The sequence below is a fragment of the Camelus bactrianus genome, chromosome 18 (assembly GCF_048773025.1).
Source record: "Camelus bactrianus isolate YW-2024 breed Bactrian camel chromosome 18, ASM4877302v1, whole genome shotgun sequence".
Lineage (NCBI taxonomy): Eukaryota > Metazoa > Chordata > Mammalia > Artiodactyla > Camelidae > Camelus > Camelus bactrianus.
Window position 1 is genome coordinate 27962253 of NC_133556.1, and position 273851 is coordinate 28236103.

The following is a 273851-nucleotide window of genomic DNA, read 5'->3' on the forward strand; positions in this document are numbered from 1 at the left end:
TGAATCTAGTGTTTACAGAGTGAATAAAGATAAGACTGATCCGTGTTTAAGGGCACACACGTATAAGAAATAGTATCTAATACACAGTACAACGGATACACACAATAATATTGCACTATAACTATGTAATATGATAAATATCGCTACTTCCTGATTATAATATATACATGTATCAAAGTAACACTCTACACCTTAAATTTACACAATGTTACATGTCAAATTTGTTCAACAAAATTCTAGTGTTTATGAAAATTGGGCTTTTAAAAATAGACTCTATGTGTGTGATCCTACGCCTAGCCCCTCTGATTAGGTAGTACCTACACATTCCTCTTATTTTTTCTCTTTGTTTAACAATGTGGGCCTTTTTGCTGTAGTAACTTTTTTTTTTAATGAATGACATTGCTTTGCTTTTCAAAATTAGTTTAACCCGCAGACCGTTAGGCCAGGGCGGCACGTTGGTGATGCCTTTAGGGAATGCAGTCTGCCGGCAGGATTAGAAACCAGGTTGGTTTTTAACCGGATGAACCTGTATCGTTGACTACTATTTTCTCGCCAAAGGCGTCCGTAAAAACCGCCAAACACTGAACGCATGTCATAAGTTAGCAACTTCACTGGATTTTCTCAGGAATACTCTTGAACGACACCCTCCACGAGACTAGACAAAGCAGAACCTAGCAAACCGTCTGGGGTCGAGAAGACCAGCAATATGATTAACCAGAGAGGAGAGAATCTTAAAAAAAAAAAAAAAAAAAAAAAAAAGATGGCATTCCGTTTCTTTCTCACAGTCTCTCTGCTGCCTTCCTCCTGAATTGACCTAGGGGTTTGGAAAAATGTAACCATAGAAGCGGTCCCCAAGGGGCCGTTTATCCCCATCACACCTAGAGGAATTCACCAGCTTCCCTCCTCTGCGCAGCTTCCCTCCTCATGGCCCCTCCCTTCAAGCTAGCGTTGTTGTCTCTAGACCGTGACTGCGAAGAAGAAAAACTGCCCCACAACACCGCGGAGCTAGCCAACCGCGGGAGGGATCCTGCCCTCGCGCCGCACGAACATCCCCGATCATTTTCGGCTCTTTCCGGCCTCTCTGGGCGCTTCGGGCGGCGTCGGCATCTGCTCGCTTAGCTTCGGCTGTATCCGAGTTCGGCTCGCAGCCGTTGAACCGGCAACGCGCGGCGGCGCTGCGGCCCAGTAAAGGTGGGTGCGGGCCCCGGGTCCGGGCCAGAGAGTAGGGGGTCGGGAGTCCGGGAGCCAGGGAGGAGGGAAACGAAGAGGCGAGGCCAGGGAGGGGCTTGGGAGGCCTGGGGCCTGGGCACCTCGGGGGATCGGCGGCTCCTGGGGGGTCCCGGAGCTTGGGGCCGGGAGGAGGGCGACGAGGCGGGCCGACCCCCTTCCCTCGCCCTCCTAGGTTACTTTCGTCTCGAAGTCCGGCCTCGGCGGATCGCCTGACTGCATCGCGGGTCAGGCCAAGGCGAGGGGGTGCGGGGTGCGGCCTCCGAGCGGTCAGAGCGAGCTGAGGGCCACCTCCAGTGCAGACAGGTCCGACTGAGGGCCGCTTAGCCGCGCGAGTCTCGAGGCAGTGGACCCGGAGGGGAGGTGGCGGCGCCAGCAGCGCTCGCGGTAACACCCGGATAGGAAGGGAATAAGAAAACCACTTTTCGGCGCAGTCAGTCCTGCAGCCCGAGGGACCGCACCGTCCAAATCAGCGATGGCCATGGGACGCATTTCTGACCCTGCACTGCCCGAAGCCCAGGGGCGGTTGTCCAGAGGGTGAGGCTTTTCGGGGTGGCCCCTAGCGCCTGTCCTCATGCCCCTCCACTCAACCCCCATTGCCTCTGAGTCCTTCCGGTTCCCTCCCACAGCATCTCCAAGCAGTAATGCAACTTAAGTTATCCTTATTTTCACGAACTGCTCAGTTGAGAGACCTTAACAGGTTCTTTCCCAAAAGCGGAGGCGTAAAGACGTGTTGGACAGCTGGGAGTGAGAGGAGCAAATCGGTGGGAACAAATGGAAATTTTTTCTCTTTTCCTCAAAGTTTATTTATTTGCCAAATCGTTGTGTGTTTTAGAGACCCCGAGTTTGTTTTAAGGAAAGAAAATAGACTTGTTTCTGAACTGATGTAATTAATAGATGCCATGAGCTCACGATTTTATTGTTAGTCATCGCTCCTCCTTGTGTTTACTTTGGTAACTTTTCTTTTGTAATTATGCAGATAATACTTATCCATGGTAGAAAAATGTTAAAACACAAGTGAAAAGAATGATGAAGTCATACATTGTATAAAAATGGACTCATTTGCCCTGGCTTTAACCCACTTTTTACAACTAACAAAACATCAAAAACATCGTTCCTTGCTAATAAGTATCTTCATCAGGAATTCTCATATCCTGACCTATTCTGTGGAAGGCACTGTTCTAAGAGCTGGAAATGTTCTGGTGGTCCCTTACCCTATGGGGCGGATAGTCTGGTAGGGAGTAGAGAATGGTCAGTCAAACACACATTTGCAATAAAGTCTAAACGCAGCAATAGAGAAATACGGGGTTCTATGGGGACACTGGGCAGAAGCACTGAACAACCAAAAAATCAAGTCTGAGAGCTCCCTGGAGGAAAGGAGGCTTCCTGATTTCCCAGAGCAGGGGTGTAGGGAAGAGAGCCTTCCTCCAAGCAAGAAGAAAGTAATTTAAAGATCTTTTAGCACACTTGCTTATTACAAAGTGATGTTTGAAATCAAAGATAGAGGAAATCTGGTTTAACTCTGTCAAATGCTATTCTAACTCTTCATCCATCATTTCAATAAAATTAACATGTTATTCATTTTTCCAAGGCATATTTACACAAAGTAAACTTGTTAAATATGAATAAGAATTTCCAATAGCCCAGAATGGAGACTCTGGGTTGGCTGCAATACATTAAAACCGACTTTCAAAGGTTTCCTTGCTGCATTAAACTGCCCAGTTTTTAACCTGATGTGTCTCATTGTCATTGGCTTTCTGTGAATGTTTGCATGAAGACTCTAATCAAGGAAGCCAGAGCCCTGACCAGTGTAGATGCCCCCTAAGTGCTGTGTGTGCAGGAGGCCTCCAGATCCTGCCTTCTCCCCTGATCCCAGGCCCCCACCCACCCTGCTCCTCCTGCCGGTGCCCAGGTGCTCTACCATGAGCCCTGAAGAGGCTCTTCAGTTTGTGGTAGTGAGTTTAGTATTCAGGGTCTATGTTCATAAGAAAAAGATAAACATTTGAAATGTGACTGTACCCACGTGCCTTCTAGCTTCTTGAAGAACCGGTTTCTGTCTCTAGACCCAACCTGGCTTCCTCTGATACAACTATTGTTAAAAGCAAATGGCATAGTCCATTCCCTACTCTAGTGATAGAATTTTGCAGGTGCTGGATAGTTTTTTTTCCAAAATTTGTTGTGGTTAAATGTAGATAATATACAATTTACTATTTTAGCCGTTCCTAAGTATATACAGTTCAGCAGTGGCATTAAGTACATTCATGTTATTATGCAGCTGTCACCACCATCCATCTCCAGAATTTTTTTCATTTTCACACACTGAAACCCTGTATACATTAAATTCTAATTTCCCAGCCCCGCCTCCAGCAGGCTGTGACAACCACCAGTCTACTTTCTGTCTCTCTGTGACTGACGATTCTAGGTACCTTGTGCAAGTGGAGTCATACAATATTTGTTCTTTTGTGTCTGGCTTATGTCACTTAGCATAATGTCTTCTAGGTTCACCCATGTTGTAATGTGTCAGAATTTCTTTCCTTTTTAAGGCTGGATAATATTCCATTGTATGAATATACCACATTTTGTTTATTCATTCATCTGTCGATAGACATTTGGGTTGTTTCCACCTTTTTGTTCTGAAGGATGCTGCTATGAATATTGTGTTCAAATAGCTGTTTAAGTCCTTGCTTTCAATTCTTTGGGGTATATATCCAGAACTGGAATTATTGAATTATGTGGCAATTCAATGTGTAATATTTAGGGAACTGCCAAATTGTTTTCCGCAGCATCTGCACCATTTATACTCCCACCAGCAATGCACAAGGGTTCCAATTTTTCCACATCCTCACCAACACTTTTTACTTTCTATTTTTCTGATAATACCCATTTGATATTACCCATTTGAAGTTGAACAGTTTTAAAGATAGCAAACTAACTCACATATCATCTCTTCCCTGCTAAGTGGCCTCCCCAGACTGACTCCAGGATTTGAAAAAGTGGGCAGTCATCAGACTGTCATTCCATTCTCCTTCCCGCCCCTCCCACAAAGGGACAGTGTGCACATCTTTTCCAGGAGAGAAAGAAAGATTTTAAGTTCATGTAACTAATGAAGTTCTATTTCTACTCAGTTGCTATAGTTTTGCTTTCTTGACTCTCTGACAAATGAGTCCTTTTGCTGCTGCCACCTAAGTGGAAGGGAGAGGCAGCCTGAGTTTTCATGCTCTCTCAGAAATTGAAAAAAAAAAAAAAATGAAGGAAAAAAAAAAGAAATTGAGCACTAGGTTTTCCCATACATTTCTCTTTCATGAAGCAGTTTTCTTTCTTTTTGTTTGAAAATTTTGCTGAAAGAGGAGCTAGAGAAATATAAATTGTCCTTATTATGATTGGAATAAAAATGATCAAGGAGGGTGGGCATAACTCAGTGGTGGAGCATGTGCTCAGCATGCACAAGGTCCTGGGTTCAATCCCCAGTACCTCCATTAAAAAATAATAATTAAAAATAAGTAAATAAATAAACCTAATTACCTCCCTCCCCACCAAAAAAATTATCAAGGATTACACATACAGCCTAGGCCTCAGGGTTTTCTTTATTGTCTTGACGGCAGTATGTGTTACTGTTTTCCATCATGCCAGATATAATCCCTTGCTTCTAATCACATATTTTTTTTTTCCCAGTGAAGATCTCTTCCACCTAAAATTGCCTGCATCGGTCTGAAGGGGCATTTATAAGTTGTTGAGTGTCTTATGCTTGTAGGTTTGTGATGATTCTGTTTCCTAATTCTCTGTCTAGTTGTTTTGTTTGTCTTGTTGAAAACCAACAGGACTTGGTTGTTTTTCCCCTGCAGATTTCAGCCCTGACCAGGTCTGAGTTTCATCATGGCCCTCTATTTTGACCACCACATAGATGCCCCAGACTCAGTTGGATCTCCCTCTCACATCACTTGGCACCCTGTTCACCCATTCCTGGCAGTCGCTTCTGTCAGCATGACCTCGGGTGGCAGTGTGGATATATACCTGGAGCAGGTGAGTAGGAAAGAAACAATTCTGACTTCAGTGGCCTCTGGCTCTTGTCTCTCTTTTGTTCTCGTGTGTGTGTGTGTGTGTGTGTGTGTGTGTGTGTGTGTGTGTGTGTTCTCACTGAGGCCAAATTCTCAATATTGTAAAAGCCCTATTGTGTGAATAATTATTTTACCCCTGCTATTTAGTCTGGGAGATATATTTAGGAATGCTTAAGACAGATTCCACAATCAATTCCCAGTCCCCAACCAGAAATGGCCCCTCAGTGTCATCTGTCCATCCTGATCCAGCCTCCTGTCAGCTCACATTGGCTATTTGACACTACTCGTTTCCAGTAGCTGCCGTAACAAAAGACCACATATTGGGTGGCTTAAAACAACCAAAATGTATTTTCGCGTGGTTCCAGAGGCCAGAAGTCTCGCACAAGGGGCGAGCAGGGCCTTGCCCTCTCTAAAGGCTCTAGTGGAGGATCTGTTCTGTGCTCTGTATTCACTTCTGGTGACTGCCAGCCATCCCCAGTGTTCCTCAGCTTGTACCTGTATCACTCCTGTCTCTCCCTCCATCATCACACAGCCATCTCCTTTGTGTGTCCATGTCTCTTTCCTCTTCTTATAAGGACACCAGTCATGCTGGATTAGGACCCACCCTCGTGACCTCATCTTAACTTGATCATCTGCAAAGACCCTATTTTTAAATAAGGTCATATCACAAGTACCAAGGGCTAGGACTTCAACATATTTTTGGGGGTGCACAATTCAACCCATAACAGAAACTTTCTAGAAGCTCCTGAAACCTCTAGCACTACCCTCCCAAATTTTTGTGTACCTCCTGCTTCACCAAGAAAAACAGATTTCCTTCCCTACTCACCCCTCCACCCTCTGCAGTCTCGCTGTCACCCCGGTAACTTCAACCAAGCTAGAACTCATCAGCAACATCTGCATAACACACCCCATGGGTCCTTATCCACCCGCCATCCCCTCTCTGCACGGTTCACACTCTTGTGAGGTCCTCCAGAGAGCACACCTGGAACTCCAGGGGGCTGCCCTCCCCCCTGCCTCCTCCAGGCCTCCCAGCCATCCTCTTCCAAACCTGACTGCCGTCAGCTCATCTCAGAGCCTGTCCAAGCCCTTTCTCCCTCTGTCTCCTCCTCCTCCTGAGACTGGTTACTGTATCAGCAGATGACTTACTGGCCTATGGCTCTGGCCCGTAAGTACCCCTCTGAGCTGCAGGTGTAGGAATCCAGCTGTCCATGGGCTGTCTCCTGGGTGTTTTAAACAGACCCCATTGTCTACGTGACCAAAAAGAGACTGAACTTTGCCCTGCTCATGCCCTGCCCCACATTTCCCTGCAAAGGCTTAGTGTTGGGACCTCCTGTCTCAGTGAAAGTCATCACCCTTAGTCCAGGTGCCTAGAGCGGGGCCTGGGAATGACAGTGACTCCCCTCCCCTGCCTTGAACCCACCACCAGATTTTTTTAGTTTACCCCTTTTCCTCTGGCAAACCAGCACAGCGTCCTCCCTGCAGCATCCCACAACCCCCACCCAGCAGCAGAGGCATCTTTTGGAATCAGAGATGGAATTGCTCCCTACTGCCGCATTGCTCTTTCGGTGAGGACAGAAATCCCAGACGGGGCCCCAGTGTCTGCCTCACGTGTGGTCTCCTCCATGCTGCAGACACATGGGCCTCCCCCCTCACCCCTCCCACTGTGCCCTCCACCTGGGACACTCTTTCTTGACCTTTTTGCCTAATTAGTACCTTAATCCTCGAGTTGAAAGAGGCTCAGTGGGCACTTCCTGAGGAAGCTCTTCCCTCATCACCACGTGCACGAGGGCAAACCCTCCTGATGTGCTCACTGTGGTCTCCTCTGGGACACAGGCCAGTCTTTGGCCCCAGTGCCACTCACAGTGTCACCCAGCTGTTTTGGTGTATAGTCCTCCCTTTTGGGAGTCACAGAAATCTCCAATATGTATTAAAAATTGCTCTTTAAGATAAATATTATTAAATTCCAAAATAATAGCATTTTTAGATACAATTTTAACATTTAGAAAACTTAAAATAGGCCATGACTGTCACTATGGCTTCCTGTGTTTCTAATTGGCACAAAGAAAGCTTTGAGATTTTGAAATAATGATTTATTGGATGATAATGAGGTCACAGAAATAGCAGATATAACTGGAGATTGCTAGAAAGAGCTCAGTAGAAGTGCTGAGAACAAACTGAATTAATCTCTGAAAACACACAATTTATACCATAAAACTACTGCCTTAGAAAATTCTAGAAAACACAAGACTATATAAGCACTTATTCCATTAGCCGTCAGAGCAGTGACATCATCACACATCATAGAGCTTCTGGAAAACTCCACCAAATACTCCTGAGAGAATGAGAGTTAATAAGACAAAGCACATCTTTGAATCATTCTGAAAATGACCTTGGCCCTGCAGACCCCAAAAAGGTCCTCAGGGTTGCCTAACCGCACTTCGAGAATCTTGGGTTGACCCACTTCACGTGCTGGCCCACCACTTGTTTTTGTAAGTAAAGTTTTATTGACAAGCTGATCAGTGTGGTCAGATGAATGTTTACCTTATGCTTTCATAGCTCACCCAGGCAAGATTGATGTTTCTATGAAAATTAAGTAGACTATTTCCTTAATAAACAGCTCTTTATATTTTGTAGCCAGTGTCATTCCACTGACTGGGTTCTTAGAGTATCTGCCACTCCCTGTAACCAGGGCCTTACCTCATCTGTCGCAGGGTGATCATGTGCCAGAGACACATATGGAGAGGGCGTTCCGGGTTACCTCCCTGTGCTGGCACCAAACGCGGCTGATTCTGGCTGTGGGCTGGGAGACAGGAGAAGTGGTCGTGTTTAATAAGCAGGACAAGGAGCAGCACGTGGTCCCCCCAACGCACACTGCCGACATCACCATCCTCAGCTGGAGCCCCAACGGGAACTGCCTGGTGTCGGGGGACAGGGTGAGCAAACACGCCGCGATGCCAGTTTCACACCTCTGCACTGCCCTGTCCATGCTCTCAGGGACCCAGAAGGCCATAAAAGACCCAATTATTAGAAATGTGTGGTTGCCAAATTCAGCTGATATTTTACTTTATTTATTTATGGAGGTACTGGGGATTGAACCCAGGACTGGGAGCATGCTAAGTATGGGCCCTACCGTTGAGATATACCCAACCCCCAATCTGTAATTTTTACAACGAATGTTTCCAGGTAACTGCATTCATAAAGATGGGTTGGTGCCTCAGGTATTGCCGCCTTAATGGTGCCCCCGAACCCTCACTTCCCTGAGTGCTGCATCATTGCCCGGGAGTCCCTGGTCCTGTTCGTCTGGCCTGGGGCTTCCTAAACAGTTTGTCCCCATGGGACACTTAGTGGTGTCCAGAGATATTTTTTGTTGTCACGGTGGTGGGGTGGGGGCTTCTACTGGCATCTAGTAGGTGGAAGCCAGACACAGTTCTACAATGCATAGGAGCAGACCCCACAGCAGAGAATTATCCAGCCCAACCTGTCGAGAGTGCCCAGGTTGAGGAACCTGGTCTAGACCTAATTTGACTCACAAATGATAGCAGAAATTTTACCATGTGTTTATTTTGCATGTGTAAGATAACACGTTTACATTTTCAAAGTTCAAAAAGTATGAAGAGGTGTATATACTGTGAAAAGACACCCCCCCCAGCCCGGCACCCACAGCTCCCTCAAGTCCCTCCTGAGTTTCTTCAGGTACGCACAGGAACGCACAAATGTATTCTTTCCCCAGCTTCCAATTTTGAAACATTTCAAACCTTTAGAGGAGTTGAAAGACTCGTGTGAGGAACACCTACGTTTGCTGCACGTGGAGGCTGTGGTTGTTAACGTTCTGACTCATCTGCTCTCTATATATCCCTGTATTGTTGCCCTGGATATTTGAGAGTTTGTCGCAGACGTCAGACTGCACCCATAAATGCTTTGGCATCAACCCCCTAAGAGCATCAGCACGTGTGGCTGTCACACTCAGGAGGGGTTAGTGTGCAGCGGTATCCGCTGTGCAGTCTGTTCCCACTTCTCCCACTGCCCCCATGACATCTAAGCAGATCTGGCCCTAATCCAGAGTCCAGTCAAGGACCTCACATTGTGTTTGGCTGTCACTTCTTTAGTTTCCTTTAATCAAGAACTGCTCCCTGGGGGGAAGGTATAGCTCAAGTGGTAGAGTGCATGCTTAGCAGGCATGAGGTCCTGGGTTCAACCCCCAGTACCTCCATAAAGAAAGAGAGAAATAAGAAAACCTAACTACCTCCCCTCAAAACAAATAAAGTGCAAAAAAACAACTACACTTCAACTTTTTTTAATTAAAAAAAAAATTCCTGAGGAGTCCAGACTAGTTATTTTGTAGACTGTCCCTCGGTTTAGGTTTGATTGTCTCCTCATGACTGCCTTTCAGTTCAGCATTTTTGGCTGCAAGTTGCACACAGAGGCTGTTGACTGCTTCCTGCTCTCCTCTCCATGCAAGCAGTGCCATGCCCTGCACACGGCTCTGTTCCGGCTCTCACTTTCTGTGGTATCTGCAGACCTTCCCGCCATAAACACAGAACCTCCTGGTTCTCTTCCAGCCTGTTCTTTGTCGTATGAATGTGCCGTCGGTGACCTCCCCAGCCCCAGTCAATAAATGGTTTCCCATCTTTCACTGAACAGTGACCCAGCAGCTAACCTCACGCTTCTGTCGTTCTGCTCGTGTGAAAGTTTAGAGAAATCCCTGGAGGTGGGAGACCGGGTCCAGGGTGTTTGGCAAGTGTTCCCGAATGTCCACAGATCCACTAGCTCAACCAACCCATGAGCACATTTCCCCACAGAGTGTTGTATACAGATTCAGAATTTTGCCTAGAAAAGTGATGTCTCAGTCGTGTTCTAGTTTGCATTTCTCTTGCTGTTGAGGTTGAATATTACTTAGAAGAGCTTTTTATCCTTCCTTTCTGTTCATATCACTTGTCCTCTATTCTATCTGTTTTTGTTCCTTTTTGGTGGATTTTTCTTCAATTTTTCTGTTCAGTTCCCACCCAGTGGCATTGCCCTGCCCCCAGGGTCTTACTTCCTCTGCCCTCTGTCCCACCTCCCTGATGTGGAATGCTCTGAAAATCCCCTACAGGAATAAAAGAATTCAAGATCCTTGAATTTCAGTATTCTCATCTTGACTGTATTAAGAAACAACCAACAAAGTAGATGACTGTGGCATGAAGTGAAGCCCAGGTGTTTGCTGACCAAGTCTTGGAGTCAGAACATTTATGAACAGAAATACCTAGTCCTTCTCTAAGAAGATCTCAGATCATGCTGGTCCTAATTTAATACTGGACTCAGGCAGGAAGAGAAATAATAACCAATGAACAAACACTCTCAGGGCACCAACCTCTGAGATGCCTTCTCCGCAGGCTTGGCTGAGGGTCTTCTCCACTCTTCCACCAGAGACCCTGCTTTGCTTAGAGTGCGTTTGGTTACAGGTAAAACCAAGCAGACGAGCTGAGGTGGGAAGACACATAGTTTGAGGCAATTGGACTATCCCCTGGACTCTAGGGACAGGAGCACAAGCTGGCTTCTGGAACGTCTGGAGCCATGAGTGAGGTGTCTGCTGCCAGCTTCAGCCTCTCGGTACTACTACCTGCACAGCTATCTCTTCCTGGTGCCATTCCAGCATGAGGCCGAACCCCTAGCTGCCAGAAACAAAGGAGTCCATCAGTTTCACCCCTAAAGATGCCCCGTCCTTCCTTCTCTGTCTCAAGTCCAGCTCAGGCCACATCCCCACATGTGCAACCACCCTCAGGAAAGGGAGGAGGGGCAATCCCTAGAAATGGACACCAGGTAAACACTAGGTCAGTGGAGGAGAGGGGAGGGTGTTAACATGGACCAGTTCTCATTTCCCTGGTGTCTACCCACTGGGCACAAGCCAAGGGTGAGAAGCAGATGCACCTGCACATTAGAGCATGTCGGTTCCTAATTTCTGAGATAAACTATCGAGGAGCCAGTCCTGTGCAGTGACTGTGCATCCCGATAGTCATATCTGCAACCTGCCTTCACACCAGTACGTTTCACTCCTGCTCCGCACGGGGGCTGGTTTTCCACCTGAGGGTGAGATGCTCTCACTTTTCCTTAGAGTCCCACTGTATAAGGTTCTGCTGAATGAAGTAACATGGAAGGAATGGCAGATGGCAAAAAGACAGCTCTGACCACAAAGGATTGCCCCACAGGAGTAGTAAGATATGCAAAAACTACTGAGAATTTAGAGGGCGGCGAGCAGGAAGCTCTGCGCAGACAACGCTCAACTGTTTGTCTGCTCTGCTTGGCAGTTATATGTCTACCTGGTTAACTAGAGACCTAAGGTAGCCTCCTGCAACTTCCCCTCCTCGTGTGTCTGTCCTTGTGTCAGAACAGGGGTCTGCAGTCATCTGACTGAGCAAAAATCACTGCTCCAGGGGCCCAGGGGCTCTGAACACTTGCATCCTTGATGTCTTCCCCAGAGCAACAGCCTAGGAATCTGGGCGTGCTAAGTGTGTATGGTTCTGTTCAGGAACCTGAAAGGTTGTCAGTTAGAAGCTTGTACATGCTTATAAAATATAGAACCAGTTTTTGTGTTAAAGAAATTAAGTGCTGTATGATTGCATTTGATGGGCAGAGAAGAGGACCATCCCCACAGGTGCTGTGTGCACTAAAACAGATGGGGCCCTGCTGCAAGGTCCTCTCAGGAGGAGGCTGAGCAGCGGTGGAAGGAAACCTCACTTATGTCCTTGTGTGTGTGGAGCTCATTGTGCAAGCAGTATTTTTTAATGTTCTTTTAAAAATAACTTCTAAACACAAAGAAACCAGTAATGTTTTTATTCTTGTCTTTATCAAGCTGGCAAAGTCAAGAAAAATCTGTTTAATAATATACCGTTCAAATTCTATGTGTACTTGTGTTCCATACTATTTCTGATCATACTTTTCATAGAGGTTCACTGTACAATTTGCTTTTTAAGGCTGACATTATTTGAAAATCATATTTTTACATACAATAAAGTGATGTTACCCAGCATGTGAGGATACTGGAATGAAAGCTGCTTGAAAGAAGGATGGGCAGATGACTTCACTGTCTATTAAAATGCCCACTGATGCCCTGAGCAGGAAAGATGCCTTGAGGAACACTGTGGCATCAAAGCAAAAGAGCCGCAGGTTTTAATGGAAACAGTGCCATTTGGCAACTTCGCTCCTGTCCCCCTCAGAAACCCTCCTGGACCAACTCTAGGGGCATAATCTCCTTGACTTGAGCTTTCCCAGCACTTGTCTGTGCCGTTGCCTTGAGATTTTGAGGACTTCAAAAGTGAATATACAGTACACATGGCTTTCAGATCTTGGCTTCTATTGGTTTCCTCCAATAAAAGGAACCAGGGCTCCCTGGAGAAATGGCTGATTCTAGGACGGGGGCAGGACCATGCTCCCAGAGAATCTGGTGGTGCCAGGAGGAAAGGAGTTGCTCACAGAACCCACAACACCTGGTGCATCACAAGGATGCAGGAGCAGCCGAGAGAGCTCCTGGTGGCCAAAGCTGGACCATTTGTGCATCAAAACAAATACAGTGATATCGGGTTATAACCCAAAGCAGAACATAAATATCCATGAGTCCATATTGATACAGATCTGTGATTTAATAAATCAGAAAGTGGTGGAGAAGAGACAGATCTCGACAAATGATCTATGGAGACACTGCGTCCTCAAGGAAGTGAGCCATGACTCCCCTCTCCTGCATGTGGGCTGTGCAGTGACTTCCTTCCAAACAGGACAGGCTGGAAGGGGGAAAAGAGGACAGTGAAGAAGTTCGCAGACATAATCTTAGCCGGGAGATCAGAGTCACTATCAGCAGAGCAGTCCCCTGATAGATGTGTGTACAACAGCACTTCACCTCTAGTTTTCCTCCCAAACCATGCCGTCAACAATGAGGAAAACCTCAGACAAATCCTGCGGGAGGGACGTTCTACAGAATCCCTGCCCAGTCCTCCTCAGCACCGTCAAGACAAAACCAGGAAAGTCTGAGACACTGTCCCAGCCCAGGGCAGCCCAGGGAGGCGTGATGCCCAGATGTCTGTGGGGCCTGGATGGGGTCCCGGGTCAGGAAGAAGCAGGGAGATGTGAAGAAGATACCAACTTTAGTTAGTACAGCGCACCAGTTGGCTCACTAATTTGGAGAAATGTAGCATAGTGACATTAGATCAATAATCGGAGAAGCTAGGTGTTGGGTATAGGACTTCTCTGAACTGTCTTTGCAACTTTTCCTTAAATCTGAATCTATTCCAAAATTAAAGGTTTGTTTAAAAAACTGAACGTGTGACACTGGTTTATCTTCAGGGAGTAAAGTTGAGGGGGGGCACATAGGAAAGTTTCTGGTTCCTTCGTTGAACACTTTTGAATTGTTTGACTTTTTCATGGCACACGTGTAGGAGCTTTGTAATTTAAAAGTTAAAAAAGGAGTAAGCACACGTGTTGCACAGTGTAACCCTGCCTTCCACCAGTCACCCCATAAGAACGTGCTTCCTCCCTATGTGGTGTTGGGTCTTCCAGCTTGGTGTCCTGTTTTCATGGAGGTTGGACCAAAGGGGTCGCGTCCAGGGGGCACCCCTGCTGAAACACGAATACGGGAAACACCTGACTCACTGCATCTTCCGGCTCCCCCCTCCCGGCCAGTAAGTAGCGCTCATGTGGCGGCTGGTGTCTGCATCCTCGGAGGGGCTGGCGGGGCGGTGTCGTGGCTCCTGACGCTGGGGGAGGGGGTCACTTTGGTAGTTACACCACCTTCACGCAGGGAGCAGGAAGGAAGCCTGACTTCACTGTCCCACTTGCTTCCAGGGACCTTGTTCAGTTGGCGAAGGCGGCTGTGAGTGGTGACGAGAAGGCCCTGGACATGTTTAACTGGAGGAAAAGTGGCTTTGGAAGTTTCCTGAAAATGAGATCTCAGGACGGCCTCTCATTCTTTGTCAGCCTGACGGACGGTGAGACTCGGGGTGGGATTCTGGGACACTGGGATTTCAGGGTAGCTGAGAGAGATTAAAAACAAATGGATGGTGTTTCTGCATAAAATCACAGGCTGGCACTCCCAGAGGGACATGTAAGCCAGCTTCTTGTAGTTTTTTTCCCTGATATCCAAAGAATGGCTTCACTTTGACCCGACTGAGACAAATGGAACTTTATTGGCGTTTGAAGGTTTTTCATGATAAGGTGGTCAGTGTGCAGCACCAGACGGGACAGACCCCTGGTTGCGTCCTGTTGTCGAGCCTGTGTCGTCGTGGGGCACCGCCTCATGCTGGGTGCTCGGCTCTGCTCTGGGATGGGATGGGAGCAGGACATGCTGGCTGGGTTTGCTTCCAGCCTGCAGATGTCAGTGCCGTCTGTCCTGATTTTGACACAACTTGTCCTTAGCGTGTGTAGTGAGGCAGGCGGCCCCACAGCAGCTGATAAACACAACATGAAGTTCAGGGAAATAGTCTTTCACATTCACAAGAGATGTGCTCAAGTGCGTGTCCACTGCGGGAAAGAGGCTGAAGAAGGGCGGCTGCACAGAGGTGATGAGGTTCGAGGACGTTGTCACCATGTAGCTTAACCGTGACAAGTGACAACTGGGAGTGGCTGGGGGGCTTTTGTCTATTTAAAAATAAAGAAACCTTGCGTCTCTGGAGGTAAGGAGATGCAGCTGCAGGAGGAGACTTGGATGTGGCCCCAGGAGGAACATGGAGCGGGCCCAGCGCTGTTGGGGTGACTGGGAGGGGAGACCAAGGGCCAGGTGCCCTCAGGAAGGAGAATCGAGGAGATGGGGTGGGAAAGACACGCAGGAGATGCTGAGTGCACAAAGGTGTGTCCACCCACCCCAGGGGAGGGGTGGGGCACTGATGAGCCCGGCTCCGTAGTAGGTGTCAGAGCGTCCCCTCAGTCAGGAGCAGTGCATCTCAGTGGCTAATTAACCCTCGTCTTTAATGCATAAAATGGGCCAAATTACAATACCTGCCTCAAGAGCGCACTGGAAATGATAGCAGACTCAAGCCTGTCACAAACATGTGCTGAGTAAATACCATGTATTGTTATGGTTCACTTCTAGATGACCTGGACTTTCTCAGCTATCCATTGGGACTGAGGTGGGAGGGGTCCAGAGGGTGAGGAAGCTCCTGAGGGCAGCGGAGATGAATCACATCTGAGACCTCCCGGAGGTCCCACCCTCTGTGCTCAGAAGCCTGAAGAGGACCCGGGAGGTACACGAGGGGCAGGCAGGCTCAGTCAGGGTCCAGAAGTAGAGGTCCAGCCCAAGAGATGCCCTGAGGCTTAGATGAGGGCCTGTGGAGGTAGGCAGAGTGTAGACAAGATGTTGACCAATGCAACGTGGGACAGAGGGCACAGGGTGGCTGCAGGAGGGGTCACAGTTGAGGGCCTCAGCATACAGCTGATAAATGTGCACTTCGTGTTTGAGGACCAGGACAAACGGTGTGGAGGAGGCGAGCCAGGAGGATCGGAGCCCTCTGAAGTGGTGGGGGGAGGACTGGCAGGGGTGCTGGGGTCAAGGTCAAGGCTGAACTGACCAATGAGACAGCTCATTTCAGAGGTGGCTGCCTGTGAGGTCACGTGCCATGTTGTTAAAACGTTGCATTTGTAAATGGTTATAATGAAGGTGTTTTATTTGAAAATGTCCCTAAGTGGACAGAAAGGACTGACCCCTTTCCCCCAGGGACTGTGCATTACGTGGACGAGAAAGGCAAGACGGCCCAGGTGGCATCGACCGACAGCTCCGTCCAGATGCTGTTCTACATGGAGAAGGGAGAGGCACTGGCGGCAGTCACAGAGAGCCTGCTGCTGTGCCTGTACATGGTGACACCCGACGGCAAGGCTGAGGAGATGATGAAGGTGCGTGGGGCCGGGGCCGGGGTCGGGGTCATCAGCTCCTCTTGCCAGCCTCACCCACCCCTTGGCTGAGTTAAGGAATCCGTATTTCAGGGCTGCTGACAGAGCTTTAGTACCTCATTTATCATTCACAGTAGGGGAGCCGCCGAAGGAAGAAGCCTTCCTAGAGCAGCGGGAGGAGGGGTGTGGGGGGCCCTGGGTTCCCCATGCGGTGGGGACACAAGGGCAGGGAAATCCAGCCACGTGCAGACTGCATTCGAGGGCCTGGGGGGTTGTCATCAGTGTCTCTTCCATGACACAGCCGCTGGCCCACATGTGCGCGTTGCTTTACCCAAGACGTGGGTGACAGTCACAACTGAGGATGCCCTGCTGTCCCCGAGGGAGCCTCTTGCTCACTCACGGGAGGATGCCCGGAAGTGCCAGGGTGTTGGGTCCTGGTCTCACAGTGCCTGCAGCTCCCTGAGGACTGCTCTCGCCACCCTCCTGCTTATTTCTTGGTATATACCGGAAGATTCCATGATTATCAGAGGACTGTGAACCTTCTCTAAGATGCTCCTGTAGATCGCGGGGGGTCAGTGTTTGTGGGGTCATTTGTGCACCTCTGTCTACACAGGGGTTGAAATGTGGTCACTGAGTCCCGTGGACCTAGGTTCAAATCCCTTCTCAGCCCCTTGCTGGCTGGTGAGCCCTGGGAGGTTTGCTGTGCACATGGGGTGTGACGACTGCCTCGCCACGCGCTGGGTACCCGCTGTCATCAACCATTTAACATGCAAATCGTCGTTGCTTTGGCCTCAAAAGCTGGGGCTGCCTTTCCAGGTGTCCACCTCTACCCTCCGTCCCTCTACTTGGTGAGTCTCCACGAGATCACTACAGATCAGAGTCCTGTACAGGAACACGGTCTCAACAAGAGTGACATGCTCTGTCTGGGTTGTTTTTGCCGTGCAGGTGAAGTTGAGTGGGAAGACTGGTCGCTGGGTAGACATCGCTTTGATCGAAGGCAGCCTTCTCGTGACCGCTGTAGGGGAGGCGGTCCTCAGGTGAGAGCCTGTGATTTAAGATTCTGCCCAGAACAGTCTCTTGAGTAAACTTTTTATTGGAGTGTAACATACATTTATAAAACCACACAAATTATGGTGCCCTGTTACCAACCACACACATCCACATGGCCTGGTATAGATGGAATCTATACTAATGTGCTCTCGTGTCCACATGCTGTTCAGAGGTTCTCCTGTGTTATTGGGGGTGGTTGGAGTCCTTTGTTCTCATTGTGACCTGGTGTCACACAGGAACCCTCTGTTATTAACAGCTGCTCCCTTTGACTGTGAACAGGACATAAATGGGGTAACGCCAGGCTTTTCTCACCAGAGTTCCTGATTTTTAAAATTTGCTCTGCAGGTTGAAGAAGACTCTCGTTGCTGAGGGAGACACACTAACACAGGCCCCTTGGGGGGCTTTCTTCCTTGTGTTGTAGGTTCTGGGATTTAGAAAGAGGAGAGAATTACATACTGAGTCCAGAGGAGAAGTTTGGTTTTGAAAAAGGAGAGAATATAAACTGTGTTTCTTACTGTAAAGTCAAAGGTGAGACTTCCTGGCATGAGAGAGAGAAAGAGCCCACCTCAGGCTCTGCTCTGGGCTGCATGATGATGACATGGAACTAGGGGCTATTCAGGAGAACGGAACCTCGATTACAGCTACGACGGCCGCTTGGATGTAGGAAATACACATATACGTGCACACGTACACACGTGCGCACACACAGGACAGAAAGACTAGGAGACTCATAAGAGAAGCACTGATTTTCTGCCCGTGTTCTCCGTGCTGCCTGGCGTTGGAGAAGCAGCACTGGGTGGGCAGTCAGGCTTCTCTCTCATGGAAGCCAGAAACCAGACGGCAGACAGCACCACCACCCCATCTGCGTGTGTGTACGCGTGCGCACCTGTGCGTGCGCACACACACACACACACATATATTACCAGCAGTGGTGAAGCCAGGTCAGAGGCTGGAGAGTTACTGGATAGAGGCGCCAACGGCTGGTGTTTCAGAGAAGGGAGCTTACTACTGTTTTCATCCCTTTTTAGTTCAAGTAACGTAAACTTTGTCTTTACCTGTAGGTCTTCTGGCAGCAGGTACTGATAAAGGACGAGTGGCCATGTGGAGAAAAGTGCCTGGTGCCCAGAGCGGTGGAGGGGTGGAGGGCAAGGACAGGTGGACCCTTCAGACCCCCACGGAGCTTGAAGGAAACATCACACAGATAAAGGTACACTGGACGGGGTGTTGGATGCACAAAAGTAGGAGCAGTTGTGGGCTTTGAACCTGGTTGTGTCAGCTATTCAACTTAGGACAAAAAAAGACAATAAAATATTTTTAAAGGCCTTTTGGATTTCAGAGCTGCAAATAAGGAATTGGGGATCTGTAGTGATCTGTGTTTATCTATTTCATCTATCTACCCATCCTTATATCTCCATCATCTCTTTATCTTAAAAACAGCTTTATTGAGATATATGACATAACATGGGTTTTAGTCTACTCAGAGTTTTGCCCAACCCTCACAAGACTAGAAAATTTTCATCACCCCAGAAAGAAATCTATCCCCATTGGCAGTCACTCCCCATCCCCCCAATCCCAGCCCTATGCAGCCATGAATCTACTTTCTGTCTCTGTGGACTTGCCTGTTCTGGACACTTCATATAAGTGAAATCATACAATATGTGGCCCTGTATGAGTGGCTTCCTTCATTTGGCATAATGTTTTTAAGGTTCATCCACGTTGCAGTACGTAGCAGTGCTTTCGTCCCTTTTGATGGCTGAATAATATTCCAGTACGGGATTTTTTTTTTTTTTTTTTTTTTTTTTTTCTCCCTTTCCTCCGTTGATGGGCATTTCAGTTGCTTCCACTTTTGGACTTTTATGAATAATGCTGCCTTGAACAGTTGTGTACAAGCTTTTGTGTGAATGCGTGTTTTCATTTCTCTTGGGTGTTTTGTTCTTCTTTTATGATTTCTGTCTCCTTATTGAAAGTCGGTGTTTGGTGCATCATACCTTCCTTCATGTCTTTGTAGGTGGTTTCCTTTAGTTCTTTAAATGTGTTTATGGTGGCTACTTGGAAGTTTTCATCTGTTAAGTCTGACATCTGGGCCCCCAGGGCAGTTTCAGTTGTTTTCTTGCATGTGGGTCATATTCTGTTTTGCATGGCTCTTAACTTTTTGTTGAAACCTAGTCATTTCAGTTAAATACTGTATCAGCTCTGGGTCACTGACCTTCCTGCCCTGCCACCACCTGCAGGACGCATTAGCTTGTTTACTCGTCTGGTGCCCAGCCGGACCATTGTTGTGCCCCTCTTTCCCCTGCAGTGGGAAGCCTCTGCCATTGTCTTCCGAGGGCCCAGCTAGCCAAGTGCACAGTCACCCAGGGATGCCGGTAGTTCACGGTCCCTTCCCTGATCTCTCTGTTCAGCTTTCTGCTTCGGTTGGTATCGCAGTGTCAGGCTCCCCTGATTGCTGGCTGGTTGCTCTCTTGTTTTGAACAATACCTTGGGGCATTGATGGCTCCACATGCTGGTCCAGGTCCATTTGGACGAGGTGGTTTCTGATCCCAGGGTGGCTCCTCCTCAGTATCCCTTTCCCCAGTTCCCTCTGCTGAGCTGTCGCCGGCGCCCAGCTTGTTGCTCTTGTGAAGTTTCCACCCTCCTCTTAATGCTCAGCCCCTAATCCCCACTGTTCCCAGGCACATCCTGAGGCTGGGAGTTGCCCACATTGGTTTCAAATAAAGTCATTTCTGTTGAGGTACAGCCTGTTCTTATGGACTGCCTTCCCCCTCGGAAAGAAATCTCTGGGTCACTGCTCCAGAGCTTGGGAGTGAGGTGAGTGGCTGGCTTTTTGAGAGGACACCCTGCTCAGTGAGCTAGGGGCTGGGCACAGAAGCCTCTGGCCTGGGAGGGCCCCTCCCAGCCTGGAGCCTCTGCACTGAGAGCAAGATGGGGCAAGGGCTGGGGCCCCGCATGGTCCAGTGCCAGCCTCTGTGTCTGGAAGGAGGGAGCCCTCACCTCTCTCACCCCCACCTGGAGCCGGAGTGAGAAGTGGCGCAGGAGAGGGGGCCGGTCTGCTGGGCAGGAGGTGGGGTGTCCCGGCTTGGGTGCGGCAGACTCTGCTCTTCTTAGCAGGTTTAGTAGACTTTCTGCAGTGAGTCTTTCTTTGCTGACTTTGTCCCCAGTTCCCAGAGAAACAAATGTTGTGTTTCCCTGCTTTTCACCGGGGTTGCCTATTATATCCTCGGAATTCCTCATCTGCCATCTGGAAGTGGTCTCTCAGATCTACTCCAGGCGAATTTTTAAAGATAAAACGTTCTTCACCTATACCAATCAGGAAGCGAAAACTTGCATAGTAAATAGTTTAGGGAAACCTTAGAGCAATTTTGGGAATGACTTTTAGATCCTCAGCTCAGGTCGTACATCATTTCTAGATGAATTAAGATAAATATCTTAAAAATTAGGTCAGAATAACTGGCTAAAAAACACAGAATAGAATCAGATCTGTAGAGAAAGTGAAACTTTCTTAGATTTGAAGTAATAAAAGCAGTTGCAGAAGCAGAGGGGAAAATCTGAGTCCATGAAAACACCTCACAGCGGGTGGTGGTGAGCAGGGAGGCTGGAGTTACAGGAAAACTGGGTCAGCCTTCACTGTCAAGGGCTAATCTCTAAAACACCATATTTTCCTGATTTTCAGTGTGTAATTTTTTCCCTCGTTTTAATACTGAAGTTGTATTCAGCTCCTCTGGTTGATGTGTATGTTTAAAGTGTTATTTGGGGTTTTTTTTGTAAGAGACAGAGTCTTTGCACAGAATGCTGTGAGTTTAAACTAATGGCTCATCGTACCTTTAGTGATAGCTTAGAATAAAGAACATGAAGAAAATTCACATTTATAAGAAAAATATTAAGAATGCCAATGGATAAAGTGATGAAGGAGAATGCAGATAATTTACCTAATAGTAGTTAGTAAGTAAAATACATGGAAAACACGTAACCTCACTGGTAGTGACAGGGGTGCCATTTTAAATAATAGTAAGAGCCACACTAGCCTTCCTAAAGGACATTAAAAAAAACTGAGTCAATGGTGAGATGTACCACAAACCTCAAAGAGAAGCCTCCACCTTATGAAAGTGTTATTTCTTTCCAAATAAATATACTACAAATTACATGTATAGCCAGTAAAAATAATGATTTCCCCTCCTAGGGGAATTCAATGCAGTAATTCTAAACTTCTCTGGGAGAGCAAATGGCCAAGAAAGAATTTTTAAAAGAAATGGAACATTCAAAACAAAACAAAAAAAGAAATGGAACATTTCTGTATCTTACACCAGAATGTACCTCAAAGCTGCAGCCGTTAACAGTGTATGCTTACTCAGGAGTGGATAAACTTATCGGTGGAATAAATCAGAAAATCCAGAAACGGATTTGTATAGATTTGGAAGTTTACTATGAAGTTGTGAAACTGACATTTGACATTACCAGAGGGAAGCTGGGGAGTTTAATACAGTGTGTAAGTTTGCTTTCCATTTATAAAAAATAAACACTCCTATGTAAACATCAGAAAACTAAACTCTAAGATGTGCTCAACCAGTCAGAACAGCCACGAGCTAGAATAACCGTACAGGTAGAATCTTAACTCTGGGTGTTGGCATTTTAAAGCTTTTCTACAAGTTACACATTTTACATTTATAAAAATTTTAAGTCATTTTTAAACAAGAAGAAATAGTGCTTGGTAGATGGTTTATGATCCTTGTATTGATAATGTCGCCCTAACGACACCCTCTTCCTGTCTGTTCACACTGTGGCTTCTGCCTCTCCAACATGGTATGCAGTGGGGCTCCAGGAAGAACCTTCTAGCAGTGAAAAGCGTCAGCTCCGTGGTGATCCTCAGTGAGCAGGCCATGTGCTCGCACTTCCACCAGCAGGTGGCCGTGGTGCAGGTTTCCCCGAGCTTACTCAGCGTGTCCTTTCTGTCCACGGGGGCGGTGCACAGCCTGCGCACAGACATGCACATCAGCGGAGTATTCACCACCAAGGCAAGTGCAGGCTGACCTGTGGGCTTGGCCGGGGGTCTTTGATGCAGACAGAAGACCTGGCCAGTTGTTAGGGTCATTCGGGACGGTCAGGCCCAAATGGCAGGCTGCATTTTAATTTCCATGGTTCTTTTTAGGATGCAGTTGCCGTCTGGAATGGAAAACAAGTGATGATCTTTGAGCCTTCCGGAGCCACGTTACGAAGTGCAGGTGCAAATCCTGTCACCCCCACAGAAGGGACTCATAGCACCTGCTTTATTTTCTCACCATCTAATTTGGGGGGAGGTGCTGGTGCCTGTGGGGTGGGCTGGCACAGGGCCATAGGGAGACCCCCATCTCAGTTCTTGTGCCTGGTGTCCGGGTCTCGTGGCCTGCGTGTCCAGAGCCAGTGCTGCTGCTCTGGCTTGGTGCCTCTGGGGCCTCCCAGGCCTCCCGACAGAAGCCAGTCAAGGGGGCTGAGAAATGCAACCCAACCTGGGGCCAGCAGCCCTCCTAGGCTCTAGGGCCATCACACAGCTCAGAAGTAAGGCGGCATGGGTGTGAACAACACAGTGCTTTCCAGGTATGGGGTGCCTCACGCCTGACATCTGAACTTCCCAGAGCATGCTCAGCCACCAGGCCTGTGGTGTCTCCAACCAGGCCAGCCTCTGTCTGCAAATTTCAGGGTAGATCTTCAGGGATGCTCACCCGTACCATCCATCTCTCCAACTCTCTGATTCACTGAGCTGCCTTTATCTTCTGCTCTTTAGCACAAGCCTGGATGAGTTACGGGGCTGCTGTAACAATGACCACAAATGGGTGGCCATTTAGGAAAGCTATTCTCTCACTGTTCTCGAAGCCAGATGTCCAGAATCCATTTCACTGGCCAAAACTGAGGTGTTGGCAGGGCTTCGGAGGCTCCAGGGAAGACTCTGCTCCTTGCTTATTACAGCTTTTGGTGGCTGCCAGCAATCCTTGGCTTAGGGTCACATCCCGCCAGTCTCTGCCTTCAACTATCACATTATCCCTGTCTAACAATCTACCTCCCTCTTACAGAGACCCTTGTGATTTCATTTAGGGCCCACCTGCATAAGCCAAGATAATCTCACCATCTCAAGACCTTAACATCTTTGTCCACTTATCAACTAGTATTCATAGGTTTCTAGGATTAGGACCTGATCTCTTTGGGGAACGTCCTCCAGCCCATCAAAGTGACCGTCAGGATGTGCTCCTCAGCTAGCTCTCCTTCCGCATAATTCTTACCTTCACCCATCCTGCCCTCAGCCCTCTCACCTCACGGGGGGACTTGTCACTGCACTGTCCCAAGGGCGATCACCCCGCGTGTTTGGACACCTCACACCTCCCTGGGGGTGTTTTTTCAATGGTCATTACCTCTCTCCCTTATATTATTCCCTCACTTATTTCCCCCTCTAACATTTCGTTGCCTAAAGTTCTCTTGTAACACCTTTCCCACCCTACCCTGTGTTGTGCTGATAATTCACACCTCCACCTCTCTTCTACTATAGACCTCTGAGGGGCAAGGATGAACTTACCCTCCCGAGAGGATAGCACAGCAGGTGCTTAGATATTTTCTGTTTTGTCTGTGTCATCATCTTCCTAACTAGATGAGAGCTTGTCTAGAACCAGAGACTAGAGCGTGTGGCCTCCAGAGTTCCACAGATGATAAGCAGATGCTTAAGCACCTATGCTATCACAGATGCTGTGCTATTGGAAACACCAGCTGCTTGATGGGAGAGAAGAAGAGACACCAGGACTGAGTGGGGCCGGGCAGGGAGCCCAGCACTGAGTGTCCACACCAGGGAGCCCCTGCCAGCCATGGCCCTGGGCAGTTCACTGCATCTCACTTTCCTCATATGCTAGCTGAAGCAAACACATCTCTCACAAAGCGATCACGGGGGCCAAGGAAAATTAGGGAACACATGGGAGAACACTTCTTGATTAAACCACAGTTCTGCCCCTTTTCTCCGTCTCACTGTATCCTTCGTTGTGGATCTTTTCTTCTAGACTCCAGTCTCTCTCATCAATAGTTCTCTCTAAATAGTGCTAATTTTAGTGTGAGAATGTTTCTTAAACTCTGAGGAACTAAGGCAAGACTAGCTGCTGCTGTCATGAGTGTTATCTTTTGTTTTAGGTACCTTCCTGTGTGAGTCACCCGTGTTAGCCATGCACAAAGAGAGCATTTATACAGTGGAGCCAAACCGAGTTCAAGTTCGAACCTGGCAGGTAAATTTCCTCCTCTAGAGTGTGTGGCATGTGACACTAAAGACAATTAGAGTGGAGTTTAAAATGCCATCTCTAAATCAAGCCAGAGCCTGCTTAATGACTTCACCCAGCCAGATCAGATTCTCCCCACTGGGTAGTTGGTGGTAAAGATGGATTCTCAGATAGCTGCTCCACCTACAACTATCATGACCAGAAATTGGGAAGTGAGCCAATTACCTTTTGCAGTGAAAAGGCCTACATTGCTGGACCTTGAGTACATGGGGTTGTGATGTGGGAGGAAATATTTGCTGTGCTTAATGTGCATCTTCAGAGCTGAGGGGCCATCAGTTCAGGACATAATGTCTTTGGACAGGCCCCTCCCTGCTCGTGCCTGGGGTTGAGGCCAGGCTGGGAGCAGTGCATGCCTCCAAGATGACAGGACTCTAACACACCATTCTGTTCCCTTCTGGTGGTATGGAGACCCCAGGGCTGACATGGTGTCTTAGTTTCCTAGCCTGCCATAACAAATGACCACAAACTGAGTGGCTTAAAATAATAGAAATTTATTTTCCTTATAGTCCAGGAGACCAGAAGTCCAAAAGCTAGGTGTGGGAGGGTTGGCTCCTTCTGAGGCTGAGGGAGAATTCGTCCTGTGTCTCTTCCAGCTTCTGGCATTGCTGGCAATCCTTGGCATTCCTTAGCCTGTAGACATATCACTCCAGTCTCTTCCTCCATCTTTACATGGCCTTCTCCTGTGTCTATGTCTTCTGTGTCTTATAAGGCATTTGTCCTTGAATTTAGGGTCCACACTGATCTAGAATTGTTTCCTTTTGAGATCCTTAACTTAATTACATCTGCAAAGACCCTTTTTCCAAATAAGGTGACATTCATATCCAGGTGTACGTATCTTTCAGGGGCTACCATTCAACCCAGTACATGCAACAGTGTTCTGTGTCAAAGTCGAGAACACCTGTCATGGCACTGGGTTTGGCTCTCAGCGTGACTGCTTTGTCCAGCTGAGTTCTTTCCTAGGATCCAGTGTTTGATTTCCCAGGGCTGCCACATCCATGTCCTTGTGCCTCACATGCTGCTCCTCCACTCCTCCACTCAGCAATTTTTGAAGGAACTTCTAGTAAAGGAGCACACTAAAGTGGGAGGGGGATGGGAAGTTTCACAGGGGTAGGCACTGGACTAGAGACTGGACCATGCATGGGAAACAACCTGTAGCCCCATGCACCTCCTAGGGGAAAGTGCAGGCGGAGAGAGCTGGGGCCTCGTGAGATTCCCTGGCCTGTTCAAGGTCAGAGGGGAAGGGGAGAGGCTGGAGGAAAGGAGGGATGGCTCTGGCAGGACATCAGCCAAAAAAAGATTCCCTTGCATGCTGCTGATAGTTGAGTAGGGGCATCAGCTGTGGACACAAAGCCAAGGTGGGGAGAGGCCCTCTTTATGACAGATGAAGGAAGCAGCTGAGTTATCAGAATGACTTGAGAGCTGGAGGGTGGAAGGCATGCAGGGAGGGGAAACAGCCTGCTGGGAAGGGGTGAAAGGCATGCTGGGATTGAATGAAAGGCCTGCTGGGAAAGGGTGAAAGGCATACTGGGAAAGAAGGGCCTGAGAGGAAGTGAAAGGCATGTTGGGGAGGGGTGAACGGCTTGCTGGGAAGGTGCAAAAGGACATTGTGGGAAAGAATGAAAGGCCTGCTGGGAACGGTCACACAGGCATAGTGGGAAAGAATGAAGATCATGCTGGGAGGGAGTGAAAGTTCTGCTGGAAAGGAGGGAAAGGCATAGTGGGAAAGAAAGAATGGACCTTTGGGAGGGGGTGGACAGGATACTGGGAAGGAATGAAAGGCCTGCTGGGAAGGAGCAAAAGGCATTCTGGGAAAGTGGAAATCCTGCTGGGAAGGGGCAAAAGGCATAGTAGGAAAGGACGAAAGGCACGTTGGGAAGGAGGGAAAGGAATACTGGGAAAGAGCCAAAGGCCTGCTGGGAGGAAGTGAAAGGCATAGTGGGACGGAGTGAACAGCATGCTGGGAAGGGGCAAGGAGCCTGCTGGAAAGGAGTGAAAGGCTACTGGAAAAGTAAAAAGCCTGCTGGGAAGGGTCAACAGCTTTCTGGGAAGGGGCAAAAGGCATACTAGGAAAGAATAAGAAGCCTGCTGGGAAGGAGCAAGAGGCCTGATAGGAACCACGGAGGGGAATGAGGAGCATCTGACTGCAGATGACCTGAAGTTGAATCTTTTTTGTTAATTTTTAACTAAAGGAATATGTGTCCATTGTAACTAGTGAAAAAAGGCAGCCTGTGTAAGGAATCAGTTAGCAACGCTCCTTCGATTGGAAAGCTGGAGTGTGTCTCCAGACCTTTCTCCCTGCTCATGCGGCCGGGACAAGCAAACTGCAGTTGTTGCTGGTGTGTGTGGCAGTGAGACAGCCGTCGTGCACTTTGAAGTTCTCTTCAGGCTGCCTTCCAGGGGGAGCGCAGAGCTCCGCTCTTTCCCGTGCTTCCTGCTGTCTAACACAGTGACCCACAGAGACGTGGGAGCTGAGGTGGGGGCGACACTTTGAAACATAAATGATTTGAAATCACTTGTGGCTCAAAACCCTCCAGTCGTCCAGCTTCACGTAGAACAAAATCTGACCCTTTACCTGGCCTGCACTGACGCCTGACGTGGCCTCTGCTTACTGCCCACCTCAGTGCACACCCCTCGGCCCCCATGCGTTCCTTCCTGCAATGCCAGGCTCGGCTCTCCAGATCACTGTTTCCTTCTCCCCAGTCTCAGTTTGTGTATTGCACCCTAGACAAGACCCATTTCTCAAGCATTTATTGAAGCATGATGTACACACAGGAAAGCGGGCATGTCATGCATACAACTCAGTGAGTTTTCACAGGTGGAACGTACCTGTAATGTGATCACCATCCCTTCCACTCATGGCCTCCCCGAAAGGTGACCACTTAGACACGCAAGCAGCAAAGTCCGTTTTATCAGGGAAGTTAATATAAGACCTCTCAGGCAGCCCTTTGGAACCAACACAAGTGGATGGAATTCCCCATCTCACTGCCCTTGGTAGTTTTTGTTTTAGCATCCTGTCCATCACTTGTCTACACTTGCTCAGGTGGAGTCATGTGGGTACCTGCTTATTCACCTGCCTGCTGTCTCTCTGTCTGACTGTCAGAACCAGGGATCCTCCAAGGGCAGGGCCCTGTCTTCCCCGTGTGGTGTGGGAATCTAGCAGAGTGCAGGGTCCTCTAAATAATGCTCCCCTGAATTCCCTGCTTCTTCTGTTTCCTCAGGGGACTGTGAAACAACTCCTGCTGTTCTCCAAGATGGAGGGAAACCCATGCTTCTTTGACATCTGTGGAAATTTCCTGGTTGTAGGGACAGACTTGGCTCACTTTAAAAGCTTTGATCTTTCCCGAAGGTACAGTCTTTGTCCAAATAAAAGTATTACATTTTTTAAACTAGTCAGACCATGTGGTGGGTAGAAAATGGAGAGGAGGCAGCAAACTGTTTATGTGCTCATTTCAACATTAATGTGCCACTTACTTTTTTGAAATACCTCAAGTCTTGGTTTAGATTCTTAATCTTTGTGTGGTGGGGAAGGGAGCGGCATCACTGTGTGATGGACACATGACACAGAGCATCTGTCACAACCTGTAGAGCTTTACAGCACAAAGTGAGCCTTAGTGTCTGCAAGTTTAAAAAATCTATTAGGTTAGGGGATCTCAGGTTGGAGTGCAGATGGTGACACGACAACCCACGAAGTCACAAACTTGTGACACTGCCTCCCTGGGGACCCAGTGCTGCCTGGGTCACTGCTCTTGGCACACGCTCTGTTGATGAAGTCAGTCCCCACAGGGCTCAGGGAGTGGTTCCCACATTGCCGTCCAGTGACTGCCGTGGGAGCGGGGCTTCTCACTGTTGGGCGAGAGGTTCCAGGTCAGCAGGGGCGGAGCCTGGAGGGACCCCTGTTCTAATGGTGGAGACTGGAGTCTGAGGCCGTGTTTAGCCACATGTAGATGCAGATGGATGCACATAAAGATATCATGGATATGTGTATACACACCAGTTAGTACACAAAACACATCCTCGCTGTATCAGCTGAGGGTGTCTGGGGGCGATGACACCCCAAGAGCAGCAAGCACTCCCCGTGCCTAGATTGGGGTCTCTAAGTCCTCCAGTAAAAGGACCCAGTCTCTTTTGAGAAATGATTCTGGGACTGATAGTGGGACTGAGGCAGGAAACACACAAGATGAGCCTGGAGTCCAAGAATCAGTCCCCCAGCCCAGAGGAGCCCAGGGAGACAAGACAGTTAAATGTCACGAGGGGCCTGGACAGAGGCTTGAGACAGAAAGAGGACACTAGGGGAAAAGTAAGGAAATGTGAATAAAGTTAAAAAAAAAAAGAAAAGAAAAAAACCGCACAATGAGCTACCACTACATACCAGTGTTGTTTATAACGGCAACAAACTAGAAACTATTAAACAGAGGACTAGTTAAATAAATGTTAGTTTATGCACACAGTGGAAGAGTGCACAGCTCTAACGAAGTGTGGGGAGCAGAATCCCCTGCCCTGGCCCGATCGTGCTGTCGGGAGGACGCAGCTCTTAAATAAACTACTCCTGTGTGAGGCCAGAATACATATTCATGCTTATTCATTAAAACAGAACTTTAAAACTCACCCACTCAAACGTCAGACTGTTAAGTTGTACACCTGAAACTAACATAACGTATGTGTCAATTGAACCTCGACAAAAAAAATTTTTAAATAAAAAACCCACGCTGGGTCGTGAGCTCGGCTCGTTTCCCGGGTCTCCTGTATGCGAGGTGAGAGCAGCCGGACCCCAAGTGGAGCTGTCCGGTTGGCGCAGGTTCCAGGTGGAGAAGGGCCCTGCCACCTGCCACCCGCTGAGGCCGCATCCCTCCCCCCAGAGAGGCGAAGGCGCACTGCAGCTGCAAGAGCCTGGCCGAGCTGGTCCCAGGCACGGGCGGCATGACGTCGCTCAGGGGCAACGCCAGCGGCAGCAAGATCAGCATCCTCCTCAGCAAGGTGGGTCCCTCCCCTCAGGGCCTCTACCCCAGCCTCCCCTCTCACCTGGGTCTCCTCTGCCTCCCCACCTTCCTTCACTTCCTGTTTCATCAGAAGCAGTGGTTTCTGCTCTGCCGAGCCCCTCACCTCTTCTCTTTTCTGCCTCTTTCCGTCGCCCAACTTAATTCTCTGGGCACGAGGGGTGACAGGACCGTGGAAAGGACCTTCAAGCCTCTTGCTTAGAGAGACTTGAGTCTTAGGAGGTCATGGGTATGAAGGAGGCCGGTGGCCAGGTGGCCGGGTGGGAGGAGCTGGTGCCTTCCCACCCAGCAATCTGTTCCCGCTCCCACCCACCCACTCGCTCAGCATTCAAGAGGGTCGCCCTCCGTGTACCAGACACTTTGCTGGCACTGTAGACACAAACTGGTGGGTTAAATGGGGCTTGGCTCCTCCCCTGGGGATGAGCAGACTTGGTCCTAGTGAACTTTCACACCCCTGGTGAGAGCCAGGAGAACAAGTGTGCAGGGGTGGAAGGCAGCAGCAGGTGGAGTCTCTATCAGGCCGTTCTGGAGGCTTCCAGGGAAGGCGGAGGTGGAGCCAAGCTCTGGACTTGCCAGGTGGGTGAGGGGTGGGGGCACAGCCCTGTTGAGGCACCAGAGAGTAAGCCCGTGGCAGAAGCATGGCCTCACTCAGGTCAGCAGTCCCTCACAGGGGGCGAGGAGCAGGCCATGTGGTCAGTGGGCCATCACACAGCAGAAGCACCATTTGGGACCCCTTGCAGCCATACTGGCGAGGGGCTGGACTGGGGGAGGCAGGAAGGGAACTGGATGAGGAGCCTTTTGGGGATGAAAGTTCAGTTGTTGGGTTTAAGGCGTTGAAGGGGTGGCCAGTGGGTATTTAGACACGAGTCCAATTCTCAGCAGGGAGGTCTGGCTGGAGGTGAGGGTCCTCCAGCCCAAGGAGCAGGGTGGACCTGGGGAGGCCGAGGGGGTTGGGGTAGCCGGGTTGATGGTGAGGGGACAGGCAGACACTGTATACCGGGCAGTCCTGGCTACTCATCACTTCAGTGGCTGGGACAGTGCCCAGATATACGTGCACAGGCCGGGACCTGGGGCTCACTGGCAGTGGGGAGGGCATCCAGGATGTGGCACAGGAGGTCCTGGGCGGTCCTTTGAAGGGCCTTTTCCACCATGCTGGGTGTGGACGCAGCTGAGAATCAGGAACTGTGCCCAGCGACCACTGTCTCCAGAGGCCTGAGTCTCAAGAGCAGAGCCAGTTTGGGGGAACCCAACTTTTAGAGCACGGTCAGGAAGTGCTCGCCCTAGTAAAAGAAAAAATCAAAGAGGAAGTTCAGCAAGCATAAGGGGTCTCACAGTGAAAAATAGCTCCCCGGCCTCACTGGCACTCCCCAGGGGAGTGGGCTTTGGGGAGGAGAGACCGTGTCTAGCCACAGTGCTTAAAGGAACAGGAGGAGGAGGACAGTTGGAGCCCCTATTCTTGCAGCTGGGGGTAGGGGTCTGCGGTGGACACTGAGTCTCTGCCAGTTTTTCGTGTCCCAGATGCTTCTTTGTTTGTCATTTTGCTTGTGGAACTGTGATGACTAGAAGCTCGCTTTTTTGTTATATTTGACCTGTTGATAGTTTTAGTTTGTGGTTTCTTCCACTGCTCTTAAGCTTGCAGTATCTTCTTTTGTCTAAGGTATTAGCAACTTTTATTTTCTTTCCTTTGTTTTCTTAAGCAAGCACATCCCTTTAGCATCCACGATCTGTGGGAGTAAAGCTTTAACAGCCTACCTGAGTTCTTGGCACTTTGCCCCAACAACCAAATTGGTTCCCTTTTCTCAGCTTTTCTGAAGCTTCCCTATGGCGTTGACTTTACTTTTATTCACCCCTGAGAGACTTGGTTTGGCAGAACCCCAGTCCCCCCACCCCGTTCCCAGGGTTCACCCACCCCAGGTAGGAGGGCATCACACTCAGGTCCACCCTGAGAACAGCTGTCTAAGTCCTGGTCTACCTCCACAATCTGAGAACTTGTCCTCGGTTTTCTGAACCTATAAAGTAGTATTCGCACAACCGTTTCAGTGGGATGAAGGTAAGCTGATGGTTGAATTACGACTGGGGGGAGGCGCAGGAGTGGCCAGGGGCAGGATGCCGGTGTCTCTCCCAGGCAGCGGTGTGTCCGCGGGCCGGTCCCCGAGCTCCAGCTCTCTCCTCCCCAGGCTGACAACAGCCCCGATTCCAGAATCTGCTTCTACGATGTGGAAATGGACACGGTGACCATCCTTGACTTCAAGACGGGACAGATTGATCAGAGAGAGATGTTGCCCTTTAATGGGCAGGAGACTAAGAAGTAAGATGGTGGTTTGGGAGGATTTTGTTGAGAAAAACATTGAGACTGACACTCAGTAACTTGTTGGCTTCGAGGCAGTTTGTCCCTAAGTTTTCTTCACACTCGGGAGAGCGCAGGGATTACTAGTGGTGGAAACCAGAGGTTAAACCAGCCAACTCCCTGGGCAGTCGGGGTGGAGTTGAGTCTCTAGTCTCTGTTTTCCAGGCTCTGAGATTCTGGAGTCATCAGTTGGGAACTTGAACTTCTGAAGGGTGTGACCCAGGTGTCCTCAAGGGCAGCCCCACATCATGGGCAGAGAGCCGGAGGGAGGGCATCTGTCTGGGTGGAGAGACTCTTTCTGAAAACACAGGGATCCTTCTTTAGGGAGTTGAGCTACTACGTGTGCACCAAGGAGACGTAGCGTTTAAGTGCTCAGACTGCCCAACTGATGGAGTGCAGAGAAGCCCTGGGGCCGCCCGGGTGGGGCGGGGTGGGGCGGGGCAGGGCCTGCCTTTGATGTCCTGCCCCCTTTGCTCCTTTTGCAGCCCCCTTCCCATCCAGCCTTGCCCACAGGATCTCCCCCTCCTAGAATCTTCTCTAGAACCTTCTTTCTCCTGGTGGCTTAAAAGCACACCTGCTGGTGGCCCCACCGGAAAACAGCTGTCTCCCCTTCTCACAAGTTCAGCCCCACTTCTCTGTCTTCAGACATCCCCTTGAGTTTCTTGCTGTTATCTTGAAATCGACCCTAACTTGGCCTCAATCCTCAGAGCCCTGTCCTTGTCACCTGGTCCAAAACCTCGAACTGACCATTCCTTTAACTCTCACCACCTGTGACTCTCATCCCCAGTTATTCTCATTTTGAAAATGTCTCCTAGACTCATGCTCGCCCCGTGACTCTCTGTCAAGGTCACAACCTTGTATCTACCTACACCTTTGGCCAGGCCAGTGAGGGAGACCAGGGAACACCTATCTACCTGCCGTCTTCCTGTTGGTCCAGGTGCAGGACATGTAGGACTTGGTGACACCTGTGAGGGCTACTGGTATCCTGGGGGTCAGGTCCAGGGCTCCTGCCCAGCCACCCCCACACATGGAGCTCATCTGGGCTTGTCACACTTCTCCGGGTGGCGGTCAGAGGAGGCGCACAGTATTCCGTCAGGCACCTGCCCTCTTTTGAGACCTGATCCTTCTGTGCTGCCCGACCCCTTTGTCTCCCTGTGGTACCACATCTAGTTCTGGGCCATGAAACGTGGAGTTTTAGAGGTGGGAGGGAACTGGCCAGACTGCTGGGCACCCTGGCCCCATGAGATCCGCCTGCTGGGCCTGGGAAGGGCCACTGCTGGGCATCAGGACCCCCACGGAGCCTCAGGGCTACAGCATCAAGCCTGCTCTCTCCAGCCAAACTGTTCGGCAGTCATGTCTAGTCTGAGAGAACCAGGGCAGACAGCTGCCTCACAGACTCTGCCTGTAGACCCACCTGCCAGTCATGAAGGCTGAGTTCACAGCCCTTCCAGGCACAGGGACTTGTGTTTCTCTTGCAGGAGCCAGGCCCTCGCAGACGAGAGGCTGACAGATCTGGTTCCCATGAGCCACTTCTGGGACCAGAGCGAGCCCACGCTGTTCGTGTGCGAAGCCATGTGGGAGGTGCCAGGCTCCCCACCACAACCCGCAGACAGGAAGTCCGCGGCCCAGGACGGCGCAGGCCCCACGGTATCAGCACTGTCGCGATCATGCTTAGATGCAGTGTCACAGCAGCACCCCATCTTCCCAGTGGGGTTCATGGGGGAGCTGCAGGGAATAGGGTCCAGGGAAGTGAGTGCCCACCCCTGGGTGCCTGGGGATGTCTCCCTGCTGGGCTCACGTGCCATTTTCTCTCTTGGGGAGAGCTGTTGATCGAAACAGGTAACCTGAACTCACCCCTCAAAGTCAGCATGTCCTATGGGGGCCAACTCCACATTTGTTCCCTGAAACAATCAGCCTCCTTGCCTTGGTCCCTGCCCTCCGCCCTCACCGTCCCCCTTCCTGGCCCTGGGGGCCTCTCTCCCCAACTGATGCCCCATCTCCCCTCATAGGGCCAAGAGTCCGATTCTTTCAAGTCTCAAGTCTTGTGGGACTTCCAGAGATCCCTGGGAAAGCCCGGAGGCTGCATGTGTCTCTCTGAACCCACTTCTTTCTGAGAGGGATTATATGTAGGTCCTCAGTCAGTCAGCCAAGCCCCGCCACTCCTAAAGCTTGACTTGTCTCCCTGCCAAAGGAATTTCCCTCTAGGACGTAAGAGTCTGGAGCCCCTGAGGTTACTAGCAGTTGGCTTCCACACCCTGAGGTTCTCAGAAGCAAATCCAGGCTTGGTTCTGAAACACTGAGGGGTGAGAGATATCCAGGGGTCTGGGGACCCATGAGTGGATGGTGAGGGCATGTCCTTCCCCTGGTCTTTTGTAAAGAGGGTGAGACCCTGTTGGAACTCACGCAGCAGGGACAGGCTCCACGCCCCTCAGCCTCTGCTGCATTTCCTGGGCAGAGGGGCTGCAGCCTCTCCGTTGCACCCTCCCCAGGCCCCAACAACAGACAGAATCTCCATGTCAGAGGAGAGCAGCTGAAGGCGTAACTCTTGAAACGTGGGAGTGCTTGAGTTTCATTCACCAGCCCGGGTCTCCACCACAAGATCAGTGAGATGGGTCTGGCTGTTCTCAGGCTGAACGAGGCGCATCCTCCAGGAGGGCATCAGACCCCAGCCGGGCCTGATGTGGCCACCGTGCGCCCTAAGGAGGAAGCAGGCTATCTGTGGACAAGTGGTTCACTCCTGCTTTCTCAGCAACTTTCATCAATGTCCCGGCAATGAAAACGGGCTTGGATACAGAACAGGACAGTTACTGCCCAGCTCAGATGGCACGTCTCCCTCTGCAGGCAGACGTGTTGGTCTTATCCTTCTTCATCTCTGAGGAGCACGGCTTCCTGTTGCAAGACAGCTTCCCCCGGCCTCCTGCCTTCCAGACACTCCTGGGACTCCAAGTGCCCCACTATTACTTCACAAGAAAGGTGGGAGCCCTCAGCATGTGCGTGTAGCTGTGTTCTCGGGTGCCCTGCCCCCCTCACTGGGGGCTCTCATTAAACAAGGCAAACCGCCTGCCCTAATTTGTCCCCTGAGATCCCAGCAGATCCGATGTCTCCTGTGGGGATGTCGCAGGCAGGCTTTGCTCTCCGGATGACGGGTAGCAGTGCTGGTGAGGGGCTCCCTGCAAGCATCCCCCCAAAGTGCCTTGCCCTCACCTTTCCTGTCTTTTTTTGTTATTCTAGCTGCTTTTTAAAAATTACATATTCTTACTCACTGTAGGAAGTTTAGAAACTGCAAATAAAGACCAAAGATGATGTAAATCTCTGTGGTTCCAGCCCTCAGAGGTGGTCACTGGGAAAGGCTGGCGGGCAATCTTTCAGGAGGTTTCTGTCCTTAACCTACATATTTGCATGTTACGTACACAGGTGTGGTCTTTAACTTTTGATTGAATGGGGTCATTTTCAGCACATAGGACCCCAACAAGGTTATTTTGGAGAGTTCTTTGCCTCCCTGGGACTTGGTCTCCATGTCTCCATGGTCCCTTCTAGATCTGAAATCAGCCACCCTCTGGCGCTGAAATGCTCTGCTGATCGGTGTGGTCGTGTGTCTGTGGAGGGGTGGCAAGCGCGGTGCAGACCAGCTGAAACCCTGGCTAAGTGACCTGTTCTCAGCTGGGCACCCACACCACCTGTGGATTCACAGGTGCACAGAGGAGCCTGTCGTTCACACCTTCCATCCTGCGGGATCGGGGACACACCAGCTGATGCTGCTTTTATTCTCAGAAAATCTGCGGACACCTCCCCTCCATCAGCTCTGTGATCTTCGCTCCCATTTCTATTTCTACTGTCATGTCAGAGGGAAGGATTGAACTGTGTAGATTTTCACTTGAATTTTTTTGCCTTTTATCATAAGGTGACTTAAAAATCAACCCTATATGGGAACTTTGTATTTTCTGCAATTAGCCAGTGTTACTTTTGTAGCCAAAGGTGGGGGGGTGGACCCCAGAGGACCCCCAGAGATGGCAGATGTGTGTCTGAGCTTGGCCGTCTCTGCCAGCCCAGGAGCGGAGGCCTCCTGCCTGTGTGATCAGCTGTCTGGTGAGAACCCAAAACACAGGTCTCTTGGCTCCCAGGGTTGTCACCCACTGACAAGGTTGGCGCGAAGGCCCAGGGTAGGTTGTCTACTCTTTGCTCTGTGACCGTCCTGGGGCAAGCTGCATGGGTCTATGTGTCTCTGGCTGGTTTGGGGCCCTCGTGCTGTGTGCCCACCCCGAGACCACGAGTCGGACCACCACGTGACAGCATCACCAGCCTTCAGGTCAGAAAACAGCAAAGTTTTCTGAATCCCCTCCTCTAAATAGATTAGTGCCACCAGGCCAGCATTTTTCTGAATTTCAGTCATATTTAGTACTTTTTTGCGTTTTCATTCCTCTTTGATTTGACACTTGAAACATAGTGGAAGTGTTCAAGTTCCTTCTCATGGGCTTGTTTCCCACCGTCTGTGCCTCGTCCTCCCCTCGGCTCTCAGAGCTGTTGTCCCAGAAGGGGCATGTGTGCTGCTCCTCAGCTGCCTGTTACCTGAGCTTTGCCATTTTCCCAAGATGTGTTTTTCTTTACTTTAAGCACCAGTTGTCTGTGCGCTGATGGCTCTCGCCTTGCTCGCCCCCTTGGCTGAGGTTTGTCGGGGGCCTGGCATGGGGTCAGCTCCTTGCTAGGGCGACACGAATGGTCTGTCACCTGACACTTGAAGAACAAGAGGAAGTTCACTTACCTGTGTTTGCAACAGAGGGAGCCTTATTTATTTGACATCTAAGTATGTGAGAGGAGTGGCCACACAGTGTGTGTTTCTCTGAAGCGTCCACGCCCCTCGGCCCGGCATCCTGAGGTTCCCGTCTGCACGCGTGCGGGTGTGGTGTTGTTGCTCCCTCAAGAGCTGGGCAGGCGGTGTGGTGAGCTATGACCACAGGTGCTCTCATTTCTGCGACAGTTCCTGTATGTGCCACAGCGAGAAGGACTCCAGTTAGAACCAGACACCAGAGCCACAGCAAGGTTGACAGAGGTCAGGATGCTGCCTCGTAGTTTTGTGTGTCCATGTTCTGGGAAGGTTTCCCACTTGGTGCCAAAGCAGTCCAAACTTGAGCACTCAGTTTCCTACTTTGTGTGACCCAGCCACATTCAGCCCCAAACACTGAGTTTAAGCTGCCCTGGACCAGACTGCATCCTGGCCCTGCTTGCGCTCTGCTTTATGCCCTGAGGGGTCTCACCATCCACACCTGGGCCGGACAGATCCTACAGGGTTTCAAGGCACAGGCCCAAAGTTGAACTTCAGAAAGATCAGTGACACAGAGGGGCTGCTGGAGACTGAGCCAGAGGAAAGGTGAAGGAGTCAAAGTCCCAGCAGATACGCAACAGATGGGCGGGGGTGGGGGGAGCTGGGATGGAGGAGGGTGGGTCATGACTCCTCTCTACACAGAGGGGCGTGTGTACCTCAGATAGATGGACCCCTGCAGAGAGAGCTGGCAATGTGGGAAGAGAGGGTGGTGTGTGCGGGCCTAGCCCAGAAGTGGGTGGTGGGTGTGGAGCTGCATCCAGCTGGGAGGAGGGAAGCTGAATTGAGGATGCTTAGCGGCCGTGGCTGGTACAGAAGGCGTGGCCCAGACAGCGTGCTCTAAATCTGTGCTCATGTGGGATGGTAGTCACCCTTCCTCCACCCAGGGTGTTGGGGGAGCACTGCACTAAGTGACGATTCTTCTGAGAAACACCAGGGGAGGGCACATGCCTAGTCCAGCTTACATTTTTGAAAATTCTAAAATGACACTGGCATTAATTTTAACACCCTACACACATGTACACAAGTCTGACTTGATAGTAAAAGCTCTTCCTAGGAAGTTTATAGGCAAGCTGGGAGGCGGGGATTTTCATTGTTTGAGAGGTTGATGTCAGCGGGTTAGAGGCTGAGAGGCCCTGCACACAGACGGCCTTTGCTCACCGCTGTTGGAAACCAGGTCCCGGAGCTCTGATACCTCGAGTGGCCTACAGGCTTATGTTGCATTTGCCGAGAGTATTGCTAAACGTGGGGTCTGTGTGCAGGGGGAGCTGCCCACTGCTGTCATGTCTCCCCAGGCCCAGGGCAGGCTCTGGGTCACAGGATCTTAAATAAACGGTGCCCTTTGTTGTTCAGCCTGGAGAAGTGGATGGAGAGGATCAGGCGGATCCTGGGTCCCACCGCATCCCCCAGACGGTGGGCAAGAGGCCCCTGCGGTACTTTGTGGGGCTAGAGGACTGTGACAAGCCCACGCGAGACGCCATGCTCCACTTCAGCTTCTTCCTCGCCGTCGGGGACACGGACGAAGCCTTCAGGTCCATCAGGCTCATCAAAAGGTGAGGGTTCCGTCCGCTGAGGTGTGAGACACCCGCAGAGCCCTTCCTGCCCTGCAAGTCACCCCATCCCTGACTCTTTTGGCTATCGTGTGTGTTTCATAAGTTTTCACTCAAGGAAAGGCCAGTGCTGGTGGAAGCCCAGGCGCGTCTGGGCGCCCGCTTGCTTTGCTCGAGCCTCGCGGACTGTATTCTAGTTGTTTGGATTTGTTTTAGAGTGTCTGGACACTTGTTAGTTGAAAGTTCTGTAGTCACTAAATATTTACAATACCTGAATTTCTGGGAATAATTGTACTAAACAGAAAAGATTTTGATAGTAAACACTCAAAACGGCAGGCAAAAATGCAATGAAAATTGCTCTAAGAAAAGTTTTCAGTCACGGGCTGTCTACAAGCAGCTTCCTCTCTGCTTCTGGGAGAATTGAGAACTTTTCAAGAGCATTCAATAGATTTTAATTGCCAAAGGGTAGAAAAACTATTAAAGAATGAAACTAAAGTGGGAGGAGGAAGGTGGGAAGTGAAGTTGCCCTGAGCTGGCCCCTCGACTGCAGTGACGGTTTCAGAAGAGCATGTGCTCCTGGTCTTGTGTCTAAAGCAGAGGGCCTTTCCCCACGGGCCAGTGGACAAGAGGCTCTTAATTGGGGAAGTGAAGCGTGGCTGGTGGCTCTTTCTATTTAATAGAAGCACGATCACAGATGGTAAGTGAGCACACGGCCAAGCTTAAAACGTCAGCGTATGTCTGTGTAGTCGTATACATAATATTACTTAGGCTGCCAGCCCTGCGCGCCCCGCCCCCTCAGTGTGCCGGCTGTACTGTCTGTGCTGTGCTGTGTTTATCGTCCTGGTCAGGCTGGCTATGCTTGTGAGTCGTCCTCAGTTACTTTATGTTTTTTTAAAGCACCAACTCGATCCATCATTTGCTCTGACTGAAGACAAATTCCTGGGGCAGCATGGGCTCCAGATTCCAGATTGGTCACCGCACATTGTCTGGAAGGTTGAAAACAGCAAAGCTATATGTTTCTCAGAGGGTCGGCCTGGTATGGGGGGGGGCAGCTGGGCCCTCCCCACCTCCACCGGCCTTACACGGTGCCCCCCACCACCACGGTTTCCTGGGCTGGAAAAAGGTGGCAGTGATTCCCACTGCCAGGTGGCATGGGGTCCCCCAGGCTGGCGCTGTTGGAGGACTGTCCTCACAGGTGTGTCCTGGCAGCCCCGACCTTGTCTTGGGCCCTGAGATGCAGCTCTTTGGTGCTTCTGTTCATTTGGGGGTCACAGCTGAGCCTGCTCCTACAGAGTTAGGCCCAGGGTGGTGTGAGCCAGGCTGGTATTGTAAAGGCGTTCTGTAGCCCACCAAGCACTTGGCCGGTAGGTTGAAGACTTTTCTACAGGAAAAAAGTAAGCCAGTCTGAGTTTTTTTTAAGCCAGTGAACTTTTCGCCCTCTTACTTTGCCAATCGTCGGCCTGCCCTTGTGTGGCCACAGTGTTCAGGGTCTGTGGGAGTGTGGATTTCTGAACAGAAACACGGTGAGGGCACAAGGGACCCACAGCTGCGCCCCCACCGACCTCTGCAGTGCATCAGCCCTTCCCTTATTGCCAGCCCACAGAAACTGTGAGAGAACAGGCCAGATTCCTTCTACTGCGTGGCAGTGTTACGGATAAAACAAGTCTTAAACTGTGGTGAGAGGTTTGCATTTTATTTTAACTTAGGAAAATAATCAGGAGTAAAATGGACATTACTAACACAATCCTGTCATAAAGCCGTAACCATCTGACTATAAATTCTGAGTCACTGGAGGAAGATCACTGACAGTTCAAGAAAATCTTCCCCGAGTTCTGCTTTACCAAAGTAAATATGACTGTGGCTGCCCCTCCTGGCAGGTGCAGGATAAATTACTCTCAGACCCAGGCGGAGTGCCAGGTGCATGTGCTTCTCAGGTGCAGGGCTCCCAGGGCCGAGCGCTGGCAGGAAGCGGGCGTGAGTGTGGGAGGGGGCGGGTGGCGTGGGCGATATAAGATCCCCACCGGGTTGGTGTGTAACGTAGTGAACATATGTTTATAAGGAAACCACGTAAGTCGCAGCTCCTCACAGGCAGCACCCCACTTCCTCCACTGTCCCCAAGGTGGGGGAAGTCCCAAGCAGCCTCCCAGTGACCCTCAGCATGGCGACTCCACATAGTCATTGTCAAGCCCACGGCGAAACCGTGCGGTCAGGGAGCGGCTGATGACAATCACCCGGGGAGCCATGCAGTCCTCTCTCCTGTGAAGAATGTTCCAGATGAGCATGGCCGCAGCCAGGGTGGCCAGCAGGCAGGCGCCAATGTTCAGATAGCACGACCAGGACAGGTTGGTATACGGGCCGATTCTGTAGAATGTCACCAGCCCGATGACCAGGACAAAACCTGCAGAAGAAGGAGAAGGTTGAAGAGGCCACTGTGGGGCCGGTGTCCGCGTCTCCTCCCGCCCACCCTCTGTCTTCCCCGTGGGCGGCGACCCCAACTGGACTCACGGTGCCGGTGCCTCAGGGCTAAGCTGCCTTTTGTGGGACCTCTGGGTCTGGTGGCTGTTAGGGGCTTGGATTGCATCCGCATAATCTTGGCCCTGGATAATTTCTAGGGGGCTCACGTGCCCTTCCTGTGACCTGCTGCCCTCCCCATGAAGTGACACTGACACCAGCTTCCCTCACCCAACAGTCCAGTACTGACTGTGTAAGGTTCTCTCCGACTTGCAGATGCTTAATTTATTCAAAGTGAAAGCGAGCGCAGAAGTTTTCAAAGTCTTATCTAGAAACAACTCAGATTGGTATTTAACTTAGTTTGAATTCCTGTTTCTAAAAGTTTTTTTATCCTTAGTATTTGCTTCCAGAGGAGATAGAGATTTTCTTTCAAAACTTGAGCCAGCCTAGGGTCTTGCCCACTCAGGGAGGATGGGTTTCTCCTCTCCCTTCTCAATAGATGCAGATGGTTCTAGAATGTCCCCCTCTCCCTACACCGGTCCCCTGTGTATTTCCCTCCGTACCCCTTTCTCTCCGAAGTGACACCAGGGTGGGCAGGGGCCGTCCAGGACTGTGGACAGCGTCCTGCTGAGGCCCTGTTAACACTAGCCTGTTCCCACGAGGTCAGCTGTGGATGCCATAACATTGTCGCTTTCAAAGTTTCATCTTTTAGGAGCTCCAAAGACTTGATTGTATTAGTTCTTAAAATAGGAAAAGCAGGATTTCACGCCCTGGATCTGTTGGCGGATGATGTTTGAGAGAGTTTAGGCCTGAATGTGGGCTGGACACCTTGATGGCTTGGTCAGAGGAGAAGCTGCCCAGGAAGCTGGTCCGAGTGGCCGCCTCTCCTCGTGCCCCAAGATCATCAACTTGCTGGGGGGCCCAGGGTTCCCTGGCTGCTCCGCCAGCACCCCGCCCTCTGTGGTGGTGACCTGGCTGAGCCTGAGCCTTGAAACCCAAAGTGGCTGACAAGGACACAGGTTCTTGGGACATGTAATAGCCCAGAGGGAGCTCTCCAGTCCCTCCCAGAGTCATCCACAACCCTTGCCCTGGGCTCTGGCCAGGCCGAGCTGCCCACTGCCATCCGTCTACCTGCCCTGCCCTGTGACATCCGCACGTCTGTTCATGCTGGTCCCCCCACCCCCATGGCCTCCCCTGCTTTCCTCAGGAAACCAGGTCCTGTGCAGCCCAGCACAGTCCAAGCAGAGGGCAGCAGTGACGCCAGCTGACAGCTCTGATGGCCGTGTCATAGGTTAGCTGGAGTTTTCTCAAAACACAAGCATTACAGTCTCACCATCTTTGTGCCTTCCAGAAAGTGTGACTTAAACGTTTATCTGCCTCGGTCACATCCTAAACAATGGTGACAGTGACTAATCCCTGTGCTAATTCTCCATGGTACTTTGTGGGGCTTTTAATATACGGAAAGCTTTTGGATACTTCCTTTCTGTTAAAAATAATTGTTTGTCATGCACACTGACAAGAAGAAACTTCTAGCATTCTGCTCTCCCAGAGAGGACTACGTCCTCTGCCCATGATTTTGTGTCACCAAGTTTTGCGTTAGTGAGGAGAGGAATTAGGGCCTGTGTTTTGTGTAATGAAAATGAAAGTGCTTTATGTTTCCCCTCATTTTTACTGTGTATTTGGACATTTTTTGCCAGTCAGGGAGCTTGTTATGCCTTCTTTCAATAGGACTTGTAAGGATGGGGGTGGGATGGGACAGGGGAGAGTGAGGTAGGAGGCCAGCCTGTGTCTGAGGGGAGAGGGTCAGAGCACTGGCTGACGGGTGCCCAGCAAGGCTAGGTGGAGCCTCTGGGCAAGTGAGAAAGGCCAGCAGATGGGCGGTGTCAGGGACCAACGCAGCTGCAAGGAATTGACCCAAACTGCTTTTCATCAGACGCCAGCCCCCTGTGCTCCCTTCTACTAAAGCCTTCTTTCGGGTTGTACGCGTTATAGGAACCGTTTAGAAATCTGTTACATGGCCTCAGCTCAGTTCTGCAACATCGTTCATCAGAAGGGAACCAGAGGGAGGAACCGGGCTTCCCGTGGCCTCCAGGGCCACTCCGCTGTCAGACTTGGGGTTGGTTCCCGTCACTGGTAGACAGACAGAACCTTGAATTTCACGCCTTTGATTGCATTCATTACATTTCAGCAGAGACTTGTGGACTGTAGGATCTGGTTGAAGGAGCTGGCCCAGGACTGGAAGGGTTAGGATTCGGGTCAGACCTTGACCAGTTGGACCTGGCCTGAGGCAGAGCACAGCTGGGACACGCTGTGTGGCCCTGGGACCCACAACCCACTCCCAGGACTGCGCCCGAGTGAGATCCCTGCACGTCACAGGAAACACGACTGTGACCCACATCAGCAACGTCTGAAACTCACGTCTGTGGGAGACGAGGTGCTGGGATGCCAGCCATGGGAGGAGAGGGGCTCCCCTGTGCAGCTCAGACAAGCTTGGCCAGTGGGCAGCGATCGCCGGGGATGGGAGCAGGGCGCACGGGCTTCTCAGAGTCCCCTCATGTGTCTTCAGCAGTTCTCACATATCTCCTGAGTCCTTTGCACACAAGGTGCACAATAAAGCATTTAGAGTATTCCAGAAGTACAACTCATTTTAGATTCTTCCATTAACAAGCACTTCCTGAAACTCGTCAAGACGCTGGCAGTGTGCCTCTGGTTTCCACGTTTCCACGGCTGCGCCTGTCACCTTCTAGAGGTGCTTCCTCCTACCGGTCACATCATGTCTACGGCGTGTCTCCCTGACTGGACCACCCGTCTGGCCTCGCTTCTCCATCACACTGCGTGCTGGTGCCTTGCTCCTTGGGCGTATGTTCCTCCCTCTCTAGACCTTTCCTGGTGCCACTGTCCCCGTGCTCCGTCATGGGGAGGGGGGCAGCCTCCTGTCCTCCTGCCCCAGACCTGTCAGCACTCAGCTGGGCGGTCATGGCATGTGTCTGTGGGCCCACCCATTGACCTCGGCCTCCCCAAGGCTGCCCCCTAAGGACTGCAGAGGGAACTGAGACAAATCCAAGTACACTCTGTAATGCAGAATAGAATGAACGCATTGAGGACCCTGGGAAAGAAGGTGTGAACACTTCCACAACCAAGTCCCCTAAGCTTTCTAGTGACCAAAAGGCATCGGAGGGACGGGACACTGTGAGCAAGGATCGCTTAGATGTCACTCAGCACAGTGCAGGTGCTGCGGTGCTGGCACCTTACAAAGCAGGAGGAGGACCGTTGTTTCCCAAAGTGCCCACTTGCACTGGTTAACAGTGCCTGTGTCAGAGGGCCTGTTCACACCCCTCGCCGGTGCTGGGGCAGCACGCTCCAGGCGAGGCACGGCGACTGTCTTCAGGGGACTGGCGTTCCTCTTTGGGCATGAGGATGAAATAATCACTGTGACGTGGTACCCACCACGGTTGGAGGCATTTAGGACCAGTGGTATGGGAGTAGGGAAGGCATGTGCTGGTGTGGGGACAGGCTGGGGGAACCCTCTGGAGGGTGATGCTGGGCTGCCCTGGCCTTTGACACCAGGAGACCGCAGCGCAGAGAGGCCGCTGGGCCCTCCAGGCGGGGAACCTCCACAGGGTGTGTGTGGGAGAGCGGCCCCGCCGTCCGCCCTGAGTCCTGCATCCGCCAGCGTCTCAGGGTTACTTCACTGCATTGTTACTTGTTTTCTTAAGATCATATCGCAGGTTTTTTGGAAATAGGGCAGGCTGTTCTCTTGTTGCCCTTTTACTCTTGTTTATTACTTCCTCCATATGTTCAGCTGTATCACCTACAATGGAGAGGACTGTTTCTCATGTTACAAGATGAAAGAAGTGAGAATTCACGTGCACAAAGGCAGCACAGCCACGTTCTGGAAATGCAGTGGGAAAAGTGATGGAGATGATGGGCCAGCATGAATACGGAGCCTCATGGAGTGACTTTGACAAAGTGAAATGAACAAGCTGAGTCCCAGCTCTTTCGTCCTTTGTCCTGAAAACAGTTTTTCAAGGGTTCAGCAGTGAGTGGCATGGACTAGTTTCAAGCCGTTTGGGTGTTCATTCTCTAGCCGGCGTCACTCAGAGGCTGCACCTTCTTGCTGGCCTTTCTTTTTTTTTCTCTCCAGGAGAAGTAGGAAGGAAAAGTCTAGTTCTGTACCCCAGTGTGAAGAAAGGTCACCCAAATTTACATCTGCGTGACTTTATTCTGTATAAAGACCAGTGTTGGTTTTAGCTTTATTTTAGTTCAACTTGGAACACAAACAGTCAGAGAAGGGGTTTGTTTCCCTAACATTAAAAATATACATTTATTCCTGCAGCAGGAAAATACAAAGAACCAACTGGAACAGTGGGCCCAGGTGTTGGGCCAAGGGTGGATGTCACGGCAGGGCTGGCGCAGGGAAACGCGGGCTCTGCCCTGGGCCAGCGGGGGCAGCCTGGACTGAGCAGGCACGTGGGATGTGGGACTGTGCGTGTATCCTGTGTCAGCAGTGGAAAGCCACAGATGGAGAGGCAGGGGCTGCCTATATTCGCCAAGTGTGCACATCCTTCTGAAATCAAACCAGCCTTTTACTCTGATATGCTTTCCTGAAACCTTGGGTTCTCCATCTCTGTCACATCCTGACATTAAGATCCCCTTTCTCCTCAGAGTTGTCCCCAAAGAGTTTTCTCCCCAGACCTCTCAGTGCCGTCAACGTTTGTACAGAAACAAATCTAAGCGGAGAGTTTCAGCAAACACACTGACTCCTGCACGTGGAGTCGATTCCATCCTCATGAACTTATGTTTCCAAAGCAAACAGCCCCTTCCTGTGAGCCGGCCGCTGTGGGCCGTGTGGTTCCCAGCGCTCTCTCTCTCTTCCTTCCTGCCTGCTTCCTAGGGCCTCACCGGCTGTCACAGGCCCTTCCTCTTGAGTCCAGCACATGGAGGGCATGGGTGGGAGACTGTGGGGCTGAGCACTGAGCTCTTCATGCAGCGCACCCACCTCGGCGTCCATGGCTCGTACTGGCCACAGCTTCCAGGTAGATGTGTCTGGAGTGCCCGAGGCTTGACCGCGGTTAGGGTTTCCAACATCTGTGAGCCTCTCCCTAAGGGAGAAGGTCTGGGAGGGAGAAGCTGACATGCTCACTGGCTTGGCGGGAGCTGAAGCTCTGAAGTGGTGCCTGAGCAGAGAGTGGGAGAGAAGAAGCCACGGGAGTGTGGTGGGCAGGGGCCCAAAGGACAGGAAAGCGAGTCACCCAAGGCCAAGTGAAGTACTGCTTTACTATAAAAACACAAAGTTGTGTATTCCTACAAGAAGGTCTAAGAAAATAGCAGAATCCCCAGCAGCTCACAAGAGGCCAAGACAGCCACCTTTTATCCCCCTAATTGATCTTTGAGGATAATAAAGTCAGCGTCCTCAGGGGCATGGAGTAAGGGGCCCTGAGTGTGTCTGTAAGTTCTCCATCATAAGAAAAATATCATAGGATTTCCAGAGTGGAGAGAGGAAGCCAGCAGACATGACATCCCACAAGGTCCAGGTAAACTCCGCCCTTGAAGTCATCCTTCACAGCTGGACCTGAGGAGCTCCTGCCTGGAGGAGGGGCTGGCTGGGCCAGGAGGCAGCGGATGGCTGCTCTGTGGTGTCTGTGCTGTCTCCTGGGCACATGCAGTGAGGCCTGCTTGGCGCTCAGCAGGGCTTAGCCTCAGGCCCAGGCTGTGTCCGAGTGTGCGTGGTCCTTTCAAAGGGTATCCAGCTCGTGCTGGGGGTGAAGTAAGGGACTGAAAGGAATTTTTGCAACTTGAAGGTAAATTTAAATTACACTTGGTAAACTCCACAAAGAATTAGTGTGTGGTGGCCTGAGCTCAGTAGAGCAAACCAGAGAAACGGCTGATGGCCACGTTGTCAACCTGCGAGAACAGTGTTTCCCGGGGTCCTCCCTGGCGTCTGGGGTGGGATCCTTTGGAGCTGCAGCTTTGAGCAACAGGGGACCAAGTTTTCACAGACCCGGGCCAGGCATTATGCGAGTGTGGACCCGCACCCAGACTGGCCATGGGATGAATGAGCGAGCAGCCGGCCTCAAGTCCCCACCCGCCTTGAGTCCCCACCCGCTGGGGTATTGCTGTCTCCGGCTGGTCCTAGCCTTCCCGGCCTCCTGGGGAACCCGCGTGCTTCCCCCTTTTATGAGCACCTCTCCGGCCTGCCCACTCTCTGGCCGCAGCACTGGGGACTCAAGGTTCTCTTGCATAACAGGTACTAGCAGGCATTTCCCCTCCTGGGACAGGATATCCTGGCGCCCTCCAGTCTCTCCCTGACTGTTTAAAACAGACCGGAGCACAGGAAAAAACCTAACTCTAAAATTAGCAGTGTGATAGAAGGAAGGCGCAGGGCTGCGTTCTGTTCTGTTTGTCAATGAAATGAGTCTAAACAGGCCAAGTGCGTTTCCTCTTCAGGCACAGCAGACCCGCTGGGGGTGGCGGTCGGACACCCGGGGGAGAGGGGCCTGTGGAGGCAGAGGGACGTCCGAAATGCCACAGGTGTCGCTCAGGGCTTCTGGTTTTTTCCGTTGGCTTCTGCCTGCCTGACAGTTTTTACAAAGCCTGGTCCAGCCTTTCCAGAGGCTGTGCTGGTCTGGAAATACTCAGGAGGGGAGCACAGGCCCCCAGCCCGACCTGGCCAGGACAGCTGCCCAGCCGCCACCCAACTGCCGCCCCGCGCTGTGAGCCCTTGGGCAGCGCCCCTCTCCCAGCCACTGCAAAACAGTTTGATTTTAGTTAATAGGGGTGCCCCTGTTTCAACTTTTTAAAAATTGTTGTTTGAAAGCAACACTATTTTGCTCTGAAACAAGAGTTTGCAAGAAGTAAAATGTCAGTTTTGACATTAAACTACGTTTCTTCTAATAATTCTAAATAAGTGGCTCAAATTTCTTAAGAAAGATCTGATCATCTTGTCCTAGATAGGGTTGTTTTCAGAATCAGAAACTGTTACTTTCATTTCTTTAGTGCCGCTAAAATATCTGTTTTTAATCCAGCATTTCCAATCACATTTTCAAAATCTTCCACTTCCTTCTTGAAGGGACGGAATTTCAGATAATCCCACGTGAGACAGACGGGTAGTTTCAGTGAGGCCAAGGAAACCGTTTCTGTTTATAGTTCTGAGGTCGAGGGCCGTGGGTGGCTTTCCCACTGTGGAATGTCTGCGTATCTCCCTGCAGCCCTGGAGGAAGGAGGAGGCAGGGGCCGAGATCCCGTATCACGTGTCTCGTTAACTCTCACAATCAACCCCGTTTTCCAGCTGAGTGAGCTGAGGTGTGGCTTTGCCCCATCCGCGGGGACAGTGGGTGCTGGAGCTGGGATGCGGCTCCAGTTTTTTGACATCAAAGCCTGTGCTCTCTCCTGGGCCTCGGCCAGGTGGGCTTTTGCGACCCAGTCCGACCAGTCTCGGGGAAGTGACTGGCCCAGGATCACACCGCCTTCTATTAATAGGGCCCATTTCCGATTCCCACCTGAGCACTTTCCAGCACAGGAGTACCTGCCAGCCTGTCAGCCGCATTCTGGAAATCGCTTTCCTCCAGAAAGATAAGGGCTGGGATCCATTATTCCCCGAGTGAGTCACTCAGACTTCCTGCCGTTCTCCCACCGCGTGCGTGCTGGACTTGCACCTTCACAGTTGGGATGGGCAACCTTCACCATGGGAATGGCCGGCAGTCGGCTGCTGATGCCCCAGGCTTCCTCTGCCCCACGGTCCACCCATCTGACTGTCCCCCGTAGGCAGCAGAGAACCTGAGCTCCCAGGTTCCCATGATCCTTAAACCTGGGCCAGTGAGACAGGGCAGTGGTGGAGGAGAACAAGCAGGGTGCCCCTCTACTCCCTGGGGTCCGGGGTGGGCGGCCTCTGTGGCTCCCGTGACCACTGTGCAGAGACTCTGGGAACAGTTCCATTCATGGTTCATGACGATGCCACTCTTGCCTTCTGAAGCTGGCAGCGCTCCCAGGCCCAGACCGTTTCACCCTGCTGTCGACCCCAGAGGCCGAGGGGGCTTCCTGCTTGTTCCTAAGGGGCCGTTCACTGATGGTCCAAGGCGTCGCTGGTCTTGGCCTGCGCCGCCACAAACTTGCTCGTGTGACAATGCAAGAGGTTGGGTGTCTCGTCGTGGTGCTGCCTGTGCATCCCTGTGTGCTGGGGAGTTGGGGGGGGTCCTAAGCCAGCGGATTCTCCAAGCTTTGTCTGTGCTGCTCACCAGGGAGGGCCTTGCTGACCCCATCCGGGCCCCAGGCAGCTGCCTTTATAACCGAGCATGCAGACGGCCAGCTGGGAACCACATGTGTGCCCTGGACTCCCCATCCACTGTTAGCCAGGATGGCAGTGGAAGCCGGGGCTAAGATGGGCGCTCCCCTTTGGCCCATGTGCCTCTGTGCTGACGGCAGGCTGCTGCAGCCTCACGGGAGCAACATGAACCCAGGACGCCTGCCACACGGGCTGAAGAGCAGCAAAGGACACACCAGATGCTGAGACTTTGGAAAGCAAAGCACGTCACCCCAAGTGCTGGCACCCTGTCTTAGACGGGAAGGGCCGGGGGCCTCGTGGAAACAGACACAAACTTACCTGGTTCCCCTCAGTGCTCTGCCCCAGTGTGTTTCTGTTTTGCTTCTGCCCACAGCGGCAGGTGGGGTGGGAGGTGACCCAGGGGGGTCGCCATGACTTTAGAAGCCACAGCTTGCCTACCCAGGGCCCAGGCGGGGGTACTTACTCGCTAGCTGAAACGCAGCGGCCATGACCTCCTCCCAGCACTGGGAATCAGGTGACATCAGAGGCAGGCCTGTCAGCCCCAGCACGTAGGTGAGCTGGCCCGCGGCGAGCGCCGCTGTGGCGACCAGGTTGCAGGCTCGCATCATGTCGAACTGCACTACAGGGGCCGGAGGGAGAGAAGCAGGCGGTCAGCACTGAGGGGGCTGCTCCAGGAGGGGCTCCCTGCCCCTCCTGGGACTCCTCCCTCGTCTCATCGAGCCTCCCAGCCCCCTTCCCGACCCCCACCTGCACCCCATCCCAGAGCAAGGCGTTCACGTACACAGGGCAGAGGGCAGACGGGCAGCCCCAAGGACCAACTGCAAAGGTGGTGGCGGTGGGGTGTCACCGAGAGGTCCCTCAGGGAAAACGGTTTCCCTATATGCTGGGTGGCAGAGCTGTCTGGCGTGAAGTCAGGCCCCTTCCCCATGGTCCTTCCAGACTGTAAAAGTAGCCCCCACCCAACCCAGGTTTCAGGGGTGATGGTATCTGATTCATGCTCTGCGGTGGGCAGGCAGCATTCACATTTAGTGCTTGCGGAGTCCAGCGGAGGCGCTGTGCCACTTCCCCAGAGAGGGTCAGCTGGGCCTTTCCTCGATCCCAGGCCTCAGTTGACTTGGCTGCTCAGGCCTGGGGGCGGCACCACCAGCTCGGAGGCTGGTGTAGACACGGGCAGAACTGTAGGGCAGACGCCCTGGGCTGCTGCGAGGTCAGAGTAGCCTGAATCCGGCACCAAGGGCCCAAGGAGCATTCACAGAAAGACAGACAGACAGATAGACAGAGATGGCGCCTCTGCCTGGGCGTGATGCTGCCTGTGATGCTCAGGCACTGCACATGCCCCATGGGCTTCAGAGATGAGGGCTGTTAAAGCACGAAGGATGTCCACAGCACAGAGAGCGGAGTGCTGGGATTCATGGCCAGGCCCAGAAAAGTCCTTCCGGTTTTCGAGGCTCAGCCTCGCAGGCCAGGAAAGACGTGCGAGAATGGACTGGCTGTGCCAGGAGTGTCTGCGGTGCAGGGTATGGGTGGTGGCGCCCTGAGGCCATACAGCTGAGACTCCCACGTGGGGTCCACCGCCCTGCCCTCCCAGTGGCCCTGGCGGCTCTGAGTGCACAACCCTGTGCCACATACCAGATCAGTGCTCTGTGTGGCAACCCCACCCTCCGAGCCACTGTGCAGGGGCCTCTGACAGGCCACCAGGTGTCCAAGGCTCTATGGTGCCCGAGATCTCAGAGGATGTAAAGCATGAGGCAGAAGACTCTCTCATCTGGACCACCCAGAGGGGCCTTGTCCTTGCTAGTGCCCACCAAGTCCGGGCATTTGACGGCTTCTCACACTTCCTGTGTGCATAGCCTAGGCTGCAGCGCTGGATTTTAAAGAGCCCCGTGAGAATGTGGCTCTAGTGTCTCCTGGCCAGGCTGTCCATGGTGCACACAGTCCTGTCCCCACCCAGCGCCATGTGGGCCTGCCTTCTCAGGAGACAGAGAGCAGTGATCACCTTGCGGCAGGGAGGAGTCTCAAGGAGATTTAATTATGTATTTATTCGTGTCCCGCCTCACTTTGGGGAAAGGACTTGGGTGCTGACAGAATTCAGGAAACATGGAGAGATGAAAAGTGGCAGAGAGAATCAGGACTAGAAAGCAAGACTGAACCCCAACCTGGGCTATGAGTTTCCTGGACTTCCAACCTGGTCAGTAACAAAGTCACTGCCGCCACACATGCCCAGGGACCCAGTGTGTGGGAAGGGCCCTGTCCTCCAGGACTGGACCAGGCATGACCTGGGGGCAGCTGGGAGACCTGGACCAGGCCTTGTCCCCTGACGCATCATGCTCGGGACGCCCTGACCAGAGCTCATGACGTGATGAGGTGTTTGCCCAATGGTGCCAGGTGGGTCTGGCTCAGTTCCGCAGGCGTTGCCAGGACTTGGGCACAGAGCCAGCAGGATCATGTCATCATCCCCCCAAGGGATGCCCTGGCCACCCATGTGATGTTTGCAATCTCTATGATGACCTGGCTCTCCGGGGATGCAGCACAAGTCGCGTCCCCTTGGTGCCCCCAGATGGGGCTCGGGATGGATGGAACAGGGGTGATTTCAGGGACAAGGTCGCCTTCTCCTCCTCCCCATCTCTAGCCCGGCTGGAGGCTGGACCATGGTGGGCAAAGCCTGGGCTGAGGTTTTTTGTAAAAGTTAACAAGGCGGTAGGTCCAGAAACAAGGCCACAAGCCCCCAGCTCAGGACCTGCAGGGGCAGCAGTGCACAGTCCCAGGGAACTGGTGAGAAGGTTGTCAGCACTAGGGTCATCATTCGCTCCTTTCCCTGACCTCAGCTCAACTCACAAGAAGCTCTGTAGACGTTTTCCCTTGTTTTGGAAAAGCATCTGATGATGCTCAGGGCATCGTTAAGGGTCAGCTGCCACAAATGCCACGTTAACGACAGGAGGCTGTTTTAAAGGCAGTTCAAGAGGCATATCAGATGGTCGAGGAGGGACAGCAAATGAGGGCAGGCCAGCGGGGTACTCAGGACACCTGGCAGGGTGGATCTGGGGGGCTGGAGGCAAAGCACGTCCCAGCCCATGTCTTCCTGGCCTGATGTGACCCGGCTTAGCTAGAGGATGGAGGGGAGGGACACCCGGAGTGGGCATCTGCATGGCACTGGGGGTCATGGCAGGAGGCCTTGGGCTCAGGGGAGGGGCTGGGCCCACATGGGACACTGCGCACACAGGAGGTTGGGAGAGGCGAGGGTCACGCGGAGCCACACGGTCGCTGGCTTTCACTGGTCCTAAGAATAGTCTCAGGGCCCAGAGGGACCACTCTGACCAGCAGGTCACAGAGACCCAAGTTCAGCTGATTTACCCAGCTTCCCACAGGCCCCTGGTTCTGAGAGCTCACTGAAAAGGTTGAAGTCATTTGGGTTCTTTGACTGTTTTAAGAGAGATTGTGGCTCTCTGCTTGCAAACGAGGTGGGGGTTCAGGGGAACGGTAAGGGGCTAGCATACTAGCCACTCCTGACAGAAGACCCCTTGTTGTGCAGCGTGGGGTTCTGTGTGCAAAGGGACCTCAGATGAGCCACATGCCTCCTTTCCCTGTGAAGTAGAGAGAGAGTCCCCCACCCGGTTCCCTCGCGGGTCAGGGTTCCGAGCGCACAGCAGGTTGGGGACATTCACACCAGGCACGTCACACCTGTGTTGGGTGAGGTGCGCCCTCTGAAAGCAGCCTGCAGAGGCCCATCCAGAGCCCACATTTTTGTGAACACGTGTTGTCTTCAGCATGGGTGACACGGCCTGTCAGTTACACCTTCATAGCAGTTTTAAAGGGTCATCTCGGGGGAGACCTTTGCCCATCGGCCGCTGTGACTGTGTAGATGACATGTCAGGTGGCCAGCGTCTTTATATTTGCGAACCTTCCCTCCCATACACTCAAACCTGACCCCGCGTTCAAAGTCAAGTTCCCATCTTCCAGAGCCATACACAGACCCGGTGCTGGACGTGACGAAGCAGGGTCCAGAAAAGACTGCTGGGTGGAGGGAGCCAGGGCTCTGCTTGCCTGAGCTGGCTCTTCGCCCTCTGAAGGGGCCGGTCCCCCAGTCTCCTCTGGATGTCCCACCTACAGCGAGTCCCCAGAAGGTCTCCCTCTGCACTGCCCACAGCCTTGTGACCCTGACGACTACGGGATAAAGTCGGAACCCAGCCACATGTTTTTAAACTTCTTGTTTATTTTACTTGTTAACAATCTTTATTTTCCACCAGGAAAAAGTGTATTTTCCTTGGTTTGGTTAACGTATCCTTCCTTTAGCTCTGCATAATGGCAGAGAAAAAAGCCCCACTCCTGCACTGGAAGAATTGTGTCACAAAGGGGTCAGGGCAGGGCAGGCATGGAGCTTGGGGCTTGCCCGGGTCCCCAAGGGCCATGGTCGCCTCTGGGAGCAGAGCATCCCTCCCTCATCAGCAAACGCCTCCCACACCCACAGCTGTTCTCAGGGAGACGGGAAAATAAACAGACTTACATTTGACGGTGCCTCGCGACTCCTGGAAGCCTACTGCCTCGGAGCCCCAGCCCAGGGCCTCACAGTCCCGCACGTCCGCCTGCCCGGGCCTGGCCCCTGGGCTTGGCCCTCCCCGGGCCCTGTCCACCAGCCAGCAGGACCTCCACAGCCCCACGCTCCGCCTGCGCCCATCCTCCAGGGTCTGGTACACCCAGTTGGGGGTGAAGGCCGCCGCGTTGTTGAGGACGAGAGATACGAGGGCCACCAGCACAGCTGTGGCCACTACTTTCTGAACGGTCATCTCAGACTGTGGTGCTGGCCCCTTGTCGTGGAGAAAGTCCCAGTCCTGGTCAGCTGCTGTCACTGGGGGAACCGAGATGCGGCTAGGGGCAGCTAGAGGACATCACCGCTCATGCTTGGAGGTGTCGCGAAGGCCCAAGCGACAGGTGCAGGTGAGCCTGCCTCACGGCCCTCCTTACCCTCCTTCCTGCACCTGGAGCAGGGCCAGGCCTGAGCTGAAGCCTGCAGAGCTGCCCATCCCGGGGAGGAAGCAGGGGCACCAGGGAGAGTCCAGAGTCGTGAGTGCGCCGTCTTCCTGGGAGGCGGAGGCCAAGGAAGAGCAGGAATCCAGCGTGGGACGCCTGGGCCTCACTCTCAGGACCAACGTGGAGCCGGACTCTGAGCGGAGCCACGGGGATGAGCAAGCGTCGGCGGCCTCGCTGCTGCCTGAGCCCCTGCTGGTGCCTCCGCCACGGAACAGCTGGTCCTGGAAAGCAGACAGACAGCAGCTGCAGGGCGAGCGAGAGCGTGTGTGCGTGAGTGTGTGTGTGTGTGTGTGTGTGTGTGTGTGTGTGTGTGTGTGTCTCGCGCCTGCGTTTTCCCCCTGTCTCTCAGCAGAGAGGAAATGGTTGTTTTTGAGGCTGTTTTTGGTGAGCTGGAGGGCGTAGCCAACCGCAACAAATAGCAGCCAGACACTAACAGGATGTGTTTCCTGATAGGAAAGGCAGGGGGGCCTTCTTCTGGAGGCCTGCTCCAGGACCCTCCCCCGCCCTCCCCACCTCCCCATCCTCCCCACCTTCCCTCACGAGGTGGGGAGGCCTGCCCAGAGCAGACCCACAGACCCAGCTGTCTCTCTCAACCCTCTGGTTCAGGACCAGCCACCCACTTTGGGGACTTGGCGCCCCCCAGCCAACAGGTCAGTTCCCCAGCACATGACACTCCAGGGCAGCTCATCAAAGAAGGGCCTCGTGACAGGGAGGCCCCTTGGACACCTCCACCTCCCAGCTGAGACCCCTCCTGGTCCAGACCTGGCAAGTCAGGGCCACACTTGGAGAACTACCAGAGCAGGCTGGGGCTGGGGGTTGGGCTCTGGACGTGCTGTGCAGGGCACCCAGCGAGGCCTGAGGGCCTGGGCTGTGTTTGCTACTGATGGAACATGTGGCCAGTAAGGGGCCAGGCCCTGCGCTGGGTGCCCTGCCCCGAGTCACCTAAGCCGTGAGGCTGCTCGGAGCTCGGAGGGATCTTCATCTGCCCTGCTCAGACCTGATGGGCTGGCAGCTCGCGCAGTGGGCGGAGGTGGAGGGGTCTGTGCCACCACCTCTGGAGACCCCTCACCCAGCCAGGGTCTGTGCTGACACCCACAAGGGGCCTGGATGTGCTGCCTCCCAGGTGAGGCTTCCATGCTGCCAAGTTTACAGTCCTGAAAAGCAGGAGGTCTTTGGAGAATCGAGGATCCCAAGAAACGTCTGTCCATCTGTTCCCAGAGGGATTTTACCTATTTTGGATTCTTCCCCCTGGAGACCGTAACAGATGTGTCAGCTGAGTTGTTGCTCCTTTCCCTCTTTCCTTGGCTTGTGCCAGAAGCAAAACTGCCATCCCTGACCCACCATCCGTCGCTTTCTCCAGCCTCCCGGTGGATGGGGAGGCGCCTGGGGACCCGCAGCTCAGAAGACCTTGTGGGCGGACAGCTGGCTGCAGCCCCTCCTGCACCGGGAGCCCGTTCTTTGAGGAGGACTTTCTAACGCCCCGGGCTCCTGCACACACAGAGAAGTAGATAACCTCAGAAGGAAGTTTCCCCCAAAGTTCCCATTAGAAGACTGTTTCCCCCCTTACTTACTTAAATCGCTCATCCTGAGGTAGTCCTTAAGTGGTTGATTTCCACTAAAAAGCAAGCAAAGGGTTTCAGAAACCTAGTCCCTGCTTTGCTGGTCCCTGGGCGAGGTCCGACCAGCTCTCTTCCCAGGCTAGGTGGGGAGCGGCTGGCCCACCCACTGAGGCTCTTGTTGGATGATGGGTACAGCACCCTCAGCCAGCTCCCCAGCCCCAGGCTCTCGGTGGAGTGGACAGTGGGGCCAGGTAGGGTGGCAGGCCTGGAAGCAGACCTTGAGTCAGGAGTGACCCTGTCCTCAGAGGACCTCCTCACGCATCCCCATCGTGTGCCACCCCAGGGGCCCTTCCTGTCCTCCGTGGTCCGCATCGTTGGCCCTGTCCAGGGGCCTAGTGGTGGTGCCCAGTGGTGCCTCCCCTGCTCCTGCGTGCAGACAGAGGGGAGTTTCATCTTCAAGCGGAGCAGCACAGGAGGTTTGTCAATAGCTTGCATGCCACTCGGTGGGACTTGATGCAGTGGGGTCACCCATGCTCCAACTGATCAACCCAGGTCTCCAAGGAGCAGAGCAAGAGGAGAGGCTCTTGGGGCTTGTTCTGGCAGCTTCTCGGAGGACAGGGCTTTCTGGAGAGCCAGACTGCTCGGTGCCCATCTGCCTCTCATGTTGACTGGGTGCAGACGTGGCCAGGCCGGGACAGGGACTAGGCGGCCAGGCCGGGACAGGGACTAGGCGGGTGTCTGCCTGGTGGACTTTCTACACAGAAATGCACAGACCCCGGCCTGTGGAGAGGATGTTAGATGTGGCCACACACCGAAACTGCACTTCCTGCACGTACTTTTCCCAGCCCTGCTTGGTGGAGACTTAATTCCCTGACGAGGGAGGTGTAGGATAGCTGGCGTTTCCCGACCAGGTGCACAAGACCCGTCATCTTGCACCTCACTGCCATGCTACTCGCCCAGGGTCTTGAGAAAGGAGGGGTGGAATCCACAGTGACTTGAATTCTGAGGCTCATCACCAAGAATTTATGGACTAGTCTGTGCTCCTGGGGCTGTGAGAGCCCTGATGTGAGATCATCAAGCGAATGGAGCCCCAGAAGGAGGGGCCCCAGGGCGTCCTCCCTCCCGTCAGAGGTCGAGATCATCTTAGGTCATTCCAGGATTGGACTTGTTGTGGGAGTGGGGCAGGAGCCCCTGGTCAACATTGGAGAGAGATGCTAGAAACCTCAAAATGAGGAAGGAAAACCTGGTGCCTTCAAGCCTGTGCCCGGGGCATCAGAGGGCGGGTGGTCAGGCCCAAACCTCAGCTGGCTCTGGCCGCCCTTCCCTGGGACCCTCTTCTCCATTCAGCGCCTGGCAAGGGCCCACTCAGGTGTCCTGTTTGTCCTCGTGGGAGTTGGCGTGGGAGTCAGACAGACCCCATCCTCTGCCCAGACCCAGGTTCCCATTGGCTGTGTGAGGCACTAGGAGCTCAGCCCTAGAACAGAGGTGCTGGGAGGTGGGGGGCGGGGGGTGAAGAGAAGCGAGTGTTCACTGAGTCAACAGACCATTAAACAGAGACAGTGGCAGTTTAGTGCCCTGCAGAAATGGCCCTCTTGTCTTAGTGGGATGTGTCCTGTCCACTGTGGGGAGACGCAGCTGGCCTGCAGCTGAGGGAGGGAGCCTGATAGGAGCTGGGGGCCGGGAGCACGTGTCTTACTCATTGTCTCCTCAGGAGGGCATGTGGTCCCCAGTTTGCCATGTTGTTTTTGCCCATGAAGCCAGTGGGCTCCCATACGTTCCCCTTCTTAGTGACCATGTGCATCTGGACTCGGTGCCCCGAGCTGTCTGCCATCAGTCTTGGTCGGGCCTGAGGCGCAGGGCTGGATGCTCATAGAGCTGCCATGTCCCCTGCCACAGTGAGGCCGTCTGGGAGAAAATGGCGCGCATGTGCGTGAAGACCCAGCGGCTGGACATTGCGAAGGTGTGCCTGGGGCACATGGGCCACGCTCGCGGAGCCCGAGCGCTGCGGGAAGCCGAGCAGGAACCGGAGCTGGAGGCCAGAGTGGCCATGCTGGCCATACAGCTGGGCATGCTGGTGAGTGCAGGCAGACGGCGGTGCTCCGATCATCCCTCAGATGAAAAGAGAGCAGGCCTCGTAGGCAGGATGCTGCTTGGCGGCCTCCCTGGGTGGTGTGTGGTGTGTTCTTGTCTGAGCCATGGGGTTGCAGGGAACAGAAAACCCCTCAAACAAGCTGAAGCCAAAACGAGGAGATGGGGAGTGAGGTCCTCTCCCTGCCTCCTGCATGTTCACAGAGCTCATGGCCCCTTGTAGCCCCGTTGGCCCAGAGAGGCAGGTGGAACTCATAGGAGGCAGAGGCCAAGTGGCCAGACACAGCTCCCTGCCATTGAGGGGTGAGCAGCGCAGACAACCTGAGGCTCTGACAGGGTCTGAACACCCTGGCTGGGCGGGTGGTGGGAGAGGTCAGACCCTCCTGGCTGATGTTTGAGGCCTGACCTCTCAGCATTTGTCTTGACCATCCCTGGATGTGGGGTCCTGAAGTATCTGTCCCGGGGTGTGTTGAGGTCTTGGTCGGGGGCTGCTTGATGCTGGACCTCCCTACCCCCAAACTGCAGTGGGTCCCGGTGCCCATCAGCCACTCTCGGGGGCAGTGTTGGCACCAACATACATCCTTCCTCCCCTCAGGAGGATGCAGAGCAGCTATACAAGAAATGCGGGCGCTATGACCTCCTCAACAGGCTACACCAGGCCTCTGGCCAGTGGCAGAAAGCCATCGAGGTCGCCGAGCTCCACGACCGCGTGCACCTGCGCACCACCTACTACAACTACGCCAAGCACCTGGAGGCCAGCGATGACTGCAGCCTGGCCCTCAGCTAGTGAGCGAGGGGTGGCCCCAGGGCCACTTGCTTTTTATTGCTGCCCCAGTGAGATGGCTGCAGAGGTTCTCAGAGGAAGATTCCAGGGTGGGTGCCATCTTGGTGGGAGGCCTTAGGGGGAGCCCCAGTTCTGTGGCTTTAGGAGAACCTTGAAGACCGGGCTGCCCCCCAGCCCTGGCTGGGCTCCGAGTTTCTAGGCCTGGGGTCCGCCAGGTGTGTGCGTGGCTGCAGCACCGACGGCGCAGTGATAGTGGTCGAGCCGTCTTGGTCACGTGCACGGCCACAGATACGCAGGCAGGAGGCAGGCAGCTCCATGTCCCCCTCCCCCTCCCCACTCCCCACGGCTCTACCCACCTCGGTCCTGGGTGGTCACAGGGCTGCGACGGGAGAGCATGCTGCTCCTTCTCTCCTCCCACAGCTACGAGAAGTCGGACACCCACCGTTTCGAGGTGCCCCGGATGCTGGCGGAGGACCTGCAGTCCCTGGAACTCTACATCAATAAGATGAAGGACAAGTGAGTGGCCCCAGGCCCCTTGGGGTCCTCCCTCTGGAGCCTCACATGTGCCTCAGAGCTGGTCCCCAGGGTGCTGAGGTTGGGGGGACTTCCTACAGGACCTCACTCTCAGCCTTGTCCACCCGGCATCCACATCTCCTGGCTGCTGGTCACGTGAAGCACACCCTGAGGGTGGCATGTGGGGCCCAGGGCTCGTTTCCTGCGGGAACAGGACCTGAAGGAGAGCCTGTGGGCTCCTGGCAGGACCCTGTGGCAGTGGTGGGCCCAGTATCTGGAGAGCCAGGCTGAGATGGACGCCGCGCTGCGCTACTACGAACTGGCTCAGGACTACTTCTCCCTGGTCCGCGTTTACTGCTTCCAGGGCAACATCCAGAAGGTAGCAGCCCCAGGGGGAGGTGGGCTGCTCGGCGGGGCAGCCAGGCTGCAATGCCCGGGTCTCTGGTGTCCCTAGGCTGCTGAGATAGCCAGCGAGACTGGGAACTGGGCCGCCTCGTACCACCTGGCCCGCCACTACGAGAACCAGGAAGACGTGCGGAAGGCTGTGCACTTCTACACGCGCGCACGGGCCTTCAACAACGCCATCCGCCTCTGCAAGGTAGCGGCGGGCGCCTAGTCTCTGGGTGGGGAAGGGGGCTCAGTACTGGTTCCCACACTCTTAGGTTAGAGGGTTATATCAAGAGCATCACACCTACCGCCCTGGCTAGATTCTACCACTCAGGCCTCACTCTGTGCACCGCCCGTCACCATGCTCTCTGCTCCCTCCTTCTGCCATCTCATCCTCCCTAGGGAGGCACTGAGTGGTCCCGGGGATGTGTCCCAGAATCCAGGCTCCTGAGGGAGCAGTGAGGCTGCTTATGTCCTCGTACATGGCAGACTCTGCCTCTGTAAAAATGTTCCAACCCAGGGTTTCACTTCTGGAAAAATCCCAAAGGTCACGATAGTTCCCGCAGTGTCCTGTGTAACAGAGAAGAAGGAAGCCTCTGAAAGTTCTGGTACACAAACTAGGGGTTAGAAACCACAGCCGTGTGGCAGCTCCCCATTCACAGACTTGAGCCCCTGCCCACAGGAGCACGGCCTGGACGACCAGCTCATGAACGTGGCCCTGCTGAGCTCCCCCGAGGACATGATCGAGGCCGCACGCTACTACGAGGAGAAGGGCGAGCAGATGGACAGGGCAGTGATGCTGTACCACAAGGTGGGGGCCAGCCCTGCCCTAGGCCTCGGGGCACAGCAGGGGCTGGGCCACGGGGTGGGGACGGCCTGAGCATCCTCGGCCCAAGGCTCTGGAGCTGCTCAGACCTCCCCCTTTCCACAGGCCGGCCACTTCTCCGAGGCCCTGGAGCTGGCCTTCGCCACCCAGCAGTTTGCGGCCTTGCAGCTGGTAGCGGAGGACCTGGATGAAAAGTCAGACCCCGCCCTCCTGGCCCGCTGCTCCGACTTCTTCCTGGAGCACAGTCAGTATGAGAAAGCAGTGGAGCTGCTGCTGGCTGCCAAGAAGGTATGGCTCACTGCCTCTTGCGGTCATGACCTCCCCAGGAGGGCCCAGGCACCCCCTGCCCTGGGGGTGGGGGCACCGAGAGTGAGCTCCCCTGTGCATGAATGTCTTCCAGTCACAACCAGGGAGTCATACTTTCCTCTGTGTGCGTGTGGTAAGACACATGTCACGTAAAACTGACCATCCTAGCTGTTAGTTTAAGTGCCCAGCTCAGCAATGTTAAGTACATTCAGATTTTCATGCAGCTAATCTCCAGAACTCTTTATCTTGCAAAACTAAAACTCTTTCTGGCCCCTGGCACCCACCCTCCTAATTTCTGTCTCTGAGTTTGATGTCTCTAGGGACACATGTAAGGGGCATCGTACTGTATTTGTCTTTTTGAGGCTGGCTTCTTGCACTCAGCATCACGTCCTCCAGGTTCACCCCAGTAGAGCCTGTGTCAGGATGTCCCTGCTGTTTGAGACTGCACATACAGACCACAGCTTCCTGGTCCATCACCCACAGATGGACATCCGGATCGCTTCTGCCTTTTGACTGTTATGAATAAGTGTGAGTGTGAGCATGAGTGTGCAAACATCTCTTCAACACCCCGCTTTCAGTTCTTTCGGGTATTTACCCAGAGAGGGAAGCACTGGGCCATATAGTGACTCTGTCTTAACTTCCTGAGGACCCGACAGACTATTTCCACAGCAGCGGCACCATTTGACTTTCCCACCCACATTGCACCAGTGTCCCAGTGTCTCCACGTCCTCCCCAACATTTGCTGTTTTCTGGTAGTAGGCACCCCAGTGAGCATATGCACTAATCTTTCTTACGTAGAAAAATTCCCCTTGATAGAAACTGAATGGAGACGTACAAAGTTGTAAATCATACAGAATTAGCCTGTCCAAAATGGACGATCTTTCTTCCTGCGGCCAGAATTGTGAGTGCAGTTTGGTCTCTCACTACTAAGTGATACGCGAATTCTTGGAAAAATGAAATGGCACACACACACCAAATTCTTGGTTAGAAAGACCCACGGACACACAGACTGGCCTCCCTGAGACACTCTCAGACTTACTCTGACCCCAGGAGAAACACCACTGGGCTTCCTCTGACAAGATAAGTGGATTCTATAGTGTCACAGTGAAAACCAGTGAAGACCCAGGAAAGATCTGGAAAGAAGACTAACAAGAGGTAATTACTCAAGTGGTAGAGCACATGCTTAGCATGTACAGGGTCCCAAGTTCAATCCCCAGTACCTCCTCCAAAAATTAATAATAAAACCTAATTACCTCCCCCTGCCAAAATAATAAAAATAAAAAAATAAAATTTATTTTAAAAAAAAAGAGGTAATTAAACCTCCCAAATCATAAACTATATCAAAGCTATAATCACTGGGATCTGGTGCATGATCAGGCCTACAGAGAAGTGGGAAGTACTAGGAAATCCAGAGATAGAACCACATGCACAGTTGGACCTGGTGAAGGAGCATCTCACAGCGGTGGGGATGTGCTGGTCAGTGAATGCGGTCAACACGGGGAACTCGAAGATAAACCCTATGCACCACCTACATCCAAGGAAACTCCAGGCAGTCAGATTTAAGCACATACGGAGGCATCCCCAGTTCCACTAGAAGCCACAGGTGTCTTGTACAATGTTAAAGGAGTGTAACTCAAAACCCAGCAGCCGTACAGGGAAGACCGATCAACTTGACCAAATACAAATTTGAAAATAGCACATGGAAAACACACCGTAAACAAAGCAAAGAGGAATAATAAAGTGGGAAAAATATATTCTGCCTGTATCTCCCAAAGGCTAATTTTCCTTTTTTAAGATAATTGAATTCTATTTTATTCAAAGGCTGATTTTCTTAAAAGGTATAGAGTTCTTATAAACCAGTAAGAAATCTACCCACAACTCAAGAGGAAAGGACAAAGAATACGGATAATTTATTTTTAAAAAAGTATGGATGGTTCCTGAATGTCAGATACTTAGTCTCATTCATAATTAGGGAAATACAGATCAACACTCAGAGAGATACCATTGTTCGTGAATTAGCTTAGGTTGTCATGGGAAACAGATACCCTCAGGCTGTTGGTAGGAACACAGGTAACAACGAAGTCTTCCGTGGCTCAGTGCCTTCTGTCTGCTGTGTGGGGCATTTGCACAAGGGTGGGACCAGCAGAAGTCTACCCTCTCCTGGCTGTGGACCGGGTGTGCACAGTCCTTATGTGCTGAGATGAATCATCTCCAAGACATAGTTCTCTTCTTTCCCAAGTCATATTCTTAAGTCAAGAATATAAAATTTGTCTTAAAATTTTAAGATAGCTAATTAATCAAACCCCTTAATTTAAAATTATGGAGGAAAAAATTATGGAGAAAAATTAATTTCTAGTTTCCTTTCCTCCTACAAGTATAACATTGTTTTCGGCTCCGAGTTTCCTTTGTTGCCTCTAGAATGTTAATAGGGACAGAAAGTCACATGGCCCCACGTGGCTGTGGCTGCTTCCTCCAAGGAGGTGGGGGGCATGGCCCCTCCCGCCCACAGGTGACTGTCCCTTCTCGATCCTCTGGCACCTTTCCAGTATCATGAAGCCCTGCAGCTCTGCCTGGAGCAGAACTTGACTATCACCGAGGAGATGGCCGAAAAGATGACCGTGTCCAAGGATTGCAAGGACCTGTCTGAAGAGTCGCGGCGGGAGCTACTGGAGCAGATCGCGGCCTGCTGCATGCGCCAGGGCAACTACCACCTGGCCACCAAGAAGTACATGCAGGCCGGGGACAGGGTGAAGGTGAGCGCAGCTGGCCATTGGGTACGTCCTGTTCACCCCTAGTTTCGCCCTAAGGGTGAGCTCCCAGGCAGGGCTCTGAAAGGCCAGGGCAGGAATTCTGTCCTCTGTGTTGGGAAGGGGGCCAGCGTGGCTCTTTCTCCATCCAGGCCATGAGAGCGCTGCTCAAGTCTGGGGACACGGAGAAAATCGTGTTCTTTGCGGGTGTCTCGAGGCAAAAGGAAATCTACATCATGGCAGCCAACTACCTGCAGTCCCTGGACTGGCGGAAGGACCCGGAGATCATGAAGAACATCATCAGCTTCTACACCAAGGGCCGGGCCCTGGACCTCCTGGCTGGCTTCTACGATTCCTGCGCCCAGGTACTGACCTGCCAGGCCCAGGGCCCCAGGGATGGCGCCAGCCTGCAGGTCCTGATTACTTCTCCTGCAGGTGGAGATAGACGAGTACCAGAACTACGACAAAGCCCATGGGGCACTGACTGAGGCCTACAAGTGCTTGTCCAAGGCCAAGGCCAGGAGCCCGCTGGACCAGGAGGCCAGGCTGGCGCAGCTGCAGAGCAGGATGACGCTGGTGAAGCGCTTCACACAGGCCCGCAGGTGCGTCTGCCCCCTCCCCGTCCCACGCAGGCCCGCAGGTGTGTCTGCCCACCCCACCCTCCCCACGCAGGCCCTCAGGTGCATTGGCAGAGGGGTTGAGGGGGAGAAGGTGTGTCTGAGGGGCCTGGGCCTTCTCAGCTGTGTGCAGGGCTCCAGCAGGTGGTTCCAGCGAGGGGAACTGTGGGGCAGAGGCTCGGGCTGCAGGCCGTCTCTGTTCTAGGAGAAGCCACAAATCTAAATTTGCACAGGATCCCAGTTTCTACATATTGGCAAATCATCCAGCGTTTCTGAGAGCCTCTGTTTGAGCAGCAGAGCTCAGCCCCTGCCTAAACCAATAAAAACACTTCCTTATCTGAGAACAGGCTTTTTTGAAAGAAGAGTTCCAAAAATATTTGCACACTGTTTACAAAGTGGGGCTCTTTTTAAAGCGTACTCCCCACTCAGACCTGTAAATTCAAGAATGTCTGTTGAACCTGGCCTGCAGGAGGGAGAAGGCAGGAGAATTGGCAGCAGGGCCTGTGCAGCCAAGGACGGACGTCTGTGGATGGGGCGGGGGGTTCCTGAGGGCCAGAGGGCAGACCCCTCTCCAGGGACTCTGGACACCAGCCCCAGACTGAGTTCTACTCTGGGCAGGCTCACAAGGCCTCCTGGGCCCACCTTGCCCACATGCACACCACTTTACCATGGCAGATGCTGTGTGTCACCACCCTGGGCTTTGTCCATGCCGACCCTGGCAACATGGCCTGCTCCACCCCTCGCCCCCTGTGTCCCTGTCTCCTCTAGACTGTTTCCTGGGCAGGGACTGGAATTGACAAACCGTTGCTCTACAGAGTCTAGTGTGCTACCAGCACTGTGAACCAGCAATTCACGGGCATTATCTTCACAAGAGTCGCATCCTCCACACTGAGTGCCTGCCCTGACCTGTGACATGCAGCCCATGTCCTTGGTTCAGGCTCAGGTTCCCTCTGCTCCCAGCAGGATGTACACTGAGGACCCTAAGGAGTCAGTCAAGCAGTGCGAGCTGCTCCTGGAGGAGCCGGACCTGGACAGCACTGTCCGCGTGGGGGATGTGTACGGCTTCCTGGTGGAGCGCCACATGCAGATGGGGGAGCTGCAGATGGTGAGGCCAGCTCCCTGGGGCGATGGGGGGGTCCCCACCCTCCCCCCAGAGCTCACACTAGGGGAGGCACCTCCCCTGGTTCTGGTTTGGTTTTTGACTTTTTAGCCTTTCTTATTTTGAAATAATTTCATACTAAGACAGTACAAGAATAACAGAACCCAAGTATACCCTTCGCCAGATTCACCACTTGTTGACATTTTGCCACATTTATTCATTCGATATGTTTTTAAATTTCCCTTTTATAAATAAAATGGGAGTTTTCTTAGCCATTTGAGAGGCACAGACATCCTGTCCTGCCCCTTCACTCCTCAGTGTGCTAACACTTGGGGTTCCTAACTCCTGGGTTTTCGTTTATGTAAGACTGGTGTTACTTTTTCCTTAAATGTTGGATAGATGCCTAAGGGAACCCACAGGTCCTGGTCCTTTCTTTGTGAAAGGTTTTTGACAATTCAGTTTAACAGAGTGGTTTTCAAACATTTCAGTCTCTGGACCCCTTTCCTCTGGGAAAGTTATTGAGGACCATAGGAGCTTTTATTTATGTGGATTATATCTACCAATATTTGGTGTATTAGAAAATGAAACTAATAAATCTGTGAAAGATTTGTTAATCCATTTAAAAATAAAATAAACCCACTATATGTTAAAATAGATAATATTTTCATTAAAAATAACTATTTTCCAAAACAAAGAAATTTAGTTAGAAGAGTAGCCTTATTTTACATTTTTGCTGATCTCTTTAATAAGAGGATGGGCAAAGTCTTGGTTTCTGCTTCTGCATTCAATTTGTTAAAATTGGTTTTTTTAAATTGAAATATGAAATATAGAATGAAAGGCCAGCTCCCCACCAACAAGCAGGTGGAAATGGGAGGCTATTCCAGCAGCTCCTCCGAGCTCTGTGGCCCCCTTTCTCTGACACCCCGACACTCCACACACAGGGTGGTGTTTCTTAAGTTAGTCATGATGAGGAATCCAAAACCACATCCCTGTACTTTCTGTACTTGTTATTTTAATACCCATTGCTCGGTCTTGGATCTCTTACACACACGATTCTGTAACATCATGGTGGTTGTGTGGAAAATATTGGTTCACTGAGTTATGCAAACGTCAGCATATTTCATTATACATATCAGAAAAATCACGTTTGCTAATGCCACCCCGATCTGATCAGAAACGTCTCAGTGTTGGGGGACATGCAATGGCCGACATGTAGGTGTGTGTGCTTTGGTGTCTTACCGTGGCTGGGATGCACCTCCTACTGCCCGGTGGCGAGCACCTCTCTCCTCCTGCAAATGCGCAAATCCTTTCCCACCGTCTTACTGGGTGTTTTTTGCCTCACTGTTGATTGTGGACTTTACATATCCTCCATCAGACGTGTTTTCTCGCAGCCTGTAGGGAGCTCTCTTTTAGTCCCCTCTCTCCCCTCCCCTTCCAGACTCCAGTTACTGGTATACATTGTACCCCAGCTCAGCTGATTCTCTTCTCCTTTTTGCCCAGATTTTTTTCTCTGTTTTTCATTTGGGGCAGTTGCTTTGCTATTGGTTTGAGTTCACCGGTCTTCCTTCTGCATCGTCTGCTCGTGTTGCTCCGTGACATGATTTTCACCTCCGCGAGCCTAAACTGGCCTTTCCCTTTGTCTTCCGTGTCTCTCTTTATCATGCTTACTCTTTCCTCTACCTTCCTGAGCACATGAAGTATTTATAAGGCTATTATAAAGTCCTTGACTCCTGTGTCAATTCCATATCTGTTTCTATTGATTGATTCTTCTCTTGATTATGGTTCATATTTTCCTGCTTCTTTGCAGGCCTGGTAATTATTTATTTGATTCCAGACATTGTAAATGGCTTAGGTTGTTGATTGATGGAGAGAGAGAGAGAGAGAGAGAGAGAGAGAGAGTGTGTGTGTGTGTGTGTGTGTGTGTGTGTGTGTGCGCTGTTTTATTGTTGAGCTTTGTTCCAGGATGAGGGTATATAACTTGGAAACAGTCTGTTCCTTTTGTGATTGTTTTTGGGAAATTTGTAATTATTTCCCCCTCAAATATTTTTTTCTACCTTATTCTCTTTCTGGGCCTCCAATGAAATGTTAGGCCTTTTCATATTAAGTGTATAAACATTGGTAATTACTGTTTATTATTATTAATCTTCTTTCCCTATTATTTGAAGTATATAACTTGTAACAATCTTCAAATATATTGACTTTTCTTGTCTATATCTGCTGTTAAGCTCTCCAGCAAATTTTTCGTTTTAGACTTTGATTTTTCAGTTATAGAATTTAAACTTCTTTTTCTTTGCTAACATTTCCTATTTGTTCACTTATTAAAAACATTTCATTTTTTAAATTTTAATGTTAATTGAAGTATAGTCAGTTTACAATGTATCAATTCCTATTGTACAGCATGATGTTTCACACATACACATATATATATATATTCACTTTCATATTTTTCATGATAGGTTATTACAAGATATTAAATATAGTTCCCTGTGCTAGACAGCAGAAACTTGTTGTTCATCTATTTTATATATAGTAGTTAGTATCTGCATATCTCGATCTCCCAATTTATCCCTTCCTTTCCCCAGGTAACCAAGTTTGTTTCTATGTCTGTCTGTTTTTGTTTTATAAATAAGTTCATTTGTCTTTTTTTTAGATTTCACATGAGTGATATCATATGGTATTTTTCTTCCTTTCTGGTTTACTTCTCTTAGAATGACCATCTTCAGGTCCATCCATGTTGTTGTAAATGGAATTATTTCAATCTTTTTATGGCTGAGTAGTATTCCATTGTATAAATATACCACATCTTTTTTATCCAGTCAACTGTTGATGGAGACTTAGGTTGTTTCCATGTCTTGGCTGCTGTAAATATTGCTGCTGTGAACATTGGGGTGCATGTGTCTTTTCAAATTAGTTTCCTCCGGTTATATGCCCAGGGGTGGAATTGCTAAGTCATAGGGTAAGTGTTTTCAGTTTTTTAAGGAATCTCCATACTGTTTTCCATTAGGCTGCTGCATTTTCCTTTATATACTTGAGCATAGTTAGAATTGCTGCTCTAACGTCTTTGTTGCTAATTCAAACATCTGGATCGTGTTGAGTTGGTCTCCATCATTTGTCTTTTCTCTTGAGTATAGGTCAGTTTTTCCTGTTTCTTTTAATGTCTAGCAACTGTTTTGTATCTTGGGCATCGTGGATAACACATTTTAGAGATCCTGCATTCTGTTATGTTCCTCCAAAGAGTATAGGATTACTCTTTATTTTTCTTTTTTTACTCTCTTTCTCTCTCTTCCTCCCTCCCTTTCACTAGGCAATCATCTTTGTTCAGCCTAGACCCTCCGCAGTAGTGGGCAGCAGCTGGAATCTCTGCTTAGTACTCTCACTCTAGTTGTGCTTCCTGGAGTCTGCCCTGGCCCCACCATGCACAGAGTGCAGGGTCAACTGGAGATCAGGAATTTGGGCTCCCGCTCTACGACTATCTTCACACTTCCTCATTCCAGCTGCTACGCTGGATCCAGTTCTGAATCTGGTTCTTTCTGCCAGAAACGGTGTGGGGTTGCTATGTGCCTTTTCACTTCCCCTAGTGGCCCTGACTGGGGCCTCCCCGAGGCAAAAGTTACAAGCAGGAAACTCACCCAAGATCCGCCTGCCCATGGCTGTTTCGCAGGGCCTTTTATGTTCTGCCCAGTTTATCAGCTGTGTGGGCTGGTTGGTCTAATACAAGTTACTCTGCCTTCACCAGCAGCCTCTCTCCTTGTTCTTTTCAATCTTATTTCTCTGTAACCAACACCAGAGCCCCACCCAGCTGCATTTGTCCTTTGTTTTCCAAAGGGCATCTTCCAGACTTTGCTACAAGCATGTGCTCTGCCCACAGCCCATCCCTGGTGGGTAGTTCCTGGTGAGACTGAGGGACCCCGAGGCTCCCTTGTCTTCCTTTCCCAAGTGCTCATGAGACAGGAATTGACAGGTCACCTCAGAAACGTGGCTAGTGGACTGTGCCGGCCTTGGGGACTGCGGTTCCCTGAATCCCCAAGAAAGCAGTCTATGTGCAGCGCCAGGTCTGAAGGGTACCCTGAGCCCCAAGCTGCACAACCACCTCCCTCTAGCCCCGACCCTGCCTGGCCTCAAGTCTTCCCTGTACTCATGTCTTGGGTGCCCAGCAGTGCCCGCTCACAGCTGGCACTTGGCAAACACCTACGGAAGCCTCTTGGCGCCTGGATGTGTCCTCCCAGGTAGCTTGAGAGCTCCTGCACTCTGCAAGCTCACAGTGCATTCTGAACTGACACGGTGTACCTTGGTAAGGTTAAGCCCTAGATGCCACACATGGCCCTGCTTCCCCCCATGCTTGTCCATGGCCCTCCATGGGGAGGGCAGGTGTAACAGGTGTGGCCAGTGTGCACACACCTGTCTTGCCTCCACTCCTGAGCTGCTGTGTAGCGCTCACACTCTCCCACACGCTCCCACTGCTGGGACCAGAGCAAGTCCCACAGGAAAACCACTGACAATCCTATAGCTCACCAGCCAGACCAAGGACCACGCACACGAGACTCACTAATCACAGGCCCAATTAACTGCGGTAAATTTGATGCCTAGTCAAAACAAACAGGACAAACCATTTATATGTTGCTGCCTCCCTCCGGGCCAATAAGCACACACCCCAGAGTGAATGAGTGAATGAAACATGGAAGACATGAATCCTTCCTTCCCTTAGGTTCTCCCTGTGTGCATCCAGAGTGGGCAGATCCTACCAGGAGCGTGGCTCCCTCCCACACACAGGGTCCTTGTACACCAGCCGCCCACAGGACTTTCCAGGGAAGCTGGCTGGACCTGCTCAGGAGTAGTGCTGATCACAGCCCACAGCACTGACTCTTAGAGCCTCAGCAGCATGGTGCTCAGACACTGCCATGCCTAGGAAAGGCTGGGAAGTCACCTCAATCCCTTCACCCAGGGCATCCCTCCACTCCTCACTGGAGAAGCAGGGACCGGCTCTCCTCTGACCCTAGGGCTGGGCCCTCAGTTCTCACTGGGTGCTAACCGGTAACAGCTATTCTGTGCTACCCAGGCCTACAAGTACCTGGAGGAGATGCGAAGGAAACTTCCCTCCGCCAACATGTCGTACTATGTGAGCCAGCAGACCGTGGACGCCGTGCATCAGGGCCTGGGAATCCCTCTGACGCGCGCTGTGCCCGCAAGGACCCGCCACCACAGCATGGAGGACCACAGGGAGATGGACGAGGAGGTGACGGAGGAGGTGAACGGTCCCTGAGGGCTCAGCCTGCTGCTGCCGGAGCTCTTCCGGCACCTCCCCGCCATCCCAGGAGCAAGAACCTGACTTTCTTGTTTAAAGAAGTTTCTGCAGTGTCCAAGTCCATGGGCAGAGCTGTGGAAGACACGCTGGCCTGCCGAGGAGAGCGGGGATGTGTCTCTAAGCCACCACCTCTGTGACTCTGGCCCCTGCAGGTTTTTGTTGAAGTTGATTCATTTTTCCCGTTACATTTCCCAGAGTGCAGATCATGAAGCCTGAGAAACTTCCAGAGCTTCATGAACTAAGGACATCAATGTGTTCTCCGCCGCTCATCCCAGCATCCACGTGGGCTGCCTGGCAGCGTGTCTGACCACAGGGCCAGGCCGTGTCGCCAGCTCCCACTGTGAGGGGCTGTCGGGGCTGCATCGTGACTAGGGATGCTCACTCTCCCACCCCCTGCGCTGTCCACTAGCTGCCGATATTCTCCAAATAAAGCCTTTTTTCTCAAAGGTCTGTGTCCCCTTCCTGCCCCCATTTTTGTGCCTCCCCTTTCGGAGGGCCTGTCTGGGCACCAGGGTGCCCGCAGGAGTGAGAACCACAAAGAGCTTCTGCACTTCCTTTATTCTCCCTTTTCTGCTGTTTTTTGTGTGTGTGGTGGGGGTCGCTAGGTCTGTTTATTGCTAGTTTTTTTTCAGTGGAGGTACTGGAGATTGAACCCAGGACCTCCTGCACGCTAGGCGTGCATGCTACCATTTGAGCTATACCCTCCCGCCTCTTTTCCGCTGTTTTTAAAGTCACCTGCCTTGAGGGGAGGAAAGGGGCTGGGGGCGCTCGCCAAGAAGCCCCCGGCCCGGCAGCCCCCAGCTCTACCAGTCTGGAGGCGGATGCGTTGGGCTGAACTGCAGCTCCTCCTCCCTACTCCACAGCGGCTCTCCTGGAGTCTCTCCTGGGGTCCCACCAGCTGGGGGGCAGAGCCCAGAGGCCCTGGGGACAGTGGCTGAGCCTCAGGCACTAGGTGGGGCCTCCCCTCCTGTGACTAAGGAGGCGGGGGTGGGAGGAGCTTGTCTCTGAGCTTCTCCAGGAGCAGCAGCGCCTTAATTGCCAGCGTCCTGCAGTCCTCGTCCGGGTCCTTCTGGGCCACGTCTGCCAAAGACAGGACAACATGCAGGCAGTGTCACGCAGCGCCCAGTGGTCCAGCCCCTCAGCTGTCCTTCATCTAAGGCTCCTGAAGGAGCCCCAGCGGCCTCTGAACCCCCGCAGACACCAGCAGAAGGCTCCCTACCCCCTGGGGCTGGGAGCCCCGGCCTGGGGAGGCACCCACACCCATGGCACACGGCCCTGAGCCATCCTGACACGGAGCGCTGGCCGTGATCAGAGACGCCCTCACGGATGGGCCTGCAAACCACCAATGTGGGAGGCTCGTGGGCGGCCTTGATGGGCAGGGTTGGCAGAAATGGAGAGAAAGGCCCCCAGAGCCAGCAGGCCTTTGAGTGCGGCTGCAGCTGAGTCAGGAGCCCCGAGAGTAGGCGCGGGTGTGGTGGCTCTGACGGTGCCATGCAAGTGCCTACAGGTGGGGGTCATAGCAGCACAGGAGGCTTTTTAAAGAGAATGTAGGAGAGGGGCAGCAGTCGGACTGTAGCAAAATGCCAGTCATCTAGTGGGGGTCACTGTGCTCGCTGTGTGACACCTGTAACATTTCTGAGGTCATGGAATTTTCTAGAATGATACAGACATCATCTCTCATACTACAGCACCTTCTCTCAGGGCCCCTGCAGGACTCCCCAAAGTGACCCGACAGCAGCCGTGTCCCCGTCCCCATCCCCATGCTGGGGGACACTCAGTGTGCAGATGGAGAGCGACGCTCACCCTGGGCTGGGACAGCCCTGTGCTGCTCCATGAGCTGACGGACACTGGGACCCTCCAGGCTGCACCAGCCTCCTGCCACCTCACTACCGCAGCGCAGGCCCAGTGCTCACCTGCCAGCCAAGACTGGGCTTCCAGCAGCTCGTCTGGCAGGTCTGCCAGCAGTCGCTCGGCTGGGACGCTGAGAAGTACGGAGGAGACGGCAGACAGCAAGCCCTGGCGCACGTAGCTGCCAAGACGGTGGGAGGGCTGAGCCCAGCGGGGCCCCAACTCGGCACCCTCTCTCCCAGGTCAGGGAAACCCCACCGGCCACAAGAGCACACTCAGCCCCAGCTTGGTCCCCTTCCAAGCTGCGTCCTGGCCACACCTGGGAGCCGCCACCAACCTCCCATTGTCTACTTCCCAGCAGGACTCAGACATCCCCTCCCCAGTGTCCTCAGCCCTGCAGCCACTCACATGTCACCATGGAAACGAAGGGCCCACACGAACTCCAGCAGGGCCTTGCCCATGGGCACAGCCACCTAAAAGGGCAGAAGCCAGTGGGCAGGGGTGCTAGAACCCAGCAGTCCCTGCCTCGGACCCCATCCTTGGGTCCAAAGACTCCTGTCCCAAGGTGAGGCTCACAGTGGGGACAGAACCATGGCGCAGACTCCACGCGAGATGGGGCTGCCACATGCCGTGTCCCAGCTTACCATGGTGTTCACGGACAGGTACATCAGGGCCCCTAAGGTGTGCACCAGTCTCCCAAGAACCAACTGGTCATCTCCCAAAAGGTCGAAGGTCACTAGAGGTCTACAACACAGAACCCAGTGAATGGTGCAGGCCAGGCACCCCAAGGCCAGTTCCCCAACCTCCTGGGCCACCAAGGGACACCCCAAGCCCCTGGATGCCCCTCCTTACTGCCTGTCCCCACAGGGCATCCAGACCCAGAAGGAGAAGGTGTTGGACAGATGCCCGGCCACTTTGCAAGCGCAGGCCTGGGTGAGGGCGCAGGGCCGCCTCCTGCAGGGCCACTGCAGCAAAGGCGCAGCCCCAGCCCTGCCTCTGCTGGGAAGGGCTCCAGGCCAGGCCCTCCTCACCATCCCGAGCCTCATACCCCATGTAAGCAGCAGCAGAGCATGTCTATACTCTGCTCAGGTTGCGGCTGGATGAGGACGGAGTGAGGGGCAGCAGGGTGTGTGCCACCTCAAGGCACCAGAGTGAGGCTCTGCCTTGGCCCCACCATGAACCCGGCATCTGAGATGGAGACCCTGACACCTAATGCCCTCATGTCACTTAATTTAAGACCACAGCAGAGGTCCTGGCCCCTCTGCTCCCCAAACCACACCTAAGCCCCACCCTGGGAACCCTCCTTCCCACAGGTGTCCAGGGCTCCTATTCCCCAAATTACAGGCCTCCAGAAAAGTCACTCACCTGTCGAAAAGCTGGATGAGGGGGAAGAAGAAGTAGCCAGCAACTGAGTTGAATTTGTTGGGGTCAGCAGCTGGTCCCTGCCCCGCAGACCCCTGCCAAAGACACAGGGTCACTAGGTGCCACACTGGGCACAGGGCACAGAGCACAGCCCCTCCCCCAGAGGACTCATGCCAGGGACACAGGCCACGTGCTCTCCTGGAGGGACAGCCCTGTACGGCAGGGGAGGCCGGCAGCACCCACCCCCAAGTGAGAAACGAGAATGTCTCCAGACGTGGCCGGACATCCCGTGGAGCAAATTTAGCCCTGGCCTAGACAAACCCTGATGACCCTGCACACGCCAGGCCAGTCCTTGCTAATGTAAGATTCTTGGGGCTGTTTTCACACCCACACGTGTATTCATGGTTTAAAACCACTTCTGTCTGAGTCAGTCACATCACTCACTTGTACCAAAAACTCTCCCTTCACAGGACACTAGCATGGGTGCCCCCTTGGTGCAGACAGCGCCCAGAGGTCCCGCCCAGGCCCCAGCCTACCTTGGAGACCCGCCGGGTCTTGCTTCTGATGCGCTCCTCCACCACTGCTCGCCAGGCGGGGGTGGCGGGGCTGCCGGGCTGGGGGCCGGGACCTGGGGGGCCCCGCTGGGGAGGCTTCTGGCGGCGCCCGGGCCGGGACAGCTCCTGGGCAGCCAGAGTCAGGACCTAGAGGAGAGGAAAGACCTGGGGCAGCCACAGTCACACTGGGGAGGGATGACATATTCCCTACTTCCAGGTGAAGCAGGTGCTGTAGAAGCCCCCTTGGCACCAGCAGCCTTGGCGGTCTGTGTGGGGAAGCCTCTGGGAACCCCATGGAAAGTCAGTTCCAAGTCCTCAGGCTCACTTCGCTTTGTTGGGGGACAGAAGGGAAAGGTGAACACGCTCCTTGCTGACAAGCCAGAGCCTTCCATCCCCTTGGCCAGGGCACCTCTCTGCCCAAAGCCCATCCAATCCTCACGGGAAAGGGGGAAGGAAGCTCTGGCCCAGGCCACACGTGGACGGGCCCAGTCCCAGACGCCATACATGGGACCTCCTTTCTAGGAAGCACCCAGGACAGGCAAATCCAGAGAGCAGACAAGTGGCTGCAGGGCTGGGGGCCAGGGAATGAGTGTCATGGGGCTTCTTTTTAGGGAGGGAGAGGGTAGTTAGGTTTATTTATTTGCTTGCTTTTTTAATGGAGGCACTGGCGATTGAACCCAGGACCTCATGCATGCTAGGCACGTGTTCTACCACTGAGCTCTACCCTCCTCCACAGGCCTGTCTTTTGAGGGTGATGCAAGCTGTCCTGAAAGTAGGCACATGAGATGGTCACACAACATCGGGAATGCACCAGATGCCCCTGCACCGTTAACGTGGAGATGCTGAACTTCTCTCTAGCGTAGTCTATCTCTGTTTAACTGTGATGAAACGCATGCCATGATGTTCACCATCCTAACCATTGTTAAGTGTACAGCTCAATGGCATTAAGTACATTCACACTATTGTGCCACCACCACTGCCATCTCTAGAACTTTCTCTTCTTTCCAAACTGAAACTCTGTCCCCACTAAACACTGACTCTCCCCACCCCAACCCTTCCACATTCTGTCTCTGTGAATCTGACAGCACTAGGGGTCTCATATAAGCGGAATCATAGAATATTTGTCTTTTTGTGTCTGGCTTATTTCACTGAGTGTAATGTCCTCAAAGTTCATCCACAGTAGCCTATGTCAGAATTTCCTTCCTTTTTAAGGCCAACTAATATTCCACTGTATGAACATACCACATTTTACTTATTTTAAAACAGAATTTTATGGTATGTGCATTACATCCCAGTAAAACTGTTGCTTAATATTTAGAACAAAGAACGCAGCCACGGAAGCCCACACACTGTCAAGAAAACATCAGACACCAGTCCCAGCCTCTCAGATCTGGTATCAGGGAACTCAGGGATGGTCTATGGTCTCATCCATGTAGATTCTGGTCAACATCTGCTCCCCAGCCAGGGTCTCTGTGCCAGGCCGCCCCTCACCCTGCGTTGGGGCACCTTGCGACAAATGGGACAGAGGTCCATTGCACTTACATCTAGAATGTCCATGCGCTGCCGAAGGCTGTAGTTGAGGGCGTAGAACTGTGTGGTCAGGTACTCTGCCACCTACACCAGGCAGACAAGAGGCCACTGTAGGCCACAACCCAGAGGCAGGGCCCCAGTGTGGGCACTACCTGGGGGCACAACGCACACCACACAGCCACAGGGACTCACCCGTACCGGGTCTGTGACTGTGACGGCCACTAGGGCCCTCTGGCGTAGCCCCTCGAATCCTGCCACGCCCGTCTTCTCCTCCAGGTGCAGTAGCACCTTGGCCAGCTCCACGCTCACCTACACACAGGGATCAGGGTACACAAGGGAAGGCACTCATCTCGGAGAGCCGGGGCCTCTGCACCCTCCACCTCCCACCAAGGCAGAGGCCCTGCCACCAAGGCACATGCGAGCCAGACCTGCCGGGACACGTCCACACCAAGATGCCCACCTCCCGTGACCCTAACAGCCCGGCCCCCACTCGTTCACCTCCTGAGTGGCAGCTGGGCTCCTGAAGATCAGCCCCTCAAGGGCCCGCAGGGTTGCCTCCCAGCGCTCCCAGTTCTCGGACGTGGTCAGAGCTGCGCAGAACCCAGATGGCCTCCATCAGCGCCCGCGTGAGGCAGAGCAGGTGGCCAGGGTCTGGGCACTGGGCAGAAGGCAGAAATGGGACAGGACAGTTCCCACCCTGGGCCAGCCTCCCAGGCCTTGGGGAGGGCGCACCTTCCATGCAGTCCCGCACGTACACAGGTGCCTTGCTGCTCCTCAGCTCTGTGTCCCCCGACATGTCGTAGGGGACAAACTCGTCGTCGCTGAGGAAGAAGCACAGCCACGCGGGACTCACGGGTCGCCCAGAGAGCAGAGGGAGCCAGTTGGCTCCCAACCAGAGTCAGGTCCCACCAGCGCCCTCGTGCTCAACCTGTGGGGCTGCCCCCTACCTGTCCAGCTCAGAGTCGGAGCCCTCTGGCTGAGCCTGGGGGCCACCGCTGCTCACCATCTCCTCGTTAGGGGTCTCTGCGGTGAGTGGAGCAACAGGCGGGCTTTGGGGACAAAGACGGACCCTTCAGGGCCACCCCAGTAGTTTCTGGTCCCAGAACCCAAGCTTCCTCAGGAAATGTTCTCTCCACCCCCACCCTCGTCTTAGCTTCTGTCTCAGTGACAATAAGATAGGAGTAACAGGTGTGCAGGAGCCAGCCAACCATGCCCAGAGCTCCAGGTGGGGACCAGGGGGCACGGAGACCCTCACCCTGCCTCCGAGGGGCTGTCAGCCGCAGGCTGTGGGGTGGCCAAGGCCAGGAGCTCACGGGTCAATTCATCCTCTTCATACTGTGACACAGACGAGGGAAGAGGGCTGGGACGGGAGCAACTGGAGCAGCACCGCCAGGCCCCTCCAAGGCTCCCCCATCACAGCTTCTGGCAGCCAGTGGCCTTTCAAGAGCAACTGTCAAAGTGTCCCCCTCCACAGAGGGTGGCACTGGGGGGCTAAAGGCTGGAGGGGCCACCTGAGGGAGCTAGGAATACCCTGGAGACACAGCAGATGTGGCATCGTCTCCAAGGATGTCCCAGAGGGCTCAGCAGACAGAGGAGTGGCCTGAGAGTTTGTCTAGAGAAAATGCTTCTAAACACTGTAGGGAATCCATCCGGGGTCACGTGCTGGGCAGGAGTTGAGGGGCCAGGCCTCCCCACCCAGCTGGCCTCAGCAAGGTGGCCAGGGCCAACACACAGATGCGCCACGGGCCTGGATCCAGGAAAGTGGGTTGCATCGGGGCAGAAGTGATGGTAGCTTAGGGAGGGCACAGCCAGCGCAGCCCTCGCTCACCTGGAACCTCAGGGGAGGCCCCTCGGGGTGGATCTGGGCACTGGCCACCTCAGCCACGATCATTCCCAGGCGGCGCACAGCGGGCAGGCTGCTATCCAGATGACTCTGCACTCCCGCCATCAGGCTGGCCAGCAACTCTGGAGGCGCCAACGTGCACAGGCTGAGTGCCAGGGGGCATCATGGATGGGGATGGGGCGCCCATCCCGCCTGCTCACCGTCCCGGCAGTCCTGGAGCTCTGCCTCCCCCAGATGCGCCAGGCACACGAGGATGGCCTTGCTGATGTAGTGCTGCTGTGCCAGGGGTGCGCGGCGGATGGCACTGCTGCTGCCCCACGTCTCCAGGAGCTCCTTCAATGCCTGGAGGGCTGCAGCCAGTCAGACAGCCCACCTGCCTCCCCATGGGCCTCAGTGCCACTGTCCTCACCAGCCCCAGGGAGGCTCCAGTCAGCGCCCTCCCTCCCAGGCAGGAACCTCTCTCCTCTGATTCCTGCCACAAGGTGGTCCCAGGACACCACAGGGACTGAAGGTTCCTTACCTGTATGAGGAGCGGGCGCCGCTGGCTGTCCATGGCCAGGTACCCTAGCAGGCTCCGCAGCACGGGTGTCTGCGACAGAGCCAGGCGTCCTGTCAGTCTGCCAGGCAGACATGGTGCACCCAGCCAGGGAGCCCAGGAGTGGGAATGTGTCTGGGCTGAAGGACAGCGATGTTTCCAGGGCAACCAAGCACTGCCCCAGCCCCACCTGTCACAGTCATCTCCCTTGGACCTGGGGCAACCGGCACCCTCACCGTGTAGCGGTACTGTAGGAACAGGAGCTTCTGGGTCATCACAAACTGGGCCTTCTTACTCTTCATCACCAGGTTCCCCAAAAGCCACGACAGGACTTCAGGCCTGCAGGGCACAGCCGGGGCAAGAGGGAAAAGCATGAGCTCCAAGTCCTGACAGATCTGCGCTGGACCCCGGGCTCCGCATGCACCACCGGGGAGCCAGGCAGGCGCTTCAGCTCTGAGTCAGTTCTGACTCTCCTTCCTCCTAGTAAACGCAGGAATCAGGCAGCCCCTGCCCTACCCTGACAGAGTCCAGGTGAAATGCTCCATCTAGAGCAGGGCAGCCAGCTCTCCCACAAAGGGCCAGAAAGCAAAGATTCGAAGTTTATGGGCCATCAGGTTCTGCAGAGACGCTGTAGTCAGGATCAGCCACAGGCAGATACATACGGGACCGAACATGGCTGTTTTGTCAATAAAACTTTACTTCTAAAAACAGGGGGAGGGCCACATTCGGCCCACAGGCCTTAGTATGCAGAGCCAGATCAGGACTAAGAGACCCCTGCTTCCTTCAGCGAGTGAGAGCCCGACACGCTCTCCAGCCAGCACAGAGAAAGTGGGGCTGCATTTCCCCTCCCTTGTCCCTCAAGATTCTACACAAAGACATGAAGACTCAAAGAAAAAGAAAAAATCAAGAAAACTGGAAAAAGTCAAGGAGAAAGACCCATACAAGCTGACCTACAGCCCCGGGGCAGGGAGCACGGCAGCCCTAGGAGACAGAGAAGGCTAAACCCTACTCAGGCACCCACCGTGTGGAAGGCTCGTGTAGCCGTCAAGATGCCTGTGAAAAGCCACAGACCCGTGCACGGCCGGGAGAGCCGGTGTTAAGGTACCTCTGCTCATGAGAACCCAACACACAGGCAAGTAAAACAACATGATCAGATGGTTCACAATAACTTCAAGACACACACCCTCAGCCAGAATCAAAGAAATGCAGAGTCAAACACAGAGGAAACATCCTTGGCAGAGAAACAGGTCCCTCAGGCTGGGAGACCATCTGGAGGCACATGGATGACCACCGAGACAACCCAGCACTGCCTTTCCTGCAGACCTCCGTGAGCACAGAGACAAAGGCAGACATGTGCACAGAAGGCACTGCAGCCCCGGCAGAGGGCGGAAAGGACCGGCCTGGCTGTGCAGGACCAGGATGGCCAACCCTGTCAGCAGTGAGGAAGCATGGGCATTTGCACAGCCAAACTCTAAGAAAGGACCGGCCACCTTTCCAAGGGGCCACCACTCATGCCCCGCGAGTGCTGACCCCATGCAGACAGGCAAATAAAGCATCATCTGGGTCCCCAGCACCCGCCCTCCTGGGAGAGAAGTGTCTGCAGCAGGAAGGATGCCTTGCTTCTTACCCCGAGGCAGCTTCCACCAGCCCTGTCAGTACAGCCTCCATGGCCCGGTCGGGCACGCGCTCCACCAGGCGCCAGCAGACCCGCTGCCAGAGGCAGCTGCCCTGGGTGAGCGCTGTCAGCCGGGGCACCAGCACACCCAGGAGCTCCTCTGTGGGGAAGCAAGTGGGAGTCCTGAGCCCGGGGCCCGTCGGGTGGACAATGACTGCAGTCCCCACACAGGGACCCAGGACAGCCAGTATCGGCTCACCAGGACCAGGCCCAGGCGAGGGGACCGCAGCAATCTCCCCCCAGGGCACCCACACTGCCCCCCCCTCCAGGACAGCCAACAGGAAGTTCTCCCAAGACAGGAACACTCACTCTGTCTCCCATGGACACAGGCTTTTCCCAGGACCTGAGACAGGAAGGAGACGGAGCAGTCCAAGCCACCTGCAACAGGAAGGAGCGGCAATAAGGCCATCAACACGCACCTGATCAAGTGGGGACAGACCTTGCTCCTGGGTAGACAGACTCAGCCTTGTAAAGATGCCAGCTCGTTCAGTCCAATTCCAACCTTACCAGCGCTGTTCCTAACTCCGAGAGCCAGTGAAGATAACCACTTAAAAAGCCTTATGTTCCCATGCTTAATGGTCACAACAGTCCTACGAAGTGGGGACGACTGTCAGGGTACCAGAGAGGAGGTGAGCCTGGCCCAGGCAGTCAGCTATGCAGGGCAGGTGGGGGCTCCGAGCCGCCCACAGGGAGGAACTGAGGATGCTGGTACAAGGAGGGGGCTGGTAGCAGCAGCTGGCCCAGAAAAGCCAGGATGATGAGACCGACCAGGAGACAGGCAGGACCCACACATGATGAAAATGCAGTATCTGCGGTCTAAAGATGGGTGTTTGGGGTCCTGCAAAGAATTCAATGCAGCCACTTATAGAGCGCAGGAGACGTGTTCCAGACCCGTTCAAATACCCTGGCGCTCTCTCCCAGCCAGAGCAGGAGGCTGGGCAACCCGGCAGGAACCCAGTCTGCACCCTCCAGCTGGAGAAACATGGGCACATGCCTCACCCCACTGTGATTCCCTCACCCACGATAGTGACGCTCTGGGGACATGACTGGTGGGAGCAGAGGGTGTGCAGGCACAAGGGGGCTACACAGACCACACAGCCATGTCCCCTCACCAAGGGCCGCCTGGCCATCTCCTAGGGCGGCAGCTCAGCTGCGTGAGGTTCCTGAGACCCCTCCACTCATTCCGGCCAGGAACCTGGATGAGAACACAGGCTTCAGCCACCATTCCCAGTCTCCCAGGGAGACCCAAAGAGAAGAGCATGTTGGCCAAGTTCTCTGAGGGGAACGAAGCCCATGCACTTAACCAGATGGGAAGCGTGGGTACTTGAACCCTCACAACCCACATCCTTGAGGGCAGAGAAGGCTCGTGACGTGGGTATGGCTCCAGGTCCAAAGACACAACCCTTAGGTCCATCTCTCTCAACAACCCAGCCCAAGTTGGCCACTACTCTGAGCACTGGGTCAGCTGTGCTAGGGGCAGACAAGCCCAGTCTGAAGCTCACTCCGGGGGAGAAGCCAGACAACAGGGCGGGGCCTTAGTGGATGGTCAGTCCAGGGAAAGGAAGAGCCAGCAGCTGCCACGCTATACAGGGGGACCAGGAAGATGGCCTTGAGAAGTGGCACTGGAGCCTGGAGCACCATGGGCCCCAAGCAGGAACACGTCAGAGCTAGGAGGTAGAAGCAGAGTTACAAGAAGGTTCTGAGCAGAGAGAAACACGGCATGCCTTATTTTTAACAGCACCACACAGCTGCTCTGTTTGGGAGGCTGTGGTGAGAATCCAGGCTTGGGCCAGGGTGGGGGCAGCACACGAATAGGGGGATCAGGCTCCTCCTGGGCGTCAAGAGGCAGAGGAGCCAGGGGTGTCTCTCAGATGTGCGTGGGCCTACACTGCGGGGAAAGGTGACAGCTCAGCCAGCCTGACTGCCAGAGGTCACCACCTAACTCCCATTTCCACGTGGGCTGCCACGGCCCCCAGACTTCTCCCTGCTCATGGAACACACGGGGGAAGGCATGTTTAAGATGCTCCAAAGACTGTAATTAGCCGAGAGGGTGGGCGGGAAACCACTCTCAGTGTCCCCAGGCGCTGAAAGCATCCTCAGAGTCGGCCCCCAGTGCTGCCTCCAGATGCCAGAGAACGGAGTTCCTCCACCCACGATGGCCATGGGACAGACCCACACCGACAAGGAGACAGGGACCATGGCCAGCAGCCCCCTCAGACAGACCCTCTGCACAGTAAGAGCTCTCTGGTTTCCAGATCATGGATGTTCCCTTATGTTGAGTGAGGCCAGGCAATGAGCAGCTCCACCTGGGCTTCACCGGACGTCCAACCCAGAACTTCCCCCTGCAGTCAGAGGTCAGCCTCACCTCCAAGGCAGCCGAGAAGTGAACAAAACTTCACAGGTGGATTGCTGCCACCCCACACAGGAGACAATGTCTGACCCACCAACGGCACCACCCAGAAACTTCAAAGTCCACGGAGGCTGGAGAGGCCAGAGAGGGACGGTGGGAGGCGGGAGGAGATGGCTGGAAGAAAGGGCCTCACCTCGGAGAGACTCCACAACCACCTGCAGGGCCTGCAGGAGCTCCTCACCGAGCAGAGGGAAGTAGTTTTGAGGGAAGAATCCAGCCAGGTTCTCCCGCTGCAGGCGGTTGCCCAGGTGATCAGGTAAGCCCACCACCTTGCTAAGGAGTGTCTCCTGGAGCAGCGAGAAGGCCGGCTCCGTCTGCTGTCGACATTGTCCCTCCATCACAGCGGCCATCCTGCCTGCGCTCAGGAACCGGGCCAGCAGCCGTGCCATCTTCATCAGACGGAAGCTGGGGCTGAACCAGGAGCAGATGCAAATAGCCACACTTAACAGTGGGCTCAATGCAGCTTCCCCACCTTGGAATTACTGGACACACCACCCTCCTGTCCTGCTCCACACTGGTTTCCATGCAGTACTTGGTCTTTATCACAGCAACTCCTGAAAACCCAGCTTCAAAACGACAGCATTCCTGGAAGGACCACAGTGTGCCCTGATGCTGAGTGCGTTTGCTGCAGTGCCTCACAGCAGAGCTGGGAGACACACAGTGAAAAGGACCCAGGAAGATGGCCATGCCTACTGCCTACCTGTCCCACCTAAGCCCAGAGCTGACCCATTGGCTTAGCTGCTGACACGGCAAGACAGAGGGCTAGAGCCTTCCCATCCCAGAAATGAACACATCCCAGTTTTAATTCAGTGCTCTGCTGGGCAACAGTTTTACTCTCACTTTTCAGGATGCAGAATTCTCACAGAATTTGGAGAACCTGCTGATTTGAAATCCTTCAGATGTTACAAGCCCCACTCACCTGGCAGCACCCTCGATGGCCTCCATCAGCACCAGGAAGGCTTGATCAGCTGGGCCCTCCAGGAAGAAGCTGGCCCACAGCTCCTCCAACTGGCCATCAGGCAGCAGCTCCAGCCAATCCGGGCTCAGTTTGCCGACAAGGCATCTGAGAAACGTGGAAAAGTGGATCCTGGCAAACTCCTCCTGCTCCTCAGGGAGGGCTGGGTTCTCCGTTTCACCAAGATACCGCTTCAGGGATCCCAGAGTGGAGAAGATGCAGCCCCCATCCTCAGACGATGAAAGGGTGTGAACAGCCTCCCGGACAGTGAGCCGGACAGTGGAGAGCACAGGATCCATCCTGGAGTTCACGGTAAAGGCACGTGAGAAGTCCAAGTCCACCATCACCCATGTGGGACTCAGACTTGGATAAGGAAGTATTTTTTACATACCCTCTTGACTTCATATTAAGCTTCCTGGGACCCCATTCCTCCTCACCCCTGCTGTCACCCAGCAGTGTTCCCTCCAGGCAGCATCCGTCGCTGTTTCACCAAGAGCCATTTCATGGCTTGAGGCTCTCCATGGTGCCTTCAGCAATAGGGCAACCATGTGTCAGAGTCTGGAGACATCTTTAGATGTCAAAACCAGGGGTGCTACCATGCCCCTAGTGCCTCAGTAGAGGCCAGGAATGCCCATAAACATCCCATGTACGCAGGACAGGCCCCAAAGATTATCCAAACCCAAATGTCAGTGGTGCTGAGGTAGGAAGACCCACCAGCACTTCTAACTCCCTGATGCATCCATCTGTGGTTCACCTTGACAAGCTCCCGTCCTTCCCGGAAACCAAAACTATCTGCTGGTAGTATTTACTTTGGGTCGGGCACCCCTGCAGGAACCAGTGCCATTAAGTAGGCACCTGTCTGTCACCTGTGCACCCTGCCACTAAAGAAAGCTGCATTAGGGGCCCAAGAAGGGTCCCCACGAGCCTGGCCCTCCCCGTTCAGCCAGGTCCCTTTAGGGGTGTGCAGACCGTTTAGAGAGCGCCTGTCCCCACGCCCGCTCCCCAGCGTGTACGTGGAGCCCACCTAGCGGCGCGGCGGGAGGGGGCCCCGTGGTGGTGGGCAGGGGGCCTCGAGGGACGGGAGGGAGCCTGAGGGCGGGCAGGGGTCTCCGGGAAGCGCGCACCCGTCGGGTCCACTGAGTCGCCGGGGCGCTCTCGGGCCTCGCCAACTCCGCCAATGCCGATCGGTCACCGATTCGCCACGGCCTCCGCGGCCCAGCTCCGCCCTCGGTTCCCGGCCCAACGCACGCGGCTGCAGAGCAGGAGTTTCCTGGACCTGGGCAGAGCCGCTGCTGAATTTTTTGAGCCAGAGGCGCCAGTCCCCCGCCTGCTGTTCGTGAAGAATCTGCGAGCCGGAAGAGGAGCGGGACGGGCGGCAGCATCTGCGCCTGCGCAGGAGCCGGCCTCGCGTGGGTGTGGTTTATGATAGGCGGGGCTGCGCCCCACCTGGTTGGGGGCCCAGTTCCTCGGCTTTCTAGAGGCGCAATCCTGCCTTCCCTCTCTCTACCTCCGTGGACGTCTTCCTGCAGTGATCTCCTCCCACCCTCCCTCCGCTAGCAAGCCCCAATTCTATCCGTAACCCACTCGTGCTCGCATCCACAAACACCTACTGAGCACCGACCACATGTGCTGTCTTGCCGCCCGCACAGAGGCAGAGTCCCGCTTTCCTCGGGCCTAAGCCTTTGCAGGGAAACGCACCGCATTGAAGCAGTCGAAACTGGGGTGATTTCGGGTATTGATGGGTGCGGCGGTATAGATGCTAGGACAGGTGCTGCACCGTTCAGCCCGGTAGCCACCAGCCACCGGGTCAGTTCCTTGGTCACAGTGGCTGGCCACGTTTCAAGGGCCCTATGGCCACCTGTGGTAGAGGCTGCATTAAGGCATAGCACAGGGGTGGGACCTTCCGTCTTGGCAGAAGGTCCTAATGATGGTGTTGGAGAACGATCTGGGAAGATCTCTCAAGGAGGTGCCATTTCAGCCTAGACGGCCGTTGAGGAAAAACCTGGGGGACATTTATTCATTCAACATACATTAACCAAATTCCTGCTGTGCTCAGCAAGCACTCTTCCGGGGCAGAGAATGAAGCAAAGTTCCTGCTCACACGTCAGGGGGACAAATAAAGTACATGTGCAATATATTAGATGCCAAATAGTGATAAGAAAAATTAGGGTAAGAAAATGAGCGATAGAAGACTGTCTCCTTTTAGAAGGTCCACCCTGGGTGCAGTTAGGAGAACGGACGGTAGGGGGCAACCGAGAATGCAGGGAGCCCAGTGGGGCGGCCTGAGCTAGGACCGGCGTGGGCCAGGTGGCGTGTTGGGGCTAGCCTAGGAAATCTCCGTGGAGCAGGCGGGATGGATTGGATGTGGGTGTGACTGGAGAGAGGAGTGGAGGATAACGCCTGGGACTCTGCAAATTCCTCCTAGGATGCTCCTGGATTAGAGCCTTCACTCCCAGTTCCTTCCACCTCTGTCCCCACATTTTCTTGAATCCTATCACCTGGCAATTTCTCAAGAGACAGTGCACAGGATAAATTTCTTAAGCCTGTGCATATCTGAAAAGCCTTTATTCTTTGCTCCAGGTTGACTCACATTTAAGCCCGATGCACAATTTTATCAGCACCACAACTCTAACCTTCTGATCTAGTGGGCCACTGTAGATGCTCAGTTTTATATGAAAATCATCTCATTCAGAAATATTAAGATTTGTTTCTCTGTCTTTGGCAGCCAATTTTGCTGCTAAGATGGTCAACAGTTCTCTGGGGAAAGTCTCCATCCTTCCCACGTGACCAGGTTTTTCTCTCTGGATACTTTTAAAGGATCTTCTCCTCCTGGTGTCTGACACTAGTCAGGATGAGACTTGGAGTCAGTCCTTGACCAATGAAGGGCCAAATCCTTCCTTGAACTGGTGCTCTCTGCTGTGTGGTCTTGACATGATGGATGCCCTTGGCTGGGAGACTTTCCTAGATTATCTTCTAACAGTCTCTTCCCCTATTTTCTGTAGTCTTGCTTGCTACAGTTTCTTTTCATTGGATTGACCTTGAAAGTTATATTTTCTCTCTTCTTTTTATCTCTTTGTCTTTTGGCCCGAATTTTGGGCAATTGCTTCAAATCTACCTTTTATTTTTTCTGTGATATTTATTTACTTGTATTTTATTTTACTTTTTATCTAATTGTTTAATTACTTTTGGGTTTTTTTTTTAAATCATGGTTTTTCATTTCCAAGAGCAACTTCTTCTTTTCTGATGGTTCCTTTTTTCATAGCACCCGTTTCTTCTTGCCTTGTGGACACAAAGCTTTTCTTGTCTTTCCGAGGGTTTATTTAGCATGCTTTTAAACTTTTCCTTGGCCCTCTGCATTGTCTCCCAATTTCTTTTCTGTTTGGGCAGATTTCCATCTCCCATGTGGATAGGGACGTGTTGTCATGGGCTCTTGCCTGGTGATAAATACACGTTTTCTCCCTCCTCCGACCTGGGGGCAGGTGCCTGACTGTGGCTCCTGCTTCTGGAAGCTGGCAGAACCCTCAGATTCACACAGTTCAACAGGTAGACGTTTATTTCAATACCTTATTGTAAACATTACCCTTAAAATAAATTTTGTGATATGTATAACTTCCACTAAGTTCTTTTTTAAAAAAGAACGGAAGATAAAAAAGATCGAAAGGAAAAAAGTCCCCCATCCCCACACCTGGGGCCTGCACACCTGGAGTCTTTCTCCAGGGCATTGCTGTCCATTTAAAATATGATGTAAGCCCCTTACATAGTATTAAATATATTAGTAACCATACTAAAAAATAAAAAGAAACAGGTAAAGTTTTAAAATGATACATTTACCCCAATCCATCTAGAATATTACAATTTCAACATATAAAGTACATAAAATCTGATGATTAGTGAGGTAGTTTACACTCCTTTTTTGCACTAAGTCCTGGAATCCAGTGTGTAACTTGCACCTGCAGTTGATTTCCACTCAGACTGGCCTTGTGTCAAGGCTCAACAGTCACACATGACCTCAAGCTCCAGAGAGCCAGCCAACCATGTCCTGGGGCCAGGCTGGTATGCAGGAGCGGTGCACAGCACAGATGGTCAGGGAGGAGGCAGGGGTCCGGTGACTCTATCCAGGCTGACACGAGTCTTTTCACTTTAACCTGCACCTTGCCTCAGCCCCCCACCATCCCTGGACACCCCCCAACCTCTCAAACCTCTCTGTATTGGGCAGAATGGTGGCCCCAAAATGACACCTTCAAGTCCTAACCCCCCGAACCTGTGAGTTTATTCAGAAAAGCCATCTTTATGGATGTAATTAAGTTACAGATCTCGAGGGAAGATCATCCTGGAATATCCAGGTGGGCCCTAAATCCAATGACTGGTGTCCATTTTTAAAACAGAGGTACTGGGGATTGTACCCAGGAACTCGTGCAAGCTAAGCACGTGCTCTACCCTCCCCCCTAAATGACAGGTGTCCTTATGAGACAGAAGAAACGCACACAGGAAGGGGAGAAGCCGTGTGAATACGCAGGCAGAGGTTGGGGTGATGCTGTTACAGGAACACGAGGAGCTGGACGCAACAGGAAGAATCCTCCCCAGGAGCCTTCGTGGGGAGTGTGGTCCTGCTGACACCTTAATCTTGGACTTCCAGCCTCCAGAGCCACAGGAGAATATATTCCTGCTCCCACCCCCTGGAGGGTTCATCCCATACAGCAGCCCTAGGACACGGACACACTCCTTGCCCCTCAGGGTCCCCCTCTGCAGCTCTCTCTGCTCTGCAGGATCAGTTGACACACCTGTTCTCCTTTGTTTCCTTGCTGCCATCCAAGTGACGCTTGGGGATAGGAGACCAGCATCTGTGCACGGCCACCACGTTTAAAGTCAACTCTTGGCCTTGACAGCGGTTTTAACCTGCTCCCATCATTGCGTCACAACTGTCCATGGACCTGGCTCTAGGATGAGGTCCCCCCTGCCCCCTATTCACCCAGGCAGACAGTCTGTTAGTTTCCTGGGGCTGCTGTAAACAGTGGCCACAAACAGGAGAGCTTAAAGCAACAGCAGTGTTTTCTCTCATATCCCTGGAGACGAGAAGTCTGAGGTCAAGGTGTCAGCAGGACCATGCTCCCGTCAAAGGCTCTTGGAGATGATGCTTCCTACCTCGTCCAGCTCCTGGTAGTCCTGTGGCGGCATCACCCCAACCTCTGCCTCCATCTTCACACAGCCTTCTCCCCTCCCCATGTGTGTCTTCTCTTCTGTCTCTTCAGGACGCTTGTCCTTGGATTCAGGGCCCACCCAAATCCAGGATGTCTCAACTCAAGATCCCTAATTACAGTCATGAAGACCCTTTTTCCAGATAAGTTCACGTTCACAGTTACCAGACTCAGGACTAAGATCTACCTTTTGAGGGGCCACCATTCAGCCCACTACACAACCTGGTCCCAAAAGGAAATTAGAGTGGCTCCCAATCCCATTTGCTTTGCCTGACACAAGGGCAAGAGACAAGCCTCACAGGATGTGCTGTGCACGGCCAGGATGCTGGACCCCACCGCAGACTTGGCTCTAACATCTCCCTAGGCCCCAGTGGGATCCCTGTCATGTGGGAACATGAGTCCGTGCGCTTCTGCTAAAACAATCGCCTCTGTCTGCCAGCTGGACCCAGGCTTGCACCCAGTAGAGTTATTTTCCAAAGAAACTGTTTGCATCTGTTTTAAGCTCGTGTCCTTGGGAACCTCCAACTCTCCAGAGCAAATGCCTTTCGTTAAAGTAGCAGAAAGTACCTGACTCCCAGCTGGAGGAGAAAAAGGAAAACCACTCCCCAGGAGAGCTGGGAGGAGCGTGGGGAGAGGCAGCAGCTTGAAGCAGGCAGGGTGCCTCCCGCTCCTCGTCCTGCTCAGAATGGGCTGCCCAGGGAGGAAACCCCTGTTTTTCTTCCTCCTTTTTGTGCTTATGTACCTGCCTGGGGCTTTGTTGCAGGAAGCTGGCCCTGTGAGGCAAAGGAAACCATTTTTCGAGAGGCTCCGTAGACTAGAGGAACAGGTAAGTATACCCACCATTTGGGACAGTTGGGTTTTTTTAATTGATAGCAGACAAAGGACAGATGGTACAGAAACAGTAGTCAGCTTCTGTGCTCTGTGGGCTCAGAATGGAGTTTCCAGTTCTTTTTATAAGCTGACTATCTTCACCGATGGTTGGAAACCTGCAATAGGTTTGGTGGGCTCCATTCTGAATACAAGCCAGCTGAGTGTGAGGGTTGGGCGGGACCGTGGGTAGTGGAGGGCAGTCTACTGGGCTTGGGGCACGAGGTCTTAAGTCCCCTACAGAGCAGAGACTCCTGTGTGCGTTCATGGCAGGTTCCTGGGTGCCCCACCTGCATCAGGGCTGTACCAAGCTCTCCCTACTTTGACCCTACAAACACAAAGCCCATCCAGCTATGGGTCTGCTGGCAGGTAGGATCCTGAGGGTCACAGGGTGAAGAGCGTGGGGCACAGGGTGGGATGGGAGCTGGGCCGTGGAGCCCTCACTCCCTGCAGCGCAGAGCTGGGGCTAGAGCCAGGGCTGGTGGCGGAGATCAGCCAACACCTCACTGCATTGCTGTGAGGATAGAATCCCCCGTGACTGCCCGTGTTCTCTCTGCAGTTTCAGAGGTTCCAAGAGGCGGCACTAACGCACCTGCAGGGCATTGCCAGCAACTACAACCTGTCCTTCGATTTCGAGGCCCGGTTCCAGAGTCTGGCCCACAGGAGCCAGGCTGTGGCCCTAGCACTCAACCAGTCGCAAGCCACCATGCAGGAGGACCTGGGCCACCTCAAGACCTGGATGCGGAAGACACAGCGCAGAAGCTGGAAGGTGGACTCCAGGCTGCTGGCCTTAGACACCGCCCTGAGCGAGAGGAGCCGGCAGTGTGCCCGGGAGAGGAAGGAGCAGGAGGCGCAGAGGGACGCCCTCTCCAGCCTGGCCCTGGATGTGTGGGCCCTGCAGGATGCGCTGGCTCACCTGATGCCCCTTGTCCAGAGCCAGGGTGCCCGGCTGGCCACTCTTGAGGGGCAACTACAGGTGGCCAGCCCTGGCACAGCCGCCCCGGGGGTGACCCCAGCCCAGCCTAGATCATCAAGCCCGAGCTCCCCGCAGCTGCAGCGGGGCAGGCAGGCACTCGGGGCTCCACCTGAGCCCAGGGAGCCACCTCTGGACTTTATTCGCCCTCTCCAGGGGACGCACAAGCTCCCAGGTCCAGGCAGCCAGCGGGCACGGACCCCCGAGAGCCCAGGAGAGAGTAAGCAGCATGCCTGCCCTTCCCCGTTAATCTCCATTTTTCCCTCTGGTGCCTCCTGGGGCCTCCAGTCCCCTTCAAAAGGCCTTCTTCCCAGGGCTTTGGGGAGACGACACTGCTCTCCACCCACCGAGCCCCACCCCAGAGGAAAGGAACCATCCAGGTGACAGCTTGTCTGCAAGTCAGGCTACCCAGGGCGCACACCTGCAGGCAGTAAGTGCCCACTCAGAGTTGGCGATCACCCTCAGTAGTGCTAACCGTATCCCAGGAAGTCCTCAGCCATCGACAGCAGGAAACCTCTGCAGGGCCCCAGCCTCAGCCGGCACCCCGTGGGGTCTGTGCCCACCCATGGAGGCCCCCCAGTTCTGCTTTTCCATATCCGATCTCCTAGCTTAGGGTTTCCTGACAGCGGCCCCACTGGCATTTGGGGTTGGGTAGTCCTTAATTGTGGGGTGTCCAGGGTACTGGAGGGTGTTTAGCAGCATTCCCAGCCTCCCCACCAGATGCCAGCTCATCTTTAACTCTCAGTTTGGACAGGGCTGCTTCCTCTGTCTGACTTTGCAGCCCGCAGAGTCCCATTAAACTGAAGCAGGTTTCCCTCCATCTCCATGGTTCTAGGGGCCTCACCAATATGACCGGGATGACTGGATGACCTGGAGGGACCCACCAGGGCTCCCATGAAAGTGGGGGCTATAGGTTTGGGGGCCCCAAAATTCTGACAAGCAAAACTGTCTACAGATGTTGCTAGATGTCCCCTAGGGGCATGGTCATCTCCAGCTGAGGACCATTGCCCTGGATTATGACAAGAGCCACTCAAGTGAAGAGAGGACCTGGGAGCTGGCCACAGAAGCCCTCTGCCCTGGCACCCAATAGGTGGGCGGGCTGAAAATGCAGATTTCCTCGCTCAGCCCCCAGCCTGCCAATCAGAACCTCAGATCAGATTCCCCACCCCTGCCCCACCCACTCTTCCATCAGGTAGATCTGGCAGGAAGTCTGGTCAAAGGAGTTATGCTCCCAAAGATGTCCACGTCCTGGTCCTGGACTTTGTGGATGTGTCACCTCACAGGTGAGAGAACTTTGCAGATGGCATTAAGGATTTTGGAATGGGAGTGGATCCTGGATGGTCCCATCGACCAGTGTCATCACAGGGGTCCTCATAAGATGGAGGCAGGAGGGTCAGTGTCAGGGATGGAGAGGTGAGGACAAGAGCAGAGGTGAGAGGGCAGCAAAAGGCTTCCCCGAGAGCTTCCAGAGGGACCAGCCCTGCCCATACCATGATTTTAGCCCAGGGAGATCCCAAATGTGACTTCTGACCTCCAGATTGTGAGATGCTAAATTTGTGTCGTTTTGAGCCACTGTATTTGTTGGAATTCGTTACAGCGGCCACAAGCCATCACCCAGGGCTCCCTGTTGGTGAGGAGTGCAGCTCAGGCTCACTCTCAGCAAAGTACCTGGTTGTCAGTCTTCCCATCCGTACAATGGGGCTGATGGCATCAGGATAAATGAGACGCCGCCTTCACCCTTTGTGCTCAATCGTGGTCAGCCACCAGGGGTGTTAGGCTCACCCGCCTGGAGAGCAGTGCCTGTGACTTGGGTGCTCCTGGGTGACCTTGTGGTACAGGCTTTCTTTCCTCCCTCCATTTCTAGTTTGCAATGTGGGCCCAGTGCTTGTCTTCCCAAATGCCTCCACCAAGAACGTGGTCTTCCTTTGCCCTGGCTTCCTCACCAGCCTGCGGGCCCTGTCCATCTGCAGCTGGATCCGCACAGCCTCAGGCCACCTGGGCACCCTCCTGTCCTATGCCACTGAAGAAAATGACAACAAGTTGGTTCTGCATGGCCGCGATTCCCTGGTCCCCGGCTCCATTCACTTTGTGATTGGAGATCCGGCCTTCAGGGAGCTGCCCCTCCAGCTTCTGCTAGATGGCCGGTGGCACCATGTGTGTGTCATCTGGACATCCATCCTGGGCAGGTACTGGCTCCATGTGGACTGCAGGCTAGTGGCCACCGGCTCCCGCTTCAGGGAGGGCTACGAGATTCCTCCCAGAGGGTCCCTTGTGCTAGGTCAGGAGCAAGACAACGTTGGGGGTGGGTTTGACAGCTCTGAGGCCTTCGTGGGGAGCATGGCAGGCCTGGCCATATGGGACCGGGTACTGGTTCCCGGGGAAGTCTCAAACCTTGCCACTGGGAAGGAGCTCCCAATGGGCGCCATCCTGACGCTGACCAGTGCCATATCGGTAGGCGGATTTGTGCAGAGGGTAAACTGCAGCTGCTTACAGCTCTGTCCATGAGGCCTCACTACCCGGCAATGTGCTCATGCTGTGGGCTGGAGAGAGGAGTGAGTCTCCAGCCATGTTTGGCCACCCCCGACTCCAGCATGCTCCAAAGAGGGTCCCCCTCTGCTGCCTCTGACCTGGGCTGGGCACATCTGCCCCATAATGTAGGATGTGAGCTTCCCAAGTGTGTGTGTTGTGGGGTGGGTGAGGGCCCACAGGCAGTGCCAAGCCCTGGGATCCCAAGGACTGCGTTCTTTCCCTCCCTGTGGCATTCTTACGTCTCCCCCTCTTTGTAGAATGACCCAGCCACTTGGGACTGCTGGACTGCAGTGGGGCCTCTCCTCTGGGTGTAGGTTTGGAGCAACTGCAGGCCCGTTTCTGGAGAACTCCTGTTTTCCTTGCATTTGAACTGTTGTGGCCCTCTCTCCACATGCCTTGTGAAAGTTTCCCTTTGGGTGATCCTTGTTCCAACATCTCTCATGAGGAGGGCTGGGGATCCACTTCCTGGCCCCATTGCTACAGCCCCCCTTCTCCGGGAGCCCTCAGGGTTTCATCAAAGTTCTGTGATGGTTGGTGAGGTGGCCAGAGCCTCTGGGAAGGGGGCCCGCACAGGGAGCAAGCAATTCAGAAGTGTACATTAACGATAGGTGAGCAATGATTTTACAGCGACTGTATTAGGGTGTAATTTATATGCTATGAAATTCACCCCTTGTAAGTGTACAATTCAAAGATTTTTAGTATATTTGCCGATATGCAACCGTCACCACAGTCCAGTTTTACATTTCCGTTGTCCTCCCCCAAGAAATCATGCCTGTTAAGGGTCACTCCTGTCCCCATCCAGCCCCTCCTCCAGCTCTGCACCCACTGACCTGCTTTCAGTCTCTGTGGATTTGCCTGTTCTGGACATTTCACATAAATGGCCTCATTCACTCTGTGGTCTGTGGTGTCTGGCTTCTCTTACACAGCATCATGTTTTCCAGGTCCATTGGTGTTGTAGCGTGTGTCAGTGCTTCGTTCCTTTGCGTGGCTGAACAGCATTCTGTTGTAAAGGACCACGTTTTGTGTATCCATTCATCAGTCTATCGAAACTTGAGTGGTTTCCGGTTGGTGGGCTCTTGTGAATGAAGCTGCTATGCACATTCTCATGTGAGTCTTTGTGTAGGCATATGTTTTCATTTCTCTTGAGCAGATACCTAGTAGTAGAATTGCTGAGTTGTAATGATAAAACCATCTCTAAACTTTCAAAGAAACCACCAAACTGTTTTCCAAAGCAGCTGCATTGTTTTATATCCCCACCAACCCTATGTGATGTTTCTCATTTCTCCACATTCCTGCCAGCACTTGATAGATAATGTCTGTCTTTTTATAGCTTTTTAAAAAATAGAATTTTAAATCATGGCAGGTTAAAACAAACAAACAAAACAAGCATTGACAATGAGAACAGGCATGGTTCAGTTTGTTTAAGTTTCAGTGTGATGTCAATTAACCCCTGCATGATCACAGAATCAGAAAGCTGGTACAGACAGGATAAAGGAGCAGTGTTGAGGGTATGGTGGGGGCAGTGGGGATGCCCCTCCATCTGTGGGGGAAGCTTAGAATCACTGAGTCTGGAAACATGCCCGGTTCTTAGAATTCACCTACTGCAACCCATTTTAAAAGTGCGGGAAAAAACTAGAGAAGTCCAGTTCCACGAGGGGCCCTGGTTTCAGCTCTGCCCACAAGGAGGCAGCCAGCGGGCACTGCTCTGTGGGGAGGTGCCTGAAATCAGTCCCTGGGGTCCCTTAGCAGCATTCCATTTCTGCAGAGCTGTCTGTAGCCCCAGAGATCCCAGGCCTTCTGCTCAAAGACCCAGCCAGCCACCTCCCCCAGCACGGTCTGCCCATCCATGAGTCACAGTCAGGAGATGCATCCTAGGACTGGAAAACCCTGTGGGTGGCCACAGAAAAGTCCTGGAACCATGGATTCTGCGTCTCTTGGCACTTCCCCAGGACTCAGCCATATTCATGGAGAGCTGCCCTTCTCAAAGTCTTTCCCAGGCTCTTTTGGCCTTTTCTGGAGACCTTGCTCCATCCCACTCTGCTGTTGAGGAGAGAAGGATGACATCTTTTTGAGGGGAAGACTGGTAATTTGATTAGGAAGTATTTCTGGAGGGACAGCTGGGTCCCCAGCATTAAAAAACCATGCAGAGTGATATTTCCCACCTTCCCCTGCCTTTAGGTGCCGTGGGGGACCCATGAAGTTTCACCTTCACAGCAGTATTTCTGCCAAGTGTCTGCAGACCCTAAGTCTGCGGGAATTTGGCAGAGGTGGCATCGCCTTGGCTGCCACATTCGGATGTTTCATGGGGAGGGGGCCCTCCAGGAGGGCAGAGGTACCTGGGAAGGGGCTTTGAAGGGGAGCTTGGAGGGAGCTCAGGTTGCTGGGGATTTGGGAAGGGCCGGCTTATCTGGCTGAGGAGTCTGGACACTGTCAAGGGAAGCCCATCCAGGTTTTGGAGCAGAGGAGTCTGAACATACATCTCACGTGATCCGCCATCCCTGCTGGGTGAGTGACAAAGACCCACGTGCATTTTGAAGCAGGCACCAGGCTTACCTCTAATTCCATCAATCCCACCTTTGACCTGAGTCTGCTGTGTTCCTGGGTGTGGAGGACCAGACGACCCAAAGGGACCTCCCCAGCACGGCGCCCCATCCCTGGAACTGTTCTTATGTCCCCATCGCTCTGCGCAGCTCTCTGCCTGTCTGGATGGCTTCTTGCAAACCCAACTGGTCCACTCAGTCAAACCAGCCCAGGCCCAACCTTGCTGCTCCTCAGTGCCTTGAGCGACAGCTTCACTTCGCAGCCTCCAGGCCCTCCTCCACAGACAGGGCCATCATACTCTTTTCACCATTTCTCGAAAGGGCAAAGCTAGGTCACACGGATGAGAAAACACTTATTCTGAAAGAATGTTGTTCTTAGTAGTTTCAGAAACATCATTGTACAGTGATCATGGGGAAAATTAAAAATCCTGTTTGGCTTCCTTCCTCTTATCTTGGTTTCAGTTTTGGTTTTATTGTGAATTATGTGGGAGAAGGGGTTGTCTTCTCAGCCTGGGAAAGTTCTAAAGAACTTTTAAAATCTTTTTATTTTTAAATTTCTAATAGAAAGAAAAAAGCTACAAGAGGAATACATTGCACATTGTATATATTTACCCTACATCTATCACGTGCTAACATCTTACCACATCACGGCCTGTTCCCCTGAGTGTCTCAGTGTGTGTCTCCTGAGGAAAAGGATTTTTTTGATATGACTCCCAGATGAAGATCACTCTTGGGGGACTGAGTGATGCTATAACACTACTACCAAATGCACAGTGCATATCCAATCTTTGCCAATTGTCCCCAAAATGCCAGGGCCACAGCAGCCTTTAGTTCCCATCTTTTAAATCTCCTTTCAACTAGGGCGGTCCCTCAGCCTTGTCCTTCACGACACCAACACTACAGAAAGAGGTGCCCAGCTGTTTAGCAGGTGTCCCTCAATTAAGGTTCATCTGAAATTTTCTCCTTGCAAATTTTCTCCTCAGTGAAGCTTTTTCTGCAGGAGGGCCACAGAGGCCATGTTGTGTCCTTCTCAGCACAACCTTTTGCTACGTGGGGATCGGTCCCGACAGGCGGGTGCCTGTTGCTGGATGGAGCCCGCCCCACTGCCTGGATCTGCCGGCGCCGGGGGTGGACTACAACTCCCAGAAGGGCCCGCGCTCTTCGCGGCCGCCGTCGGGGTCACTGGGCGCCGTCGTGTCACGTGACCACCGCCCGGGTCACATGGCTGCGGCGCGGGTCACGAGAACAAACACGGCCTCTGCGCTTCCCGGCCGGTCCTCAGCGGCGGGACATGGCCAACGTCTCCAAGAAGGTGTCGTGGTCTGGCCGCGACCTGGACGATGACGAGGCGGCGCCGCTGCTGCGAAGGGCGGCGCGGCCCGGGGCGTCGGCCGGGGAGGCCACGCCGCTGCTGAACGGGGCCGGGCCAGCGGCCGCCCGCGCAGTGAGTCCGGGGAGAGGCGGGCCGGGTTGGGTCTGCGCCGCGGTCACCCATGCCAGTAGCCGGCCTTGCGGGGATGCGGCGAATCTGTGCTCAGGCAGAGCCCTTGGCAGAGGCAGGAGCCGGCCCAGGGCCCCGCTTGGCAAACGGCAGGGCGGGCTCGGACCTGTGCCCCGGGGTTCTGGAGCCTTGGGAGAAGGTCGGCCCAGTGACCAGCGGGGTCTAGGAGCCGGCCCATTACCCTTGGCGTTTATGAGCCTGGGAGTGCCCACTCACAAGCTGCTGTCGTGTCCTCCACGGCACGAAGCTAATTTATTTCCTCACGGTTTATTCCAAAGTGGATTTAAAGGGAAGGCAGGTGGTCTTTTGCTCCGGTGACCTTTTTCTTTTTTTGTTTTTCCCAAGACTGTGATAAATACATGAGCAACTATTTTTGTTGGGTCGTTTTTTGAACCCCCAGGGGATTTTAAAGAATTTAGGTCGCAGAGTCTGCTTTTGCAGTGAGAATAACTGAGGGACTGCTTTACAGGGAGTGGTACAGGTCTTTGGGCGATCTTAGTAACGACCAGTATGTGCTTTCAGTTTCCCTTAGTAGTTCCTTTAAATTGAAGTGTGCAACCAGACACAGGAAGGCAGGTCAGAGTGGTTGAAGTGTGCTGTGCATCTCAGTGCTGCAGTTTGTTATCTTAAGTGAATTTTCATGTGTTGTGTTAGTCTTGAGTTAATGAATTTCTTTTGTTGGTGGCTTGATCCTACTCTGTTTTGTGATTATTTCATTTTCCTTTTCCTATTCCAGATCTGTCCTTTAAACACTTGTGTAGTGTTTAAACGTGAAGAAAGACCCAAACATCTGGCTCTGTCTCTAGAACTTATATTTAGATTTCTCCAGTCCCTGGGAAATACAGCAGACACTGAAAGTCAAAGTCTGCTCTTTGAGTGGAATCTTCTGCTGAGGTGCTGAGGTGCTTTCTGTGTCTGCATGACAAGTGACTTGAAGGGGCTGCTGATTTGCAGGGGTGGGGATATGGATGGTTTGTTATTTTCTTCTCGAAACGTTTCTTTTTTCGTCTTTAAGGGAAAGTAATCTGAAGCTTACAAAATAGAAGTATGAGCCTGACCTTAAGGATTGACAGATAAAAAGATGGTAAACTTTGAGGCTGAATTTGGGTTGATTTCAGAACTGAATGTGCTTGGGGTTTCCCACTTCTCTTTGCAAATAGATAGAGGAGTTGGCTTTTTTTGAAAGAGCCTGTTGATCTCATTCCTTAAAACTCATTCCCTTAAAAAGATCTTTGCAAGCCTTTTTGTGTGCTCATTTGTATTTAATAACAACTGATTAGCTGGTCGAACAATTTAAAAAGTAACTTACTGTTTATCTATCATGTGCCCGGCTGCATGCAGTTTGCCAGGAACACAGAAGTGCATGATGGATCTTCCTTCCTGCTAGCTCCAGGCTTGTGGAAAAACAGGCCCTGTGTTCCTGAGGGCGGTGTGGGGGCCCTAAGGGCAGGGGAGGTCCCATTTGGGTCCAGTCTGAAGAAGTGCAAGCTCCTCAGGCAGGTATATAGATGGGAAAAGATAAAGCGGGTGTGTATTAGGGAAGTGAGTGGCAGTGGGGAGTGGAGGCGGGGAAGAGAGCTGGGTTGCTGGCTTTGAATTTGGCTTGATCTTGTGGAGAATCCTGCAGGAAGCTGGAGAATCCAGCCTTTAAGGATCCTTAGACCTCCTTGTGCAAACTGGTTGGAAAGGGGAGATGAGGGGCTTGGGCGCTCGGAGCTTCGCTCTGGGCTAGCAGAGGCAAGTTCCTCAGCCTCCTGTGTCTCAGGTTCCTCCTCTGGAAAAACGCTCATACACAACCAGCACAGTGCCTGTCACAAGGTAGTAAACGTTAGTCACTCTCAGTGGTGTTAAAAACAGCAGCAGGGAAGTGTTTGTCTTTGGGGGTGCTATTGACAGTGTGACTGCACTGCAGCCAACTGAGCCTGGCTTTCTTGGGGGAGGGTCTGCCCTGGAGCTGCGTGCTGGGGCCCTAGTGTTCTGCAAACTGCGCCTTGTAAGCTACTCTCAGTCCAGGGTCATTTGCACCAAAATGACAACCGAGGCCAACAACCACCCTGTGGCAGTGTTTTGGTGAGCTGGACACAGAGCTTGTCCTGCCACCTCCCGGCCCCTTGGGATTGGTTGCAGGGTGTCCAGAGGGTGAGGGTCAGCCTCATGAGGTATTTGCTCTGGGCCGAGTGTGGTGGCCCGGCTGCCCTGACACGCGACTCTGTGACAGGGCCTGCCCTGGTCAGGCTGAACATGGGGGTCGGCCTGAGCTCAGCCTCCATCCATCCGGAGCTAGGCCATTCAGAGCCATCTGTGGATTGCTGTTCCCTATCTCTGGCCCTCAGCGTGTCATGCCTGAGTGTGGAGTGTGGGCCGGTCATCCAGAGAATTGCTGTGCATCCGGCCCTGGGACAGGGAGAGGGTGAGGTCAGCCCACAAATCACGGTCATGTATGTGGGAAGTGGAGCATTTTGAGAACTGACAGAGGGAAATCTGAGCCGGAAACAGGTGCTCCAGGGGTGGGGGTGGGTGTTTGCAGTATTTGTAATACAGGTCGTTTCTGGGACCTCCGCTTCGGGAAGCTCTGTTTGAGACACCCAGAGGGGTGGGACCCCCCAGGTTAGTGTTTACAATCAGTCCTGGGGTCTTGCTACTCTAGGAACTGTGGTGTCCTGCCCTGGTGACCCAGAGCCACAGACCATAGTCTGAGAGTGCGGCCGGGGCAGCAGTGGTGGTGCAGGGAAGCTTCAGGGGCCTGTCACCCGCCATCCCCACTGGCCTCCTGAGCTCTGCTCAATGTAAGGGAGCGCCCTGTCTTTCTCCCAGGTGGCTCCCAGCACCAGGGGCAGCCCCTCCAGGAAGTCCCTCTGCCTCAGTGTCCTTCTGCTGTCCTCCCTCCTCTCCATCTACCCTCAGGCCCACTTCATAGAGTCCAGGCCGGCCACCTCAGCTCCCTCCCCCTAGGGCTCTCTGAATCTGTCTCCCTCAGGCCTTTAGTAGCCCTGTCCAGGGCCAATGTTGGTGGCTCAGAGTCTGGGGAGGCAGGAGAGGCTGCAGGCACAGCCAGACTGTGCAGCGAGCTGAGGGCCAGGGTGGGCTCAGACCTAGTCAGAGGGTCCTGGGAGGCGTCCCGGGCAGAGGTTGCAGTGCTCAGGATACAGGTGGCAGCAGGGGGGCTGTTACCACTTATCCTCCCAACCCCCACGGGGCCCAGGCCTCTCCCTGGGGCTCTGTCATCGTCCTCTTAGTCTTTGTCACTGTTTACACTTACGTGGGCAGCTTGGTTTTTCTCATCATTAGCCCCTGGCTGTGGAAGCTCTGTGTCCTCGTGCCAGATGTAGGGCCTGGAGATGTTAGAATGCAGAGCAGCAGAGAGGGCAGATAGCCTTTAAAATTGTTGTAAAACTTAATTGTAAGAGTATTTAGCACTATTTACCATCTTAACCATGTCTAAGTGTATAGCTCAGTGGCACTAAGCACATTCACATGGTTGTGTGACCATCACCACATCCATCTACAGACCTTTTTCATCTTCCCTAACTGAAACTTTGTCCCCATTAAACACTAACTCTCCACCCCACCTCCCAGCTCCTGGCAGATGCCGTTCTTTTTTCTGTCTCTATGAATTTGACATCTCACAGAAGTAGAATCATACAGTATTTGTCTTTTTGTGACTGGCTTCTTTCTCTTAGTATAACGTCCTCTGGGTTCTTCCATGTGTGGCATGTGACAGGATTTCCTTCCTTTTTAAGGCACAATAATACTCCATTGTATGGATGGACCACATCAAGTTTATACATTCATCTGTGGTTGGGCAGTTGAGTTGCTTCCACCCACTGGCTGTCATGAATAATGTGGCTGTGCTCATGGGTGTACAAGTCACTCTTTGAGACCCTGCTTGCAGTTCATTTGGGTAAATAACCCAGAGGTGGAATTGCTGGATCACAAGGTAGTTCTGTGTTTAGTTTTTGAGGAACCGCCAGACTTTTCCGCAGTGGCTATGCCCCTTTACATTCCAGCAGCCAGGCACAAGGTTCCGGTTCCTGCACATCCTTGCCCACACTTGCTATTCTGTTTTTGGGTCCTTACCATTCCTCACAGGTATGAGGTGGTAGCTGGTTGTGGTTTTGATCCGCGTGTCCCTGATGTTGAGTGACGGTGAACACGTTTCTGTGTGTTGTTTGGCTGTTTGTATATATTCTTTGGAGAAATGTTCATTCAAGTCCTTTGTCCGTTTTTTAATTGTCTGATTTTTTGTTGTTGGTTTGTAGGAGTCCTTTACAGATTCTAGATATTAACCTCTTTTCAGATCTTCGATACGTAATATTTTCTCCTGTTCTATAGTATGTAGTTCTTTTCCATTCTGTTCATTGTTTCCTTTGAGGTACAGAAGTTCTTCAGTTTGCTGTAGTCCTATTTGCATATAAACTCTTTGGATGGTTAAATAATTCTGGATTCACAGGAAATTGAAACGACCCCCCAGAGAGGGCCTGTGTGCCTTCCCCCAGTTTCGCGGGGTGGTTCCTTCTTCCTTCACGATGGTACAGTGCCCAAACCAGGCATTGATGTTGGCCCAATGCCTGTGTGTAGCGCTCCGCCCTTGTGTCATGAGTGTAGATGCGTGTGAGCATGTCCATCAGTGCCTTGTCCTGCCTCATAGAGTCTCCCTGCCCCCAGTCTATTCTCAGCCCAAATGTCTGACCTTTTAAGCACGTTGGGTCACTGGAAAGGCTCAGTAGGAAACCTTTCCTTTCTTTCCAAAGCATGGAGATAACCTCTAGGCTGTTGTGCATATCAGTAGGTTAAGGAACTACCAGTATTTGACTTGCGTTTAAGAAAAGAGAAACACACAGCACCCAATAAATTGCTGAACTTAAACAGTAAATGGCTTTTTTCATCAGAAAAGATGTTTCCTAAGAGATGCCTGTAAAGTTCAGAAAAGAGACGAATTAAAAAACGTGAAGGCACTGGAGGAGGGAGAGGGTCCGCCCGAGGCAGCCTGGGGTGGCCAGGGCTTTGCCCCTCCCCTGCACATCGCACACTGCCAGGTCCAAAGCGGAGCTCTCTGGGCTGCAGACTGCATGCCCGCCTGGCATCCTCCCTGCTGTAGACCTGTCGTTACCTGAGCGAGCTGAGTCCTCACCATCTGGACTGTCCTGCCTGCCTCTACCCAGGCCGTGTGCACGGTCCCAGCCTGGCCCTTTGGAGACAGTTCAGGTGCCAAAGGAACTGCTTTAGGGAGGCAGACTTGGTGTGGTGGGAATGATTGCCGGGTGCAGTCGATCAGTGAAGAATGAAATAAAAATGGCCAGACTGCCTTTTTCTTGTGGCCTCCTTCCGTCGGGTCGGATTGCAGAAGGGTTTTTCTATCCTCTTTCACAATCCGACTTTCAGTTCTGCCTCTGGAGGTGTCCCCGGAAGGGCATTCCGTGTGCTATGGTCAGGCTGGCGGCCAGCACACCCTTCCTGACGACACACGCCTGTCTGGGGAGCAGAGGCTGCAGCCAGCTCTGGGCCGCCTCCTGGTTTGAGTTCTCTCTAGAACCGGATCCTTTCTGGGCCAGCAGACCAGGCACTGCTGCCCAGGCTTGGAGCCGGGGCCCGCCCTGTCTTTCTCATCAGCCTCAGCAGCTTGGGGGCATCACCAGTTGTTTTTAAGAGAGAAGACAGCTGTTTCTGTCATCAGCTACCTGTCATACCGATGACGGTGACGGGATATACGTAAAGTGCAGTCGTGCAGGCGGAGCAGGATGATGGCCAAGTGAACGTGCGCCTCACAAGTTACCACCTGTTATGGGGTGCACAGTGGCCCCCTGGAAGATCTCTCCATGTCTAACCCTGCAACCAGTGTGGGGGGCCTCATGTGGAAGGAAGGCCTTTGCAGCTGCAGTCCAGTTAGGATGTGATCAGGCTGGTGTCCTCGTGGGAGAGGGGAGTCACACACACACGGGAGGCTGGTGGTGACAGAGGCAGAGATTGGAGGGATGCAACCACAAGCCAAGGAGTGCTGAGGATGGCCAGTGCCCATCAGAAGCTGGAAGAGGCAGGGAAGATCCTCTCCCATGACCCTGAGAGGGACCACTGCCTGTTGACACCTTGATTTTGGGCTTGAGGCCTCCAGAGCTGAAAGAGAGTATGTTTCTCCTATTTTAAGCCCCTTAAACAGTGTGTTTGGGTACAGCAGCCCCAGGAGACTCAGACACACCCCCCAGCAGAGTCAGCCAGTATCCCCGAAGCCCCCTCGTGTGTCCCTGCCCCTCCCCATAGCAGTCAGCCATCAGTGACCACTGGTAGCAGCAGAGGTGAGTGTTGCTGACTTTAAACTTCCTGTGTTGGAGGCACAGTGTGCCCTGGGCTCGTGCTCCTCTGGGCTGCAGTGTGGCAGGCGCAGCAGTGGCAGCCGGATGAGATGCAGGGCGCCCAGCTGCACCTGCAGCTCAGAGGAGCACGGGGTCATGTTTCTGTACAGTATGTTCCATGCAGCATTTGGACCTACTCATGCCACAGCGTGACTTCTGGTTTCTCTGAATCACAAATGTGAGCGACCTGTGTTTCCTACTCCTGGCCTCCACTGTGCCTAGGCAAAGGAATGAGAAGTCACACACCTGGGTGTTTGTCTTCTGTGGTTGACCTGCCCCAGGGGAGGAGGTGCCTTTGACTGTGCGTCTGGGGGGCCAGCCTGGAGGCCAGTGACAGGTCCCCACCTGGCAGAGCCACTCGGTCTCATAATGGAGACACACAGAGAAAGGACTTGAAAAGACTTGGAGGAGGGGAAACAGGAAGGCTTCTAAAGGAGGGGCCCTGGACCACCATGGTTTTCTAAGCCAGGGAGGGAAGGAGGCCAGGAGGACACGGGCGTGGTCGTCCCACAGCCCTGGGTTCTGGCTGGTGTCTTCTTTCCAGTCTCTGAAGGGCCCTAGAAGAGGGGAGGGCAGGGCCTCATCGGGTACGGAAGGCCTGGGCTTCCCCTCTGGAGGCTGGACTTCTCAGTGACAGACTTTGGGTCTTGGCAGCGAGCCTGGAGTCTGGCACTGGCCCTGCTGGAATCCCCCACACAGCAGGTGTGGGTCTGTGCTCCCACAGCAGGGCAGGCAAGGCCAGGACATTGGTGGGGGGATGTGCATGGTGCAGAGTGGCCCCATAGCTAAGTGGCCCGTGATCTCTCTTCTGCTTCTAGTCGCCCCATTCGGCATTTTTCCGGATTGGACAGATGAGCACCTTGGAGCTGGACGATGAGCTTCTGGACCCCGTAAGTGGTGGTCATTCCCTGTCCCTGTGGCTCCCATGTGTGCTGGCCTGGGGAGGTCAGGCCACTTCTGTGGAGCTGCAGCCAGCAGGGGACAGACAGTAGACACCAAACAAAAGGAGGGCAGACAGTGGTTCTGTGCCGAGCTCAGGGACAGACGTGGACTGCAGAGCCTGGGCCACCAGGAAAGGCTGCTCTGGGGGGCTTCGTTCCCTGAGGCTGAGCCCAATGAGCAGAGGTGGGGGGGTGCCTGTCTGGCAGGGAACGTTGAGCGAGCTATGCACAGGTGGGGGCAGGTGGGAGCCCCAGGTGGCCTGGAGGGGGCATCTCAGGCTGGTGGGCCCTGGGACATGAGTAGTGTCCCCCTTTTCCTGCCCCTGCACGGGGGCTGAGCTGTCCTGCAGCTGCCAGGGGAGCATTTCGTGAACTCCCCACCCTGCCCCCACCCCCCGCCCCGGACTCAATGTTTGACCACCTCCTTAAGGGTATCTTGTAGTCCCGATTTGCGTTTCCCTGCTGCTTCTGCTGCTGGGCATCCTTTGTGTGCCCATGGCCATCTCTGTCGTCCGTATCTTCTCCGGAGAAACGTCTCTTCAGACCCCGTGCACATTTTTCAGTTGGCTGCTTGTGTTTCTGTAATTGAGCTGTGAGAATTCTTTCTGTGTTCTAGATGCAGATCGCTCATCAGATACTTGATTTGCAGAAGCTTTTTCCTGGCCCATGGGTGGTCTCCTCACTTTCTGCCTGTGTCCTTTGAGGCACGAAAGCTTTTAATTTTGACGAAGTCCATTTGTTCTATATTTTTTCTTTTGCTGCTTGTGCTTTTGGAGTTATATTTAAGAAACTACTGCCTAATCTGAGGTCACTTCTGTCTTTTCCTGTAAGAGTTCTACAGTTTAGATCTTTGTGGTTCGTTTTCACTAATTTCTCATGTAGTGTAAGACAAGGGTCCAACCTCATTCTTTTGCATGTGGAGACCCAGTTTTCCCAGCATCATTTCTTAAAAAGACGACTCATTCCCTCTTGAGTTGTCTTGGCACCATTGTCGATGGGCAGTTGCCGTAAATGTTACGGGTTTATTTCTGGGCTTCGAGTTGTCTTCCATTGACCTCTCAGTCTGTCCTTGTACCTGGGCCACTCTATCTTGATGACTGTAGCTTTTGGTAAGTTTTGAAAGTGGAAAGTTTGAGTTGTCCAGCCTCGTTCTTCTTTCTCAAGATGGTTTTGGCTATTTGAGATCCCAGACCCCTTGCGTGTTTCCACGTGGAATTTAGGCTCAGCTTGTCAATTTCCTCAGTCCCCGCCAGCTGGAGTTTAGGTAGGGGTGGCATCAAATCTTCATATCCAGTCTTCCAGTCCATTCGTACAGGACAGCTTTCTATTTACTGAGGTCTTTAATTTCTTACAACAACGTGTTGTAATTCTCAGCATATAAGCCTTTCACTGCTTTTGTAAAACATATTTTAGAAATAAGTTTATTTTATGTATCTTATTTTTTGTGGTATTATAAACAGAGTTTTCTTATTTTCACTGAGGGTTCTTCATTGCAGGTGCATAGAAATACGTTTGATTTTTGGGTCCTGGTCTCGTATCCTTCAGTCTCACTGAATCTGTTGTCAATTCTGATTGTTTGTAATGCACTTCAGGGGATTTTCTACAAGACCATGCCATCTGCAAAGAAGATCTTGTTTCACTTCTTCCTGTGCAGTCTGTGTGCTACTCACTTATTTCTCCTGCCTGATTGTCCTGGTAGCACATCCAGGACAGAGCTGAGTGGAAATGTCCTGGCTTTGTTCCTGATCTTGGAGAAAAAGCTTCAGTCAGTTGTTCACCACTGAGCATGATGTTGCCTGGGGTTTTTCTGTCTTGATCAGGCTGAGGAAGGTCCCTCTCTTCCTGGTTTATTGAGTATTTTTATCATGAAGGAATGAATTTTGTCAGATGCTCTTTGTGTGTCTCTTGAGGTGTTCTTGTGGATTTTGTGCTTTATTCTACTGAAACAGCTTCGAACCGTTTTTACTTTCACTCCAATTAATCCTCTGATTGTCCAGAGACCACCTGAGTGTCCCACACACATCACTTCATTTTGACGCTAACTGCCTGGCGTCAGCACAGACCCCGCAGGCTGAGGGCTCAGTCCAACAGACCCCCTACCTCAGACACCAGTCATAAGTCCAGGTCATCAACTGTGCTTCTGACCCACCAGCTGTAAATTGGGTTCCCGCGACCCCCTCCTCAGGGTACCAGAATGGCTCATAGAACTCAGGGAAACACTTTGCTTTGTAAAGGACCCATGACGTGGGAACAGCCAGATGGAAGAGATGCACTGGGCAGGGATTGGAAGGGGTGCAGAGCCCCCACGCCCTCCCCGGGAGCTGCCCTCCCCACACCTGCACATGTTCACAGCCGGAAGCTCCCTGAACCCCTTCATGTTGGGTTTGTATGGTGACTTCAGTACACAGGCACGACTAATTAAATCCCCGGCCGTTGGTGATTAGCTGGGTCTCCAGCCCTCTCATCCTGCTTTGGTCTTGGCCCCCAGCCCAGCCCTCTCATAGCACAGACCCGCTCATCACCCAGAGATGCCAGGTTCAGGGGGCTGGGGGGAGTTAGGAGCTGGTGCTGGAACCTGGGACGTAGACCACAGACAGCTTACATTAATCAATTTTTTATGTCACCCCACCTTACATGCCTGGGAAGTGTGTGGTGCAGTGGCCCAGACCCTGATCCACCCTGTCTCATGGAGGGTTTTGTATCTGTGTTCATTAGGGGTGTGTGTGTGGTTTCCTGCCTTGTGTCCTGGTCTGGCTTTGGTGTCAGAAGAGTACATGCCTTGGGGATGGCACAAGCCCCACCCTGCATTTTGCTTCCTTCTTGCCTGTGCGGGGTTATCAGCTCTGCCTTTTCCTCCCACAGGAGATGGACCCCCCTCACCCTTTCCCCAAGGAGATCCCACACAATGAGAAGCTGCTGTCCCTCAAGTATGAGGTGAGCCCCCTGCTCCATGCCCTGCCCTTCCCCACCGCACCTGCCCTGAGCCTGCGGGTGGAGGTCAGTCACTGGTGTGTCTCTGCTGTCCTGGTCTGCAGAGCTTGGACTATGACAACAGTGAGAACCAGCTGTTCCTGGAGGAGGAGAGACGGATCAACCACACGGTGAGCCTGGGCTAACCGCCGGCTGGCGTGCACCTGGCTCCACTGCTCAACCTGGGCGCAGCAGTGCAACCCTGCCTCCCCCTCTTCACCCCCTGGTGCCCAGCACAGGGAAGGGTGTGTGTGTGTCACTTTCGCATCGCTGAGAGGACTGTTCTTTGTAGCGTTAGCATCTGAGTACGACTTGGCTGGGAAGGACCATCCCCCCGCCAGTGCCCTACTGTCTCTGAGACGTTGATGGGGCTGCTCTTCCTGGACTCGGGGCCCGAGGACAACAGTGTGTGGTGGGGGTCACCAGAGCAGCTGTGTGGGACGTCTCACAACCGCGCCCGCTTGTGACGGGTTCCCCTCTGCCCCCTCAGGCCTTCCGGACAGTGGAGATCAAACGCTGGGTCATCTGTGCCATGATTGGCATCCTTACGGGCCTCGTGGCCTGCTTCATTGACATCGTGGTGGAGAAGCTGGCTGGCCTCAAGTACAGGGTTGTCAAGGACAGTATCCTTTATTTGGTCACCTGAGTGAGCGGACTAATGGGAGGAGTCTCTGACCCCAGCAGTCTGCTGTCCTTGACGGGGTGTAACTGAGTGGGGGCTGCATGTCTGTGGGGGATGGGCTATAAGGTGTCCCTGAGACCAGTAGGTGCTCCATTGTGGAGGGGCACCCAGGGTGATGCTGTATGGTCCTTGATGATCCCAGATATTGACAAGTTCACAGAGAAGGGTGGGCTGTCCTTCTCCCTCCTGCTGTGGGCCACTCTGAACTCTGCGTTTGTGCTCCTGGGCTCGGTGATCGTGGCCTTTATAGAGGTAGGTGGGCATCCCTCCAGCTCACCCCTCCACAGTGTCTGCCCATGAGACTCATGGGTTAGACTCTGGTGGAATCCGATGTCCGGTGTCAAGCAGTTCAGCCAAAACAACACTCCTGGGCTCTGCCACACAAGCCCACGCCCACCCCAGGCAGCAGGGACCAGGGCAGCACCCAGCAGCCCCTGTCTGGGGGGTGCTCCAGATGTGTGGGTCCGACCCGCCTGGGGTGCTCCTTCTTTCCTCCCTTCCTGTATCTGCCACTTTCTTTGCTCCTCCTTGGTTGTGGGGCATTGGAAGGAAGAAGGGGCAGTGTCCAGAGCTTCTGTCTGGGGTGCAGTGCAGTGGGCCCCAAGTATATGTTGCGTTCTGCCCCTCAGTGTGTGTGACGTGGACCTCTTGTCATCCTGCCCCAGGGGACACTGGGCCATCTTCATCTCTGCCCCCTCTCCTGCTCCCTACAGAGTTTGCTCCCCTCAGGGTCGCTCTGCAGGTGGGTGGAGAGAGGCGAGAAGCCCCTTACCCGGCTGCCCGTCCCGTCCCCTCTCCTGTCTGGGCTTCATGGGGCATGCCTTCCTGGGCCTTCTTGGCTCAGTGCTGGCCCCTCTACTCATAGCCGGTCGCCGCTGGCAGCGGGATCCCCCAGATCAAGTGCTTCCTCAATGGGGTGAAGATCCCCCACGTGGTCCGGCTCAAGGTGAGGTGCGTGGCGGCCCCGCCGGGAGTTCAGGCTCAGCCCAGGGGGCCGCCTTGCTGGGTTAGAAGGATCTCGATTGTCCACCTGTGCCTCCAAAACTCAGCCAGGCCCTTGCCGTTTGCCGCTGACGAGCTTGCATGCAGATGTGCTGAAGGGTGTTGTGTGACCTTTCTTTGGAAAGTGGTGAAACTGTCTCATACGTTTTGAATGATACAAAAACACTTAAAAGGTGCGTCTGTTATGATTGTGGTTGCGTAGACGTGTTTTGAGTTTCACATGGTAGTTAATATTTCAGAATGAGAGTAGCTGCGTGGGAATGGCGAGTTTTTCCCTTGTTTCGGAACTTTCTTTAGTCTTGTTGTACATGATTTTCTGGGCACCAGTCAGGTTTCCTCCCACTTCCAGGTGTGCAGTCGGCGTGCCTTGGCCTGGTGTTTGCTGGAGGCCTCTTTCCTGCCCCTGTCCAGGGAGGAGGTGCTTCTAGGAGCATGGCAGGTGGTCCACTCAGGGAGAGGGCTGTGCTCAGTGCCCTGCAGCCAAAGAGTGGGGCCGGCCTCAGTGGCTGGGAGCTCAACGTCCACTCCAGGTGGGCAGGTGGCACCAGTGCCCCAGGAGGGCACCAGGTGGAGGAACTCGGAGCATGCAGGTCTCCTTTGTGTCCACCACCACGTGGCACGGAAGGTCCGAGGAGGCGAGAAGGCAGGAGAGCACAAGCCCACCCCCGGGACCCCCACTGCGGGTGCTCGTACCCGCTCGGCGGCTCAGTGGTTAGGGTCCCCCATGTGTTCAGTCTGTGGCTCAGGTTCTCAGATCGTGTGTGCCCTTTAATCAGACTTGGGATGTCATCTTTTGTGTTCCAGACTCTGGTGATCAAAGTGTCCGGCGTGATCCTGTCCGTGGTGGGAGGACTGGCTGTGGGGAAGGTAACGGAGCACGTGCGCTGCCCTGGCCTGTGTCCCTCTGCGCCCACGGGGCCTGGGCTGGTTTTTTCTGGAGCTGCGCCATCTGAGTGCCGCTGTCTCATGCCTTCTAGGAGGGGCCAATGATCCACTCCGGCTCCGTGATTGCTGCTGGGATTTCCCAGGGGAGGTCAACATCACTAAAGCGAGATTTCAAGGTGGGTCCTCACTATGCCGCCCATGTTCAGGGTGAGGGCGCGACTGCCCCCACGGCTGGGCCCCCACCCCTCCTGCAGTCTTGCCTTCGCCTCTGAGGGTCCCCAGTGTCTTGTCTGGAGTGTTGAGGTCTTGGTGCTCTGTGTGGGTGTGTGTTTCTGTGTGGAAATGGCCCGTAGCTCTAAGCAGTAACGTGTGACCTGGAGGGGAGGTCAGAAAGGACACAGGTGTGGGCTCCAGGTGCTCAGTTCTGTGTACGTCGTGCACAAACCACGGAGTTTAGTAATTGCTATGAATAGTGGTTTTCTCTGTTTGTGGGTACGCAAGGAAACTCTCTGTGATTTGTTCTCTTCAGTTCTACAGTCCGTGACCCCCCTCAGCTGATGGGTGGTTAGTCCAGAGACACCCCTCCCCTCTCCCCTCCCCTCCTCACCTCTGGGCCCGTCTTCTCCCTTCCTGAGAGAGGTACCCTGGGAGGCGCTGGCTACCACCTCTCTTTCCATCTGTTCTGGCTCAGATCTTCGAGTACTTCCGCAGAGACACAGAGAAGCGGGACTTTGTCTCGGCAGGAGCTGCGGCCGGAGTGTCTGCTGCGTTTGGGGCCCCTGTGGGTGAGGAGGGCAGCCTTGCCTGGTCTGAGAGCTCTGTGACAGCCTGTGCTGGGGGAGCCAGGCAGTCCCTGCCATATGAAGGGTTGATCTTGCGTTTGTGGACTGAGTGTTGGGTTAGGGTATGGGGTAAGCCTCCCAAGAGGCCTGGATGGCTGTCTCTGCTGTGGGCTTGGTGCCCCAGAGTCCAGGGTGTGGGTAGCAGTGAGTGAGGGACTGCCTGTGGCCTGGTCGGGTGCTTCAGTGCTGGGCTGCTGGCTGTTCCAGGTGGGGTCCTGTTCAGCTTGGAGGAGGGTGCGTCCTTCTGGAACCAGTTCCTGACATGGAGAATTGTAAGTGCCTGGAACGGCCACTTTTCTGGGGTCGGGCAGCCCCGATGCTGGGCCTCCATGGTCGGGTGGACACCTGGCTCTCGGACTGCACCTGAACCTCCCATCGGCTGGGTCCCTGAGCTGTTGGCCTGGTTCTCCTTCATCCTTATCAGGATCCTGGGACCTCCGCCCCCAGCTCAGCCAGCAAGGCTCTGGCCTGCCTTCCCTCAGCCTTTGGAGGGTCCAGGTGCCTCCCAGATGACAGGAGACAGATGGCCCTGGTGCTACAGTCCTCCCAGTCCTGTCCTCCTGACTCCATCCTTCCAGTCCTGTCCTCCCAGTTCTATCCTCCCAGCCCTGTCCTCCCGGCTCTGGGCTTGGCCACTGTGCCCACTGCCACAGCCCTGACGGTGCATGTTTCTCTCTACCTGCAGTTTTTTGCTTCCATGATTTCCACCTTCACCCTGAATTTCGTCCTAAGCATTTACCACGGAAATGTGTGGGACCTGTCCAGCCCTGGCCTCATCAACTTTGGAAGATTTGACACCGAGGTAACCCGCTACATCACCCACCTCACTCTCTGGTTCTTTCTCTGAGAGGGGCCAAGGCCGTTTTTACTCAAGGTTCAGCCTAAGGATTGAGGCTTCTGGGATGTTCTAGCTCTTAGCTGTGGGATAGAGCCCTTGTTTGTGAGCCCCGAGGCTGGAGATGCTCCAGGAAGGCGTGCATCGGAGCTGGCCGCCAGGGTGGGGCACCCATCAGCCAGCAACCGCTTCAGAGCCACCTCAGGGCCGCAGACTGTTGGACAGCAACACCAAGACTGGCGGCCGGACTCCTGCAGCAGCTTCTGGAAGGCGAGCGAGTGCTGGTGGCGTGTCGGGGGATGCTTGGGCCTCGCACTGCCATTGGTGGGATGCTGCGCACAGGGAACCATTCTGGGGGACAGTTCTCACCCATGGACTCGGGACTCTTGGGTGGCCTGGCTTAGGAGCTTCTCTCCCTTAATTGTGTCCCGCTTACTCCTCCTTTGGCAAAAGCTCAGGTCATACCCCTGCTCAGGGGGAAGCAGGTGAGAGCCTCCAGATAAAGCAGGGCTCCGAGCGCCTTCTGGCACAGCCACGGGAGTAGGAGGGCAGTCTGCTGGGATGCCCGGCTTTTACTCCGGCTTTTCTCCTGCAGGACCTGTAGGAAAGTGCCAGGTTCCCATGCAGGTGGGCCATGTCCTGTACAGTGCCTGGTCCAGAGTCTGAATATGAATAGGAGGGGCTGGTGACAGTTTTCTTAACAGGATGCCCGCTCTCTCCCTGTCTGTGCAGACGATGGTGTACACGATCCACGAGATCCCCATCTTCATTGCCATGGGTGTGCTGGGTAAGGGCGGCTTCGCGCACGACAGCACCAGACAGTGGGGACCAGGCCTGACCCAGCTCCAAAGGCCCCCATTCCTGCCTGCCGTCCCATGGCCAGTGGGGAGGGAGTCCAGCCCTCGGGACCAGAGCTCTACTTCTGGTTGATGAAAGCCCCTCAGGAAGTAGCTGGGCCTGGGCAGTGTTCCTTTCTCTGTGAAAACCTGTGGGAGACAAGCCCTCTGCCCGTTAGGTGTTTCCACACTGTCCCCTCCTGTCTCCTGGGCAGCCTCCTCCTCTCTTCCCCAAGTCCTGAATATGCAGCTTCTTCCTCGTCCCAGGTGGTGTCCTTGGAGCCGTGTTCAACGCTTTGAATTACTGGCTGACGATGTTTCGAATCAGGTGAGAAACCTGCTTTGGGGACTGAGTTGACAGGTGTGACCACATGGGGTGTCTGGCAGTTGTGGGCCCTGCGCCCTCAGGTTGGGTGGAAGCCACACGCTAAACAGATTGTTCTGTGGTGGTGTGTGTGTGAGGGGACAGACCAGCAGGGCCGGGGGCCAGGTGGGGCCTGGAGGGCAGCCCCCTGGCAGGAAAGGCACAGCCATGGATCTGGCATAGCCCTGCGTTGAGGGTCTTCTGGGCGTCTCTCAGCCCTCAGGGCCCTGGGCCTGGGCATGTCGGGGTCGACACAGGTCCTTCTGTTGGTGGAGAGCCATTATTGGAGCTGGTTTTCTGAAACCTGCGGGGCGGGTCTCGGTCTCCTTCCTTCTTGTCTTCTTTTGCCAAGTTAAAATGCTCTCGGGGAGCACCTGGAAGATAACTGGAGAGTGTTCGGGTGTCTGGGCGGATTGCTGATTAAACGTGCTGTGTCACTCTCCTGATCGGGGTCCTGGATGGCTCTCCTGAGTCGCAGGCTCTGGATGCCCTGGCCGCTGCCCTAGCCATCCCGCAACCCGGTCCACCCTGGCTGTTTGCTCTAGGTACATCCACCGGCCCTGCCTCCAGGTGATCGAGGCCATGCTGGTGGCCGCTGTCACGGCCACAGTCGCCTTCGTGCTGATTTACTCTTCCCGGGATTGTCAGCCCCTGCAGGGGAGCTCTGTGTCCTATCCCCTCCAGGTAGGCAGCCAGGGACGGGGGCTGGGTTAGGGCAGGGTGGGCCTTCCCAGGGGCCCTTGCTTCCTCTCTCCGTGGGGCTGCTGGCTCAGCCCAGCTCCAGGCATGAGCAGGCGTCATGCAGGCTGGGGTCTTGGCCCAGTCCTCCTGGAGCAGTGGCCTCACAGGCTCTGCAGGAGGACTGCAGAGGTGAAGCTTGCATGGGCCCGCAGGGGCAGCTGTGCACACGAGCTCACTGTGGCAGGATTCACTGCAGCCCTGGTGCCCAGCATCGACGAACAGTCGCATAATGGATCCACTCAGCTCCAGGGAGGGTCGGCGCACTGACATGGGCTCCTGCATGGCTGCACCTTGACAACATGCTGAGTGAAGGAAGCTGGGCAGCAGGGACCACACATGTGGGAAACGTCCAGAATGGGGCACACCCACAGAGAAAAACAGATTGCTAGTTGCTGGGGGTGGGGAGTAAGGACTGATGGGCCCGTGTCAGGTGTGGATCTGGGGCCCTGGATGGCTCTGGCAGGGTCGTGGGGTTGACACATGAGGCTTTGCTTGGAGCCCCTGCTCTGGGTCAAGGCCTTGAGGGGCTCACAGTTTTGCCCAGCCTGGGGGTCCCTGGGCCTGTGGCACATGAGCTCTGTGAGCAGCTGCTCCAAGTGTGAGCTCTGGGGTCCACATGTGCCCAGGGACAGACTTGCTGTCCAGCCCAGGTATACTGCTGACCAGCCCCTACAGGGCTGGACATGCCTCTGAAGCCCTTGCCGTTCCTGAGCCTGTCTCTTGGGTCCTGTGTACCCTCTGAGACAGTGGCCTGACCCTGCCTGCTGTGAGGTTGGTACTTAATGCTGTCCAGGCCGAGGTTGCCCCATCCCAACTGGCCTGTCTTCTCTCCTGACCTCGCAGCTCTTCTGTGCCGATGGCGAGTACAACTCAATGGCCGCAGCCTTCTTCAACACCCCGGAGAAGAGCGTGGTCAGCCTTTTCCACGACCCCCCAGGTGAGTGCCTGTGCTCTGCGCTCTGTGCTGTTGGCCTCATGTCCCCACTTGGGCCCATCCCTTCTGGCCTCGTCTGCAGCCAACACACAGGCACTGGGCCCAGGCCTGGCTGACACCTTCTGGCCAAGTGTCCACTGTGGGCAGAGGTCACTGCCTTGCTGCAGGGCTAGGGTGCACCGGAGCGCAGGGGCTGGCAGCCCAGTGTGGGCTGGTGGCCAGTACCTGGGAGGGGCCGGCTAGGCTCCCCACGCTGTCTCCTTCCCTTCCTGGAGGGTGGCCACTGGGGCCATCTCATCTCCCTAGATGAGTTTTCCTTCTGGATGCTGCTTGCAGGGGTCACTTTCGGTCAGAAAGCAGCCTGATGACTCAAAACACCAACGCTGAGGCCTCACCTAGCCACACATTCTTAATGAAAAACAGGCTCTGGACGCAGACCTGTCTCACTGCCAGAGGGGGGCCTGCTGTGTGCACCCCCGAGGGCTGAGCAGGCTGCTCTGTGACGTGTTCGCCCTTCCTGTCTGCCGGCTGTCTACCTTGTCTCTAGTTGCTTCCTGCTTCAAACATCACCATTGGGAACTGCTGGCATGTGGGGGGGGGCACAAGTTTATGAAACTGAACAGAAAGGCTTTTAAATGTGGGCAAAGCGAAGCCCTTTCTAAAGCACTGAGCAGGGCCCTGTGGGCGTCACCAGGCCTGAGCGTGCTGATTCCGGGGTTCCTTGACATCTCACATCTGGAGTTGCCAGGTGTGGGATGGTGGCTGTGGCCTCCCTCCTGCACTCACTGACCCCCGGTGGTCTGCCCAGACCTCGGCAAGCAGCTTTCCTCAGCCCAGGTCAACACCCTGCTGGTGGCCTTGGACCTCGCCTGCCCCAGCCCCCTCTCTGCCCCACCTGCAGGGCGGCTGGGCACCCACCTCTGAGGGCTGGGTCCCCAGGACCCCGTACACTGGCCTCTGAGGATGGGGAGATTCTGGGGGTTGGGGTGTGGCCAGGCAGCCCTTCTCAGGGTTGAGTCTACGTGGCAGGCCCTGGCCAGCGCCCTTTCCGCAGGCTCCTACAACCCCATGACGCTTGGCCTCTTCACCCTGGTCTACTTCTTCCTGGCCTGCTGGACCTACGGGCTCACGGTGTCGGCCGGTGTCTTCATCCCGTCCTTGCTCATCGGGGCCGCCTGGGGCCGGCTGTTCGGCATCTCCCTCTCCTACATCACAGGGGCCGCAGTGAGTGGGGGTCTGTGGGGATGAAGCCGGGCTCAGTCGAGGCCACCATGGATGAGAGCAGGGCTCGTGTGTGTGACCAACAGGAAGGGTGCATGGGTGATGAAGAGAACACGGTACGAAAGGATGCAGGCAGGTGCGGGAGTCCGGCCCTGGAAGGTGCAAGGCCCAGACCTTGGGGCCCCAGCACTGCCTCCTGGCCCTCCTCCTCTATCCTGCCTCCATGGGCAGCTTGGTTTTTATTCTGTGAATTTCTCATTTTTATGTTAGTCGTTCAAATGAGACCTAAAACCCCATAAGAGGGGCACATTGAGCCTCCCCTCACCTGTCTCCAGGTCGCGCGCATCCCAGGTTCCCTTCCAGATGTGATTTTGTGGGCTTTTTAATTGAGATGTGGTTCACATACCGTAACATCCATCATTCTGAAAGCGTACAGTTTGGTGTTTCCTCATACATTCGGGGTTGTGTAATCATCACCGCCAGGATGTTGCAGAACATTCTCATCACCCGCAAAGAAACATGTTCTCGTTAAGCGGTCACGTCCGTGTCGCCGCCTCAGCTCTTGGTGGCTACTAATCTGCTTTCCACCTCCTTGGGTTTGCCTGTTCTGGTGGTTGGAGATACGTCAAATCACGCTAAGTGGCCTTTTGTGTTTGGCTTCTGTCACTGAGCTTCATGTTTTCAGGGGTCACCTGTGTTGCAGCGCAAGTCGGATTTTTGCTTCTTTTTATGCTTCCTTGTGTGGTGCAGGCCTTATGCCCAGAAGCTGGTCACTGCACACACACGGTGCGGCCGGCCTTCCCCCTGGACACCTGTAGCCCTTCCCTCCAGGCCATGTGCCCTACTGTCTTACCTGCCGAGTTCTGCAGCGCCCGCACACGGCAGAGCTCACTCAGTGCATCCCTGAGCCAGGCACAGCTAGGGTATTTCCAGACTCAGGTGGTGCTACTGCACACTGTTTTTTTGTGTAAAGTATTAAGATTCCCTCCTGGGCCCATGTGGCTTCCACTGGCATCAGTACATTCTAATGGGTTTGGGTAAGGGACTGCTACACCCCCCAACACCTTCTCTGTCTTCCCCACAGATCTGGGCAGACCCCGGCAAGTATGCCCTGATGGGAGCGGCTGCCCAGCTGGGTGAGTGCTGGCTGCCATGGGTGGGGCAGGGTCACCATCCCCACCTGGTGCCGCCTGGAGGGATGGTCCACAGGGGTGAATGGACAGGACTGGGCTGTTCAGGGGACACGGGAGGGACTGATGGAGTAGCCTTCAGAGGCTCATGACCCCCAACCCTCCCCACTTCCCGCCTGGGCAGGTGGGATCGTGAGGATGACGCTGAGCCTGACGGTCATCATGATGGAGGCCACCAGCAACGTGACCTACGGCTTCCCCATCATGCTGGTGCTGATGACCGCCAAGATCGTAGGGGACGTCTTCATTGAGGTCTGGCCAGTGGGGAGAGGCCCGCCTGTCCCCACTGTCGCTTGGCAGCCTCCTCCCCATGCCCCCAGCCTTGGCGCCTGAGGCTGAGGGGACTGGGGGATCTGCAGCCACAATGAGGGGTGGGGAGAGCTTGGAAGCTGTCCCCCAGGCAGCCTCTGGCATCAGCACGCCCACCCTCTCCCCAGGGCCTGTATGACATGCACATCCAGCTGCAGAGTGTGCCCTTCCTGCACTGGGAAGCCCCGGTCACCTCGCACTCGCTCACTGCCAGGTACCCTGAAGAAGGCCTGCAGGCTGGAGCTCCCTCCCCACACTCAGGGTGGGGTGTGAGGGATGCCGGACACTCCTGGGAGGTCTGGTGAGGGCTGCCTGGAGCAGGACTTCAGCCCAGGACTGGTTTTCCCAGGGCAGCTCCTGGGAGGGTCTAGGCTCCCAGCGCCTTGTCTTCAGGCTCCCTTCTCCCAGCCGTTTCTGTCTGTTGGGCTTTGACTGCTGTGAAGAGACTGTTTGGGAAGCCCCCCACGGCCGCGTGGGTCACGGCCTGGTTTTTTCCGCAGGGAGGTGATGAGCACACCGGTCACCTGCCTGCGGAGGAGGGAGAAGGTGGGTGTCATCGTGGACGTGCTGAGCAACACGATGTCCAACCACAACGGCTTCCCCGTGGTGGAGGCCGCCGATGACACCCAGGTACTGGCCTCACTGCAGGCTGCCTGCAGGGCAGGAGGGGACTGGGGCTCATGGTCTCTCCTCGTCACCTGAACTGTCAGGTTGAGCAGGGCTGGGAAGCGTGGTTCCCGTAAATATGGAAACCCTGCTTTGGGGTTCATGAGAGAATTCTGGTCACGTGGCTGCGAAGGCGTGGGTCCCAGTGAGCGCTGTCCCCTGGTTGGGTTATTGATGCATCCACATGTCTTGCAGTCACACCCCAAACTGCACCACCAGCTGAGGAGTCGCTGGGATTTTGTCGGGAGGTCCTGACAGAATGTGCATCCCACTTGCCGTGGTGCTTCTGTTGTCTGGGTCGAGTCTCATCAGGTCCTGGGTCTGTTTCTCATTCTCAGCATACTTGACTCTCAGCACCTCATCCCTACTCAGCGGTTCTGTTGCTTCTCCCAGGCGTTCAGGGATAAGTGAGCTCGTGCAGGTGAAACGCCTGTGGCCTGGTCTGTAGGTGGTGACCAGCATCGCCGGGGAACCTGGCCGGAGCTCCCAGGCCTCCTGGTGCTGCTGCCTGGGCCCGCTACCCACCCAGCAGGAAGGGTGCGAGGCCCCCTACAGACACCAGCGTCTTTCTCTCTTCCGCAGCCAGCCCGGCTCCAGGGCTTAATCCTGCGCTCTCAGCTGATCGTCCTGCTGAAGCACAAAGTAGGGCATCAGGTGGCGGGAGACGCCTGGTGGGGTGTTGAGGCTCTGAGGCGCCGCCACCTGCTGCCCGCCGCCTGCCGCCCTCTGCCCACAGGTGTTCGTGGAACGGTCCAATGTGGGCCTGGTGCGGCGGCGGCTGAGACTGAAGGATTTTCGTGACGCCTACCCACGCTTCCCCCCGATCCAGTCCATCCACGTGTCCCAGGACGAGCGGGAGTGCACCATGGACCTCTCCGAGTTCATGAACCCCTCCCCCTACACAGTGCCCCAGGTGCCTGCTTGGGCTGCAGGGGGGCTGTGGGGGGCTGTGGGGGAAGTTCTTTCAGAGCACGAGTATGGGGGGTGGCGGGGTGTGCAGAGTAGGACATTCCAGGCCAAATCAAGACAGGGCCTCCGGTGTGGAGGAGAGGTAGTGGTTCACTTTGTACCATTCTGGCACCAGTGGGCCGTGTGAGGGTGGCGGCAGGTCCTGCCTCTGCTCCAGTCTTGGTGGGTTGGGGCTGGCAGTGAGCTGAGGCTGTCCCCATATTGCAGGAGGCGTCCCTCCCGCGGGTGTTCAAGCTGTTCCGAGCCCTGGGCCTCAGGCACCTGGTGGTGGTGGACAACCGCAATCAGGTGAGTGCCATGGGTGGGGCATCCGCCAGCAGGGGTTGTGTTCCTGGCTCGCCTACTGCTTAGGCCCACATGCCTACTCCTGGGTCTCCCTTCTGGCTGTGCTACCCCCAAAACATAGGGCAGGGGTGTCCACAGAGGCAGGGGCTGCTAGACCAGTGACCTGGCTTTGCTTCCACAGGTGGTCGGGCTGGTGACCAGGAAGGACCTGGCCAGATACCGGCTTGGGAAGGGGGGCCTGGAGGAGCTCTCTCTGGCCCAGACGTGAGATCCAGCCCTGGCACTTCCCCCGGAACCCCCACCTCATTCCCCAGGCAGCATGGATCCAGACCCTGGGGACATCCTGGCCAGCGTGTGACTCTTGTGGGCTCTTTGTTTGCATTCTCACCCCCATTTCCTCACCTCCTGTCTCAGCCCCTCAGTTTTCACGCGCCAGCCCCCTGTTCCCTGATCTCTGGGGAGCATTTTGTGCAACTCTCCCTGAGAGCTTGTGCGTGCTCATGCGTGTGTCTGTGTGCGTGTGATTATGTGCCTAACAGCTGGTTAGCTGAGCCCTGTGGGTCCAAATGCTGCAGCCCCCAGGACGGAGCCATTGCTGCTTCTGTGCCCCCTGTCATCCTGGGGGCCAGTGCAGAAGGACTGCACCCTGAGCACTGGCAGCTCGATGTCTGGGCAACTTCAGGCTGTACTAGAGGCCTTGGATCTTGTTCTCAGCCCTCAGCTCAGTCTGCAGCCATGAGGTTTTGGGTCTGAGCAGAGAGAGACCCAAGCTGGACGCAGGGAGGCGAGGGCTTAGGGGAGCAGGACTGCCCTGGAGAGCAGACCCCAGAGCTGGACTCCTAGACTCGACACATATCCCCCCTGGGCCACACCCCACTCGGTGCTGTGGACCTGGACCCAGAATCCACCTCTGCCTCTGTCACTGAGCCTGTGTGGATGGCACGGGGATGGTGGATCTCTTCAGTATGTGGGGGCCCCCATGAGCCTCCGAGGATCCCTGGCATGAGCCAGTGTTCTGGAGCAGCTCTGCTTCCAGGGTTGGGGCAGGTGAGTTCTGGGATGGGCTGGTGAGCCCAGAGCAGAACCATGCCTGTCCTGGGCTGGGCAGGCCAGATATGGGATCCTGTATCCCCAGTGCCCCACCAGACTTTTTTTCTAAAGTGACTCACCCCCTCCCCCGCCCACTTCTGTAATGAGGAACATGTGTGCTGTTGTGGGTTGGCAGGTGCTGCACTTCAGTTTTAGCCCGTTTCAAGGGGGTGGGGACCTTGAAAGGCTGCTCTCTTCCTGGTGGGGGAGCCCTCTGGGGAATGTAGGGGTCCAAGTATGGGTGTCTGAATGGGAGAAATAAACAAACTGTACACAGACTGCTGGTGCCAGCTTCCTCTTTCCCACTCGGTATGGACCATGGTCCAGCATCCTGAGATTCACAGGCACTCTGGGGGTGGGGTGACCCAGAACGGGACTCTCCTTTCTGTGCATTGCAGATGGGCAGTGACCCAGGGTGGATGCCCCTTGGGGGAAGAGGGGACACAGGTGATAGGCTCAGAGACCTTAAGTGGGAAAGAACCAGGGGCCTCCCCATGTCCCACAGGAGGGGGGCCCCCAGCCACCATCCTCATGCAGATGTCTGGTCTGATCGCTCTTGGGAGTCCCACAGAGCCCTTGGGGAAGGCTCTGTTTTCTTCCTACTGTGTCCTCACCCACCCTCCCTGCCCCAAGCTTGGGTACACCCAGGACATCAGCACCCAGCTCCGAAGCTGCCTTGTACCCGACACGCTGAGCTCCAAGGTGTGTGGTGTTGCTGCCTACAGGCATCGAGCTCCCCAGGCGAGTGGTTGCCTTTGGGCTGTTCACTGTGTCACAGGGAAGCCCCTCCAGCCCTCGTGAGTGGCCAACAGTGCAGAGAGAGTGGACCACCTGGGCCAGGTGAGGGCCCTGTATCCTCACTGACTGCACACGTGACATGGCCCACACCCCACCCAGGCTCCAGGACGAGGTGTGAGGAGAGTACGTGCTGTCTCCGCAGCCTGTGTTGATTTGTGTTGATGTGACGGTGCCTAAGTTACACCAGATCAAATAAAACGGACTATTAGGATAAAGCCCACCGTCTCTTCTCACTTTCTCACTGTGGCTATGAGGGAAGCTGGAGTCACGGGGGCAGCCGCTCTGCAGGGTCTCTTGTAGGCCCCGTCCTGTGGTCCTCTGTGTCCTCAAGGCCTCGGGGGTGGGACTGGCTGTGTTCGGTTGGTCTGGGCCTCCCCACCACTCCCACCCAGGCCAGGCCAGGGGCTCCTGACTCTGTCTCAGGCCAGCAGCCACACCCCCTCCAGTCCTTCCCAAAGTGGGCAGTTGGGCAGGCCTCACTGGACAGGAAAGCTGAAGGCTCAGGTTCCACTGGCAGTTGGGCCATGAAATCATGAGGTTCTGGTGAGAAAGAAGGTTCCAGAAGAGCCCGCACTTCTCTGCCCTCCCTACCGTGGCATTGTTTTGGAAGGAGAGATATGAGGGTGGGAGCTCACCCCTTCACACTTCATGCACTTCCCCCAGGCCCCAGGGCCTTCCAGCTCTGACTTTCCTACCTTCCTCCACCCTCCCCTACCTTCATCCCCCAACTGCCCTGGGGTCTAGCTGTGGGCAGCCATGGGGTGCTAGGCCCTGGGACTCTCAGCAGTGGCCAAAGCCACGGACGGGGCCTGCTAGTAAAGCTGAATCAGGTGAGCTGGGGGGCTGTCCAGGTAAGGGCCTACACAATGGTCTGGGCCACATGATATACTGCTGCCTCCTGACCCCCGGTCACCTCACAGCCCAGGCACTCCCTCTGGAGCTGACCAGGCAGGCACTGTCCTGTTTCTGCTGCCCAATGCTGTGTGTCCTCAGGTGGGAGTGTGGACCTCTCTGAACCTGAGCTTCCTGCCATGGACAGCCCTCCCTGGGCTGTGCTGTCACCCACTGGGATGAGCCACAGTGAGCTCATTGGGCACACTCAGTAGGGACTTGGGTCCCCATTACCACAGGCTCCACCTGGGGGCGGCTCCCCTCATCAGCCCTAATGGCGAGCCCCAAGGTGCCTTCTTGCAGAGCTGGCTGACTGCGACCCCTCATCAGGGGCCTCGCCCCACTCCCAGCTGAGCACTGTCACCCCAGAGGACCTGGGGCTTCTGGAGGAAGGGCTGGCCAGCCCTGAGCCCTTGAGTCTGGAGGAGGTCTCGGAGAGGTATGAGTCCAGCTGTCCGGCATCCACTGCTTCCATTCTGGAACAGGACACCCCCAAGCGCTGGAAGCAGCTGGAGCAGTGGTGAGCCCCACAGGGGCAGGGGAACCAAATGGTCAGTCCCCCCAACCCCCCGGCACATGCAGCCAACTTGGCCTATTCCTCGCCCTTCCAGGGTGGCTGACCTGCAGGCCGAGGTGGTGTCCCTGCGGGGACACAAAGCCCGCTGTGAGCGTGCCACGCTGCTGCTGCTGCGGGAGCTTCTGCAGGTGCGGGCTGGCCTGCAGCTGCAGGACTCAGAGCTCAAGAAGCTGCAGCAGGAGGTGCAGCAGGTGGCTCAGGCCCCCGAGAAGGAGGCCCTCCAGGTAAAGCAGTGTCCTCGCCCATGGGCCAGGCTTCCTCGTCCTTGGGTGTCCGGCCAGCTGTTTCCTGGACCCTGAGCCCAGCTCAGCCCCTCTGCCCAGACCGAGAACCTAGACAGTCCCCAGGGTCGGGCTCCGTGACGCCGCTGTGTTTGTTCTGGGAGGGCTGGGAGGGCCCTGGCCTGCACTCACCCCACACCTCCACCTTGCAGTTCCCTGGCCTGAAGAGCCAGAACCAGAACCAGATGCAGGCCCTGGACAAGAGGTACCCCCACTACTCGTGGTGCAGGCTTAGCGGGAGGGAAAGGGGCTTGGGGAAACCCCAGCTGGTGCCAGCCCTGTTGGGGCCTCAGCCGCAAGCTTCCAGTTCCCCCCATTCGATGTCTTGCTCAGCCAAGCAGATATGCCCCATGGAGCCTGGGAAAGGGGTGGGAGGCTTGTTGCTGGGCCCCTTGGCGGAGCCTCCACTCCAAAGGCTGCCCAGCCTGCTCCTGGCCACCCAGAGCAGGGCTAGGCAGGCCCCAGGCAGAAGCAGCTCTTGTGTGCCAGGCTGGTGGAGGTCCGGGAGGCCCTGACCCAGATCAGGAGGAAGCAGGCACTCCAGGACTCTGAGCGGAAGGGCGCCGAGCAGGAGGCCAGCCTCAGGTGGGCCCCCGGGGGGCTGTCTCTGAACCCAAGTGGTCGAATGGGAGTGGAGTCACCAAGGCAGGAAGGCATCCAAGCTGCTGATTAACAAGGGACATCAGGGCCTGTGGACCCTCTGTGGGGAAAACAGACCAGCCCGGGGTCCCCACCCTGTCACCTTCCTCATCAGCCCAGCTCTCAATGACAGGTGGGGACACGGAAATGGGTGTGTTTACCCAGGTGGGCTGTACACTCGGTCTAGGCCCTCCAGCAGCTGGTCCTGGCCTAAAAAGGACTCTTAGTGTCTGGGGGCCCCACCAGCCTCCCTGTGTCTTCCCAGCCAAGCCCTCTGGCCCACTGGGCTGCTGTGACCTGCAGCCACTGCCCCTAGGTTGGCTGAGCTGACCGGGAAACTGAAGCAGGAGGAACGGGACCGAGGGGTAGCCTGCGGAGCCCTGCAGAAGAGCCAGGAGGAGGCCAGCCAGAGGGTGGACCAGGAGGTGGCCAGGATGCAGGTACTCCTGAGGCCAGGACTCTGGCATCTGGGCAGCTAGCTGAGCTGCCAGCAAGACGGTCCGTGCAGGAGACCCCCGTGGTCCCCCAGCCCACATCTTTTCCATCGGTGGATTCTTCCCACATTCTACTCTCTTTATGCTTCTGTCCATGTGTTTGGACCTGGGGGCTGACCCCTAAGTCCTGTACTGTGGTAGCCACCAGCCACAGATGTCTCTGTGTATTGAAATTAGCTGACGTCTTAGACAATTTACAACTCAGTTCCTTGGTCACACAAGCCGCACCACATTGCCAGTGACTGCTGATTTGGCAGCGCCAAAATGGAGCATGCCATCCATCACAAAGTTCCATCTGGGCTGCTGCTCCCCCACCTCTCCCTCCCAGTGTAACCTGCACCTGTAGCCCCTTCCTCAACAATTTTCAGCCTTGGTGCTTCTCTCCAAGCCAGGTGGAAGTCCCTTCCTGAAGACACATCTCCCTGGGGCCTTGCTCCTGGGCCAGTGCCTGTAGCCCTAGAAGGCGGGGCAGGGGACAGGGGTAGCTCCTTGAGACTCAGCCTCATCAGCTCTGCAATTAGAGACCAGGGACTGCACCGCATCCCCAGCTGCTGCCTGCATAGCTTAGCTGCCCAGCTCTGGTGGCCTCCCCTGTCCACTGCCCTGTGAGAAGTTTAATGTCTTTGCTCCATTGAAAGGCAGGAGCTCCAGGAGGCACTGAGCCCAGGGATTTCCGACATGCCCAGCTCACCTCTCCCCGAGCGTGCCTCGAGTCTGGGGTCTGCACCCTGCAGCTGCTGCCTGGTCTTACGCATAAGGTTTTGTTAGCACATGGCCGTACGTTTACTGTTGCCCATGGCCGTGTTTGTGCTGGAACCACAGAGCTGAGGGGTTATGACAGAGACCCTGTGGCCCACAAAATCAAAGTGTCTGCCCTCTGGCTCTTTACAGAAACAGGGCAGGGAGGCTGGTGGAGGCTCAGGGCACACCTGCTCTGCGGGCTGTGGACATCCCTCCCAGCCCTAGAAGGACTTGTGGCTGCGGAGAGGGTGCCTCGTGCCAGAGCCCTGCCTGCCCTGTGGGTGTGTGAGGAGGGGAGGCAGCCTGACTGGGCCTGGACCCCAGTCCCCTGCACCCCAACCTCTTGGTGTAGCAGAAGAGGAGCCGATGGCGGGGGAGGGCAGGATGGGCCCCACCCTGGGCCTGGAGGGCAAGGGCAAAAGTGTGTGCATGCACATATGTGTACAGGTATGTGCATACCTGCAGGAGTGTGCGATCATTTGTGCACAGGTGTGTGCATGACTGTGTACTCATGTGCCCTTAGCCACCCTTCCCCGGGCTCCTGGCAAGGGTGTGATCTGGTGGCTGCTGTGTCACCTTCCCTGGCGGTGTCTGGTGGTTGCTGTGAGAACCATGTGTGTCCTGGGCCCCTGGGAGCTCAGCCATCAGATGCTTCACAGCCCTTGTGCCTGGCCTGCCTGCCTTCCCAGGGATGGTGCGACGGGCCGGCCCTGCTGGGGACACAGGAGCAGGACCCCCTCCAATGGAGATGGTTGGGCAGGAGAACAAGCAAGTTGGCAATGGCATGGTGGGTGGGGGTGGATAGGCAAGTAGGCCGCCCAAGGGGAGGCTGCATGGTGACCATGTAGACCCTCCTCCACAGGCCCAGATGACCAAGCTAGGGGAGGAGATGAGCCTCCGCTTCCTCAAGAGGGAAGCCAAGCTATGTGGCTTCCTGCAGAAGAGCTTCCTGGCCCTTGAGAAGGTGGGCACTTGCGGGCTGGTGGGTTGGTCGTGTCCCCCACACACCTGGCTCACGGCAGATGGGCTGGGTCCCCTGGTAGAGGATGAAGACCTCAGAGAGCGCGCGGCTGAGGGCAGAGAGCGGCCTGCGGGAGGAGCTGGAGAGCTGGTGGCAGCAGCTCCAGGAGCTGGATGCAAAGCGTGTGCAGGCCCTGCGGGGACAGTGCCAGGTGAGTGTGGGGCGGGCACGGGCCGGGCCTGGGCTGGGAGCTGGGGTGGGTCTCAGGCTGCCTCTGCATGGCAGCAGGAAGAATGCCACCTCCTGGAACAGTGCCGGGGCCTGGACAAGGCAGTGATCCAGCTGACCAAGTTCGTGCAGCAGAACCAGGTGTCCCTGAACCGTGTCCTACTGGCCGAGCAGAAGGCCTGGTGGGTGTCTGAGTGGAGCTGCAGGTAGGGCGGGCAGGAATGGCCCTGAGCCCAGCATGAGGCCCAGCCAGGTACCCTGGGCCAGAGTAGCTGCCCTTGTGGGAGCCTGTCCCCCTTGGGGGAGCTCTGTGTGGCAGGATTGGACACAGCCCTGTCTCGGTGGCCCTTGTGGTGACACTCATTGTCTCCTCCCTGGGGCTTCCTAGAAGGTTCTGAAGCCAGCAGCCAGGCTCTCAGCCCTGGCCCAGTGCTGAGGGGTCGCCAGCCTTGGCTGAGGGACAGTCTTTCTCAGTGGCACCAACCCCCAGGGATGCCAAAGGGCACTTGGAGGACAGCAGGGCCGGGGAGCTGGCTACCTACCTGCAGGAGAGCCTGGAGGCCATGCAGCTGGCCAGCGAGCTGGCCCAGCAGGAGACACACAGCGCCCTGGAACTGGTAAGGGGGCAGCGCTGGGGCAGCTGTCCTCCTGCGGTCCCCCACTGGTGCAGGCAGCACACTCAGCCCCACCTCTCACAGCTCCGAGAGAAGAGCCAGGCCCTGGAGGTGTCTGTGGCTGAGCTGGTCAGGCAGGTGAAGGACATGAGTGACCACTTCCTGGCCCTGAGCTGGAAGCTGGACCTGCAGGAGCAGACGCTGAGCCTGCGGCTGCACAAGGTAAAAGCCACGGAGCTGCCTGGGGGAGGGCGCCTGGATGGGGGATCCTGGCGCCCCTCATGCTCCCCAGCCATGTCCATCACCCCTGAGGGTAGAGGCCTGAGTGGCGGATCCCAAGCTCAACCAACAGCTGTCCACCAGGCCCAGGATGGCCCTGAGCCCCACAGACCTCCTGCTCGGAGCAGGGTGGCCCAGGGTGAGAGGTCCTGGGGTCCCAACCACAGGAAGGGCTCCACAGAGGGGCCAGCAAAACAGCCTCCACCCTTAAGTTCTTTTTTCTATTTTTCTATCAGCTTTATTGAGGTTCAGTGCACACACCATACAATTCAGCCTTTCAAAGTATGTAATTCAGTCGTTCTTTTAAAACCAGCACCACAATCACTTTTAGAACTTTTCCATCCTCCTAAAAGGACCCCCCACCACCAAGTCATCAACAGTCACTCCCCTCCCTGACTCCGGCAACCACTGATCTGCTCTCTGTCTCTGTGGATTTGCTGGTTCTGGACGCTTTGTGTAAAGCAAATAGTTCACTATGTGGCCTTTTGTGATCAGCATCACATGTTTGAGGTTCACCCGTGTTACAGCGTGTGTCAGTGCTTCCTTGTTACGGCTGAGTAACATTCCATTGTGTGGATGGACCACAGGCTTTCATCCATCTGTCCCCTAATGGACACTGTGATGTTGCCCTTTTGATACCCTTAGTGCTGCTGTGAATACACGTGTGCAGCCTTTGGCACGGGCCCCCGTCCCCCGTCCTGCATGTGTGAGCAGGCTACCTGTTGTCTCCCTGTCCATACTGACTCATGGGCAGCTGGGGCTGGTTCAGGTGAGGGAGCGAGACAGGCCTTCCTCTTAGGGACGTGGTTCTGCTCAGTCCGGTGCTCCCTCCAGGGAGGATCTGCATCCCCATAGTGTGGCCCATCTGGGGCTTGTGTGGTCAGTGTGGACATGCTCGGAGTCGAGGCAGGAGCAATGTGCCCTCCAGGAGCTCTGCTGCATGACTGCAACCGTCTTGGGTCTGACTCTGGCTCCAAAGGGCTCAGTCTAGCTGCCTGTCCACCCTCCCTCTCTGGGTGGGCTCTGGCCCTCACTGGGTATCTGCACCCCAGGCACAGAATGAGTGGGAAGTCGCAGAGAAGAGATCTCGGGAAAGCCTGGCCCGGAGTCGAGAGGAGGCTGAGGCGCACCTGCGAGAGGTGCAGAAGAAAGTGGACAGCCTGCCCCGGCAGGTGAGTGAGGGCCAGGGGCGCAGCCTCCCCCCTTCCCAGCTGCGCCGCCCTTAGCCGCCTGCCGGCTCCGCGTTTCAGATAGAGGCTGTTTCCGACAAGTGTGTCCTTCACAAGAGTGACTCCGACCTCAAGATCTCCACCGAGACCAAAGCCAGGTGAGGCCCCCAGCTCACTGCCACAGCCTGGCAGAACCGCAGTCCTGGGGAGGGGGGTAAGCTCTGCTGGCTGTCAGGGGCTGGGCTTCTCCCACCTCAGAGGGTACAGCTGTCTCAGAGCAACCCTGCTACATCTCAGGGCTTCCTTACGGTGGTCCTCCCCAATCCCCTGCATCTGCAGCAGTCCTGACCCCTCGCCAGCCCAGGTCTGGCCTTTCCCTTCTGTCACCTGCTGGGGAACCTCCCTCCCCCAGTCCCCTCTGGAGGGGTCACAAGGCTGAGCATCCCGTGCTCTGCCCAGGATCTCCTCCCTCCATCTGCCCTGCCTCCAAGTACCCCCCACAGCCCAGCAGCCCCAGCCTCTTGTGCCCACAGAAAGTTCGAGGTTGAGGCCATCCGGCAAGAGCTGGCCTCTCTTCTGTCCTCTGTGCAGCTGCTCAGAGGGGGCAACCCCGGGCGGAAGATTGCCGAGATCCAGGGCAAGCTGGCCACGGTACCCCTGGGCCCCTAGGTATGGGCACACTCAGGGAGGGGGGCTGGGGAGTCTGGCTCAGACAGGGGACAACCCCTTCCGAGGGGCCCAGGCAGACCTCCTCCCATCCAGGGAGGCTCAGATCCAGGACACCTGCCTGGGGGCAAGTCTCAAGGAACCAGTCATCCTGCTGGGTGGCTCTCACGTCTCAACCTCTGGAAGTACCAAGTGGGAGCGCCTGTCTGGAGCCCCAGACACTGCAGTGCGTCAACAGTCACTATGAAAGGAGCAGCCCTGAACTCTGGCTGGATCCCGCCTTGTCATTTACCGAGAGGCGAGGACCCGCATGTTGGAGGCCCATTTCTACCCCAAGTGATTGAGGCAGGGGCCGCCTTCAGGTCTGCAGACTCCCTGCATCTGTGCCCACGAAGTGGGGACTGTGTTTAGTTTCAGAACCAAATAATGAAATTGGAAAACAGCATCCAGGATAATAAGACCATCCAGAACCTCAAGTTTAATACAGAAACCAAACTGGTGAGAGGCGGCCCCTGACCTGGCCTTCGCACCCCCACCCCCACCCTCGAGGCTCTGGAGTCTCCCAGGCCCTCCAGGTGGGCCACCTTTCTCCATGTGGAGCCTGACTCCCAGCTCCCCTCGCCCCCACCCCCAGCTTGGCCACCTCCTAGCTTTTTGGTCTGCCTGTCTGCATGTTTGGCCCCTGCAGTGTTTCCCAGCAGATAAGGCCTGGATTTGCCCAGAAAGAGATAAATCTCGTTTGCTGTCCCACCCCCACTCTGGTCCTATTCCTGCATTCCTGTGTCAACTCCCACCCCCGGCCCTGGCCACCACGGCAACCCCAATGCCCCTACGTCCACAGCGCATGGAGGAGATGGCCACACTGCGGGAGAGCATGATGCGCCTGTGGAGTGAGGAGGGCCCCTGGGCCCTGACGCTGGGCAGCAAGAGGGTCCTCATGTCCCTGGTGAGGCAGCAGTTCTTCATCAAGGACGTGGGCCCTGGCGAGGTGGTCCCAGTGAACTGCTGGGGCATGTATCAGGCCGTGAGGTGGGCAGTGGGGAGCCACCTGCTGGAGACCCCTCCAGGTCCAGGTTCAGGGCTGGGGGAGGCCCTGAGGGCAGTGGGCGGAGGCGGGGTCCGGGGCTGTGAGCCATGTCTCTGGGCAGGTGGCTTCAGTGGAAGGCTGTCCTCATGAACCTGGTGGCCCGGCGGAGGTCCAGAGTGGTCTTGGAGAAGCCCCTCGGCCAGAAGCCTGCCCATCGGCTCTCATCCCTACCCCTTTCCCCAAAATAAACATGCCCTTGTGCCCATCAGTGTCCAGAGTTCTCTCCCAGGGAGTCAGGAGGTCCCAGGCAGGAGAGTGACCAAGAGGCCCCTTTCCTGGACTCCCAGAACCCCTGCTCCCGCCCAAGCCAGCTGAGCCCCAGGCCCGGCCGCTCCCCCCAGGGCCTTCTGTCCACAGGCACGGTGGCCAGAGACCCACTTGGAACCAGACCCCCAGAGGAAGCGGCTCTTCTGCCTTCATCTAGGAGCAAACAGTGCATTCGTTTGCGCACTCAGACCTGCCCCCTCTCCCTGACCCTCCAGGAAACTCTCAGCCTCTCAGGGCCACTGGCCCTGCCACCAGCTGCAGACATTGCCAGGAGGAGGGGCAGCCCTGGGACCAGCCGGGTGGGTGGGCCATGTGGAAGGGTGCCCTTGCCACTGACTGGAATCTCCCAGGCTGGTCTAGAGGGGAATGCGGCTCACACAGCATGTGGACCCCATGAGCCCACTGTCTCTGAGGGACCACAACAGCTCCTACCCCATCCTCCCCTCCTGTGGGCATAGATCCTGGAAGGCCCATGCCCATTCCCTGCCCTGGCCTGGGGACTCCCGACCTGAGCCAGCTTGTCCTGCTGGTGGCTGCCCTGGCTGGAGGTCCCCGAGGTCTCCTTTCAGGACAGTGATAAGGAGAGTCCAGACCCTTGTTACCCTTGGCTCACCCTCACTGACCCTTGCTTGATCGCTAGGCCTCAGCCAGCTGCACCCCCTCCAGGGCCTGGGCCCCGCCACCCAGCAGCTCGGGGCCAGCCTCAGCTGACCAGCTGGCCAGCAGGTCACTGAAGTCAGGCATGCCAGGGTGCAGCAGGCCCAGGGGGCTGGGCGCCGGCTCCTTCCAGAAGGATGGAGGGAGCTTCCTCTGGGTCATGGGGGTGATGTGGCCATACTTGCGCTCCAGCCTCAGGCGGTGGCTGGCAGGTGCCCTGGGTCCTGAGTACTGTCGCAGCCCGTAATCGAAAAGCTCAGCCAGGGGCCCCAGTGGCTGCGCCCCATCCCCACCGATCCCTGGCCCACGTGGCTGCCCCTCGGGGCCCCTGGGTGAGCAGACCCCAGGCTCGGTGGCTTCGTCATCTTCTAGGGAAGCACCCTGGGCTGGGTACACCAGGTCAGCGCAGGGGAGCTCTCTGGCCGAGCTGCCAGCCAGGTGGCTGTCAGTGTAGATGTCACAGGCGTCTGCGTCCTGCCCTCTGTCCTTGCGGCCAAAGTACCGCTGGATGTCGCCGCTGATGAGCTCAGAGAACCGAAGCAGCTGCAGTGGTGTCTCCGGGCAGCTTGGATCCAGAGGGCCCACTTCTGGGGCCCAGCCTGAGCTCCGGGAGGCTGGGCCGTGGCCCTCTGGCCCCTCGACCTCCAGTTCCTCCTCCCCATCCTCCTCCTCTTCCTCCCCTTCTTCCTCCTCCTCAGAAGTGTCTGGGGGCTCCGGGTCTGAGGGCAGGAAGGGTCCGTGGGACGGCAGAGACAGCCGAAAGTCACAGAGAGGCCGGATCACACCTGCAGCCATCTCCTCCACGTCCCCACCTCCTGGGGCCTCTGGGGCAGCAGGCACTGGCTGGGGAGGGGGGCAGAGAGGGGACAGGTTAGTGGTCAGGGCCCACAGCCCTCCTAGGGGAACAGCTTGTGGGGCCCTTTTTGCTTGGGGAGAGGGCTGAGCTCAGAGGCAGGTGACATTGAGAGAGAGACCAAAGGTGGTAGATACCACAGGCGGGTGGACATGGCAGGAGCAGTGGGTAGCCTGCAGGGTGGAGGCTGCAGTCACCGGCCAGACAAGGAGTGCATCTTGTCCTGCTGCGAGGGTGAGTGACAAGTCAATGCTGATAGAATCATGACTCGGGGAGAGAGAAGTCCCTGGAGAGAGAAGCAGGGAAGCAAGAAGGGAGCCGGTTCAGGGGATGGGGTGCAAGTGGGTCTGAGGCCCTGGACAGCAGAGCCCGCATCCCAGCTCAGGGATGCTGTGGCTCTTGATAAACATGCTGATGTGGTTCTGCCCAGGTGCCAGGCGAGACAGGGGGGTTCCCTTGGCCCACCCCCTACGAGTGTCTGCGGTTGTAAGAGTTCCTGAGGTGCCCACACTGAGTCCGGGAACTGGGCTTGGCTACTTTGACCGGGACACTCTGTCCCTTGCAGCTTTGGGGACTTTGGAGGCTTCAGGGGGCCATGAAGGTGAGCCATTTCTCCGTCCCTTCTAATTCTAGTAAATGCAGCCACTGTCCCAGGTTACTGTGGGTTCCCTGTTAGGGGAGTGAGTGTCCCTGGCCTGGGCACTCAGGCGGGTCAGCTGGCGGTGCTGAAGGAAGGCCTGGGGCTGGCAGGACTGGGGAGGGGTGGGATTTGAGGAGGTGCCTGACAGGGTGGGACTGGCTCTCCCCTTGGTTGGGAGCCCCCTACCCCCACCCCAACAGCAGGGAGGCCTCCTGGTCAGAGCCCTGGGCAGGGGGAGGAAGAAAGGGAAGGTGGTTCAGAGAGTGAGAGAGGGCTCCCAGTTGGCCAGAAAACAGCACCTTGTCTCGGGGGAGGGGCGGGGGAGTCCACAGGCGTTGCTGGGAGTCATGGGAGCTGTGCCGGCCTCCCGCTCCTCCCTGCTGTCCTGCTCCGGGTCTTGCTCACAGTTCTGGTCCCCTTTTCCCTGCTGGGGTGTCTCGTGACCCTAGCTTTGGGCTCTAGGCTCTGGGCATGGCTGCTTGTGTGCCAAGACTCAGGTGCCCCTCTTCCCCTGGCCCATGCTTGTCCTGAAGCCCAGCCCTGCTCAGCCCCGCTGATGACCCCTCCCAGTGGGTGGTTGGTCCCCAAAGACCACCTGGGCAAGGGAGCCCACAGCCTTCCAAGGAGGGAGGAGGAGGCCAGAGGCCAGACTTCCACCGCCAGCTCCCTCCCCACCCGCCACCCAGCCTGGATCCTACCTGCCGAGGCCTGCAGCTCCCGCTGGGCAGGCCCACCTCCACCTGGACTCAAGCATTTATAGCCCAGCTCCGCGGCCTGCCCGGGCTGGCAAATATTTGGTGACGGCATTGTCATCGCAGACTGGGCAAATAAAGCCCGTTTGCTTTAGCGCCCGGCAACCAGAGACCCGCGGGGGGAGCCTCAGCCTGCCTGGGGACCGTGGAGTGTTTGCCGCTCGCCCAGCTGGCTCCCACCCGGGCCCCAAGGACCCTTATCTCCACTGCTGATTGGGGCCCGGACCAAGCCTTGTCAAATAGGCGGAAAATTAAATTTCATGCTATTTTGACTTCTGGAGTAGCCTTCTCTAGAGGACATCCTGCTTCTGCAGCACTCCAGGTGAAGGGGGCTCTGGGCCAGCAGCAGGACCTGGAAAGGCCAGGGAGGGCCTGGGACCACCAGCCAGGGCCTAGGCAGTGGGCTTATTAGGCACGTGGGGCCCCTGGAGCCCCTGCCCAGCCCCCTCCTGCCCCTTCCCACTGGTCCAGAGCTGTAGGTGCTTTTGCAACAAGCCTGGTTGAACCCCTCCTCCCGCTGTCCCAGGGCTTCATCCTCACTGTCCAGACTGAGATGGCACCTCCCTTCTCTGGTTCCTTTGTTTGGTTCCTGTACCTTCATCTGAGGGGCTCAGTAGCCCCCTTTCCCCTTCCCTCTTCCCCCTGCCCTGAGCTGCACGGAACCAGCCTGGAGGTGTCTTCACTGCACCTCCCAGGCGGGTTCCAACTGACACCACACCATGAGCAGGACCCCAGGAAGCCTGCCACCCAGCCAACCCTGTCCTTCTAGAGGCCCAGCTCCTCTGCTAGTGCTGCTGCATGAGTGTCCCAGGGCCACCTAACCAATCAGCACAAACTGGGTGGCTGAGAACAACAGACAGGGATTCTTTCCAGGTTCCAGGAACTAGAAGTCCAAAACCGAGGTGCCATCAGGGTTGGCACCCTCCAGAGGCTCTAGAGGGCAACCCTCCTCTTGCCTCTCTCCTGGCCTCTGGTGTCCCCTGAGGTCCTTGGCACTCCCTGGACTTGCAGCTGCGACTCTCCAATCTCTGCCTCCATCGTCACGCGACCGATCCCCCGTGGGTGTCTGTGTCCAAGTTTCCCTCTTCTTTTGAGAACACTTGTCCTTGTATTGAGGGCCCACCCCAGCCCTGTCTGACCTCATCTTAACTCAGTCACACCTGCAATGACCCTGCTTCCACATAAGGACATGAGTTTTGGGGACACTATGCCACCTCATCAGTCACCAGATGTGTCTATTGCTCCCACCACCCTTGGTGCCAGCTTGGGGAACTCCCAAAGCCACCACTGCTTGTGGGGGACAGGACAGCAGCTCCCTCCCAATTTGTGCCCTGCCCCTGTGCCCCATGGTCACTCATGGTCCCAGATTTGCCTTCCAGCTGTGGGGGCTCACCTGTCCAGGAGGCCAGGAGGGTCACAGATGCCATCTTACCCCTCACTGGGTCCTTCCCCTACAGCTCCAGGTTCCACTGCCCCCTTTGGAGGGTACGGCTCCTCTCCCACCCAGAGACATCTGATTACACAAGGGATGTAGGCAGACCCAGGCCCTTCCTGCAAGTGGGGGCTGCCGGGCGGGTCTGCCCCTGCTGAGTGCTGCCAGTGACTTCTCAGGCATCTGCAGGACCCAACACCTGTAGTCAGGACACCTGGCTTTGATGGAGTGACAGGAGAGGAAAAGTTCTACCCCAGGAGTGGGATCTACTCCTGTCCAGGCTGATAATCTGCCACAAGTGGGTCTTCCAAGCTGCTGGTATCTCACAGCCACGTTATTTGCCTGGAGCAGGACCAGAGAGAGGGGTGGCAGAGGGCAGAGCCATGGCAGGCCCCTGGGTAAGGCTGCAGGGAGAGGGGCAGGTTGCCAGCTCCATGGTTGTGTGACATGCCAGGTCTCCTTATGGCTGATGGTTACAACCGATCAATGCAACCCCTTCACCACGCCCCAGAGTGAGTCCTGGCCGGGATCAGTCTCGTGAATCCAGTTCAAATTTATCTGTTCCCCAGAAACTGACCTCAGGCATGGCCACAGTTCTGCCATGAGATGCTGGGGTCCGATGACACGGTTATCAGGTCCTGGCTGTGGGTTAGCCCTGCCCCAGCCATGGCCAGCCTCCCTCTGACTCAGCACAACCAAGATGTCAGCCAAGAACTGAGGAAGGCGGGGGTCAGGGTCTCTGGTGGTTCCCCAGGCTGCTGGGACCCCCTAGGCTCCCTCTCTGCCCACGTATGGCCCCTGCCTCCTGCTGGCCCAGGGAGCACCCACCAGGACCCACCCACGACCAAGGGCTGGACCCCAGCAGCTGCCCAGTTGTAGCTGCAGTGCTATCAGGAACGGCCAGGGCCAGGACCTGGAGGGAGCTGGAGACAGGCTGGGCTGGGGTCTGCCCTGCCTTGCTCAGCCCCTTGAGGGTGGGGCCGAAGGGGTTGGAGGGAAATGCAATCTGGGTGGAGGCCCCAGGAGGGCATTTGGGTCAATCTTCTGCTCTCACCTGTGCTGGGCCCCTGGCTGGGCCTGGGGGCTGGGCTGAGGAAAGTGAGATGCAGCCTTGCCATCCAGAAGGCCCCAGCCTGTGTGGCCAGAGGGGGCTTCCTGGAGGAGGTGGTTTGCAAGCACTCACAGGAACAAGTTCTCACCTGGCCACACTAGGGGAAGGGGAGGTGTTCCAGCACAGTGGACAGCCTGGAAAGGATCCAGGTCACGAGCAGATGGCACCCCTGTGGTCAGTTGAGTGACATCCCCAAAGAGGTCCACACCCTAACCCCTGGGAATCACTTCATGTCATCTCACTTGGCAAAGTGACCCAGCGGAGGTGACTGAGGTAAGGACTCTAAGACAAGAGATGGTCCTGGGCTATCCCATGGGCATGTCTCCCAGAGGGAGGCAGAAGGGTCCAGTTGTGGGGAGGTGGGGACAGAAGCAGAGGGTAACTGTTGGCTTTGTAGGTGGAAGGGGCCTCAAGCCAAGGAACATAGTGGCCTCTAGAATCTCAAAAACAAAGGGATTCACCCCTGGAGCCTCCAGAGTGCTGGGTTAGGGTATGGCAGCCTGAGGAGACCCCTGGTTGGTGGAGAGACACACTATCCCAGAATCACTGCCCAAATATGTCCAGCCTGGTGTTGTGTGGCCAGCCAGGGCCAGGCCGAGTGGCCTGGGTGTCCCAAGCCTCCTGCGCCCATGGGGCCCCTGGGTGGGGCCAGGGGCCAAGGCACTCAGGCTGCCAGGCTTGGGGCCAGAGCAGATGCCCCAGCATCTTGTCCCAGCTGGCCTCCCATTGTGGGCCTCGAGGGGCCTTCAGAGGTCTGTGCCTACCCTCCCGCACCAGCCCCCACCCCTGCTGTCAGGCCTCGGTCCCCAGGAGAAAGACTCTGCCCTTCCAAATGTGGGGGACCTGCCTGTCGCCATGCATCCCTTATTGATCTTCCTCAGGGAAAATCAATAGCTCCAATATGTCAGCTCTCAAGTGGCGCTACAGTAAATTACTCCTGCCATCGGGCACACAAGGGCGGCAGCCTCCCGCCCATTAGTGGGACATTAGGCCTCGTGTGAGGTTTCTCTGTGTGCTTTGAGATAATGAAGGCTAAGGTGTTGGTTTATACCCCTGGTGGGGAGGAGGTGGAGGAGGGAGAGAAGGGAGGAGAAGGAGGAGGAAGGGGGACTTGGACAAGAGCAGGCATCGCTGGCAGTGCGGGGCATCTGTCACCCAGCACCCTGCTGAGACTTGCTGGGGTCAGGGAGGGGGGCCCCAGACGCATCTGGTGATGGCTTTCCCACTCTAGGCTCCATCGCATCGGAGAGTCAAGTAAACCACAGCCTTTGGGGCTGTTGTTGCCTTCCGGCCAAGATTCCCCGGGATACACGTGTCTTGGAACAAGGTGGGTTTAAGCAAAGGAGAATTCATAGCACTGGACGTGGGTGTCTCAGGGGTCAGACATTAGAAAGGGCTCAGTGCTGGGTGAGGGCCCTGCTCTGGGTGCCTGCTGTCCAGAGCAGGATGACTGACTGGGCGTTGAACTAGTCTCCTGGGGCTGCCGCAGCCAAGCACCACTCACGGGGAGTTTAAAACAACAGAAAGTTAATTTCTTACAGTTCTGGAGACCAGAGATCTGAAACCATGAAGGCTCTAGGGGAGAATCTTTTCCAGGCCTTTCTCCTAGAGAGAGGCATAGCCGGCAATCCTCAGCGCTCCTTGGTTGGTGGTTGTATCATGCCAGCCTCTGCCTGCCTTTTCACAAGGCTTCTCCCCTGTGTGTCTCTGGGCCTCTTCTCCACTTATAAGCACACCAATCACTGGATTAGGGTCCACCTATCCAGTTTGACATCATTTTAACTAATTACATCCATAAAGACCCTATTTCCAAATAAAGTTATGCAATGAGTATTTGGGGGGATGTGAATTTGGGGGGACATCATTCAGCCCAGGATAGCATCTTAATACATGTCGTCTAGGAGGGCAGACTAGGCAAAGCCCCAGCCACGGCTGGTAAAGGACCAGGTCCCTCCCATCAGCCAAGACAGGGGTATTTGGTCTTTTTGAGGTTTGGGCCGTGTCCATGTTTTGTCTCCGTTTGGATCTGATTATGGGGGTCTTGTTTGTCCTGAGCCATCGTGGTCACAGTATGGCCTGGTCCAACACTGACATTCTCTGAAATTATGTCCTATGGGAGAGCCCAGATCTGACACCAGGCCAGAGCCCAGAGATTAGGGCCTGCTGGCCTCTTCAGACTCTACAGGACCTGTGTCCTTTGCATCGTGCACTTACCTAGAATGAAGACTAGTAGCAGCAGGAGTTGAGAACCAAGGAGGGGTCCTTTGGACACGTGGATTTGCTGATTCTTTGTTGTGAGCATGTGCGGTTCCTCCCAGACTCCAGCCTTAGAGCATCCCTAGGAACCTGGGGACAGTAAAGGTGCCCTCCACTGCCTTAGGATGGAAGGCCATTTCCACACCATCATGTTTTCAATCTTAACAGCTGTCCTAGGGACTTGCCAAAGACCTCTTGGGCATAGCACCAGTCCTCAAAGGATGCAAAACACCTGTCTTACAGCTGAGGCAGTGCAGGCTCCAGGGGTTAAGTGCCCATCCAAGGTGTCTTATTTCTGTCCCTGTCCAAGGCAGTCATTGAGACCGAGGTGGGTTGGTGGCCCTTTGGAGGCCACCCTGCCCAGGGCTGAAGCCCCAGCCCCTGCCCCCCAGCTCTGTGCCCCTTCTGCTCTCCCAAGTGAGCTTGTGCCCAGATACTCTAAAACATAGCAACCAGGTGGCTGCATCAGCCACCGTCAGCAGCTCCACGCTTTATCTCAGGGATCTTTGATCTCTACCTCCTCCAGGAAGCCCTACAGGTTGCACAGCAGAATGATTCTGGCTCATCCTCCCCCCTTTTCAAGCCCCCTCCTCCTGCCCACAGCAGGTACTCCTGGGGTTCCCTGTGGTTGAATTGCTTTGGCAGTGATTCTGGGTGGAGTTCTAGGGTGGAACAGCTGGGGCGGGGCCCAATGAGGAGGATGTGGGCACACAGGTGCCTCTGTTGACACAGCAGCTCTGAACACAGTCCTGAGTCTGGAGCTGAGCCGCTACCAGACGTTCAGGATCGGGCTTCCTGGGGTGAGGAGATCTCCCAGATGTTGCCGAGCTAGGAACACCTCCAGCCCATCACCCTTGCTCTTGTGTCTCTAGAGTTCCTGGGGGTGAAGAACTTTGTCCCGAGGCTGGTGCTTCTCCTGCCAGAAAGCAGGCTCAGGAGATGTTCCAGAGGCAAAGATGCTGAACTAGGGAGGTAGAACATTCCAGTTGCCAAGTAAAAATTGTCACTTGCCATCTGCCTCTTCAAGGGTTAAATCACTAGCCACCGTAGTCACTGACCTTCAACACACCCTGAACTCCTTTCAGGAAGGAGGCATTCTGTGCTCTGGGAAAAACTGGCAGAACAGTCCTATAGATAGTTAGATATTTTCAGGAGAAAATTTTATGAACCCAATTTCTTGCATCTTCTCATACTTAGAAAAGCATTAAAATAATTAACGGGGACACCCACTCCTCAGAACTAGCAGTAACCTTTCTGTGACTAGCAACAACTTTCTGCCAAAATATGTACTTGATTGCTTGTACCCTCTTCACTAAAATCTCATATATACTGATCTCCCCTCTACCTTTTTGGAGAAGTTCCTCAGAGCTACCCCGAGAGGCTGTCTCCCAGGCTATAGTTCTTATTTTGCCCCAAATGAAACTTAGCTCACAACTCTTCAGGTTGTGCTTTTTTTTTTCAATCGACCCAGTTCACGAGGTGGCCTTGTGATCTGTCACCAAGTCTCCCCACCCCCCACCCCAACACATCATGATGATGCCTGGGCGCTCCTAAGTGGTCTTCAGACATGATGGCTCAGCACAGCCAGGGCCAGTTTGCCTTGAAAGCAGAAGGCTCCAACAGCTTCCCTATGAACCTAACTGGGGAACTGGGTAGACAGTGAGCCCCAGGACTGCCTGAGGGAGACCCGGAGGCCTGACTCCTGAAGGTGGACTGGAAGGTTCCACAAGCATATGCTGCAGCTTCCATGCACAAAGATGGCATGCTAAGCCCTGCACACGTGGTTCCACTGGCCTGGAGAGGGAGATGTGACCGAGTGCCTGCAGGTTTCTTGGTGAGAGCCCTGGGCAGCCCTGCTGCAGTGGGTGAGGGATTGAAGCCTTGTGGCTAAGCAGTACAGGGAAATGCCTGTCTGGGAGGACGGTTTGTGTAGACGCTGCTGTTCTGGCGCAGCACAGAGCAATGGAAAGCTCCAGTGTTGCCGAAAGATCGGCCATGTCCCTGACGAGACGAATTGATGCTCAAAGACATGGTCTTAGAGTATAGAAGAAAAGAAATAGCTTTATTACTTTGCTGGGCAAAGGGGACTGAAAGCAGGCTACCGCCTTCAAAACTGTGAACCCATCTTGGGGATGGGGTAGGGTGATTATATAGCCATAGTTTAAACAATAAAGCATCAATAACAATCAACAGAATTATTTTTTTCTCATGACTCAGAGTGCTGTCATGGTGTCTACAGGTGACCAATTCTATAGAGGATAGTGATTGTCACTCTTTCGATCTCTACCTTGTAAGTGCCGTGGCATCCTTTTCTTGGTAATTCGGGCTATTTTGTAAGGTTACAGTCCCATAACCTTCTCCCTGGAGAACAACTCAGAAACCAAGTATGATTATTGCTTTCGATTACTGGAATAAAGCAGAGACAGTAAAATTAATAGCTTCATTTTAACAATGGACCTGGAGTTGAGAACAGAAACCAGTCAGGTTAGTTGGCCAGTTTAAGAGCAAGCATAACAATAAACAATCTGTTAGCCTAAGTGCCGCCATTTTATTAATTCTCCTTCATAAGGGCTGGGTGAGGGCCCGCCACTGTGCGGCAGGTAGCAAGATGTCCCTGTGGCTGAAAAGTCCAATGAAGAAAGCAAAACTTCGATGCATGGCGATGGGGAGGAGTTTTCCAGGGGCTGCGCCTGCACGGCAGGAGCAGTGCAAGGTGTGGGCCCCAGGCGCCGATCTCAGGCGTGCCTGGCCGATGGGGAGACCCACTCTAAAGCGAGCTCCTCGGATAGACTACGCCAATAGTTCCTCCATGCCCGCAGGCTTCAAGCCCAGACGGGTGGCGCAACTCGTTCCTCTTCCAGCTTGAAGTGAACTACATTTCCCGGCATGCCCACCCGGCCAGCCCGGGAGGAGGCGGGAGGGCCTGCGACGGAAGAGGCCCCCGGAGAATTGCGTCATTTCCGTTGCGCGAGTGGGCCCACGTTCTGTAGTCGTGAGCAGAGGCCCAGAACGGCGCCTGGCTTCCTGTTTCAAGCGACGGAAGTGACGCAAACTCTGTGCGCTGCGGCGCCGAGTGCGGAGCCGGGGTCGTGATGAACTGTGTCCTGTGTGTGCCCACGGCCCGGTGAGCTTAGCGCGGTCTCCGCGGGACTTAGGGCGGGAGCGACAGGCGGGCGCGCTCACTGCTGTCTCTCTTCCAGGGCGGTCTGGGCGCTGAGGCTTGTGAGTGGGGCTTCCCGAAGCCTGCATCCACCGCCCGGTGGCCGGGCTGGAGGCCAGCCCGCGGTTGAGGGCGAGGAAGAGGACGACTCTAACCGCCCCGTTCAATTTTCCTCCAGCAAAGCCAGCCCGTTCCGTTGGACGGTGGAGCACTCCCTGGGCAAGAAGCACCAGAGGCCCTGGTGGAAAGTGCTGCCCTTCGGCTTGTCTCTCATGGCTCTAGTCATCTGGTGCTTCCTTAGGCAGGAGACCAGCGCGGACGGGTGGTTAAGACAGATATTGTTAGAAGAGGTGCCAGAGTCCAGCGATGGTTCTGAGGAGTCTGGAACTCCGGTGGCCCACGGGGCGAGAACTTAATGGGGCGCCAGCAGCGAGGGAACAGGCATCTGCCCTTAGGCTTTGACGTCGCGTTTGAGCGTTTCTGACCTGGTTATACGCATCCCTAGACTGAAGGACTCGAATGGTGCGCCTGGCTACGCAGTCCTGTTGTAGGCAGAGCAGAATGTCAGCAGATCGGAACAGCTCCTTACCTGATTCTTGATGGCCGTCAAGTACCTCCAAAAGACTTCCGGTCCATAGAAAAGGTTTTGTTTGCAGCGTGTACTGTTGGATTTGTGGTGTCTTTGTATAACATTATCATGTTTCCAAAGCAATTTTGGTGACACTTGTAATTCAGTGTAATCCACTTTGCAGGTCGATGGCTTTCTGAGGCAGAATAACTAAGAAGAGTCAAACTTTGCATTTTATAGTGTACCGTGATGTCTATAAATTGATGTGACTCTTACAAACTAACAGATTGACAATAAATTTTCATTTGGTAATGTGGAATTAAGTCAATTTTTTTTCTTTTCTTTTTTGGCATTTCATTGAAAAAGGGGAGCCTTGTAGTCTTTTCATTTTATTTTTCTTTTATTTTTCCAAAATAGGAACTGAGGAAAGAAACCTAAATGTAAATTGTCATTATCAAACAATACTAGAAATAATGAACTTTCTCAGCTCTCTATAAATTTTTATTTTTTAACAAGGCAACAACTTTCTGAGTAGAATAAAATAGATAAGTATTTCTACTGACAAATTACAGGCAATATTTTGGGTATCTAAATGATATTTTTTCAGGTACTACTCAGTAGGAAACCTTAATCCTGAATTAAATGCAAAATGCATAAAGGGGAGATTTTATTCACTAAAGCTTCTAGTGGGAGGTTTTTATCTTGTCTTGGCATGTCTTTGGTGCCAAAGGTCATTGAAAAATTTTCTTACTCAGATGTTTGAAGACCAGTGCCTACATGGCAGTGTACTGGCTTTGCACAAGGCCTCTTTGCTCTGTCTGTCCTGCCTTGATAAATTGTGCTTGTCAAGGAGGTGGGGGCTGAGACAAGTATATTCAGTTTTTAAAGATGTAGAGACCAAGATTTGGAAAGATTGATCTAATCATGGCTCAGCTACATCTTTGCTCACTGAGCAAAGGACTAAGACATCCTTTCTCTGGCCTGGCATGGTTGTGACCTGTTTGGTCATGAACCATTTGTATGAGCAACAGTCATTCAAATCGGAACCCTTAGTTACTCTCACTAGCTCTTGCAAGAATAAAAAGTCAGAACTAGTGAGAAGAACTTTCATTTTAATTAAAATGAAATTTAATTAATTAAAATTTAATTAATTCTCATATGACAAAAGCAATATGATTTACCGGGAAAAGTTAGACACTGTCATAAATCAAAGGAAGAGAATCAGAAACACTAATAATCCCAGCACCTAGAGGTAACCACTGTGAACTCTTTGCTGGGAAAGAGGAAAAAATTGTTTAAAAAAAACCCAAGGAAGTAGTTACCTAGATAGATTGTCTCACATCTTTTAAGCTGCTGAGCTGGAAGGTTCTGGCAGTGCCATGTGTTCCTCCCACTTACCCCAAAATAAAACACATAAAATGAGAACCCTAGTGTTATTTTAAATGTTTGGGTATTACCCTAGCCTTTTAAGAACATTCTTAAAAAACACGAAAAAAATCACACTAAACCTTTACAGCCTATCACACTTCTCTTTGATCTCTTCAAGGAAGATGCCTTTTGGGTGAGGAGGATCAGTGGGTATCTTGACTCCCACCTCTACAGCAAATATCCCTACATTTCTTTATCTTGAGCCCCCAACTTCCTTTTTTGAGCTTAAGGTGGCTCTCAGTACATCTTTCTAGATTTTACAAGTTCCTCAAACTCCTTAGGTCCAAAACAGAATTAATCTCTCCCTAAACCTGTTTCTTTGTTCTGTATCCCTCCCAACTGGGACCTTGAAATTATCCTAGACTTCCTTCTCATTCCTTGCATCCTGGCAGTCTAAAAGATCTGTTTATTCCTCCTCCAAATAATTCCTGGGTCCTGCCTCATTCTCCTGCTTGATTTTCTTTAAAAAATGCTATGTTGTTGATTTCTTGCCATTTTAATTTCCAGGTTTAAATGTACTGTTTTTAGAGGTAGTAACTCATTTAGAATATGTGAACATGAGAAGAAGGTCATTCATCCCACCAGCAAGTGATAGTTTTTGTTATTTTACTGTGTTACTTTATTTAAAAAAAAATAAGATACATACTTTGGAACGAATGTATGGAGCTGTTACATCTTGCTATGTTTTCTCACTTAAGTAGCATTTTTCATGTCACAATTCTCAGGAAACATTGTTATTCTCTATTAGGTGCTCTTTTAAGTTTTTGCTGAATAACTGATAATTATCTTTGTACATAAATTTTGGTCTGAATCTGATTTTTATTTTAGGTCAGTTTCTAGAAATGGAACAAATTATTTTCCATAAAATTTTCCTGTTCACCCTCCCAGCCACACTTGCCTTCAAGGGCTTGTCTTGCTGCAGGTCACCTGCACTTGCTGCAGGTTGCAGTTCAGAACAAGTCTGCCTGCTTTATAGGCTCTTCCTTGTTTCAATTTGCATAAAAAATTACTAACATTTAACATTTAAAAGAATGTCTCTTATGATACATGTTTACAAAATAATGTACTCCTGGCCTTGATGGAAGTGAGGGTGGTGCGTGGCAGCTGCTGCCTGCCTCCCTGAGTTCCCACACTCTGTTAACTCTGTTGGTAACTGGTGGTGGGGTGCGTAATAAGGGTGTGTATGTGCCCCTTGACTGCGAGCCTCTTGGATTTTTAGAAATCAGCTTTATTGATATGCAGTTCACGTATTATTCAGTTCACCCACTTAAAGTATACAATTGAAAATATTTGGTATACTCACAGGGGGTAACCATTACTACAGTCTAATTTTTAGTCTTGAAAGAAACCCCGTACCCATAAGCAGTCAGGCCCCCTTTCCTCTCAACTCTCCCACACCCAGCCCTAAGCAACTGGAGCCATTCTTTGCGGTCTCAGCACCCAGCCCAGGGGTCAGAGTCGATGAACGAGAAAAGGCGAGGGTGAGTAGCCTGGGCGCAGTCTCTCCACGGGACCTGTGGGCTCCATTGCTAACTCCACTTAGGAGTCGCGCAGCGCGCTGTCAGGGCGTGCAGAGCGCGAGGGGCAGCAGTGGTGGGGTGAAGGTGGCAGCCGGGCTGGGGGCCGACCAAGTGCACGATGGGCTGTGAACTTGGGAGGCGGGGGAGGCCCGCATGGATAGGGCTACCCGCTCCAAGGCGGCGGGCTCGGAGTTTGGCGGGGTCTGGGGTTCTCGTGGGTCTCCGCTAGACGCGGGGTACCGGGAGGCTCCCGGGGCCGCCCACTGCGCCTGGTGTCGGATGGGGGCGTGGTCGGAGGGCGTGGCGTGGACGGAGGGCGTGGTCGTCCGGGCGGGGGGCGCGGGTGGGCTCCGTGCGGGGGGAGATCCGGAGGGGCGGGGGCGGGCCCGCGCGGCGCATGCGCGCTGCATTGTTTTGACTGAAAATGCCGTCGGTTTCGAAAGCGGCGGCGGCGGCGCTGAGCGGGTCCCCCCCGCAGACCGAGAAGCCGACCCACTACAGGTCAGTGCCCTGGTCGGCCGCGGTTGGGGCGGGGGCGTGGCGGAGGGCGGCCCAGCGCGCCCCCGGCCCGCGCGCCCGCGTCCCCCCGCCCCTGGGCCTGGGAGCCGCCGCCGGGTGCGGCCTGGGGCTCCGCACCGCCCCCCGCCCGTTCCCCCACCCCTCCTCTCACCTGCAGTCCCCCTGGCCTGTCCGCACCCCAACCTCCACGCCGCGCCTAGGGTCTGGGCGGGGGGCCACTATCCTACTGGGCTTCCTCCTCCTGAAGTCAGGAGGCGGCGCCCAGGGTCTGGGGTGGCACCTGGGCTTGGGGGCTGGGGAACGCGCCAGGGGTGGGGGGGGATCCACGCGCCTGGATGGGGATCGGGGAACAGCGCCTGGAGTCGTGGGTCGGGGGCGGCCGAGAATGCGCCTGTGGTCAGCGATGGGTGACAGCACCTGGACTCGGGGGGAGGGCGGCCATCTGGACTCGGGCTGCCTCAGCCTGGGGTCGGAGATGGTACCGGGGTTTGTGGGCTGGGGCACACCTGGAGTCGCAGTATCGCAACTGAAGTTGGGGGATCGCGTCTGTGGTCTAGATGGGGGTACTGCGCGTGGGGTCAGGGGGATCGCGCCTGAGGTCCAGAAACTCGTCTGGGCTCTGGAGGGGCGGCTGCCTGGGATCGTCCGGAGTCGGAGTGGGTGTCACGCCTGAGCTTGGAGATACAGGGTCTGAGCCTGGGGTCAGGAGTACGCACCTGGGTTTTGCGGGGTCACTTCTGGGGCTGGGGACCGCGCCGGGGATTGGCAAACCATGCCTAGGATCCGAGGAACGCGTCTGGGCTTGGCGGGGTGGAAGGTGTCTGAACTCAGAAAGAGGGGTCGTACCTGAGGTCGGGGACTATGCCTGAGATCGGGATGGGGGTCTGCGCCTGGGGTCGGGGTCATACCTGGGGTCAGGTATTGGCTGCGCCTGGGGTGGGGGACATTGACTGGGATCAGGGACGGGGGCTGCGCCTGGGGTGGGAGATTATGTCTGGGATTGGAGATGGGGGGCTGCGCCTGGGGTCCGAGGTCGCTCCTGGGATCGGGGATAGAGGGGTTGCATCTGGGGTTGGGGACCATGCTTGTAATAGAAGATGGGGCCAACCTGGGGTCGAACGGCTCTCCTGGGATTGGGGATGGGGAATCGTGCCTGAGATCCGAGGAATGCGCCTGGGCAAATGGGCGGAGGGGGAGGCAGAGTTGGGGATCACGCCTGGGGTCAGGGCCCTCGGGCGCTCAGGGTCCGACCCCTGCTCACGAGTCCCCAGGCCGCCCGCCGGCGGCGGTGGCAGCAGAAGCGACCCCAACGCTGTTTGTCTTTTTAGGTATCTAAAGGAGTTTAGGACAGAGCAGTGCTCCCTGTTTGTGCAGCACAAGTGCACCCAGCACAGGCCATTTACCTGTTTCCATTGGCATTTCCTAAATCAGCGTCGGCGTAGACCGCTTCGCAGGCGCGACGGCACATTTAACTACAGCCCGGACGTGTACTGCTCCAAGTACGACGAGGCCAGCGGCGTGTGCCCTGACGGCGACGAGTGAGTGTGCGCGCGTGTGCGCGTGGGGCGCAGCGCCGGCCCCCATACCTGGGTGGGCGGCGGACTTGGGCTTTTCAGCATCGGGCACCTGCAGGGTCCTCTCTGCACTCTGAAGTTTTTCCAAGACCACTGGTTTTGGTAGGGACATTTCCCTAGTTTTTGACCAGTGCGGGAAGAACTATGTGCAGGAGATGGATAACCCTGGCATGGTGCAAACTGATTTTGCTTCACTTCCCACTTTTGATTGCCACATAGTTCTCTAAATTTCCTGCCTTAGAACCAGCCCTTATGAGGTACACTTTTTGAGTTTAGAACCATTTTGTAGCTGTCGGTTGTTTTTTGGTCAGAGAGCTTGTTAGGATGTTTGCTAACATTGTGCAAATATATCTGGAATGTTTCCTTTCTTGCTGTTTATGTGTTTAATTTTTAAAAAATTGATAGGAAAGTTATTTGCAGACTGTCACTTGTGTAGCACTTTTAAAGTTTAAGAAATCAAGGTTTTTTTTTTTTTTTAAACAAATTTCCTGATGGTGTTATGAACAGATGTCTTTATTTTGAAATACATCAAATGGGAAAACAGGGAAAGTACAAGCCCAATTGTATACTCATGTAACCAGCAGACATTGGTAGTGAGAGGTTTTGCTTTTTGCTGTGGGACGTTTTGGGGGTGGGGTGTCCATTCCCACCTGGAGGTGAGGTGGCATGGCTGTGCCCTAGGACCGTCTGGAAAGAGCAGCTCGTTCTTCTGTCCTGATTGGGGCCTGTCTTGGGGGAGTTCTTGTAGCCTCTATCCCCTGACCTTCTGAAGGGAGGCAGTCCTCCAGGTATGGTCCCTTTTTACTTTTTGTTGTTGTTGAAGGTCCTGGGGATTGAACTCAGGACTTCATGCATACTAAGCACACACTCTACCACTGAGCTGTACCCCACACCCCCTGGTCCCTTCTGAAGACAGCTTTCACCCTGCTACACGGGGAGACATGTCAGTTTGTTCATCAGTTTTCAAAAATGCTTAGGCCTGGGAGTAAACCTTGGATGTATGGTGATCATCTTATAAGCTTTATGCACTTCCTGAAAGGTGTTTAGTTGAACACCAGATAGTTAAATAGGATTGTTGTTAAGGCAGCCTGAAGCCTGGGGAAATAACATAGCCAGCTCCACTTGGGTTAAGATGGTGTTAGACTTCTGTGAAATTTTAAAAATGCATTATTTAACTGCTTCTTGAGCTGCTGTTCCCTGCAAGCGAGTCTTTAGAAGAGAGCTGTTTTTGTCTAGTGGAGACATGGCCTCTGGTCCCTCATTTCCCTTGGCCATGTCAGTCACTTCTCTGGACCCTAAGTCCTTAGTTGCCCCCAGGAGGCCACTGCTGAGACCCTGGTGCAGGGATCCAGTCACCCAGCATGTCTGACCCCATTCCAGAGTCCAGGATAGGGGGCTAACTGGTGATGCTTTTAATACATGAAAAGAAAGCATGTTTTACTCTTTTTTTTCTTTCTTCTTCTTCTTCTTCTTCTTCTCCTCCTCCTCCTCCCCCTCCTCTCCCTCCTCTGCCTTCTTCTTCTTCGTCTTGTTTTTTTTAATGAAGGTGCTGGGGGTTGAACCCAGGATGTCATGCATGCTAAGCAGGCACTCTACCACTAAGCTTATTCCCCTACCCCCAAGAAAGCATGTTTTAAAAGCTATTTTGGGTTCTGGAGTCTGGATGTCCTGGTATTGATTCAGTCCCATTGCTGGGCATAAGGGTGGGGTCCAGTTCCCATTGGATGAAAAGTGCTGCAATGAACACCTACCTGTGGATGGTCATTTTAAGCTGGGCTCAAATATTGATTCAGTAATATTGCAGTTACTTACTATGAAAATATTAACATGTAACCTACATAGCATGTAGGTTGTCATTTAGAAGAAGAGTGGGACTACAATGGTTGATACTATTTTGGATGCATCCTGTGTACATGTACACATAGTATGGAAATACACATGTTTTTCTAAAGATTTTGTTTGTGACTTTTATTGAGCCCATGAGGTGAATTGCTTCAGCCCCATAGAAAGTGTTTGACAGGCCACATGTCTCCCCTGGGAATCTTTCCTTAATAATTACCCCTCGTTCCACCAGAATGGACTTTCCCAGAGTTCATTCTGTTGAATTACATATTCTGGCCCAGGCAGGGTTGCCATGGAATCTGTAAATAGATACTACCTTTCAGAGCAAGGAAAAGGCCTTCCTTTTATTTCAGTTCATTGGTTCTTGAAATGTCTATTTGAGGCATATTTACTACCAACCTTTTGTTTTAAATCATGAATATATGTCAAAGAGCAAAGACCCTTCAGGTAGTGTCAGGTGATATAAGCATCCAAGGTTGTTCTCAGAGCTTGATGGGGGCACTGTGGGGCTGAGTGGTAGGCAGGAGAGGATGGGACCCCCAAGAGGGTTGGCACACCTGATGTCAACTCCTTTTCTAGGCATGCAGTCATTTCCCCCCTCCTTGCTGTCACCCCTCCTCCTGTGGCCCCCTCCCCTGCTGTCACCCTCTTTCATTGGTGAGCAGTCACTCTCCTCCCCTTCTCACACCCCCGTTGTCACCCCTTTTCATTGGCGAGTGGTCAGTCATCCTTCCCTTCTCACTGTCATTCTCCTCCCAGTGACCGCCTCCCCCACAGTCACCGCCACCTACTCCAGCTATCACCTATGGGTAGTCCCCCGCTGTCATCCCCTTTCTCCTCGGGCAGTCACCCCCCCTCCTCTCTGTCACCCCGCCTTCCTTGGCCCCTCCCCTGCCGTCACCCCCCACTGTCACCCCCGCAGGGCGGGCACCCTGTGGCCGGGAGGGCCCCTCTACGCTCGAGCCCCGAGGTTCTCCCTCTCGCTTCGCCCTTTGTTCTGGCTGACACGCCCCCTCCCCTGCGCGTGCTGCGATTGGCCTTCCGGGTCACGTGCTCGCCGCCCCGCCCCCGTGGGAACTGGTCTCCCCACTGCTTGGCGGGATCGTCTGGGTCCGCTGCTCGCAGCGCGCAGTCTGTAGTCCACCCAGAGCGAGTCGGCCCAGAACGAGCTGGCAGAGCAGGCGCCGCCTCCGAACTTGGGGTCAGGCCCAGCCCCACTGGGTCGGTGTTCCCACCCACGTAGATCGGTCTCAGGTATTTCTTAGGCTGGGGCTTGGAGGAAAGCGCCAATTGGTCGGAGGTTTCTTGGGGTCCAGTCACATCCTGAAAGCCTCTCTGAGCTGGGCACAGGGTGTGGACCGCCCCGGGCTCCCGTCTGGTCCTGCTTGCCTACGGCCGCAGATCATCAGGGCTGGTTTTCACACAGAGAACCTAGGTGTGGTTGGTACCTCCCTCCTCCAGGAGACCCCTGTGCGTGAAGGTCAGACGCATAAAAAGAAAAGGCTCCCGCAGGAGTCTGAGGGGCCTCTCCCTGGGAATGTTTCCATTGGAAGACAGTTCAAGCAGTCCTTAACTGTATCTTGTAGAAAGTAACCTTCCTCTTTTCTGATAACCTTCCTTCTGCCCTAGGCAGGCAGTCCCTGGGGGTGGTCCTCCAGATCACATTTTATAGATTTTCTTGGTTTTAGTAAGAAACCGTCCTGCTGCATTAGTGTGCTGTAGCTTCCCAGGTTGGCTCTAGAGTTCTGCCTTACTGTTTGTAGGGCTCCCTACCATGGTTTCACCTGGCAGCCTGGTGCTTCTCCCTACAGGCCCCTCCCTCCTCACTGCATATGGGGCACCTGGGGGCACGGGCCCCTTGTCGCCTGGGTGGACGATGTGTGAGTTGAGGGGCCTTCCAGCCACGAATCTGGGCACTGTGGGAGCTTGCTGACTTACAGAAACTTTTCTACACCTACGAGGCTTGGTGTGCTGGCTGTGTCATACTCGTCCTTAGCCTGACTTGTCTGTTGAGAGAAGATCTTGCAATGTTTAATTTTAAAAAGCTGGGTGTCCTAGACCCTAAGACCTAGTTGAAAATGCATTCATTTCAGGAGGGTTATAAACTGTTGTTGTTTCAACTGATCTTATGCGTGAACTCTGCTTGGGCTTTTGGGGTAAGGAGAAAGCCAGGGCAGGTCTGGAACATCAGAGCATAATATTTAGAAGTCAAGGGGCTATTTACAGATTAGAAGACACACACTTTTTGGTTTACAAGTTGTCCTACTTAAGGAAATTACAATCAGGTGTCTATGTTGGAGCTGTAAGAGACTGACCAACGCTGACTGCAGCACTTCAGTCCCTCCTGCTTTCAGTGACACGGGCAGGGGACTGAGGAGGTGACCTGGAGGAAGCATCCAGCACAGGGAGCTCTGGTGCTCCTTGGAAGCCAGTGGGGAGACGGCCTCTGCAGAGAGACAGATTCCTTGGAGAGAGTGACAGCTTTGTGGGTGCAGAGGAGGGAGGTGTACTTGTTGCTGGGCTGATGGTCCATGTTAGGGACTAATGAGGGGTCACTGACCTGTCTCAGGAGCCCAGGGCAGCCCTTGGAAGCCAGAGGCTGAGGGGCACCAGCCTGAATGGGTGGGCGTGGTCAACACAGGGTGAGCTGATAGCCCCTGACCCTGAGTGTCCAAGAGAGGGGGACATTCAGACTTTTCCCCACTAGCCCCACCTTTTTGCCTTCCCCACTCCCGTGCCCCTGCTCCCCACAATTGTCTTTCCTTCTCCCGTCTTTCTGTTGCCACTCATTTTCTGAACTTGAGTGAGGCTGCTCGGTTCCAGTCAGTTTGCATCTCAGTTACTTGTGTGCTATATTCTGGTCCCCTCCTGTGCCTGAGCTCCTGGAGGACCAGGAGAGAGTCACGTACTTGAGGGTCTCTCCAAGCCCAGTGATTCTCCTGTTGCAGCCCCAGACCAGCAGCAACATCATCACCTGGGAACTTTGCCGCAGATAAGATCCAAGGTTCCTGCCGGGACGAGCGGGATCAGACAGCCTGGGGTTAGCAGAACTTCCAGGTGGTTCCATCCTGCTCTGGCCTGGCTTAACCAGTGTTGATGCATAGTGGGTCTGAGTTTGTGGGTCCACTTCTGTTTTGAGTGAATAGCGGGAGGGAGAGGGACAATTTCGGGTTCTCCTGGAGACAGGTGGCAGGCTTGAGCCCCCGGCAAGTTCCTCTCTGCGCCACCTCCTGGTTTCGTGGTTCCAGGCCTGTGTCTGGCATGTGCTCCTGGATCACATCATCCCATGGAGGCCTGTTTGAATTCTGCTCTTTGGGTCACCACTTGTGGTGGGTGGGTTTGGGAACCACAGGTGCCACCTTGAATTTGGCGAGCTGCAGAGCTGAGTCACACTTGGTCACATTACAGGTGCTGCAGGGCTGTCAGTGACTCCACCAGTCAGCTACACGGTGGCCCTGGGGATGGATGAGTGAACTCCTGGGGCAAGGAAGCATCTGCCCGCTCTGTTGGCTGACCCCTGGGGTTCCGCCAGCCTCTTTCCCACCCCGAGGAGGGTCCAGGCTCTGCCACTGTGTTCTGAGGTTTTCCCTTTTGTCTCTTAGACATTCTTAGGTGAAGTCATTTTCTTTTCATTAAATCTTCTCCAGTATTTTAAGCTCAGCTCATGCTCTTAAGTTGTGTAATAAGCGGGAGGTGACATGCCCTGAGTGAAATGTTAGTCCCCGTTCGGTGCTCGGTGCTGGGGAGAGGGGAGACCTTGGCCAGGCTCTGGTTGCCATGGTGATGGTACTGGCAAGGAAACAAAACGATGCTTAGAGCTGACCTGAGGGACCACTGGGGAACATTAGAAAATGAGAGAGCCGAGGCTTCCACTGCATCCACTCCCTGGAGCTGTGGGGGCGCAGCCTCTGCCACCCCTGCAGCTGGTGCGCCTGCGATGATTAGGGCCATGTGGTCCTGCCCTGGTGCAGCTCTGTGGGTGGGCTCCCCAGATAAACCTGCAGACCCTGCCTCAGCTTAGCTCTGCTGGTCCCTCTTTCCTCAGACCCTGAAATGTGTTTTGCTTACCTTACAGTAGATGCATGAGTATTTCTGAGGATTGAAACTATGTTTTTGTGAAATGGCCGCTTTCCTATTAGCTTACATCATTGTATTTTTTATTGTAGTGAAACATACATAACATTAAATCTCTTAGCCTGGCTTTTTTAAGTGTACAGTTTAGTGGCGTTGAGTCCATTCACATTGTTGTGCAGCCATCACCACCATCCACCTCCGGAACTTTTCCATCTTCAAACTGAAACTCTGTCCCTGTGAAACAATAACTCCTCCTTCTGTAATTTTTGATATAAGCAGATACATCTGTATTCTTACCTCTCATCGTACGATGTAAACTGTAGTGTGCTGCAGTCCCTTTTCTTAGTGCTTTCTCCCTCATGGTACTTCCTGGCGCCCCCGCCATAGCTGTCCTCAAGGACTACCCATTCCTCCAGGCTGCACTGAGCTCCCTTGATGTTCATATCACAACTCCGTTGTCTCCAGCCTTTGGTGATTACAAACAGTATGTTGTTTTATCTCTTTTTGCCAGTCTGTCTTTGGGGAATCCTGGGTCAGAGGGTGAGCGCATCTATCCTCTTGGTGACTGTCACTTGGCATTTCTGCCGGCAGCAGTGTCACTTTGCCTGAGTGCTGCACTTGGGGTTCAGCCCTGGTGGCCTCTTGGTGCATTTGTCTCATCAGAAGCAAGAGGAGTGCCTCTTAGTGGTCGAGACTGGTTGCATTTTCTCCTTTGTAAATGCCTTGTTTATTTCTCTAGCCCGTTGTCCTCTGAGTTCCTCATCTTTATTTCTACATGTTTTTATTTGTTAGTGATGTTAGTCTATATATTTATGTGAGAAGTTGGGGGGGTTCCTTGTCCTAGAACAGGCTCCACAACAGCCTCACCTCTCTGGGCTCCCAGAGACCGAGCTATATCCCAGCACTGGTGTGAAGATGCATGGGAGAACTTGAAACGCTAAATGGAACTCTGTAGTAAGGAATTTTAAACAAGGATGCATCAGTACCTAATATAGTAAAAAATCCTAAGTAGGTATTTGACCATTTCTCTCTCACCTCCTGAAAATGTTTCTTGGAACTTCTTGTTGGGAACAGGAAGGAATCAGCTTGTCCTCAGCCACATAGAGCACTGTCTGCACATGTGGTGTTTCCTTCTTCATATTTACATATGATACAGTAATAATTCTTCTAAAGTTTCTGTCTTTTCTCTTTTTACAAAGTGGGAGCCAGGTTGTCTTGTGTCCTCCTTTCTCCATCTTCCGCTTTTCCTTATTCCCTCACATCTCTGGTGATTGGTACCGACTTCTGGGATTACCCCAGAAGTATTTACACAGTTTATTAGAGGAATTCCCTCTGGGCGCAAGGAATTGCCTTATTTCTAGTTCCTGCCGCTCACAGGAGAGTGTGGTCATCTTCCCCCGTGTGTTCATTGAGGGGCACCCAGGGGGCTGGCCGTGTTCCATCCTCTTGGTCTGGGTGCCATCACTTAGGTGTTGGTTTGTGAAATGCCACAGGCTGTTCAGGTGTGACGTGTTCACACTCCTGTAGGTGTGATGTATCTCAGTTAAAAACAGAGACGATCTCTCTGTCTGTCTCTCTCCTCTGTCAGTCTCCAGTGGGCGTTGTTTAAAGTTGTGATAAAATACATATAACATAAAATTTGCCATTTCAGCCATCTTGTAAGTGTGCAACTCAGTGGCATTAATTACATTTACACTGTTATGTAACCATGACCACTGTCTATTTCCAGATTCTTTTCATCCTCCCAAACAGAAACTCTGTCCTGGGGGGAGGTATTGCTCAGTGTAGAGCATGTGCTTAACACGCACAAGGTCCTGGGTTCAATCCCCAGTAGCTCCATTAAAAAATACATTAATAAGTAAGTCAGTCAATAAATTAATCTAATTACCTCCTCCCGCCCGCCAAAAAAAAAAAAAAGAAAAACACACCAAACTTTGTCCCATTAAACACTCACTCCCCGCTGCAGCCCGGGTACCCCCCTTCTACTTTCCGTTACTATGAACTTGCCTGCTTTAGAGACCTCGTGTGAGTGGACCCACCCAGTGTATGTCCCTTTGTGTCTAGCTTCTTTCACTTAACATAATGTCTTGAGGCTCCTCCATGTTGTAGCCTGTGTTGGTGCCTCCTTCCTGTTTATACTGAGTCCTATTCCACTGGGTGGACCACGTTCTGCTCATCATTTATCAGTGAGTGGACACTTGGGTTGTTTCCAGCTTTGAGCTGTTGTGAATCGTGCTGCTCTGATAGTGAGGGCACACGTATCTCTTCGAGACACGGCTTCCAGCCGTTTTGTGTGCATCTGGAGATGGGACTGCTGGGCCCACGTGGTCTTAGCATTTGACTTTTGCTTGGTTGGCTCCAGGGGACCCAGGGACTTGGTAGGGCATGGCATCCTCTCTGTCTCCCCTTCACAGCCTGCACACCCCAGGGGCTCCATGAGGTCTGGGGTGAGATATCCCAACTCTAAGCCTCTATTTCTTCGTCTTATAATGTGGGGGTTTAGATTGGTTGGTCCCCAAGTCATTTTTTCTTTTACTTTCAGTCTTGTTCAGTGTCAGAGTACCACCATCTGTGCTCTGCATGGGGAGACCCCCCCCCAACAGGTGCTCCCAGTGCCTGGGTTCACAGTTCCACAGCCTGCCAGACAGTGAAGAGGGAGTGGGCCCTTCCAAGCCCCACATGGTGCTGCCCGGCCATTGCTGGGGATGCAGGCCTTGTCCTTAGATCTGGGGACTAGGACCCATGGCCCTGCGTCAGCCATAGGCCACTCTGGGGCTGCTCGGGGTCCTTTGTGTGTCCCCTCCCCTCTGTGTCTGTGGCTCTTGTCTGGAGGGCTCGACCTTGAGACCAGCTCAGTCCCCTGCCCTGCCTGTGCCAGGACCATTCATGCCACCTGTGCAGCCACCACCTCCCTGCAGCGCGAGTCTGTTGCTGCTCTGGGAGCCATGTGAGACTCCCTGGGAGTGCGTGACTCTGGGACTGCACGTGGCCCGTGTGACGCTGCCCCATCCATGCCTCCCCCATCTGCTTCTCCCCAGCTTGTGTCCCCACAGCATTCTCCTCCAGCCGTGTCCAGGCTCCTTCCCCCTCCCTTGACGACGGGGATGGGAGAAGCCACCAGTCCCTTATCTGATAATTCTCATCGGTAAAATGAATGACACTGCATCCAGGGAGGGCTTTGTTTTTCCACTTTATTCAAAAAATTGTGAAGGATGATTTTCAGGGAACTTGGGTGTCACGTTTTTCTACCACGTGTAATTGAGGGGTTTGTGGGGTTCTGAGTGCTGTAGGGGAGAGTCCAAGCAGGGACAGGTGATGTTCCTCCTTCCATGGGTGAAGGAGATGAGAACCAGCCAGCAGGGTGCAGGGTGACCCCACAGTGGCCCTATGGCCCAGACGACGCGTGTTGTCCTCTGCCCTCCAGGTGTCCATATCTGCACCGGACAACCGGGGACACAGAGCGCAAGTACCACCTGCGTTACTACAAGACGGGCACGTGCATCCACGAGACAGACGCCCGGGGCCACTGTGTAAAGAACGGGCTGCACTGTGCCTTCGCTCACGGCCCCCTGGACCTGCGGCCGCCGGTGTGTGACATCAGGTAAGTGGGCGTCCTGCGCTGGGCACTGCCCTCCTCCCCATGTTACAGGTGTCACTTGCCTCAGGTCACTCTTCCTGGGCCTTGGTTTTATTTCTAAGGAAAAAGTGACCCATTTCCTTCCTGCTGACATGGGTGCAAGGGAGCTTGTGAACCACAAGTCCTCAACAAGCACTCTCGGCTGAGGCTGCTGCAATCTGGGCCAAGACCGTGGCCTCAGGATGGGGCGCTGAGGCCACAGGCCACACATTCTGAACTCTTAGGCAGCTGGCATCTCCAGTGACTCAGAGGTGGCTCTGTAAAGCTGCAGGGCCCAGCGGATCTCTTCCCCTCAGAGGCTTCAGACGGGCCATGGAGCTGTAACCGCGTATCATTTGGTTGCAGGGAGCTGCAGGCCCAGGAAGCCCTGCAGAATGGCCAGCTCGGTGGCGGGGATGGCGTCCCTGATCTGCAGCCCGGGGTCTTGGCCAGCCAGGCCATGATGGAGAAGATCCTGGGTGAGGACCCCCGGTGGCAAGGTAACCCTGCGGCTGCCCCGAGAGGGGGTTGGGGAGCTCAGCTCTGTCTGTAAAGTGCCCATACTGGGGACCTCATTGCCCTGTTGACAGGCTGGGTGGGGAAACAAGGCTTTGTTCGAGCATGTTACCCTCTGCCCCTCTACAGCATGTGACCAGGTGGGATCTGAGCCCAGGCGTCTGGTCCCCAGGCTGCTCTGGGGAGGGGGACTGCATGTCCAGTCCCGGAGCCGGGCTGGTGTTCTGCCTCATGCTTGCCCTGTGGGCTCCACGTGGCCTTCAGATCAGCTGCATCTGGGTCCCTGTGGTTTGTCTGAAACGTGAATTCCCGGCTGAGTCCATCGGGGCAGTGGGACTCATGTCCCCAGCAGCCTCCACAGATGATGGCTATGTGCAGTGAGATTTTTTTTTTTAATTGCAAAATACTCATAACATAAATTTGCCATTCTGACCATTTTAAAGTAGCAGGTCAGTAGTGTTTAGTACACCCACTGTGCTGTGCAGCTGTCACCTCCATCTGGTTCCAGAACATTCCTATTACCTTGGATGGAAACCCATCTCCGTTACTGGTCCCCCTCTTCCCGGCCCCTGACACCCACCAGCTTGGCTCTGTCTCTATGAAGCTGCCTGTTCCGACGTCTCCTGAGGACAGTGAGGGTTTCAGGGACCCTTGTGAGTGATGATGTGTGTCCTCAGACCACCTTCACTCTGAGGTGCATGAACACCTCAAAGCTGTGGTTACTTCAGCAGTGAATTCCCAAGTGTCTTTCCTCCACTTGTCAAATCCTGTGCCCACCCTGGGTTCAGGGTTGAATTAATAAAGGTAGCTGCCCAGGCCTCCCTCCCAGCCCCTCCGCCCTCTGTGGTGATATGCCTGGTGCGCCCAGGCTCAGGCCTGGCCCCAGCTGCAGAGCCTGTCCTCTGGTGGTCTCTAGGGGGTGGGGACCCACTGTGCCATTGTGCTTGTCCCTGTGTTGCAGTGTCGCTGTGGGGGAACAGGCTCCCCACAGAGGAAGGTCTGTGCCTGCAGCTCCCTGCTCGCCGGCACCTGCGGGTTCTTGTCCTTCTGGAACTTCCTTTCTTGTGTTCCAGCCCGCTGGCCTCCCTGGTCTGGTACTGAGCACCTGTGGGCTCCGGTCAGGGCACAGGTAGGGGTGTGGGTCCCCTCATCACCGACAGGTGGACTGAGCTTGAGAAAGGAAAGCAGGGAAGAGACGCCTGGACAGGGTCAGGCTAGGGAACCTTCAGTGCCTGCGCCCAAGATTTGTGTCCTGAACATTAGGTGCCCTGGCTCCCGCTCTCCCAGTGTTCAGATTAAACCAGTGGCACTGACACCCCCTCCTCCCTCAGAAGAGCTGCTCCAGCCTGTTGCTTCCACATTTTCGTTTTCCACCCATGGGTGGTGGTCTGGATTTTTAATTAGTAGACCTTTTTTTTATGGAAGCTTTCGGTTTATAGAGGAATTGCACAGTCAGGGCAGAGTTCCCAGTTGCCCTGGCAGGAACCTCTTCCTTTGACATGGTGACATTTGTTATAGTTGAGAAACCAGTCTTGATACATGGTGGTTAACTGACTGTACATTTCACACCAGGGTTCAGGCCTGGCCCACGTGCTGCATTCTCTGGGTGTGGGCACAAATGTGATGACAAAGATCCTTCCTTAGGGTGTCACACGGGATAGTGTCACTGCCCTCAGACCCTCTATACTCTGCGGCTCGTCCCTCCCCACCCCGGCGACTTCCAATCTTTCACCCCATTGTTCTGCCACATTGTTGGGGTCACACAGTGTGTTGCTTTTACACTTAGTGCTGTGCATTCAGGGTTCCCCAGGTCTCTTTGGCATGTGGTGGCATGTTTCTTCCTATTGCTAAGTAATACCCCACATCTGGCTGGACCTGTTCATCCATCACCCACACCTGGGCGTCCCAGGGCCCCTGTGACTCATGGGCATTACCACACCACTCCCTTTTTTGTGGTTTGTGTCACTCTGTGCAGGACCTTGTGTCTTTTCAAGGCCCTTGATCAATACTTGTGAAGAAATGTTCTACATTTTTTCTTGAATCTTTTTTTTTTAATGGAGGCACTGGGGATTGAACCCTGGACCTCGTGCACGCTAAGCATGTGCTCTGTCACTGAGCTCTACCCACCCCTCTGTTCTACAACTTTTATTTTCTTAAAATTGTCCCTTCTGTTCAAACTGCCCCTGTTCTCTCCATGTCTTGCCGTGTGGCTAACGTTCCCTGTCATTTAATCAGTTATTTGGAACTGAGTTTGACATGGAGGGACGTGTGGTGCTGCCAGCTCCCTGGTCAGTGGGGTGTGATGCACAGCTCCCCGCACCCACCATCTTTCCTTCAACTCCTTGACTGGGCCCAGCTGCGCAAGCGTAATTAAAAACAACGGCCCTTGTTAAAAACAACAAAACCAGGAGGTCAGTTATTAACCAGCCCAAGAATGGGTATGGTTTTCAAGAATCTTCTCTCATCAGTTACTGCTTTTCAATGACCCCTCGTGGTCTTCTGTTTATTTTTGCCCTGAGATAATATTCAGGTATCATGAAATGAGCCGTTTAAAAAATAAACTTTGTCTTTTAGAGAAGTTGAGTGTCCACATTGTGGAAAGTCCAGGGAGTTCTCACGTACCGGCTGCCTCCACCCACGCGGCACCCCCACCTCGGCAGGGACATTTGTCACAGCCGAGGAGCCTGTGTTGATGTAGCAGCATCACCCAAAGCCGGTGGTTTACCTTGGGGTTAAATACACCACTTTAAAGTGTCCATTTCCAGGGGTTTTGCTGTGTTGTGTATGCATCACTTCCATCTAGTTCTAAAACTATCTAGTCTCCCCAAAGAGCCCCCTCCCCACCGTCAGTCACTCCCCACCCGCCCCTGGCCCCCGACACCCTCTGATCTACTATCTGTGGATTTGCTTATTCTGGACGTTTCCTGTAAGTAGAGTCATACAGTATGTGCCTGTGTGTCTGCTTCTTTCTCTGAGCATCACACGTTCAAGGCTCAGCCACGCTGTAGCGTGTGTTAGTGCTTCACTCCTCCTCTTGGCCAAGTAACACTCTGCTTTGTGTCTGGGCTACGTGGTGTTTATCCATCACCCGTTGACGGGCACCTCTTGGCTTCATGGCTGCCATGTGAGCACGTGTGTGCACGTTTTTGGGGGACCCCTGTTTTTCAGACACCAACTTCGTGCTAGGCAGCTACAAGACTGAGCAGTGCCCCAAGCCCCCACGCCTCTGCCGCCAGGGCTACGCGTGCCCGCACTTCCACAACAGCCGGGACCGACGGCGGAATCCCCGGAGGTTCCAGTACAGGTGAGCCCTGGACTGTTTCTCAGGTGTGGACCTGGGTCGGTGGTCCCCTCTGCACACATGCGCTCCCCACCCGGCACATGACTCTCTTTAAGGCAGCGGCCTCTCTGCTGTCTTCACCCTCCCTGAAGGCCCTGGCGTCCAGCCAGTTGGGCAAGTATCCCTCCTGGTGGCAGGTGCTGTGAGGGTGTGGCTCCCCCGTCTCCCTCCTGGCCTCCCATCTGTGACCTGTGCACTCCTGCTGGCTGGGGACCGACCCGCAACCCAACTTCACCCTCTCCAGGGGCCTGGTAACCTCTGGGTGGTGGGTTTGTTTTGTGCACCTGGCCGTCCTGCTCTCGTCCACTGCCATCTCCTCCTCACTCCAGCTGCCTTCACCGTGGTGCCTTACTCCCCCTTGGGTTTACCAAGTTGGCAGATGGTGGGGCTGGGGACATAGGACCCCAGGGGTGCCTGGGCACCTGGACCCTCACCTTGGTCCTCCTTTGAGTCTTAAGCTCTGTCCAGCTTGTTCTCTGAGCAAAGAGCTGCTCTCTGATCACTTGAGGCCATCTCGCAGGCCCAGAGAGCCCTGACCTTCAGGCAGGAAGCGTCTTATGAGTCACTGCTCCTCTGAGTAGTTTGAGTTGAGGGACAGGGACCCCCTCAGTCTTAGTCACCAGATGTCATCTCGAGAAGACAAAGTGAATTTACAGTGTATCGAAGGGACAGAAAACTGTAAAAAGAATAAAAGTCCTATTTCCCACAGATGGTAATTTTTAAAATAAATCCAGTTCAATCAAGCTGCCAGGAAGTCCCTGAAGGGTAGAGAGTATTGGTTAGGATTTTCATATCGTGAGACCAGAAGTCTCATTCAATTTTGAAACAGTCTCAGAAGAAGTTGGGGAGCATGCTCCCCTTGCTGGCGGGCGATTGGCCAGGCCTGGCCTCCCCACCTGCTGCAGGAGGCCTGGCTGCATTTCCAAGATGCTGCTCATGTCGGTGTGGGTGGCTCTGACTCAGATTCATTTTACACTTTATGGAAAATGAAAATGGGCTCCCGAGTACATCCTGGGTCCCAATGGGCACCCACCCTGCTTTTCCTCTGTCTGTCCTCCTAAGGAAGGGGCCAGGGCTTCTGGGAGCCCCTTGCCTGGGCCCCTCGTGGTGCAGGTGTGCCCAGCCATAGGTGGAAGGCCCGACTCCCCAGGGCACTCGGGGAGGACGTCCATCCTGCACTGATTCCTGGTTGTCCCTGCAGGTCCACCCCCTGCCCCAGCGTGAAGCACGGCGACGAGTGGGGCGAGCCCTCCAGGTGCGAGAGCGGGGACAGCTGTCAGTACTGCCACTCGCGCACAGAACAGCAGTTCCACCCTGAGGTATGACAACGCCCGCGGCCCCGATTGGCAGGGCGGGTGACGCCCTGAGGCCAGCCCCAGGTCCAGGGCTGCCTCTGAGGCCTCATATAACTCAGCAGTGAGGTTCATCACACTGAAAGGATGCAGATTCAAATCAGCAAAGGAACAAGGCCCAGGGGTGGGTCCAAGTCCTCAGCTTCCAGCTGTCCCCACCCAGGGAGTCGTGTGGACAACGCTTCTTTCTCCCGGCCACCGCGTATGACAGTGTTGGTGGCAATACTCATGGTGTCAGTGTTAGGAGGTCACCCAAGCCTTGGCGTCTAGGGTTTCCCTGGGGGTCGGTTGGCAGACAGGGCCAAGCTCAGACTCCAGTCCCTGCAGAGGCCCAGCTGGTGCCTCGTGGCCCAGGCCCCACCGTAAGTCCTGTTGTAGATCCGCGGTGTGGCCTGTGGCCTCGGGTAAATAAACTGAGATAGACTGGGCAGGACATTCCAGGGGCTCAGAGGTCGCCTCCCTGGAGCCAGTCAAAGCCAGTCCTTCCTTTGGGGTGTGTGGGTATAGATGGGGGAGCCGTGGAATTAACCCTTTGCCACACAGATGGATTTGTGTTAAAAAACGAACAAGCACACCAGCCCCCTTCAGAGCCCTGAGCCAGTGGAGAGCATCAGAGCACCAAAACCAGGAGCAGGAGGGGGCGGGCAGGTGTGCGCACGAGGGGCAGTGGGGGGAGCTGTGCTGATCCCTTTGTGCTAAGGGGCCACTCTTGCTGAATGGGAGGGGCCTCAAGGCAACAGCAGGGAGAGAATGGGGTGTGGAATGGTCAGTGCCTGGCAGGGACCAGGCAGAGACCAGGCAGAGAGGCACCCTCTGGTGAGGAAGAGAGTTGGCCGGGCCCATGGAAGGGAGGCGCTGAGCACAGACAGGCCTCGGGGTGTGTCTCCCTCACCTCCTGGCTTCTCCCTTAAGGCCAGTCTTGTTTTTCAGGTCCTACAGCCACAGCCTCCAGTTGGTTTTTCCCCTCTTCTGGTTTTGTTTACTCATTCGTTCATTCATTCAGTTTTTGTAACTCAGGAAATTCTTTATGTTTGTTGATACCGGAAATGTTTAAATAAAGAGTTAGCACCTCTCCTCCCAGCTCTGCGCCCGAGGTTTGGACTCCCTGCCCACTTTTCTCTGTGGCTCTACTGCTGTTTCCCAGACAGGGGATCTTCTTTCTTTGTGGATCGTGTAGGTGCAGAGTTGGGACTTAAAACCCATGGCTACTAGTGAATTTCAACTCTAGCCAAGTTTGTTTTTAATGTTGTGTATTTCAGCCGTGACTTACTAGAGAAGGAAAAAGTGACTCGGTAGTACTCCTGGCTGTGGGCCTGGTCTTAGGTCAGGCCTGCAGTGCTGTTCACAGCGACATGGCTGCGTGGATGTCCCATCTCACATGTCACCTTACCTCTGGGATGTTTGCCGTCTGTTATGCACACGCACGCACACACACACACACTGTGCCCACATGCGTTGGTTCAGGCTCCAGCAAGACAGGCTGCAGAAGAGTTAGGAGCTGTGCGTGAAAGCAGACCCTGGAGTAAAAGCACACCTGGCTGTGCCAAATGGGGCACCTGGGCTCTGGGGCGGGGAGGGGCACAGCACCTTGTCCTCAAGGCTGTGGTATTTTGTTTCTTGAAAATGTGTTCTGTTCAGAGAGTCTGTGCTTTATCAGCACCATGCTCTAACCAGCTGAGCTAACTGGCCCCTAGCTTGGAGAGTCTGTGCTTTAAAACACATATGAAACTCAGCTTTCTTTAAAGAAAATTTTTTGGCGGGGAGGTAATTAGGTTTATTTATTATTATTATTTTTAATGGAGACACTGGGGATGAGCCCAGGAACTTGTGCCTGTTAAGCACATGTTCTACCGCTGAGCTATACCCTCCCCCCTAAAATGCACATGAGACAGCACTTAGCCCCCTGATACCTTTGGTTCTGAATTGGACACCCTTTGAAAATGCTTTTGTTTTTTACCCTTAAGATTTCGGTGCAGGTGTTCAAGGGACAGTTGAAGAGCCACAAGGAATGACTGGCATTTCTGGCAGGGAAGCGGGAGGGTGGCAGGGTTGACTTTGGATCTGGGCGAAGCCTGCGAGGGCGGCTGGGACGTGGAGACCATTGTCCCTCCTGGGTCAGCTGTGCTGGGGGACCAGACCCCAGTGAGGTGGCCTGGGGTCTGGTTGTGGAGCCAATGCACGTGGTCACTTAAAAGGCATTTCCTGAGCTCCTGTTGTATCCAGGCACTGAATCAGGTGCCTCTTCCAAGAAATGCCAAGTGGACAAGCTGACTTGGTGTGTGTTTTCAAGGGCAGGTGCTGCAGGAGCGGCCTCGGGCCCTCACTGTCCCTCAGGCAGACAGCACCTTGCCAACCAGGGAATCCCAGGGTGGCGGGCAGGGAGCCATGTCCACAGTGCTCTTTTTCAGGAGACCCCGTTGTGATTTGGGGCTTAGTTCTCTACATGGTGACGCAACCAGCTCTGGGCCCCCTGGGGAAACATGTTCTGATCCAGCCTCTCTGTTTGCTGTTTTATTTTATTGCCTAGATCTACAAATCAACCAAGTGCAACGACATGCGTCAGACCGGGTACTGCCCTCGGGGCCCTTTCTGTGCCTTTGCACATGTGGAAAGTAAGTGCCTCTGTGGCAGGTGGAGCTCCACCTCTGGGTGACACTGGGAGGGTCAGCGCAGTGGGTTAGACAGAGCCCAGGGTGGCCCTGCCTCCGAGGTGTTCTGGGGTCCTGAGTGCCTTGGCCAGGTTCTGGCGTGTGGTCATTTTGGTGGCCAGATGGGCCCATGAAAAGTCCCCAAAGGCAGAAATGAGCCTCAGCAACAGGAAATGCACAGGCCTGACCCCTCCTTGATGCTCCCCAGCACTTCCCCCTACAGCTTTTGAATTTTGGTGCCAGCTCTTGTGAGCAAAGTTGCAAACTCCGAATTTACTTCCTTTCTTTTTTTTTTTTTTTTTTTAATTTTAACGGGGAGGGTGGCTATTTCTGTTAGAATTTTACATTGTTTTCTGCTGTTCGAGTCATTCGTGACTCTCACCAGCGGCTACAGCCATCCTGTCAGAGACTGGTGCATATTCACTCTCCCTAATTTGTGGGGTTTCCTTTAACCAAACACTCCATGCATGTAGTTCTGCTACCGGCCAGCAGCTAGTCAAAGCCTGCCGCCCCCTTTCTCGGCAGAGAGCCTTGGAACCACAAGTGACTGGGGCTGCCGAGACCTCACCTCCGCCAGCAGCTCCGCGGCCCCCAGCGGGCAGCTCGGACACGTAAGTGGATGGCGTCCTGGGGAGGGTGCCTGCTCTGCTGTTTGATCTGAATCCAACTGTTAAGGGGCATGGATGGGTGTGATCTTTGGGTGATGGGGTTGGTGGCCGTCTGCCTGTGGGGTTGGTGGCTCCTCATAGAAGAGTTTAAAAGAGCCCTGACTGAATCCCGGCCCTGCCTTTTGTCAGACGCGCACATGTGTGCTGTGTGTGAGGTGCAGTCTCAGGCTGAGCGTGAAGGGAGGCCTGAGTCCAGTGGGACCCCTGCAGGGCAGCCCAGGCCAGGCTGGCAGGTCTCAGTGAGATTCGGGGGGGGTGGGGTTGAGGAGACTAGGGGGACTGGCGAGTAGGACCCTCGTGCCTGTGCGGGTGGGGGGAACAGTGGGGATCGGCTCAACCCTGCGTCCTGCCGGCCTGTTGCTCAGGCTGCTGGGGGTGTGCCGGAACGGTACCCCCACCCCTGAAGGTGGAGTGACTTTTTATGTATGCTAGTGGGGCATCTTTTGTCTTCTAATTACTTTGCAACTTAAAAAATTAACATGCTCGCATGCATAGAGGGTTTCAGCCTTGGCAGTGAGAGCTCAGAGGGGAAGGTTCCTTTGCAGTTTGAAACATTGTGGAACTAGATGTAGGTGATGGTCACACAACGTTGTAAACATGCTAAATGCCACGGAATTCTGCACTTTTAAAAAGCTACACTTACGTTGTGTGAATTGCAACTCAAATTTTTGAAATAAAACTAAGATAAGAAATGAAGCAAGGGGGAGGGTATATCTCAAAGTGGTAGAGTGCGTGCTTAGCATGCATGAGGTCCTGGGTTGTTCAGTTCCCAGTACCTCCTCTTAAAAAAGTAAATAAATAAACCTAATTACCTCCCTCTCCTCCCACCAAAAAAAAAAAAAGAAAGAAATGAAGCATCTGTCTAGGGTCAGCTCTGACTTCCAGGCCTGGTGCAGATGGCCTTAGTGGCATCTGCCTGCTTGGCAGCATTTGGCTCTGGATGGGTGTGGGGTGACATGGGCTGAGCGGCAGCCCTGGTTTCATCTCCTTTGGGGCTCCTGTTGCGACAGCCCCGGGGCGGCAGGGTGACGGCAGGTAGCAGGAGTGTCATCAGCCCTGCCGGGTCTGCACGGGGAGATCCCACCCAGTGGGCATCATGGGAGGGGAGCTTCTCATTCTCTACTGGCCGGTCCTCCTTCCCAGTCCCAAGTATCTCCATGTGGGGATCGATGACAAGTCCCAAATCCTGGCTTATGCATGGTAAGGGTTCCCATCCCTTCCTCTTCAGTGTAGAGTCCAGGTGGGCATCGGGACCCCAAAGCTCTTGGCTTGGTCCGGCCACACGTACCAACCAGCTGCATGTTTTTCTCCTGGAGGGGAAATGCCTGGGGTCTCATCTCCTGTAGCTGTGGTCCTGGGTTTGAGGGGTCTGTCTTGGGTCTGAATTCCTCGTTGAGACCAGGGAGAGGGAAGCAACGTCCCCACTGCTCACTCTTGGCTTTGGGGCCGTGTCTGCTGACACTCTCCCCCACCCCATACCCAGAATCGGCCCTCCGTGTGGCCTGCTGGCATCTCTCAACGGAAACACACTGTGAAATAATAGAACATATGTATATTGGTCTCTGCCCTCCAGCTCTTGACCCAGGACTCCGAGACCATCATAATTCTTTTGTTCCAATGAGATGACTCTTAGTGGGCTCCTGGGTTGGGGCTGGTCACAGGAAAGACCAGGCATGATTAGAAGCCTAGAACTTTCAGCCCCACCCCCATCCTCTAGGGGTAGGGTAGGGCTGGAGATTGAGTTCATAATCAATCATGCCCATGCGATGAGCTTATGTACGTCTCTAAAGTACAGGGTTTGGAGAGCATCCAGGTTGGTGATGACATTCACGTGGAGAGGGCACGTCCTGGCTCTGCGGGAACAGAAGTACCTGCACTCGGGATCCTCCTGGACCTTTCCTGAAGTGCTGGCTGTCCATCTGCGTCCTTTAGCACATCCTCTATGACTTAGTAACCTGGTGAACATTATGAAGTGTTTCACTGAGTTCTACGAGCTATTCTAGAAAATGATAGAACCAGAGGAAGGGCTCTTGGGAACACCGATGTACGTACAGCTGGCTCGGGGCTGGCGATGGATGTCAGAAGCACGGGCATCTCTCGGGAGTGAGCCCTTGGCCTGTGGGGTCTGCGCTGACTCTGGGTAGGGGGTGTCACGGGGGTTTTTCCTTTTCATCTGCTGGGACCACGCAGCCAGTCGGCCCTTCTGCCTCCCGTGTCTGGCTGCAGAGGTGCTGATTCCTTCAGTGAAGTGGGGAGCTGGGCTGCTGTCCTGGGAAGTGCCTGTGCTCCTCCCCTGGGTCTGGCTCGTGGGGTCGCCGCCCACTGCTGCTGTAGGTGGGGCTGCCCCCAGACTCGCCTAGCTCATGGATCCTCAGTTACACTTGTGGGTGTCAGTTGAGCCATTTTAGGGTGAACAGCAGTGTCTTGTGCATTCACTGTCCCATGCAGCCACCACCTCTGGTCGTCCTGCTGTGAGATAGACCTGGAGGGGCCTGAGGCCAGGATGTGAAATTGAGAAAGAAGTTGAAATCCTCTAAGACATGTCCATTAAAAAGATCCGAGCAAAGTGCTACAGTGTGAAATGTGCAGACTTCTCCTGGGGACCTGACATGGGACTGGCTAATCCTTTTCCTGACGTTTTCAGCAGATGCTCGAATGGGTTTCACGAGTCCATGAAACATGTAGGTCCAAAGCGGTGGGGCTGGCTTGGGCCACCTCTGGGCATGGGTTCAGGGGCATTTGGCTCGGTGGTGACCCTGAGGGAATATGTAGATTGGGATATATGGAGCTCGCCCTCCTCAGTGTGGATGTCGCTGTCCCAAATGAACCGTTTTCGTTTAAAGTTGGGGCAAGGAATTGCAGGGTGGCTTCTTTTCCCTGTTTTTCTGAATCTCAGTCACCTTTGATGGCAGAACTGAACTTAAGTGAAAAAGCTCCAGATGCCCTGTCTGGGGCAAGCTGCCCTCACAGCCCGCCCTTCTGCCCCATTCTGGAATGTTCGTGCATGGTTAGGTGCCTGCTCGGGCACCTACTTGTGAAAGCCCCTGTGTGATGGGAGTTGGTGACAACATGGCATGAGCTCTGCCCGCCTCTGCCCTGGCAGGTGAAGGTGCAGGGCAGCGGCAGGAGGGCCTGGATGGGAACAAGCCCCACGAAGGAGCTCTGGGGCCTGCTCGGGTTGGGACTGTGACACAAAGGTGAGCAGAGCTATTTCAGGATGACCTGGTTTCTTAGAACTCGGGTCTCTGGTCAGTGCCTTTGGAGACTCACCCAAATCTGGGGGGACAGGAGGGGTCACTTCTGGGCAAGAGAAATACAAGGAAACTAGATATACCAGGCTGGCCTCAGGGTCGAACCCAGCAGGAAGGGGCCCTGGTCAGGGCCTGTGTGGACACCGCCTCTTCTCTGCCCTCTGTGAGCCTTCTGGGTCCTTCTGCAAATCCAGAAACCAAACAAGGAAGGCAGGCAGGCCAGGATGACCTGAGCCACCACCATAAATTCACTTACCATAAGATTAGGCACAAAAATCAGGATATTCCTCAGATCTGAAGGATGTTTTGGTCAGCACCTTTTATGCTTATGTTTGACCTGAGAGAGTACAGGCCCTGAGCTCTGAGGGCAAAGCCATCATCATGCACACTTTTCCTAGAAGATCAGGGTTTTTATAAGAGCAGGAGAGGAAAAAAACTGCTCCCTCTACCATTTTAGGTTCAGTGCCTGGGGTCCTGCAAATTAAACTGACAAAAAACAGATTAAACAGAAGAAAAGGTTTGTTACTTACCCACAGGGAGGCAAGACCTGGGGGCTTATCTACCTTTTTAAAAAAATATAATATAGTACCTTTTTTTGAAAGTTTGTTTGTTTACCTTGTGTGTGCTAAGCACACGCTCTACCACTGAGCTATACCCTCCCCGCTTTATCTACCCTTTAAACAAAGATAAATTGTAGAGATAAGACCAAAGGGGTTTCTGCTGACAGGAAGCTAAATTGTGGGAAGGGAAAGCTATGGGGGAAGACAGTGGAAAATGAGGGTTATTCCAGTGAGTTTGTTGTACAGGCTCCATTTCCTGGGGTCTGACCCAGGTGGTTAGAGTTCTCTGGTGGTTAAGCTGTTCCCTTCCGCTTGGGAGGGGAGGGGAGGAGAGGGGAGCGCCTTTACAAAGGGAAATTCTTAGCCTATCTCCAGGCAGAAAGGGGAAGGGTATGAATTGCCTTCCAAGAAATCCTGCTTTTCCTCAGGTGTCGGACTGTCCAAGACGACCCGGCTCTGGAGGCTCAGCCCTGCCTCCTTTGTTTGGGGTTTGTCGACGCTGTGAGTTGAGGGAGCTCTGGCCTGCCTTCACACAGACCGTCCAGGAGGTCAGAGCTCCATGTCAGGTATAAGAAACAGAATCCAGGAGGATGGACACAGAGGCAGAAGACTGGAAAACCTCTTCTGTTTCGTGAGATTTCAGTCGGCGTTTTCTGCATTCTGAGCAAAGCTTAGGCCTCCGGGTATATCTCCGTCAGCTGCTCTTTTCTTCTAACAGCCAGTGCTTTTTCTGTTGCAGGCAAAGCGGAGGGATTCACCGGCTGAAGGCAGCCAGAAAGCCAGTGAGCAGGACAGTAAGCAGGTACCACTTGGGGCGAGATTTTGAGTTATCTTTGGGCCTGGGTGTGTTGCCTGTGTTGGGACATTCCACACGCAGCTGATTACAGCCCTCCCTTGCTCACACACTGATCTGGCTAATATCCCTTTGTAAAATGACCACATTCTTATATTCTTAGTCATCGGCCCCATGTGTTCTTTGTTTTAATGTTAAAAAAAATGTGTTATACCTTGGAAACAACAAAACCAAAACCTCTTAAACTTTTCTCTGGGGGGCAGTGAGAGGTACCCTTGGTGGCCTGCCTGTCTGTGAGTGCCCCAAGGCGGCCGTGACAAAACCCCACAGATCGAGGCTTGAACTATAGCTGTTGATTCAGTCTGGAGCCAGAAGGCCGAGCTCAGGGTGTCAGTGGGGTTTGCTCCTTCTGGGGGCCTCTGTCCTCAGCCTGTGGGCACTGTCTCCTCCCCATCTCTCCCCGTCCTCTTCCTCCTGTGTCCGTATTTGTCTCCCAAGGTCCCCTTTCTCTAAGGACATCAGTCATATTGATTAGGAGCCGCCCTTTACGACCTCATCTTAATTCCCTGGGTAAAGACCCTGACTCCAAGTGAGGTCCCATTTAGAGGTGCTGGGGGTCCTTACCCCAACACCTGAGTTCTGGGGACTCAGCTGAGCCCACGGCAGCGTCCCAGGTGAGCCTGGCTTGGCCCCTCCTGGAGCCAAAACTGGGTCACCACCTGGAGACAGTTTCATACCTGAGGAACTAGTGATCAGTGTGTTCTCTCGCCTCCACAGTGAGGCTGCATGCAGGGCTTCCAGCCATGCCCCTCACCTGAGGCAGCCCCTGGTCAGGCCCATTCTCTCTGTTCCACTCCACCCAGCTTCCTTGTGCTTGTTAAACTGAGTTGTTTTGAGAAACAGTTTTTTTTTTTTTTTTTTTTTCCTGATCACCGCCGCCCTAAGGACACAAGGATGCTTGTTTTCCCAACACTGTGAAAAGGCAGAGCTTTAGATGCCGGGGCAGGCAGAGTGCTCACCCCACTGGCGCTTGTGACTTGTGTCTGCTCTGAGCTTCATCTTAAATTCCCAAGTGGGCAGTGCTCACAGCTCCCTTTCTTCTGGTTTTCTTGCTGCCCTGAGGGCACTTCCCTGGCAATTTTTCAGAGCAAGGTATTGAGGCATTTTCTTTTCTATTAGGAGCTTCTAAAGCGCATTTTTGAAACCAGCAGGATAACTGAAAGTAGAAATGCAACCCAGTTACATTTTTTTTTAAAGAGATTGAAATCAAGAAGTTGTTCGTTAAGAATCTGAAATGTGAAATGTTAACGGGAATGTAGCCAACAGGTGCTGTGAGCTGACTGGCCAAGTTCACCCACAGGCCAGCTCTCCCTGCGCCCAGAGACGCCCTCCCTGCCACCCCCAATCTCATTCCAAAGCCTGGCTCTGGGGGCAGTGAGCACCCAGGGAGCAGGGTTGCAAACCAGCTCAGAATTCCCCTCAGCCAGGTCAGCAGGTGTCCACATTTCCCCTGGAACCTCTGAGGATCCCTGTCCATTTGAAGGGCTGGCTGGGATGCCCAGGGGACACCGTGGCTTTGAGGCCAGCCTAGTGGCTTTTATGGGCAGATGGTGCTCAGCAGCTGCTTGTCTGCCTCCACATCGGCTGCAGTCCACATGCGCCATCCGCTCTGGCCAGAGGAGAGTGCTGGCCCCTTGTCTGCCTCCACGTCGGCTGCAGTCCCTGTGTTCCTGGTGTCCTTGTGTCCCTGGCCAGCAGCTGTTGTTCCTGGGTCTTCGGCCATTGCGTCAGAGTGGAGAGCACAGGGTGTGTGGAGTTTTCTTTGATAAATAGAGGCAATCAAGTTCCCTGGTTACCTCCAGCCCACTCCCCAGTTTCCATCTTCCCTCTTGGGCAGCCCTTTCCTCTGAAGCCACCTGCTCACCTGGTGGCCCCGGCTAGAACATACCGAGGAAAGCAGCTTCCCTGCTGTGGCCCCACTGTTACTGCAGAGTCCAGGCTCCAAGACCACAGACACTGTCCACGGTGCCCAGACCCCAGTCTTCCAAGACTCACTTTGTCCCACCCTGAGAGGCAGCCCATGGTGTCAGGCCTGGGGTGCTTGCTCTCACAAGAGTAGTACATCTCGGGGACTCGTGTCTCAGCAGACACTCAGGCTTTCAGAGCTGCCACCCTGGTCACCCCACAGCCACCCAGCACATGAGTGTGTCTCTCCATGTCGGAAGGAGTTTTTCTCCAGCCTGTTACTCAAAAACAGGCAGATGGGAAAGCCTCCTGACCTTGGGACTGACGATTTTCTTGCATGTGACACCAAAAGCACAGGCAATGAAAGAGAAAATAGATAAACTGGGCCTCATCGAAATTGAAAATCTGTGCATCAGAGGACACTGTCAACAGAATAAAAGGCAGCTCACAGGTTGGGAGACAATCTCTGCAAATTATGTCTCTGATAAGGGGTTGATATTCAGAACCTAGAAGTCCTACAACTCAACATCAGCAGAACAAGCCACCCGATTAAAAAATGGGCAAAGGAACTGAGTAGACATTTTTCCAAAGAAGATGCACAAACAGCGCATAAACATAGGAAAAGATGCCCAGTATCACAGGGGGGGAAAGGTAAACCAAAACCACTAGGAGGTACCATTTCACACCCTTTAGGGGATGGGTACTATTCAAAAGTAAACAAGGAGAAAGAGAATAACAGGAGCTGGCAGGAATGCAGAGAAATGGAAGCTGTTGTGCGCTGCTAGTGGGAATGTAAAGTGGTGCAGCTGCTGTGGAGAACACTACGGCAGGTCCTTGAAAAGTTAAAAATAGAATCACCTTACAATTCAGACCTTTCACTTCTGGGTATGTACTCAAGCAAATCGCAAGCATCTCAAAGAGGTAGTCATACTCCCATGTTCACAGCTGCATTATTCACAAAGCCAGAAGGTGGGCACAGCCCACATGCCCATTGGCAGAAGCATCATGTGGTCTGTCCAGCCAGTGGAATATTATTCAGCCACAATAAAGGAAGGAACTCCTGACACATGCATCAACCTCGAAGACTGTTAGCTCAGGCTGCCATAACAGAGCTTCAAACTGGCTGGCTAAAATCCTGGAAGTTCATTTTCTCACAATTTTAGAGGCTTGAAGCCCAGGATCAAAGCGTAGACAGGTGTGGTTTCTGCAGATCCTCTCTCCTCAGCTTGCAGATGGCTGGTGTCTTGCTTTCTGCTCACATGTCCTTCCCTCTGTGCCTGTGCATCCCTGGAGTCTCTTTCTTATCTTAGAAGCACACTGGTCACCTCCTTAATGGTTTGATTTCCAGATACGGTCACATTAAAGTTTAGGACTTGAACATTCATATTTTGGGGGTGATACAAACACTTTGTTCCAAGCAAAGACATTAATGCTCAGTGAAATAAGCTAGACAGAGAAGACAAATCCTGTATGATCCCATTTACAGGAGGTCCCTGCAGCTGTCAAATTCATAGAGACAAGATGGAAGGGTGGGTGCCAGGGGCTGGTGGAGGGGGTGGGAGGTGAGCATTTAGTGGGATAAAGTTTCAGTTTGGGAAGATGAAAAAGTTCTGGAGACAACAGTGCGGATGTGCTTAATGCTGTTGGACTGTGTGCTTAAAAATGGTTAAAATGGTATATGTTATGTTATGTGTATTTTACCACAATAAAAAAGAAAGAGGCGGGTTGGGTATAGCTCAGTGGTAGAGCACATGCTTAGCATGCATGAGATCCTGGGTTCCATCCTCAGTACCTCTATTAAAAGAAAAAGTACAAAAAAAAAAAAATGAAACCATAAATGATTAAACCTTAAGAAAAAAAAAAAAGTAAGAAACCAGGCAGACAAATCATATGGAGGGGGCATGGTCCGCATCTCACTGTGTCACATCTGACTCCCCCAGTGATAGGGTTCCCATGTGGGTTCTGCCCATCCTAGTATGTCTGTAACTATCATGGCCTCAGGGAAAGGACCAACCAGGATGTTGTTATTAGTTTTCAGGATAAAGTATCACCTGATGTCTTCAAGGGGGCACATGCTCCTACAGTGTGACGTTTTTGGGTGGGTGAAGTCCCAGCGAGTGCCTCAGACCGGTGGCTCCCAGCCAGTTTCCATGTGTGGGGTTTAACGTGGGGTGTCTGCAGTGCCGTGCGTAGGTTACTGCTGTTCCTGCCTCGCCTGCGGAGGGAGGTGGGGTGGGCTGTGGTCACCTTTACCACAGCTGGAGGGACAGGAAAGCTCAGTTGTGGATGAGCAGGTAGGTGGGCCCAGGGAGAGCTGGGGGACGTTGCTCTCTGGACCTCTTGTTTGAGTTGCTGTTTTTAAATTTTAGCCTCAGACACACAATGGTAACCAGTTCCAGGGTCTCTGTGCAGTCATGGCCCACTGGGCTGTCATCTGGGGCCTCTCTTGAGCAAAGCCAGTTTTGATGGGGAGATGGTGAATGCCAAGAAGGGGACCTCAGGGCACAATGCACAATGCGAAACCATCCTGTGCCAGGTTGCTCTCCTACAAACTGTAAAATAATACTCCTTTTTACTCTGGAAATTTCATGGGGAACCCCAGCCCCTGTACATGGTCTTACAAACCCCTCTACACATAAGGTTAGCTTTTCCTGTATTACTTCAAGGCATTACCCAGACATCATACCATTTTACTTTAATATAGCTTCTGACTCTCCATTTCCTGATGACCTCGGAGTGTGCATTTCAGACATGGCTGTCATGGTGTGGAAAGCTCTGAGGTCTGGCTTCGTAGCTCTGTCCTGCTCCATTTTTATCATGTGTATTTCTGTGCACAGAACCCTCCACATTACTGGCTGTTTATCCAAGGTTGTGCCTCTTCTTTTTCTTATAATCTGTTCTCTCTCAAATAAAGATAATATGAATTGCCCCGATCTTTTTCTTTTGTTGGATGACAGGGTCGTAGGATTATTTCATCGATGTTTTCAGAAGCAGGGCTGGCACTCTCCTCATTTCTGTGCTGGGTGTTTTCTCTACCGCCACATCTGCTTTTGAACATCATTTTCTGCAGAACAGTCCATTAGATGGGACGCTTCCCAGATGCATTTGTTCCCGTCCCTGGGTGATCAACAGCTCTTGATTCTGCTGTCACAGTCGTTGAAACTAACCAGATATTGAAGGCCCCTCTAGAGTATTTGGAAAAATAGTCGACGTTCTTTGTTTTGTTTTGGGGATAGAAGTTGGGCAGCCCATCCATCGTGATTCTGTAGTTTCTGTTCCCCCACAGGTCCTCTGTCACTGCGTTGTCACCTTCCTGTCCCTGAACAGGCCGCTAGCTCACCTTCTTGTGTCTTTGCACAGAGCCACCTGGCGGTGTTGGCCGTGGTTCACCCGCTCGCCCCCAGCGTGAGTTCCAGTGTGGCGTCCAGCCTGGCATCCAGCACTGGCTCAGGCGGCTCCTCGCCCACCACTCTGCCCGCCCTCTCGGCCCGTTCCCACCTGCTCGACCCCACTGGCAGTGCTGTTGAGGCAGTCCCAGGTAAGTCCAGGGCTCTGCTCCCATTTCCCCAGCTCCTCTGTGCACTTCTCAGGACAGTTTCCGGTTCACACTGGGGACTCTCCTATTGTAGAAAAGCAGCTTCGGTCATCTACCAATTGGCTGTATTGCACATGGTTGAGGAAACGCCTGCCTCTCTGGGAGCCTTGGGTTGCAGAACCCTTGGGTGGGGCAGCTGTATGGGCCCCATCAGGCAAGGCAGAGCACGCAGTGTCACCCAGCCCAGGGCCATGGAGACAGGAGGCTTCAGAGAAGTGAAATATAGGGGTCATGGAGGGGCAGCAAAGGCACCCAAAGGTGGGAGATAGTGACAAGGGTGGGGAGTGGGGATGAGGTCACAAGGCAGTGAGCACAGCTGCCAGCTGCCAGCTGCCTTGGCTGCTGGGAGCCCTTGAGGGTTTGTGAACTGATAACCAATGTGATTGGACCTGGGTTGGGGTGCAGAGCCCAGGTTGGGGCTGTGGTGAAAGTGCAGGGAAGAGTGGAGCTGGTGGGCCGGGCAGTGCCAGCTGGGGTCCCCTCAGGCCACGGGTGGTGGACACCTGGCTGCACCAATAACACTAGCCCCAGTTGTGGGAAGTAACGGAATCCTCAGAACTGCCCTCTGGCCCCAGGAGGAGGGCCCTTGCCGGGCTTTCTACTGCTAGGACACCGACCCAGAGTGCATACCACCCGCTTTGGGCTAACAGGTGTAGACCGGATTGTTTTTCCTTGTAGTTTCATTCAGGTTGTATCCTTGCTAACACACTGCATGAATAGAAAGGGTAACTCTAAAACAAACAGGTGCTGTTTCTAGACATTCTGTATTTAATAGATTAATGGAGTCTTATTTCAGGGCCACTGCCCTCCACTTCATACAGACAGGTTCGAACCTCTGGAGCTCATTGCGGGTGTGGCTGGCAGCAAAGGGCGGTGAGGCTAGATCAGCTGTGGAGGCAGAAGGCACTGGACCCGGGCCTGTGGGCAGCTGACTCTAGGTGACCTCTGAGGGCAGGGGTCACAGCCTGACCCGTATGGCGTTGGGTTGATCGAGGTTTTACCTGTGTGGGGTTTGGCCGGAGCCGCTGCAGGTGGGCAGGGTAGGAGCAGTGGGCCGGTTCTGGGCTCTGAGCTTCTGTGCGGAGACCTCTACTTTCCCTGAACGAAGCAGCCCCTACCCCGCCGCCTCCCAGCGCACGGAGGGGCAGGTGCTGGTGATAGGAGGTGGCGCGCCCTGCCGGGGCTCCCACACGGAGCCCTGGGGACGCGGCGGGGCTCGGAGGACTCTGAACCGCGGGGCCCTGTACACGCGTACCTGCGCGCCCTGCCCCAGCCAGGTGCGGCGTGGGCGGGGCCGTCTACGGTTTCCGGGCGGGGGCGGTCAAGCTAGGGCTTGCGTCATCGGGGGCAGACCCGGCGCGGGGCGGAGCATGGCGGGGGCGGGGCCGACGCGGGGCGGGCGGGGCCCGGGGCGCGTTTGAATCGGCGGCGGCGGCGGCGGCGGCGGAGGCCGCCGCAGCGGCGGACGGTGAGTCAGCATCGTCAGGGTGCGGGTTGTTCCCTGGAGCTGCAGACGGGGCGTGCGCATCCGTACTCCAGGTGCGGCTTCTCCGTCCCCCCGCTCCAGGTGGGCCAACTCCTCCCAGGTGAGGTGCTTCTCCCTCTCATCTCCCAACCCCGCTACCTTCCTTGTGCTCCCCGCGCCCCGAGCCAGGTGTACACCCAGGCGTCGGTACCAGGATCTTAAGGGTTGCAGAGTGAGGTGAACGTGAACACCCCCTCTTTAGGAACCTGCTCTACAAAAGCGCCTGCTGGTTCCCTGCGTGGGGGCCAGCCGCGGGCTTCTCCAGGGAAGCCTGCATCACCTAGTGGAGGTGGGTCTCTTGCTCCCGGGTTAGGACTGGGTTCCTGCCTTATCTTGCTGTGAATCGCCGTCTGCACTGTCTGAAGCTCTGACTAGTAGTGAGCCAGTTCGCCAGGTGCTTCTCCATCCTCTGGTTCGGGGAAGGACAGCCCGCCAGGGGGCATCCTGGCCCGGGTGGGTGCAGGGGAGCACCCCACTTCAGGAGTTCCTCATTCTGGCCTCTGATTCTGTGCTCTGTGTGTGTTGTCCTCCTGTGTCTCCTGATCCCGGGAGACCTAGGCACCTCTTGAATGTGCTGTGTCATGTCAGGAACTGAGCTTTGCCAGGGCCATTACTCAGCAGCTTTTAACTAATTTCTCATTAACATCTGGGCAGTTCCTGGTATTTTGGCAAGGCGAGTTCTGGGTCAGGTGGCACAGTTTATGTAACTCAGTTCACGTCGATTTTGAGTGTTAAAAGTCAGTTCTTCCATTAGGAGAACATCTCAGAAGATCTGGGTCTGACCTCGGGTACAGTGAGGGGTGTAGTAGGACAAGAGAAATAGTGCTGGAGAAAAAGTGGGCCAGGACACCTCCTGGGAGCAGCTGTGACCGCCCTGCAGGCTGAACACAGGCTGTGGTTTGTCAGGTGACGGTTGGGCCCTGTTGTGCCTGCTGTGCACCTGGGAGGAGGAGGGCAGGGTAACAGGGGTGCCCCTTTATGCTGAGTCATGGGGTGGGGGTGGGGGAGTGGGATGAAATAACTTCAAAGTGAGAAAAGGCTCCTGTCCTCAGTTTGTTTCTGGCCATCTATCCATCCCTTCCTTAATTTTTTATGTGCCTTTGTTATTCAAAAAGTATCTCTGGACCTCTGTCCGCTTTGAGCAGACCACCTCTCACCTGATCCCACCACCCCAGGTGCAGAGGCCTGGCTGACCAGCATGTCCAGGACAGGAGCTTGGGACCCCAGGCAGAGCAGATGGGCTAGGCCAGCCTAGGGAGCGTGGAGAGGTGGTGGCAGGGCAGGTGTGCATTGGTCAGGTCAGGGTGCTGGCTCTAGTGTGTGAGTCTGCACGTTGGCCAGCGGTGGTCCGGGTCCCTGCTGGACCTCACAGTCTGAGTGTCATGCAGGAATGGGGCAGAGGGCCATTCTGAGAAGGATTTTGGAGGCTGAGCAGGAGTTTTCTCAGGACTAGTGGGACTAATGGAAGCTGCACCAGGCTGTAGCCCATAGCAGTTTTGTGGCTTGAGGAAAAAAGAGGAGCCATTGCTGGGGTGGGAAGGCTGCTGGGGGCAGGGTGGGGCAGGGTCCTGCTGGGAAGTATGGACCAGCACACAGAGGGGTGTGTTCTTTTTGGGAAGCAAGCCTCGTGACATGAAGGGGTTGGCATCACAATAAAGTCACTTTTGGGACAGGGCAACTCGGGGTGAGGGGGCAGCTTGCAGAGATGGCCGGAGCCTGGGGCCTTGACTGGTATGGAGGGAGGGAGGAGGAGCTGAGCACTCCTGCTGGGCTTCTGCTGGGCTTCTGCTGAGCACGTGGCCCAGGGGCACTAGGTCAAGAGAGGCACCTGAGGGCACAGAGTTTCATAAGGGGCTGATGCTGCAGTTGGGCCTCTCCTGGGGGACGTCTGGGGCCTCTGCAGGTTAGTGTTACACAAGACCAGGCACGGAGGGGCTGCCAGGTTCCCAAGGAGGATGACAGGGCCAGGAGGTGGCCCCGGGCAGAGTAGGGAAGAGGGACAGGTGGGGGTCGAGGGCTGTGTTTGACCAGAGGGGTTTAGGGGCGCAGCTCAGGGTTGGAGGACAGGGCCTGGGGCAGCAGTTGGAGGAGTGAGATGGAAACTGGGGATGGCACAAAGGAGGGGGTAGACAAGGTGCAGATTGGAGGGAGGGGCTGCAGGGCCTGTGGTCAGGTCCTGGGAAGCAGGTGGGAGCCAGAGAATGCACCTCTGTGCCGAGTTGACAGCAGGAGACAGGGCCATCTGTGGAGAGGTCCTGAGAGCTCTGGGGCCCTAGGTCTGTAGGAGGTGACCGTTCAAGCACCGGAGCACAACCTGGAGAGGATGGGTGCGTAAGGAGGGGGTGTCTAGGTGGTCCCGATTGTTGAGAGTTAAATTATGTCCTCCCCTCCCCTGGTAAAGAGAAGCCTCAGCCCTAAGCCCCTTGTCCCTGGGAGTGTGATCTTACTTGGAAACAAGTCTTTGCAGATGTAATCAAGGTAAAAGGTGAGGTCATTAGGATGGGCCCTAATTCAGTATGACTGGTGTCCTTATAAGAAGGCAATTTGGACAGAGACGGGGCGGGGGATACCATGTGAGGACAGAGGCAGAAGTGGGGGTGATGCGTCCACAAGCCAGCGATTGCCAGCACCACGAGAAGCAGGAGAGGCAGGAAAGGAGGGTTCCTGGAGCCTCAGAGGGAGCCCAGCCCTGTGCACCCTGCCCTCAGCCTCTGGCTCCAGACTGCGAGAGTGGATTTGTGTTGTTTGAAGCTGCCTGGCATATGGTGCTTGGTTTTGGTGGCCCTGGAACACAAGTGCCCCTGCCCTTCTGGACCTCTGGAAGAGGCTGTCCCGCGAGTGAGAGGCACTTGCTGCAAAGAAGGGTGAAGAAGCAGGGCCAGGGAGGGGCGCCACCAGAGGGAGCCCCAGGAGGGCAGGAGGCCTGTTCAGGCCAGAGGTGGGTGTGCCCCTGGGCCCCCTGCCCTGCTGTCTCCCTGAAGGGCTTGGAATAATCTTTTTTCCCTGTCACCACCCTTCTGTCAGCTCTCGACTTTCCTCAGAAGTCACACAACTCCTATCCCATTTTTCCCAGTAAGTGCAGTAAATGTGTCTTTCATTTAAAAGACAACAACCCCCTTGCCAGCTGTTGGTCCCTCTGTCCTGAGAGCCACCATCTCGTCTCCTTGCCCTGTCGATTCTTAGATTTGAATGCAGCCATTCAGAGCCACTCAGCTTCCCTGCTGCTCCGGCCTCTGCTCCTGGGGTCTGGCCGAGCCCGGTGGCAGATGTGGTCAGAACTGAGCAGTCCTCTCCCGAGCGGGTCTGATTTGATGCCACTCGTCGGATGCTATCCAGGGATTCTGACACTTGGCACCAGGCGGCTGGGGGTGGGGCAGAGGCCAAAGGCTCCAGAAGCCAGGCTGGCTGACTCAGAGCTGGAGGTTCTGATGAGGGTCCCTGTCATGCACCCCTGGGCTGGGGGCAGGGGTAGGTTTGTGGCCTTTTGAAATAGGACTTGATGCAACTGACCAGCTGTCACCGGAAGGGTGTGGGGGCCGGGGGGGCCTGCAGCCAGCAATGGGGACAGGACTTGGCCCCACAGGAGAGGCCTACCTGCCTCCTGGAGGGGGTGCAGGGAGGGAGAGCAGACCCCAGAGGTGGGGTGGGAGGAGAAAGGTGCTGAGTGTGGCCCAACACCTGTGTGTTGTGTCTTCGATGCCACCACCATCTTCTGTGGATGTGGCTGTGACTGTGCTGGAAAGGCGGTGCCAGACCCCAGGTATGTCCCAGGAGCTCCTGTGGCCCTGCCCCTGGTCCTCAGTTCCACGGCCACACCTTCCCTGAGCTGCCCCTGTGGGGCTGTAAGAACCTACAAGAGAAGCTCCAGCTTTGGGGGCTGGAAGGTCTGACCTCAGCTACCCCAGGACAGCTTGCTCAACACCAGGACCCCAGGGCAAAGAGCCCCAATAGAAGAGTGTCAGGTGGGGACAGGGTGAGGGGAGACGGCAGCCCTAAACTGCAGGAAAGGGTTTCTCAGGAAAGCTTAGGGAGGTGGGGGGCCAGTGCTGAGGGGCCCACATTCCATTCCCCTGTCCGTTTAACAAACAGGCCTGGAGTGTACTGGGGTCTCCAACAGAACTGGATGGAAATGGCCCTGCCGGCGGGTGGGACCCAGCTCGGCTCCCCAGGAGGAGGCTGGGATGCAGGTCTCTGCTGTGACCTGGCCAAGGAGGTCAGCGTGAATGCTGCCTGAGTTGTCTGTGAGCTGCTTTCCCATGGACATCACACTCCTGGAATTTTCTTTACTAGTCAAGCATGTTTACTTGGTCAGATTTTTCCAAATGATTAGGGATGTAAAGTCAGTGAGCTCAGGGCTATGTTGCTGGGGCCCAAGGTCCATGGGCTCTGAGCCCAGGCGAGTCCTCACCGCCCATGCTCTCCCCTTGCTGAGGCTCTCTTGTTTCCTGTGGTGACATTGGTTCTGCTCCACAGGATCTGCTCTAGACCTTCACCTTGGTGACATAAACCTTGCACCCCTTGATAAGGAGCTGGAAGAGCATGACGGCGGTGACCTTGGACCAACAGGTAATGCCTGCGACTGGCGCTCTTTCCAGGGCTGTCCTGGGCCGGCCAAGCCTTCCCTTTGTTGAATCCTTAAGTGGTTCTAGGGTAGGAGGGGCCGTCTCCCTCCCTGTGCCCTCCCCTGACCCCTCCTCCCCACAGCCCCTGCAGAGATGGTGGGGGTCAGGCCTTCATGGCCCTTCTGAGGAGGTTTCACCACTGTGTTGGCACAAGGATGTATATGCTAACGTTAAATAGAGTCATTTTCTTCGACCTAAGAGTTCATCATTTTCTTCTGATACTACAATAAACCATTTCTAGGGGGGCCCTGAAAGTACTGGGACCACCGTGCCCATGGATAGGTGGGCTAGGCAGGGCTCGTGGGTGTCTGGCCTCTGCCAGGACCCCTGCTGAATCATTCACTGTGTCTGAGCACAGAGGGGTGTGGCCACATCTCACCTGGGCAGGGGAGCCCCCCAGTCCGCCCAGCAGCCCCCCGACCCCGTGTCCACCTGCTCCCCTGCTAGGGCAGTGCTGGGTGTTTCCCGGGGTGGAGGCTGCCACCTGTTAACCCGGCTCCTCTGCTCCATGCAGGTCAGAGGTCACTAGGGGGCTCGGCGCCTGTGGCCATCCCGGGCTGTCTGCCCCGCTCCCCGTCCCTGCATTCCTCGTCATCCTTGTCTGCCTCCCCACTTGGCTCCTTCTCCCAGTCTCTGTCGGGGCCGCTCGTCTCCTCAGCCATGACGCCCCCCCAGCAGCCACCACCCCTCAAGTCGGAGCCCAGAGTGCTGGGGCCCTCAGGCGGCTCCTACAACTCCTTTGGTGAGCGGGGACCCCTGGGGGGTGGCCATGGCGCAGCCAGCCTCTGTGGGGTGTCAGGGACCCTGAGACACTGGTTGGATCCGCCTCACTCACGTGGAGCTTCTCAGGCTGCCTCAGGGAGTGTGATGTCACCAGAGATAGAACACAGCAGCAGATGAGTTTGCAAAAACAGGAAACAGCCGTTCCTTGTTTAAACTTTACTGAAAAATGTTATTTATCTTATGTGATCTGTTCTGTGTTAAAAAGAATATATATTTTTAAATGTTAATTTCTGATGCCACATATGTTACTGGATGTCATCCATGTAAGCAAAAGCTCTTTGGGGTTCTCCAGATTCTAAGTGCACGAGGGGTCTGGAACCAGAGTCTGAGCATCACTGCAGAAACCTGGAACTCGTTTCCTTTTCTGATAGAAAGATCAGCGCAGGCATTGTTGTCAGTTGGGCCTGGGGTCCCCAAAGCTTGCCAGGGGGTGTCTGTGATGTCCCAGCATGACTGGGCTGACACCTGTCTCCTCCATATACAGGCTTGAATGGCGTCCCCGGCAGCATCTGGGACTTTGTTTCTGGAAGCTTCTCTCCCAGCCCATCCCCCATCCTGAACACTGGCCCTGCATCCTCTTCAGGCGCCAGTCCAAACAGTGCCGAGCTGGCCCGGGTCCGGCGGCAGCTGGACGAGGCCAAGAGGAAGATCAGGCAGTGGGAGGAGTCCTGGCAGCAGGTGAAGCAGGTGAGCCTGAGGAGGGGCCACTGAAATGGGGGGCTGGGGGCACACGAGGGCTTCCAGCCTGGCCCCGACTGCTGCAGCCCCTGGGTTTCAGGCCTGTGACGCGTGGCAGCGGGAGGCCAAGGAGGCCAAGGAGCGGGCGCTCGCGGCTGACAGCGCCCGGCAGTTGGCACTACAGAAGAAGGAGGAGGTGGAAGCCCAGTTCCAGCGGTTGCAGGAGGAGCTGGAGGGCCGGGGCTTGTCCTCCGTGCTTCCCGGCCTATGTGGCTGCACTGACATTGGCACCATCCCCCTGCCAAAGCTGCATTCGCTGCAGAGTCAGCTGCGCCTGGATTTGGAAGCGGTTGACGGAGTGAGTGCTGGTTGTGGTTTTTTGGGGAACCTGAGGGCTGTGCACGGAGGGAGGAGGCACCTATCCACTCCCCGTCTCTCCAGCCATGCCCTCCTGGACAGGGGACGCCATCCGCCCTATGTGGCTGGAACCCTGGTGGTGTTGGGCCCCCTCCCTGGGTTGCCCTCCAGGGTCTCTGTTCACCCCCTTGGCTGCTCATTCTCATTCTGGTGCAACATGAAACCCAGTGCCCTCAGCTCAGTGGGGAACCTTCCACCATGGCCCTGCTTCTCACGCACAGCCCCACTCCATGGCCCGTAGCCCAGGCAGCTGCGATGCACATCTCTCACCATTCTCCCAGCCACTGCCTCCCAGGCTTTGGCTGCTCTTGGGTGGAGGGATGGGTCCCGATTCAGGGTCCCTTGAAGCCCAATCCTGGTGCCCATGGACCTCCATCCTGGCCCAGCCCTTCCCTGTGGCTGCCTGCCTGGCCACCCCTTCCCACGCTGCATGGATGGCTCCAGCGCCAGGAGCCCATCCTCCTCCCAAGGTTCTCACAATGAAGCACCTCCAACCCCGTCTTTTCATTCCTGGGCAGCCCCTGGGAGGGGAGTCTACCCTAGCCTGACCCTGCTCTGCATGTCCCCTGCCCACTCACTGTAGCCAGGGGGACAGGCCAGTCATCTTCAGATGTCCTCATGGGCCCCCACCCCTGGCTTTCCTCCTCCAGCCAGGCCAGGCTGGGGCGGTGGTAGGGAGGACCCCTAACCATGTCTCCCCCACAGGTGATCTTCCAGCTCCGAGCGAAGCAGTGCGTGGTGTGCGGGGAGCGGGCCCGCGGCACTGTCCTGAGGCCCTGCCAGCACCGTGTGCTCTGTGAGCCGTGCGCAGCCGGCGCACCCGAGTGCCCCTGCTGCACGGGGCAGCCCCTGCCATGGTGACAGTCGCCTCGCCGCCCACATCCTAGTGCCACCGATGTCGGGACCCTGGCCCTGGGCAGCCCCTCCACGGTCTTGCACTGTCCTCGCAAACCCTGACGGCCCCTTGGGGCTTGGCGGGCCTGACACTACTGTGACCGGATCCTGGGAATTCAGTCCTGTGAAGCACTTTGTAGATCAAGGAGTTGAGAGGCAGATGTTCTGAGTTGCTATAAGCTGCTTTTAGGTTCATGTTTTTAATATGCGATAATATGAAGCTTTATATGTGTACTGTGAACAGAGTATTTCATATCAGTCTATTGTTAATCCATAGTACGTAAATATATTAGGTTTCATATTCTGAAATTAGTACTTATGAAGTGAGCATTTATCTAGTAGTGAGAAATTCCTAGGATTTTTACAGTTTTAAAATTAAGTGCAAACCAATAGTATTTATAGCAGAGTGATTATTGAAAGGCACGTATACATTTAGATGTTTCTAATTTTATGGAAGGAACTCACTTCCGGAACACGTGCACGTTAACGTAAACTGGAGCGTCATGGTGACAGCGCCACGCCCCTCAGTCCTCGCTCAAGTGCCTGTGCCCCGGACCACGGAGAAGCCGCTGGACTGTTGGCAGTGACAGTGAGAATGGCAGCGGGGGTCCATTGGGGAGGGCTTTATGCTAATGTCACACAGCTGTGTTCTGAGCACTGTGACGGGCAGCGCTGCTCCCCACTTCCCAGAACCTCGCCCACGGTCACCCCACCCGCGTGGGAGACACCCACCAGCCTCCAGGGCGACCCTGTCACCGGACCTCCTCATCCAGGTGTCATCACTCGTGTGATCACAGGTTGGGGAGGACCTGGCTGCTGAGAAGGGGTGGAAAGGCTGCTGGGTATGGGTTGGAGTTCAGTGACGACTTCAAGCTTTTCTGTCTGCATTGGGTCACTTTTCCTGGGAATCTGGGAGGAAGTAAAAGATGTCTATAGTTGACCCGGACTCTGCTCTCGGCAAGGCAGATCTGTATTGGCACGAGAATCTTCCCAGAGCCTACGGCTGGGCCGGAGCAGGGACGGGATGCACCCTCCTCCCGTACGCCCGGGGCTGTGCCAAAGACTTTCTATAGCATTTTTTAGAAGTGCAAAGCGACTAGGTAAAAATTTTTATCAGTGACCAAATTAGAATGTATTTACTATAGTGAGAGGTTTAAAACCTTTTTTAATGTAAGACAAACTGATAGGAAAGTTACGTCATTTAAAGGTGGATCCACAGCCCTGCGCAGCCCACCCGCTGCTAACGGTAACTATGACTCAGTTGTAGTGAATCTACTTTGTTTTTAATTATAGTGATGATTTATTAGCTCTTAGAAATTAAGTATATTTTGTGCTACTGTTATCACTGTTTAAAATTCTTTATTTTTATTAATATTTATGCACTTGTTTCCCATCTCAGGCCTTCGGTCTCTTTTGGGCTAACAGGACAATGTTTATCATTGACATCTAGGCTAGGCTAGACATTTTCAAATTATAAACAAGAACAACTAAGCTTTAGGTGTATTTATAAGCTACTCTGGGCAGTTCTTTCTGTGGAGTTTGGGGGATGGGAGGTGCAGGGCTCACAGGGGTTCTCTGGCTAGGGCTGGAGGCACATCCCCGGGCACTCGCTCCTCCCAGATTGGGGCTGGCTGTGAGGACCGGTGTGCAGCCGGAAGACCAAAGAACCACCCGGGGGGCGCCTGGGCCATACCTGCAGCAAGCTCCCACGGTCCTTCCCACCCCTGCCGCCTGGCTGCAGTGGGCCTGGTCGTCTGAGGTATCCACCCTGCGCAGGCGGTGTCTCAGGGTGTCACCGTCCTGCATGCGGGGAGGGCCGGGTGTAGCGGACGCAGCCGCGTGGTGCTCGGTGAGGCCATTGTTCTTGCTGCCCTGATCTGTCAGCCCCTGGGTGTTCAGTATTAGTAGTGATGTTACAATCTCACACCATTTGTGTAACTGGACAGCAGACCTCGACTCAGTGTAGAAGCCTCATGAGGGTTAATATTTATGGAAGCCCCCAGCTGTTGTATGTTTTGAGTATTTAGATGAGAATGTTATTGGAATGGAATTTTCTTAATCCAGAAGGTAGTATTTATAATGCATAATCATTGTAGTGAATTGTTTAAAGTTGTTAACACTTATTTCAATTTTTTTACACTATAGCATTTATGCAATGGTTTACAGAATTCATGGAATTATTTTTATCAGTATGAAAATTAATTAAAACTTGGAATCTTTGTTTTGTCTGCATCTTTGAGTATAACCTGGAGAGCTGCCTGGCACAGAAGGAACAGAGGATGTGCATCCTTGGGCCCGAGACTCCTTGCTCTGCCCCAGATCACAAGGTGTTCTCACGCAGTCCGGGGTCACCTTGTAGGTGCTCTGCTGTCCTGGCTGTGGGTGTCTTGGAGCCTAAGTTCTCAGAGCTGGAAGTTTCTGCCAAAACACCAGGCAGCAGGAGGTCAGGACCTGACCTGCAGGAAGCAGGTCCCAGGGGGGCTTGGCCCAACCCCTTAGGCACGACTGACCTGCAGGCTTCACATAGGGGATGCCATGCTGGGTCAGCATACTTCTCAGTTTTTTTACCTCCTTTGACAGGGCTTTATGTGCCTAGAACAGAACAGTTCAAAAGGAGACTTCAGCCCCTTGAGGGAAGGAGTGCCACCCTGCGTCCAGGGTCCCCACCTGTACCTCACTGCAGCTCTCCAGCGTCTCAAACACCAAGCCCTTAGTGCCTCCTTCCTGCTGTGCCAACTCGCTTTGTTCTGGAGTCTTTAAGTAGCCAGCATCCTCAAAAATTGCCCGGAGCAACTTCTCATAGCCCTGAAGGTGGAGGATGACGAGGAAGCAGGCAGCTCGGGCTGCAGTGCACCCAGCCCAGGGGCCACCCGCCCCTGCAGCTCACCTGGGAGGTGATCAGCTCATCTGCCAGGTCCTGTTCCACCTGGTCCCACCTCTGCTGCAGGGCCGCAGGCAGGGCCGGGTACACTGAGAATCCAACAGAAACGAGACTTAGGTGAGCCCCTCTGCCCCCACCTCCATGCCCCCAGCTGCCCGGGCACCTACCTAACAAGGAGTGGGGGTGGCAGACGAGGGGTGTCTCGAACGTTAGTGAGTAGACACAGGTGCTCGGCTCAGACACGTGGGACAAGCGGTTGCTTTTGCCACAGGTGAGCTCCACCTAGGGGGTGGACCGTGTGAGTGGGTGGGGGACGCTGGGCCCCCCAAGTCCGGCCCCCTCCCACACAGCCCACCTTGCTCTGCCGGCTCCGGGACTGGCAGGAGTCGCCATCCCTCATCCACATGCCCCTGAAGGTATTGTTGTTGATTTCCCACTCGTGCCAGATGCTGGGGAGGAGCGCAGTGCATGAGGCTGGGGTGTGGAGCGGGGTGGATGACAGACAGAGGGACACCACCCCCCGTTGCCGCAGCCACCTGCCCCCGCCCCGCTCACCCAAGGATCCCGCTGTAGGCGTTCCAGCGGAAAGTCTGCTCATGCTGGGTCACGTTGTGGAACGGGCAGAACTCGTACTTGTACCTGGGGGCACAGTGCCATCAGGGGGGTCCCAGCCCCTGGCCACGCCTGCCCCTCCCCTCACTCACGTGGACTCCACCAGGCCGAAGCACTTGCCAGAGAGTCTGAAGAGATGCGCGGGCCCTGGAAGGGGAGAGCACGGCACGCTGAGTGGGCAGGCGGGCAGAAATGGCAACCCACAAAACCAGGGCAGTTCAGAAAAAGAGCTAGTGGGTTTAAACTTTAAAAATGGAGCGAAAGAGCTTGAGTGCATCAAAGCCAAGTACCAAACTAGGATGCTCCAAGCTCATATCTGAAAACATCAAAAGAACCACCAGAAACCAGCTATGCTAACTTTCCAGTTCTGGAAAACAGGTCTCCAGCAACCAAATGAGTATCACACAACAAAGCCACCTTAAAGCTTGAAAAACAAATCCTATGGCCTGTTCACTGGCCCTCTTCCCAGCGTGGTTCGGCAGCATCCCAGCCTTCCTGTTTTGCCCAACTCAGATTCCAGACAGGAGAGGGGCAAGAGGCTATGGGTGGACTCACAACAGGCCACCCAGGGCTCAAGAAGCTGGGGCGACTCTTGGAGAGATGAAGACATCCAAAAGCAGCCCTGCCCATGGCCACCCCCAGCCTAGTGGTAAAGGATACCCTGGCACAGCCCGGTAGAGTTTTCAACAAAACAGTGCAAGGCATACAAAGCAACCACCCAGGAGAAGCCCAGACACTGGGCTGACTGAAGAACAAGTGTCTTAAATATGCTCAAAGAACTGAAGGCTATCATGGAAAGGAACCATAAAAATAAGGAGCTGAAGAAGATTTGAGCAGAGAAAAGAATCAACGAAGAGACAGAGAAAGACACTGTTGGATACACTGTGGGAGTCCCCAAAGGAAAAAAGGGGGCAAAGAGATCATCTGAGGAAATTACTTTCCCAATTTGATAAAAGCTCACTGAACTTGGAGTTAAGAGACCCACACCAAGACACAGAGTAAAAATGTCAAAAGCCAGGTCAAAAGCAGCAAGAAGTGACCTATCACATCAAGGGGTTCTTATTAAGATTACCAGCCCATTTCTCTGCTACACTTCGGAGGCCAGAAAGGAGTGAGATGAAAGAAAAACTGTTAACTGAGGGCTCTATATCCAAAAAACTATCCTCCAAAAATGAGAGCAAAGTCAAAATACTCTTAGATAAACCAAAGCGGAGGGACTTCATTACCATGAGGCCTGCTTGGGAGGGAATTCTTCCAGTTACCTCCAGTAAATACACAGGCAAACCACAAAACAGTGCTGCGATTCTAATCTGCAAATCTACAGGATTTAAGAAACAGATGCATGAAAATAATTACAAATCTGTGTCAGCGGGTACACAATGTATAAACAGGTAATTTCTGAAATCAATAACAAAGTTGGGTGAGGGGCAGAGCTGTACAGGAGAGGTCTTTGAATTTATACCAACCTCAGTCGTGTACAAATTAGACTTTAATAGCTTTATGATGTTATGTAATCCCCTGGCAACCACAGAGGAAATAGCTAGGTAGAATATACACAAAAGGAAATAAGACGAAAAAAAAGTCAAAATATGTTGCTTAGGGAAGTCAACAAAAAGTAATGGAGAGGATGAAGGACAAAAAAAGCTGTAAGACAAATTTTGCTGTTTCCTGTGAATCCTTCCTTAACAATAACTACTTTAAACGTAAAGGGATTAAACTCTTACATTCAAAGGCATAAACTGGCCAAGTGGATAAAAAACTGTGATCCAACTATATAATCTTTGTAAGAGACTCACTTTAGATCAAAGACACAAGCAGGCTGAAAGTGAAAGGATGGAAAAAAAAATACCCATGCAAACAATAGAGCAGAAGTGGCCATACTAATATCAGACAAACTAGACTGTCAGTCAAACGCTCATGTTCAAGAGAACAGAGGATCCTTTTTATTTACTGATAAAAGGATCAGTTCACCAAGACTGTAACAATTATAAACATATGGGCACCAAACATCAGAGCCTGAAAATACATGAGGCAAACACTGACAGAACTGAAGGGAGAAACAGACAGTTCTACAATGCTTGGACATAGAGGACTGATCGACACTATAAACCACCAGGACCTAACAGACATACACAGAATGCCCCACCCAACAGCAGCAGACTGTACAACATCCTCCCGAAAGACCATATGTTAGGCCACTTAATAAACTTAAAAAGACTGAAATCAGTTTCTTTTCTGATCACATTAATCAGATCAAAAGCAGAGCAAATGCAGGAAATTCACAAACATATGGAAATTAACACAACCTTAAACAATGACTGGGTCAAAGAATTCATAGGGGAAACCAGAAAATACTTTGAGACAAAAACAAAACACAAGGTACCAAAATTTATCAGATAAAATGAGAGCAATGCTTAGAGGAAAATTTATGGCTTAAACACATTCAAAACTAAGACCTTAAATCAATAACCTAACTTTTCACACTTTAAGGAACTAGGAAAAGAAGGGCAAACCAAATCCAAACTTAGCAAAAGGAAGAAAATAATAAAGAGCAGGGATAAAACAAATCAGTAAAACCAAAAGTTGGTTCTTTGAACAACAAAACTACAAAATTAAAGCTTGATTTACTACAAGAAAAAAGAAAAGATTCAAGTTACTAAAATCATAAATGAAACTAGGGACATTACTATCAATTTTACAGAAATAAAGAGGATTATAAGACAATAATATGAACAGCAGTATGCCAACAAATTGATAACCTAGGTGAAAATGGACAAATTCCTAGAAGCATACTATTTACCAATCCTTTTCAAACTCTTCCAAAAAAATTGGAGGAACAGTTCCTGACTCAATTTTATGAGGCCAGTGTTACCCTGGTACCAAAGCCAAAAAGACACAACAAAAAAAGGAAAACTACAAACAAATATCCCTTATGAACATCGATGCAAAAATCCTCAACAAAATACTGGCAAGCTGAATTCAGCAGCACACTAAAAGGGTTATACACCATGACTACATGGGGTTTATTCCTGGAAGGTAAGAATAGTTCAAAATATAAAGCCAATTAAGTGTAATACACGCCATTAACAGAATAAAGGGGTTGAGGGGACTAAAACAAAAATTGTTGCAGGAAAAAGCACTTACCAAAATTCAACATGCTTTCATAATGAAAACACTCAACAAAGGAGAAATAGAAGGAAACTTCCTCAACACAATAAAGGCCATACATGCAAAAACCACAGCTACCATCACACTCGATGAAAGACTGGAAGCTTTGCTCCTAAGAGCAGGACAGGACAAGGAATCTCTCAGCACTGCTATTCACTACTCAACACCGTACTGGAAGCCCTAGCCAGAGCAATTAGACAAAAAAAGAAAAAGCACCAAAATTAGAAAGAAGTAAAATTATAATGCCATGTTTGCAGATGACATGATGTAGAAAATCCTAAAGAGTCACCAGAAATCCGTTAGAGCTAACAAATCCAGCAAAGTTGCAGGATACAAAATTAACACTCAAAAACCAGTTGTTTCTATACAACACCCAGACAATCCAACAAGGAAATTTAAGAAAACAATTCCATTTAAAATAGCATCAAAGAAAAAATAATTTTAAGAAAAACTTAACCAAGGAGGCAAAACACTACCAAGGAGGCAAAACACTTTTAACTGAGAACTACAAGATACTGCTGAAACAAAGATAAATAAATGGAAAGACATCTTGTGTTCATGGACAGAAAGATTTACCATTAAGACGTCAATACTACCAAAGTGACCTACTGTTCAACAAAATCCACAGCAAAACAATGACTTTTTTTTTTGAAGGAACACTGGTTGATAACACTGTATTAATTTCACATACACAACATCATATTTCTGCTTCTATATACACTGTGCTCACCACCAAAAACTTATTTTCTGTCTGACCCAATGACATTTTTTTTCCAGAAAACAGAAAAATCCATTCTACAATTAAAATGGATTCCCGAAGAACCCCAAATAGCCAAAACTATCTTGAAATAGAACAAAGTTGAAGGACTCACAATTCTTGATTTTTAAAACTTACTTCAAAGTGACAGTAATTAAAACAGTGTGGTGCTGGCATATGGACAGACACGTTAAGCAATGGAACAGAACAGACGGCCCACAAATAAAGTCCTGGATACGTGTTCAAGTGATCTGACAGGGTGCCAACACCATTCAGTGGAGGAAAGGACAGACTCTTCAACAAAAGGAGCCAGGAGACTGGATGTCCATATGGAGAAGAATGAAGGTGGACCCTCACACCACGTCCAGAAATTAACTCAAAATGGATCAGAGGCTGAAACTACAAAATATAGGGGGAAATCTTTGACACTGGCTTTGGTAGTGATTCCTTGGATATGACAACAAAGGCAAAGGCACCAAAAGGAAAACTAGATAAACGCAACTTCAAAATTAAAAACTTTGCAAAAGAGTGTTGCAGGACAACATACAAAAAGTGAGAAAGTATTTGCAAATCACATTTCTAATAAGGGTAATATCCAGAATATATAAAGAACTCCTATAAAAACAACAACAAAACCCCCAAACAACCCAGCTAAAGAATGGACCAAAGATTACTAGACATTTTCCTGAAGAAGTGACGCAGATAGCCCATCAGCAACATGGAAAGATGCTCAATATCATCGGTCGTTAGGGAAATAAAAATCAGACCCACAGTAAGATATCACTTCAGGCCCATATGAAGTGGGACAGCTATTGTCAAAAAGACAGGGAATAACAAATACCGGTGAGGAGGTGGAGAAACTGGAACCTTTGTGCACTGCTGGTGGGCCTGTAAAATGGTGCACCTGCTGCTGAAAACAGTTTGGCAGCTCCTCATAAAGCTTAAGTAGAGAATTATAAGATTCAGCAAATCGACTCCCGGGTAGGTACCCAAAGGAACTGAAAGCAGGGACTCAGCCGCTGCACACCCACACCCACAGCAGCATAACTCACGGAACTAAGAAACGTAAACAACCCAAGTGTCCATGGACAGACGAATAGATAAAACAGAATGTAGTATATAGGTACCATCAAATATTATTCAGCCTTAAAGAGAAAGGAATTTCTGACACGTGCTGCGTGGATGAACCTTCAAGACATTATGCTCAGTGAAACAGATCAATCACAAAAGGACAAGTAGCAATGATTCCACTTATATGAGACATTTAGTTCATTCCAGCTGCTATAACAAAATACCAGAGACTGGGTAATTTATCAACTACAGAAATTTATTTTTCACAGGTCTCGGGGGTTTGAAGTCTGGGATCAGGGCACCAGCACAGTCGAGTTCTAGTTCACACAGGGCACCTTTCACTGTGTCCTCACACCGAGGAAGGGGCTGGGGGCCCTCTGGAGCCTCTTTATATTATAAGGGCACTAATCCCACTTCTGAGGGCTCCATTCTCATGCCTTAAGCACCTTCCCAAGACCTCACCTCCTAAAACCATCATTTTGCAGTTAGGATTTCAACCTAGGAATTTCAGGGGGACATAACTGGACCATAGCAGAGATCTAGAGTCATCAAATTCAGAGACAGAAACAGAATGTTAAGTGCCAGAGGCTGGGGAAAGAGGTTCAGTTTGGGAACTTAAAAAAGTTCTGGAGATGATGGAGGTGATGCCTGCCCAATAACAGGAATGTGCTTAATGCCTCTGATCAGTACATCTAAAAAGGGTTCAACTGGTACATTTTAGGTATATTTTACCACAATAAAAAAGGGGGGAATTAAAGAAAGGGGGGTGGTTGTATTTTCTTACACTAGCAAAAAGAAAGACCAGAAGACCAAACCATAAAATAACAAATGGAATCAAGGCAGTACAGTATTGGCATAAAAAGACACACAGATCAACAGAATAGAGAGTCCAGAAATAAACCCACACATATACAGTCAATTAATCTATGACAAAGGAGCCAAGAATACACCTAGGGGAAAGGACAGTCTCTTCAATAAATGGTATTAGTTAAACTGGACCACTGTCTGACACCACACAAAAAAACTAACTTAAAGACTTGAATGTAAGACCAGAAACCATGAAAATCCTAGAAGAAAACATTGGTGGTAAGCTCCTTGGCATCAGTCTTGGTGATTTTTAAAATCTGACTCCAAAAACAAAAGCAAAAATAAACAATCAGGACTGCATCAAACTAAAAAGCACCTGCACAGCCAAGGAAACCATCAACAAAATGAAAGGCAACCTACTGGATGGGATAAAATATCTGCAAATCATATATATCTGATAAGGGGCTAATATCCAAAACATGTAAAGAGCTCACACAACTCAACAGCAAAACAAAACAAAACAAAAACAAAAACAAAAACAGAAAACAATCTGATTAAAAAATGGACAGAGGATCTGAAAAGACATTTTTCCAAAGACACAGAAGGAGCCAACAGGCGTATGAAAAGATGCTCACTAATCACTAGGGAAATGCAAATCAAAACCGCAGTGAGACATCACCTCACATCTGTCAGGATGGCTACCATCAAAAGGACAAGAAATAAGTGCTGGCGAGGTTGTGAAGAAAAGGGAACCCTTGTGCACTGCTGGTGGGAATGGAAATTGGTGCAGCCACTATGGAAAACAGGATGGAGAGTCTCCCCAAAATTAAATATAGAATGCCCATACGATCCAGGAATTCCACTTCTGGATATTTATCCAAAGAAAACGAAATCACTAAGTTGGAAAAATATCTGCACGCCCATGATCGTAGCTGCATTATTTCCAAGAGCCAAGGTATGGAAACGACCTAAGTTTCCAATGATGGATATAGAAAATGGGTTGTATGTATGTATGTACGTATGTATGTATGTGTGTGTGTGTCTGTATGTGTGCATATACATATATATATTTACTGAATATTATTCAGCAATAAAACAAGAAATTGCCATTTGCAACATGGATGGATCTTAAGGGCATTATCCTAAGTGAAATGTCAGAGAAAAATAAATACAAATATGATCTCACTTAAGAGGAATCTGAAACACAAAACACCAAGCTCACAGATACAGAGAACAGACTGGTGGTTGTCAGAGGTGGGGGATTGGAGGCAAAATGAATGAAGAGGGTCAAAAGGTACAAACTTCCAGTAATAAAATAGGTCCTGAGGATGTAATGTACAGTATGGTGACTACAGTTGATGATACCAAACTGCATACCTGAAAGTTGCTAAACGTCCTCATCATAAGAAGAGAAGTTCTGGGTAACCATGTGTGGTGTTGGGTATTAACTAGACTCACTGTGATCATTTTGCAGTATGTACAAATACTGCATTATTATGTTGTACAACTGAAACTGATGTCAATTATACTTTAATTTAAAAAGACAAACAAACAGCAAACAGTCCTTGGCAGGGACCACAGTGTAACAAAACGAGGCAGGAAGGAAAGCTCTGGGCGCATCTGCCCTAAAGCTGATGTGTGAACCATGTGAGTGTGCTGACCCGCTCAAAGGTAAAATAAAAGGATGACATTAAAGCCCCTACAGCTGAAATCAAAGCAAACACACTGATCCGTACACAGTAAAGTCACCTCATTGGGAAAAGAATCACTCTCAGTGACTTAAACACATACTGTCACGAGTTAATAGCAGTAATACCGGATTAGCGTTTTTGAAACCATCATACGTATGCTGTAGAATAAAGCAAATAACCATGTGAACTACGTCGGAAGCCATATCCACTGACATCAGACCAAGCCTCCTGGAGGTCCCACTGGAAAACACTGGATAGACAGTCTGAACGCCTGATGCAGTGCAGGAGGCAGGGGGCGGGGGGCGTACTTGGAAGGAGAGAGAGAACTGATTCCTGCTGGTGTGACTCCCAGCAGTGATGGCTGCGATGGCTAAGACGAGGCATAACCTACCCCGGTCTCTGGCTGGAGGATCTGGAACAGAGGGAAAAGACCCAGCAGCTGGAACGTCTGGGTCAATATCAAAAAGTGTGGGGGGGGGCACCCTGCAGGGCTCTTTGGGTGAGCCCTGCATGCACACACACTGCCAAGCAGAGATGTGCTGCCTCCACCACAGAGCAGAGCCCTGTGTGAGTTTAGCACAGCCAGCTGCCTGAACCAACAACACTCTTTCTCAGAAGAACAGAGCCCAGCCAAGAGTGTATTCCAAAAGTATGAGACATATGACAAGGCCCCCAAATACAATCCATACCCAAGAGACAAGGCGGTCCCTAAAGACTGACTCCAACACACACACACACACACACACACACAGATACTGGAAGTAGAAGAGGATTTTAAAGCAGCTATTACAACTGTGTTCAAGGCTATAAAGTAAAATATGGTAAATGAATAAATAGGACATCTCAGCCCATAAACAGAAATTAGAAAAAGAACTGGAAGAAACTCTAGACATGAAAAAAAGTCAGAAATAATTAGTAATTTAAATACAGCAATACATAAAACGTATGTATTAATCATGACCAAGTGGAGCTTATTCCAAGAATGCAAGGTTGGCTCAACATTCAAAAGCCAATGCTACCCACTAAATAAACAGTCTAAAAAAGAAAACCCCAGGGTCATCTCAGGTGCAGAAAAAGCATCTGACAAACCCAACATCCATTCGTGGTAAAAACTCAGTCACCAGGAACAGCAGGGAACATCCTCTACCTGGGAAAGGGCTACAAACACCCCTCTGTAGACCCTGAATGGAAGGCAGGAGACAAGGACCGCCCCCCACCCTACCCTGCTCTCCCCGAATCAGGAGGCCTGGGCAAGGCAAAGGCACATGGATCGGAAAGGGGAAAATACAACCATCTTCATTCCAGCTAATAGAGACAGAAGACATGTTAGACACCACGGGAATGCAAGGAGCAAAATCCAGAATGTGGGAAACAAGTGATCCAGTTTCTTCAATAAATAAACAGCAAGGAAACAGGGAGGGGATCTGTAGCTTAGAGGAAGCTGGAGGACACGTGAGTACCAGTCAAGCACACTCAACAGGCAGGCCTTCAACGCTGGCTCAGGCAAGCCAACCATGTGTTTAAGATGTATGACACCTGGAGGGGAGGGTATAGCTCAGTGGTAGAGCACATACTTAGCATGCACAAGGTCTTGGGTTCAATCTCCAGTACCTGCATTAAAAAAAATTAAAAAAAAATTTTTTTTTAATGTATGAGACCGTATAGACATGTCTAAACATAGGATTTCTATTGATTTGTAAGGAATTACTGCCTTTTAAAAAATGTGATAAAGCTACTGTGGCCATGCCCTTGAGGAGATACACAACAAAACATCTGCAAATAAAGTAAAGTTGTGAAAAGTGTTTCAAAGTAACCTGGTTGGAAAGAAAGTGGGGTGAGGGGTTGGGGCTGGGTGAGGGTGCCTCACATACCCTCCCTCCACTTTTGCACGTGCTTGAAATTGTCCATAACACACAACTTTTTTGAAGTTAAGGAAAAATCATGAGTAAAAACACGTATAGCAAGCACTAAAGCTGAGCACAAGCAGAAACACATGATCCCAACTTCGAGCCAAACTGATGATAGAGAAAAGAGTGGCCTGATCAATGCTGGACCTGGTGCCCTACTGTCCATCTCCGGTTGGATACAGCCTAAAATCAAATCTCTCAATCACTGGTTTCATGGTTAGTAGTAACACTGCTATTGTAAATCTCAAACTATTCTATGTAAATTGTAGGAGAAAGGCAGTGAATAAATTTATGTGACTAAAGAACCCAGCTTTTTAGTATTAGAGAAAAAGATAATAGAAGATAAAGGAAAACAATCTGTGACATTACATTTCAACTGCAAACTTAGAATCATGGGTTTCATCGATGCTTTCAGCACAAATGCATACACGTGTGAATCTGTGTGCATGCTTTTTATCTTGCAATAATCATAGACTTACATGACTCTAGTAGTCTCCAAAACTAGGAAATTGACATCGGCATGATATAATTAACCAGACAACATACTCAGATTTCACAGTTTGTATATGTACTCAGCAATAAGGAAAAACTAGTGATACATACATGCAACAACACAGATGAATCCTCAAAACACAGTGCTGAGAAAGAAGCCAGCTGCAGCCGTGTATGCCATCTGACTCCATGTAGTTGGAGTCCAAGCACGGATGACACTAATCTATAGTAACAGAAACCAGAAAATGACAGGATGGGGGACTCAGAAAGGGACACACAGGAGTTTTCTGGAGGTGGAAATGCTCTCAATCTTGTTTGGCGGTGCTGATTACACAGATGTGCTTGATTTACAAACTCCATCAAACTGAACATGCCAACTATATCTCAATAAAAATTGGGTTTAAATCTGAGCCAATTATGATATTCAAAAAGAAGAGAGAAAGAAAAGAGGGGGAAAAGAAACACTCTTTTCCAACCATAAATGCAAGAAGCACCAGAGAAGTACAAACTCTGCGCTCTTCTGCCCCGTCAGGCTGAACTGTAAGGCTACTGGGGCAGCATGCCCATTCAGTCCTCTAGGGCAGAGAAGAACCTGCCTCCAGCAAACAGACCCTGGCAGACTCAGCCACAGCCAAGTGCAGCCCTCTGACATGATACTGTGCACAGTCCACTGCTTCCCTAGGAAGTACTAGTGCCCAAATTGCTTAACCCGACCATAATCAAGCTTCCAGGCCATTCACAGAGCATACTGGGGAAAGCAGAACAAGCTAATGACCTCATAAACCATACGGACCCAGGAGGTCAAACATTTGGTAAGACAACTGACATGGACTCTTCCAAAAGCCAAGAAAGTTTTTCTAGAAAGGTGGGAGTGGAGGAAACTGTGCCAGATTAAAACTAAAGACACATAATTAACCACATGCATGTACGCCCCTTGACTGATCCTGTTTTGGAGCAGGTCCTCAGACAACTGGGAAATGCGGACATGGATTGGTTATACTATAGAATTATTGTTAATTTGGGAAGTGATGGGGTGGAGAATCCACACTAAGTATTTAGGAATAAAGTGTCAGGATGTTTGTAATGGACATTTAAATCGTTCAGCAAAATGAAAATTCACTTTTCTCAAAGTGAAAAGAGAAGTAAATAAAGCAAAAATGTCAAAATGTCAACTGCTGTACTGAGATGGGGAGTATGCTCGGGTTCGCTGTCCCATTCCTCCGTTTTCCTAGTCATCATTTTTCATAGTAAAAAGCTGGAATAGGTTTATTTAGAATGAAAGCTCACATCTGTACCCTCCATCTCTGATTTCAAGGGTACCCCTGCCCCCACTCCCTGTGGTCCAGGCACCCTTGCTCAAGGCCTTTATTTGGCCACGCCTTTTGCTGGACCCCTCTTCCCTCAAATATCCACATCCCTTACTCCCTTTCCCTCTTCAGCTTTTGACCAAACATTCACTTCTCAATCTTTTCCTAACCCTCCCCCATTTAAAATGGCAATCCCCGCAACATTCCCCCCACCTGCCCACTTTCCATACTCACAGAGCACTTTTCATCATCAAGCAATCAACATTTTACCTACTTTTTCGTTTACTGCTTACCCACCCGCCTCCATTAGACTGTCAACTCCATGAGAACAGGCACAGTACGGGTCGTTCATTTCTGCATCCCCAGCATAGACCTTAACACATGGTAGTATTCAACAGAAAAAGTTCTTGGTTTTTGCTACTCATATTTAATACTCATTTAACGACCACGCCATTCCACTTCTGGGATCCTGCCTCAGGAAACCACTCACGCTGGCATAGAAAGAGACAGTCCCTAGAAGGGATGTTCCCCAGAGCACTGCTTCTATTGGCCAGAAAAATGTAAACACCACCATGCTGGACAACGAAAGAATGCAGAGCCATCCTATCGAATGCTAAGCGCCAAGTCAAAACTCTTCGTACACCATGAAGACACACAACGAGTGACAAAGCAAAGTTAGCAAACCAGCATAGTTACAGTGCTCATAAAAAGACAAAAATCACAGAAAAATTACTACACGTCTCTTACTTGTATGCATGTAAAAGTATAAAAAACGTCTGGAAAGATAAATACCAAAACGCTAACAGAGATCACCTCTATAAAATAAAATTAAAGACTAAGTCCGGGGTAACTCCTCAACTCGGTAGAGTAACGTTCTGGAACCTCAGCGCGCGCTTAAAAAAATAATTTTAGAAGGCTGACAAACGACTGCATGAACCTCCAAACCCAAACTTTCAGGGCCCCTCATCCGAGGCAGCCCTTCCCTGCCTGGCCCACCTCGAGCAGGCTCCCGAGAGCTGACGCTGCCCACCCCGTCGGAAACCCAGGCCAGCTACCTGCTCTATCCCAGGCCCCCAGCACGATCGCGGCTAGGGCCCCGCACTCACCAGACACAGGTGAAGGATCCCTCTTGGGCTGGAGGCGACTGGTCTGGGGTAGGAACGGGTTGTTGAGCCTGCAGGAAGCGGCAGGGTCAGGGGGAACCCGGCCCAGGCCGCCGCTCCCCTTCCCGCCGCACCCCGCTAGGCCACTCACCCGAAAGTGTTGGGCTCCTCCACCACCTTCATCTTGGCGGCACCTGCAGGCGCGGGACCTACGGGGAACAAGCGGTGAGGAAGCGGGTGGGCACATAGTGGCGGGGGCGCGGGGACGGGTCGGAAGGGAGCTCCGGGACGCAGGAGCCTGGAAAGGGATAGAGGAGCGCGGGCGCTGGCCGCCCGAACACTAACCAGGAGCCGCGAGCCCGAGCAACAGCACAAAGCGCGCTAGACTCATCTCCATTGCTGCTGCGCCGCCGCCGCCGCCGCGCGGTCACGTGAGCGCGCCAGTCACGTGCGCGCCGGAACCGGAAGTTGCGTCCAGCGCTTGCGCAGGTGTGCGGCCCGGCTGCTGGCTGAAACCCTGCTCCCGCTATGGGCCGACGGAGAGCAGCGCGCGGGCCAGGGGCCGAAGGCGGCCGCACTCGGCGCCCTGCGGGCCGCTCTTTGGAGGCCTTCGCCGAGGAGGTGGGCGCCGCGCTGCGCGGTGAGTGGGGAGTAATCAGGAGTGGTGCCGGGGGTCTCAGGCCCAGGACTAGGCCAAGAAGCCGCACCTGAAGCCAGGTTCCCTTCTCTGCCCCGTGCAGCAACCGTGGAGTCAGAGGCAGCCGAGGCCGAGGGCGACCCGGGTCTGGCGCGGCTACCCGTCGCACTAGCAATGTGGGAGCTGGGCCACTGCGACCCCCGGCGCTGCACTGGCCGTAAGCTGGCCCGCCTGGGACTGGTACGCTGCTTGCGCCTGGGCCACAGGTTCGGCGGCCTCGTGCTCAGCCCAGTGGCTTCCCAGTACGTGTCCTCCGCAGACAGGTAGGTGGGAGAGGACAGGGTTGGGGTAGGAAGTGGGCGGGGTGCCTCCCTGGACTCTCTCGTCTTAGTAAGCCCTTGACTCTGGCGCGTCCTTACTTTCAGGTCTCACCTACTTATATTGATGTGTCCAGTTTGCCCCCATTGCCTAGCACAGAGCTCAGGATGTAGAAGGCTTAAACAGACGTTTGTTGAGTAAATGAGCCTTCTCAGGGAACAGCCACACCCACAATTCTAGTTCAAAAACTTGATCCATGAAGCTCCTTGGGGGTGTTTGGGGTGGAGGAATGATGTTCCTGTATCCCCAGTGAGGCTAGTATCCAAGGACATACCTGCCCTGGGACTAGCACCAGGTTGACCCCAGAACCTAGCCCTACACGGATCTTGGCAGACAGTTGGTGGCACAGTCTGGGGTCGCCGTCATCGATTGCTCCTGGGCCAGGCTGGACGAAACACCGTTTGGGAAGATGCGGGGAAGCCATTTGCGGCTCCTGCCCCACCTGGTGGCCGCCAACCCTGTGAACTACGGCCGGCCCTGCAGGCTGTCCTGTGTGGAGGCCTTCGCTGCCACCTTCTGCATCCTGGGTGAGTTTGGGGCCTCGCAACCTGGGGGTCTGGCTGTGCTCCTGGCAGTGTGTTTTCTGTTGCAAGTCCTAGGAGGAACATGATGGTGTGCAGGGAGGTGGTCAAATGGACCAGCCAGGGTTTCATCCCAGGACCCACTTGGAGTCCTCACCCTGTGAGGCTGAGGTGGAGGCAGAACAGCTGGCCTACTAGCACTGGTGTTTGGCCCTCGTCTTGGCACCACTGCCGATAGCCTTTTGTTAACACATCTCCAGAGAATTTATGGTCCATGTGGAGGCCCAGCTTGGTGGCCCTGTGAGACTTCCTGGGGGATTTAGTGGGCTACAGAGGCAGAGGCCAGCGAGTGGGCATGGGTCTGGCTGGTGGGGTGTTGTCTTGAGGGATTTTTATGTCCTGAGACAGCAGCAGCCTAGCAGCCAGGGTGATAAAAGAGGAATTTCCACATCCGTGGAATCCCTCTTTTCTTGCACCAACAGGCTTCTCAGACCTCGCTGTCATCTTGCTAAGGAAGTTCAAGTGGGGTAAGGGCTTCCTAGACCTGAACCGCCAGCTCCTGGACAAGTACGCAGCCTGCAGTGGCCCAGAGGAAGTGCTGCAAGCAGAGCAGGAGTTCCTGGCCCACGCCAAGGAGCACCCTGAGGAGGAGGACATCGGTGAGGCCTGGCATGGACACAAGCCCCCGGGGTGGGAGCTGGGGCCCTCTACGGCTGCCACCTCCTTTGAGAAGCCCGGGGGTTGGGGGCCCTTCCTGCCACAGCTTGTAGGACACTTGGCTCTGCTCTCAGTTCACCTATAGGTCACTGTCCTCTTTGATTCCTTGGCTCAGATCCCTTTGACGTGGATTCAGGGCGGGAGTGTGCAAACCCTAACAGGCCCGTGGCTGGCACCTGGTAGGTCCTCAGGCTTCCCAGTTTCATGACAGCTCAGACCCAGGGCTCCACTCTGCCTTTGGCCTCAGCCCCTGCTGCGGGGTGTGGGTGGGGGGTGTCCTTAAACACCACCAGGATAGCTTTTCTGACTGCCGAAAAGGGAGGGTGGACGTCCCCCTGGAGAGGTTTTGGTTTTGAGGGTACAGGGAGTAGGAGGAATCTGATTTCAGCTTGGGGGCTTTGGTGGGTGAGTTAGAGGAGGGGGTCACCTCAAACTGGCCAGTGAACACACCCCTCCCTCCCAGGCTGCCGACAGATGGTACTCGCAGTGATAGTGAAGATGAGTCTGAGGAACTTGGGCCTGACCCCAAGGACAGTAGCAGCAGTAGCTGCTCTGAAGAGGAAGAGACTCCAGAGCAAGGGACTGAGGCCAGGGTCCCCACAGAGCTTTGGAAAGGAATCAAGAAACGGCAGAGGGACTGAAAGTTGCAGACATATATTTTTGGAGCAGAGTGACAAGGGGATCTGGACACAGCAGCAGAACTGATGAGAACCCACACAGGCCTGGTAACCTTGGCCCCCTGCATCTGCCAGCAGGACTGGACCCTGCCCAGGTTCTCTCCCAGCACTTTTAACACAGCCTTGCTCTGGGTCCTGCCTCAGAGCCCTCCCAATGAAGCTGCAAGCCAAGGACACCCCAGTGTGAGCCTCTGTTTCTTTCTACTTGGCTGGGGGGGTTCAACCAGACCCTCAGGTTCTAGTGAGGCAGACCCTGCCAAAAAGGGGATGGGGCTGGAGAGTAGGACTTGTGTGGGTACCCGTGCATACATGAAAGGAGAAGTTGGACAGTTAGACAGTTGGCACGGAGCCCCTTACACAGACCCACCAGCCTCCTGAGACCCTCTCCTGGGCCTATGAGCTAGGTGGGGACTGGGGACCTGTGCAGCTCTTGGGCAAACCTTCCTCCATATGCCATCTAGGATGGAGAACCCTGTAGCCAGAGAGTATGAGGACACTGCAGATGCTTACCCTCTCTCTCCAAAGCTTGGGTTGTCCAGTTTGGAAATCCAGGCCTTCCTGCCTCTCTGCCTAGTGAGGCCTTTTCCCAGCCCACTCCCACACCACCCCCTAGGAGACAGAGGTAGATCTTCCTCTAGGACAAAGTCCTCCACTGTGTCACTGGTGATATTTGAGGGTGGACTATTCTTTGTTGGAGAGTTCATTGCAGGATGTCAAGCAGCATTCCTGGCCTCTACCCACTGGTGCCAGTAGCACCACCTTCAACACTTCCTGCTTGTGACTGACCACCAAAAATGTCCCCAGGGACCACCTGGGGGGCAAGGCCACCCCACTGAGAACCCTGTTCTCTCTGCTAGGGGTGCGGAGGGCAGCTGCTGGCCAGGCCCTGCCCAAGCTTCCCAGATCCAGAGTGGGGTGGGGCTTACTGGGCATACAGGGTTCACAGCACATGCTACAAGGCCAGGGCAAATAGGAGCTGGAGAGTCCAGTCACAGCGGACACACCATGAAGCAGGGGAGGGGCCTCCGCAAGCCCTGGCTGCACAGAGCTGACCACAGAGTGACAGGACATCACGGGGACTTGGGGAGGGTCTGGGCTAATGGCCGCAGCGGCTCAGGGATCCGCTTCCATGTACTTCTCCAGCTCCTTGAGTCTTTTGACAAACTCCTGCGCCTCCTTGTTGGTGCGGCCCTCGAGCATCCTAAGCGCTGACTTCACTGCGGGCAGGTGAGAGGGCCTGGCCGGCGTCAGGTCCCGCCAGCCCTGCCCCACTCTGCCCCCGCCCCCGCCCAGCCCTGCCCCTGGCTCACCCTGGGCTCTGGGCCGGCGCAGGTGCAGGGTGATCGGCTGCCCGGCCCTCGCGCTCCCTCCAACCTGGTGCCTTGCGACGCCGCCAATGCTGCCCAGGCCCAGGGCTGCCTCGCCCGCGAAGTCGTTGGTGGACAGCCAGTCGTGGTCCATGACGGTGAATAGCACACAGGCGCCACGGCGGCGGCACGCCTCCGCTGGCACGGAGCTGCAAGGGAGGAGGGCCGTCACCTGTAGTCCTGCTTCCCGCTCGGGGTAGGCAGGGTGGGGAGGGACACTCACAAGTAGAAGAGCTCGTCGTACACGGGGTGCAGCGTCCGGCTCTTGACTTGGGTCCTCTGGCTGCGGACCAGTGGGAAGAGGTGCGGTGGGCCCAGCTCCACGATGACGAAGGGGTCACTCAGGCCTGGGAACACAGCTGTAAGCGGGCCCCGCCCGGCTGGCCCCGCCCCTCCCGCCCTGCCCCACCCCACCCCACCCCTCGCCCGCACCATTGGCGTCCAGGGGGAGCAGGTCAGCCGCGTGCAGCACCTCCACCGCCAGCCGCTGCTCGGCTGCCTCATAGTGGCAGCGGACGCTGAGGCGCCCAAACCGGTTCTGCTCCAGAGATCTCTGTGGAAAGGCCAGGGGGCCGGTGAGCGGAGCTCGGTGACTCCCGGGGCGGGGCCTCGTGCCTGCGCCTGGGCCGCACTACCTGTTTGAGCTTGTCCAAGTAGTACTGCTCGATGCACTCCCGCGTGGAGCACTGGTGCAGGCGCAGCTCCTCCTCCAGCCTCTGCAGGAAGGAGGCGGGCGCTGGGTGATGCGGCAGCACAGTGCTGCTCCTCACGCCCCATTTCACGCATGGGGGTGGCTGAACTCAAACTCCGGTCCCTGATGTCCACACCTCCCCCTTCCTCTCTCAGAGGCCCCAGGGCCAGGCCTCACCTTGTAGCTTCCGTCTCTCAGGCTTTCCAAGGGCAGACCCTGGCCCTCAGCGTGGAAAAAGTTGACCAGGGCCTGAGGTGGAGCAAGAAGGGAGAGATGTCAGACACGGTGGGTGCTGGGGACCAAGATTGTAAACGGAGCCTTGAGCAGCACCTGGCTTGGGCTCTCAGGAACCCAGGGCAGAGGCACTCACACCTGGGGTGCATCAGAAGCCCCCAGGAAGCCTGGGAAAATGCCAGTGCCTGGAGCCAGGTAGCTGTCATAACAGGTATCCCAGGTGCTGCTGACAGAGGTTGGTTGCAGGGTAGGAAACATTGCCCTGGTGGATTCCCAGAGGAGGCGCTGTCCTGGATGGGAAGGCCTGGCTTCCCAGCAGGGGGCAGCAGGGGGCAACAGGGCACAGCAGGGCAGTGGGGCAGCTCAGCAGCCTTGTCGCCCAGGACCAGCAGGGGCGTGGGGAGGACTAGCGGCCCTACCTCTAGTGTGAAGTGGAATCGCCCATAGAAGTCAGCAGACACATCACGGTTTGCCCCCAGGGCCTGCAGAATGGCCTGGAGGAGCAGCTCCCAGAGGGCCTCCAGCACCCTGCAGGGGCACAGCAGGGGTGACCAGACCCTGGGCTGCCCTGAGCCAGGCCCTGCCCCATCTGCCCTGGACCATACCTGTTCAGGTTCTCCTTCACCAGCGAGGCATTCAGCAGAGCCAGCTTCTCATCCAGGTACTTCAGGAGTGGGGCCACAGCCTGTGGGCAGGGGCCTCAGGCCTGAGTCTCGGTTCCCACCCCACACATGCATTCCCAGCCGCGCCCAAGCCCTCACCTGGTGGGGCACTCACCTCGTCATTCTGGATGGAGTCAGGTGAGAGGCTGATGTGCTGCACGTACTTCCTAATGTCACCCACCATCTGAGGGAGGGCCACACTCAGCACGGAGAAGGGTTGTGGGGAGGGGGCAGCTGATGTCTGTCCCATGGTCCTTGCATACCTTGGAGGTCAGGTGTGCCGTCACGGTGCGGGCCTCCCGCTGCAGGTCCTCATCCAGGGCCTGCGTGCAGCTGAGCAGGGGGCGTGGGAGCGCTCCCTCAAGCCCAGCAGCCCCCTCCGACCAGGTCAGTCCTCGCAGCGCCTGGCCCGCAGCCTTGCGCAAGAGCTCCACGTCATTGAGGACCACACAGAGCTGGGAAGGTGTGCCAGACAGACGTGGGCTGGCAGTTGTGTGGTGGCCCCACCGGGCCTCCTGTCCCCCAACAACCACTGCCCACCCGTCTGCCCCCCAGCTCACCGCCTCGCTCACTGCCTCGCCTGCAGCCCCAGGCTGAGTGTCCACCTTCTTCCGCAGCAGGTCTGTGTAGAAGAGGGCGGCTTCACACAGGTCCTGGGGTGGGAGATGGAGGCTCAGGAGCTGTGGGCCATGTCCCCTGGACATGCCCCTCCAGACCCCAATCACTTCCTGATCCATAGTTCCCCACCTGGCTGAGCTGGGTACCCAACCCCTGGGCCTGGACAGGGTCAGGCCATGCCAGGCGGGCCCACAGCTCCTGGATGTGGCTGAAGCAGAGGCTCGCAGTGGCCGCGGAGCTGCTGTGCTTAGAGGAGGCATCCGTGGGCTCCAGCTAGGAAGCAGGAGGGGGCCTGGGTTAGAGGGGTACCCCAGTGGAGCCACAACCCTCAGGCCTGGGTGCTCACTCACAGTGTCCACGTCCACAGCTCCCTGAAGCCTCCACTTGGCCTGGTCCCGCAGCACCTGAAGCCAAAGCTTCACAGCGGGCAGGAATGGGGCGTGGATGCCAGCCAGGGCGAGGGAGCGGCTGTCTCTGCAGTGGGAGGTCAGTCAGAGTTCTCCCCGACCCAGACACCTTGAGCTAACACATCACAGGCTCCCAGCTTAAGAAGGCACTTGGCCTCCTGTCCCAGAGCCCTCCCAGAGAAGATGGGTGGGGGAAGGCTGGGGTGAGGGCAGGAGACCCACCGGCCCGGGATGCTATTCCAAAAGCGCTGGATGTCTGCCAGGGTCAGGTAGAGCTCAAAGAGCCCTGAGGCCACCTCAAGGGTCATCTTGGGGCTCAGCTCCTCCGTCAGCACCCATGCTTCTTCAGCCACCTGCTCAGGAGAGTGGAATCAGGCTGCCAGCAACAAGGAAATCAGGCTCCTTCCCAGCCAGGACCTCTTCCCTACTCCCCATCCTCACCAGCCGCTCCAGCTGCCGGAAGGTGAGGGTGAAGAAGTCGACCTTGATGATGCTGCAAAGGACACACCTCAGACACCTGCTCGCCCGGCTCCCCAGCCTGGAAGTGCCAGGTGCAGGGGCAGCAGGACTAGCTCTGACCCCACCTGTGGAAGAGGCTGGCGTAGATGCCGTAACAGGACTGCAGGTCTTCGTAGACAGCGTCAGCCAACTTGACCAGCCCAGCAAGGCGCTGTGGCCCTGGCTGCAAAGAAGCCCAGCACAATGACCTTCTGGCCGGCATCCATCTGCCACCCTCCTCCCCACTTTCCTGCAGCTACGCCCTCCCTGAGTCGCACCTGCTCACGAGGGCTCTGTGCATTCAGGAGCCTGTCGTACCAGTCGCGATTGCCTCTCTGCAAGGGGAACCACCAAGGTAGCGTGGTTGGTGGGAGGGCACAAGGGCAATGAAGTGTGTGTGGTCCAGCTGGGGTCAGGGCAGCTGCAGGGCACAGGGCAGGGACTGGGTGGTTAGCCCAAACCAAGCTACCAGACACACCTTCAGGGCAGCAGCAACATCCATGTTCAGCTCCGTCTCAAAGGGGCAGATCTCAAAGGAAGGTTGGAAGAGCTGCAGCTTGCTGAGACACCTGGGCAAGGGGCCACGGTTGACTGAGGCTGCCCCCCAAGTCCCCTACCCCAACCCGTGGTGCCAGCCTTTGCACCCACTTCAACAGCAGCTCCAGGCGGTAGACGGCTGTGCTGTTGGTGGCAGGAAAGTAGTCTCGGATCTGGCGCAGCAGTTGAAGCCCAAACTCAGAGAAGGCAGAGAAGCTGTCCGCCAGGCTCTCCTCCTGGGGGGACAGGGCCCTTCAAAAGTGAGTGCCTTCTCTGAGGCAGGGAGGGCCAGCCAGTCCCCCAGGCTCTGCCCTGAAGAGCACCCTCCCTACGGTGACTTCCAACCCCATGTGCCTCCTCCTGCTGGCCTTTCCAACCCCAGCTTCCACAGCTCCCCCTGGAGGCACAGATGCCCTCAGGGCCTTTGAACCACCAAAGTTCTTTCTGCTCCAGTCCTGAGAGCTGGCCCTGTCCCTCCGTTCCTCCTGGGTCTGAAGCAGCATGGCTTCCATCCCGCGGAACTCCATTTCAGTATCGCACATCCCCATGTTGGTACCGCCCAGCACTTGCTCTCTCCTAGATCATGCAGTTTGTCCATTTGTGTTCAATCCCCTACCGCCCGCGCAAGCTGTGCACCCCACAGGAGCAGGTCTCTGGCCTTCCCTTTGTGCCCCACCCCAAACGGCCCCACAGCACACCCTCTAGGAACAGCATTTTCAGCCCACGTGGCCGAGCCCACCTGCTCCTGCGGCAGCGAGGCCGCCTCCTCCCAGTGCGCCTGCATGTCCTCCAGCAGCCCCAGCAGGTAGCCGTAGTCCAGGGTGCAGGTCTGATGGTGGCGGCTGCTAACCTGCCAATGCCTGCCGGGCCCGGCCCAAGATCAGGGCAGCCGCATCGGACCCCGCCCCCCGAGGGACCCCGCGCCTCCCAACTCACTGCATAGCCCCTTCCCGGGCCCCGCCCCCTTCCGCGCCCTGCCCATTCACGTGCAGTTCCGCCCGTCGAGGCCCCGCCCCTCGCTTCGCGGCCACGCCCACTCACAGCACCGCCAGCTGCAGCGCCGACAGGTTGCTCTGAGCGCCGTGCAGGCAGAGCACGGTGGCAGCAGGCCCGCTAAGCTCACCGCGCCAGCTGCTCGAGTTGGGCTAGGGGACGGGCTGGGCGTGGGTGGAGGCGGGAGACCCCCATTCCCTCTCGGTCTCCAGCCTCCCCGGCTCGCCCTCCCCACGCCGCGCCGGCCGCCCCGGGGTCCAGAGGGCGGCGCTACCTCCTCGGCTCGGTGCTCGAACTGTAGCAGACGGCTGAGCAACAGCAGGTAGGACTGGAAGCCCGACCGCCCGTGCTGGCTCATGCTCGTGTCCCTCTGGAACGCATGGTCCATCAGTCACCAGCCCTGCCCGAGCCGGTGGGCTGGGGTGCAGGGCTGCAGGACGGAAGCCCCCTTTTGGCTCCCTACCTGTGTGGTGATCAGCTTGAGGACCAGCTGGCAGTCTCCTTGCACGCGGGAGGCGCTGGAACGCGGTTCCAACTTGAACCAGCGGTCTTCACCAGCCACCGGCACTTCCTGGGGGAAACGGGGTCAGACTGACCATTCTGCCTCCCTCTTCCTCCAACACAGACTATCTCTGGGATCTGGGGGAGAACACAGTCCTCCACTTCCCACTCAGCACGGGTGACCAGCACACAGTGAGTGCTCAGGGGTGCCTGGACACAAGAGGCTCCAGGAGGCTGTCCTACCCCCACCCCTCTACTGCACAGTGCCCCCATCCTGAAAAGGATGGGAAACTCTTGGGGGATCCCAGGGCAGAATCACCAGCAGCATCACAGGAAGGCGGGGCATCCACACCCACTCACTCGGACGGGGATGTTGAGACACCCCAGGAAGTCATCGGTGTGGTCCTCCGTGGGCCCTGCTGTCCCATTTGCACGGGCGGACTTGACAATCTGTTTGAAATACCTACACACAGCAGGGTGGGTGTCACACCACCCACTGGTCTCCAAGGCCCAGCTATGAGCAGAGTCTGGGGGCACAAGTGTCCCACCGGCCATACCTGCCCATGCCCTTCAGACCGATGACTTCATTCAACTTCCTGCAGGCTTCTACCAGGGACACGTCATCATCATGATCCCTGGAGGCAGGGCAAGTCAGGGGACCTGCTTGTCTGAAGCCTAGCCTGGCTTTGACTGCCCCCTCCCACTGCCTCCTGACCAGAGGTGCCCACATCCCCTGCCCTGCAGGACACAGGGGCCTATACCAGATGTCCAGGTGCAGCTGGTCTGTGCTGACATCCTCGATCTCACTATAAGGAGAACAGAGAAATGCTCATGAGGGTCCGGGGTGATCTTGTACCCAGGGCTGGGGCAGGAAGAGTTTCTGAGCCTCAGTTTCCTCTTCTGGAAAGTGGGCATAGGACCACCAGCCTCGGTGCCCTCAGCAGTCACAGCTGCCTGCATGCATCCCCTGGCCCAGCTTTGCACTGTGGCAGACCCCGCCTGACCACCCTGCCACCCAGATAGGCAAGGGGCCTTACAAGAGGAAGTGCTCGTTCCACACAGGGTTCAGGGTGCTGCTCTTGACCTCAGTGACCTGGATGCACTTGGCCGGCAGTGGGCCACCACGCTTGCTGCCTTTGCGGAAGCTGAAGCGCTGCTCCTTTTGTGGGCCCGGCTCCCGCGGCGCACCCGAGGCCGGCAGGATGCCCAGCATGCAGTACGGGTCACTGAAGCCTGGGACAGGGTGGGTGCCTAAGCCCCTGTCCCCTGACCCCAGGTGCCCCCTCTACCCCATGACCTTCAGCCCTGGGCCCGGCCAAGGTCCCAGCCAGCCCCCACTCACCATTGGGGTCTTTGGCCAGCAGATTCTTGGCACGCATGACGGAGACTTTCAGGGCATATGTAGGGGCCTGCGGGTGAGGGGATGCTGAGGGTCTCTCAGAGCTCAGTGTGGACCAGACACAGCCAGGTCCCATTCCCCTTCACCCCTGAGTCCCTACACACGAGGACCTCACTGGTTGGCATCTGCCCAGGCAGGTGGCAGCCTCACCTTGGCCTTCTTCACACGTTCCATGGCCTCTGCATGCTCCTCAGGGCTGGTGCCAAACACCTGTGGAGGAGGGGCAGGTGTGAGAGCCCAGGTATCCCCAAAGCCAGGCTGACCATGGTCCTGGGGGCCTCACGTGGTTGGGGGAGCACACACAGGTGAGGAAGAATGGTGTATTTATCCACAAGTTGGTTTGTCTTTTCTACCTTTTTCTGAGTGTGTCAGTCCGTCCTTCTTTGTCCTACATCTGTCTTCCAGTCTTTTCTGGTGGTGTTTGTATTTGTCTCTGAGTCCATCTGTCCATTTTTGTGTTTTCCTGCTTGAATGTGTCTGTGTGTCTATCACTCTGTCTTCGGGGCACAGCTGTCAGCCTGTGTGTGTCTGCCTGCACGTGTGTGTATGTTGTGTATGTGGGGAAAATTGGTGTGTGTTGTTCAAGTGATGATGACATTGGCAGGTGGGGAAGAGGGTCCCAATCCTCCCCAGAGATGGGCGGGGCCAGGTCAGCAGGGTGGGCGGGGCTAACAGGGTTCACCTGCTGAAGGTAGCCCAGTAGGGCCTCCTGGTCGTACACCTGGTCAGGGCCCATGGTCCCTGCGCGGTAAAGGACTGTGTACAAGGCTTCCTCGTAGAGCATCTCCACCTGCAGTTGGGGTGGGAAGCACGTCCTGAGGCCTAGCCACCCAGTCCCTGTATCCTCTCAGCCCCAGGCCCTGAGTCCTGGCCACAGGGGATCTCAGGCTCCTAGGGTCCACCCTGTGTGCCTAGCCTCCAGCCCTCAGCAGCTCCACCTACTGGAGGAGGTCCCAGTCTCTGTCTCTGTGCCTTTACACCTGCCAGGCCCTCCCTTGGGGGCCCCTCCTCACCCCTGACCTCTGCTTGCTATCATGGGGAGGTCTGGCCCACCCACCCCTCCCACCTTTGCTGTCCACCTGTCCCCAGACTCTGGGCTGGCATGCAGAGGTGCTTACAGCCCCTCCCTGGGGCCAGACCCCTGTCCCCCTTACCTCCTCTTGGGTCAGGGCTCTCAGGCCACGGCTGGGGTCCACGGGCTCTGTGGGGGCGGGTGAGCTGCTGCGCAAGAGGACCTGTGAGGGGGCGCAGGGTAAGGGCCTCGGTGGGTGGGGATCCTGGCTGTAATCAGCCCCCAGGCTCCTGGGGCCAGCTGGTGGGGGAGCGCTTCAGGGAAGGGGGGAGTCAAGGGGTGGAGGCCAGATAGGGCGCCCCCATGCTGGGCAGCAGTGCCTTCATCTGTCCTCACCTCAGGGCATGGCAGGCCCTGTCTGCCTTCCCCCTTCTTGAGGATGAGGCGCATCTGGGTGAAGAACTCCACGCCATCTCCGGGTTTCCTGCCAAGAAGGGCCAGGCTGGGAGTTAGCTTCAGCTCACAGCACATGCTGGCCACTATGACCCAGGGAGATTCGCCGGGTCCTTGCCTGTCTAGGGGCCCAGGGTGATGAACCCAGTGCCCCCCATGGCCTTGGGTTCACACCCTCCTGGGCTCCCCTGAGGGGCCATGCTAGGCAGCTGGTGTGTGAGGTCCATTGAAGGAAGGGAGGCCAGATGGCTGTGACCATGCGGGAGAGGGCTGTGGGGCACCCACCAGGCCCCGGTGGCGGCGGGCTCCTGCGCTTCGACACTGGTGCTCCCCGGCTCCTCCTCAGTCCTCCGGCGGAAGGAAGGGCACACCTGCACCTGCCTGAGCACGCTGCTCTTGATCTCCAGCAAAGTGGACATGGTGGGCAGCCTGCGGGCAGAGAGCACAGTCATGGCCTCCAGTCTGCCCATGTGTTGGCTTGCTCACTGGCATTGCCTTACCGTCCCCCAGAATCACATCAGATGCCACATTGAGCAGTTGCTAAATTAGCCAAAACTCGGCAGAAGCCCTGTTCCTGGCAGTCGGGAATAGACTCCTGATTAGAGCACCATGGGGGCAGGAGGAGATGGCACTTCTAGGGGGGTGGTGGCTGGTGGAGGGCACCTGATACCATCAAGGCCACACAAGGCAGGGGTAAGGAGAGCAGAGGCCCAGGACTGTGCTGAGCACCCAGGGGCCCAGGTGATCTGAGGCAAGTCTCTTGGTCTCTCTAAGGCTTTGTGTCCCCATCTGCAAAACAAGAGATGCCTCCAAGGTGGCTTTGGGCATGCGATGAGGCTGTTGCGAGGTGATGGCAGTGCCCAGCAGAGGAGTCTGTGCTCCATCACTGGGAGCTCCTGAATTTCACTAAGGTGGGGCGAGTTCTGCCACCCCTACCCATGCAGGGCTGGGACTCCCTAGCTGTTCCCTTGGGGTCTGAGGACAACATGACAGGGTGTGCCTGTTCTCATGGGAGCTTTGCTGGGGGGGACAGAGATGTGGGGGAGTGAAGCCCAATTCATGCAGACCCCATGGCCCACTTTGGGGCCAGGGCAGACAAAGGCCCTGCAGAGGGCTAAACTCTCCCCAGGATGCCTGGAGTCCCCATCCTGCAGAGGAACCTGGTGGCACGGCCCCTGGAGCTGTGGCCCCCAAGTCCAGGGCCTTCCCTGCAACCAGGCCTTTACCCCATGTAGCCAGGATGAACAGGAAGGGCCACTGGGGGGTCCTCAATGCCCCATCCTCACCCCGTGGACTACCTGCTGGAGCACAGCCTGCTCCCCCTTCTGGGAAGTGTGGGGCATGGAGCCACAGTCCCTGATCCCTCTCCTGCCTAGTTTAAGTGCCCATATTGCCATGGCAACCAAGCCACCATGCAGCATCCTGCTTGGGTAGCCCAGATGCTCTGGAACAGAGAAGAGTCCTCCATTGAGGGAGGAATAGGGTCTGGGCTTGGCAGCCCCCTGCTCCTGCATCCCCTGAAGCCAGCTAAGTCCTGGTCATTCTGCTCTGTGTACCTGTATGTGTGGGGGCAGGGCTCAGACTGAGCAAGACTGCAGCCCTGGGAGGGGCTGCAGCCCATGACCCCAGAAGTGGGCACCTCTGAGCAATGGGGAAGACCTTCCTGTCCAGGTGGCAGGGCCCTGGGATGCCTCTGAGGACTGAGGGTCTCTCACAGCTGTCTCCAGTCTTCCCTGGCCCAGCACACTGTCACACCTGCACACCTCCCCTGGGGGCTCACTGTCTCCTGCAGACCACGGCAGGGAGGGCAGGATGACAGCTAAGCCACCAAGGGCCCTTGAGCCACCTCTTCCATTGCACCGCCCAGCCCAGGTACCCACCTCTCCCCTGGGTCAGGCAACAACCTGTCCTGGGCACCGCTCCTTGGATCCCCAGAGTAGTCTCCTTGTCCCCCCATTGAAAATCATCAGGGCAAAGTGAAGACCCTCCCCCCTGGTCAGGCTACCTCGGCCGCTGGGTGACACCCCTCAGGCTCCCTGCACTAGGCTTGCTGACCTCTCTGTGCAGGACACACAGTGCTCCCCTCTGCCCACCTGGGGCCTTCCCGCTTGCGTCTGGGCCCTCTCCTTGTGGATGCTCACTCGTCTGTGTCAGCCGGAGCAGGAGGCACTGTCATTTTCATTTGACAAAAGAGGAAATGGGGACCCAGCCAGATCCAGCTGTACTCACCCCGATCTCACAGGCACTTAGAAGTGGGAAAGCCAAGTCAGACCCGCCCCTGCCCTGTGTGCCCAGGCCAGCTTGCCCGCTGCTCAAGAAACCCACCTGTGTTCGTGCAAGTCTCCATTTGACTTCTCTCTGTCTCTTCCTTAGAATCTTACTCTCCACTGGGAGAGCTGGGGCCCTGGCACACCTGGCACCTCAGGGGTCCTAAATAGACTTCTTGAGCAAATCAGGTCTGCATCCAGAATGGCTGTCCCTGGTCACCAGGCGCAGGCAACATCTCATCCTGCTCCCTGTTCCTCCAACCCCAGACCTGTGGAGCTCGGAGGACAGTGGGCTCAGAGGGCCTCATCTGGCCAGACCCAAGAGCTGGGGACAGGGAGGGCAGGTGGCTCGGCCCTTACGGGGACAGTGCTCCAGGGTCTCCCCTCACACCTGCCAGTGCCTGTCCCTAAGAGCCTCCCCAAAAGATGGGGGCTCGGTAGCTTGGGCCTATGCCTTCCTGAGCTGTTGCCTTACAGCCAGCCATGAGGTCCCCAGGGGGCCAGGCATCATGAGAGGAAGAGGCTGCCCCCGCACTGCCCCCAAAAGCTAGGGAGCAGCCGCTGCTTGAGCTGTTGCCAGGGCAACCGCCAGCTGCGTTTGCATCTGACAGGGGCTCCTGGGGCACACGGTCCCAGAGACAAAGATGACGCAGGAGCCAAGTGGCCTGAGCTGCAGGGTGGGGGGCTGTCTCCATGAGAACACAATGATCCAGGCGAGGAGAGCCACATCCCCTGATAATCCTCAGACCAGCCCTGGAGACAGGGTGCAGCTCTGTCTGCGCCCCTCACCTAGACAAGAAAACTGAGGCCCTAGGGTGAGGAGCCTGCCCAAGGCCACAGAGCCAGGAGGCGACCTGGGATGGAGCCAGGGTTTCCCTGGCTCTGGTGTCCAAGCACTAAGCTCTGGGCATGTCTGGAGTCCCTGGATCCAGGCGGGCTGGCCTCTCCCTCTGCTGAGCAGCTCCTCCCTGCTCCCTCCCTCAGCCCGTTGCCAGGATGGGGGCAAGAGTGGCATCTGGGTGCATGTGTCCAGGTAACCCTCTGTTCTCCTGGAAACCCTAGACTGCCTGAGCAGTAATGACCTCACTGCACCCAACAGCCTGGGTCCTGGGAGCCAGCAAGCACCTTACCCAGAGCTGTAATCAACCATAGGTGTGTGGCCTACTGCCAGGAAGGGGCTCTCAGCCTACACGGGGCAGAGTGAGCTGGGTATCAGGCTGAAGGGGACACCACCCCCCTCATCTGTCTAATGGGCCCCATGAGACTCCTTCCTGCACTCTTCCTGTCTCCATCCCTCCTGGACCTGGGTAGCAGCTCAGAATATGACATGACTGCATCCTTGCTTATGTGTGGCCACCAGGTCCCATATGCCCAATGAACAAAGTGAGGCCTGCCAAGGAGCTGACTGCCACACAGGCACCAGGGCCTAGCCGAAAGTGACAGGCCCATCGTGGGGTTGAATGGGAAATGGTAATTCTGCTAAGTGGATTGATGTCACTGTCCCATTTTACAGCCCGGGGCTGGGGTGACTGGTCTGGAGCCCAGGGCTCAAAGCCAAGCTGATTCCTGCTAGCCCACTTGGGGGCTGGGGTGGCACTGAGGCAGGTGAGTCCCTGGCAGCTGAGTGAAGTGGAGAGACAACTCTGTCTCCCTCATCAGAGGCCCCAGTGGCCAGCCAGGGCCACTTTCAGGGCTCTGGGGCCTTCTTACTGAAATCGGTCCCCGGGGACTTAGGGGTAGGGGGTCCACCGATGTTACCCTGGGTGTGTGTGTGTGGTGGTGGTGGGGGGTGGCAGGATGTCTGGCCTCACCAGCTGGCCCTCCCTGCTGCCCTCTTGGTCTTCCCTTCCTGGTCCAGTCCCCACCTGGCCCCCTTCACTCTTCCTATAGGATTTCTGACTCCCATCTCTCCGAGGCCTTACTGACTCTCCACACAGTGCTCCCCTGCACACAGCGCCCCGATGCAGGTCACCTGGACTGCCCACTAGACATACTGCTCCCTGGGGTCTCCTCCCGACCTAATCCCTGGGGAGGGGCCTAGGATTCTGCATTTTTAAACCAGCTCTGTAGGTGGACCTATAGCTCTGAAGCCTGAGGCCAGCTGTAAAAGGCTAGCTAGATGCTTCTAGAATGAACGCATTTAAAATGAAATGCTCCCCCTTCGTTCTTCCTCCAAGGGCCCCTCTCATCCAGCCAGCTCAGCCCCCTCTTCCCTGTCTTTACTTACCTGTCCACCTCGGCGTTCCTCCCTCCCCCTTCTCTCGGTGATACCCCTCTAGCCCTTCCCTCCAGTCCCTCCACTTCCCGATGGCTCTCGCAGGAACTTGGTGGGGGGCAGTTCTCTCAGGTTGTTTCCCTCATTGGTGGGCGGTCGGTCGGGGGGCAGTTTGGAACCTTGGTGTCAATTTTTTGACCGCCCCCAGATCCCTGGAGGGATTTGGGGGAGACAAGAAGTCCTGCCAGGGCCAGTGTGAGTCAGGAGAGGCGGGGCGCTGGGGGCGTCTTCCTCCCTGGAGGGTTGGCTGGGAAACCCCGCCGAGCGTCTCTGGGGTCCTCGGCCCCGCCCCCACCTGCAGCCTCCCCCTGGGATAGGGTCCCAGGTCGGAGTAGGGGGCTGGTCACCCTGAGCATCCCCGGGGCCAGCAGGGACGGTGGTCCTGGCGTCTCGCGATCCCCACGGTAGGGAGGTATGGCCTCCCAGCCCCTCCTGAGTGCGCACCCCGACCCCGCCAGGTCCAGCTTCTGCGCACCGAGGGGCACAAGAGCAAAAAGCCCGAGGCCCGCTTTTCCGAGCGCACGCCGGCCTCTGTCTCCCCGGGGCCGACGACGTATCTTTGCGACCTCCTCGCGCCCCGGAGGAGGCGGCGAGCGTGGCGCGGGAGCCGGACAAGCAGCGCCCCAGTCCGTCCAGGGGGCGCCGGGTCGAGTTTCGACAGCTGGGCGGAAGCCCGCGGCACTCACCGTGGGCCGGGCGGCGGGGACGCGGGGACGGGGCTCCTGTGGGCTCCGAGCTCCGCACCGGCTCCGGGGACGCCCAGGCTGCGCGAGCGCTTCAGCCGCGCGCGGACAACTGAGCGTCGCGGTGCCCGGGGCGGCAGCTGCAGGGGCCGGGGGTGGGACCGGGCCTTCTCGCCCCGCCCCACCGCTCTCTCCTCGCCCCGCCCCTCGCGTCCCCAGTACTGCACGCCCACCCCGCTGTGCTCCGGCCGCTAGCGGCGCGGGGCAAGGATCCCTGAGGCCCAGGTGCCCGCCGGGCAGCCCCTCCCCCAAGGGGCGGGGCTCGGGGCTGGCAGTCTACCCACAAGTGGACGCAAGGTGGGCAGCAGGCTCTGCTCTGCGCCAGGCCCCCCTCCCAGGGGCCCCAGGAGAGCCAGAGTCTAGGAAACCGAGTAAGACATGTCTGGATCCGCAGCGCAGAATTTTCTGGAAGGACTGCGCAGTCAGCTCCAAAGTCCCCCTCTCAGCTCAGCGCTGTCCCCAACACCAACCTGAACTGGGCTTGGGTTTGGGAACTCGGCCACCGCGGTCCTCCTAACCGCTCCTTTTCTCAAGAAGGGACAGTCCGCACTGGGGGCGATGGTATCATCGAACGCCCACAACAATCCCAGGCTGGGCCACGTGCTGGGTCACCCAGCCTGCTGGAACACCAGCCTGGGCTGGATCCCCTCTAGTGCTCTTCCTAGCCTACTCTCTGCTCCCCTCCTCTGTATCTCCATCACCTGGACAGCTTGTAAAAACAGATGGCCGGGCTTGCCCCAGACCTTCTGATTCCGAAAGTCTGGGCTGGGGCCCCACCATCTGGGGCTCCTGTGACCACACTTGGGCTGCTCAGAGGTTCTGAACTCGTCTGAGACGCACAGGGTCCTTAGAATCCTGCCCTGCCTTTGGCCGGTGCTGCTGGACCCTCAGAGCACCTTGTACTTGGGGGATCAGACTGTGATCTGGAGAAGTCTGGAGGTCGTCTTTAAGGAGGGACTCCAGGCCAGGAGTGGGGGGAGCAGACAGGCCTGGAACCCACTTCAGCTCAGGCCCGGGGCAAGGACAGTTGGCTCTGGGGAGGTCAGGGGTCAGCTGAGCTGGGGTGGGGGCCAAAGTCTGGAGGATCATGGTTCCAGAACGGAGCTGCATGCAGGGAGGCAGCTCACCATGAACATCTGTGCCTTCTTCATTCCCCCATACATAAAGGACCAGGTGGTGCTCCCCGCTTACCCCAGCATGGGGTGGACACTGCTCTGATGGGGCTACCACCTGTCTCAGTTTCTAGATCCAGACCTCACATCCATGCCACTGGTGCCTGTCTAAGCAGGATGATACACAGAGCCACCAGTGTTGGGGAAGACAGCACTGCAGGGTCCAGGGACAGCACTGCAGGATGGATTCTGCTGGAAGCTCTGGCCCCAGGCTCTGCTTCCATCCTGACCCAGCACAGCCAGGCAAATGGGAGAGGGGCTGCTCAGGAAATATATCAACTGCCTAGGACAGATGAGTCAGGTAAGCAGGGGAGAGGCCTGGACCCTATACTACCAGCTACCCTTTGGCTTCCTTCTGTAGAGGATGGGAATTGGGGTGGGGGCAGCTAATGTCCTTCCCTGGGGAGCTGGCGGGTCCTGAGCCAGGATCTTGGAGCTGATGCCCTCCACCCCTGCAGTCTTGCGTCAGGTTCTGCCAACCTGTTGGAACAAACACGGCCTGGTTGCCATGGTGATCATAATGGCTTTGGGGTGAAGAGATGAGACTCTGCAGCTGCTGTAAACAGGAAGTTAGGAGGGGCAGCTGCCAGGGGAGGGGGCCCCTGCTTGCACCCCCTCCCATGCCCTGAGGGAGCCAAGGGGGCTGGGGGCCAGTGGCATCACGCAGATGCACCAGCCCCAAGACTAACATTGGAGCCTGTTGGGGCAGAGGGCCCCTGGAGACCTCACCACCCTCTTTGGCAGGTAGGGAAACTGAGGCCCAGAGAGGGGGAAAGGCTTGTCCAGCACCACACAGCAACAGGCTGGGCCCCAATCCCAGCCCTGGGCCTCAGTTTCCCCAGGAAAGAATAGTTCTCAGGGTCCTTCCCTCCACAAACACTTCGTGAGGATGGAGCAATGGTCCTGTTCATGCCAACCACTTTATTCTTTCCTGACCTGTTCTGAGACTGAAGTCAGGCCGCCTGGGTCAGACCCCTGCCTTGCCACACTCCTCCACTGCCTTGGGCCTCAGTTTTCCTTATTTGTAGGCTGGAGATAGCAGCAGAGCCCACCCTTCAGCAGGTGGGTCTCAGCACTGAGCAAGCTGCAGCTCCTCTAGTCCACAGGGGATGGGAAATGGCCACTATCCTCCCAGAACCCTTTAGTGTCCTGGGGAGGGGATTTTTCCTTCAGGGACCCAGCTTTCACCTCCAAAGTTTGAAGGCATAACCTCATCCTTGTGTGATCCCACAGCCAGGAGAGGGCTGGGAGCCTGTGCCCGAGACCTTGCACTGAAGGCTTTACCCTGGTCCCCTGCCCCAGGCCCCTAACAGTGGTTTTGAGCTCCAGGGTCAGTGAGGGGGTGGCACGGGGCACTCACGTGTCACTGCAGGAGTTACAGCACAAGACACCCTGCCTATTGGGGTCTTGGTGGGGCCAGTGAGTTCACCCTGGGGGCTTTAGGCTGGAAAGGGTCTGGCAGGCAGGGGAGCAGCTTTTCTTCCTTAGGGCCAGAAGGGCCTCAGGCTTGGCATAAACCCTCGGAATGGCTGCTGGCGGGAGGGGAGAAGGGGCCGCAGAGGTGAGGGGCATCTCGGTAAGGCCAGGGCACTGACATCGGTTTTAACAACGAATGAACCGACGCCCTCCGGTGGCAGCCCTTGGAATTGCAGGCACAGCCTCCTAGCAGTCAGGCTCCTCCCACCGCCCTCCCACTGCTTAGCATCTGTCCAAGGACATGGTAGGGAAAGGAGAAAAGGGAGGTGGACCACAGGGAACTCATGAACACACAGGGACTCAGGCCAGGAGACTCAGGCCAGGGTTTCTGCCTCCCCTACCCTGAGGACCTTGAGAACTGCAGGAAGTTGTCCCATTGCCTGTGCTCTCCTGGGTGGTTCTGTGGCTCCAGGTGGGAGGGGGTCTGGTCTAGGTCTGGCCCCATGCCTGAGCTTCTGGGGTGCACTCGCTGGAAACCCCGTGGGGGTCCTGTGGCCAGCACCTGCGCAGGTGGAGCCGGCGGTGCCAGGCCGAGTGCCTGGCCCGATGCTCTGGGGCCTCAGGCCTGAAGTTTGTGTGGGGACAGAGCAGCAGGCCCGCCAGGGCTTTACAGCCCCCATGAGGCCTGCCACAGAGCTGGCAGTGGACGGAGTGCCTGCTCCTCTAGGCACATCACTCTGCACACTGGAGGCTGAGGCACGTATCCCAGCTTGAGCTCCAGATTCTCTCTTCAAAGGTGAGAAAGACCCCTTTGGGATAGTCACCTGTAAGAGAGCCCAGGGAAGGAAGAACCCAGGCCCAGGCCCTATGACTTTCTTTTGCTGCTTCCTCATTATTTTCTTCTAGGAGCTCAGATAAAACAGTTTTCTGACTAATGCTGGAGACTTTGGGCCAAGTGCCAAAGCCTGTTGGGTCTGGAGAAGGCAGCGTGGGTGTGACCCAGTGCGCCAACCCCTCCATCCATCAGGCCCACGGCCTCCACAGACAGGGTCAGTGTCTGGAGGCCACCAGATGAGCCTCCTGGGGCCACTGTGGCAGGACACCCCCAGACTTAGAAGCAGAGTTAGCTGGGGACAGATCTGGGCCAGCACTCCCTGGGCCCTTCCCTGCTGGAGCTGGCTTAGACCGGTTCAAGCTGGCTCAAGTCAGTGCTCTAACCCTCCAACCTGGCAACTCGTCGTCATGGCAACCTCAGACTGGAGGCTGACCATCAGCAGGGGCTGGATGTGTGCGTAGTGTGGTGGGAGGGCCTTGAGCCAACCTGTCAGGGAGCAAGGTGGCCTCGTGTGGGTGCACAGGCAAGAGGACACAGTGCTGGCTCAGCTGGGACAGTCTAGGGAGGCAGGGGGACCCGCAGGGAACCAGAGCCCAGCCAAGAGCCTACTTGGGCTCCGGGCACAGTGGTTCCAGGGGAGATGAGGCCCAGGGCTCCCAGCCTGTCCTGCCTGTGGTCGGGTTCCTTGGGAGGCCCCAAGGCTGACCTTGCTCTGCACCTGTGTACAGACTGGCCCAAGCCAGTCCTAGACACACCATCCCAGGGGTCTGTCCAGAGTCTGAACCAAGGGCTCATGTGCACTTTGGCACCGTGAGAATGGCGTCCCGGCTCCATGAGGAGGTCCACCCCTGTGGTAAGAACAGCCCCAGCTCCCTCGGGACAACCTGTTCCAGGTCAGGGAGGTGCAGGCGAGACTTGGTGACTAGGCAAGGGGTCAGCACAGGATGTGTGCCCAGGTTCGGGCCGCAGTGGCGCATTAGGGGGATTCAACTTTGGCTCTAGGGAACATCACCCCCTGCCACTTGTGAGTCACTGGGCATCTGAGGCTGGGGGCTGAGGAGGGCAGGCAGCATGGGACAGGCCAGCCTGGCTCCCGAGGGCAGGGCGGCACAGAGCAGGGGTTGGCCTGTGCAGACCGGGCAGGAAAAGGATACCCTGCAGGCGGCAGTTAGTGGAAATGTTTTAATTAGAGGATTTTTAGATACAGTGGTTCATCTATTGCCCACAATTCCTTACTAATTATTAGGCGCCTCATGCTGGGAACATACTCTCTTCCCTCACAGTAGAAACAGGATGGTCACAAGTCATAGTTCTCATGTTACAAGAGTCACATCTTTGTTAAGCCAAGGACTGTGGCACAAAAAGGACATTTCGTTAGCCGAAGTCATGACAATTTACTAGAAACATTGATTACTTTAGAATGCTTTAACTAGAAAATATATTGACTTTCCATATATATTAACCATATACAGGTGTAACTATTACTAAGAGTAGTTCGGTCATTACAAAATAAGACGTTCTGGAAGAGGCTACAAATACACAACCCGCTGGATCCCCCCAGGCCCCCTGCGTCAAACACATCATGGACATCGAATTGGGGCTCAGCAGCCCGACGAGTGTGCAGCTCAGTGAGAGAGCAAAGCACTGGGGCCTCGGAGCTGCACGTGCTGTGGGCTCAGGAGCCCTCGGACTCTTCAACTTCCACCGCCATCCTGCCGCCAGGCCGCGTGTTTCCTGGGGTGAGCTTCGGCCCTTCCTGACCTGGGGCCCAGTTGATGGGCCCTCCTTGAGCTCCCATGGGGATCACTCAGCCCCCTTGGTCTGTGGGTTGAAGCCACAGGCACTGGGTTCTGACAGCGAGGGCGAGGCCAGCTGGGGATGGGTCAACACTGTGCTCACAGGGACCCCTGAGACCGGCCCCCACCTTCAGCCCCTCCTGCTGAGCCCGCTTCTGGACGAAGACGCTCTGCAGCGGGCTCAGGTTCCAAGGTGCCTGCCGAGGACAGTCAGAGCAGGGTCAGACACTTCAAGAAGTGGGAAGAGCATGAGGGACAGCGGCCCGAGTTACCCACAGACCACCCAGTGGGCGGGTGGCTGATATGCGAGCACTGGGGGGAAGATGCTACATGCGGGGGCTCGCGGCAGCCTGGTGCCAGGTGGAGGCTGCACACCTAACCCGCAGGCTGGGCTCCATCGTTGTGGCCCAGCCACCCTCAGCCGCCTGTGCTGGCCATCAAGGGGGCAAGCTGCTTGGACAGCGGTCCTCCCTGGGTTCGGCGGGCCTGGGTTCAGACATCTCGTCCTCCTGACGGCCCAGGTGGTGCGAGCTCCGGAAGGGTCTTGACGCCAGTTCTGACCCCACTAGACTCAAACTCTCTCTAGTGCTCCACAAACCCAGAGCCCTGGGGTGGGGGGACAGAATACACAGCACTATTTACAGAAGATGGGGACAAGCGCCACTGGGGCCGGGCACACAGAGGCCACCTCCTCACTGTTAATGATGATAATGCAACAAAAACCTTTATATAAACAGTTTATTTACTCTAAACAGCAACACAGACAAACGCCATATAAACACGAAGTGAAGCGGAAACGCAACGCTGGCTGACTGTGGATCTGAGGCCGGTAAGCAACACAACCCGGGCTCTGGGAGAGGCGGCGGCGGGGGGGGCGGGGCAGGTCTGATTTTCGGTTTCGTGCAGCCAGCTGGGGCTAAGTGCGGCTCTAGACGGTGTGAAGCATGCCTGCACCCGCGAGCAAGGGGACTAGCTCCTCGGGACTCATCGAAGTATAAAAGTTTATAATTTTACAGCAGTTGAAATACTGACATCAATATTAAAATAAAAGCAAGTTTTACATAACAATCAAAAATACAAAAGACCGAAGGAAGAGACCCTGTATGAAAAACGGGGTGATTCAGCGAGTCGAGACTGTACCAGTGGCGGAAATGGAAAATGGCGCCCGCCCAACCCTCCCCAGGTGACCAGCAATTGTAGAGAGCGACGTTAGATTTGCAAAAATGTTGTAAACAAGTTCTTGCCAAACCAATCCCTTCCTTTTTATGCTGCCACAAGGTCGCTGCTTATGAGGGAGCAAACTTCTTGGCTTGTGCTCGAACCCTTTTCTCGTATTCCACTCTGTTTTGGCTGAGGAGGTCAAAAGAGACACACGTTAGACGGAGCGGCTGCCGCCTGAGGGCCCAGGAAGCCCGAGGAGACAGGCGGGGAGGCCGCACAGGCCGGCAGTGACCAGCAGCTTCTTCCCCTGCCCCTGAAGCAGTGGCTGTCAAACTCACCACTGGAGAAAATGGATTGCTCAGTACTACTAACTCCAAAACCAGACACAAACCTCCAGTGGGTTCCCCCTGGGCTTTTCAGTCCCACAGGAGGTGTGGGCAGGACCTCAGCCTGGACTCCAGGATAAGAACTGCCACTGATATAGGGGCCCATGTGCACCGACCAGCAGGGACATGACGACATTTACGGACTGCTGAGGCTGGCTAGAGACCCTCACACAGGTGTTCAACAGGTGTGCAAAGCCCCGAATAAGAAAGCCAGGGGTCCTTCGAGCTTGCTCAACAAGCGCAGCCCCTCAGAACTCTGCCCACAGCCCAGCGGTCACCTGTGGCCCAGGTGTGGGGTGGCACAGGCTTCTTGGTGGCACCACAGCCCCAACAGGCTCCAGGGACGGCCACAGTGCCAGTACCAGAACTGCTGGAGCAGCCCTGTGCTGGCACAGCATGAAGGTGGCTGGTGCCCACGTGGTGTGGCCCAGAGACAGGTGGGGAGCGAGGTCACAGGCCCAGCCTACCCCCCACCTTCAAGCCCAGCTCCCTGTGTCAAACCCAGGCCACCAAGGCCCCAGGGCAGAGCAACAGGCATAGCCAATGTAAGATGCGCCCTGTGATCTTTGGGAACAAAGGGTGAACAGCACCCGGTAGGTCACGTGCCCAGGAGGATGCCACCAGCCCTGAGCGAGCACCAACCACACAACCAGGAAGAGCCTCCATGGCACCGCGGCCACATAATGCCACCGACACACCACCAAACAGGGAACTCAGTAAGACCTAGCACACAGCACCACGCCTGGAGCTCTCGGGGCAGGGAGGGGATGTCTCGAATCTATGGGCCCCATGCCTGTCTCAAGGGCTCAGCTCAAGCATGGACCCCAATAGCCGTATTAACAAAGGGTGTGGGCCAGCAGAGACGCTGCAGTAAAACCGCACGGCACCCAGGACACATCTCAGGGAGCTGCTGGCATACTGCCAGAAATGACCTCAGGCTCCACTAGAGTCACTGACAGCCAGGTCCCACTGGCTGGGAGCCCTGGGGAGGAGACTAGATGAAGTCTGGAGGGGCAGGAGGGCTGGGGGCTTGCTGGAGGTGCCCGGGGTGCCAGCAGTTAGACCTGGCCCTGCCTGGGAGCATCCTGTCACCCTGGCTGACAATGGGCTGTCTTGCCAACACTGAGCATCTTGCTGACACTGGGCTGGGCTCAGGGACCTAAGCCATTTTTGGGGAAAGAAATGTTATTTCTTGCGACACGGTGCTTCTCTTGGGTGGACTCGGTATACCTCCACTTTACCCTCCACCTTCAAACGCCAGCCTGTAAGGAGTGGGCCCCTGCTCAGCCTCTCATGGGCAGCTGAGCACTGACCTCAGAAAATCCTATGCTCTGTTGCTCCGTTCTGTTCAGGCGTGGAGCTGGGGTTCTGAACGTGGGCAGATGGAGCAGCAGGGGTCAGAGCCCTCAGCCTGGCTTAAGACCCTGTCCAGACCAGCCTGGGGAGGACCGCTGAGCCAGGCCACAGTGCCAGGTTTAACCCCTGTTCACCCCAAATCTAGCTCAGCATGGATGGTGGACACAGGACTCAAATGGGCGCCACAGTGACATGCAGGTAAGGGCCAGGCACAGAGTGGAACCCAGGTGCCCAGAAGGGGACATCGCAGTAGTGGGGTGGCCAAGAGCAGCCTGAGCACTGTTCCCCTGCTGACCACCTCATGGGAGGCATCACAACCAGGCAGGGCCAGGAAGAGGAGCTGGAGACCAGGAGGGCAGCAGGAGGGCCAAGGCTGGGGGTCTGGGGTCCCTGGAAGAGCTGGGCTGTTGGACCCCCTCCTCCAGGGTCCACACCCAGGAGTATGTTCCCGCTGAGCTGAGCTCATGGAGACACAGGCCTGGCCGCAGCTCAGAGTGGCCAACACCTGAGCTCTGCCTCCTGCTGCCCCGCCCCTGCTCACCACACACCAGCAGCTCCTGCGGCAACAGGGCAGGCCCGGCAGCCTCAAGCATCAAGGCCTGTCCCTGCCTGCCCCTCCACCCCGGCCTGCTGTTCCCCTTCTCTGGGGCAGCCTCAGCTGGACTCCCAAGAGGCCATACAAGCCAACGAGAGGTCACAGCAAGTGGGCCCAGGTCGCTACTAACCAGTAGATCGTGTAGGCCTCTGCTTGAGCTGGATCCTGTATATTTGGTTCATTTAGAAGTTCCTGTATTCCTAATAAGATCTGCATAAGAGAAAAAAAAAAACAGAGCAAGGTGGGAGACCAGCCATTTGAAAGGCAAACTTTCTGGGCACCGGGCTCAGCTACTGAGGACCGTGGGCCCAACGGGTCAAGGTGGCCTTGCGCACATACCTGCTTAATCGTGATGGCCGGCCTCCAGTCCTTGTCTTCCTCCAGGATGGACAGGCACACTGTGCCCGAAGGGTACACATTTGGGTGAAATAATGGTGGTTCAAACTTGCCTGGACCACAAGGAAGGAAGGAAATGTCCTACTGAGTAACGTCCTGCCCCCACAATGCCCCTACCTCCCCACACGGGCACCTGGCTGCTCACCAGGCCTTTGGCCAAGAACTACTTAGAGGAACCAAACTGGCTCTGAGGCAGGAAGAGGCAGGAGGAGCAGCAGGTGTCCTGATGGACTCGGACGGGAGACCATGACCTCCCCGGCACCCTGCCCAGGGTGGTCTGGATGACCGGCCCAACCCTGGAGATGGGAAGGGGCTGTAGCAAGCAAGGAGGGTCTTGGCAGGGGAGCCAGGGCAGAAGATGAGAGGCCTTTCTGAACGAGTGGCCATCTTCAAAGCAGATCAACCCGCTTCAAAACAGAGGCTTTTAGGACCCCATGTTCTTAAAAAACAAAACAACTCACCAATTTAATTTTCTTAAGAAATAAATACGCATAGAAAATTTGAAAATACAAAAGAGCAGGAAAAAAATTCCATGAGCCACACCATGGGTGCACACCTGAGCTACTACAAATGAAGCTGTGAGCATCCCTGAATGTGAATTGTGGAGCACACGTGTGCATTTCCATGTGAAAATGCTGGGTCGCATTTGGACTTCAGTAGGTTAACTGCTGGCTTCCACAGTAGCTGTGTCAATTTACATTCCACCAGCAGGCCTGTGAGTCTCCAACAGCCTCGTGACATTGCCAACCTGTGGTGTCAGCTATGGAATTTAGCCACTCTGATCAAGGATGGTGGTTGCCTCTTGTGGTTCTGACCTGCATTCCCCTGAAAGATCACCTTTCATTTCCTGTGACACACTGGGTGCTGCTTTGAAGCAGCTCTTGTTTAAACCTCTACAAGCTTTTCTTGTTGATTTGCAGATACTCTTTATATATACAGGACACAGGCCCATTATCAGTTATTTGTCTCCCAAATACCTTCTCTGAGTTCATCTTTCTACTATTTTTAATTGTACCTTTTGGTGAACATGAGTTCCTAATTTTAACTTAAGCTGAGCTATCAATCTTGTTTCTCACCTGGAAAAGATGCTCAATGAACACCAGCATCCCCCAAGACCCTCACTTCCTCTTGAGTCACTGGCTGCCTTCCCTCTGCATGGAAGTCACCCCTCTGACTCCTAACACTGCCCATCAGATGGACTGCTGACTTCCACAAGAGGAACCTCGTCCAGCACCTTGGTGTCTGAGAGCCTCATTCATGTCGTGAATGTGTGCAGACCATTCCTTCTCTCTTCAGCACTGTTCCACTGCTTACTTGTCTATTCTATTGTGAATGGACACCTGGGCTGTCCCCAGCTTTTGCTGTGACTTTCAGTGCACACACATGCACCCATGATGGGTATCTACTTGGTGAACAGCAGGTGTAAGGGCAGACATAGGGTAGCTTTGGTACATAAGCCAGGAAGTTTTCCAAGGGAAATGTCCAAAACTGACACCAGAGCCGTGGCACCCTCTTCTTCCCTGGGGCCTGCCCGTTCGCACTGTGGTTGTAACCTGCAATCATCCAGGGATGAAGCGAGGTACCTTTTCCTGTGCCGACTGGCTCGGTGGAGAGCCTCCTTTGTGAAGGGCCTGTTTGACCTAGCAGTAGTTTAGCTTTTTCTTACTGACTTGTACACGCTCTTGACATATTCAGGGTAAGTACTGATGAACACATCCAATCTTCCCTCCTTTTCACTCTCACTGGTGCCTTCTGGGCGAAGAGATGGTCTTGATTCCAATGCAGTCCTGTGTATCATTTTTCTCCTTGATGGAGCAGCACTTTTTGTGTTTCCCTGGTTAAGAACTCTGCCCATCCAAGTGATGGAGAGGTTTTCCCATCTGCCTCTAAAGCTGTACTTTCCACTGGGTGGGCTCCGAGAAGACCCAGTCCATCCATTAGAAGACCACCCTCTCCCCATGCTTTGAAGTGCCACCTCTGTCACCAACCAAGCCCCGTACACGAGTGGCATTTCTGGACTCTGCTCTGCAGGGATGCATCTCAATCACTGTGTCCCTGTAGCAGGTCTCAATCCAGTTTCCGTCTTGTCGTCCTGCTGACGGGCCGGGTGCTCTTATCTACAAGCCTTGGCTTGGGCCTCACTGCCCCCATTCCTCCCTGATCTCCAATGGTCAGTGTTCTCTGCACTCTGCATTCCCTATGTTTTAGAATGTATGTGACAACCAAAAAACAAAAAACCCAAACAAACTATTGTGATTGGGACACACCGAATCCCTGAAAGAGCTCGGAGAGAACTGACATGGGCACGCATCATCTTCCGACTCCCACACATGGCCCGTCTCGTCAGGGATGCAGGCCACTCTCGATCCTTGCAGGAACTCTTATCATTTCCAGCAGGGAGGTCTTGACCATCTTCTGTGGGATTTATTCTATGGCATTTGATGCTACTGAAGATGGTACAGTTTAAAAGCTTTCATTTGTTGCAATTACACGAAAATAGGTTTTTGTGAATTAATCTTTTATTCAGCAACCTTAGAACAGACTTTGAGTGTGTCTACAGTCTTGGGCTTTCTTCCAACTCTTTCTTGCCTGGCTGTATCTGGAATTCCAATATAGTGTGGAACAGAAGTGATAAAAGCTGCAATTTCTCTGATTTTTTATTCTTTTTTAACAGCAAATGGAAACATGTTTAAGATAATCTTGCTGAAAGTAGTGAGTTTGTGACATTGGAGCCACATGTGCTCCTCCCTAGCTCAACCTAACAGAAAGTCTCCTTCAGGAGGCTGAGGCCAAGAAAACAGGGCCTATGCAGTAAAGTCTCTGTATTTCATTACAATTCAGTTAGTGAAAATCTAAAGTATATTATGATAAAGATAGTATGTTGAAAGCCCTAAATCAACTATTAAGGAAATAAAAATATAGCTAAAAAGTCATTGAAAATAATGAAGTGTTATACTAGAAAAATTCACTCAGTACAAGATAGGACAGACAGTAAAGGAGAAACAGGAACAAAAAGAACATGGGACACCGAGAATAAAAGTGAAATGACAGAGATAACGTCAACAGTCTCGTTTCTTAATTAAGACATTCTTCAAAGTAATACCTTCACATGGGAAAAAAAAATAGCAAAAATCACCCCAAATGAAATAAGCCTCCCCCCCAGTGGTTAACTGCTAGCCTTAGGAATTCTTCTGGTCATGCCATTCTAATGGACAACACGCTTCTCTCCCATGAATTACCAACCACTAGAGTAAACACTGGCAGTCTGGTCCCAGCACACGCTGGGCACCCTTCACACACTGGGGCATGTGCTGACACGCTCAGTGAACCAGCCACAGTATCAGTGGATTTCCAGCTACCAAAGGGGAGCATCTGGGGCACCTCCTGAGTTTTGCTAAACTGCATCATGACACTGTGGCCACAGCACTACCTCAGATGCAGCCACCTTCTCTGGAGGCACAAGCACACTATCCATCCATGCTACACACGTAGCAAAACACAGCAAGGAAATTCTACCAGGTGACGAAACCCTGAGGACCCCTGGTCCTTCTGCATGTCCGTCCCTATCCAGGGCTGGAACTTGGTGGCACCTCATTCTTGACGGGTACTAAGGGCCCAGGAGCCTGCCAGTGATTAGAGCTGGGATCCGAGACTAGGCCTGGTATGTGCACCTCCAGCTTCTAGGCCTAGTGTAGGGATCTGAGCCTCCAGAGCCACCCCTGGGGCAGAATGGGACACAAGGCTCTCAGGCCCAGGCTCTCTGAAGAGGATCTTTGAACTCCCTGCTGGAACATGGCTGAAGCCGAATGACCTCTGAGGACTTCATTCTACTTACATTTCGGTGGTGAAGATGGATAATCGTCTTTGAAAAGCATCCGCAGTTTAAACAAGCCTCCTTCCCATGGAGTCTGTTGGGAAATAAACCATGATTAGGTGTGCTATGGGCCTCTGAGGTGGGCTGGGCACAGGAGGGGCAAGGGGCTTGCTCCCGCCACACCCCAAGGGCTGTGAGGGCCCCACAGAAAGCATTCCTAATGGCATGCAACTCCAGTGACCCACCACCAGGATTTCGGTGCCTCTATGGGCCCCAGAGTTAGTTGAAAAGGGCCCTCCCTGGAGAGACAGATGGCTCTGGGGGGCTGGCACCCCGGATCCACACCAAGCAGGTGTGGTGAGGACTTGGGGGCTCCCTTGGAGGGGCATTCTGCAAGGCCCCTCCCCCACATCCTACCAGTCCTGGAGCAGCCTCCTAGCTCCACGACCCAACCCAGTCCTGTCACACCTTCACAACCATGGGTGGGAAGAAATGCAGGTGATGAGGCCCCGTCATCACCCAGACACCTCAGGGGGCTCCTCCTTCCTTCCTGGGTCACCCAGGAAGAATGCAGGGTCACTGGAGACCCTCACTCCCAAATGCTTCCAACAAGCCAGCCCTAATGAACCCAGGCACACTCAAGTGAGTGGAGAAGGCAACACTGTGGCCCACGAGTGAAGGACATGTGGGACCCCATGCAGCTGTTTTAGGTGGCCAATGCTTGGCCCCTGCACCTAAGGATCTGCAGGAACCCTGGGCTCAGAGACCCCCAGGGTAGTGTCGCCACGTGCAGCTGCGTCAGCCTGTGCGCATCCTCAGCCCCTCCTCCAGGACTCCTGCTCCGGGGAGGTAGCCGGGCCTGGGCCCCAGACCTGTGTGGCAGCACACCTCCCCACCTGCCATAGCCCAGCTCCTGTCTGAATTAACACTGCCGGGGGGAGGGGTCACATGTCACTCTAACCTTGTCCCCTGAGCCAGGGGACAGGACCAGGGCCTGCATGACCATCACAAGTGTCATGCACACTTAATTCTGAGTGCTTCCAAAGGGGGCGCGGCCCCTCTTACCCCCTTCTTCCCAGGAATGGCGCACTCCCAGTTCATGAGGTTCATTGTGCCGTCAGGATTTTTTGTTGGGACAGCCACAAAACCCTGAGAAAACAACACACAGGCACATCAGTGCTGCGGCGGATGGTTCCCTGTTCGCAGGATAAGCCCACAGGTCTCAGCCCACAGGCCAAACGGCCGACCTGCAGGGGCCTGACATTCTTGTCAAGGGGAAACCGACCACCCAGCAGTGTGCAGAAGGAGAGCTTTCCTTACAAACGGATGGTCTTTCCTCCAAGCTTTCCTCTCCTGGGCGAGTCTGCTAAGGGCGATCCCCGACATATTCGAGTCCCTGGAAGAGAGGCAGAGCGTGCAATGAGGAAAGGCGGCCTGGGGCCCTCTGCCTCTTACCCTGCCTGGCCCTACTCCCATCCCCAGGCCCACATGGCATGTGCTGCAACCTCCATTTCACGGTAACACGCAGGTCCAGAGGTGAAGCCACCAGTCCAGGTCACATAGCTGCTAGGGGCTGCATGGGAGAGGCGATGCCATGCACTCCTAGTCGTCACCTGTGCACCTGTCCTGCCCTCCTGCAGCACCACCTGGCTGGAGTGATAGGGACCCCACTCCACCATCTGACTGCAGGAGAGACAGGGACAAGGTGAGTACACCCAGAGCGCGGACCTGAGACCTGGGAGGGGCAGCGACAGGGAGTTCCCCTTTGCAGGCACAGGGTGCTGTCAGGCTTCCAGCTTGGGATTAGGAGCCCAGAATCTAGACTCAGACCGGCCAGGAGGATAGCCCTTGTTCTAGAAGGCAATCGAGAGAAAAGCGCCCCAGGCAGAGAGCAGTTTAACCACACAGGGTGCTGCAGTATCCAACAGGCCCACCAGTCAGCAGGCCTGAGGGCTTGGGCGCCCCCCTCGGCCCCAGGTGCGTTCTCATCCTACAGCCCCACCCACAGATCCGCTGCCCCACCACCTGCTGTGAATGGACCAAGACCTGCCTCCCATTTACTTAGGGGAAGTCAACAAAAAGAGTGAGCCCCGCAGCCAGGCTGGCCCCGCCCACCTCATGTCCACCTGCCCCGCAAGCCCACCAGAAAGAGGGCTGCTCAAACTCCTGGTCGTTTCTGGATGTCTTCCCACTCACCTCTGGGCCATAGACCCACAAGGCTTCGTGCCATCAACCATTCAGACTTACTGCCTGGGACTGTCTGTCTGTCTCCAGGGAGCCGCTTACTCAGCACACAGACCAAACCAGGCACTGGGCACACAATTGTAACCTGCTGCCCTCGACTTCCTTCTGCCCATGAAAACATGGCCCTTAGAGGTCACAAAAACTGCTGGAGAATTTGACCCTTAGTGTGTTTGCGGGTCTTCAGAGTCCATCGAAACACCAAAGACACCCTGAATCAAGTATTTTCATGAAGCAAGGCTTTAACAAGACCAAGGGGGAGGGGTCTCCTATAAGTAGCTTGCTGGTGGCTGGCCTTGACCCTGCAGGCTTGCACTGGTGGGTCCGTCCAGGGGACAGGCCTCCTCTGGGCCTCTGGCAGGGACGAAGTCCAGCACCTTGAGTTCCCGAGTACAACATGGGGTGCTCTCTGCAACCACAACAGGGCTCTCCACCAGGCCCAGAACAAACTTCTGCCAAAGACAGCACTGGAAACCAGCTGTGATGGTCCTGCATCCGTCTTAACAAAAAACTGGGGACCACCAAGCCCATCTCAGAGCAGAGAAAGGATAATTCAGAAAATAACCTACTCTCTAAGGGTGAAGCCTCAATTCAAACCCAGGGGGTCCTCCCACTCCAGAGAGGGCTGCTTTCCTGTAGCAGCACCATCCTCCCACCCTGCCCCGGCCCCAACCTTGGCTCAGGCTGACCCCCTCCCCCCACTGCCCCAGCAATCCAAATTGCACCCTTGTCCCAGCATGTGCAGTACACAGCCACCACCACCCATGCCTCAATAAGACAACACAAACAGGCCCCTTGGTGCAGGAGGGGTGGGTGGGGTCAAAAGTTCAACAGGAGACCTGCCATCAGTGGACCTGGGCAGGTGCCTCACTGAGTGCTTGTTATGAGGGTACAGCCCCAGGCCCAGTGGTCCCATGGAGCCAGGAACTCTGGGAGGATCCAGCTCTTGGATGACTCCCCAAGAAGTAAGCAAAATGGAGGAGGAAATTTTGGGATTGCCACCGCAGAAGACCACAGCAGCCTCCAGCATCACCCAGGAGCCCAGGTCTCAGTTAGCGGGTGAGTTACCGCAAACCACCAGACCAACCAGATGCGGTGTGTTGTCAAGAAGCACATACTCTCCCATCATATGAAAAAGGGAGGGTCTCAATCAAAGCCCCCACTCAGGAGGCATGATGACAGATCTGCCGATGTGGGCCACAGCTCTGGCACTCTGACCCCTGATCACACCTTCCAAAAGGCTCTAACCTTACTCGACCTCAAGATTAAGTTCAAGACAGGTAACACCAGGCCTGCACCCAGAGTTTCTCTTCACCACCATACAGTCCCAGAGTTCTGGTTGCCCATTTCCTCCCTATCCGTGCACCTGTCAGGAAATCAGTGCCACGTCCAGGATCTCCTTCCCTGGTCCGTCTGGTATCAGGCAACTTAAACAAGGAATCACACAAGTGTCACTGCCTGGAGGGCTCCCACGGGAGGAAGTTGAGTGCTGGCAACTAGTAGGTGCCAGGAGACGCAAAGTAGGATGATGGAACGGGAGGCAGCTCAGTCCTAACAGCGGTCAGGCGGGCCACCCGGACACAACCTGTGGCATTCTGCAGGGGACTGCTATCAGGTGGGCTCAGCGTAGGAACAGAGGGAAGAGTGGAAGGGGGGGCACGGGTCACAAGGGCCTGGGGGCTACCTGGGAATGCCTGAGGTAGACGGAGAACTGGCAGGGGGTCAGGGCAGAGGAGAGCACCTGCCAGCTTTGGTCTTTAAGGCTCTCTCTGGTTGGAGGCTGGGGCAATAGTCCAGAAGTCTAAAAATCCTTCATTTTGCGACTTTCTCAAACCCACACTTCCAAATCATTCTTCTAAATAGAACCTGACCCCACCCCATCCCCAGGGCTGGCAAACATGCCCCTCCCACAGGTGGCTTCAGGGACAAGGAGGATCTCCACAGCAGGCCCCTTACTGGCCAGGGCAAAGCACATAGCACGGGCTCCCAGACACCTCTGAATTCAAAAACCGAAGACCAGCAGCCCAGCATCGGCTGTTGAAGTGAGGCACGAGGTTCCTGGCGAGTCTGCATTCGGCCAGGCATCAAGATAGGTTTCTGAAGCCCCAGGGCAGCAATCCGAACACTGAGGAGCCATGGATACCGTAATAGGCAAACTGACACTCAGACCACTCCAGAGGGGCTGGGCCGGGCCAGAACGCAGAATAGGCCAGCAGGGCAATCTTGAGTGCTGCCTGCCTGCTGACTTGAGTGCCAGGATCCTGCCACAGGCCACTTCTGCTGACAATGGACAAAGCCTCCTCTGCAGGCCGTGTCCTAGCACCCAGCTGTGGTCATCTCAGGTGTAAAAGGTAATGAAGGGGTCCCATAGGAGCTCACGCAGCCCCTTCCTTGGGGTGCCAATGGACCAGGTCTCCAAAGTGGTGCTTCTACTCCCACTGGCCTCCTGCAGGCCAGGAGAAAGCAGCCAATTTGTAACATTTTAATTACAACAGGGAGCACTCCTTCAGAATCCCACTTAAAACCCAAAAATCCAATCTGCCTTCCCCAACCAAGAGAGAGAGGCACTTAAGGAGTGGTTGAGTGTTGCTGGAAACTTGAGAGCAACAAAGTCGTAACGTGCAAGGGTAAAACATTCAAGACCTGCAAGAGAGCCTGCAGGACAGGAGCTGGGCTCTGCAGGCAGACCCTGGAAGTTTTCACCGCCTTCCTCCAGAGCTTGAGTGGGCTGTACTAGAACCCACTCATCTCAGATCATACTCTGCTGGCTGACAGAACAGACTTTAGAGCCACTTACTGGCTGCATGTGTGGGTGAGGTGCTCATCTCTCCCAGCCTCAACCTTCTCACCTGTAAAATGGATGATAGCACTACTGACCCCCCGCCGGGTGGCCCACAGTGAAACTGATGATGGGTGAGCAGCCCTAGATGGGTTTTCCCACCCAAACGGAAACTCCTCCGGAGGGGAAGGTATCCACTTTACCTGACCCAGGCGCTAGGCACTCAGGAGACCCTCCAGCCCAGCTGGCACTTCCCTGTCCTTTCCTGACAGACCTCTCAGGACCCCAGGCTGTTTCTGAAGCAAGGCCCCAGACCAAGAGTGAGACTCACCAGACAAAGGCCCAACAAGATGCAGAACTCACCCCTAAACCACCAGAGGGGCCATGAGCCAAGTCAGGACAAACTTGGGACCCAACTCCCTTTTCTGTGGGGCAGGTTCTTTACCCAAAGGTAGGATTTTCTTAATAGCAAGAAACACTTACCAGTAAAAAGCCAACTCCGCAAACACAGAACAGTAACTTTGCAGACTGAGGAAGTAAGCTCGTTTTCGAATCACACAAACCAAACCAGTTGATACTGTGATTCAGGGGCAGCTGCAGGCCGTTACCATGAGCCCAGCTAATCATTCCCTTGCCTTCCTCCTACTCGCGTAACTACCAGTTCCAGCCTCCGTGCAATTGGTACAAAGCAATCTTGGAAGGAAAACTCCCTGTCGAGGGAAGTGCTAAGGCTCAGTATCCCACCAACTGCGAGCGGAGCTCTGGAGGCGCAAGAACTCGGACTTGTTTTCGTTTCTGGACATCAAATGCCACCCCCCCACCCCCAAACGAGCCGACGCTTTTGCAGCGCGAGGCTTTCCACTCTTTGTGCGGTGCTCCTCTCCCGGGCTGGAACGCGCCACAGGTTCGCGCGCAGACCGTGACCCCGGAAACGCTCCGCCCTCGGCGGAGGGCTCGGCGCCCGCTCGCGAACCTGTCAGCGCGGCCCGAGCGGCCGGCGCCGTCTGCGGCCACAGACGCGATCCGCGCGCCCCGACCCGCCGCGAGCGCGCGCCCGAGCGGACACCCCCAGCCTTCCGGGGCCGCGGCGAGGCTAGGGACCAGGCCGAGGTCCGCAGAGCCCAGCCGTCCGGCCCACGCCGTGGCGTCAGCAGCCCGGAGAGGGCTAGTTCCCGGGAGCGGGCCGGGCCGCGGGTGGAGGGCGCCCGCCGTGCCGGGCCCGACGGCGGCGGAGGCCCCGGCCCGCCGAGGCCGGGTCTCCGGCCTGCCCGTTCCACGCGCTCACCTCGGGCGGCCGCGGCCCGGCGAGCGAAGCGGACGAGGAGGCGGCGGCGGCGGCGGCGGCGGCGCTCCCTTTGTCTCGGGACTTCCCTCCCGAGCCCGCTCCGCGCGCAGCCCGAGCGCTCGAGGACCCCGGCGCGGGCGGGGCGGGGCGGGGCCTATGGGGGCTGCCCGCCGCGCGCCTGCCCTGCGCCCCACCGCCGCTGCCGTATGCCCAGCACCGCCCGCGCCGCCGTGAGCGGCCCGTCCCCCGCTTCCCGCTGCCGCACGTCCGCGACCCGTGCCCGGCCCGGAAGCCCAGCCCGGGGGCGATTTTCCAGTCTGGCGGCGCTCTGGACACCTGCACCCTTAAAGGAGCCGCGTCCCCGATGTGAGGGAGCGTCTGCAAACTCCCTTTCGCGGGGCTTGCGTCCATCCGAGGACACGCCGGAGAGCGGCGGGGGAACGGGGAGAACGAGATCTCCAAGGGCTGCCCGGATGCCCCACGGGCACTTCCCCGGGCACGGGTCCCGGAAGTTTCCTTGGGGCTAGGGCCCGGGGCCTGGGGGCAAAGACCACTGAGGCCTAGGGATCCCCGAAGCTTCGCAGCACAGTGACTATCCCTCGCTTACCGCACCTTGTGAAACCCCTTGCAAGTGGCCAGTTTGGGGCCCTGGGCGGGGCGTCCGTCGAATCTGCCCAATGAGCAGACATCGTACAAAAGGCCGAGTACTGGCCGGACCGACGGGAGGAGAAGTGCGGACGCTCCCTAACCTGGGGGGCTGGCCCTGGGGGGAGGGGCGCTGGGGCTACGAGCTTGTGGAGGTGGGGGTAGGCGGACGGGATCCAGGCCCCGTCCCTGTCGTCAGGGTTTCGGGTCCATCCTGAACCTTTGTGCGAATGCCGGCCCTTCCCGGCTTCTCCCGGAGCCTGCCCGTCGAAAGGCCCTCGTCCCCAGCCCCCCTGGTTCAGGACGGGGAGAGGGCGCTTTCCAAGGTCAGCCCACTCCGCCCGTGGGCCTTTTGGGATAAGGTGGCGAGAGGTGTACCGGGCCCCCACCCGGGCTGCGCGGCCGGTGGAGGGCTCTTGGGGTGCCTGGACAGCAGAGGGGCTTGCATTCCTTCCTTCCCTCCCTCAGTCTTTCTCTTTTTCCTTCCCCTCCCTCCATTTAATTTCATTTCCTCCGCCCCCAACTCCGGGGTTCCCTAGTTGGCACAGTGCTGAGACTGTTGGCCTCCAGGGGCAGAAACCCTAGATCTGTTGTCCCATGGCCTACATCTGGCCCAAAGCTCCTAGCGGGTGTTCAGTGGATGAATTCTGGTGCTCCCAGCCATTCTGTTACTCTGTGGGTGTACTGTGAATATGACCACAAGCCTTGAGATGGCGGGTCTCCTGGGTCTGTTGGCTCTGCTGGGCTGGGGACGGGTCTGCCTAGGGTACCTCCTGCTCATCAGTGGCCCAGAGACAGGGCCTGGTTATAGTGACCAGGCTCCCAGGTAACAAAGGCCAGAGGGCCCGGTCCCTTTAAGCAGAATGTGCGCATTCCCAGTCTCTACTAGACTCTAACTCCAAAGGGGCTGCCCCATCCTGGGTACCCCTCAATGACCTAGCGTGGGCCTGGTCTGGGACACTGCCTCTCTTATCTCTTCCACCGGGGCAACTACAGTTCTCAACCTCAGGGGCCAGGTTCAGGAACTTGTCTGAGATGCCTGTTCTCTGGGCCCCCAGCCCTGGACTGCCAGCTCTGCGAGATCCTAGAAGTGTGCGTTTTAACAAGTGCCCCAGGTGGGCCTGCTGCACAGCACCTGGCCACTGAACTGCCCTTTAGGAAACCGTAGGAGCATGGGCCTCAGGTCCCAACCCCATCTTTCTCGTGATGATGTCAGAATGTTTGCACAGGGCTGCGTGGGGAAGGCACTCAGCAAATAGCAGTGGCCAGGGGAAGATAGTGGCTGTTGCTGGAGAAAGGAGAGGAGAACCAGGGGCCCAGATGGGCTCAGCACAGCCAGGGGGCAGGGAGGGTAGGGCCCTCAGGGGTCAGGGTGAGGGAGGCCTGGAGGGATAATGAGGGGTGAGGTTTACTGAAGCAGACTGGATGTGGCATGTGGTTATGGAGGGCCTGGGTCTGATCCTGTGGGCTACAGGGAGCCATGGAAGGTTGTGGAACAGAAGATGCAAGACAAGGTCCTGATTCTGTGTTTGTATGTATTGAGGGGATAGCTGGACATGGGGGAGGTGTGACCCTCAGCCCTGATGTCTGAGTTCCAACCAGCAGAGAGAACTCCCATCCTGTTGGAAGGTGGTGTGAGGTCCTCATGCTGGGTGGGAGGCAATAGGATTGATGGAGCTGGAGGATGGGTGGGAGGAGGGCAGGGAGTGGGCACGATCTGGAATCCTCAGCCCAGAAGCCGCCTGTGAGCAGCCTGCACCCTGCACACAGGTTCTTGGTGGTAGCCTCTTGATGGTCCCCTCATCAGTCATTCACAAACACTTATCTAGCACTTCCTTGAAGAAGCACACTGCCATGTTGTAGATGAGATGGGCCACATGGTAGGGAACAGAGGGGACAGCCAGGAGCTGAGAATCCAGTTCCCCCAGTGACAACTAGCAAAAAAGCAGGAACTCTGGGCCTTCAATAGCAAGAAGCCAATGGCTGCCAACAACCAGGGAGGCTGCAGGAGGTTCCCGAGCCTCAGATGAGGACTAGAGAATGCAACTCCAGCTTTTTGGGACCCTGAATGGGGCACCCACTAAGCCAGGGCTAGTGATACACGGAAACAGATTTTTTTAAAAAAGTGCCTGATTTAAAGCCACTGGGTTTGTGATGACTTGTTACACAGCAATAGTTGACTAATGCACCTGATTTAGACAGGGAGTTCTCTCAGGTGATATCCAAAATGAGATCTGTGGGGAGGGCTGGAGGAAGAGCCTTCCCGGTAGAAGGAATTAGATGTGGGGTGTGTAGGGGAAGGCCTGTGTGGCTAGGGCAGAGTCAGCAGAGGGGAAGGTAGAATGAGCTGGGATGGGGTGGGACAAATGGTTGGGATTAGACCATGAGTGATATTTCTGCTGTGCTGGGAAGTTTGCTGTGTCCAAAGTGCAACAGTTCCAGGGAGAGAGAGGGGATCTGATTGGGTCCAGCTGCCTGGGTACAAAAGAGAAACTGAGGTTTGGAGAGGGGGAGGACTCTGTGCAGGTCAGTGATTATAAAGCCCTGGGGAAGGATTCTGGCATGTGATTGGGAGCTGCTTAGAGTAGGGCAGCATCCCCAGCCCCCTTGGGTGCCTGCTGAGGGCCAGGCCGTGGGCATGTGGGAGGTTTGTGTGCAGGGGCTGGGTTAGAAAGGAGGAAAATCCACATGCAAAAGAATGAAGTTGGATCCCTACCTCACACCACATACAAAACTCACTCAAAGACCTAAACATATAGTCAAAGAGCTAAAACTATGAAACTCTTAGAAGAAAACATAGGGAGAAACCTTCATGACATTGGATTTCACAATAATTTCTTGGCTATGACACCAAAAGCCCAGGCAGCTAAGAGGAAAAATAGATAAATTGGACTTCATCAAAATTAAATACGTTTGTGCACCCAAGGACGTTATTAACAGAGTAAAAAGGCAACCCAGAGAATAGGAGAAAATACTTGCAAATTACATAGCTGATAGGGGGTTAATGGTGAGAATATATAAAGGACTCCAACTCAGCATCAACAAAACAAACCCAATTCAAAACTGGGCAAAGGGTCTGAAAAGACATTTTTCAAAGAAGACATGCAAATGGTCAGTAAGCATGTGAAGAGATGCTCAACACCAGTAGCCATTAGAGAAATGTAAAGCAAAAGCACTATGAGATACCACCTTATACCCATTGGATATTGGATGGTTTATGTCAAAAAGAAAAATAAAGAGAGAAAGAGAGAGAGAGAGAGAGAGAGAGAGAGAGAGAGAGAGAGAGAGAGAGAAAGGAAGGAAGAAAGGAAGAAAGAAAGAAATCACTTTGGCCAGAATTGGAGAAATTGGAAGCCTTGTGTTTGGCTGGTTGTTACATAAAATGCTGTGGAGAAGTCCGGAAGGCCCAGGGCGTGGGAATCGTCCTTGGAGGGTGAGAAGCCCCATCTTCCAGTTCTGGGGGATACGTGTGGATTGCGAGGGGGGTGTTGGGAAGGCACTGGACAGGTGCCCATGTCTGCTTCCCACAGTCTCCTCTCCTCTGTCCCAGCCCCAGTGCCCTCCACTTCCTCCTCTAGGCTCCAGTGGGCAGTGCTGCCCTCGGGCTCTCCAGGTACATTGAGGACACCCCCTGAGACTCTGAGCGTCTCCCCACTGCAGCCCAGCCAAGCCAGGCTGAGCCCTTCACAAGATGTTCCTACGTAGCAGTGACCCGTCTATGACTGATGCTACTGCTCCCTTTTCAAGGGGCTCCCCTTGCAAGAACCCTGAGGGAACCCTCTGACTCCAAGGGGCTGCAGCACTTCTCAGACCCTCACCTGGCTCCTCAGACACTGGCCTGGCCCCACAGGGCCAGAGGGCACTTTCTGGAGGCCTCAAGCTGGGATGCTGGGGCTGTATGAAGATGCCGACCTGCCCCGTAACTGTCCACATGTGAACCTGGTCAGAGTCCTCAAGCTTACTCATCCCCTGTCCAAAGATGGTTTTGTACATTCGAACATGAATGAGCAAAGTCGGGGACTGTCTGTTTGCCTGTGACCCGTGGGTGTGATTGCTTTTCTGTGTCTCAAATGAAAAAGGAAGACACTCATCAGATGCCCATCACTACCAGCTGCCAAATCACCGCTGTCACTAGAGAGGCAGTGACCAGGCTGGATGCTCAGAACCTGGTGGTGGGCGGCCATCCTGCTGTGCGTCCCTCTCAGCACCCAGGTGGTGGGGCTGGGAGAGGGCAGGTCTCTATTTCTGCTCCGACTTGGCCAGCAGAGACCTCACCACCGGGGTGAGAAATACCTGATTGTCCCGAGCATTTCCACGAGTGGAGAATAAAGGGACCATGTGCTGCAGCTCAGCCGTCCCCTCAGTATGGTGCAGAAAGACCCTGGCACTAACAGAGTGTGGCCCCCACCCCCATGAAACAGAGGAAGGAGGGCAGTGGAGGAGGATGCGTGGCGGGTGGCCTCCTCTCTCCAGGCACCTCCCCACCTGCATGCATTCATTCACGCATTCCCTCCCTGTTTATGCAGCGTGGGGCCAAGGAAGGGTTGGTTTGTTTTTATTTCATCTTAAGTTGGGAGAACCTGTTTGGTACTGCAAGACAGTGAGAGAGAGAGAGAGGGAAAGAGAGAAAGTGTAAGCTGGGCACACCTGGAGGTAGGTACCTGGCTCCTATGCCTTGCAGGTGCACACACCCATGGGGACATTTCCAGAGCCCTCCCTTCAGCCTCAGCCTTGGTTCCACATCTCCGCTCCTCCCCCACACCCTATCAAACTCAGCTCCACCCCCAACATCTACAGAGGCATTCTGAGGACCCTGCAGCTGCTGCCAGCGCCAGCACCGCCTATCCTTGCCCACCTGGGCAGGTCAGGTCCCCTCTCTCCGTCCCCCACTGCAGCCAGCTCTGCCTCAAACAACAAGTGTGAGACAACCACCACCCCTCGCTGCTCCTGCACACCTGTGCCACTCCAGCCTCCTGGCCTCTGCTCGCTGTCCCCTCCCCCAACACCGTAGCCAGGTGGCTCTCCTCCCTCCTCCCCGCCTACCTGCTCTAAATCCCAGCCCCCTCCCTGCCTCCTCCCAGCCGCTGGAAGGCCTTCCCATACGGAGCTACAAGCCTCTCTTCGCAGGGATGCCTCTTACCCTAGGCCCAGGTGGGGGAAGGAATTTAAAATGCGTCAGGTGGAAGGAAGAAGAAAACCATGCTTACCTGGCTCGGTTTATTCTGATGTAGCAGCGGCACCTCCCAGCCTGGCGTGCTCAGCCCAGACAGCAGCAAATTACCGCCACTGCTGCTCCACCCCACACCCAGTGTCCGCAGCAACAGGCAAGGCAGGTTCGACCCCTGCCTGCCCCACTGTGAGCCCCACGCTGGTGGACTAGCCCTTTGTTTGCTCACTCAGCTGAATAAGTAACCATGGGAAAAGGAGGCTTTCTTCCACAACTGGGTAGGGGCTGTCCCTACGCTTGCACCCACAGAAAAACAATGCAAACCTGACCATGCGCCAAGTGTGAAGCCTGATCGTGTTACCTGGCTAGATTCTCACCTACCTTTCTCAAAGGGGAGTAAGGTGGGAGGGGGCAAGGATACCAAGAGTTGGAGAGGTGTTAAATTAACCAACTGGCCCAAAGGGGAGCTTTTCTCTTTGTTTCAGTCTGAAAGATTCTACAAGGAACGGTTACATCTCCTTCATTCTATAATCCAGCGCTTTTTCACACAGGCTCCTTGAACCCCCCCAGAACTATCTGTGGACATGTGTTTTCTGTGCCCCGACTCAGTGACACACTTAGAGTGCATGCCAACATGCTCCAAGGCCATTGTGATGTGTTCCCTCCCAGGTTCCTGGTGCTCAAAATCCACATCTTGAACTCCAGGTCCCAGTGACACTCAGGACCAAGGGTGTATGTCCTTGAAGCTGAACGGGGTCTCTGTCCCTGGCAGTCTGTCCTTGAGGAGGGAGACTGTCTCAGAGGGGCAAATGCACTGCCCAGAGCCCTGAGGCAGGAAGGGCAGTTCAGCCACATCATGGACTCTCCTGCTATTTTCCATCACCAGAGTCCCTGTCCAGCGGGGCCTCTCCCAGGCCTGACAGCCGCGTCTAGAGCTTCCGCCCTTGCTCACCGGCTTCCCACCCGGCAGGCTGTGGTGCTGGCTTGGCCCAGCTGTGACTTCTCCACGTCGTGAGCTCAAATCCTCAAGGAATCTCAAATCCTCCGTATTTATTCTCTGTTCCCTTCAAGACAATAGATGCTCACTGAATGTGTGTCCATGCTGGTACCCGGCTCAGAACTGGGGTACAAGAGGTCATGAGTGAGTACCTGTCCCTGCCGCCCCCCAGAGCTGACAGCGCAGCAGGGAGGCAGCACAGAGAGGGTGCACTTTCCACACACAGCCAGGGGGATGGAGGAAAGGTCCTGACAGTCTCTTACAGATCAGGGCAGCCTTCCCGGAGGAGGCAACATCGAGGCAGGGGGTGGGAAGATAGAAAGGAGTTTTCCAGAGGGTGATGGTGAGGGCTGCAGTCAGAGAAGTTGGGGCCAGAGAGTGATTTGAATGGCCAGGGTGGGATGGACAGACATGGGGGGTCCAGCAAGGAACACAGACTTTATCCTGTGGGAGAGGGAAAGGCGGGGAAAGGTTTTAGTGTCCCTGGCAGATTTGGCTTCTAGTTGGATCAGAGTGTGCACAACAGTTTGGAGAGGGCAGGACCAACAGGGAGACCAGGGAGACTCTTGAAGAAACCGGGGTGGGGGAGGATTTGGTGGCCTGGACAGGGAAGAGGAGTGAAGTGGACAGAGGAGAGATATCTAAGTCTCAGACTCGGCAGGGGTGAGAGAGCAGGGAAAGTGAAGGGTGAACTTGGCCTTGAGGTTGGGTAGATGGTGGCTGGATATGCCGAGGTCTAGAGGTTGGCAGGGGCAAAGCGAGGAGCCCAGTTTGGGGCATAGTGGGTTCCAGGTGCCATGAGACACCCCTGGAGGTGCAGACCTGGGCAGCCTCACTGTACAGGGATGGAGGAGATGGCCCAGGAGGGGCTGCACACGGAGGGGAGGGCAGGAAGCCTTGAATCGGGACCCATGAACACCAGCACTGATGGGGCGGTGGCCAGAGGTTTGGGCAGAGGAACGTGTGGAGGGTGGACGTGGAGCAGAAGGATAGTGCAGGCAGCTTGGCATGAGCCCAGAACAGCGGGGTGAAGGCGGCTGGGAGATTAGGCAATACAGGGGATGGTCCACCCAACCAGTTTGGTTGTAGCTTTGAAAGTCCTTTCCCATATGACCCAGCAATTCCTCTCAGGTGTAGAAGTAAAACAATTGAAACCAGCACTCACACTAAAATGTGCACACGAATGTTCACAGCATTGCTATTCACCACAGCCGAAGAATGGGAGCCAGCCACAGGTTCATCAATGGATGATGGATAAGCCAGCTGCTCCCCTCAGACAGTGGAGTATCCTTCGGCGCCACAACCAGCACCACATGGACGCACCCGGAGAACGAGCCAAGTGAGGAGAGTCAGACACTAAAGACCACGGAGTGTGACATATGAAATGTTCAGAACAGGGAAATCCACAGACGGAAAGCAGATCGGTGGTCACCAGGGGCTGGGAGCAGGGCGGGGAATGGAGAACAATGTCTTTGAGGGGGTAGGTTTCCTTTTGGGGCTTGAAAATATTCTGGAACCAGAGAGAGATGGTGGTTGCACAACATTGTGAACGTACTAAATGCCACTGAATTGATCACTTTAAATAGTTGCAATGGCAAATTTTATGTTGTGTGTATTTTACAACAACAACAACAATAATAATGATAATAATAATAGTGTCCTGAATTCTCACCTCCTGGGAACGCCCTCGGTCCCAGCGAGTCAGGACGGCAAGTCACTCCCACACGCCGACAGGAGCACGCGTGGAGGTCAAGGGTGACTTCCGTGGAGCAGCTGTGGGGTTAGGGTTTGGGGCGGGTGGGAGGAGAGGACAGGCTCGCAGCAGGGAGGATGCTGGAGGAAGCAGCCGGTCAGGGGAGAGCACTTTGTTGTTTTTCAGTCCGGGTCATTTGAGGTGTTTTTGAAGGCTGATAAGAAGCTCAATAAGGGCTGTGCATTAAAAAAAAAAGAATCCTTCTTCTCTAAATGGGGAAAGAGAAATATCAGCAAGAATGACCCAAGAAGAGGTAACTTAATAAATAAACCCTCAAACAGATGAGACAAACACCAAAACCAGAAGAGCTGGTTGGCTATGGGGAAGCCCAGAGACCAGTGAGTCACAGCAGAGGAGGGAGATCGGGGACCACAGGGGAGCAGAGGCCTGCCCAAGGTGTGGCCGAGCCACCGTGGGGAGACCGGGCTGGGTCTGGTGAGCCCTTTCCTGTTTCTGGGTCCATAGGGCCTTTGGTGAGCCTCTCTGAGCCCGTCCTGCAGGTAGGGGTGTATGAGCCAGAGAGTCTGGGGAGCTAAGCTGGAGAAGCAGAGTCGGGGGAACTCATAGGATGTCCCCTCCCATGTGGGCTGAGAGGCGGCTTCATACCCTAACCCTGTACCTCCTCAGGCGGCCAGGAGGGGCGGTGCCCAGGCTCTGAGATCAATGAGGGTGTGAGGCCGGGGGGCTTTCACACCATCTTCTCTGGACTGAATCGTGTCCCCTATACGTGGGCGCCACCCTGACCCTGGATCTCCCACCTCCGGAGCTGTGGGCAATGTCTGTGGTCTTTGTTATGGGCTGGCCGAGCAGACTGCTCTGAGGCCTGTCTGACCGGCCACTGTCCTTTCAGGTGTCCAGCCCATCGGCTGCCAGCCTTCAAGGCCTGCTGTTTAATGAGGTGCCCCCTGGCGGTCTGTGTTGGGAGAGCGGGCTGGGCTGCTCAGGCTGAGCAGAAGGCCCAGAGTCCAGGAGGAGGGGTGCCCTCGGGGAAGGATGGGTGGGAGGCAGGATGCAGAGGAGCTGGAGAGACCCTGAAGCAGATCTGGGTCAACAGCACAGCAGCCCTGAGGCAGGGGGAGGGTTTTATTCAGGCCCACACTCATGGTGCTCAGCACAGGCCAAGAAACTGGGGAGAGACGCGTTGAATGAATGAATGAATGAATGAATGAATGGTGTGGGGTTCTCAGAAAGGAGGGCTCAGAAGTCAGAGAGCCAGGAGGATGTGTTACCAAGTCCTTGTGGGAAGGCACAGTGCTCCTGGAGCCGGTGGAGGAAGCAGGAGCAGAGGGCAAGTGTCTTCTGCATGTTCTGCACCAGCCAGATCCTGAGACAAGGGCATGGGAGGGCCTCTTCACTAACTGACCGGGTCTCCTGGCTGGAGTGGGGGTGTTGAGCGGTGAGGTGGGGGTTGTGAGGTGGGAGAAAGCCCAGCCTGTGCCCCAGCCCCGGTCCTGCATGCTGAATGCCCAGGGGGTCTGGGTAGACCACAAGCCAGGGGGCACAGAGCTCCAGTGCCAGCTCCGCCCTGTGAGACCCTGGGAAGATCATGCCCTTCACAGCACCAAGTCATAGGGCCAGGCAGCAGGGCCACTTAGACTAGCCGGGATCAGCCGCAGGGCCTTTCCTTGCTTTGGGCTCCACTCAGAGACAGCCAAGGATAAGTGGGTTAGCACCTGATACCAAGCTGGAGCCGCTGTCCCAGCAAGTACACACGCTTCCAGAAGCCAGAGGTGCCACTGGGCTCTGTGCCTCTTTGTTGGTGGCTGGAAGTGCACCTTGTAAGTTGCCCTTTTTCTTGGAAGGGACGTCACAGCATGCCCCCAAAGCACTGAACCCCCAAACCCCCAATGAGCCATGCCCCTAGCTAGCGTTGTGTCTTGCCAAGTTCCATTGTCATGATATCATTAACATAATGGACCAGGGGGTGCTCTGCAGGGCAGCTGGACACTCTTGGGCAAGACCACGCATGTGCACTGCTGTCCTTTCCAGGTAAACGCTTCAGCCCTCCTTCCTGGTGGGGACTGGAAGAACACATTTACCAGATCCATAGTCTCATTCTCAGTGCCAAAGGATAGTTGATCTGTCCTGGTAAGACACCAGCCCAGCATGTGCGGTCGAAGTTACCAAGCACCCACTAGGATCCATCTGGTTTCTGCAGGACTGTAGTGGTGGATTCGGGGGTGTGATGAGGACCCTACCCAGCATCACTGGAGTCTCTGTGTGGTCTGGTTTTCGCCATTCCAGCTGGATGTCGTGTGGACTTATAGGCTTGGCCGGGAGGGGAGAGGCCCTTCCCACCATAGTGGCTCCAGAGGGATCTGAGAGTTCCCTCTGGGAAACCGGGGCTCACTGCTCTCTGTCCTCCTTCCCCCGAGTCCTGGGATGGAGGAGCCATCATCCCTTGATGGACAGCAGGACATAGAATCTGACAACAATACATTATTTTCACTGTTTTAACTTGTGTTGTATTTCTGTTTATTAGAAGTTAACCTGGTCTTCTGTTTCTGCAGTGCTATATGGTAATCCAAGTCTTAGTTAATCATTTGAACAAATTTAAAGACAAAACGTGAAGCAGGGATCCCAGAAGAGTGTCAGGACCTCCAGGAAGAGTGGCCTTTGCTCTTTGCTGTCCCCTGGTGGCTACATCCCGCTGGCTGGCTGTACTCCTCTGGGCAGTTTTCTGTGGGTGTCTAAGGAGTGCAAACTAAGCATCCACTCTGTACCAGGCCCCACCCCCCAACCCCTCTGCCCCCATAGTTCTGCCCCCAAGGTCTCCAGGGATGACTGGTGCTTTGGGGGAAATGGCCAGAGGGAGCCAGAGTGGATGGAAGTGCAGCTGCCTCCCGGGCTGGACTCAGTGCTGAGCTGTGGGGACCCCTCCCACGGCACTAGGACCTGAGCCTGGGGCCACACCTGCAGGTGCGCTGTGGCAGATGGGACATGGGGACAAGTTTCCCCTCGGCGGGGCTCTGACCTGGCACTGACTGCCCGCTGCCTGTTAAAAGATGCTTAAAACGTCGGGCCTGAAGTTACTCATTGTGGCCACACGGGGGCGCCCGGGCCTACAGGTAGGGCATAGCCAAGGCAGGGCCACAGGTGGGACGGGTCTCCTAACACCTAGGAGGTCGAGGCTGCGCTGCTAGGGCTCCCAGGGGCGTGATTGACAGGTGCTGTGAACTCCACCCACCGCTCTTTTAAACTCAAGCTTCTTGGACAGGCTTTAGGGGCTACAGAGACCGCTTGCATTTGTGTGCAGGCGTTCCTGGAGTGTGAAATGCCCACAGCACTTGCCAGTCTTTTGGCGGCCCAGGTAACTGAAGTTAAGACTGTTCCTGGGCGGCGCCCTCTTGTTAATCTTGTTCCAGTCTCCCACAGTAGATCATCCCACTCTGGGAGAGCAGGGATTTTGTCTATTTGCTCATTCCCAGTGCCCAGAACAGTGCCTGGCCTGTGGTGATTAGTTTGTATTTACAGGATGAATGAATGAACGAATCAGCTGAACCCTCACTAGTCACTAACTGAAACGACTGCACTGAGTTGGTTGAATCAGAGACCAGGGACTTTGGCTGCAAAGTTCCACCTTGCACCCAGGACTCCTGTGGACACTGGTCGTAGTGAAGCATGCTGCTGGTCTTGTCTGCACACTTGGCCTCTAGCATTCTAACACTCCTCCTGCCCCTGGAGCCTGCTGTGGGGGTGATGCCAGGGACGGGAGTGGGGAGCCAGGGTAGCCTGCTGGGCTATTGGGAGGAGGCGGAGGGAGGCCTGTCGGGCAGACGGAAGGTCTGCTGGCAGAAATGATGCATCTACTCATATCTCAGCACCACCTGCCGCAGGGAAGTGAAATCAAGACCCAGAGGAAAGTTCCGGGTTTTTCTGAGCATGAGCCACCCATTCTCCTTGCTCAACCCTGCAATAAACATTTCTCTGCTCAAAACAAACAAACAAACAAACACAAAAACAAAAAAATGGAGAGAAAGACCAAGGGCCCCGTTCCTCTGTCTGGGTTCTGGGCAGTCAGGATTTATATTCCGGGGGTGTTAAATTGCCCAACCCTTTCCACCCTTCTTTGCTGCGCCCCCTGGTGGAACTCTGCTGCAACACCGTCTGGGGCAAGAGGTCCTCTCCACCTGCCAGCCAGGCCCCAGGTGTTTGCTCTGGTCTCTTCTGCCAGGTTCCCTCCAACCAGAGTTGGAGTTGGGGATTCCTCCTCTCACTCCGCATGATGCCTTGCGAGTCCAGCAACGTTGCTGAGGGAATTTCTCATTTGCTGCTGCTGCTTCTGTATGATGCTCCCTTCCTGACTATCCATAATCTTATTCTCTTTGGGGGAATCTTCTCTGGGCTCTCTGCCCCAGGGGCAAACATTGGGCCAGGGCACAGGCATGCCTCACTTCATTAAGTACAGCTAAATTATTCTCCAGACTGATGACCGTGCTTGTAGCCACCCCACTGCAGTGGGTTGAATGGTGGCCCCCAAAGATACGACCACGTCCTAAGCTCTGGATCCAGCAGGCGCTATGTTCTATGGCAAATGATGTGATTACAGCTCTTGGGAGGAAGGGCTTGTCTTGGGCTATCTGCATGGGCCCAAACTGCAGCCCCTGCATACTTTATATAGAGACATTTGGGGACTTGGAGGCAATGTGAATGCGGAGGCAGAGGCTGTAGTGATGTGGTCATCACACCAATCAAACAAAGAGAAAATAATACATTTCTGTTGTTTTCAGCTGTCAGTTTGGCATTTGTTACAGCAGCCCCGGGAACTGAGTCCACTCACTTCAGAGCCAAGAGCTCCCATTTCTCCGAGTGCACTCAAATACTGGTATTACCTGTGTTTTAAAATTTTTCCCTTCTGACAGTTGTGATCTTTAGATTTCTGCCTACCACACGCACCAATGTGCTGCTTGCTTTATTTAAATTTCTGTAAAGCCTCTCTCTCTCTTTTTTTTAAGGTAGCTTTAGTGAGGTGTGATTTAATAACATTCATCAGTTTTCAGTGTACAACATGATGAGTTTTTTTCTGTCTTACTGAAGTATAGTCAGTTTACAATGTTGTGTTAATTTCCAGCATACAGCACACTGGTTCAGGTATACATATATATTCTTTTTCATTATAGGCTATTACAATGTGATGAGTTTTTGACAAATGTTCACAATCACACAAGATTTTGTGTTTCACCTGGTTGATATGGCAGAGAAAATAGGGAGCATCTCAGCCCTCTGTCCGGCGTCCTCAGTGTCCAGAGCCATTTCAGTGCCAGGCCTTGGCTGTCCTCTGCCACCAGGAGCCCCAGCCTCTGTCTCACACGTCCTTCTGCTCCCAGGGTGGGAGGGTGCCATCCTATGTTTAGGCTGGTTCACTGTCTTCTTGGGGCTGCCCTGACAAAGCACCACCAACTGGGTGGCTTAAAAGAACAGAAATGTACTTTTCACAGTTCTGGAGGCCCAAAGTCTGAAATCTAGGTGCCAGCAGGTGGCTTCTTTCCAGAGGCTCTGAGGGAGAACCTGTTCCAGGCCCCTTCTTGTGGCTCCCAGTAATCCTGCTTATCCTTTGTCCCATAAACACATCACCCCAATCTCTGCCTCCACCTATGTCTTCCTCTTCTAAGGGTCCCCAGTTCAGTCTGACCTTATATTGTTACATCTGCAAAGACCCATTCCAATAAGATCCCATTCCAGGTTCTGGGTGCATGTGATTTTGTGGGGATGCTGTTCCAACCCAGAGCCTGGGAAAAGGAGCCAGGAGTCTACCAGGACCTGTTTCCCAGCATGTGGATGCTGCCCTCCTGGCATCCTTTCCTGAAATCCCTTGTCTGCTTGAGTTGGCCAAAGCTAGTGCCTGAGGCTGGTACCTAGGGTGTCATTGACCTGAGAGTCAGCAGGAGGTGTGGCCAGGGACCTGATGTGGGTGTGATGCAGTTTCCAGCAAGAGACCTGTCCTTCCCACTCCATCCCACAGGTCCACCCGGCTCCCTGGGTGCTATGTAACTTCCAATCCATAACATGCCTGCACGTCTATCCTGGGGACACACTGTGACACTCGATTCCTGCAGGCAGTGGGGTTGTGTGCCCTGATTCATCCCCTCTCCCCTGGTCTGCCCTCACCTGCAGTAGTTGTCACATGTGGTTGTGTCCCTGGGACTTGCAGGGTGTCCTCATGGGTGCCAGATGTCCTCACTTTCCTGCCTCTCACACCAGCCACTTCTGATGGCTCTCCTGCCTTGGCTGATTCTGCTCTGCAGCCCCCCAGCCATCACCCCTCCACCTGCCCCTCCCTCAGCTCTCCCTCTTTGTCTTGAGTCCTTCCTAGACCTTCTCCCCCACCGCAATTAATTACAAGAAATTTAAAATAGATCTTAATCTTTAAGAACATTTTTAAGTTTACAGAAAAATTGTGTACAGGATGTCCAGGTCCCACAGTTTCCACTGTGGTGAACAGCTTCATTGTGAGGTACATGTGTTACAAGTGATATGGATACAGTCTTATTTGCTGGTGATATGGATACAGTCTTACCGGCTGAGGCCCTCAGTCTGCATTAGGGCTCTCTTCCTGGCTGGCCCATGTCCACACGTGTCCTCCAAGCTGCGACAGCTTCCTTGGATGATCCCCACTAAGCCAGGGCCTGTCTGACTCTGGCAGCCCCTGGGGATGCTTTTCCGACAGAAAGTTCCAACCTGACAATTACAGAAGAGCATCTGCAGGCTTTGTGGGGGTCCAGCCCCTCCCCAAGAAGAGACCAGATGAACTCCCTGCAGAACCCTTTAGAAGGGGCACAGCCTGCTTTCAGGACCCCTGCCCCCTTCTTCCACTCTCTCATTTCTTCTGTAATGACTCTGACTTGTAACAGAAATTTCATCTTTTTTTTTCCCCGCAGTTAAAAATCAACTAGTGAAAATGTGAATTGAAACTACACTGAGGTGGGGGAGCATATAGCTCAGTGGTAGAACATGTGCTTAGCATACACGAGGTCCTGGGTTCAATCCCCCAGTGTCTCTGTTAAATAAATAAACAAACCCCACCCCCAAAATTTAAAATGTGCAAAATTAATGACATCTCAAAAAAAAAAAAAAAAAACCAACAAAACAAAAAAAACAAAACCAAAACAAAAAACACCACACTGAGATCCTATTACCTAGACAGAAGATTAGCAAAGATTAACAGCCCAGGCACACTGAGCTCAGGGAGGCTGCTCGGTGGGGCTCACATACGCTGCTGCAAGGACTGAGCTGGGAGACCCCCCAGCACGCCACCAGGACACATAGAGATACATGTGCCCCACATCCTCCCAAGGTCTGCTGGCCCCTCCTCAGCCTCCAGCCTCCTGCTGAGTGAGGTTTGACCCAGGATGTGCTGGTGGAGGGGGCCCTCAGGGGCCGATTTGGTCCTGGGGGGGCCCAGCCTCCCGTTCCCAGGCGCTAGGCTCCAGGTCTCCAGGCCCAAGTTTGTAGGGACACCCAGCAGGTTCCTGCCTTCTGTCCCCCAAATCTTAGCTGAAGAACAAATTTCACCCCAACATGCTTCATTATCCTTTTCTGTTTCTTCCTAGACTCATCCAAAGTGTATTATTTATTTGTTTATTCTCTCCCTGCAGGAAGTCACCTCCTGGAGGACAGGAACTCCAAAACACCACAGCCAGCTGACCAAGGTGACTTATATAACCCAGTACCCTGAGTTCAGCCAGAGCCTGCTGACTTTGGGGGTTCAGGCATCGCCCTGCTGAACCTGGAGGCCCCTGTGCTCCCAGCACAACAGTGCCAGGCGGGACCAAGCTCTCATCTCACCTCCCATGCCCCAGGGGCCAACATTGCCCCTCGTTTTGCGGCAGAGCAGCCCAGGCTCAGAGAGCTGGAGAGCCATGCTGACGGCCCACAGCACCTGGCGTCTGTGGCTCCTGTACGCCTCGCCTGTGGCCTGCCTGCCCTCCATCTGTGGCCAGGAGGCTGCAGCCCAGAGGGGACAGGGATTTCCTCCCTGAACAGAGGCAGGATTTCTCCCCCCCCCATCAGTTACGGCACCTGGCTGGAGGAGGCCCCTAACCCCCGATCTGCCCGTGAAACCACGTGATTCCACTTTGTTTCTACTTTCCATACTTTCATGTCGGTTTTCTGCTTATGAGACATGATAGTGGATTTCCATTTCTGACAGCAATTTCATTTCAAAAATTTCAGGTTTCATTAAATGTTTGAACAAATGTAAAGACAAAACGTGGAGCCAGGATCTGGGGGAGGGTCAGGACCCCCAGGAGCAGCGGCCTTTGCTCTTTGCCGCCCCCCTTGTGGTTGTGTCCCTCTGGCCAGCCGGCCTCCCCTGGGCAGTTTCCTGTGGGTGTCTGGGAGGGGAAAACTCAGTGTCCATTCTGTGCATGGCCCCAACCCACCACGGTCCTGGGGGGCCCGAGAAGAACTATGCCCCCACGGCTCTGGCCCTAAGGTCTCCAGGGATGACTGGTGCTTTGGAGGGAAATGGCCAGAGAGGGACAGGAGTGGATGGAAGTGCAGCTGACCCCTGGGGCTGGGCCCAGTGCTGAGCTGTGAGGACCTCTCCCAGGGCATGGGGGCCCGAGCTCAGAGCTGCACCTGCAGGGGGCCTATGGTGGATGGGACATGGGGACAGATTTTAGCAGTGACACCCGGACAGTGACAGGTGCTGTGAGATGCCAACCAGCCTGCAGACTGTGGGTCCTGAACCTCCTCTCCTTCCCAGCTCTGCAGCAAGGGAGGGACACAACGCCATCTGCATGGTCCCCCCAGGACCTGGGGGGAGGAGGTGGGGCCAGGCCAGGATGTTGGGTGCAAGTCTTGAGGGCAGTGACCTGGGGCTACTGGCCCCACCGCAGCCTGGCATGTGGCATCCTGCTCAGGTGTCCCGGGATGACTGGCTGCGCAGCCACCGTCACTGCAGTCACTGAGGCCGCAGCCTCCTGTGGGCCCTGTCACCTCTCCTCCCAGAGTTCCCTCCACCGTGGGGTCCTGTGGGGCACAGGAGGCAATTCCCTGTGCTGCTCCCCTTATTCCAGGAAACCCATTTCTCTTTTCTTCACTGGCACAAGGGGGAGACGTGCTGCTGATCACCCCAGACTGTGCCCCCTTAGTGAGCGTCCCCCTGGAAGTGGGTCATGCACCCCTGCCCTGTGGAAACCAGGCGTGGCCATAGGGCCCATCCAGGCACAGAAGCCGGAGGCCATCTCACCTTCCCTCAGCCGTGGGATGCGCTGTGTGGTCGGGGGTGACTTCACCAGTGATGCTGGCTTCCCACAGGTCCCTTTGGGGAGAACAGGCTGCCTGGCTCCCTGTACAGCTGCTGGCAAGGCCCTCACCCTCAGTCTTGAAGGGATGGCTAGCGGCCAGCTCACCAAGGTCAGGCCCCCTCCCGGGTGTCCATTTCCCATAACAGATGACCGGAGGTTATACAGGCCAGTGTACCTCCCCCACTCCCGCCCTGGGGCCTCCCTGCTCCCAAACCCCTTGTAGGATTGGCTGAGCCCTTGACTGGGTGACAGCCCATCTCCTCGCTCTGCCTGGTCCTGCCTTCCTCCCGGCCCTGCACAGGGCTGATTGCCCTCATGAACTCCCCGTGTGCTAGTCTCACCTGAGAGTGGGCTTCTCGAGTCAACCCATGGCAGCTGGAGCCAGTCACGGCCCCAGGAGACCACCCTGGGGTGAGGGTCTTGGAGCTGGGCCCCCACACTGATGTTGGGTGGCATGTGACAGTGGGCAGTGTGTTGGCCCCCAGACTACAGCTGCTGCTGCTGCTGCGTGTGTTAGGATGTTTGAGAAATTGTGGAGGACAGGGCTACTGGGCCAGGAAATTGGGCAGTGATTGACTCTCGAGAAAGACAACAAGAAGCTGAGAGCAATTAACCAGCAATTAAGGGCTGAGTGTGAGTGAGTGCAGGTGGGCGCCTGCCCCTGGCCCTGGGGGCTCAGGGCAGAGAAAGCCAGCTCGTGCCAGCGGATCCACTCATCCCCTCACCAAGGCCAGGGCCCAGCTGGAACAAAGTGGGGCTGCTCTCAGGTCCTGACTCCCCAGCAAACCTCCTGTGTGATACCCTCCAACCCTCCATCTCAGAGTCCACTTCCTCCAGAGCCCAACCTGCATTAGGGACTTGGAGGTGCATGTTTGAGTCTGCGTGTCAGAACATGTCCATTCTGCCCCCAACAGCTGCTCCCCAGATGAGTCTGCTTGTGCCTGAGCCCCAGATGTTTCCTTTTCTGTCCAGCTGTTCCCAAGCTCACCTGGGGACGGGCAGATGGCTGGGGGTAGGAGGTACAACACCTCAGTGCACCTAGGAGGGGCCAACTTCAGCTCACTCCTCTTTTTTTATGTTGTCAAGAGAATAGAAAGACCATTTCTTTGTCTTTTTGTACCATTTTCTAAGAAGCTCCCTTGATTTAATTTTCCAACTTTTCTGTGGAATGTTTAACTTGTTATATTTTTGATTTCCAAGGACCCTTGGTTGTTACCTGTTTCATAGTGAAAGCAGTGTGTAGGTTTTGTTTCACAAATGCAGCATCTTCTCCCTAAAAGTTTCCATAACTTACTTACTTATTTATTTATTTTAGGGGGGAGGTAATTAGGTTTATTTATTTACTTTTTAAAGGAGGGAGTGGGGAGTGAACCCAGGGTCTCCTGCATGCTAAGCATGAGCTCTGCCACGGAGCTGTACCCTCCCCCTCTCCTTAAACTTCTAATTCTCTCCCTTGTTAGTTGAGTAGCTTTGAATAAATTTTGTTGGTTTGTTTTTCTTTGGTTTCTCACTTTCCAATTCAATGCTTCCTGGGGAGCTCCACCTGTTTTCTACACACTTAATAAATCACTAAGTTTTAGGGTGGTTTATGCCCAAAGTTCTCACAGTAGCCAAGTGGACTTTTCTAATGAACAAAAATAACTGCTTATCAACAGTCCAAGTAAGAGTGAGGCTCTCAGGGGCTGATTTAATTCTGTCATCCTGGTAGGGCTTGTTGACTCTTTGGTTTATTCGAAGAGGACTGGGCGAGAAACTGGGCTTCCCAGATGTCATTCCTGTGTTCGGTGGTCTTTTCTGGGACCCAAGTTCACCTAGGATTCTTCAGCCTCCTCCTGGGGGTGTGGCCCTGGGTGTAGGCAGGAGAAGGGGGCTGGGGTCTCGGTCTCCCAGTCCTTCTGTGTTCAGCCTCGTGCCTTCTTCTACCCTCCTCTGTGCGGAGTGGTCCTCAGCCTGAGTCTGGTTCACCTTCTGCAGAGGATAAATCTGGGCCTGTGTCCTTGGGTGGGGGTAGGGTGGTCAACTCATCATCCAGCTGGAGGGGGCTCTGAGGCTCTGTGTCCAGACTTTCAAACCACCTTCCTGTTCTTAGACTCCGCCGCTTCCATGATCCCTCGCCTGTGTCCCCTGGGGACATGGTGGCTCCTTTACAGCCAAGCACCAGCGAAGCTGTCCCCACTCCTCTGTCTCCTCTGTCTGGTTTCCTCCAGACACTTGCTTGTTGCCTGTCCATCACGGACACCGTCGGCCTTTTTCTTCGCCCTCTGAGTGGATGTGTTTATCTGTGGCAGCTTTGCTATCTCCGTGGCTGGGGTTCAGGGGATGAGCACAGACAGCCAGTGGGTCCACCATGTTTAACGGAAGGCCATGGTCTTCACTGTGATGACGCTGTGGTATTGGCTGTGTCCCTGGCTCCATGCTCTGGTTTGTGGCTTCCTTGGACACCCTCCCCTGTGTTTCCTTCCAGACAAGCTTGGGAATCACTTTAACATGAAAATGACCAGATTTGCCTACAGTTCATATCACCCTGAAGAGTTGATATTTGATGACAACGTCTCTATTGAGCAACATTAAATGACACTTTCTTTTCCTTCTTGGGAGAGCTTTGTAGTCGTCATGGACTCGTTCTGTTTGCTTGTTTGTTTGTTTACTTATTTACTTACTTTTTTTATTGAGTTATAGTCAGTTTACAATGTTGTGTCAATTTTCAGTGCTGAGCACAATTTTTCAGTTATACATGAGCATACATATATTCATTGTCGCATTCTTTTTTGCTGTGAGCTACCACAAGATCTTGAATATATTTCCCTGTGCTACACAGTATAATCTTGTTTATTTATTCTATATACACTTGTCAGTATCTACAAATTTCGAACTCCCAGTCTGTCCCTTCCCACCTTCCTCCCCCCTGGCAACCACAAGTTTGTATTCTATGTCTATGAGTCTGTTTCTGTTTTGTATTTATGTTCATTTTTCTTTTTCTTTCTTTCTTTCTTTCTTTTTTTTCAGATTCCTCATATGAGCGATCTCATATGATATTTTTCTTTTTCTGGCTTACTCATCATGGACTCATTCTGAGCACTCCTTGTGAAGCTATCATAAATGGGGGTGAACCAATGATGCTCTGAACTATCATTATGGCCTCTCCTCATTGATTACCAGGGTACGAGAATGGATTTCTTCTTTCTCTACTTGTTCCATCACTGGATTGAGGGGCCACCCTGTTCTAGTCTGGCTGCATCTTAACTCCTTACAACAGCAATAACCCTATTTTGAAAAAAGTTCATGTTCTAAGGTTCTGGACCTCACTGGTCCACGCTGTTATTATATGCTAATCAGGCTGTGCACCCCAGGAGGGGAGGTCAGCCCTGAAAAGATACAGGGGCCACGTCAGTCACATAGGGGTCCCGAGATCAAAGCAACAGACAGCCGATGACATCCTCACCTCTCACTGTGGAGAGAGCACAGCGCATGGCATTTCTCTCACATTTCAGAAGCAGTACGTTTCCACCTGGGGCACTGCTCCAGCCCATGTGGCTGGTGACCCAGGAGGCTGCCAGTTCTGAGTGGTCCCCACAGTGGGAAGGGGTCTTGCAGCAGGCCCAGCCCCATGACTTGCAGCCCATGCCCTGACCGACACGATTCTGTGCAGGACCTTGGTGGTGGACGCAGGTGGTGAGCAGGGCCGTGGCCAGCCTGGCGGGAGGGTGAACACAGGTCACTGCCACTTGTGCTGAAGCCTCTGCTGCTCCGGAAAGATGATTCCGGGGAGCTTCTGTGTGGTAGATGGGGTGGCCTGACCACAGGGACACAGTGACCGTGCTGAAGTGATCCAGGCTCCACCTTGATTACCAAGTCACACGGTTGGGTGGGAACAGGGCAGAGGTGGCCCAGCCAGAACTGGCCAAAAGAGGGACCAGAATACAGGCAGGTGGCCCAGGCCCCCGCTCATTCCTGCCACTGCAAAGTGCCCGGGCGTCAGCTTGCAGCTGGGCTGTGGGGAGGGTGGTTGCAGGGACTGCTGGTGGTTGTGCCTGGGTCAGCTCAGCACGTGGGTCAGACATGGATGGTGCCGCCCGCAGCCTCACCTGGGAGTGGCCTTGAAAGACAGTGGCCAAGCTTCCCAAAGTAGGGGCTCTGGGCGGTCGGCCTGGCTACGCCCAAGGCAAGGTATGTGGACTTGTCGGGGTGGTGGCTGGCCTGGCTGGCTGGGTGGTGGCCTGGGACAAGGACAGGGTTGAGGGGGAAACAGAGGAGGAGGAGGACTCGTGATGGACATAGGGGAACGGACGCCAAGTGGGAAGACTTTTGTTCTGCATAAGTGACCTCCTGAGACCACACTATATGAGAGAGTCCCTGGATTTCGGACAGACAGAACCACCTGGCTGGAAGACGCCTGCCCGTCTTGGTTGTTGGCATCACAGAGCGGGCAAGACAGGCTTGAGGGAGAGCAGTCCTGGCAGAGAGGTGGGGGCCGTGCCTCTTACCAGGGCCGATCAGGCACCATTGCCAGGATGTCCCACCTCCCAGCCCCAGTGGCACGGCTCAGCGAGGAAGCAACCAGCCCTGTGGACAGCTGCTCGCGTTGGGCCCTCCGTTACTGGAGGGGCCAGAGACTTGTTCTGATGGGAATGGACACAGTCTGCATATGGTTTTGCAGAAACTTGGTTGGCACCAAGATCCAAGAGCTACAGGGTCTCTGAATCCCATATAACATGGCGTTAGCACACGGACCCCCCTTTGCAGTTCAGGAGGGGTGTGCACGAGAGAGCCTGTGGCCAGGTGGCCACTGGTCACACCCCGGGAGTCGCTGGCCTGATGGTGCACTGGGATGGCCTCAGCTCCCGCTCAGTGGTGATTCATCACAGGACGGGGCCGTCCTCCAGCAGGAGGCGAGGGCAGAATCACAGGCCTTCTCTGGAACTGTGTCCCCAACAGGAGGAATCAGAGCGTGGGGGCCATGGTGGGAGCAGGCAGCCCACCTGCCATCACTGTCAGTGGGGACTTGTCATCCTGGTCCCCACAGCTCTGGGCTCTGCAGGGTCAGGGGTCCTGATTCCTCAAGGCAGCCCACTTTCAGCAATCCCTCCTGGAATCTAAGTTACTGCCAACCCCTGGCCGCACTGCGGCACTGTGTCCAGAGGTCAGCGGGCAAGAAGAAATGCCACCATCTTGCTAGGGACAAGGACACGGGCCAGCAGCAGAAAGGCTGCTGTGTCACAACGGAGGGCCGGGGAGATGGGCGGCACTCTCCTGGTACCCCCTCATCAATTGTGATGGCAAGTGAACAGGGCAGCCACCTGGCCTGAGAAGCCCATGTGACCAGACAAAGCTCAGACCCCTTAGGGATGGAGGTCTGGGTTGTGCCACCAAGTTAAGTCCCAGAGTCCAAAGGTGGTAGTTGCGGGGGAGGTCTAGATGGACAGTGAAGGGGCCCTGGTGGCCTCCACGGTGCCACGGCGGCATTTGGCTGCACCCTGAGCCAAGCCTCCAAGCTTTCCCGGGAAGAGAGGTCCCCCACTGTCCTATAGCAGGTGTCCCCAACACATGGGGAAGTGTGGGTAGACTGTGCCGGACAGAGATGGGCTTTAAGGTCCCCCTCAGGGCAGCACTTGCTGACCTGGGTCTAGGGGTCCGGCAACTCCTTCGTGGCCACCTCACCCCAGTCCATCCCATTCTAGCTAATCCAGGATGGTGTAAGGGCCAGCATTCTGTCCCCATGAGGGCCGTGGACACCCTCGACCTCCTCATGGGCTAGTCAACGTGTTGTCAGCCCTGCACCACACTATCTTCTCCCTCTGCCTAGCCCTGCTCAGTGTGCCTGCCCCCCACTGCCCGCCCCCCATGTGTTCCCTGCATGTCCCACTTTCTTAGCCTCCAAGAAGCCCACCTGCAGGGCAGACAGGGTGCCGTGTCCCTCAGGACGAGGTGGTGAGGGCAGCCACCTGCTGTGCTCTAGTTAGATGGTGGCATGCTCCTCACTGCCTCACCAAGTTCAGTGGATTCGGGGGCTGCCCTGTGGCTGTGCCCCACACTTGGTGTCTGCTGCCCCTCATCCCGCCAGCCTGGGCTGGCGCTCAGGGCTTCTTCCGACAAATCTGCATCCTCTTCACATACTTTTGGGCTGTTTCCACGGGCTTGGTCCCTTGTTGTGTGTTTGTGGCTGTGATTTGTGCGGCCACAGTGTGGATGTTGCCAGCAGGGGTGCGGGCAGTTCTGGTGGGAAGCAGGATGAGGGCCTGGCTAAAACTTCTCATGCCTGTTGACTGACTCCTCAACTTCCATCCCCATGGAGCCAAGAGAGGAAAAGCTTCACTTCCGCCTCGTCCCGCATCCAGGGGGCTGACCCGTCTGACTACTTCCTGCACCAGGGGGTAAAGGGGCTCAGAGAAGCTGCAGAGGAAAGAGAGCAGCAGCCCACAGACGAGGATGTCCCCACTTGGCCCCGCTTCTCCATCCTCACCCAGGACCCTGTCCTCCCTGTGCAGATGCTGTGGCTGGTGTTCCTGACCCTCCCAGGCCTGGGGGGCTCCGTGCCCATGTCCCCGGGTGAGTTCTGACTCCCTGTCCCCACCCCCTGCCCTGCTACTCAGACCCCTCACTGCCAGCTCAGGCTGGGACTGGTCGGTCCACCTCCGGGAGGGACTGAGTGTGAGAGGTGGTGCTGGGGTCCCTGATGGCTGTCTCCTTTGCTTCTCAGATCCCGACCTGGGGAGGGAGCGGGCTGGCCCTGTGGGGGTACATGATGCTCCTGCTGGTCGGTGGCCATGGCAGGTCAGCCTCCGAGTGCACAGTAAGGACCGTGAGCAGTGGCAGCATGTCTGCGGGGGCTCCCTCGTCCACCCTCAGTGGGTGCTGACCGCAGCCCACTGCACTGAATGGTGCGTCACTCAGCCCACTGCCCCCTTGGGCACGTGGAGTCGGGGTGGGGACCCCAGAGAGGTGGTGGGAAGTGGACTGGGGGCAGGGCCAGGGGCTGCAGGGGAAGCCACCTCTCTGTCAGTGGCAGCCTGATTCCTCCTGCGAGGTGAGTCCTGCCTCCAGCCTCCTCTGAGAAGCCCCCGGTTCCCCCTTCCGCAGGGGTGACTTGCAGGCTTGTGCCGTCAGGGTCCAAGGTGGGCAGCTGAGACTCTATGACCACGACCATCTGACCAAGGTGACGCAGATCATCCATCACCCCAGGTTCAACGCCAGCCTGTCTGTGGAGGGAGGTGCGGATGTCGCCCTGCTGAGACTGGAGGCCCCTGTGATGCTCTCCCATCACGTCGGCATGGTCTCCCTCCCACCTGCCTCACTAAGGGTCCCTGAGAGGCAGATGGGTTGGGTGACTGGCTGGGGTTACATCAGACTTGGAGGTAAGGCTCTGGGAGACCCCATGGCTGTGTGCGGAGATGCAGGGTAGTCCCAGATGTGTGGTTGTGGCTTTGTTGAAAATGCTTTGTTCTCTGTGATTTGGGGGCACCCTCTCCTTTTTCACTGTGGTAAAATATTAGTAACAAAATTTTCCAATTTTAACCATTTTAAAGTGTATAATTCAGTGGTGATAAGTATGTTCACATTGTTGCACCCCCATCACCACTATCTGTCTCCAGGACATCCTCCCAAACAGAAGCTCTGTCCCCATCAAATACTCACTCCCCACTCTCCAGCCTCTGGAAGCTTCATATAAATGAAATCACTCAATGTGTGGTCCTCTGTGTCTGGCTTCTTTCACGGAGCATGTTTTCAAGGCTCAGCCACGTTGGAGCAAGTGTCAGTGCTTCATTCCTTTTTTATCGCTGAATAATAATAGTCCACCATATGGATGGACCACATTCTGTGTATTTATTCATCAGTTGATGGACACCTGGGAGGTCTCCATTTTTGGGCTCCTGTGAATCATGGTGCTGTGGACGTGTGGGTACCAGCACCTGTTAGAGCATCTTTTTTCAGTTCCTTTGGGGTCTGAGGAGAGGAATTTCTGGGTCACATATTAATTCTATGTTTGATCTTCTGAGGAGGAGTTCCTTTTTGAGCCAGAAAGTGCACGGAGGCCCTGGGGCATTTATTCTCTGCCAGGCCATGCCAGGGACTGCCACATTTCTCACGGGGTCCTCACCACAACAGTTGGGGATATTTGGACCTCGACTGTCCTCCTGCAGATAAGTAAAACCCAGGAGAGAGAGGCTGGGGCCTGCCGTGGTCTCAGGTGTGCGGGTCTGAGTCAGAAAGTGAAAACTTGAACCCATCCCACTCAGAAGCATTTCCTCCCTGTCATCACGCACTTCCTCAGGTCAAGCCCTAGACCATCCCTTTTCCCAGGGAAAAGAATTCCTGGGAGAATGCTCTCTCCTAGGTCATTCTGTCCTAAGGCATATGGAGCCCAGACTCCTGCTGACAGAGCCCTGCATCCTGGAGCTGGACGGTTTTAGTGGATGTGGGGAAGCTGAGTGCAAGGCCAGGGCAGCTGGTTGTAGGTCAGGGTCAGGGCTGGCAGTGGGGGCCCCCATGCTCTCTGCTGATGGCTGGGGGAGCCCTAGTATGGAGCAGAATGAGTCCCTGTCCTCATCCAGCCTGTCCCCACAGCGCCGCTGCCCCCGCCCTACCACCTGCAGGAGGTGGAAGTGCCTGTTGTGGGGAACGAGGCCTGTAACCAGTGCTACGAGAAAGCCTCCTCAAACAGCACTGAGCAGATCATCAGGGATGACATGCTGTGCGCGGGGAGCTAGGGCTGGGACTCCTGCCAGGTGGGACCCCATGCCCGCCCCGTCCTCTGTCTCCTCCTCGCCTGGGGCCGAGAAGCTCTGTTGCAGGGGCACGTAGTGGTGCTCACTGAGTCCTGCCTTTCCCCACAGGGCGATTCTGGGGGCCCACTGGTATGCAGCTGGAATCGCACCTGGGTCCAGGTAGGGGTCGTGCGTGAGCTGGGGAGACATCTGTGGTCATCACGACTTCCCTGGGGTGTACGCCCGAGTGATGAGCTACGTGTCCTGGATCCACCAGTACGTTCCCCAGACCCCGGATGGGCCTGGGGTGGGGTCCGCATGATGGGGAGACTGCTAACCTTCCCTGTTGACACATGCTTCTTCCTCCGTTCCAGCCTTGTTCTCCCAAACCTCCCCGTCATCTCCTGCTCCAGACCCTTCTTCCCTTCTAGCCCCTGACCCCATTTTCCAGGCTTCCCTGATCCTGGGGAGGGAGACATGAGAAGACTCTTAAGGCAGGTGTCTCTCAGCAGTAGGGTGGGCCCTGGGCCCATGGCCTCCTGCTCACCCTCTATTTCTGATTAAACTTGGAAAAGCCAGCTCCTGGCTGTGGTTTGAAATAGCGATGTGGACTCACCATGGTGTTGGCTGAGGGAGTGGCCTCCCTGAAGGGCCCCTGGGCTCTGGCATCCAGCTGGGTCCCCACGTCTGGGTGTGGGGATGCTTTCCCTGGAAACTTCCTGGGAGGGCAGGTGAGTCACCCGCGCCCCAGTGTCAGTCCCTTTCTACCGAGAATGTTGGCAGGTTCGTTCTGATCATCAAGCCCCACCCCCCGCCCCGCCTCCGGGCGATGCGGATTCAGGACACTCAGAGGGGTCTAGAGAGTACAGGAGAGGTTTTAATCCAGGAGGTAAAAAGGTGATCCTTAATCCCATCCTGCCTGGGCACGTTTCAGGGATGCAAGGTGGGCGCTGCCTTCAGCCGCTGACTGGTTGGAGCTGCAGGAGGGTGACAGGAGATCCAGTCCCACAGGGACCAGCCAGCCTGTGAGCCCTTTCACCTTCCCCCATTTCTCTCCCTGAGGCTGAAGACACAGGAGGGGAAAGTCAGTCCCACCTGGGGCCTGGAGGTGCCTCGGGGGTCCTGCCCCATTCTATAGGTTCTATGGCATCTCCAAGCTTGGGATCTGGGGAATTGTGGGCTGCAGGCCACGGTGAGGTACCCTCTCAAGAAACTAGGACGCTCTCGCCTCCCTCCTCCCCACCTTTGTTCAGGCCCGGTCCTGGGAGCAGGAAGCCACCTCAGAATATGCCCCAGGGACATGAGGCCTGAGGCTCAGGGCAGATGAGGATACTGCCCAGCTCCCTCTCGCCAGCCCTGGACTGGAGCCTGGCTGGATACTGTGTGGACTCCATCCTGGGCTGAGCTGCTCAGCCTGCGTTCTGATGTTTCAGGGACCTCCCGAAGGCTGTGCCAGGACCGCGTTCATGTGTGTCTGTGTGTGTGCATGTGGGTGTGCCTGTGTGCACATGTATGTTTGCGTGCACACACAGTGCACTTGACACGTGTGTCCCTGGCTCCCCTCAGCCTTTCAGAGAGCGCCCCGTGGGTGCCAGGCTCTGGTGTCTGGGAGTGATCACTGGTAGCCCACAGTATCTCTGAGGGCTGCACTTCTTTTTTTTTTTTTCAATTTCACGTCCAATCTTCCAGTGTGTCCCCTGGAGTTAAACTGGAAATACCTAGCCAGGCGATCTGCCCCAGGCTGCCAGCTCTCCTCACCAAATCTCCCTTCTTTATGAGGTGAAGACTCCATTTGTATTTCTCGATGGACCTGTGACAGGTCCCACCAAGCATCTGCAGGCACTGGTGCCTCCTGACCGGAATCCTGGAACTCGGGGGGATGTTGACCTTGGTCCAGTGGTCCTCTGGCTGCTGTTTGAAGAACCAGCTTGGAAGGAAATAAACAAGCCAACTGAGTTCCCCTGAGGCTGGGCACTGGAATTTTTTACACTAATCCTGGGCTGAATCAGCCTCAGAGCATCTCCCGTCCTGCTAGGCATGAGGCTCCTTCCTCAGCTGTGAGCCCACGCGGGCTGGGCTAGGACACCTGTTCACCATTGCCAGTTGGACAGAGGTGGGTCCGATTCTGCAGATGTTGAAATCATCAACCAAAGCCTTCAATGCACCTCTTAAACCCATACTCTGTGATGTAAAGAAAAAAGCACACACTTAATGAAAAGATGAGAAATCTCAGTAGATAAAAATTTAAAAAAAAATATAAAAATGAAAAAAACATGAAAGGACCAGAGGCTGTGTTCATTTAAAAAAAAAATCTTTCTTCCTGAGACCAGGTCATTTCAACTGACCGATCTTCTCTTCCTCGAACTTTCTCTTGTCAAATTCATTCTGCTGTGAAATTCATCCATGACTTTCAGATGCTGTGTTTTCCATCTCTGATATCATGCTTTAAACCATATTTTAAATAATTTGTTATTAATGGCTGTGTTCCATTGTGCTAAATTGCAAAACTCCTAAAAATTAACAGCAGGCTTTGTGGGCTGGTATGAGCCAACTCTCACGAGGCCACATGGGTCCTGGTTGTCCACCACCCCAGGCGGTGACCTCTGGTGCCTGTGGCCTCCTCGGCCCTCTAGCCCCCAGTGCCCTGGGTGCTGGGTCTTTTTCTCAGTTATAAACCCAACCAGCAGTCATGTTTTCTGGGCCTTAAAGAGGAATCCACAGACCCAGTGGGCTGAGCAGGGCCGACCAGAACAAAGGAGATTTTAGGTGTGAAATTCACCAGCGGGGTGGCTGTTGGACAGAAGAACGTGTCTTGCTGGTCCGTTTTGGTTGCTCCGCTGGGAGGAGGTGACCCTGGCAATGGAAGCTGCTAGCTCGGCCAGCCTGCTAGGGGTGTGCGGGAGAGAGGGCTGGGAGGGGGTTGGGAGCGTTCGCACCCCGTCTCTGCTTTACCCAGCTGGTTTCTAACTGACCCCACCTAAATTGGCCCTGCAGGTCAGGAGGGTGCTGAAGACCCCACGGTGTGGGGAAAGCCCACCCACTCTCTGTCCTGAGCTGGGCACTGTGTTCCTCCCCGAGTTGGCTGCACTGGACTCACAGTGTCCCTGAGGGGGCTGTGATGCGGCGGGGGCCTGGGGGACAGGCCAGGGGCCTGGGCTGGGCTCAGGTTGGCTGACACCTATGGCTGCCCAGTGTCTGATTAACCTATTTGAACACCATGTTCAGGGCAGGGCAGGACCGAGGTGGGCACATTGGGTGAGGCTGGTGGCCACCAAAGGTGGTCTCTACAGGGAAACCCAGCAGGGTCTGGGGGACTCTCATGTGAAGGCTTCAGGGGTCTTGGTGCTGGAGAGCCTGTGACTATCCATGCATTCACCTTCCTTTGGATGAGTGAGATGTGTTACACTACTCTTTTCTTCTATCATGTAAAGCCGGACTGAAACTTGTTGGAAAATCCAATCACAGCCTTTTTAGAGGCTCCCATGCCTACCCAGGGCACTTTGCAGAGTGAAATGTCTTGGAATGCCTGCAGGGTCTACCATCCATCCCAGCTGCTCTGATTCGCTTGCTTTCGAAGCCAACACTCAAGCTTTGTGTCCCTCCTGGAGGGTGGAAGACCATTCCCGAGGGTGGCTCCTCCACCTTTAATCAGGCATCATGGTCGCTTCTGGTGTTCAGAGAGAGGCCGGGGTGCTCATCCCCAAGTGCAAACCTCCCGTCCCCAATGGTGTCCTTTTGTCCCGAGGGCAACTGGCAACCCCAAGGAGGAGGAGGGAAAGGAGATGTAGATGGAACCTCCATGATCTGGGAATCAAGAACCGGGTCTTTACAACCGCCATCCAGGGACCCACCTCCCTGAGACAGAGCTCATCTTTGAAGATGTAAAACAACGCCTTCACTACCGAAGATCCCCGTGTGCTCCTTGGAGGCCAGCCCCTGTCTCAGCCTCAGCCTCTGGCCTCTGGCCCAACTCTCTCCACCGCGGCTGTTTGTTTATCTATTGTTTATTTTCAGTGGAAGCCTCTCTTTTTTGTTTTTCACCTGCATTTACCTGTTCAGGACATTGGTGCTGGTCCAGGTTTTGGTGATCGTGCATAAGGCCAGTCTAAATACCTTACCTAGGTTTTCATGGGGATGGGTTTCCATTTCTCTTGTTCACGCAATGCTATGCATCACTGCATCCTCTCTAGCCTTGGCTTTGTCAATGGCATTGAAAATGCCATTTGAATAGATTTGTGTGTATTTTAATTTGCGTTTCCCTAATGACGAATGCATTTTTTCCGTGTGCTTATTTGCCATTCACATAGCTTCTCTCGTGAAGTGTTTAAATCTTTTGAACAATTTCTTTCATGGGGTTTTTGTTTTCTCATGATGGTATCTGGAGAATTCTTCATATGTTCTGGAGGCAAGTATTTTATGTTTTGCAATTATTTTCTCCCTGTGACTCCTTGCCTCATTTTCTTAAGAGTGTTTTTTGAGGAATGGAGGTTTTAAATCTTGGTGAAATCCAATTTATCACCAATTTTTTTTATGATTCATGCTATCTTTTGACTAGCATTTAATTTGCCTGTAATATCTTTTCCCATCCTTTTACTTTAACACTTGCTTCTCTGTTGTAAACAGTATACATCCGGATGTTTCTCATATTCACCTTCGATGTTAGGATTTTAACTGGTGAGCTCACTCTCTTTGTGTCTACACAATTATTGATACACTAGTTTCTACCACCTTCATTTAATAATTTATATTGTTCAGCTCTTTCTGTTTCTTTTCTTCCCTTCTTATCTTTCTTCTAGAACAGATATCTGTGTGTGACTCCATTAGACAAGACGTTTATCAGCCTCTCATGTCTCCTGGTCTCACCTCCTCCCAAATCTGTCATCATCTCGATGGCATCTAGGCTGTTAACTCTGCGTTATTGTGGCTCTCTCTTCTTGTTTCCTTTGATGTTACCTATTTCTTTTTTTAAAGATAACAGTAGCCCCGATCACGCTATTTGATTTTCTTTGCTCAATAGATCTCTTGCAACATTTTCCTTTTATCAGAGCTTTATCTAAAAGGGCTCAAAGGTTTGGGGTGAGGTGTTCCTGAGAACATGCTTACGTTGCCCTTATCTTTAAACGGCTGTTCCCTTAGTTCTAAATGATTTTCTTCACCACTTTAAAATAGTAGTTAATTGTCAACTTGCGTCGGCTGTTGCTGTTGAATCCATCTGGTACAACATCTGACTGATGTTTTGCAAATAACCTGGGACTTCTCAGGATGCCGGATATGGTCAGGATCCACCCTCCACCTGCCTGACTCCTCTGGCCCAACCCTGCCCCTGGAGGATATGGCCTGCTGTCTTTTTTTCTGGTCCTGCCCTGAGATGTGGATTCAGGGGAAGCACCACGTGGAAGGGGAGGGAATTGTGGTGGCGGGGGATGGCAGCAGGTGACATGTGGGTGGAGCATGTCCCACTGTGGGTAATGGAGGCTTTTACTGCCGAGGCCTTTCCGGAGCCAGTAGAACGTGCTTCCACGTCATCCCACCCAAGGGACTAGGGGACTGGGCCATGACCTACGAGCTCCCAGTGATGGGTGGAACTGCCTGACATCCCATCCTGAACAGGGAACTATATTCACTATCTTATAATTACCTATAATGGAAGAGAATTTGGAAAAGAATATACATATGTGTCTACATATATGTATATATCTGAATCACTTTGCTGTACACCTGAAAACTAACACATTATTGTAAATCAACTACACTACAATTAAAAAAAAAAGTAAAGAGCCATTGCAGGAAGACGCAAAGATTTCCTCAGGCCCTGATGGGCACAACAGTGTCTCACATAGAGTTCCCTCCTGCGGAATTCTTCATAAAGCACCCAACACTTGTGTGCGAGTGTGGGTCCATGTGTGTGTGTTCAAAGGACAAATACAAATTAAAATAAGAGGCTTAATTCCCCTGTTGAAAATAAGGGGAGAGGACCCCCCCCTTTCCTCAGATCATTTGCTTAGAAGACGGGCGAGCACTCCTCCTGTCTTTGAAATGCATACAAACACTTTTGAAGACTAGACAGGTCTCTTGTCAGCTCTGTGACCCAGGCGTGTCTTTCTCCAGGACCTGGGAGCCTTCTTGTGGAGATGTGAGCACCAAGGGAGGTGGTGCCAGACCCCCAGATCCTGGGAGCCCTGAGTTACAGGACTACCTCCTGCAGTGGAGGGAGAAGCCTGCTTTCCCCTGGACAAAGCCAGAGGGCAGATAGAGCTTCACCTGGTTACCAGGTGAGCCCAGAGGAGTGTGTGTGACAAGTGTGCTGTGAGGTCCTTCTCCCTGGAGAGCCTGTGAGTGGGATCTGCTTGCCCAGGTCTGTCTGGTGCCCCCAGTGGGCTGCCACTGTGGGCGTACCCTTCCCAGTAATCGCGGTTCTGTAGTAAAAGTGGTTTCCTTCTCAGCTACCTCTGTGGAGAGGACTACGGGATGGGGAGAAGACATCGTTAATTATGTTTCCCTGACAGGGGTTGTGTGTGTGAGTGAGAGTGTGTTGGGGGGATGGGGTGTGGGAGGGGGAGGGGGAAGGGGAGGTCTTCTAAGAAGCAGGGAATCTGGTCCACATGCCCCAGCTCTTTCCCAGCTTGCTCTCAGGCTCTGGGGTAATTTGAGACTCTCCAGGAGGAAGCAGGCAGATGTAAAGGCCCTTTTCTTCTTCTGAGAGCAGCGCTGAGTCTGTGTTGGGGCATGTAAAGTGCATGGCAGGGGTGGGTTCCTGCACCCATGGCCCCCGCCAGGTTGGAGTTGGAAGTGACAGGTGCCCTTGGAATCTGACTCAGACACATATTGTGGGTGAGGTGGACCCAGGTCCTTCAGAGATGGGAGGTGACTCTCCAGTGTCCCAAGCCTCAGGGTCCTGCGGACAGTCAGGACACAGCAGTCGTGTGAACCTTGAGGCTTCACAGTGGGCAGGACAGTTCTTTCTGGAACCAGGGAGGAGGCTAGCTACTCTTCTTCCTCTATCAGATGGCCCCGTCCCAGTGCCCCAGGCGACACTCCATGGAACCCAGCTGCGCCATCAACCACAGACTGGGAGGGTGATGGTGGCCTGATGTCCAAGCAAGAGGCCTCTGGGGAGTCCCATCCGGGGGCTGCAGGTGTGGCGGAGCAGGGAACTGCCGGGACCCTCCACCCTGTGGACCCTCATCCCAACCCTCCAGGCAGAGCCGCCTACCCGCAGACACAGCATCTACCTACAATTCTGTGTAAGCTGGTGTGTGTACATGTGGTATGTGTGTCTTATGTATCTGTGTGTACACATACGCACACCTGAGCGCTGGTTGTCAATAGGCCCCTGGTGTCCCCGGCCCTCAGAGAGGACAGGAGTGTGCCAGGGCCCCCAGCTCAGGTGCCCGGGATGGCCACCCACAACCACAGGCTCATAGGACTGCCTGCTTTCTCTGACTTTGCACTGAATCATCAGTGTCCCTGGGACTCAAACTGGAAAGAGCCAGCGGGGGTCCACTCCAGCTGCCAGGTCTCCTCCCCAAACGCCTTCATTATGGGGACTACCTCATTCTATTTCCAAGTTTTGTTCAGCTGCACCTGTGATGGGTCCCACCGGGTACCTGCAGGCACTGGGCTCAAGGCCTTTTCCGGTACCTCCTGCCCAGCTCTGGGAGGCCTCTGAAGGGCATCTGGCTGGGAGGTGTGCAGAGACCAGGGCCTGGCAATGACCTAGATTGGGGAGCTCTCCAGTGCCCCCAAACCACACTGTCCAACCCTGACTCTGTTTGTTTAAAACCAGCGTGAGCAGAAAAGAACCAGGCAGACTCCATTTTCTGCAGCGAGTGGGTGACTGGGGTTCCTCGCCCCTTCCTGTGAACTGCGGGGTCCTCCCTGCATCTCCCCTCCTCCCTAGGGATGGGGGCTCCTCAACTCAGCTGTGATGCAGCTTCAGCTGGGCCTGGGGGCCTGGGGTCACACATAGGGGTTGGGTACTGTTCCCATCCTCTAATCTTGTCTTATCGCACTGTTTGGGGCCGCAGGTGGGTCTTAGACCACTTTCCTGGTAGCCCGGGACCTGAGGCCCTGAATGGCCTCCATGGGGCGGCCCGGGGGCTGCTTCCTGCTCTCCTGCCCAGGCCCCCACCCGCCGCCTGGGGCAGAAAGCCAAAGCCCAGCGCTGACGGCCTGGCCTCGGTCAGTCGCCCAGTCTATCAGGCCGTATCACGCGCTCCTGTGCCCACTTACTGAGTTGGAAGGATAAATGCGGACCTTGGAGGGAAGGCCGGGAGGGGAGAGCCCTGGAGGCTCGCACTGAGGGAAGATGCCAGCTCCTGTCCCGTCCACACTCAGCTGAGCCTCAGGCCGCCCTCCCTGGAAGCTGGTGCGGGGTCCGAGCCCCCCGTCCACGGCCCTCTGCAGATGCTGTGGCTGCTGTTTCTGCCCCTCCCCTGCCTGGGGGGCTCTGTGCCCCCAACCCCAGGTAAGTCCAGACCCCATTCAGTGCCCTAAGGCTCCCGGGACCCCATCCCTGCCCCCAGGGGCAGCCCCGGAGGCAGAGAGGGGAGGACTGTCCTTTTCTGAGAAGTTTGCCTGCTCCTGAGCTCCAGGAAGGTCACTGTCTGGGTCCCTGATGTCCCCGTATCTTGCCTCCCCAGGCCCCAGTCCGGGACATGAGTTGGTGGGCATCATTGGGGGATGCGATGTCAGCCAGGAGGTACCTGTGGCAGGTCAGCCTGAGGATCTACAATACAAGAGTTGGCCGGTGGCTGCACCAGTGTGGGGGCTCCCTCATCCACCCGCAGTGGGTGCTGACTGCTGCCCACTGCATTCGGCCGTGAGTAGTGCCTGCTCCCATCCCTGTGGCCGGGTGCAAGGACGGCAGGGAGCAGAGGGGGCCAGGGAGGTGTGCTGTGGGCTCCCTCGGGGCTCCTCCTCAGCTCTGGGTGCTCCCAGCCTCCTCTGAGAAGCGCCCTGTCCCCTCTCCCCCAGGGACAACTTGTTGCCTCGTGATCTCAGGGTCCAAGTCGGGCAGATGAAACTCTATGACCATGACCAGCTGACAGAGGTGACTCTCATCATCCAACACCCCAAGTTTGTGTCTTCCCGGGGTGGCGCAGACATCGCCTTGCTGAGACTGTGACGCTTTCCCATCACATCAACGTGGTCTCCCTCCCACCTGCCTCACTGAGGGTCCCCAAAGGGAAGATGTGCTGGGTGACTGGCTGGGGTGACATCGCATGCAACTGTAGGTATTAGAGAGACTTGGTGGGGAAGGATGGGAGGCTGGGGAGGCTGGATCTTTATGGAAAATGGTTTGGATCTTTTGCATCCCCAGGGCTGGGTGTGATGCTTGGGTTTTGAGCAGGAAGCTTCTGGAACAGACCCCAGGACCTGGGCAGGCAGCTCTGGGCTCTGGTTCACACCTCCGCTGTAGCTTTCCTGGACTCTGACCACCACAGCCTGAGTGTAGAAGGTGGTCATCACATCATGGGGGAGGGAGTCTGGGGTTGCTGAGTTTGGGTGGCCTGCCAAGGTCCCAGGGCTCCTCTGTTCCTGAAACAGAATTTGCACAGGGATCCTGTGAGTTCTGACCCAGTCTAAGAAGAACACTCTCTCATCGATTGTCCTGTCCCAGGCACGTGGAACCCAGGCTCTGGCCAATGGAGCCTTGTGTCCTGGAGATGGATGGGCATTTAGATGTTCAGAGGTCATGCGGTCAGATCCGGGCTGTGGAGGATGTGGGGAAGCTGAGTCAAGGGCCAGGGTTCCAGGTCAGGGTCAGGGCTCGCTGTGGGGCCCCCCACCTTGTGCCCTCTGCTGACGGCCAGGGGAACCCTAGCTTGGAGCCGAATGAATACCTGTCCTCACCCTCCTCCCCACAGTGTCGCTGCCCTCACCCTACCACCTGCAGGAGGTAGAGGTGCCCATCGTGGGGCACAAGGTCTGTAACAAGCACTATCAGACCTTTGAAGATGGCAACAACCCAATCAAGGACGACATGCTGTGTGCTGGGAGCAAGGGCCGTGACTCCTGCCAGGTGAGAGCTCAGACTCACCCTTGCCTCTGGCCCCAACTGCCCCCCACCCATAGCCTGTGAGTGGGGGACCCGTCAGCCGCATTGCTGAGTGCCATCTCTTCCCACAGTATGACTCCGGGGGCCCCCAGGTGTGCAGCTGGAATTGTGCCTGGGTCCAGGTAGGGGTCGTGAGTTGGGGCTACAAGTGTGGTCTTCACAACTTCCCTGGGGTGTACACCCAGGCGATGAGCTATGTGCCCTGGATCCGCCAGTATGTCCCTCTGTCCCCCAGGGCCTAGATGAGGCAGACCCTCACCCTTCCGTCTCTCAGGGATAGGCCCCGAGAGGGGAGTACAGAGAGGGAGGGAAACCCCAGGAGTCAGAAGACTGCTTGTGATTTGATTGTCATTAAATGGTGTCAGAAGCTGCTTTGATGCTGTGCATGTGCTTGGACCACGGTGTGGGCACCTCAGCCCAGCCCCAGAGGAGAGAGATGGGCCCACCTTTGGGGCAGGTGTCCTCTGCTCCTCTCCCTCTGACTGTCCACCTGCTTTCGTAGGCCCCCGTGGCTTCTGTCTCAGACTTCCATCCCTTCCTCCACCACCTTCCCCCACAGCAACAACTTCACTAGGAAAATGGGGTCCCCATTGGCACTTCCAGCTTTTCTGGCTGTTTGTTATGGAATGTGTCCTTGGACACTTGGTCTAAGGCATTCAGAGGTGCTTCCAAGTGACATTGGAGGAGAAAGTGGGGCCTTGGGTCTGCATGAGGGAGCCCTGGGATGTTGGGGGGCCCAATGGGGAGGGGGGAGCCCCAGTCCCTGTCTTGAACCTGTCCTGTTTCTAGCTGTACCCCAGCCCCACAACACAGCCTCCTGCCTCCACCTGGCCCAGCCCCTCAGGAACCACATGGAAGAATCAACTTTTGTGGAAAAGAATGTGGTCTCTGTCCCGAGTGGGGCCCTGGGCTACTCCCCCCATGTGAGCCAGCGGCTGCGATGAAGACCAGGCCAGGGTCCTGCGGCTGCCCGGCATCCGACTGGCCTCTGAGCATGGATCCTGGGGGGTGGGTGTGCAGGTAGGGCAGCAGAAGGGGGTCTGGAAGCGAGAGACACAGGTCCCAGGTCTGTGCTCCTCAGGGCTTCGTGCTTGTGAAGAGGGGCCCCCACAGCCTCTCTGTCACTGTCATGGGATGATCAGGCCCACAGAGTCTGAACAGAGAGGAAGTTTCAGATCAGGCAGCAGTGCGCTGCTCTCCACCCTGCTGGGGGTAGGGGGCAATCAGGAATCTCAGCTTCCTTCCCCCAACCCCCAGGCTTCAATCCATCTCCTCTGCCTCACCAAGATGCCCATTTGGGAGACCCCTGGGTCAGAGCAGCTTCTGCTCAGTGTCAGCGCCCATGCCTCACTCAGCCATCACCCCTCCCCAAGTGCCACAGACGCAGCCCCCTTCTCTTCCCACTGTCGGCACCTCCACACTCGGCCCTCTCCCACACACCCTGCAGGCTCCCAGCGGGTGGAGATGCCTCCAGGCTGCCTCTGCTTCTTCTCAGGTTCCTAGGGGTCTGGTTGCTTCTAGGAGGGGGAGGCCAGGAAAGGCCTCACCTCCCCTGTCCTGCTGAGGGAGGCTGGTCCCAGCATCAAGGAGTGTGTGATTCACTGTGAGAGTCCAGGACAGGAAACCAGAGACAGAAGCCAATCGGTGGCTGCCTGGGGCTGTCTGCCCAAGGTGATGGGGGGTAAGGTAATGGTAAGAGGGTCTGGGGTTTCTTTTCAGGGTGATAAGAATGCTGTAAAAGGGACTGTGGTGACAGTCTGTGGCCTAAAATCCACTGACTTGT

The 273851-nt window shown here is 54.6% G+C and overlaps 15 protein-coding genes across 34 annotated transcripts; 9 read left to right on the top strand and 6 right to left on the bottom strand.

Annotated features, from left to right (window-relative positions):
- Positions 1-940: 940 nt before the first annotated feature.
- Positions 941-70598, top strand: IFT140 (intraflagellar transport 140). Of its 4 annotated transcripts, none has more exons than XM_010949921.3 (30): positions 943-1191; positions 5070-5247; positions 7994-8215; positions 13809-13930; positions 14094-14236; positions 15958-16133; positions 17076-17167; positions 17602-17708; positions 18242-18387; positions 21986-22189; positions 22324-22396; positions 24318-24409; positions 27679-27806; positions 29317-29434; positions 31632-31762; positions 33280-33448; positions 34643-34774; positions 37971-38170; positions 57380-57557; positions 58167-58357; positions 58776-58871; positions 59115-59247; positions 59323-59466; positions 59938-60066; positions 60187-60369; positions 62934-63140; positions 63287-63499; positions 63570-63736; positions 64715-64856; positions 69907-70598. In XM_010949921.3, the coding sequence occupies exons 2-30, from the start codon at positions 5101-5103 to the stop codon at positions 70108-70110; spliced, it is 4389 nt and encodes a 1462-aa protein (XP_010948223.2). In that variant the 5' UTR covers positions 943-1191; positions 5070-5100; the 3' UTR covers positions 70111-70598. The 4 variants fall into 4 exon arrangements, with proteins under 4 accessions (XP_010948224.2, XP_010948223.2, XP_074202701.1 ...); XM_045512831.2 differs by lacking the exon at positions 943-1191 and adding an exon at positions 1345-1764; XM_010949922.3 differs by lacking the exon at positions 7994-8215 and having other exon boundaries at positions 941-1191.
- TMEM204 (transmembrane protein 204) lies at positions 39840-54273 on the bottom strand. The gene is made up of 3 exons (XM_010949920.3): positions 53401-54273; positions 49363-49518; positions 39840-40565 (listed from the first exon to the last, which is right to left on the bottom strand). The coding sequence occupies exons 1-3, from the start codon at positions 53678-53680 to the stop codon at positions 40321-40323; spliced, it is 681 nt and encodes a 226-aa protein (XP_010948222.1). The 5' UTR covers positions 53681-54273; the 3' UTR covers positions 39840-40320.
- Positions 70599-70691: 93 nt separating the features above from the next.
- TELO2 (telomere maintenance 2) lies at positions 70692-84248 on the bottom strand. 5 transcript variants are annotated; one of them, XM_010949915.3, is made up of 22 exons: positions 83989-84248; positions 83256-83391; positions 82829-83164; positions 82043-82320; positions 79809-79877; positions 79452-79599; positions 78061-78163; positions 77810-77878; positions 77490-77631; positions 77275-77411; positions 76702-76781; positions 76394-76495; positions 76179-76267; positions 75945-76036; positions 75639-75755; positions 75459-75530; positions 73899-74063; positions 73366-73457; positions 72645-72744; positions 72409-72473; positions 72066-72181; positions 70692-71232 (listed from the first exon to the last, which is right to left on the bottom strand). In XM_010949915.3, the coding sequence occupies exons 2-22, from the start codon at positions 83267-83269 to the stop codon at positions 71126-71128; spliced, it is 2493 nt and encodes an 830-aa protein (XP_010948217.2). In that variant the 5' UTR covers positions 83270-83391; positions 83989-84248; the 3' UTR covers positions 70692-71125. The 5 variants fall into 5 exon arrangements, with proteins under 5 accessions (XP_010948217.2, XP_045368788.2, XP_010948218.2 ...); XM_045512832.2 differs by having other exon boundaries at positions 75645-75755; positions 83889-84248; XM_010949916.3 differs by having other exon boundaries at positions 83889-84248.
- Positions 84249-88625: 4377 nt separating this feature from the next.
- PTX4 (pentraxin 4) lies at positions 88626-93776 on the top strand. The gene is made up of 5 exons (XM_074346882.1): positions 88626-88885; positions 89486-90279; positions 90385-90470; positions 91092-91182; positions 91711-93776. The coding sequence occupies exons 1-5, from the start codon at positions 88745-88747 to the stop codon at positions 92402-92404; spliced, it is 1806 nt and encodes a 601-aa protein (XP_074202983.1). The 5' UTR covers positions 88626-88744; the 3' UTR covers positions 92405-93776.
- A 2398-nt stretch (positions 93777-96174) lies between these two features.
- CLCN7 (chloride voltage-gated channel 7) lies at positions 96175-119855 on the top strand. 4 transcript variants are annotated; one of them, XM_074346605.1, is made up of 26 exons: positions 96274-96412; positions 97206-97363; positions 103635-103706; positions 106620-106691; positions 106793-106858; positions 107218-107350; positions 107552-107661; positions 108275-108355; positions 109216-109278; positions 109389-109472; positions 109988-110081; positions 110346-110410; positions 110824-110940; positions 111706-111760; positions 112077-112137; positions 112719-112857; positions 113758-113851; positions 114903-115072; positions 116154-116205; positions 116384-116511; positions 116697-116782; positions 117069-117198; positions 117817-117876; positions 117971-118147; positions 118411-118491; positions 118670-119855. In XM_074346605.1, exons 3-26 carry the CDS (start codon positions 103668-103670, stop codon positions 118754-118756), a joined length of 2244 nt encoding a protein of 747 aa, XP_074202706.1. In that variant the 5' UTR covers positions 96274-96412; positions 97206-97363; positions 103635-103667; the 3' UTR covers positions 118757-119855. The 4 variants fall into 4 exon arrangements, with proteins under 4 accessions (XP_074202703.1, XP_074202705.1, XP_074202704.1 ...); XM_074346602.1 differs by lacking the exon at positions 97206-97363 and having other exon boundaries at positions 96175-96412; XM_074346604.1 differs by lacking the exons at positions 97206-97363; positions 108275-108355 and having other exon boundaries at positions 96175-96412.
- A 1052-nt stretch (positions 119856-120907) lies between these two features.
- CCDC154 (coiled-coil domain containing 154) lies at positions 120908-129190 on the top strand. Its single transcript, XM_074346883.1, has 17 exons — positions 120908-120918; positions 121556-121786; positions 121878-122067; positions 122277-122329; positions 122614-122709; positions 123080-123203; positions 124861-124962; positions 125042-125170; positions 125248-125369; positions 125678-125804; positions 125886-126023; positions 127133-127252; positions 127331-127407; positions 127783-127900; positions 128327-128413; positions 128757-128944; positions 129064-129190. Exons 1-17 carry the CDS (start codon positions 120908-120910, stop codon positions 129188-129190), a joined length of 2040 nt encoding a protein of 679 aa, XP_074202984.1.
- Positions 127922-132287, bottom strand: PERCC1 (proline and glutamate rich with coiled coil 1). Its single transcript, XM_045512834.2, has 2 exons — positions 132118-132287; positions 127922-130769 (listed from the first exon to the last, which is right to left on the bottom strand). Exon 2 carries the CDS (start codon positions 130719-130721, stop codon positions 129906-129908), a length of 816 nt encoding a protein of 271 aa, XP_045368790.1. The 5' UTR covers positions 130722-130769; positions 132118-132287; the 3' UTR covers positions 127922-129905.
- A 7653-nt stretch (positions 132288-139940) lies between these two features.
- On the top strand, positions 139941-141017 carry UQCC4 (ubiquinol-cytochrome c reductase complex assembly factor 4). The gene is made up of 2 exons (XM_010949926.3): positions 139941-140094; positions 140171-141017. The coding sequence occupies exons 1-2, from the start codon at positions 140063-140065 to the stop codon at positions 140544-140546; spliced, it is 408 nt and encodes a 135-aa protein (XP_010948228.1). The 5' UTR covers positions 139941-140062; the 3' UTR covers positions 140547-141017.
- Positions 141018-143995: 2978 nt separating this feature from the next.
- UNKL (unk like zinc finger) lies at positions 143996-185098 on the top strand. 6 transcript variants are annotated; one of them, XM_074346612.1, is made up of 15 exons: positions 143996-144147; positions 145494-145703; positions 155080-155256; positions 155638-155771; positions 158956-159091; positions 160329-160446; positions 163007-163091; positions 163653-163738; positions 168346-168408; positions 173725-173902; positions 179958-180050; positions 180621-180848; positions 181374-181576; positions 181668-181925; positions 182690-185098. In XM_074346612.1, exons 1-15 carry the CDS (start codon positions 144071-144073, stop codon positions 182843-182845), a joined length of 2202 nt encoding a protein of 733 aa, XP_074202713.1. In that variant the 5' UTR covers positions 143996-144070; the 3' UTR covers positions 182846-185098. The 6 variants fall into 6 exon arrangements, with proteins under 6 accessions (XP_074202713.1, XP_074202712.1, XP_074202715.1 ...); XM_074346614.1 differs by having other exon boundaries at positions 144007-144147; positions 145597-145703; positions 181668-181929; XM_074346610.1 differs by having other exon boundaries at positions 144011-144147; positions 145597-145703.
- GNPTG (N-acetylglucosamine-1-phosphate transferase subunit gamma) lies at positions 184218-199127 on the bottom strand. Of its 2 annotated transcripts, XM_010949927.3 has the most exons (11): positions 199020-199127; positions 198826-198883; positions 198678-198745; positions 186464-186518; positions 186315-186398; positions 186115-186208; positions 185927-186041; positions 185766-185848; positions 185552-185683; positions 185389-185470; positions 184218-185296 (listed from the first exon to the last, which is right to left on the bottom strand). In XM_010949927.3, exons 1-11 carry the CDS (start codon positions 199069-199071, stop codon positions 185199-185201), a joined length of 921 nt encoding a protein of 306 aa, XP_010948229.1. In that variant the 5' UTR covers positions 199072-199127; the 3' UTR covers positions 184218-185198. The 2 variants fall into 2 exon arrangements, with proteins under 2 accessions (XP_010948229.1, XP_074202717.1); XM_074346616.1 differs by lacking the exons at positions 198678-198745; positions 198826-198883; positions 199020-199127 and adding an exon at positions 195440-195461.
- Positions 199128-199141: 14 nt separating this feature from the next.
- On the top strand, positions 199142-201780 carry TSR3 (TSR3 ribosome maturation factor). Of its 2 annotated transcripts, none has more exons than XM_010949929.3 (6): positions 199142-199314; positions 199415-199634; positions 200023-200216; positions 200693-200869; positions 201043-201106; positions 201391-201780. In XM_010949929.3, the coding sequence occupies exons 1-6, from the start codon at positions 199203-199205 to the stop codon at positions 201566-201568; spliced, it is 945 nt and encodes a 314-aa protein (XP_010948231.1). In that variant the 5' UTR covers positions 199142-199202; the 3' UTR covers positions 201569-201780. The 2 variants fall into 2 exon arrangements, with proteins under 2 accessions (XP_010948231.1, XP_074202716.1); XM_074346615.1 differs by having other exon boundaries at positions 200074-200216.
- Positions 201566-216360, bottom strand: BAIAP3 (BAI1 associated protein 3). Of its 2 annotated transcripts, none has more exons than XM_074346607.1 (34): positions 216205-216360; positions 211262-211405; positions 210920-211007; positions 210666-210746; positions 210194-210301; positions 209662-209721; positions 209455-209521; positions 209150-209345; positions 208874-208918; positions 208670-208747; positions 208473-208575; positions 208075-208182; positions 207886-207981; positions 207660-207763; positions 207358-207478; positions 206730-206854; positions 206560-206650; positions 206360-206416; positions 206168-206265; positions 206025-206076; positions 205806-205936; positions 205527-205650; positions 205306-205449; positions 205131-205211; positions 204822-205013; positions 204674-204742; positions 204502-204581; positions 204316-204424; positions 203840-203911; positions 203607-203687; positions 203404-203524; positions 203195-203318; positions 202915-203120; positions 201566-202821 (listed from the first exon to the last, which is right to left on the bottom strand). In XM_074346607.1, the coding sequence occupies exons 2-34, from the start codon at positions 211393-211395 to the stop codon at positions 202718-202720; spliced, it is 3450 nt and encodes a 1149-aa protein (XP_074202708.1). In that variant the 5' UTR covers positions 211396-211405; positions 216205-216360; the 3' UTR covers positions 201566-202717. The 2 variants fall into 2 exon arrangements, with proteins under 2 accessions (XP_074202708.1, XP_074202707.1); XM_074346606.1 differs by having other exon boundaries at positions 205119-205211.
- Positions 216361-222200: 5840 nt separating this feature from the next.
- On the bottom strand, positions 222201-235919 carry UBE2I (ubiquitin conjugating enzyme E2 I). Of its 2 annotated transcripts, XM_074346619.1 has the most exons (7): positions 235494-235652; positions 230509-230584; positions 230254-230337; positions 229210-229282; positions 225318-225427; positions 225109-225188; positions 222201-222830 (listed from the first exon to the last, which is right to left on the bottom strand). In XM_074346619.1, exons 2-7 carry the CDS (start codon positions 230572-230574, stop codon positions 222767-222769), a joined length of 477 nt encoding a protein of 158 aa, XP_074202720.1. In that variant the 5' UTR covers positions 230575-230584; positions 235494-235652; the 3' UTR covers positions 222201-222766. The 2 variants fall into 2 exon arrangements, with proteins under 2 accessions (XP_074202720.1, XP_074202719.1); XM_074346618.1 differs by lacking the exons at positions 230254-230337; positions 230509-230584 and having other exon boundaries at positions 235494-235919.
- Positions 235920-259217: 23298 nt separating this feature from the next.
- On the top strand, positions 259218-262417 carry LOC105064935 (mastin-like). Its single transcript, XM_010949971.3, is given in 6 exon segments — positions 259218-259852; positions 260004-260184; positions 260384-260658; positions 261869-262029; positions 262138-262197; positions 262199-262417. Coding segments are annotated over 6 exon segments (870 nt in total). The 5' UTR covers positions 259218-259791; the 3' UTR covers positions 262331-262417.
- A 7997-nt stretch (positions 262418-270414) lies between these two features.
- Positions 270415-272310, top strand: LOC141573964 (mastin-like). Its single transcript, XM_074346884.1, is given in 7 exon segments — positions 270415-270475; positions 270651-270705; positions 270707-270829; positions 270985-271130; positions 271133-271240; positions 271878-272032; positions 272140-272310. Coding segments are annotated over 7 exon segments (819 nt in total).
- The last annotated feature ends 1541 nt before the right edge of the window (positions 272311-273851 follow it).

Coding starts and splice junctions, on each gene's coding strand:
- IFT140 (XM_010949921.3), top strand. CDS start 5,101: ATGGCCCTCTATTTTGACCACCACATAGATGCCCCAGACTCAGTTGGA. Junction 17,168..17,601: donor GTAGGGGAGGCGGTCCTCAG/GTGAGAGCCTGT, acceptor CTTGTGTTGTAG/GTTCTGGGATTTAGAAAGAG. Junction 63,737..64,714: donor CGCTTCACACAGGCCCGCAG/GTGCGTCTGCCC, acceptor TGCTCCCAGCAG/GATGTACACTGAGGACCCTA.
- TMEM204 (XM_010949920.3), bottom strand. CDS start 53,680: ATGACCGTTCAGAAAGTAGTGGCCACAGCTGTGCTGGTGGCCCTCGTA. Junction 49,519..53,400: donor GTCGCGAGGCACCGTCAAAT/GTAAGTCTGTTT, acceptor CGGCCCCTGTAG/TGCAGTTCGACATGATGCGA. Junction 40,566..49,362: donor CGCTGCGTTTCAGCTAGCGA/GTAAGTACCCCC, acceptor CTTCTTCTGCAG/GTTTTGTCCTGGTCATCGGG.
- TELO2 (XM_010949915.3), bottom strand. Junction 72,474..72,644: donor ACCTGTCCGTGAACACCATG/GTAAGCTGGGAC, acceptor CTGCCCTTTTAG/GTGGCTGTGCCCATGGGCAA. Junction 72,182..72,408: donor CTTCGTTTCCATGGTGACAT/GTGAGTGGCTGC, acceptor CCGTCTTGGCAG/CTACGTGCGCCAGGGCTTGC.
- PTX4 (XM_074346882.1), top strand. CDS start 88,745: ATGGGCTGCCCAGGGAGGAAACCCCTGTTTTTCTTCCTCCTTTTTGTG. Junction 90,280..90,384: donor AGAGGAAAGGAACCATCCAG/GTGACAGCTTGT, acceptor ACCGTATCCCAG/GAAGTCCTCAGCCATCGACA. Junction 90,471..91,091: donor GTCTGTGCCCACCCATGGAG/GCCCCCCAGTTC, acceptor CTCTTCCATCAG/GTAGATCTGGCAGGAAGTCT.
- CLCN7 (XM_074346602.1), top strand. CDS start 96,260: ATGGCCAACGTCTCCAAGAAGGTGTCGTGGTCTGGCCGCGACCTGGAC. Junction 113,852..114,902: donor CCTTTTCCACGACCCCCCAG/GTGAGTGCCTGT, acceptor CCCTTTCCGCAG/GCTCCTACAACCCCATGACG. Junction 116,206..116,383: donor GGGAGCGGCTGCCCAGCTGG/GTGAGTGCTGGC, acceptor CCGCCTGGGCAG/GTGGGATCGTGAGGATGACG.
- CCDC154 (XM_074346883.1), top strand. Junction 121,787..121,877: donor TGGAAGCAGCTGGAGCAGTG/GTGAGCCCCACA, acceptor TCGCCCTTCCAG/GGTGGCTGACCTGCAGGCCG. Junction 123,204..124,860: donor AGGAGGTGGCCAGGATGCAG/GTACTCCTGAGG, acceptor CCTCCTCCACAG/GCCCAGATGACCAAGCTAGG.
- PERCC1 (XM_045512834.2), bottom strand. CDS start 130,721: ATGGCTGCAGGTGTGATCCGGCCTCTCTGTGACTTTCGGCTGTCTCTG.
- UQCC4 (XM_010949926.3), top strand. CDS start 140,063: ATGAACTGTGTCCTGTGTGTGCCCACGGCCCG. Junction 140,095..140,170: donor CTGTGTGTGCCCACGGCCCG/GTGAGCTTAGCG, acceptor TCTCTCTTCCAG/GGCGGTCTGGGCGCTGAGGC.
- UNKL (XM_074346611.1), top strand. CDS start 144,071: ATGCCGTCGGTTTCGAAAGCGGCGGCGGCGGCGCTGAGCGGGTCCCCC. Junction 145,704..155,079: donor GTGTGCCCTGACGGCGACGA/GTGAGTGTGCGC, acceptor TCTGCCCTCCAG/GTGTCCATATCTGCACCGGA. Junction 155,772..158,955: donor TGAGGACCCCCGGTGGCAAG/GTAACCCTGCGG, acceptor CCTGTTTTTCAG/ACACCAACTTCGTGCTAGGC.
- GNPTG (XM_010949927.3), bottom strand. CDS start 199,071: ATGGAGATGAGTCTAGCGCGCTTTGTGCTGTTGCTCGGGCTCGCGGCT. Junction 186,519..198,677: donor GGATCCTTCACCTGTGTCTG/GTGAGTGCGGGG, acceptor CTCCCCTTCCAG/GGCCCGCGCATCTCTTCAGA. Junction 185,684..185,765: donor ATGAGCTGATCACCTCCCAG/GTGAGCTGCAGG, acceptor CTCCACCTTCAG/GGCTATGAGAAGTTGCTCCG.
- TSR3 (XM_010949929.3), top strand. CDS start 199,203: ATGGGCCGACGGAGAGCAGCGCGCGGGCCAGGGGCCGAAGGCGGCCGC. Junction 199,635..200,022: donor TACGTGTCCTCCGCAGACAG/GTAGGTGGGAGA, acceptor GGATCTTGGCAG/ACAGTTGGTGGCACAGTCTG. Junction 200,870..201,042: donor CCCTGAGGAGGAGGACATCG/GTGAGGCCTGGC, acceptor TCCTTGGCTCAG/ATCCCTTTGACGTGGATTCA.
- BAIAP3 (XM_074346606.1), bottom strand. CDS start 211,395: ATGTCCACTTTGCTGGAGATCAAGAGCAGCGTGCTCAGGCAGGTGCAG. Junction 207,764..207,885: donor TCGAGCACCGAGCCGAGGAG/GTAGCGCCGCCC, acceptor CCCGTCCCCTAG/CCCAACTCGAGCAGCTGGCG. Junction 202,822..202,914: donor GCGCCGGCCCAGAGCCCAGG/GTGAGCCAGGGG, acceptor ACCTGCCCGCAG/TGAAGTCAGCGCTTAGGATG.
- UBE2I (XM_074346618.1), bottom strand. CDS start 235,904: ATGGACGCAAGCCCCGCGAAAGGGAGTTTGCAGACGCTCCCTCACATC. Junction 225,428..229,209: donor TCCATCTTCACCACCGAAAT/GTAAGTAGAATG, acceptor CTTGTGGTCCAG/GCAAGTTTGAACCACCATTA. Junction 222,831..225,108: donor GAGGCCTACACGATCTACTG/GTTAGTAGCGAC, acceptor TGACCTCCTCAG/CCAAAACAGAGTGGAATACG.